This window comes from Tamandua tetradactyla, chromosome 14, assembly GCF_023851605.1.
Source record: "Tamandua tetradactyla isolate mTamTet1 chromosome 14, mTamTet1.pri, whole genome shotgun sequence".
NCBI lineage: Eukaryota > Metazoa > Chordata > Mammalia > Pilosa > Myrmecophagidae > Tamandua > Tamandua tetradactyla.
In genome coordinates, this window is record NC_135340.1 from 79476478 (window position 1) to 79764835 (window position 288358).

The window sequence follows — 288358 nt, forward strand, 5'->3', positions numbered from 1 at the left end:
CTATAGTGTTAGCCTTGCTACTCTGTGACCAGCAACAATGGTATCATCTAGGAAAGTGTAGACTCTCTGGCTCTACTCCAAGCCTGCGGAATTGGAATCCACATCTTAACAAGGTCCCCAGATGATGTGCACATCACAGTGTGAGAAGCAACAGCCATTCTTTCTAGAGTCTTCCTACCTCCCCAACAAGGAAATCAAGAAGCTAGAACCCAGATTCCTTCTACTTCAGGTAACACATTAAAGGTATTTTTCTATATTGGAGCAGGGAAGCTCCCCACTTCCCCTGCTTCTCCAAGATATTTTTTCCGTACCAGCAAATCTCATTTTTTTCTTACCTTCTCTAGGATCCCTAAGTCAATGATTTGCAAACTTGGCCACCCTTAGAATCACCAGAAGAGCAGCCCAGGCCAATTAATTTAGAGTATCTGGGTGAGACCCAGGTGGCAGTGTTTTTTCAAACCACCACTGGTGACACATTGAGCAGCCAAAGTTGGGAACCACGGCTCTAAGTTCTCCCGAGGGAACAGAATTTTCAAAAGTAAAACCCAGAGAGGAAACAGCAGAGGGTGAGGGGGCGGGTAGGTGATGGATGGTGGCTTAGGGAGGTGTGGAATTTAGTTTGTCCTCCAGAGCAGCTAGTAAATAGCCAGGAACAGTACAGAACTGCTGGGGCTGCATCAGTGACCAGACACACAGTGTACCCTACTCTGGACCAGGTGGACAGGCTGGGACCCCACACAGAACTGTAAGTCCCCCAAGCCACGAGGCTGGTGTCCCCACCCCCGAAATGGCAGGCTGTTTCCCTGAGGGACACACATTTTACTACCAGCAAAGGTTTAGCTCAACCAAGCCGCAATTGCAGAAGTATTTAGCAAATTCTGACCACTGAAATAGGCCCCCCAGTACAGACAAACCTGGAATAAGCAAAGTACCAGGAGTTTTTTTTTTTAATCTCAGCAGAGTGGGTGGAGCTGATAAAAACAAAATAAAACAAAACAGAGGCTGTTTGAGTCAGACAGCACAAAATACTGGAAAAGGGCTGGACCCTAAGAAAAGAGCCTGGAGATAATAGAGCGAGGGCTGCTCTGAAAAGACTTTTTTTTTTTTCCCTACTCCTTAACAGCTCATTAGATAGAACTAGAAACATTCTCAGGCTACAGCACTGTCCCAGGCAAGGGCGGAATTAAGCTTGTCTGAGAGACAAAGTAACTGGTCAAATGAAAGGAGTTAACGCCCTAAAGGTTGTACCTTTCCCAAGAGAAAGGTGGGGCCTAGTTCAAGTGGAATGCCTCCTTCAAGGAATTCAGGACCCAGGGACTGGAAAACTGAAGCAGCTAATGCCAACCTACAACCTTACCTCTGTCTCAGCCATGTCCCTGGCAAGGAGAGTCTGCTGAAATTAAAGGACCACATCACTTTATGCTGGTGGAAAACCAGAGACAGACAAACACCACATATTGGACAGGATAGGAAAAGCAGAGTCTAGAGGCCTCATGGGAAAGTCTGACAAGCTGCTGGGTCTCATCCTCAGGGAAAACTGATGTTGGCAACACTTTCCTCCTGAGAAGAGGCCAGTCTGGTCTGGGAAAATCTGACTGGGGTCTATAATATCTTAACAGCTCATTAGATAGAACTGGAAGCACTCTCAGGCTCCAGCACTGCCCCAGGCAAAATTAAGCCTGTCTGAGAGACAAAGAAACTAGTTAGGTGAAAGAAAAGGTGAGAAAAAAAAGGCTCCATATACACAGGGTAAGAAACAGGAAAATGAGAACTGAAAAATTCTCATCAGTTAAACCGAACCTATACTGGAGGTCTAGAATAAGTTGAACTGAATGTCAAAGAACAGATAGAGAACAAAGCCATCCATAAAAAAAAAGAAAGATAAAAAAGAAAACTAAAGAAAAAAACAAAATATAAAAAAGGAGAGAACAAAGGCATCCAGCAAGAAAATCCTAGGTAAAAGAGTGAAAACAACCTCCAGAATAAACGAATTAAGGAAATCAAATGCCTAGACACCAGCAAAAAATCATGAATCATACTAGGAAAATTGGAGATATGGCCCAAAGGAACAAATTAACAATTCAAATGAGATTCAGGAGTAAAACGACTATTTCAGGATTTTGAACAGACATGGAAAATCTCATAAAAAATCAAATCAATGAGTTGAGGAAAGATATAAAGAAGACATTAGATGAACAAAAAGAAGAAATAGAAAGTTTGAGAAAACAAATCACAGAACTTATGAGAATGAAAGGTACAATAGAAGAAATGAAAAAAACAATGGAAACCTACAACAATAGATTTGAAAAGGTAGAAGAAAGGATTAGTAAACTGTATGATTGGAAATCTAAAATCTGACACCCAAAAGAAAATATAGGGAAAAGAATTGAAAAATAGGAGCAGGGTCTCAGGGAATTGAGTGGCAACATGAAGTGCATAGATATACATGTTGTGGGTGTCTGTTCTAGTTTGCTAGCTGCCGGAATGCGACACACCAGAGACAGATTGGCTTTTAATAAAAGGGGATTTATTTTGTTGGTTCTTCAGAGGAAAGGCAGCTAACTTTCCACTGAGGTTCTTTCTTACGTGGAAGGAACAGGTTGGTCTCTGCTGGTCTTCTCTCCAGGCCCCTGGGTTCCAACAACTTTCCCCGGAGTGACTTCTTTCAGCATTTCCAAAGGCCTGGGCGGAGCTGCGAGTGCTGAGATGAGGAATGCTGAGCTTCTTAGCAGTGCTACATTGCAATCTCTCATTTAAGCACCAGCCAATTAAGTCAAACATCACTCATTGCAGCAGACACGCCTCCTAGCTGACTGAAGATGTAATTGGCAACAGATGAGGTTCACGTATCGCTGCAGCAACAAGACTAGGTATGCTCACCTGGCCACGTTGACAACTGAATCTAACTAACACAGTGTCCCAGAAGGAGAAGAGAAGGGAAAAGGAGGAGAAAGACTAATAGAGGAAATAATCACTGAAAATTTCCCATCTCTTTTGAAAGACATAAAATTACAAATCCAAGAAGAACAGCATACCCCAAACAGAATAGATCCAAATAGACATACTCCAAGACACTTACAAATCAGATTGTCAGATGTCAAAGAGAAAGAGAGAATTCTGAAAGCAGCAAGAGAAAAGCAATCCATCACAAACAAGGGAAGTCCAATAAGACTATGTGTGGATTTCCCAGCAGAAACCATAAGGCAGTGGTATGATATATTTAAAATTCTAAAATGCCAAACAAGAATTCTATATCCAGCAAAATTGTCCTTCAAAAATGAGGGGGAGAGCCAATAACCAAATTCATCTGGAAGGGCAGGGTGTCCCAAATAGCTGAAAATATCCTGAGAAAGAAAAATGAAGTCAGAGATCTCACACTACATAATTTTAAGGTGTATTATGAAGCTACAGTGGTCAAAACAGCACGGTACTGGCATAAAGATAGATATACTGACCCATGGAATCAAATAGAGTGTTCACATGTAGACCCTCTCATCTATGCACAGTTGATCTTGGATAAGGCAGTCAAGCCAAGCCACCTGGGGCAGAGCAGCCACTTCAATAAACGGTGCTTGGAGAACTGGATATCCATATGCAAAAGAATGAAAGAAGATCCATATCTCACACACTATACAAAAATTAAATAAAAAATCGATCAAAGACCTAAACATTAGATCTAAGACCATAAAACTTTTAGAAGAAAATGTAGGTAAATAGCTTACAAAACTTGTAATAGGAAGCAGTTTCCTAGATCTTACACCCAAAGCATGAGCATTGAAAAAGAAATAGATAAATGGGAACTCCTCTTAATTAAACACTTTTGTGCATCAAAGAACTTTGTCAGGAAAGTAAAAAGACAGCCTACACAATGGGAGATAATGTTTGGAAACAACATATCAGATAAAGGTCTAGTGTCCAGAATATATAAAGAGACTGCTCAAGTCAACAACAAAAAGACAAACAACCCAATTACAAATGGGCAAAAGACATGAACAGACACTTCTCAGAAGAGGAAATGCAAATAGCTAAAAGGCTCATGAAAAGATGCTCAACTTCCCTGGCTATTAGGGAAATGCAAATCAAAGCCACAATGAGATATCATCTCACCCCCACCAGAATGGCCATTATCAATAATAGAAAATTACAAGTGCTGGAGAGGGTGTGGAGAAAGAGGCACACTTATTCACTGTTGGTGGGAATGTAAAATGGTACAACCACTGTGGAAGGCAGTTTAGTGGTTTTTCAGGAAGCTAAGTATAGAATTGCCATAGGATTCAATAATACCATTGCTAGGTATAAATTCAGAGGACATGAGAGCAAGGACACAAATGGACATTTGCACACCAATGTTTATAGCAGCATTATTTACAGTTGTCAAGAGATGGAAACAGCTCAAGTGTCCATCTACAGATCAGTGGCTAAACAAGCTGTGGTTTATACATGTGATGGAATATTATGCAACTATAAGACAGAATAAAGTCATGAAGCATGTAACAATATGGATGGACCTTGAGGACATTATGCTGAGTGAAATTAGCCAGAAACAAAAGGACAAATACTGTATGGTCTCATTGATATGAACTAACATTAATGAGTGAACTTGGATAATTTCACTTAAGAACAGAGGCTATCAGAAGATAGAGATTGGGTAATTGAAGCTAAAGGGGCACAGATTGTGCAACACGACTGATTGTAAAAATTCAGAAATGGATAGCACAATACTACCTGATTGTAGCACAACAATGTAAGTACCTGAATGAAGCTGAATGTGAGAATGAGAGAGGGAGGAGGGCCGGGGGCAGAAATGAAATCAGAAGGAAAGATAGACAATAAAGACTGAGATGGTATAATCTAGGAATGCCTGGAGTGTACAATGATAGTGACTAAGTTTGTAAATTCAAAAAATGTTTTTGCAGGACGAAGAACAAAGAAATGTCAATATTGCAGGGTGTTGAAAATAGATGGTCATTCATATTTTAAAACTTCAACTTCTGTGTGAGACTAAAGCAAGGAATGTTTATTTGGTACAAAATTTATATTTTGACAAGTGCGTTTTCTAATTTAACTTATATGGACAGTTTAATTGAACACCGTAAGTACATGGAACCTTGAATAGGGCATGAGATTTTGTAGGTTTACGTGAAGGCCTGATAAATCCCACAGTGATTTGAGCAGTGAATAAAGATGTATTTTTAAATTCCCCTTGGGAGAATGGTGAGAAAGGGGTAAAATTCAACTTCCCCATTTGGAGAATTCCTGATATTCTCGCAAGCAGTGGGGACAACCAAATCAGTAGGCTGAGCCCTCAATCTTGGGGTTTGTTCATATGAAACTTATCCCCGCACAGGATAGGCCCAGCCTACTTAAAATTAGGCCTGAGAGTCACCCCCCAGAGAACTTTTTTTGTTGTTCAGATGTGGCTTCTCTCTCTCTCTCTCTCAGCCAACATGGCAAGTGAACTCACTACCTTCACCTTCTCTGCATGGGACATGACTTCCAGGGGAATCTTATGCATTATACAGATATCCCTTTTTAGTTTATTGTGTATTAAAGTGGCTGGAGGGAAGTACCTGAAATGGTAGAGTTGTGTTCCAGTAGCTATGTTTCTTGGAGATGATATAGCTTTCACAATGTGGCTGTGCGATTGTGAAAACCTTGTGTCTGATGTTCCTTTTATCTATGGTATGGACACATGAGTAAAAAATATGAATAAGAAATAAATAAACTCACTGCCCTCCCCCTCTCTACATGGGACATGACTCCCAGGGGTGTAAACCTCCCTGGCAAGGTGGGACAGATCCTAGAATGAGGTGGGGTTCAGCATCAAGGGATTGAGAAAACCTTTTTGACCAAAAGGGGGAAGAGAGAAATGAGAGAAAATAAAGTGTCAATGGCTGAGATTTTCAGAGTCGAGAGGTTATCCTGGATGTTATTCTTACACATTATATACATATCCCCTTTATAGTTTCAGGTGTATTGAAGAGGCTAGAGGGAAGTGCTTGAAACTGAACAGCTGTGTCCCAGTAGCCATGTTCCTTGAAAATGATTGTATAATGATATAGCTTTTGCAAAGTGACTGTATAATTGTGAAAACCTCGTGTTTGATGCTCCTTTTATCTACAATATGGACAGATGAGTAAAAAAATATGAATTAAAGATAAATAAAAAATAAGGGGAACAAATGTTAAAATAAATTGAGTAGATTGAAATATTAGTGATCAATGAAAGGGAGTTGTAAGGGGTATAGAAAAAAATAGGGGTAACAAGGGTTAAAATACATTGGGTAGATGGAAATACTGATGGCCATTGAGAGGGAGGGGTAAGGGGTATGGTACGTATGAGTTTTTTCTTTTTCCTTTTTATTTCTTTTTCTGGAATGATGTAAATATTCTAAGAAATGATCAAGGTGATGAATACACAACTATGTGCTGACATTGTGAGCCATTGATTATATGCCAAGTATGAAATGTTTATATGTTAAGAGTGCTCATATTTGTGTGTTGTTTTGTTTTGTCAATAAAAATATTTTTAAAAATGAGGGAGAGAATAAAATATCTTCACACAATCACTGAGAGAATTTGTGACTAAGGGACCAGCTCTGCAGCAAATATTTAAGGGTGCACTACAGGCAGATAGGAAAAAGCAGGTGAGAGAAGTCTGGAGGAAAGTGTAGAAATGAAGACCATCTGTAAAGGAAAAAGATTTAAAAAAAAATTAGACATGACATATAAAATCCAGAAGACAAAATGGTGGAAGAAAGTACTGCCTTTACAGTAACAACACTAAATGTTAGTGGATTAAACTCCCCTATCAAAAGACATAGGCTGGAGGTGGGGATGGGATGCAAGGGTAGTTCAGTGGTAGAATTCTCGCCTGCCATGCAGGAGACCTGAGTTCAATTCCTGGCTCAAGCACTTTCCAAACAAACAAGCAAGTGAACAAAGAAAGAAAAAAATTTTCAACAAATGGTGCTGCAATAAGAGGACACTCACATGGAAAAAGAATGAAATGTGACCCTGCCATACAGCGCGCGCGCACACACACACACACACACACACACACACACACACACACACACAAAGACATAGACTGGCAGAATGGATTAAAAAACAGAACTCATCTACATGCTGTCTACAGGAGACTCATTTTAGACCCAAGGACAAAAATAGGTTGAAAGTGAAAGGTTAGGAAAAGATTTTTCATGCAAACAGCAATCAGAAAAGAGCAGGAGTAGCTATACTAATATCTGATAAATTAGACTTCAAATGTAAAACAGTTAAAAGAGACAAAGAAGGACACTGTGTATTAAGAAAAGGAATAATTCAAGAAGAAGACATAACAATCATAAATATTTATGCACCAAGCCAGAGTGCTCCAAATTATATGAGGCAAATACCGAACACAGTGAAGGGAGAAATATATACCTCTACCATAATAGTTGGAGATGACAATTGCCTTCTCTCATCAATGGTTAGAACATCTAGACAGAGGATCAACAAAGAAACAGAATATTTGAATAAAACAATAAATGAACTAGACCTAACAGACATTTATAGAGCATCATACCCCACAACAGCAGGATACACATTTTTTTCAAGTGCTTATGGATCATTCTCAAGGATAGACCATGTGCTGGATCACAAATTAATTCTCAATAAATTAAAAAAGATTGAAATCATACAAAACACTTTCTTGGATAATAATGAAATGAAGTTGGAAATCAATAATAGGCAGAGGGCCAGAAAATTCACAAATATATGGAGGCTCAACAACACACTCTTAAACAACTGGTAAGTCAAGGAAGATATTGCAAGAGAAATCAGTAAATATCTCGAGGCAAATGAAAATGAAAACACAACATATCAAAATGTATAGGATACAGCAAAGGCAGTGCTAAGAGGGAAATTTATTGCCCAAAACGCCCATATCAAAAAAAGAAGAAAGAGTAAAAATCAAGAAATTAACTGTGTACTTGGAAGAACTAAAGAACAGCAAACTGCCCCAAAGCAAGCAAAAGGAAAGAAATAACAAAGATTAGAGCAGAAATCAATGAAATTCAGAGCATGAAAACAATCAAGAAAATCAACAAAACCAGAAGTTGGTTCTTTGGGAAAAGCAATCAAATCAATGGACCCCTAGCTAGGTTGACCAAAGAGAGAGAGAGAAATTATGTGCAAATAAATAAAATTAGAAGTGGAAGAGGAGGCATAACCACTGACCCCACAGAAATAAAGAAGGTAATGAGAGGACACTATAAGCAACTATATGCTAGCAAAGTAGACACGTAGATGAAATGGACAACTTTCTAGAAAGGCATGACAACCAACATTGATTTGAGAAGAAATAGATGACCTCTAAAAACCAATCACAAGAAAAGATATTAAATCAGTCATCAAGAAGCTCCCCAAAAAGAAAAGTCCAGGACCAGATGACTTCACATGTGAATTCTATCAAGCATTCAAGAAAGCTGCTCAAACTCTTTTAAAAAATTGAAGAGGAGGGAAAGCTACCTAACTCATTCTATGAAGCCAACATCACCCTAAAACCAAAGCAATTCAAAGATACTACATGAAAAGAAAATTACAGACCAATCTCTTCAATGAATATAGATGCAAAAACCTCAACGAAATATTTGTACATCAAATCCAGCAGCACATTAAAATAATTATACACCAAGACCAAGTAGGATTTATTCCAAATATGCAAGGATAGTTCAACATAAGAAAATCAATTAATGTAACACATCATATCAACAAATCAAAGCAGAAAAACCACAGGATTATCTCAATTGATGCAGAAAAGGCATTCAACAAAATTCAGTATCCTTTCTTGATGAAAACACTTCAAAGGGTAGGGACAAAAGGAAACTTCCTCAACATGATAAAGGGAATATATGAAAAACCCAAAACTAACATCAACCTCAGTGGGGAAAGACCAAAAACTTTCCCTCTAAGATCAGGAACAAGACAAGGATGCTCACTGTCACCATTGCTAATCAACATTGTGCTGGAAGTACTAGCCAGAGCAATTAAACAAGCAAAAGAAATAAAAGGCATTTAAATTGGAAAGGAAGAAGTAAAACTCTCACTGTTTATAGATATGACACTATATGTCAAAAATCCCGAAAAATCAACAGAAAACCTACTAGAGCTAATAAATGAGTACAACAAAGTGGCAGGGTACAAGATCAACACCCAAAAATCACTAGTGTTTCTATACACTAGTAATGAGCAATCTGAGGCAGAAATCAAGGGAAAAAAAGTCCATTTAAAATAGCAACCAAGACTCTAATATTTAGGAATTAATTTAAGTAAGAATACAAAAGACTTATATGCAGAAAACTACAAGAAATTGCTAAAATAAATCATGGAAGACCTAAATAAATGGAAGGGCAGACCGTGTTCATGGATTGGAAGACTAAATATAGTTAAGATATCAATTCTTCTGAAATTGATTTATAGAATTAATGAAATACCAATTAAAATCCCAAGCACTTACTTTGCAGAAATAGAATCAATAATCAAATTTACTTGTGAGGGTAAGGTGCCTTAAATAGCTAAAAATATCTTGAGAAAGAAAAATGAAGTGGAGGGCCACACTACCTGACTTTAAAGCATATTATGAAACTTCAGTGGTCAAAGCAGCATGGTACTGGCATAAAGATAGATGTATTGACCAATGAAATCAAATAAAGTGTTCAAATATGGACCCTCTCATCTATGCACAATTGATCTTTGATAAGGCAATCAAGCCAACCTACCTGGGATAGAGAAGCCTCTTCAATAAATGGTGCTTGGAGAACTGGTTATCATATGCAAAAGAATGAAAGAGTTAATACAAAAACTTGAGTTAATACAAAAATTAACTCAAAATGGGTCAAAGGCCTAAATATTAAAGGTAAGACCATAAAACTTTTAGAAGAAAATGTAAGGAAATATCTTATAAAACTTGTAATAGGAGGTGGTTTCCTAGACCTTACACCCAAAGCACAAGCATGAGATAAATGGGAACTCCTCAAAATTAAACACTTTTTTGCATCAAAGAACTTTGTCATGAAAGTAAAAAGGCAGACTACACAATGGAAGACAATATTTGGAAACCACATATCAGATAAGGGTTTAGTAGCCAGAATATATAAGGAGATTTTTTAACTCAACAACAAAAGGACAAACATCCCAATTTAAAAAAAGTCAAAAGACATGACAGACACTTGTTTAGAAGAAGAAATACAAATGGCTAAAAGGCACATGAAAAGATGCTCAATTTCAATGGCTATTGGAGAAATGCAAATCAAAACCACAATGAGGTATCACCTGACACCCACTAGAATGGCCAGTATAAATAAAACAGAAAACGACAAGTGCTGGAGAGGATGTGGAGAAAGAGGCACACTTATCCACTGTTGGTGGGAATGTAAAATGGTACAACTGCTCTGGAAGGCAGTCTGGCATTTCCTCAGGAAGCTAAATATGAATTGCCATATGATCCAGCAATCCCATTGCTAGGTATATTCAGAAGACATGAAGGCAAGGACACAAATGGACATTTGTACATCAATGTTTATAGCAGCATTATTTGCAATTGCCAGAAGATGGAAACAGCTCAAATGTCCAACAGATGAGTGGCTAAACAAGCTGTGGCATATACATATGATGGAATATTACACAGCTGTAAGGCAGAAAAAAGTCATAAAGCATGTAATAGCCTGGATGGACCTTGAGGACATTATGCTGATTGAAATTAGCCAGAAACAAAAGGACAAATACTGTATGGTCACATTAATATGAACTAACATTAATGAGCGAACTTGGAGAATTGAAATTAAGAACACAGGTTAGTAGGAGACAGAAGTAGGGAAGAGATTGGGCAATTGATGCTGAAAGAATACAGGTTGTGCCACAGGACTGACTGTAAAAATTCAGAAATGGATAGCACAATACTACCTGATTGTAGCACTATAATACAAGTATGCTGAATGAAGCTGAATGGGAGTATAATAGAGGGAGAAAGTCTGGGGGTACATATGAAGCCAGGAAGAAAGATAGAGGGTTAAGACTGAGACGGTATAATTTAGGAATGCTTAGAGTGGACGGTGATTAAATGTACAACTTAAAAAATGTTTTTGCATGAGGGACAACAAATGAATGTCAATATTGCAGGTGTTAAAAATAGATGGTATACTATTTGTATAGCTCATTTGAACAATTGAAGCACAGGGAGCATAGAATAAGAAAGAGGTCCTTTAATCCTAAATAGATTATTGTAATGCCTGGATACATCCTAGAGTATATTAAGCAGATAATCAAAAAGTATTGGCAAAGTCCCCTGAGGGAGGGGAGAAAGAATATGGAACTATTAAACCTTATCATCAGGGAATCCCCTGATACTGTGCTAAACTTTAGGGACACCCAAATCAATAGGCCATGCCCTCAATTATGAGGCTTACTCTTGTGAAGCTTATGTAGGTAGCAAAGAAGCTTAGACTACCTGTAGGCATGCCTAAGAGTTACTTCTGGAGGACCTCTTTTGTTGCTCAGATGTGGCCTCAGTCTTTCTAAGCCCAACTCTGCAAGTGAAATCATTGCCCTCCCCCTATGTGGGACATGACATCCAGGGGTGAAAGTTTCCCTGGAGACATGGGAGAGGACTCCCAGGGATGAATCCAGACCTGGTACAGTGGGATCAACAATTCCCTCCTGACCAAAAGAGGGGAAAGAAGTGTAATTAATAAAGTATCTGTGGCAGGGAGAGTTCAAATAGAGTTGAGAGGTTACTCTGGAGGTCACTCTTAGGCAAGCTTCAGTTAGACCTTGCTACCTATCATAACTTATCAAACCCCAACCAAAACCATTCCAGCCAATCCTAAAGTACACCTAGGGCAATATATAAGATTCTACAAAGGTTTCATGCACTAGAGTAACTTTCCAGAAACCTACAACCTCCAGAAGGGTCCCTGGTCCAGATAAGTCCTGAAACCTATCCCAGCCTCTCCAGAACATCAGATAGTTCCATCTCCCTACCCCATATTAGTGACAGACCCTTCCAATATCAAAAATTTAGAATTGCCATAGCCCAAACACCCCTAAAGAGAGGGATGGAAAGATCAAAGGTGATGGTGGAGTTATACAGAAAAGATAGGATTTAACAAATGAATATGAATGCTGAGTTCATTAAATTCATCTATCTTTTAGTCTCCAGGATCTTAGAGTAGCTAGAAGCAAAAACCTAAAATTGTGAAATTGTAACCCATGTCAAACTCTGAAATATGTTCTACAACTAATTGTGGTGCTGTGCTTTGAAATTTGTGGCTTATTTGTATATATGTTATTGTTCACAAATAAAGAAGGAAAGAAAAGTCAATTGTGATGATAAAAAAAAGTAAGCCCTCTAGTCTCCTATATTCTGGAGCAGCTAGAAGGGAAAAATCTGAGAGGATCATATGGTAGGCCATGACAAACTCTGGGATCTGTCCTGTAACTGCTTGTTGAAGAGTGCTTTGAAAACAATTGCTTTTTCAAATCAAAAGAGGATTAAGGTATATCAGAATATAGGGTAAAAGATGATAGTGTCCATATTTTACAACTTCAACTTCTGTGTGAGACTAAAGGGAGACATGTTTATTGTGCAAAAGTTGTATTTGGGGTAGTGCATTTCCTAATTTAACTTGTATGGTCAGTTTAGTTGAACAACATAAGTACATGGAATCTTGAATAGGACGTGAGATTTTGTTGATTTGTCCAGGTTAGTGTGAGGCCCCAATAAATCCCAGAGTAATTTGGGCAGTAAATAAAGAAGTATTTGCAAAGTCCCCTTGGGAGAATGGGGAGAAAGGGGAAAATATTCAACTTCCCCATTTGGAGAATTTCTGATATTCTCACAAACAATGGGGACAACCAAATCAATAGCCCAAGCCCTCGATCAGGGTTTCACCCCTATGAAATTTATCCCTGCAAAGGATAGACTACGCCTACTTAAAATTAGGCCTAAGAGTTATCCCAAAGATGCAAATGTTCTAAGAAATGATGAATATGCAACTAAGTGATGATATTGTGAATTACTGATTATCTATGTCAATTTTTATTTCATTTGTTGATTTTTTAAATTAATAAATAAATTAAAAAGAAAAAAAAAGAGTTATCCCAAGGAACCTCTTTTGTTGCTCAGGTGTGGCCTCTCTCCCTAAGCCAACTCAGTGTACTCACTGCCCTCCCTCCTATGTGGGATATGATTCCCAGGGGTATAAATCTCCCTGGAAATATGGGACAGAAATCCTGGGATGAGCCAGGGCCCAGCATCAAGCCTCTTGACCAAAAAGGGGAAGAGGGAAATGGTGTATTGGAGTGGGTTGGGGGGAATACCTGAACACTGGAGCTATGTTCCAGTAGCTTCGGTTCTTGAAGATGAGTGTATAAAGATATAACATTTACAGTGTGACTGTGTGATTATGAAAACCTTGTGTTTGATGCTTCTTTTAACTAGAGTATGGACAGATGAGTAAAAAATATGGACAAATAAATAATAGGGAGAACAAAGGGTAAAATAAATTAGGTAGATGGAAATACTTGTGTTCAGTGAGAGAAAGGGGTGAGATGTGCGGTATGTATGAGTTTTTTCTATTTATTTCTTTTACTGGAGGGATGCACATGTTCTAAAAAATGTTCATGGTGATGAATACACACTATGTAACGATATTGTGAGCTTTGATTGTACACCATGTATGGAATGTATGTGTGTGAAGATTTCTCAATAAAATATGCTAAAAAAAAAAAAAAAAGCAAAACTGAGAAAGAACTGCAGGCAACCTCCACTTAAAGGAGGAAGAAGGGAAAATGCAGGGAGGAAACAAATCACCAGGCTGCATAGCCAGGTAAGATCTCCCAGAACCTGTCTTGCCTGCTTTAGTGATCAGGTTTGGCTTTCTCCTTATCTCTGCTGTTATGGCTTCTTGCTAAACCCATGAACTAGCTACCTGAGTTTCCAGGGTAGAATGTGCGCTGCGTAGAGGAAGACACCCTCTCAAATTTCATTGCATTCCCATAGCTCCCAGCAAAAATGCTCTATGAAGATGATGAAGTCAGCAAAAAATTATGCAAAGATAATCTCTCCCTTTCCCGAACTCCTGCAGCACTTACTGCCTACATTAATCACTTCTTACTAACCACCGCTGTCCTACATGCATGTTTTTAAAGATCTTGTACTTCTAGTTCACTTTCCCTGTGTCTTTGTCTTCTCTGAAAGTCTGTAAGCTTCTTGAAGGTCAACATTTTGTCTCACTTCCCAGATGCCTCACACTGTGCATAAAAAAGCCCTTCAGGAAAAACATCAGCACTACCACAGCAACAGCAGGGGTAAATAATGGGGGGAGGGACAAGAGTTAAGGGGAGGTTTAGATTTCGTATTTGGTGAGGGTGTGTTCATTGGTTATCTTTCTCTTGGGTATAAAGAAATGATCTAAAATTGAGAGTGTTGATGGACTGTGGACTTTGGGCATTATACATGATGCTTAGTGAATGCAGGTGGCTGAAGGATGCACTGACGGGGAAGTAGGTTGGCGAACGATGGTGGATACATATGATCCAATATTGTGCCGCTACGAAAAGGAACGAAGTCGCGAAGCAGGCAATGATGTGAATGAGCATGTGGGACATTTGGTGAGGCAAAATAAGACATAAGAACAACTATTGTGTGGTCTCCTTTAGAAAATGCTTATAAGAAAACAGGGGTCTACATTGTAAGCTTTTATAGCAGACACATTTAGTCTGGAGTGGTAATTATTATTTCTGGATTTTGAGAGGCTGCTTTATATATCTATAACCTCATATTTAGAGATAAGAATGAAGCTGATCAGGTTGGGATTAAGGTAATTCAGAACAAAGGGGTCAGGAAGACATTGTCTGTATTTTAGAACTATACCTACTCTGTGAGACCAAAGGACGAAAGGTTTATTTTGTTGGGAATGTAAATTTTCTGTAGCACATAATCTAACTCAACCTGTCTGGATAGCTCGTTTGAACAATTGAAACACAGAGAGCCCAGAATGAGAATGAGGGCCTTTAATCCTGTGTTGTTTAATGTAATGTCTGGGTACATCCTAGATATAGTAAGCAGATAATCAAAAAATATTGGCAAAGTCCCTTGAGGGATGGGAGAAAAACTATGTAAATATTAAATTTTACCATCAGGGAATCCCCTTATACTTTCTCAAACATTAGGGACACCCAAATCAATGAGGCAAGTCCCTGATCTTGAGGCTTGCATTTGTGAAGCTTATGTAGGTAGCAGAGAAGCTTAGCCTACCTATAGCCAGGCCAAAGAATTACTTCTGGAGGACCTCTTTTGTTGCTCAGATGTGGCCTCAGTCTCTCTAAGCCCAACTCTGCAAGTGAAATCATTGTCCTCCCCGCTACGTGGGTCATGACATCCAGGGGTGAAAGCATGGAAGATGACTTCCAGGAATGAGTCAGGCCCTGGTACTGTGGGATCAGCAATGCCATCCTGACCAAAAGGGGCGAAAGAAGTGTAGCTAATAAGGTATCAGTGGCTGAGAGAGTTCAAATTGAGTTGAGAAGCTACTCTGGAGGTCACTCCTAGGCAAGCTTCAGTTAGATATTGCTATCTGCCATAACTTGTAAAACCCTAACCAAAACCATTCCACGCAATCCTAAAGAACACTTAGGACAATATATAAGATTCTACAAAGGTTCCATGCACTAGAGTAACTTTCCAGAAACCTATAACCTCCAGATGGGTCCCTGGTCCAGATAAATCCTGAAACCTGGAGGGCCCAGTGTCTGCAGAGCATCAGCTAGTTCCATCTCCCTACCCCATATTATCAACAGCCTCTTCCACCATGAAAAAGTTAGAATGGCCGTGGCCCAAATACCTGTAAACGGTGGATAGAAAGATCAAAGGTGATGGTGGAATTATACAGAGAAGGTAGGATTTAACAAACGAATATGATTGCTGAATCATTAAATTGATATTTCTTTCAGTCTCCAATATCTTAGAGCCGCTAGAAGTAAAAACCTAAAATGGTGGAATTGTAACACATATCAAACTCTGAAAGCTGTTCTACAACTAACTGTGGTGTTGTGCTTTGAAATTTATTGCTTTTTTGTATATACGTTATTCTTCACAATAAAGAAAAATAAACTCGATTGTGATGATAAAAAAATATTTATTCCCTCTAGCCTCCTATATTCTGGAGGAGCTAGAATGAAAAAATCTGAGATGATGGTATGATAGCCCACGACAAACTCTTGGATCTGTCCTGTAACTACTTGTTGAAGAATGCGCTGAAAATTATTGCTTTTTTGTTTTGTTTTGTATATATGTTCTACAATAAAAAAGTTAAAAGCCCTCCAGGAGGGCGCATGGGTGGTTCAGTGGTAGAATGCTTGCCCTCCATGTGGGAGACCGGGTTCAATTTCCGGACCATGCACCCACCCACCCCCGCCCCCCACCAAACAAACAAACAAACAAACAAAAATAAATAAATAAAACACTCCAGGAACATATGCATTAAGTTACATAACTTGATGGTCATTCTTGGAGAACCCACTCTTCTGGTCATAACCTTACTAGGTCCTTCTTCTTGATGCCTTTTCTCATTTCTCTGCCCATCCTACGATGATGAAAGATGAAAAGAACATTGGCTTTGGGCTAAGTTTTCTTGTTTCTAAAATTGGAAAAACATTTCAAAGTTATTGTAAGGTTAATGAGACAACTTAGTGAGCTCTGTGCTTCTTTCCTTGGCAAATGTGTTCAGGGAAAATAAATACAAATCATACTGTTTTTACTTTAGATGATAACTGATTAAAAGGCTAATGGGTTAAAGGGCTCAAAGTATTAGGAAGAATGGTATTCTATTTATTCACATCAGAAATCTTATTCAAGTATTTAAGGAATGTCTGCTATATACAAGGCAGTAGACAATGTAAGCCCTGCTTCCTATGAGCACATAAATTTTTAAAAATATTTTTATTATAAAAATGAACAAACATACAAACATTCTTGACATGGTTACGATCAATGGCTCACAATATCATCACATAGTTGTGTATTCATCACCATGATCATTTGTTTGAACATTTGCATCTCTCCAGCAAAAGAAAGAAAAAAGAAATAAGAAACAACCCATACATGCCATATCACTTACCACTTCCTTTCATTGGCCACTAGTATTTCAATCTACTCAATATATTTTAACCTTTTGTCCCCCCTATTATCTGTTTATTTCTTATTCATATTTTTTACTCATCTGTCCATACCATAGATAAAAGGAACATCAGACACAAGGTTTTCACAATCACACAGTCACATTGTGAAAGCTATATCATTATACAATCATCTTCAAGAAACATGGCTACTGGAACACAGCTCTACAATTTCAGGTACTTCCCTCCAGCCACTTTAATACACCATAAACTTAAAAGGGATATCTGTATAATGCATAAGACTCCCTTGGGAGTCATGTCCCATGCAGAGAAGGGGAAGGCAGTGAGTTCACTTGCCATGTTGGCTGAGAGAGAGAGGCCACAACTGAGCAACAAAAATAAGTACTCTGGGGGTGACTCTCAGGCCCAATTTTAAGTAGGCTTGGCCTATCCTTTGCGGGGATAAGTGTCATATGAAGAAACTCAAAGATTGAGGGCTCAGCCTATTAATTTGGTTGTCCCCACTGCTTGCGAGCATATCAGGAATTCTCCAAATGGGGAAGTTGAATTTTACCCCTTTCTCACCATTCTCCCAAGGGGAATTTATAAATACATCTTTATTCACTGCTCAAATCACTCTGGGATTTATCAGGGCTTCACACAAACCTACAAAAACCTCATGCCCTATTCAAGGTTCCATGTACTTACGGTGTTCAATTAAACTGTCCATATAAGTTAAATTAGAAAATGCGCTTGTCAAAATATAAATTTTGTACCAAATAAACATTCCTTGCTTTAGTCTCACACAGAAGTTGAAGTTTTAAAATATGAATGACCATCTATTTTCAACACCCTGCAATATTGACATTTCTTTGTTCTTCCTCATGCAAAAACATTTTTTTAATTTACACATTTAGTCACTATCATTGTACACTGTAGGCATTCCTAGATTATACCATCTCAGTCTTTATCGTCTATCTTTCCTTCTGATTTCATTTCTGCCCCCGGCCCTCCTCCCTCTCTCATTCTCACATTCAGCTTCATTCAGGGTACTTACATTGTTGTGCTACAGTCAGGTAGTATTGTGCTATCCATTTCTGAATTTTTACAATCAGTCGTGTTGCACAATCTGTGTCCCTTCAGCTTCAATTACCCAACCTCTACCCTATTTCTATCTCCTGATGGCCTCTGCTCTTAAATGAAATTATCCAAGTTCACTCATTAATGTTAGTTCATATCAGTGAGACCATACAGTATTGTTTCTGGCTAATTTCACTCAGCACAATGTCCTCAAGGTCCATCCACATTATTACATGCTTCATGACTTTATTCTGTCTTATAGTTGCATAATATTCCATCATATGTGCATACCACAACTTGTTTAGCCACTCATCTGTTGATACACATTTGGGCTGTTTCCATGTCTTGCGATCATAAATAATGCTGCTATAAACACAGCATTTTTTTTGCAAATGTCCGTTTTTGTCCTTGCCCTCATGTCCTGTGAATATATACCTAGCAATGGTATTGCTGAATCCTATGGCAATTCTATACTTAGCTTCCTGAGGAACCACCAAACTGCCTTCCACAGCGGTTGTACCATTTTACATTCCCACCAACAGTGGATAAGTGGAGCACAGAAACTTTTAATTCTCATAGCCACTTAATTTCTAAAAGCTGTTTCCCCATCAGTAAAATGAGACTAATTATAACTATTTCATATGGTAATATGAAATACGGTAATATGAAGAAAACATGAGAATGCATGTCAACTGCATAGTATAATATAAGTGCTCGATAAATGCCAACTGTGATTCTTTTGCTCATTGACAATAAGGAAATCAGTAGACTCTGGGGGTCTTGGATTGATGTTTTCTTCCATCATAGCAACCTGCAAAATGCTATGTCTTTACGATGGTTCTGCTTTATGGGAGATTATGAATATGTTCCATCTGCAGAAAATACTTGAAGCGTTTTACCTTCAAATCAAAAGCTGAGAGATTGTTCCTTTCAAATCCAATAGGTGGCACAAGGAGTCACTTGTACAGGACAAGGGCTCGTCAGCAGAGAGCTTTATCTCCCCATTTCTGGAGGGCTTTTGTTGTGGTGATTTTTTCCTAGTCTGTGCCCTGGTCACTCTAAAAGTAACTGCAAAATAGGCTCTCTAAATATATTGACCATGGTCATTTTGAATCTTCTTAACGGAAAGAGAGATGTGGCTTAGAAAGTACTTGAGGTGAGTTTAATCTTCCTCAAATAATGTCCCCTAACTATTCCACTTATCTTGAACTATTTAACTAAATTAAACTATTTAAATTCCAAATTGCCCTTACATGAAAGCTAAATGCTGTCTTAGCTTGAAGCTGTTATGTATCCCAGAAAAAGCCATGTTCTTTTCATCCATTCCTGTGGGTGCAGACTTGTTGTAGGTGGGAACTTTTTTTTCCTTAAAAAATATGGAATGCTTCATGAATTTGCGTGTCATCCTTGCGCAGGGGCCGTGCTAATCTCCTCTGCGTCGTTCCAATTCTAGTGTATGTGCTGCCGAAGCGATCTCGGGTGGGACATTTTGATTTGGTTATTTCCATTGAGATGTGACCCACCTTGAATATAAGAGAATAAAGTAGACACATAAAAAAAGTCAAGAGAGCTCAGAGAAGCTAAGAGATGAAATTCAAAGAGACTGACAGAGGAAGCTACTGAAGCCAGAAGCTGAAAGTAATGAAACCTGGGAGAAGGATCACCAGACTGGCCATGTGCCTTCCCATGTGACAGAGTGTCCCTGATGCCAGCCGCCTTTCTTCAGAGAAGGTATCGTCCTGTTGATGCCTTAATTTGGACATTTTCATGGCCTTAGAACTGTAAGTTTGTAAGCTAATAAATCCCCTTTGTAAAACCTAGCCCGTTTCTGATATATTGCATTCCGGCAGTTTAGCAAACTGAAATAAATGCCAGTGGCTCTAATTATATTTTTATAGTGACAAATAGTCCAAAAATCTAGTAAAAGGCCTGCCATCATTATTAATAGTGCTAGCTCTAATAGGAATGGGGTAGCATAGACTCTAAAACAGCAGAGACTGGTAAGTGAGTGCTCAGGTGGGATGGGGAAGAATGGGGGAGGGGGCCTGACCTGTAGTGTTTGCTGGTTTCTATGGTATAAATATTCCCACCATGGCCAATTTCAAGGTACTAAAGTGAAGCCCCTTACAGTGCTGGGAAGAGATGTGCATAATCTCCTGATCAGATAATGACAAGGTCTTAGAGGAATATATCCCATGATCAGGAAACTACTAATAAAATATCCAGATCAACACTAGATGATGGCCTCGAACATAGGAATTGACTTCCTCAATTATTTGATCAGTCTGAGCACAATACTTTGCACAGAGTAAGAGCTCTATAAAATGCTGCTTTCTGACTTGCTAATAATATGGCAGTATATTACATACAGAATTTCAAGTTACAAAGGGACAATCCATTCCAGTTTTACACAGCTGTAATCGTTCCTTATATTATGCCAAAATCTGCTTGCTATTTAACTTAAATTTACCTACTGAGTTTCTGGCCTAGAGAGGGAATATAGAAAAATACATATCATTCATTTTCCAAATGACAGTCCTAGAGATAATTGAATGTTGTCTTCCTTTAGGCTTTACTTCTCCAGGATGAGTATCATTGGCTCCTACAAACAGTATTTGCAGTTTCTAATCATCCTCTTTGGGTTCTTTGGACACTCTCCAATTTGTCCATATTCCTCTTAATTGAGGCCCAATGATCCAACTCATTGCCAGCTCAGAATAGCAGAGAACCATTACTTGTCTTGTGATCATCACATGTGTATCGATACAACTCAATATCATATTCTGCTCTTTTTTGGCAATGCTAGGGTATCACACTATTAATTTACATGATCTGGTAATGGACTAAAATCTTAAGTCTTTTAAACTGCTATTAAATCTCATATTCCCCCATCCTATAATTGCTTTTTAAGAAATCAAAGCACAGTAAATATACTAAAATCCATTGAACTGTAGACTTTAAGTGGGTGAATTGTGTGCCATGTGAACAATAGCTCAACAAAGCTGTTTAAAAAATCTAAGAACAGGAAAGAAAGATATATTTCATAGATTTTTATTGAATACCTACTAAATTTGAGGTACTTTGCCAGACCCATGACTTTATATAACCCTTTCAATGATTTTTCTGTGTTCTAGAGAAACTAGGAAACCTGTCCATGTGGAAGGGTGAGGATTTGAGCCCAGGTCTGCTCAGATGCCCATGCTCATGTCATACTCAATCCACCATGCCAGCCTGCCAACCTGCCACCCTGTCATTCTGCTGTCATGTCACTGATTGCAATCAGTGACCAGGTGAAGTCAACGGGAAGAGGTGTGCCATGGAGGCAGGGCTTGGGACCATGTGGTCCCTTAGGGTAAAAACAGGTGATACAGTCGTTCAGACAGGTTGAGGGTTAGGAAACTCCAGCTGGTGTCAAAAGGTAGGAGACCTGCAAGTAAACAGATAGATTATTGGCAGTGTTGAAAGTCGGGGTGGTGGAGTGGTGAGAGATGTTGGGAAGAGTAACGTGAGTGACCTAGACTGGTGATCTGGGTCAGGCAGGACAAGTAGTAGGTAGCTAGGTCCCAGCTTGGTCTGTGTTTCAGGTGAATGAGGCTTATTATTCAGGCAAATAAGACTCCTGATTTCGACGGGATCAAAGTCCTGGTCAGATCATAAAGGTAGGGCCTGAGGCCTGGGGAATGAAGAACCCAGGTCCAGTACCAGAGAATCAGAACAGAGGTTCAATGCCAGGATGAAGCCTTCTGCCCAGTAGCCAGAACCAGGACATTTGTTCAGAGCATGACAATGCACAGGGTAACTTAACTATGTTCCCTGAATTGTTGAAACAAGACTCCTTAAGCCTCTTAGCTAGAGATAGGATTTGCCTCTGAATTTGGGGCATGACCAAAGCTATGGATGAGTGTCATGTGTCCAAGCAATGGACACGATCTGGCGTTGGTGAGACCATTGTCTACCCAGTTTTATTTTCGTTGTAATGTACATGATCAATGGCAGTCACAGGTTTAGAAACATTCAGGCTTAGATAAAATTCTGGGTGTGCCATCTGTAATACCATCCTTTCCCTCCTACACTAGAAAGTATGTCAGGAAGTGACTAAGAGAGAACATTGTTTTAGGGGCAACCATGAGTCTGCTCCATTTAACTTTATCATCAGCAAAAGATCACTAGTGCGCATGTTTGATTTTGACAGGTCAGCGGGTTGGGTTATCTGGGTGGGCATCACCATGCAGACCCTTCCTGTGCAGGCAGGATTCATGACTTGGCTTCTCTCCCTGCCAGCCCCATTGTCTTAGGCAAGGCTCCTTGGGTTTCAAGTAACAGATACATCTTGAATTTGCCGGAGCTAAAGTGGAGCATGTACTGGACGTGGGCCAGGGCAGGAAGGGCAGCTGGGCCTCGTGGGGGTTGGAACAAAGCCCTGAGAGGCCACTGGGACTTGAGACATCTATTCCCTCACTACGTCCCTTTTTCCTTCAGCCTGGTTTCTCATCTCTGCTTCTCCTTGACACTGTTTGTCTCCTCTCTCTACAGCCCAGTTTTCTTTACTTCCTAGGACACATGATGAAGGGCCAATGGTGGCTGACTAGAAGGCCTGTGTCCCAATTCCAGATGCCCTGGAGAGAGAATCTGCTTGCCTCAGGGCACAGGGACCCTTGGGGTAGTCGCGGGCCCTGGGGCCCACCCCTGTCGGGAGATGCGGGCAGCACTTAGGAGAGGGGACCTAGGCTGGATGGAAACCCCGTCAGATGCCCACTCCTGCCACGTTATGGCTACTGCGGCCTTTGGCTCTAAATCCCGCACTTTGGGCTGCCTCACTGCTCTGCCTTCTCTCTGAAACAATGCACATGGATTGTATGGATGGTATTTGTCAACTGAAAACATTTTCTCCATAAACTTCAGCAAATTGGTGATGGATGTCTGCAACAGAAACATTTTTTTTCATGTAGAATAATCAAATCTGGAACCCCAACTGTTTTAAACTAAAGACGTACCAACTACACTGGCATGGAGGCAGTTTAGAAGGATCCATACATGCTTAGCAGTGCCCAAGGTTGTGCTTAATGCACAAGTAATTGATCTGCAACATGCTTTTTAAGCAGCCCTCATATTATGTCTGAATTAGAACCATCTTAGTCATACTTCTCCAAGTGGCCAAATAATAAAATTTGAAATGAAGGCCTCGAAGTGGAAAATCTGGAGGTTCTGACCTAAGTAGGCTTCTGCTTCAGGCTTATGTCATGGGATTGATTAACGGAACGATGGGGCAGGTTATTAAATCCGAAGGCTGTCCTTTTAGCCTCTGAGAGCAACCAAGACTCAAAATTTCCCCTGTAAATCTCTATGATGGTAACGATATCAGTGTCCCAGGGACTGTGCATGAATTGTCCCATTAATCTTTAACCTTCACTGAGGTGGAGAGTATTATTATCCCCATTTTACAGATGAGGATACTAAGGCACAGAGCTAGTTAAGCATCTTTCCTTAACTTCCATGAATAGCAACTTCAAAGTTTCTTTCTTTAGGTTCCATAAATAGCAACAAGCAAACACACAAACCTGGTCCTGGCTGAAGCTAAGACCTATGGATCATAATAACAGGTATAATATACTTATATCTCCCATGCAAGAACATTTGAAAAGTATTTGAAAATGAAACTTATCATCACTCACTAGGCCTTTTCATTTTCAATGCATTTTAACTAGTATTTTTATGTCACCTATAAGGAAGGTCTGATGTCTTGGGAAATGTGAAAATGATTAAGACTCTCTTGGAGCTTTCAAGGAGCTCAAGATAATCTAATATCAAAGAGGAGTCTGGACAAATATAATTATAGAACACCACTGAATACAATGTGCCATTATAGAAACAGAAAGACTCCAAGCAATTAAGGGATGCAGGGACCCTGCCCACTAAGTATATGAAAATTATGATTTGCTGCATATGAATAGATAAATGCTGTGAGAAAGACAGAAAGCTCATGTTAGCTAAAGTAATCAACAGCTCCCAGATGTGATTCTCAGTGGAACTTCTGGCAAATCATATAGCCATGTCTTTACGCGAACTATCACATATGACCCTTATGAGTAAGATTCGACTTTAAAGAAGGAATGGATCCTAGACAGGTCTGATCTTTGTTGCATGTTCTCAGTAAACACTGCCACCAAAGAAAACACTGCTAACGTGAACTGTCAGCTTGCAAATAGAGGCAGGGACCATAGAAACCACTGCAGGTGGCAGCTTCGTAAAGAGCCCTTCCCTTAGTGGAACACTTCAGACCTCAGGATCTTTCCAGAACAGTCCCAGGGATGCACCTTGTTCTTTGTTCTTTGGTTGCAGAAACCAGCCCATTATCTGCCACTAGCTGGACCCAGTGGTTGTTTGTGCTGCCTGCTATCCAGAAATCTGAGACATGCACTGATTACTTGCTGTTCAGGTAATGCAAACCCAGCTGGGCTTTCCACACCCCTGAAGTCTGCGGCATTCAGTGATCTGGACTTAAGAAGCTTAACTGTGGCAGTGGAAAGCAGGATGCACTCTAGACTTAGCTGACTTTAGGCAAAATAGCTCTATTTTCACTTATAAATGACTTTACATTACAATCATCATTAATTAAACCTGCCACTAGTTGCTCTCTGAGGTAGCACTGAATTAGTCTGCTCATTTTATAGCTGACAAAACAGATAGAAAGGCTTAGGGATTTGCTGAAGTGAAGAGGTATTCAATCAGAGAAGTCTGGTCTGACTCCCTTTCTACTTCATTCTTTTTTGCCTGGAAGAGGCCTTCAAAGTGTTCAGCTCTTAACTCTAAGCAGCTTAAGGAAGTCAACTGGGAAGAAGAGCTTGGTGGGGAAATAGCAGCAATCTAGGGCAGAGCATTACTGTGGGGCTTGAATTATTTGAAAAATAGTCATGTCATATTTTTCTGGTTCTCAGTGGATGCCACACACACACACACACACACACACACACACACTCAGTTTCTCCTGTCAGGCCAGGGAGTGGGTCCAGGAGGTTGGGACATAGTGGGAATGTTGCTGGGGAACAATGCTAGATCTGATCTGGTGGCAAACTGGCCAATTCCATACCTGAGAATCAACCCCCCTGTTATAAAATCTTTTATGTTAATATTTTAAATGAACTCAAAATCAAATCTATTCTAAAAGCAGGCCTGATCCAATTTATGGCATCTGGGGAAAAAGCGAAAATCAAGGCCCAAATACCATATGTCTAAATATTTAAAAATTATAGTTGAGGGCCACACCCTGATTAAGAGACAGAATGAGACATTTTAGTGCTTCATTTCTCCCACTGAAGTTTTGAATGACCAGCAAGAACTGGCAAAAAAAATCTTTCTCAAAGCTCAAACAAAACAAAACAAAAAAACTGTTAAAAGACTGCAGTAACAGGGTGAGTGCTGAATCAAGAGAAATGTATATCAAGCTCTCCTACAGAATGCTTTGGGAGAGCAGTTGAGCTGAGCTACCTGGGGCAAGAAGTTGCTGGCTGTAAGCTATACAGTGCAGTGCCCTGAAACTGCAGAAACTGTTTCCTAGGGAGGATAGGATATTTGGAACCATGTAGATAGGGGAATTCCTAAGGTCACATGTGCATGCTCAAGATAAGATGCATATGCAGAAATGGTCCGACATCTATCTATAGGAGGCACCTATGCTTTGGCTTAGAAGTATTCTCTAAACTCATTGTATGAATAAGTCCTGATCAAGAGTACTTGTGCAGGTCAATCTGCAAATTGGGAAAGATGTTTTTTGTCAGTTCCAGGCAATCAAAGAAAGCTCTGCCATAGCACTAGCTGGATACTAGCCTAAGGAACAAGATGCCTCAGAATCTAAATTCCAGTGATAACACATTAAAGGTTTCAATGAAAGATTACAAAACATACAACGAAACAGGAAGTGATGGCCCAGGCAAAGGAGAAGATTAAAACATTAGAAATCATTAATGAGGAGAAACAAATCTGAGACATACCAGAAAAGACATTTAAAAATGGTTCTAGATATGCTTGAAGAGTTAAAGGAAAATATTGACAAATAACTGAAGGAAATCAGGAAAATGATAGATGAACACAAAGTGAGTATCAAGATAAAGATGGAAATTATGAAAAGGAACCAAACAGAGATGAAGTCCACAGTAATAGAAATAAAAAATTCCCTAGAGGTGTTCAACAGTGGGTTGGAGATGGAGGTAAAAAGAATCAGAGAATTTAATGATAAGACAATTGAAACCGTTCATTCTGAGGGGCAGAAAGAAGAAAGAATAAGAAAAGTGAACAAAACTCAAAGGACCTGTAGGACAACATCATGTGTACCAGTATATGCACTGTGGGAGTCCTAGAGGAGAAGAAAGAAAGGGGGACTGAGAATATTCAAAGAAATGATGGCTGAAAACTTCCCAAATTTAGCAAAAGACATGAATATACATATCCAAGATACTCAGCAAACTCTGAACAGGATAAACCCAGCCTGCACTATATTACACTCAGACAGTCAAATGCCAAAGATAAAAAGAGACTACTGAAAGCTGGAAGAGAGAAGAAACATGTCACATACAAGAAGCCTCAATAAGCCTCAAAAAGATTAAGTGCCTATTTTCCATCAGAAACCATGGTGACAGGCGATGGGAAGACATACTTAAAGTGCTGAAAGCAAAGCACTGCCCAGCAAGAATTCTACATTTGGCAAAACTGTCTTTCAAAAGGAGGGAGAGATTAAGACATGTCCAGATAAATAGAAGCTGAGGGCATTTGTCACCATAGACCAGCTCCACAAGAGATGCCTAAAGAGAGTTCTGTATGTTGAAAAGACACATGATAATAGATCAAAGCTGCATGAAGAAATAAAGATCTCTGGTGAGGTTAACGAGGTGGGTAAATATAAATGCCAGTACTTTTGTATTTGGTGTTTGTAACTCCACTTTTTTTTCCTACAGGACCTAAAAGGCAAATGCATAAAATGTAATGATAAATTAGTGGTTTGGGACTCATACTGTATACATATTTCATTTGTGTCAAAAATTACATAAAGGTGTGTGGGCACGGGGTATAGGAATGTGATTTGTGTATGCTATTGAAGTTACATTGGTATCAAAGCATATGAGATTGTTATAGATTTAGGATGTTAATTTTAAGCTCTACGGTAACTACAAAGACAATATTGGTGAACATACAAGCTGTAGAGACAGATATCAGAGTGCAGGTTGCCAGGGGTGGGAGACAGAACGGGAAGTTAATGCATAATGAGTGTTAGGTTTCTGCTTGGGAAGGTGGGAAAGTTTTAGTAATGGAAGGAAGGTCGTGAGGGGACCATAATACTGTAAATGTGACGAATCCTGTTGAATGGTGTGCTTGGGAGTCGTTGAAATGGGAAAGTTTGTGATGTATTGGTGTTCTTTCTTTCTTTTCTTTAATTGTAGGAACAACTAAAGAGACAACAATAATTCAATGCAAAACGTGATCCTGAACTGGATCTAGCATGGGAGGAGAAAAGAGTGAAAGGGACATTACTGGAAAATATGAAAAAACTGGAATACAGACTGTAAGCTTTACGTGAATGTTAAATTGCCTAAACTTGATAACTTGTACTTGTGTTGGTTACATACATTTCTTAGGAAATGCACGTGCGGTATTAAGTGTTCAAGGAGGATGATGTATATGACCTATACTCAGATATTCAGAAGATGGATTGATAGACAGACAGACAGATAGATGGAGGGGTAGATAGGCAGGTGTACAGATAGAATGATTCAGCAAATGTGGCAAAATGTTAAAATTGGTAGGTCTGGGTATCTCAGGAGTAGGGATATATTAAGAGTTCTCTGTCTAGGATTAGTATATTTTTTGTACCTGCTCTGTAAGTTTGGAAGTATTTCAAAATAAAAAGTTAAAAAAATAATTCAAATTATAGTTGAAATTAATAACCCAGACTTCTACTTGGACAGTTATACTTTTATAATGACCTGACAAATCTGTTTGAATTGAGAACATCCTGAGCACCCAGGCCACTCAAAGCTCCATACCAGAAAACCTGGTGGTGCGGGGAGAGCACTCCTGGCCTGGGGCTGTTCCCCTGCCTTCCCACCCCCAGGCTTGTCCTGCATCTTACAGGGTTTCACACACGCGCACATGCATCCCAGCCCACAGGTCCAAGCTCTGATACCATCCCTACCCCTTTGTGGCCACCACATGGGCCTATGGTTCATCCTCAGAAGGGCAAGAGGCCCACCAGCCCTGGAAGCAGGGCCTATGGCAGAGAATTCTGTGGTCTGGGGACCTAGAAGGGAGGCATGGTTCTGGGTGAGCGACTCCACTTGGCCTGTGGGAGGAGTAACCAGAAGAGGGCAAGGAGAGAGCTCTCTAATGAGGGGTGCAGGGGAAGCAGAGAGAGGGCTTCTTTTGCCACGATTTAAGAGCAAATGATATCTGGGCAAACAATCAATAAGCCCAAAATGTGAGTTAATAATTAGAGTCTGCACAAATCTTGATACCATGAATAACTTCTACCTCAGCAAGAAAACTCAGAGGCATGAGCCGTTTTAAGTGTTTTACTGCTGCCTCCAATAAATAACTTACTTTTTCTGGGCAGTATATATGATCTCCAATAAGTATAAGGGCCAGAAACTAAATGAATAAGATCTGTAATTAAATATTTCACTGCCAAGATTGAGCTCCCATACAAAAGCCAGATATCACACCTCTAGGAGGGTGGTCCTAGGAAATGGACAAAAAGAGAAGAAGAAAAGCCTTAGTCCTTAGGCCACTGGGCATGTGCTGCATTACCCTTTTTTTGGGGGTGGGGGTGGAGCTGGCCCTTGGGTCAGCTGAGGCTGTAAGGTGCTCTAGGACCCAACAGACCCCTCTGTCCACATCATTTCTCTCATCAATAACCTAGGCCAGAGGCAGGGTCAGGGTCCTGGCTTGAGATGCCCAGACTTTTAAAATCATGAGCATCCTCACTGTTAACCCACACCTCAGTTTGGTTTAAATTGGTGATTTACTACATTTAATTTTAGGGGAGATATGTCATCAAATTCTCAAGGCAGAAGATGTCAGTAGGGAAATGAGTAAAACAGCTATCTTTTTTAACAACATCGAATTCTGGGTCCTGGGCCCGGCAAGGGTTTTAATCCAACATTCTCTGGCAACATTGTTCCTGGTATATGAAGGACACAGTTCCTTAATGATCTCTGGAGGTTGGTTACATGAGTTAATTTCCTAAAATCAAATTTTGCATTTGAAATGAAGGTAAAAATACAGCCAGAATAAAAATAAAGCAGCTGGTTCACCGCACCACGTGCTGATCACTGCTGCGGTGTGACGAGGCGGGCAGGTCCTCCCCGCCACCCCCACAGGCCCACCTCTGCAGAGCCAGGGGCCATCCGTGTGTCCACACCAGCCCCGTTTCCATGTGTCACCAGACAACCTGTTCTGCCTACTCCTGTCTTGCAGCCTCCCTCGCTGTAGTTTGGCTCCTCTTGTCACAGTTTGTCCTCATCCTCCTTGCCCAGTTAGTTAAGCTGAATTACATGTGCTGGCCAACAAGACCTTGCTGGGGTGACCCCGTCCTGCCCTCTCATGAACAGCGGGGCTCTCGGGCAATGCTCATGGCTACTAGTGTGAAGCCTGATGTCACTGATACCTAACGTTACACCCTTCCATTTTTTTCCAGAAATAGAGGGCAATGGGGGGTACTGATACTGGATAATCTGCTTAAATACAGATTACTAGGTTTAAAAGAAATATAAACTAACACCACAATACATTACAAGCATATCATGATTCTACCTAGCAATGTAATTGTTTATGTATGTGCTCTACCTCTCCTGCAAGACCATAGGGTTCTTAAGAGATGATCTCTCTGTTTCGTCTTTATTTGCTGCAAAGCAACCTAGCAAGTTGCCTTACATATTGCAGGTGTTCATTTTTGTTTATCAAATGAATAAAAATATAGAACATAACTATGATTTGCAAACATGACTTAATCCTTCTTTGATGACTAAGAAGGTCCTTTAGGATTCCACATTTCTTCAGGGTCGCTCTTATGTGTGTTATCTCTGGGGATGTTTAAGTAGAGACCAAGCAGCTGAAAGGGGAATTCTGCAATGAATGAAAGACTCGACATTGACTACCTCATTCCAATTCTGAGTCTGTCTATGTACATGTGTTTACAAGTCAAATATAGGAATGATTCCACTTAATATTACATAAAAGAAACATCACATGGGAGTGCAATTGTACCTGAAAACAGAAGATTACAAATAAAGGAGCCTCTGTTTATAAAAAAAAAAAAAAAAAGCCTCTGTTTATAAGCCTTAACCAGAATTCACAGTCCTTGATCAATATAGCTCAAGGAATCTATCATTGAAATTTTTGATAATACAGGACAGATACCATCATTACATCAATGTATTGTTATCATTATTTAATTGTATTAAAGTCCAATCATTAGATTATAAATTTATTAATTTATGTAAACCTACCAAGCACCTATTATATGCCAAGCCTGGTGTTAATCATTAGGGATACAATGTGAACATAATCCATGCCCTCAAGAAATTTAAATAATTCATCTTTTAAGACATTTTATTGTGCTGATCACTTTATAGCACTTTAAATGTCAGTGTAGGAAATTAGCCTGGGTGTGATGTGACCCTCTAATATTATTCATTCAAAAGAGAGAACAATGTAAAAGGAAAAAAAACTGTTAGTGTAAATACTCGATATTAGTCTTTTTTTTCCCAAAAATGTAGCATATGGAATATTCATTTAAGAATCCAGCTTTTTTAGGGGATACATGGGTGGTTCAGTGGTAGAATTCTTACCTGCCATGTGGAAGACCAGGGGTTTGATTTCCAGTCCATGCACAAAAAAAAAAAAAAAAAAAAAATTAACAAATGGTGCTGCAATAATGGGAAATGGGATATTCACATGGAAAAAGAATGGGATGTGAACCCCACCACACAGTATACAAAAAAAATAAAAAAGAATCTAGTGTTTTGCACTTTCAGGATTCTGGTTAAATTTGCTTTTGCATATAAGGTTATTTTCATTTCAGTTTAGCATAATATCTGCTAGCCCCAAAGGACTTATGTTGAAACAGCTGCCTCAAGTGGGGAAGAAACAGCCATCACAGTCCCTCCACCTCTTCCCCCCACACCCTTGGTTGATCTCTTTTTTTTTTGCATGGGCAGGCACTGGGAAACAAACCCAGGTCTCTGGCATGGCAGGCGAGAACTCTGCCACTGAGCCACCATGGCCCACCCTTGGCTGATCTTTTCGTGGGTGTGATAGTGGCAGGGGCAGCAGCATGGATGTCCTGAGACTCTGGGGAGACCTGGGAGGCATGAACAGGTGCTCTCAGTCCAGTTTGCCAAGAAATCTGGTAATGGGTGCTGCCTCCCTCCTGACAATTTCCTGTAAACATGCTGATTTTCATCTTGACAGTAGGACTTTATGATTTAGTATCTTTGTATCTAAAACTAGGGGTTTAGATTAAATCAGAACTTTCCATAAGTTCTGTATATATATATTTTTGTATAAATGGGTCCCTTGAAATGGTCTATCAAATAAAAGGAGCTCTGGGGGCAGGAGAGGGGAAAGCTGCAGGGGGCACCCTGCTGTGGAAGTTCAAAGCACAGCAGCAGGTTCTGAGAAGCTCTACAGTCAAAACACTATATTATAGCATCATTTCTCAAAAGGTTTTGCCCATGAAATCCTTTCTTCTAGTATTATCTACTAACATCTGCTGGATCACTTCATGTTCTGAGGCTTTGGGGAACAGTGGGATAAATAATAAATAAATCTCTATGCTTATTGGTTTTATAACATCTTAAAGTGGAAAACAGCCTTAGAACTCAGAGGTCCACTGATGTCAGGGATCCTGCCCAGGACCTCACAGCTAGTCAGTGGCCAAACTGGGTCAGTTTCATTTGTCAATTTTGTATATTCTTTTACCCTTGTAAGCCCAATAAGTGAAAATTTTACTGTGAATAGAACTAGAGAAAGCACTGATAATTGAAATCTACAGATAATTCCCAAGCTCCAGAATTTCCACTTTTGGTTTACCACTATTGGTTAAAGTGACTCCTAATTAAGCAAAACTGGCTTGAAATATATTTCTTCTAGTGGTGCAAATCCATAGTCTGGAGGAGGTGTTACTAAACAGAGGAATAGCCACAACTGAAGAAGCTAATGAGAATAGGGGAAGGAGAAATAAATGGTGCAGAGAGTCTAAAATCCAGGTAATTAGTTCCTGGGTGACTAGAGTAAATTATCTTTTTTTGATACCGAGCTCAAGGCGATTCTGTGAGTTTTTAAAAAGTTAAGTGTTACCTATGAGCCACATGTTCTTTTGGCATCAGGACTAGGAAAAGAGGAATGATGCTTGCTACACTGACCCTAACGCCCAGTATCTCAGACAGTGCCTCTTTAATGCAAGCTCAAAAAAGTCTCACACATCACTTCACAATGGTCTTTGCCTTGAGTTAAAAGGACAAATATAATTTTAGGCTTTAATTTCTTTCAATGCTGCTTGTTTGTAAAGCATTCTTTAAATTGGTGTTTAAATAAATAATTGTCTTCTCCCAGCAGGGAATTGGCTGTCCTATAATACCAAATATAGTATTGCCCAAAAGTAAAGAACCAAGCGATTTGCATTATTTTTCTACAAAGCTACTCTTGAGTAGCAGATGGCAAACACAAATGTTTTGCTCAAGAGACATATGGAAACTTCTCTGTTTCATAAAAGCCTCAATGAATATTAAACATCAAATGATGCCATTCATTGCCGAAATAAGATGTGATAATACCCCAACAGGCCTAATTAGGCCATATAGCTATTTGTGTTTCAGAAAGTAATAGGTGGGAATTAGTATGTGACTGGGATTTCATTAGTAGTTTTCTTCTTGGTCCAAAATAATCAACTATTCAGCCTTATTTCTTCAGCATTCTATTAAGTTGTCATGATCATTTATAATTGTAAATCTTAAAAATGAGTAACCCAAGAGTTCTGTTTCATTTCACATTAACTCTTCAGTTCTGTTTGAACAGTGGGAGTGAGGAATTTCACTAAGATATAAGATGTTTTATCATAGATTTTCAAGCAATTCAACATGCTCCTTGATGAACTGTTTTTAAGCCTTGACTACTGTCAAATTAGGAAAAAAGAAAAAGAGTCTATGTTTTAAGTTATTCAGGAAATGATTATCTACATAAAGTAGAAATTGGAAGCAGGAATGTGATTGGGCTTGGATCAAAATACAAAATGAATCTCATTTTTCTCTTAACCCAGTAGGTGGCTATCCAAAAATTGTTGGCAACCAAGTCATCGTTGCCATCTCAGAAAGGCCTGAAACTTCTCACTTGGTAGAAAGAGAGAAGTAGCAATAACTGAGTCATAAGGGTGAATTGAACGTGATTTAGAACAAGGAACTTTGGTGTCTTGGGTCCTTTCCCAGAAGCACACCCCGGGTGGCCTCTGAGGCTGCTCATGTTTAATTTCCTTGATGTGCAAGGGTGCTTGGGTAGTCTGGGAGAGCCAATGTCTAGAAGGCCAGGACCTCCAGGGCAGCTTTCAATTCATCTGAGGTTATGAGGACCTGTACCTAAGAACCAAAGGATTTTATAGATGGAAAGGGATTATTTAATCCAGCCCTGGCCCTCTTACTGTTTTATAGATGAGGAAACTGAGGTGTAGAGAAGTTGAGCTTGTTTAAGTTGTGCCACATCTAGTCAGTGGCAGAGCTGAGAACAGAGGTCACCTGATGCTAAGTTTCAATCCTCTTTCCATTAAAAAGTCCCAGGACAGACTTGTCAGAGTCTGATAAAGAAATCAGAAACTTTGAGGGTATTAAGATTTTCATAGGCCCTTTAACCTCAGTTGTTTACTGAAGTAGGGTAGAAAAGGGACTGGTGCCCAAGTGCTCAGGTAATGTGTTAATTCTGGTTCTGTACCACCCATCTCCTCCTCAAGAAGACGATATTTTCTGCTTGTCCTTTCTTTCCAATTCAACATCAATTTATCTGTGCAAGAGAATGACAAGTCAGAATTTCCCTAGATTCAACTCTATGACCTCCATTAGCTCCAACATGACCAACCACTTTGCAATATTCAATGTGAATATCAGTATACATTTAAGGCTTAAACACAGGTGGTGGGGTTTATTTGTTGCTTCCCTAGCACCTCTCCCTATCATCATCATTTCTAAAAGAACCCTCTGGTTTAGGATGAGATTGACCCCACATCCAGCTTCAGTGACTTAAGCCAGTTGACCTAGACCGTTCTCTTGGCCCTAGTGATTGGGTCAGGAAAGGGCAGTCAGTGCCCATGGAACTCAATTCCAGGGCATTTGTTTGAGTTCTGGGGGGAAAGATTCTCTGTATTCTGCTTTGTTTGAATCTGGGAACAATTTGTTCCAGGAGTTTCAGAAAAAGTTTTGCAACCACATGGGGCGGACCTGTTGCAAAAAGTACTACTTTGAGGAAGCAGTGCCAAGAAACAGAGAGAGGAACTAAGTCCTAGGCTTGCCATTTGAACTGCTGGATTAAACCTCACCTGTTGCTAGACCTAGCTCTGATTCTTTTAGAATGTAATTAAATAAATATCTTTATAATTGAAGTCACGTTGAGTTGAGTTGAGTGTTCTGTACTTGCTACTAAAAGCATCCCGATACTTATTAAGATGCTGATTGTGGGTTTCAGCACATCTTGACTTTACCATAGAACCAGAGTCTATTTTAAAATTGGTCCCAAAAGGCTGTCTTTAATCAAGCTTACATGAATCTCTATCCAAAACACACAGTATTTGTTGACACAAAATTCTACATAACAATGCCTAGGTTAACGAAAAGCATGAATTTTAGTAACATTTTACTGTCAGGAGCTTTATTGCCAAAGAAAGAAATAATCCAAGATGTTTTAGAGTGGATTCCTTCTAAGTCACTTTAGTAGAGTAAAATATTGAACCCTTCTCCCCTGGAAAGTTAAGCTGCATCTCCTCTTTGTGTGGGCTGGACCCTATCCAGAAATGAACCACTCAGAATAACTGCAACTGGGGTGGCTTCTTCTCTATTCAAGGTGCTTAGGTGACCTTGAATACTTCTCCCAATGAGACTCTCCCTTTTATGTGGGCACTGACCCTAACTCCAGACCATATTATAGGGGCCTCTGCCAGAGACAGCCTCCTATTCAGTCATGTTTATTAACCCAGGGCTGAAGGTTGCAGAATTTATTCCCATTCTCTCTACACCAGGCTGACTTTTTTATAAAAGACATGGTTTGCAGAGATGTGTTAAGTCAAGTAGATATTGTACTTCTATGTAGCAATTTTTGGCATTATCTCCTTTTTATTTAACTTTTGCACCCAGTGACGATATGCAATATACTTAACAACCAGTATGACATGAGCATTTGACCAATCAGATGGGAAAGCTGGCCAATCAGAATGTATGCCCAACCAAATAATAAAATGGATACCCAAACAATCAGAAAGGATGCCAGACCAATTGGAATGGAAGTCCAGCCAATCAGAATAGACACCTAACTTATCAGAATAAATGCTATCGGTACCAGTCAAATATTTGCCTTCATTTGTCTGGAATTTTTCCCTGTGGGCTCTCTTGTTTATAGCTGGGAAGCAAACTGAGGACAGGGACAACATGATAGTTTTCTCTATTTTCCAGGTGCCCTTGCTAAGCTAGTTTCCACAGAGTAAGCTTAATGACTGTTTGAGTGGACATTATTCACCCGGTAATTGTTCAGGAAATATCAGTGGGCGGGAAAAGTACAGTTTGTCCCTTTCTGAGGAAGATAATTAGAGAATTATCCCACTGGAATATCACTAAATAAATGGTATACTTTTGGATGACACTCAGGTGATAAAAGAAACTGGTATTTTTCAGGGCTTATCATTCAATAGCATCTTGATAAGCTACAGAAATAACATATAATCACACTGATGTCTTAAGCACAGCAATGAATAGAATACTTGCAGAATGCATTACATCGAAATACAATGTAGAGTATAATCAGAAAGGTATTGGTAAGGCCACAAATATTTAGGTCTTATAGGAAAAGTTTTGGTTTGCTAATGCTGCCAGAATGCAATATACCAGAAATGGATTGACTTTTCCAAAGGGGATTTATTAGGATACAAATTTAAAGTGCTAAAGCCATGAAAATGTCCAAATTAAAGCCTCAACAAGAGGATACTTTCACTCAAGAAAGGCCAATTCCCATCCAGGGTTTCTCTGTCACATGGGAAGGCACATGGCAAGGTCTGCTAGCCCTTTGCTCATGGGTCTCATTGCTATCAACTTCTGGTTCCAGGGGCTACCTCTGTTAGCTTCTGTCTGTCTCCAAGCATCTCCAAACATCTGCAGCTGAGCTTTCTTCAAAATGTTCCTCTCTTAAAAGGACTTCAGTAAACTAACCAAGACCTACCTTGAACAGATAGGGTCACATATCCATCTAAGCAAAAGGTCACACCCACAATTAAGTGTGTCATATCTCCATGGAGACAACCTAATCAAGAGGTCTCACTCTACAGTAGGTCTGCCCCCACAAGATTGCATTAGTATTAAAAGAACATGGCTTTTCTGGAGTACCTTAACAGTTTCAAACTAGCACAGCAAACAATAAACTAAAGAGGTTATTTAAATAACTAGAGTGCTGGCAGTTAGTTAGATGTTCCTTCCTTCATTCATTCATTCATTCAACAATTTAATTGAGTGCCTACTATGTGTTAGAAAAGGCACCATGCTAGGCATGCTGGGGACAGAGCAGGAAATGAGCAATGTCCCTTTCCTCAAAGAACTCAAGTTTCAAGGAAGAAGACAAAGAGGTACACAAACTATTACATAACACAGAGAGAATTTACTAAAAAGCTGAGCCATCATCAGTTAAGATAACCATGGAGAAGTACAGCCTTGTAGCCCCGGGACAGCTGTGCTCAATAGCTAATAGAGAACCAGAATCCAAGAGTGGTTGAGCAGAAGCATCTACACTGGCCAGAGCAGACTGATAAAGACTGATTTGCCCCTAATTTTCAGGACTATGTAAGCTCCTGGATTCTTATAGGATACAATTAGGGAAGGGAAAGTCTCAACAATGGCTGATAATGGTTTTGCCAACTCTTGAGAAAAAGGGAATCTTGACCAAATGTAATTTAAGCAATTAAGAAAGATGATGTTTCTTGCATTCAAGTGTCATGAAGCAAGTTAAACCAATTTAAAATGCCTATTTTAATTTGAAAATTTGTACAGAAAACAGACTCTCAAGAAGATGTTGGTTGATTTTTTTGGGATCTATGATCCATGAGGAAGATATGCCTTTGGAATTGTGCAACATGCCTGAACTGCTTGCTACCATGAGTAAAGCCAGCCTGAGGACAAGGTAAATACCTAAAGGAAGGCAAGAACAAGATAATACAGGAAAATGAATTCAGGCTCTGATCAAACCCAGTCTGAAGCTCACAGAGACACTAACCAGACAGACCTCCTTTGAGCACTATGACCCTACCTCCTTAGAAAATTCACAGAGAACTCAGATTGACCCAGCCTGTGTCACAAGCTTACTTCTTTATCCTGGAGGAATTGAGGTATCATGATTCAAAGCCATCGGGGGTGAGGGGCGGAGAGGAGACAACTTCAAAAAAGAAGGAAAGAGTGATGGCCTAACAAAAACCGCAGAGGGTAAACTGCTTGGACTTCTAGATTTCTGTAACCATGCTATCATGTACATATAAGTGTTAGTCTCATAGAAGGCTTCAATACATATTTACTGAATCAAACAGAATGTGCAAGCTGCCTGGTGCAGTGATTGTAGCACTTCTGGGCTAGGCTGTGGCAACTGGCAAAAGTGTTGATGTGGTTTCCTTAGAACACAAAAATGTAGATTTTTAGAAAGGAGTTAACTGGTATCACTTGAGGAAAGAAGGGACAACGGCAACAACCTATCACCTGTGGTACTCTTAGGTTTACAAATCCACTTTTTGTCCAGTTCTTTGAGCAAAGTACCTTGACTCAATTAGTACTCTGTTACTACCACCAGAATCTGATCCCTAAATAACATACTATTGAAAAATCAATAATGTACCAAGAGGAAAAAAAACTCTGATCATCCTTGAATTAATGTCAATATACCAAAATACTTGACTGGTTCAACAATGGTGCCCGAACTTACCAGATAGAATAGCAGTATTTTATACACTTGGTAATAGAGAAAATGGGGAAGTGAAAATAAGACAGAACTATTTTTTAAAAGATTCCCATTAATTAACAAAATTTCCCTAAGGAAATTTAGGGACTTTAAAATTCCTAACTCTGATTTTTCAGAATTTAAGTTCTTTATCACTTCAGTGTGTTCTTATTCATACAGAAAGAGAATACCAAGAGTTGTGTGCAGATGGTGGGACTGAAAGTTATTTTAATAAGTACACATTTTAAAAGAGAAAGAAGATTCCAGCGATCTTTGAAGATTTTTTTCCCTTCTTTTTCAGGAATGAGGATGAACGTGAACTAAGCTGTACACGCTTGTTTAGACCCTGGCGGAGGGCAGTTCACAGACGTGCTCAAGGACTGGCTGGAACAAAGAAGCTCAGCCTGTACCAGAGGGCAAAATCTCTCCTCATTAATCAAACTTGACTTTGACTTCATTAGAGCTTTGTTCCCATCAAGTGGACTCCCAGAATTAGACATTAGGTTAGCAGCAGTGCCTTTTGGGTACTATATGAGCAATAAGTGTTAGTAATGATGCATTTCACAATCCATCCACAAAGAAGGTGAAGGCCGATTCTATACTCAATGTAATCTTCTCCCACAACAGGACTAAGAATGGAATATTTCTGGCCTTATAAATGAAGTCACAAGGCACTCAAAATGTGTTTTAGAGAAGCCTGTTGTCTTGTTCAGCTATCTGTCCAAGCTGTTCTTATTCCACTAATGGTTGAGTCTACTGGTTCCTTTAATAACTTCCTCTAACTTTCCAGAAGGTGTTTCCTTATGTCTAAGGCAAATGTCAGTGGTTCTTTAACTTTTTCGTTTCAGGACTCCTTGATCCTCTTAAAAACAGCTTTGCTTATGTGAGTTATATCTGTCGATATTTGCAACATTAGAATTAAAATTGAGAAGGGAGGAGAGATGACAGAGTCCTGACAGGTTAAAGGTTCGCACGCCAGACCTTCTCAGCTGCTCACTTGCCCTTTCATATCAACCTGAGCCAGTAAACTCCCCTTCCAGAACAGCTAATCTGGCTTGGTTTCTGCTACAAGTGCATGAAAATGACTCTAACACTTTATCCACAAAGCAACTAAAGAATTAGTCCAAGACAGCAAATAACAGAGTATTGAGTATAATGAAATGCTGTTTTCCCCTCTTCATTAATTACCGCTAACATACCTGTATAAGCCTTACAGGTTTCAAAGTGCTTTTCACATTCAGCAATTTATTTAATTTTCGCTGCAACTCGTTTTATACCAATTTTACAGATGACAAAACCGAGGTGCAAAGAGGCTCTGTGACTGACTTGTCACAGCAGTTAAGGCTAAGCCCAGACAAAAATCCAAACTTTATTTTCTAAAGACATCTACCGTCATACTTTCCGCATCACATTATGCTTTCAATTTTGAAGGGCAAAGACCTGTAGCACAGTCTTAACATTGTCAGTTCCTAGATTTTTTTTTTTTTTAAATCCATCATTCTCGTGGTGGTGGTTCTGCGCAGCAGATCCTCTAAAATACTCAGTATATTTGACTTGCAGTGTGACTTGAAGAAACGGGCGTGGGTGAGGTTCAAGTCAGCACAGAAATCGTTCTTTCCGAGCCCCGTTTGACTGCGGGACTGCGGAAGGGGGTTTAGAGGTGTTGCTGGGCAGGAACTGGAAAAGCAGGATAATGCACTCTACAGATAACCCAGAGGCTGCGCCACAACGCGCAAAGGAAAGAAAGCATCTCCTCTTCGGGACCAAGCGGAAGAGATGCGTGTACGGTGGGATTCCAGATTCCGAGGTCCTGGATTTGAAAGGTCCCCGCACACAAAGAAACCCCGAAGTTAAGTTCCCCGGGCGGGAAGCGCAGAATCTGAATCGGGATTTCCTTTCCCAGCTCGGGTGGAAACGCCTAGTTCACTGGTCACTCCACCGACTGTGAATCTTCTGTTATTCGCGGGGGCCACTTCGACCGCCCGCGCCGGGCACGCCCGAGGCTCTCCGACGGAACTACAAGTCCCATGAAGCCCTGGGGCGCGGGCGGTGATGACGAAGCCCTAGTGGATTGGCCGCGCGGGGCGGGGCGCGCAGGCCTTTTTCGAGAGGAGAGGCGGGGCGCGGGGCGGGGCGAGCGGCGGCTCGGCGGGCACGCCCCCTCGCCCGCGGCCCCCTCCCCGCCTCTCTCCACCGCCTCCTCACGCTCTCCGGTCAGAGGGCCGGAGCGAGAAGATGGCGAAGACGTACGATTATCTGTTCAAGCTGCTGCTGATCGGCGACTCGGGGGTGGGCAAGACCTGCCTTCTGTTCCGCTTCTCCGAGGACGCCTTCAACACCACCTTCATCTCCACTATCGGTGAGGGAGGGGCCGTGGCCCGGGACGGGCGGTGAGAAACGGGAGGTGGGAGGGAGGGGGCTGGAAAGGGGGCGGGGGGCTTGGGAGCCCCCGCGGGGAGATCCCGGGGACGGTAGGGCTCGAGGGCATTGGAAGAGGGCGAAGGCGTGAGAGAGAGCGGCGGGCGGGGTCGTAGGGCTGGTGGAGAGAAGGGGAATTTGGAGGCAAAGGAAGGGAAGGGGAAACAGAGGAACAAGTACTAGGGGTATGGGGGAAATGATAGGGCTGAGCTGACAGGAATGGGTTCTAAGGGACAAAGTGGGGAGACGCAGGAAATCTTATGGGGAGAGAGATGGGGACAGTGGGTGTGAAAATGGATTAAAAGACAGGAAAGAGGAAGGAACTGTGAAGGGGGAAATGAAGGGTTGGGGGAATGGGAGGGAGTGAAATCAAGGGACTGAGGACACAAGGGACGAGAGAGGCGAGAACCAGACAATCGGAAGGGGATTAAGGGGGATGAGTGGTCGGGAGGTGAGGGATGAGGGGATTCTGGCCACAAGAGGCCTGGACAGAGATGTCATGGGAAGGGGCAAAGAAAATTGCAGGTGGGAGAAGAGTACAGGAGACAAGAGACGGATTGGGGGATACTTTAGTGGAGAAAGTAAAGAAGAGCTGGCCTGAGATAGAAAGGGAAATAGTATGTATGGTGAAGAGGTTGAGCAGAGAAGATAGAGATGAAAAAGGGAGAGGAAATAGAAAGCAGCAGGATGCAGAACTTTCTGTGGTAACTGGGAACACTCCTTATCATTTTCTCTACTTCCTTTGGATCGAGTGCAGGAGAAAGAGCAAAAAATTGATTTATGGTGAAATAATGCCTGTGGAGCATTAAATTGTTCCATGAGTATTAAGAGGTGGTAAGGGAATTGGTTATACTGAGGTGTGGTGTGGTCAGGAAAATATGGTTCACCCCTTTACTACCTTCTCCTGAGAAGCAGCAGTTCCCAGTTATTTCTTGGGCTTGCATGTTTAATAACTTCTCAGCCAAGGAATTGATTGATCTTACATTCTCCCTGCCTCCCTTGTATATTTTGCACTGGTTCCAATTATTACTTGCTAAATGAATCACAAAATGCAATGCACCCCTCAGTTACTTCCAGTTGACTTAAGAGTTTTTCTGATCTTGGCTGCAAGCTTTTCTTCCTACTTTCGTACTGGAAATGGTTGTATTTTGGTAACAAGATCTCTAACAATAAACTGAAGAGTTAATCAACTCTTGCTTTAAGCTGCCTATAGAAGTAAACTAATCATTTTCCTCCAAAATAGTTGCAGTCAATTAAGCACCTTAAGAATCTTAGCTTTTTGTTTGTCTGGGTGATGTTTTTGACCTCTAAAAGTAGCTCATCCAGACATCGTTCAAATGGTAGTTATAGCATATTTTCATCGTGAGTTTCTGGGTTGGGAAATACTCTAGGGGTCTAGTGCTTTGGTATTAAGTGTGTGTTTTAAGGGTGATTTATTTTTATTTAAAAAAAATATTTAGGTACAGAGTGCTCTTCAAATCAAGTATTAGAAAAGGCTATGGTTTGTTTGTTTTGCCCTCTTAATTTTTATATGGATTGGGTGGTTGGAAAACTCATGGCTGTTTGATATTTGAGCTTAGGGAAGTTTCAGTTGCAAGTTCTTGGCAGTCAGTCTTGAGTGGGACTTTTTCTTTTCTAAGGAAGCAGGTTTTAAATGTCATCTCTCAAGTATAATCCTAAGATGTTTGGTGGGAGCTGCTACAGGAACTACAGGGTGTTAATTTTTGACGCTGGTCCTAATTTCAGAACCCCAAATAATCCTTTTTCATTGCTGAATGCAAACTACAGTACATTTGGTCTTAAAGGACAATTTTTAACCAGTTGAGTGGGTGTCCTGTTGTCCATTCTTTGTGTGACCCTCCTGAACTATCTTCCTGCCTTGAAAGTGAGTGAATCTTGATGTTGCTATTTCTGATAAGCTCGTTGGATAACTTTTGTTTCTTTTAGCTTTTCTTTTTTTTTTTTTTTTGCCTTAATTTTTGTTCCACATTTCCTGTATAAGGGTGTCTGCTTCCTTTTAGAATAGCATCTTTAAAAAGTACTTTTCGTTCTGAAGGCTTAGAATCTTTATTGAGTGGATTTTTAAAAATGGAATGTGAGTTCTGTGGAGGGTTACAACTATTAAAGCATGAAAACCAGTGTCTTGAAACTATAATAGAGTAGAAGGTAGATGTTATATGGGGTGACTCTCATGTAAGACCTCGGTCTTTATGTTTTCTGTGAGGTAGATGTGGTAAGGCGAGGCTGTGAGCTGTGTCTTCGTTGACATGGAGGAGGGGAAGTCCCATACCTCTTAATTTAACCCCAGAACTCTGATAGGAAGTGGTAACATGCTGCCTTCAAACAGCAGAAGAGTTTATATACCTGAAACCTAATGCTTTGCAGTTGAAATTAAGCTGGGAAATTAAGGTGAATGTTAACACTGTTCTGGCGAAAAGTTCCACAGGCTTTCCTAACCACAAACAGAGGTTTGGAGTGTTAACATTTCTAGCAGCAATATCTACCTTTCAGGTCACCCACTCTCACCCCCAGGTGATCTGAAGTTGTTGGGTGAGAGTTGGTGGTCCTCCTCTTCCTGAAGCATGAGTTTTCTTCAAGTCTCAAGGTGTGTCCTATATCCTGGGCTTTTCTGACTGGGTTCTGACAAGGTTTGCCACAGCATTGCTAACAAAATTTGCTAAGGCCTCACAGGAAAGATCCATTTCATGACACCTCAGGTTTGTGTGTGTATGTTTTGGTAGATATGTATGTGTGCCTGTTTCTTCCTATGAAGATACATTTTAAGTCCTAATTTTGCTTTGTCAAAGTTTAAGTACTTTATAAAAAAGACATCTGCTGTCTTTAGATTCTGTTTCAGTAGGTGTTCTGCCATCACTAAAGGAAGGAAGCAATTAGTCTTTTTGATTCCGGATACAGTTGTCTCACACAGATGCTTTCTTCTCACTTTTATAATATCTTGCTATCTTCCCTGATAGCCTGGTCTTCTCACTTTCTTACTATCTTTCTGCTCTTCGGAGTGGAAGTGATGGACCTTAGAGTCCATCAGTCAGATAATATTTATTAATTATGGAGTAAGGTTGTTTTATCGATTTGAACTTAGGCTCAGTGCCTAGAACCAATAAGCCTTTCAGTTCAAATGTTGGAGGACTGAAAAAAGTTTTTTGATTGATTAAATAAAACCAGAATCATAATTAATGTTTAATTAAATGGCCATAGAATGTAATATTAAGACGGTGAGGAAAATGTCATAACAGTTAGGCTATAGGATATATGTCCTGTGGGATGTGGGTGCATTTTATTATTGACGTGAGGGCATTTCAGTGTCTTGGAATGGCCCAGTACCAGACAAGGTGCTGGTAGAACAAAAAGAGAAAACCCAGCCCTGTGTCTAACAGGGCAATCTAAGCTTCTTCCCTTTGCTTTTTGTCCCCTGCCCTGCCCCCTTCTTCCTGCTAGGGTATTTCCTGAGTGGTTTCATTATTTGGTATAGTCATAGTTTGACAGCTGAAAAGGTTTTAGAAATTGTCTATTTTATGCCCCAGCTCCAATTTTTTATAAATGAGAAAACTGGAGTTAAGTTGATGCCCTCAAAATCACACAACTGGTTATAGCAAATTCACGCAATTGGTTGTAGCAGAGCCTCTAGTAAAAGTCCAAATCCAAGTCTCTACCCCTTTTCACAAAATAGTCTCTGCTATTTCTACAGTATGATGATCTCTATGAATTTGAGTCATCTCTTTTTCCAGGGAGGAATTTGATTTTGTATAGATGTCCTTTTGTGAGGAAAGTAAAGACATTCCTGCTTTGATTAGCCAATTCTATTTAGGGACTCGATTTCGTATAGGAGCTTATGCCGAACCTGTCCTTTGCCCTTTCTTTCTGTATCTGTAGTTTCAGGTTAGGAGCTCAAAGTACATCTTGTCATAAAATTCTTCCACGTACAAAATAAGTAATGAAATCATATTAATAATAGTGGTATGTTGGTAATCATTGTAGCCTCGTCTCATCAGAACACTTTTAGACATTTTATTCTGTAACATTGCATATTTTTCTTAGGTTGGCTTTCCTTAAAATCGGAGATTGGTAAACTACCAAATCTGGCCTGCAGCCCTGTTTTTGTAAAATCCATGAACTAAGAATGCTTTTTTACACTTTTTAAAGGTTGTTTAGAAACAAACAGAAAATACAAAGAAGAATATGTGACGAGACCATACGTAGCCTGCAAAATCTAAAATATTTACTAACTGGCCCTTTAAAGAAAATGATTGCTGACCCCTGCATAAACTTATAAACTGTTTTTGGTTGGTAGATATCCAAAGCTTTTATCAAGACTTACTGACCGAAAGATAAACTTTGTCATATTTACATTTTTATCTGTGATAATATCAACATTTGGCTGAACATAATCCAGATATGTAGAACAAGTTGACTTTAATTTTCATAGTTGTTTCTCTTGGTTTCAATTTGTCTAACAAAAATATGCAAGAAGTAAGAAACTAAAAATTGAACATTTTGTACATAATGCCTTATTTTAATGTCATTGCATTCTTTCAGAGCTGTCAGTAGACTTCCCATCTAAATATGACCCTTTGGAGTTAAATGAATTTTAAAGCTTTGATAGCACTATTTCAGAATTTAATACTTGATGATAAAGGGTTAAGTTCATCTCCTAAATTAGTGTTTGAATGTATGAAAAAGGCCATTCAAGAAATGTCAGGATGGGTGTGGGGAAACTGAGTCTTGGATACAGATACAGATATGTCTTAAGAATTTCTTAAGTGTATTTTAATAGAGAGTTCTACCAGCTGTTCTTTAGGGAGGAGGTTCTTTTGACAACAGCAGCAAGATTGTTTGGATCCATAGAGAAAGGCTGGAGGAAAATAGTTTTAGATATTGTTTTAAAGGGATATGGTTTGGTCTTTGAATACAGGGGAAAACAAGGAGTTGATTTTTTTAATTGAAGCTGATAACTGAACTGAAAAGAACCATGGAACCAGAAGTGGAAGACTGAGGAGCTGCTGGCATGGTCTGTTGCTTGCTCTAGTCTTGGTCTGCTTGCTTGTACATAGTGCTGTCCTGGGGACCAACTTTCTTATGTATGTTAGAATTGCTACTTGGGAAAATTTTGCAGGAAAGCGTTTTCATAGCAGAGTGAGAAAAGGGTTGGAGTGGTGATGGGAAAGTAGATTTTAGGTGATGAGTAATACTGTGATGCATAATATTGTGGAGCTTCTGAAATGTAAGCAGCCATGGAAAGATGAAGGGGAAATTCAGGGTAAAATTATAGAGTGTTATTGTCTAGGTCATGGATTACAAACTCAAAGGGGTCAGGAAGGAATAGAGAACAAGGGGATATGCCCAGAATGGAAGGCAGTAGGGAGTGGTGTGGACCCTGGCAAAATGGACTGTATAGTCCCTAAAGGAGTGGCTGCTTTTTAGCTGCAGCTTTGCTGTTGTCAAGCTTGAAAATTTTCTCATGTTTCCAGACATGCTGTAAATTTTTCATAAAAGTCCAAATTAGTTCACAGTTAATAAAACAAGCAAGCAAACAAACAGTATGAGCACCAACACAGTATAAGGACCCAGCAGTCATGTCTGTAGGCTAGAAGAGGCCTGTGAGCTTCCAGCTTTCAAACCAGTTACTATGTTTGAGGTCATATGGTAGTTAACAATACTTTAAAATGGATCCTTTATTAGCATTGATCAGAATTCCGATGTTTGTGTATAAAAGCCCCCAAATAATTTCAGTTTTCCAGGCGGATGAAATGGACTGGTTCGTGTTGGTTATTAAGTAGGAAGCATGGTGACTTAGGAAGAGAGTGGATCATGTCAGATCTTAGTTCATGTCCCGGTATCTGCTGTTGTTAACCAGACCAGCTTTTTGGCCTTTGGTGAGTGTGTGGTCCTTCTAGGGCCTTAATTTGTAACAGATTGATAATAATACTGCACCTACCTCTCAGGGTTGCTGTGAATTCCCTAGTACAGGAATCAAGTCTTCTTCCCCTTTTAAATCTTCTAGGCCTGCATTAAATGACAGATTAGCTGTAGATGGATAGATGAATTGTGAAAGCACTATATTAGCAATTAAACATTGAATGAATTTATCCTGTATATTCTTATACATGATTTGATGATGTCTAAGTTAAGATTAAAAGTGTTACATTTGAATTCTTAACACAAGCATGGTATTTCCCCCAGTATAAAATGCTATATATCCTTGTATCAACTGTTTGTAAAAGAATGCTCTAGAATATGAAAGATATTGCACTTATCTTGTAGTCTCCATAATAAGCTAACACCCTGCGTCCAACCCCCACTCACATAAATACCAAATAGAAAATGAGTGAAATCACTGGGTTTGCATTAGAAGAGCCATTTCAGCTTTGTCTCTGTCCATTAGCTTGAAACAATGCAACAGATGCCTGTTAACAGTTTCATTCCCAGTTTTAATTAGCAGATGGAGCTCTGTTTGTGTATGTGTTCTGCCCAGCACTCATTTGAGTGATAGGGAAGTGAGTAGATTATAGCTGGGCTGGGTGTTTGGGTTGAATACAGCTAAATCCTATTTTTAAAAAGATGTATACAAACATTTATAATATAGAACCACTTGTATATCTCATTTGAACAACAGTGTCTAGAATAAAACTGATGCTTACAGTTATGTTTTCAGCCCTTTTTAGAGGGGGAAAACAACCATTATTGATTTAAATGAAAATTTTACTTTGTCTTGAAACTGTCAGAAGTGGCTTTCTTTAAAGACCCATATCAATATTTTGACATAGTTGTGCTGAAGAATACTCAAAGCTGGACGAAATGGGCTTCAGTATGAATGGCAATGCTGACTGATTGCTAGTGACTCCCCCGGAATGCTGTGTTTTGTAGCGTTCTCAGGTCCAGTCTGAGCCCATGTTCTGCCATGGGCAGTGAGGGGAGAGGGACAGTAGCACCATCCTATGCATTTGCCATCTATTTCCTAAAGTTAAGGTAGTATTTTGCTAGCCAACATAGTATGACTAAATTTAAGTATTAAAAATATTCTTGATGAGTAATTACATTATGTCTGAAGATGTATCTTTTTCATGTGTATGTTTGTGTTTTTTTATTCTTCTTATTTTGAATTGAACTAATAAGAATCTTAAAGGAAGTAGGTATCTGATTGTCTTTAAGGGAAGTGGATATCTGATTATCTGTGAAGAAAGAAATGTCTGCTTTTTAAAAGCTGTTTAGTTACTAAGCACTTCCTTTGGGAAGCATATAAAGTGGTGAAAACAGTTTAGAAACAGTACTCCACAGGAGCCCTGTTACTTTGCTGTGATGGAATGTTCTACCTGTAGCATTTAGCATTGGTTTAATTATATGCTTTGGCATTTACCTGTGGCTGAACACTTGGACATTTTCCAGGCAGCTCTCATCTTCCTCGGCCCAGAATTTTAATTCTTGGATCTCAGAGGAAAATGCTAAAGCTCTGCATGTCAGCATGTTCATCAAGTTTAGTCTTGCTGTCACTAATATATTCTGGATGACAGTGCTGCCTGCAGTTGATGACAGCATTGCAGGATTTCAAAGCATTTTGCAAAAGCTGGGTTAGGTTAGAATCCCACCTCATCATGATAAAAAAGCCAACCACAGAGCACTGAAGCAGTCTGTAGTATTTTCTCCTGGCAGAGCTGGGACTGGCATGGTTTCCCACATCGCATTATCATTTTGTGTATTTTGGCAAGGAGCTTGGCAGTAATTATTTTAATAACTCATAGATTTTTTTCCTGATATATAAAGTGGTGGGAGAATCTCTGAAGATGTCTAATCAAGTTTTGACATGAATTATAGGGTGATCTATTTGAAAGATTGAATCATAAATATTCATTTCTTATTCCCCTATGCAACATTTGTTTATCTGAAATATTCTACAAAATTCTCTAATCTCCTCATACATACATACTCATACAAATACACAAAATCCATTATAAAAAAAGTTTGCGATGTGAGGTGCCAGTGATTAACTTTACTAAACTTTATCTATTGCTTTGAATTTGGATGGAATAGATGCTTTAGGGTTTTCAACAAGGTATTTTTCATCTTTTCTCTTCTGAAGCGTTCTAAATAAAATCTTGAGAAAGCATGAAAAACAATTATTTATTGGGAACTAACCTTTCCATTTTGGGAATGACTCAGACAACTTTCACATTTCACTATTAGCACCTCACACATACTCGAATTTGGGCAAAAGGAATTGGATTAGGAAGAGGAGTAGAATTAAAACAATATTCTATCCCCATCCACCCTTATCAGTTTCTTTTGTTACTTGTTCAGTCTCTTTTGTTACTTGTTAATAGTTGGAGTAAACTATTTGATAAGGCATTAGAAAAGCATGCCGAAAATAGTTAAGAATTAATAACGATCTGTAACTGTTATTGCTTTCTTAAATTGTTTAGAAATAGATGATAAAATTTTGGTGTTGTCACAATCATAGTCAATAATGAACAAAGACACACAACAAGGTATTGTTCACAAACAGTAATATGAATGAGTCAATTTCTTATTTTGTCTACCTGCCATTGTTTTGAAAATTTCTAATCTTATAAAAGGATGAAAATTGTGTTTGTGTGTGTATATATACATATATATGTAAATAAATGTCATCACAGGTGTGTCTCTATCTTAACCCTTCAACCTTGATAAACATCATTACATTTTGAATTTATGTTGTAATTTTATGATTTTATCACTTTTTTAATTCAAATCATCTTTTAATTATTTCAAGATAAAATATATAGTACTTTGAAAAAAAGAAAAACAAAACCGGTGCATTTTTCCATCCAATCATGGCAAGCCCCTCCCAAAGAAATTAGACTAGACCTGTTTTGTTCCCAAGAGTGGCAAGTACAGCTTCAGTGGTCTTCAGAGTCTCTTATGGCTGCAGTGTTCTGAATCTATAAAATCAAGAAGTGTTTCTAAAGAGGGTTGTCCCTTTGTTCTTCAATTAATGATTGAGAGTTTGAGGTAGTAGCATTAATTGACTCAGGCCAAGCCTGTGTTGATCTTGTCAATCAGTTAACATTTTTGTAGTACTTAAGAGACCGCTTAATGTTTTTGAATCCTGCCCTTAAAAATATCTTGGTCTGAACAATAAAGTTAAATATCCCCAGAAAAATAACTACTTGAAAAATGTAAAAATATTTCTTTGAGAAGCGATTTATAAAGTATTTTCAAATATTCTTATTTTCTTCACATAAAACTTGGTGAAGTAAGTGAAAAATAATCTGAAATAATAGGAAGCCTTTTGCTGTTTCCATTTGGCAAATCAGAAGCTTAAGGCCCATATGCACTGATTGCTCAGGGTCACCTAGAGTCTGGATCTGATCGTTGCTTTTCTTTCTTTTTTTTTGATCATTGGTTTTCTGATTTCAAGTTTGGACTTTTTTTCTGTCCAATTTCAAGTTTGGACACTATTTTGTGAGAGAAAGGTAGGGATTGAGAACCAGGAGATGGAAAATTTAAGCACATCTTTGCCATTGATTAGCCATTTGATTTGGGACCTACCTTTTAGCTTCTCACAACCTTTCTTTTCCTTATCAGTAAAAAGGAGTGGCTGGGGTTGGGGTGAGTAAAGGAGGTCTTAGCTCTCCAAGATCCCTTTAACTCATTACTTATGAAGTTCTCCCCCCAGCCCCGGGAAAAATTGCAGTGATTTGTTGGTCAACTAATAATGTCAGAACACTAAGCCATTATCATTTTTCACTAAATTCACTTAGTCAATTTTTTAGTCCACAATATTTTGAGAGGGGAAAGACTAATGCATATCTAGTCAAATTTAACATAGCAATAAGAACTCCAAAAGGGATAAATAAAAAATGTTTTGAAATCACAGGGGAAAGTTGGAGAAAGCTTCTAGGAAGAAATGATATCTAAGTTAAAATCTGAGCCCCAAAGAGGAATTAGTTGCATGGAATGGGAGTGAGTCAGAGGGGAAGGCTTTCTAGGCAAAGTCCCTCCTGCAGATGCAAGAGATATCACAGCCTTTTAAAGGAACCTAAAGGCATCCTGTTTGGCTGAAGCCTAGAGTAAAATGGGTATGTGACAAGGTGTAACATTAAAGGGTAAATAGAGGGCAGATTATGAAGGACTTTTAAATCTTGGTCGAGAGTCTGGACTTTATCCTGAGAATAATGGGAACCACCATAGACTGTTATTCAGGGAGACCAGTTTGGAGGCCAGAAGACACTATCAGTTACTCCTTACTTTCTTGTGTACCTTTACTGATTACAAAGAATTTTCATGTATTTAAGTGGTTTCAATTATTTAAGAAGTTTATTTAAACTTCTTGATAATCATAAAATGAAAAGAGATTATTATCTCCATCCTCTAGACAAGACAACTCATCCAGGAAGGTAGTTGACCTGATAGTTAAGTGAGGAGAGGAACCAGGACTTTAGCCTAGCACTTCTGGGTCTGGACCATGCTCAGTCCATGACAATGTGCTTCTATCAAAATGGGTCCTGGAGTTTTCTGTCAGTCTCAGTACTTTGGGCACTTAGCCAGTAGGAGTGGTCATCTTCAATGGTCTGTAAGAACTGTAAATTGACTACAAACCCTTGAGAAGTGTGTTGAGTAGGAGATGGATCAACTCCTCTTTTGACAAGCCGTGTTGCCTGTGTATCATTGGCTGTTGGCAAGGGTGGGACAGTGGACTTGTAGTTTAGGGTTGCATGTAGTCTGGTTTGGCATTCCTTTTAGGAAACAAGTATACGACAGGGTGGAGACAAGAGAGAATGGAATTTAATTATGAATCTAACTCTTCTGTGAAAAATAAACTGTATCAGAAATCTTGGCATTACTTCTCTACATGGGACCATTGGTTTGTTATGCTTGTGTGTTGTCTGACTTAGAATCTAATGAGAGCTTATTTGGGAACTTCCTTCCTTTGACATGTTAGCCTGTCCTTTCCTTTTTCTGAGGGTGAAATTTTATCTACTCTGGGTTTCATTTGTAAAATACTCTTTGGCAAGGTTTTCCTCAGAGTCATGATGGCACTGCAGACTAGACTAATACCTGATTTGTTTGTTAACCCTCAGTCTCCAGAATATGGCTGTGAGTCAGAAAGCAGTAAGGCCTGAGTAGCTAAACTTGACATAGCAGTCCATTTGCTAAAGCTTAAGAACTTGCCTCACTGGGGAGCTCCTGGGCCCTCAGCCTTTGCATTCTTGATTGATACAATGGTCATTGGTTTTTCTCAGCCCTAAAAGTTGAGAAACAGGGTTGAGGACCTCCTAAGGGAAGGACACCAAACTGAGAGGAAAAAGTGGCAATGTGGTACCCTGGAATTGACATTCATTATATATGACTTCAGGCCAGTCAGTATTAAACTTCCTGGGCTTCATTTTCTTCATATGCTAAAAAGAAATGTGCTAGATACACTGTAAAGTCCCTCTAAAGCTCTGATCCCAAGTGATGACCGATAGGCTTACTGACAAAATGAAATAAGTAGACATGAGAGGTTAAAATAATGTGGTATAGATAAAAGAACTTTGGCTTTTCAGATAGACACTCCCAACTTCAAATTCTAGTTCTACTACTTCCTATTTGAAAATCTTGGGCAAATTATTTAACTGTTTTTTAGTCAATAAAAGGACAGTGTTCTAGTTTGCTAGCTGGCGGATGCAATATACCGGAAAAATAATGGCTTTTAAAATGGGGAATTTAATGAGTTGCTAGTTTTCAGTTCTAAGGCCGAGAAGATGTCTCAATTACAACAAGTCTATAGAAATGTCCAGTCACAGGCATCCAGGGAAAGATACCTTGATTCAAGAAGGCCGATGCAGTTCAGGGTCTCTCTCTCAAGTGAGAAGGCACATGGCGAACACAGACAGGGCTTCTCTCTCAGCTGGAAGGGCACATGGCGAGCATGGCATCATCTTCTAGCTTTCTCTCCTGGCTTCCGGTTTCATGAAGGGTTTCATGAAGCTCCCTGGGAGATGTTTTCCTTGTTCATCTCCAAAGGTTGCTGGCTGGTGGACTCTCCGCCCCGTGGTGCTGCAGCATTCTCTGCTCTCTCTGAATCTATTATTCTCCTAAATGTTTCCTCTTCTATAGGATACCAGTAAACCAATCAAGACCCACCCAAATGGGTGGAGACATGTCGTCACCTAATCCAGTTTAACAACCACTCTTGACTAAATCACATCATCCAGGGAGATGACCTGATTACAGTTTCAAACATACAGTATTGAATAGGGATTATTCTACCTTTGTGAAATGGGATTTTGATTAAAACATGGCTTTTCTAGGGGGCGTACTTCCTTTCAAACCAGCACAGACAGTAACTCTAAAGGATTTTTGTGTTTTTTTTTTTTGAGAATTGAATATATTATTGTGTGTATAATTATCTTTGGCACACAGGAGATACTTTAAAAAAACTGTGTGTGTGAATATTTGTGTTTAAAATCAGTCCCAGTCCACCCAAGGTAGAGTCGGCCAGCTATTAAAACCTCGGTAATCTGGGCAGGCCATGGTGGCTCAGCAGGTAAGAACGCTTGCCTGCCATGCCAGAGGACCCGGGTTTGATTTCCGGTACCTGCCCATGTAAAACCTCGGTAATCCCTGAGTGCTTCGTCATTATAGCACTTACTCTTAATGATGAATTAACATTTATTGAGTGTTTACTGCATACATTCCAGGCACTGCTCTAAACGTTTTGTGTGGGTTAACATTTTATTTGGATTGGCCTATATAATGTTAACAACAGCCTTTTTCTTTGTGTGTGTATGCTGTATGGTGGGGCCAAATTTCATTCTTTTTCCATGTGAATATCCCATTATTGTAGCACCATTTGTTGAATTTTTGTTTTTTTGCTTGTTTTGGGAAATGCATGGGCTGAGAATCAAATCCGGGTTTCCCTCAGGGCAGGCCAGAATTCTACCCTCGCACCCCCAACAACAGCCTTTTAAGTGCATTCTTTTATTCTTGTTTTCCGAATGAGGGAATTGAGATACCAAATGGTGAAGTAACTTCTCAAGGTCATACAGCTAGTAAGTGGTAGAACTAACCCAGATTTGAATTCACACAGTTTGGTTCCAGAGCATGTGTTTTTCAACACTATGCCTTTCTGCCCCAACAGAATACTTTCTGCCCCAAAATATTAAAAAAAAGAGAGTTATCTTCAGGGAGGCAGGGTAGTGGAGGGTGAACCCTCTTCACTATCTGGGTGGCTTACCCACATCTTTAATATTCTTGGTCTCAGACCCCTTTTCTCTGCAGACGATTGTTGTGAGTTGATTTAATGAAGTCATGTAGTAAAGAATTTAGTGTAGGACCTAGCAGGCTGTTAGGTTTTTTTTTTTTTTCTCAAGTTTTGTTAAAAGAAATTAGAAAGAGTTCTATAAAAAATGTGAATGGAAACATTTTGATTACTTATAAGAATGTGCTTCAGTTTTCTAGAAAATTGGTTCTTAAGAAAGATTTAATACTTGCCTGCCATGCAGGAGACCAGAGTTCGATTCCTGGCACGTGCACTAACCACCCCCCCCCCGCCCCCGCCTCCCGAAATTCAACAAATGGTGCTGCAATAATGGATAGTCACATGGAAAAAAATGAAATGTGACCTCCACCATACAGCATACAAAAAAGAAAGAACGATTTAGGACATATACTTTTACCAAGCTAGATTAGAAATATTTGCCTCTAAACTCATTTACAGAGTGAAGGTTCTAGCCCAAACTGGTATAAGGGGACATCCAAAAGCAGGCTTGACTTGTATACAGCATGTCAGTGTAATTTAAGGAGCAAGTTCTTCGTGGCCTTCCATCTGTTGCAAACTCTTAGGGCATCTTGAATTCCTAGTTAGGGTGAAAGCAAAAACAAAAATGAGAAACAGTAAAGAATGCCTGTCTAGTCTTGTTCAGTGTCCTCTGCTGGGGCCATGAATTTTAAGTGCAGTGAGTTTCAGAGTGGAGCCTTCTGAATTTTAATGAGTTTGTTTGCATACATGAATTTGAACAATACATTAAATCTCAAAACAGCATAGCTGATTTTAATGGAGTAAATTACCCAACTTGAAAGTTACGTAATGGGATTTTCTTGGCCTAATATCCAGATGATGATTCTTAATCTCAAAAAGTTGTTAATCATATTTTTACAATAGTGATACACGCTGTTAATTTCCTTTGAATCATTTAACTGTCTAATAAGAGAATTAGGAAAATAAATGTCACTAGTGAAAAGCATGATTTTTTTTTCCCTTTTAAGAGTTTTTCTCCCTGTGATATTTAGTACATAATGAATGATGACATATACAAGGTAGGCATAAAGGTCAAATCAAATTTGGTTTTATATAGTTCTTGCTTTGAACCAGGAATGTAAGGCCAGATGCTCTTCAACTAGCTTAAAATATTTTAAACATTAAAAACATACATATAAGAATGGGAAGAAAACAAAGTGGTGGTGAAGTTTGGGTCCGGAAGGGCCTGGAGAGCCAGTGTATGGAAATTGGATTTTATTCTGACTGTATTTGAAAGGGTTATGTGCAGGGAAATGAGACATTTGATTTATAATTTCAAAAGCTGAAGTCATTTAAAGAGAGCTCGTTTTGGGAACTGGCATGAAAAACCATGCCATGGAACCCTCTTGGTCCAGTCCATTCCCTAAAACTATGTTGCATCCAGGAAAGTATTTTGTTAAAAATGTTCAGATAATGAGAGTCTTACTTTCTAGTAAAGCATAAAGATTTGCCATGGAAGGTTCAGCTAGTGTTCAGTAGTGAGCAGTGAAATGTGTCAAAATGCTGGGAGAGCAGAAGCTTTCAGGGCACATAACACCTGGTTGTAGCCCTTCAAGGACAGGGACCTTGATTAGGCTCTTTAAAGCTCCTTTCTCTGGTGCTCAGGCACATAGAATGTGTTTGTGGAATAAATGATCTAATACAATATATTTCCTAATGACAAATGGATCTTGGGCTCCTGCAATAGCCATATCTCATCCATTATTAGCACATATATAAACGTCAAAGGATGTATAATTTTCACCTGTTATTATTTATGTGTGTTTTTTTTTTTTCTACATGTGAGGATGATAAAATCAACCTATTTATCTTTTGCTTGGGTAGTTATATGTAGTAACAAATGCCGGCTAATTCATTTGCACTCATATTCCTGGTACATGGAAGACCCTCAGTAAATTTTGTGAAGGGGCTGCACCGTGGCAGCCGATGACAATCTTAAGAGCATGCTAATTTTTCATGTCTCCTGCAAATCACAGCAAATGACTCCCATCCCATATTTGAAAAGCCCCCAATCCCTACCCCCAAGAGCTTCCTCAACATCTGTAATTGCTGAGTATTTTCATCTTTTCTTGTTTTCTTTACCTTCTCTTCGAGGAGCCAGTGCTAACCTATTTGTTGTTTTTCTTACACCTTCCACCTCTCCTGGGCCTGGGCTCTGGCCAGTTCTCCTCTTCTCCTAAATCTTGTCTTTTTCTTTCTCTCCTGGCCCTTTCTGCTCTGCTGTTGAAGTCATCCCCATTCTAATAAGAAGAGCCTTCACATTTGCCACTTCCTCAAGTCACACATCTCATCTCCTTTCCTTTATTGGTTTATTTCTTGAAAGAGAAGTCTTGCCACCTGTACTTTTTTATCATCTCACTCATTAATCCCCCGTGAAATCTTCTACATCCTTCAAGACTGTGCTCCTAATTGAGCAGGATGGTGGACTTTTCTCAACCCTTGTCATCCTTGACCGCTTATCAGCATTTGGCTCTTTGAAACTCATTCCTCATTGGCTTCCAGAAATCATCTACTCCAATTTATTTTCTATATTTCTAACTGTGTCTTTCATCTGTTTCCATTGGTGTCTTTTAAGTGAAGTCATTTTACAAGTGTCTATTTTCTGTTCTCTCCTTTTTTCTCTTTTGGAAATTAGACACTTTAATATTGCATTAATGTCTGTCTCTCCTACCAGCTTGTAAATTCTGAGTGTGGGTACCAGATATGTTATTGTTCTCCTTTATATCCCTAGTGCCTAGGACAGAGTCTGGCACATACTAAGTGTTCAGAAACACCTGGATGATGAAGGAAGTCATTGTGCCTTCTTCCCTGTCTTTCGCCTATGACTCCCAACTTTCTTTCTCATTATATCTACAACCTCTTCCAAATTCCTGCCCTGCATGTCCCACCCCCAAACAAGTTTATTTTCTCATTTTATATAGCATCAATTCAAGAATTTGAATATATCTGTTAACACTATCATCATTTTAATTTTTCTTGCCTTTATCTAGGCTTAAAACCTGGAAGTCGTCTATGTGTCTCTTCCATTCCTCATTCCCTACATATGATTTGTTGTCGAGTCCTTTCCATTCTTTTTTCAACCATCCTAATTTAGGCCCTCAACACTTCTCATCTGGACTTTGCAGTAAACTTTTAAGTGACTTGACCACTTGCAATCTCTTCTGTGCAACCCCTACCCATGTGACACACTTCGGTCAAATTAGTCTTAGAGCATTATTTCTAATTATATTAGCGTATTAATGTCTCACTGACTCTCCTCCTTCTCCCCAAGTCTTCTGCCTAATTGAATATATCATCCTGGGACTATCATGCAAAATTCCCCCAGAGTGGCTACAGCCCACTCTTCCACCATACCTCCTTCTGTTCCTTACAGGAACTTATATTTTCATCCAGCTTATCCTAAATACCTAAACAGACCACAGTAAGGTTGCTAGCTGTCCCTTCATGGAAGAAATGCCATTTTAAAGTTTCTGAGATGATGTGCTTCCCTCATTTTTGGAATTAAAATGCTTTATTTATGAAATGATGGTGATAATAGATGGTCGTTATCTCACTATCATTTGCAAAATAAAAATTGGAATGGAATTCTTGCTACGTATTTTGTTTCTCTGAGAGAGAAAAGATTTTTTCAGCTTAATTTCTTCCCAAGCAAATTTTATGGAATACACAGTGTTACAACCCAGCTCATTCCTGAGACCAAAGTATTTGCCTGGCTTGGAGTTAGACGTGAATTTTATTAGGACTTACGAACAGGAGAAGATCTTCCACAGTGACGGCTTGCCAAGGAAAATGAAGGTTAGTGCTCCACAAAGGGAGGTGGGGAGTTGCTAGAACTTATAAGGGTTTAGGACAAGGGTGTGATGACAGAGTTTTAACAGGGTCTCCTGACACAAGGGTTTAGAGATTTGTTATCAGCAGTGATCAGGGGAGGGGAGTTTCAGTGTCTTGTTTATGGTACCATTTGTACATTCTTTTGCCGTTAAGCAGAACTGATACTCTTTAAAGCCTGTCCTGGTCATGTAGGTGGCCATGTGGAATGACCTACTCTCAATGTGGAAGGGAATGCTCTCAGAAGGGAATGAATATGTTCTAACTTTAAAACTATTTTTATTCTGTCTCCTACCCCCACCATTTACTTATTTTATTTTTTAATAACTCACAAAATTAAAAAGTCTGGAAATAGCTGTTATACCCAGAATGGATGGTTCCATGAACACATTTCATTTCTGCCTGTTGATATTTTGTCTTTCTTTCCTGGTGTGCTGTATCAGTGTCCTCTATCTGCTGTATGTACCCCCCACCCCCATCCCAGGATGCTTTCTCTTTCCTTAGGGGTACTTTGCACCCTGTAGTACTTTGGACTTTTGAATTGTACTGACCATGCTCTTCCAGTGTTATAAGTGGAACCATCCTCCTTTTCTATTTCCCTGACTCCCCACTCCCATGGTAAATTCCTTTATGTCAGAAACGTGTGCCTTGCATTACCAAACATTGTACTTGACACATATTCGATGCTCGAAAAATTTGCCAGTGGCCTGAAATTTCAGCAGGATACTAATGAAATTTTTGGATTAATTAAAACTTTCATTTTGAGGGAAAGGTGATAGCTTAGATTTTAATACTTTAAAGGTGTTAGCTTAGATTTTTTTCCTGATGATTCTGAAATTACAATTACAGCTGTTTGCTAAAACATGTTAGGAATGTTTATCCATTTACATTTTATTTTTTAAACATTGTAATTTTCCTTTATTAATCAGCATGTATAGAAGATATATTAGTAAGGTCTCTCCAGTGAAACAGAACTGAGAGGGGATACATACATTTATATATATATATATATATATGTAAGTGTTATGAGATTTATTATTGGATTTGGCCCATGTGACTTTGGAGATTGACAAGTCCAGATTCCACAGGGCAGACCTCAGATTGGGAACTCCAGTGAATGTTTTGATGGATTTCCAAGAAGCTGGCTGTCTGGCTGAAGTAGAGAGAAAAATTCATTTTCCTGACTGCTGAAATCACCAGTTTTGTCTTTAAGGCCTACAACTGATTGGATGAGACGTCTCTCCTTGTGGGAAGCAATACATTTATCTTTTAAAGATAAAATAACCTTAAACTTCTACTCTAGACACCTAGGAAGGAGAGTCAGTTCTGCTGTGATTGTAATGGTTAAGTTGAGCAATTACATGTATCATTTGATATTCTTGTGTAAAACTTTTGTTGAAAAGTTAATTTTGATTTTATTTTGGCAAAAGAGGCCCTGAAAATCTTTTCCCAGGTGATAGGCTACAATTTCTTTGCCTCTGACCTTCTCTGGAACTGTCAGCACCCTGTGAGCACCGGCCTGATCTGGATAATAAAGCTTTCTCTATAAATGCCTAAGAGAAAGCCATCTTTTGTACAGTATACAGGCCAGTCGCTTTCATTCTTCTTTAACATTTGTTTTCTAATGAATTCAGTTGTTCTTTTTGCTTTGTCTACCTCTGTCCTCTAGAAATCTTTTGAGTTTGAATTGTGAAAAAGCAAACTGGATGGGAGATAGTGCCACAGCTAGGTCATCTTGTAGACGCTTGAAGCAACTGTGATGTCAAAATACCCTTTATCTCCAGATTCCCTACCTTTTGTGGTGTCATTTTAAAATTTTGTCCCCGAAGCACTGAGATCGATTTGGACTTAGGGAAGGTGGCAGGATTTCTGACATTGAAGTCCCGGAAAGGAGTAGAAAGAGTGAGTCCTAGATCTTGCCTTTTCTACTGAAAAGAGGAAGGGGATAGGTGATGACAGTGGCAGTGGCTGCACCTGTGGGCAGTGACCAGTTGGCCAGTTCTTAGCCTCCTTTCTCTAGGGTGTAGGCTGGTTTGTGTTATGACTGACTGGTGTATAAACAAAAGATGAAAATTGTCTCTTGAAGAGAATAAAGACTTAATATCATCCCACAGGCATTTTCTAACATTGTGTTAACAATACTGTATGGTGTGGTTCTAATTAGCTTTGAAGAAAGAACCAGGCCTTAACTCCGTCCAAGAAAAGCTCTTGTGCCAAAAGATACTCCTAGACAAGCGGCCATTGGAGCCCTTGCATTATCAAAAGATAAAAGCAGGAAAAGAGTTTGGAGGAGGATTCTATGATTTGTTTAAGATATATATCTTACTTGCAAAAGCCCAAATAAAAGTGAAATATCAACTATGCTTTCTTGGCTTAAGTGTTTTGCATTAAAATCTCTTTTGGCTTCTATGGCCTCTTTTTTTTTTGGACAAGGAAGCAAATAATAGAATATCTTTGTAGATCAGAGGTATAGAAATTATTGAGATTATGGGGAAATGTTTCACAGATGTTCCTGAAACTACAGCCAAATTGAGTAAATTCTTGCTGCTTTACGCGTTGAGAGGTTGGGAGATTGCCTCACTTAATTGGCTAGTATAACTGTGCTCCACCCCAGTTTGTATACACTCACCATATTTCTCATCAATAGGCTTATTTAACCCTATTATATCTTTAACTTCGATGGTCATTTGAACAGGAAAAAATGTTTAAGCAAAATTTTAGAGAGAACTTTAGCTGAAATTTTCTTTATTATGCTTCTTGATGCTAGATTTTACAAATACAGTACTTCCTTTAAAGGCACCGTGTTAAAAGTAAAAAGCAAGTGTGACAAAGTTCAAAATTAACCATTGAGTCCAGTTAATGATTTTGGTGGATTTTTTTTTTTACCAAGACTGCATTTTCCTTCGTATTGTTGACCATATTGATTGACCAGTACATCTCATATATATCACATATGAAAGTAAAACACCCCTAGTTGATTGTTCAACATCTTTGAAAGCCCTCTTAGTACAGTACATTGTGGTCCTTCCTTCTGAGTTGATGTGGAAGTTTCCTTAGTACGTAACAAGCAGAGCATGCCGAACTAATTCACAGCAAAAAACAAGCAACAATAAAGTCTATCCAAGTTGTTCTTAAATAGGTCACCATGTTTTTCATTTTTACATTGGAGTTGTGAGATAAAGTTGGTAGGAAGGGATTTCAACAGCACATACTTTGTTTCAGTTCATGTTTAGCTGTGACTCATATTTATTCTAGTCTAACCCCATTTTGCTTGGAAATTTTTTGTATTAGAAAATGTCACTTTCAACTAGACGTGGGGGAAATTCTGATTAGGGATCAGAAGAGTTAAGATAGAGTAGTGATAATTTGGCATCACTTTTGATTCAAGGAAAAAATACAGAATCCTTACAAGGAAAATGTTATGAAGTACAAAGTGATTCTTGTAACTGTATAGGGGAAAGGAAATGACACCTGTGAGCTTTACTGTGGAAAGAGGGCAGAAGGAGCTCAAGTAAATTATTGTAAAATTTTCATACATGGTGGGGAGATAATCTCTGGAGTTCCCCAAATGTTTCCATAGTCACTAAAACAACTCTAGTGATTGCCTTGAGTTTAGTGTGCAGATAGAAAGACACTAGAACTCATAAACTTGGTCTTGAAGGGCCCATCTTCATATATAATCATCCACAGATGTCTGTATGTGATTATATATTCCCGTGGTGAGGGAATGATAAATGTAAATGAAAATCAAGATATAATTTTGCCTTGCTTGCTTGCATATTTTCAGAATATAATTAAAAGCACATGCCACTGTCAGTAGTTAACTGTGAGGTTCATGTTGGGTTTTTGTAAGACTTTGGCAGAAACCTAAAACATGCTTTAGTGTCTAAGTCTTCCTCCCCGCCTTCCTTCCCTCCTCCCTTTCCTCTTTTCCTTTCTTTGTACTCCTCTCTCTCTCTCTCTTTCTTTGTTTTCTCCTTCTACTTTGTAATCAAAAGGGGGCTTTCTAAACTATGACTTTTCATTTCAAAACAAGGGACAATTTCAAGCTGCACACAAATTAAATTTTTATTTTTCTGCTTTCCAGCTGGTGCTTGAAGTTATAACTAAGTTAAACTGGATAATTGTTTTTTTACTCCTTCATTCAAATAAAATTCTAGGAGGGTAAATGTCTTCAAGGCACTAGTTCACTACCAGTGACAGGTGATATGTGTGGAAAATGGGATGTGGGAGGCAGAAGAGATCAGTGGTTGCTGCTTGATGAATCCTGGTTCCCCAAATAGAGCCTGAATGCCCAGAAAGGCCACTGTCCTGTCTGAAGAATTTCATAAGTATATTTAGTCATTCTGCTTATGTCTAAAACCGGAATGTGCACCATATTTGAATTCAGTGGGCTGTGTGTTTATGACTGTAATTGACGCTACTTTCATTTTTTAAAGTTGATAAAATTTTAAGTTTTACATTCAGGTTGTAATATGGGCCCCAACACTCCCATTTTCCCACCCCCCCCACCCCCCAAAAAATAAAAAACTGAAAAGAAGTGGTCATCCTGGCTTTGTAGAATTCTCACATCAGTTCCTTCCAGCTTCTTTTGTTTATATGAATGTTGAAACATAAATTGACTTAATTCTGTCTTTTAGAAAACTTTCTACATTTTCCCTATCTCTCATATATGCTCACAAGAACAAAACAAAAATGGTTTCTGGTATACCTTCCTTTTCTCCACCCAGTTTCAAAAATATAGAAATTTCTAGTATTTAAAAGTTCAAATTGGTCACTCCTTTCAAGATATTCCAGTGTCAGGGGTATCCAGGAACTTACTTTCAGTTTGAAAAAGAACTCGGCATTGGTGTTGAATTCCTTGGAAATGGGCTTGTTCCATCTATAACACTTTACACAGTTTTTGCATCTGACCGGAGAGGAGGCCAAGGGCTGGGTCCCCTGCCTCCAGTTTCAGCAGCCAGTTCATTTCTCTTTTCTTATAAAACTCTTGAGATATGAGCTTCTGCTTTTGAGAGCTCATGTTTCTGACTTTTTCCTCAGATTTTAAAACTACATATAATGGTGTTTTGTTTTCCCAAAGAAATGGGAAATGAGAAGTTTCTTCTATGAAACACACATATATTACTTAATATTTATTTTTCTTGTTTATTAAGGCTTTAAAATTGAGTTGGTTAAAAAAATTGAGTAGGTTATATTCAATTTATTCTTGTGCCTTCATACCCTCCACCTCATTATCACAGCGTCAGGTGTCTATAGTCTCACAGGATTCTGAATGCCTTCCCCACCCCAGACACAACATATACCTTCAGCTGCTGTTTGTGACCAAATCCCATCTTTGTTCCAAACCAACAACTAAGGTCCTGGGACTCTAGAAGTTGCAGACATCTGCTGAGTGTGACTTGATAATTGAGTTATGGGGACCTTCCTTCCTCATACCCATCCCCCTCCACTCTCTGACTTAGACTTTTGCCTTCCTCCATTTGATCACATTTTCATTGTGAGTTGTGGGTGCTTTTGTGTTAGATCTCACTCATTGATGAATTAATTTATATTAAAATTAATTTGTGTATTTCTATTCTGTTAATAAAAGTATTGCAAAAGCTGTCTTGGAATTTTTCACTTAGTTCCTTGGTTTTAAGTAAAAAACTGCTCTCTGGCCAAACAAGTTTGTTAAAAGTAGAAATTGGAGTTTTCATACTTATATAAAAATTTAAATCAATATGATACTGTACCTTTGTCATATTATATTCTTTGTAGTCTTCTAAGGAATTGGATGTACCTGTGTGATGCGCTTTACCAGTTGTAAAATGGATTATTGAAGGAAAACTTACCTTCTAGTTTATTTTGAAAAACTCCCTAGGGTCCTCATGATTTTCATTTCCAGTAATTTTAGTCAGTTTTAGAATTGTCAGCTCAATCTTGTTTCACAATCTTTTACTTTTTGCTGAAAAGTTTTAAGTGGGAATTGTCAGAGGAGGCAGAAGACTTGGGGTGAGGAAAGAGGAACTATGTTACTATTCACCCTAAGAAATGAAAGCTATCTGAGAGTCCATATTAAAATCAGCATCCACAGGATGTTCCTCTTAGTATAATTTTTCATATATATCATCTATTCTGACTTCTCTTCATGTATAATGTTTCAATTCAGTTTTTAAGTTTTGAGTCTCATATTTAAAGGTTTGGCATGTGAAGCATTTCTCCTTTATTTGTAAAATAGCATCATGCAGGTGTCTGCACTGCATATCACAATGGGCAATTTTTCCCTGGGAGAAGTTGTGTTCTGACCAGCAGCTGCACATGGATTGATTACATCTATGTTTCTCTTAGTTCTACTGAATCTAACTTTCTTTCATTTCATGATATTATCTGAGCTCAAGATAGTTTCCTTCATCTTTAGAAAGAGCTCATTTTTCCATCCTTAGAAGCCTCATCAGAGAACTCATCCTCAGGTAATAGGAAGACTGGTGTACTTTGCAGATACTGGTGAAGAGGTGGTACACATGCAGGCTCATTGGTTTGAGGACTAGACTGTTATGGGAATGGGCCTGGTCCATATGATTATTTTCTTGTGAAAAATAAAGGTCCTTCACATTTAAAAGATTTGAGTAGAGTATAGGATTTTTCCATTGGCATTTTCTAAGCTTTTCCAATCTTTTTCTAGTAGTAATTTAGGCACTTAAGAAAAACTTTTATTTCACGATGTGATGCTATGTTGGGGGGTTGAGGTTGCCTTAACCAAGATTTTTGCTTGGTGGTCCCTGTATAACAAGTCTATGTCCTTGACATTTGGAGAGCTCTTTATGGCCATTAGAAACCACATGAAAGATAAAAAAACTAATGATTCTGAATAGTTGTGAATGACTCTCCCAAGTTTGAGAAGGGTTTCAATCAGTGATAGACACACTGTGCAAATGAGCAGTTTCCTGAAATGTAATTAAAACATTGCTTTTAGTAATACTTGATTACCTTTAACTTAGCATGATTTTCTCCTAATTTGAGGAAAATTTAAAAATCTGTGCAATTACAATCTGATAAAGGCAGCTTTTCAGGGGAGGGAGGGATAGATTGCTGTATTTGTGCAACTTAATACCTATATCAAAAGCAAACTGTCACTTTGAAGTTCTTTCTAATGATAAGATTCTTTATAAATCTAGATTGATAATGCAGAGCTTACTTACTAATAATTGGTGCTGAAGTTGACACTAAGGACTACAGAACGAAAACTTAAGTACCAGCTGCTGTTTTCTGAAAGAATTTCTTTCTCATTTAATAGGACTTACTGATTCCTTCCTCTTACCTTCCCTCCCTTTCTTTTGTTCCTTCTAATACTCCATGTATGTTGTGCTTTTGGTTACCTGTACTTTATGCTTATGCTCATACCTCTTATGCTGGTAAAAGGAACGTGCACTAGGAGATGAGTGTTAAAAATATCAGTTGAATTCATTATTCTAACACTTCATTCTCTCAGTATATGATCATAAGCAAGTTACTTAATTTATCTGGACCTCAGTTTCCTCTTTTATAAAATGGGAATAATACCTCTTCCACCTCTGTAGGTTGTTATGAGAATAATAAGATGTATTAAGTTTCCAGCACAGTGCCTGGCCCTAAGTGAGCTCTTGAGCAAGGTTAGCTATTTTTATTAGTAATAGCCTATTCCATTATAGCTATAAGCATCATTGTCTGTGGGGAAGGGTCTCAGGAGAATATCTTGGGGGATATTATTTGATTCCATTGTATATAGGGTTATCTAACCTAATATTCATCTTATTTGGCTTCATTTTATTTTTTTGTACAGTTTGTGCTCTAGCCATTCTGCACTGATTTACACTAGAGTCGTTGATTTTTCAGGCAATTTTCCCTTCATTTAAGATAATACTTCTGTTTCATTCTTTTTTAATATAATCTGTTACCAAACTCTTTTGAACTCTTCTGTCTTTTTGGCATAGGCCCTCTTTTACCAAGGGTCAAAGCATCTCAGGTGATAGAGAAAGGTAGAAACCCTGGCAAAGTCATGCTACAAAAATTGGCATTTTACCTGAAAAATATTTCCATTATTGGAATTCTCCTTTTTTTCCTTTAAATGTTAGCCTCCCCATCCTTCTATATTATTTTATCCACTAGATGGAAAAACACCATCTCCAACAACAACTTTTTAATGGCCTCTAAAGTTCCACAAATATTTTAGTGCCCACCACATGGAAGGTGTCCACCACATGCTAATAAAGATGAAACTGTCAATATTTTTTTCTCTCTCATTAAAAAATGGAGGTAGAGTGGCCTTTCCTTACCAGCAATGGATTCAAAGAAGAAAGAAAAAGCACACGACATTTGGTTGACTTTTAGAATGGTTCTTTAGGCTAATGTTTTTCAAATGTGGGTAGCAGCCCACTATTGGGTCATGAAATCAGTTTAGTGGGTCCAGGCCCAACTTTTTTTTTTAAATGAAGGGGAAGAGACTAGACTGGACCACAATTGAATAGAAAAGCATGTTCAGTAGTAGCAAGGAGTAAGGGTCAACTGCTATTTTATGAAACTTTTTTTATTTATATAGGTATGTATTTTGTGTGTACATTATTGTGATATAAAATGTATTTCTTAACTGGATCAAAAAACCTTGAAAGCTCCTGTGCTAGGCTGGGCTGGCCACTGAAGGCTTGTCTCATTTTTTAAAATGCCAATTCTATGGAAGCTCTATTTGATTGGACAGTTCCTTTTTTCATGAAAGAAAACTGGGCCTTTTAATTGACCAGTCTTTATTGATGGAAGGCTTTGGCTGCTGGCTTTGCTGGCTGTCTTTCATTAGGATCTCTTGGGTAATGAGCCTATTGTCTCTTCCCTTTTTTTGGTTTCCTGCTTTGTATTCTCTCAACCATTCTAAATTGTTGAAGCTTGGCAGAAGTTCCAGCACAGCCACAGGATATATCTGCAACATATGGTTTTGTGCTTGTTGCCCAAATTTTAAGAAAATTATGGTTTCTGAAGAAAGTAAAACCTTCTAAGCAATTTGAGATATCCAATTCTTTTTCTTTCCCCTGGTGGTAATACTGATGTTGTTAGTCCTCCTAATATAATTACAGAATCAATATTTATGTCATTTTGTGTGAATTTTTTTAAAACCACTGGACCCTTAACCCTGTCTAACATATATTCTTAAGGATTGCAATTGAGGCAATGGTAGCAGAATCTTTAATTCAGTTCCATTTCTCTAGAAAAGACTGATTAGTTGTCTTTTCTCCATCCTAAAATAAAAAGATCTATTTTATGCTTAGTACAGTTTTGTGATTTGGGCTTTTCTTAGTAATTTAAACGTTTTAGTGTTGTTATTTTTTTGTTTCATTTTTTGTGTTTATCATTTAAAGTTATCCAAATATGTAACTTAGTTTGTCAGTCATTAAAATGCATTCCAGTAGGATCTGTTTGGAGATGTGTGAAATTAATTGTATTCAAAAGTAATTAATTAATGTCGAGAAGTATTCATTGAGCGCTTGTGCTGTGCTTGGCAAATAGAAGGGAGGTTCCAAAGAAGTGCTACAAGTTAAACTCCTGCGCTTAAAAGGATTTATCTTTCATTCATCCTTCTAAACATTTGTTAAGCACCTACTCAACTAGCTACATACTGTGCCAGATTCTCCACTCAAGTCCATTTGGGAAGGCAAAGCTTATCGTATGAAACAATAATAATTAAACATTGAATCTAATGATATTTATTCTAAGTTCTGTAGGACTTTAGGGTAGAGAGTAAGCAGAGTTGATTGGGGAAGCTGAAGACAGAGTTAGTAGGCCACGGAGTTTAAGGTGGGTAATTGTTGAGTTACATAATCTAAGAAGGCACCCCACATCCTTCAGTGCTTGCAACCCACTTTGGGAGAAAGGTGGGTCTTGTAAAAACTAACGAGGCTGTACCATGAGTACTCTGAGGGAAGGTGGTATTCTGATGGAAGTATAAAGCAGAAGCTTAGAGTCACCAAGTCACTGACCGCTTTTAAGCTATATTGGTACTGCTCGGGCTTTGGGCTTGCCAACATTGCTGATTCAGTGGCAAACTTCCTTTTTGGAAGGCCTGACTTGTCGGCATATGACACTCCCAGTTCACCAGGTCATCCTGTCCTGACCCACCCAGTTGAATGTGAAGCTGCAAGTCAGTAATGGCCAGGACTACTTTCCATGGCTAGCTAGCTAGAGGTTCTGCTGCATTCCTAGAAAGATTCCTGAATATGCTTCACTTTCAGAACCGGGCATCATTGGTGGTTTGTACATGTACTTGCCCGCTACTGCAGGCTCACAAATTAATGGTGGAAGTGTTTTCCTCAAAGCAGTTCTTGAAAATAAATTTCACTATCCCCCATTTATTTGATTCTCCATTCATTTCACTGTTTTGTCTGCTTATTTGCTTACCACGTTGATGATGTTTGTGCAGGCATGTATCACTTAGCCTTTGCTAAATTATATAACCCCCAAATCTCAGCAGCTTACAACAGTAACACGCATTTAATTTTTACAGTTGAGAATCAGCTAAAGGCCTTGGTCACATTTCCTTCAGATCCATTCCTCCCTGTTCCCCTGCCCAGCTCCTGGGTTAGCTGGCTTCAGACTGGTTTTAGTCAGAGACAATGGCAGGAGATTGGAACAGAAGAGAAAGGGAGAAGCCAGGGTATTTCTCTTTCTGGCTCTGTGGCAGGTACTTCTCTAGCAGAGACTGTTTCTCTGTGTTTATGTCTACCACTGGACAGGCCCACTGTGGTTCCATCCTCTTGTCAGGTGGCTCTTGGCTCTCAGCTCCAGTATCACCAGCTCCTCCTTTTGTCTCTTTGGCTTAGGAGTATCTTTCTCCTGTTGCTAAATCTCTAATCATCACCTATTTGGCTCAGCAGCTTCATAGCTTATGTAACCAATTCCTTGTTTTAAATTTCTTCTGTTGTAAATACTTGAGATGGTGTCTTTTTTCCCGATTAGATTCTGGCTGATACATTATTCCAAAAAGAGGTTCTTTTCTTTTATCTTTTATGTTGTTTTTTCTTTATATAGCTTCAGAAATGGGTATAAAAACAACCAATTTAATTATCCCATAAAATGGCTCCTAATGTAGCAGTGATGTAGTGGTAAGATAATTGAATTTGTAGTCACTCAGACCCAGTTTAGAATCCCAAACTGTCACTTCTGGCACTGTCGCCTTGGGTAAGTCACTCATGCTTTCTGAGTAGAGGTATTTATAATTCCTGCCATACCTACATCTTCAGGGTTGTCTATAATGAACAGAACAAGAAAATGTACTACAAATTATCAGACTTTATTCAAGTGATGCAGGGAGCCTCAGTGATATCATAGAATGGTCTGCCAGCTGAAAACGCATTTGTAGTTATTTCTAACATAGTTTCTTTTTCATTATAAACTCAGAATTGGAGGGTGCAATTACAATTAGATAGCTATAAATTTTATAAAGCATTCATCTCATCTTTGAAGAAGTTTATGTACATTTAAAAAGTATCCTCCAGATGACCACTGATCATATTTCAAGTACTCCATCCCCAGATTTTTTTGGTTCTTTCTAGCCTTCTTGTAGAACCGAGAGCATATTCCCTGGGGCAGCAGGAATGTTACACTCCCTGTCACATAGGCTGATATGTGATGAATTTTGGTCCAAAGAGCGAACAATTTCCTTTTGCCCCTTGTGCTCAACATCCTTTATCTTGGGCCTTGCCCTGGAGGAGAAATCCACTCTGATACAGAACAGATTTACATGGATTGAAAGCTTTTCCAGTTCGCAAGATGCCAGGATGACCAGATCTATTTCAGACTAGTCTAGAAACAGTAGTTCTTATAGAATGGCTATACTAAGCATACGTAGAAGCTCAAAGAACTAATAATACCTGATATTCAGGTCCACTCAGAGTGGATGCATTCCACTTTTGTGATTGAGTGATAACCTGGAGCTTGGGCCTATTTTCAGGGCCCTATTGGAAACTGGTACCTACCAAATCCTTTATACTCTGAGCTGGTGCCTTTAGGGAAGATTCTGAAAGGTGATTTTCTTGTTAGTATCACTTAATTCACAGAATTATCCTTAATAGCCAAAAAAAGGGAACAAGGGCATTGGAGCTAGGCAGATATGGGTTAAAATCCTGGCTTTGCCACTTACTAGCTTATCATCTTCAACAAGTTACTTAACCTCTTTGAGTCTCACGTTCTTTATTGATAAAATGGGGGGGGGGGGATACTGATGGCTATTTCTAAGAGTTATTCCTGGCACATAGTAGGTAGACAGTAAACAGCAGCCCTTAATATAACATCACCCTGCTAATCATACAAAGAACTTCAGAATCAGAGACTCAAGACTCCGAAGCAGAGCTGCGGAGGCTTGCTGAGTACCCCCACTCTTTGCTAATATCACTTAAAACTGATGTTTTTGTGTTTTTTTTTTTAAATGGGCAGGCACCAGGAATCGAACCCGGGTCTCCGGCATGGCAGAAGAGAACTCTGCCTACTGAGCCACCATGGCCCACCCTGATGTTGCTTAATATTACCATTCTTTGTAAATATGATTTTTTATTTTCTCCAGGGCTACGGCTTATTTATTAGAGTTCTAGGAGGGAATGTACAGATGATGGTAAAGTGAGTATTTTTTTTTTAATACTATCTTAAATGTTAGGTTAAATTTATTTTTAAACAACAGTGAACAATTGCTATTACCACATTTACTGTTTGTGATAGACAAATGTCACTTGTTTACTCTCAGCCTTTGGACAAATAATTATATGATTGCTTGTGGAAATGATAGAATTAAAGCAGGCAGTTTCACGTTTTAGGAAATCATGTTCCTTGTTGGTGCATCATCTGTTGTTAGTCCCTTCTCCTGAAGGGCTAATCTCCATATTATCTTTAACAAAGGACAGAGAGATGCAGTGGGATTTTCACATTATGAAATTTTAATGACTACCAGGAGCTCTTTGAGGCCCATAACTTTTCATCTTTGTATTCCTTTGTGCCTAGCATAGTGCCAGACTCATGGTAGGTGCCCAGTGATTGTCTGTCAAATTGAATATTGAAATTTATCTTTTCATTTGCAACTTGATTTTCATTAAATGTGACTTAACATTTGACTAAGCTAAACTTCATCATATCTCTCATATTTTGTTGAGTACTCTAGCCATATCCTTCATGTAGCTAAAATGAAGCTGCCTCAGTTTTGTGCCCTCAGTTTAAAAAATGGCTTGTACTTACATGTAGTTAGGGAAATTGGTTGCCAAGTCTAAGAAGTAGTCAAGCCTGCCACTTCTCTGGCTTTAGTGTCACAATTTCACATAGACAGTCCATGTTTGATTATAGGGTCAAACAGCAACTTCAACCTTGAGGACTGCAAAGGTGTTACTCGTTACCAGAAGTAAATTAAATATCAGTTTTTCTGAAATTATGGATTTTTTCTGCTTTCTTTTGTCACTCTCAGAAATTCATTCAAAACGTTGCAGCCCAATTGTGTGATCTCTGTTCCCCAAATGGCCAATGACAGTTTGTTTCATACTCCTCATTCCACTGAATTTCTATTTGGAGCAAAAATGCACAGTCATTGTATATCATGTTTCTTAACTTTATTTGCATCACTGTTGTATGCATTTCCTGACCTAATGACTACATTGTCCAAACTGGGAGAACTAAATTTGTGACCACCAGATTTGGAAATCCTGCCCCAGTCTTGCCTGAGAACATCCTTCAAATTACAGTGTGTCTGTAAAATGATCATGTGATTGAGTGGTTCTGTTTCTGTTTCTCATATTAGTAAGTTAGGGTTACAGTTAGGGTCCTGCCACAGTATATTTGTTTGGTCAAAAACTGGGTAAAAGAATTTAACATAGTAAAGCACCAATTTTTCAATTGTAGAGGTAGATTTTTCAACTTGATGTTCATTTGTTTTATTTAGTTTTACTTTTTATCAGTTGTTTATATATGGCAACACTGGCTTCATCCACACCCTACATACCCAAGAACCCAGAATTCTCCACACTCTGCACCTAAATTTACCTTTAAAATAATGTGTGTACACCTGCTGATTTTTGTTTTGTTTTTTAACTTTTTTATTATATAGTATAACATATATACAAAACAAAGAAATAAAAAAGCAATAGTTTTCAAAGCACTCTTCAGCAAGTGGTGACAGGACAGATCCCAGAGTTTGTCATGGGCTACCATACGATCCTCTCATGTTTTTCCTTCTAGCTACTCCAGAATATAGGAGGCTAGAGGGCTTAAATACATTTTTATCATCACAATGGACTTTTTCCCCTTCTTTCTGTAAACAATAACATATATACAAAGAAGCTATAAATTTCCAAGCACTGCAGCACAATTAGTTGTCGTACATATTCCAAGCTTTGGTATGGGTTACAGTTTCACAATTTTAGGTTTTTACTTCTAGCTGCTCTAAAATACTGGAGACTAAAAGAGATATCAATTTAACGATTCGGTATTCGTATTAATTTGTTAAGTCCTGTCTTCTATGTATAATTCCGCCATCACCTTTGATCTTTCGATACCTTTCATTGGGGTTATTTGGGCTATGGCAGTTCTAAATTTTTGATATTGGAAGGGTCATCACTGATATGGGGTAGGGAGATGGAACTATCTGATGTTCTGGAGAGGCTTGAATAGGTTTTAGGACTTATCCGAACCAGGGACCCATCTGGAGGCCGTAGGTTTCTGAAAAGTTACTCTAGTGCATGGAACACTTGTGGAATCTTATATATTGCCCTAGGTGTTCTTTAGGATTGGCTGGAATGGTCCTGATTGGCAGGTTATGATAGGTAGCAAGGTGTAACTGAAGCTTGCATAAGAGCAACCTCCAGAGTAGCCTCTCGACTCTATTTGAACTCTCTCTGCCACTGATATTTTATTAATTACACTTCTTTTCCCCCTTTTGGTCAGGATGGAATTGTTGATGCCATGGTACCAGGTCTGGATTTGTCCCTGGGAGTCATCTCCCATGTCGCCAGGGAGGCTTTCACCCCTGGATGTCATGTCCCATGTAGGGAGGAGGGCAATGATTTCACTTGCAGAGTTGGGCTTAGAGTGAGGCCACATCTGAAGAAAAGAGGTCCTCCAGAAATAACTCTAGTCTAAGCTTCTGTGCTACCTGCGTAAGCTTCACAAGAGAAAGCCTCATGATCAAGGGCCTGGCCTGTTGATTTGGCGCCTGCTGATTTTTATTTTTACTTTTTACCCACTGTAAAATAGGACCTTACATGTAGAATGATGAATTAAAAATATAGAAAGCAAATTATTCACAAAGTCACTTTTGCCCTTTGTCTGTGTGGGAATTCACCATCATCCTTTCAGTTGAGCAGCGTTTAAAATCCAATGAGCTCATGAGAATTAACATCAAGGGATTGAGAGAACCTTCTGGACCAAAAGAGGAAAGAGTGAAATGAGACAAAGTGTCAATGGCTGAGAGATTCCAAACAGAGTCGAGAGGTTATCCTGGAGGTTATTCTGACGCATTAAGTAGATATCACCTTGTTGTTCAGGATGTAGTGGAGAGGCTGGAGGGAACTGCCTGAAAATGTAGAGCTGTGTTCCAGTAGCCAAGCTTCTTGATGATGATTGAACAATGATATAGCTTTCACAGTGTGACTCTGTGAATGTGAAAACCTTGTGTCTGATGCTCCTTTTATCTACCATATCAACAAAAGAGTAGAACATATGGAATAAAAATAAATAATAGGGGGAACAAATGTTAAAATAAATTTAGTTTGAAATGCTAGTGGTAAATGAAAGCGAGGGGTAAGGGGTATGGTATGTATAACTTTTTTTTCTCTATTATCGTTTTATTTCTTTTTCTGTTGTCTTTTTTATTTCTTTTTCTAAATCGATGCAAATGTTCTAAGAAATGATGAATATGCAACTATTTAAGAATTGCTGATTGTATATGTAGAATGGAATGATATCTTATTGTTTTGTTTGTTTGTTGTTAATTTTTTTAATGAATAAAAAAATGCCAAAAAAATCCAATGAGCTTATTTTATTAAAGAATACACTGTTGCCCTCTCATGTTTTATAGCTGAGTAAATTAACTGAATATAATTAATAGATTATAGTATGGTGAATTCAGAATTATTCGTGTTGATTAGGGACAGGGATAAGTTGGAAAAATGAAATAGGTAAGTGATTCCCTTCTTCCTGGATCTGTGTCTGTAGATGCTACAAAGAGGCATCATGTCAAACTAAGTTTACATTTTTTTGTCCCTTTTTTTTTCTGGACATTCTCTCGTGGTGATAGCAAATAAACCCGAAATTGTAGGAATCAGGGAGAGAGGAACACGTTTGTTCAGGCTATTTGATAGATAATGATTGCAGTCTCCAGTTAACACTGGCTCTTTCTATGTGAATGTGTGGGATAGGTCGTTTGGCACTCTTAATGCTCTTTTCTCATAGAAACAACTTTGTACTTAATGGTAAGATTTTGCAAGGTCAGCCCCCCAAAGTTTCTTTAATCCAGAATTTGAAGTATTGTTGTAGATTATTGGTTCAGTTATATAGCGTGTGTAATATTTTCTTCAAAATTATTTAATGCAAAGATAATGTAAGATTAAGTGAAAAGTTTTTCATAATTTTGAAAATGATCTCACATCAACATACTACTCTAACATAACTTTACTGCTTTACATGTTGCTTTCCTTTGTGCATGTATATTTCCATAGTTGCAGACAGTGCATTTTCTTTTTGCTTCTTTTATAACATTATAATAAATATTTTCCAAGTTTTTGTATAATTGATTAATGACCACTTTTAATAGATCCAAAATATTCCTTCATGGTGAAAAAGACACAGAGCCTTTGGTAGCTACCTCAGCATTGAGTAGTAGAAGCAGGGACGTGGGAAATCTATTTTCAAGGAAGTATGTCTGTACCTGCCTGAGAGAAGACATAGCTCTTGGTCATTCACTCCCAGAGATTCTGTTTTGGGAAAATAAGGGCCATTGCCTTCCAGGGCCCAAGGTGCTAGATACTTGCAAATGAATCTTTTTTATCTTATATGCCTGGCAGTTGGAGCAACTGCCTGATTTTTAACCTGTTTGAAAAGGTTATTTTGTATTTGTCACTTAAAAAAAAACTCCCCTAGGGAAGTTTGAATTTAGTTTATTAAAACAGGTTTTGATACGATTTGAAATAATTATCTTGTCAATTTTAGAAAAAATTGTTAAATGTGGTACTGGATGATTCTCCAAGTCATTATGATTTCAGTATGTCTTTTTAAAAAGTCTCTTGGGAATGTCATTTAAGTTTTCTTTTCCCTTTCTCTTTACCCTGTCCTGAATGCTGGAAGCAGAAAGAATAATGATTGAATGTGAAATCCACTGTAGCATACTTTGACAACCCACTCATTTTATGCTTTGAATATAGTTATCACTCATCCATTGGGTGTTTAAAGTTTAAAGTGACAATTAGCTGGAGGACAAGGGAGACAACATGTTTTCTTGCTTCTTCATTGGTCCAAACTTCATTGGTAGGTCTGAAGCATTTAGCAGCACAGTGGGACCATTGTATTCTGTTTAAAATGCCAAACCAAGGAAGTAGTAGGCAACAGTAGGCAATCACCCTATAAAGTTAGAAAAATGTCTTTCAATTATTGGGGGACCAATGGCTGCATATATAGACATATACAAAGACTTGTGAAGACTATAGAGTGCTGGCAGCTTTAAACTTTTGTATCATAGGGGATTTTGTTTATAAATTAAGATGATATCATTGATAAAAATTTTTCATTTTTGATTAGGAAAAATGATGTTGTTTTTGCCAGTTTTGTTGATTGATATCTCACCCTTTTACTTAGTTATTACTAGTCTCCATCTGTTTGTTTTAACCCTACTCATTAGCAATAGCTTATTATAATTATCTGTCTGTCTCACTGGCTACACAGACCTAGAGATGCTTAATTTTACATGTTTTGTGGAATTGATGTTGGTTTTGATCAAGAAAAGGCATTTGCTACTAGATTTATTAGAATACTGTGAGTTGCCCTTATGCTTGGTTATTGTATAATCTCTGATCACTTTCCTTTTATCCAGAGGAAAGTTTTTAGGAGAAGAGAATGAGGAAGGGGAGGTGGATGGGTGGGAGAGAAAGATTATGACTTTAGATTATATGCTTCTTATCTGTGTTAATTTGGTACAGATTTCATATACCCATCCCCACTGCCAAATATTGATGATTTGTATTAACTGGTTGAAAAATCTTAATAAATTTTACATTTTGTACAAATCTAAGCTGAAATCTTTCTAAATAAATAATTTGGGACTTTCCCCTGAAAATAATAAAAATGTAGCTAAAGTTTATTTCAGTCCTAGTTGCTATCTGATTTGTTATTTAGATAACAACCTTTTAATTTTTCCTCTTAAGAACTCATTCTAAATGGGAAAAATATATCTTTTGTGTGGGGGGGGGTATGTGCTGTACAGCGGAGTCACATTTCCTTATTTTTCCATATGAGTATCCTATTATTGCAGCACCATTTGTTGAATTTTTGTTTGTTTGTTTTTTTGGGAATCATGGACCGGGAATCAAACCTGGGTCTCCTTCATGGCACATGAGAATTCTACCACTGAACTTCTGTTGCACCCCTGTCATTTGTTTTTATTTAGTTGTACCATGTAGTGTTGTTATTTAATTCTATTGCTTTATTATTTTTTAATTTTTACCTTTCACTTATCTCGAAATGAATGGAAAATATGATACATGGTCAATACTTGAGAAGATCCAAAGGATTGGTTTCATTGCATTTTTGGTGTAACGTCATTGGAATGTTATGATTTTTTCCAGTGACTGTTCCAGTGATTTGGCAATATGTTTTCCAATAGTAATAGTACCATAAAATCAGGATTTGTTTTTTTCAGTCATGTTTTGAATGACCACAGTATTCCCTTCACCCTTAAATGAAACTGAGACCTGATCCTGAGTTGTCAAGTACAAACAAGGAAATTCCAGGTTTAGGAAAGTAGTAATGATTCATACTGGAGGAGTTTTCTTGTTATTAAGGTACACTTTCTTGGAACCAGTGGACAGAGCAGAGGAGATACAACTGGTTTCTTTTTGGATCAGTTTGTTTCTTGAGATGGTCAGGGAAAAGAAATGGAAAACTGAGAGGTGTTCCAAGTTTTTATTCTTCAAAAATATTTATATCACCAGTTAGGCTCTTTCTGAAAAAAAAAGGTATTTTATTGAAAGTTAAAACATGGCTTATTGAGAACCTCTAAAATTCACATTTTGACATCTTCAAGTGCATCACTATTCCCAGATTGAGTAACACTTAAAGCACATTTCCCCTCCCCCACCTTTTTTAAAGCACATTTCCTTTTGAAAGTGCAAGATTAGCGAAGAGACTTGTCATGCATTCATTCTGCCATTCTCAAATGATAGGCTGAATGCTGGCTAATCTCTTCTGGTTTCTTAATCACATTTAAAATCTGAAGTCCTTTGTAGGTGTTTCTGCGCACTTACCTGAGTTGTAGCTCTGCTACATTTATTATTTCTGTTATTCTCTCTTGACATTATGGAAGTTCTAACACATAGAAACCTTTGATTTGTGATTCAATACATTGTTATATTTTAGTATTTATCATTTGATATGTTATGATTTATCATCTTGCCGTTTTATTTCCCAAAGATATTTTGAGGGGTAATTAGATCATTATATTTGAGCTTCTCAAATATAAACTTCACTGAAAATTATTTTTACCTGTAGTATTTTTGTATTTGTCATACGTGTGTTTATGGTTGAAAGAAAAATTAAGTCCTTTCTAATTTCTGAAATTAGTTTATGAGTTTCTGTCTTTTGTTGACATTATTAGATTTTATGGAAACAGTTGTCTTATGAAGAATGCCAAGAATTTAATTTAATTCAGTAGCAAGTAGAAAATTCTAAAATACTGTAAATATGTACAGTTTTTTTTTCAGCAGGAAGTGTTAGAATATCATTGATGATTTACACCATAAATGGAGTTTAATTTACAACTTCCTCCTTACAGAGGAGAAGAATCAAGGAAATCTGAAAACTTCTGGTCCATCTTCTTTTTATTATATCAGGTGTCCTTTTTAAGAGCAAGTTATATTTACAGACAATTTGTTAGTCCATGGTAAAGAAAAATATATATCCCTATTTCTTTAGTTGGATTTAACAAAATTAACAAAAATATACAACTACCACTGATCATTTCCAACTATTGTTAACAGGTCTTCTAAATTTATGTTTGTTGTGTTTCTTTCGTAAACGTTGGACTTTCTAATTTAAAAATTTAAAAACACCATAAATTTTAAAATGAAGCAGAAATTGATTGTAAAATATAAACAGTTAAAATAGGCTTTTATGAATGTGTATTTATGAGAAAACAATTCCTTGTTCTTTCAATGTAAGTAGCATTCTCATTTTATTTCTATTTTTACACATTTTCTCTAAATCTTTTCTTTATTTTGGAAAAAATATTTTAAAACTTCAGTCTGTGACTCATACTTTTTCTATTTCAGGAATCCATTCTTTCCAATTAGCGATTCCAGCTAATTATCCTTAAATCAAGTACTCTAAAATTTCATTAATCTCCATGTTTGAAAGTACACACACGCACATACCATAAACTGAATGTGGTTATCAAAGAAAGTTGAAAAAAACTGGCAGGATCCATTTGTGCTGTATCTTCATCATTAATAATAAAAGTCTTGAGTCGAGAAGTGAATGTAGCATTTCTTAAAGTAGGTTTCAGTGTTTGGGAAACTTGTTTTTCTATTTCTGGAAGACTTCTGAAATGTAAATAGACAAACCATATAAACCACATTCAGATGGCCTGGGATCACAGATTTTTTTACAAATGTACTTTTGAAGCAAACTGCATTTTTTTTCTATTTAATTGAAAAGCACTGTGTTAAACTTCTTGTTCTTCAAGTGGGTCAAAGGGATAAATAACTCATGTTTTTGTCTCCCTTATATGTGGCTTTGTGAGTGAACCCAGCATTGAGATCTTACATTGCTATCATTTACTGAAAGGCTGAATGACCCAGAAATTTGAATGTTATTTTTTTCATGACTCCTTTATTGCAGCCAAATTAGAAAATCTCAGTAGTAATCTTCAGTTGAAGGTCCCTGCTGTTTTTCCACCCGATTTGCCTCAGTCAGGCTGCAGACTTCCCGAAGTAACACACGATTGTTACTCTAGATAGAAGAGAGAGCTCTGTGTGAGTGCTAAGCCACAGCATCCACAGGACAGACTGCATCAAGCTTGTACTTGAAGGTCAGGATAAGTGACTGGCCCTCAAGAGGGAGTCCAGAGGCCATGAAAAGTCTCTCTTCAAATCTCGTTCCCACACTCAGTAGTGACATCCTTTTTCCCATTCTCAAACTAGGGTCAACCTCCATAATCTCTTAATATTAATCTCTTAAAACAGAGAAGGTTATATTATTACTATCTGTTGCTTGACTTTAGTGTAAAAGTTCTGTATCTTTCCATGTTAAATTTTATGTAATTTGTGGAATGAAAAGGGACCCAATACTGCCTGTCCCAAGTTCCTTTTCCCTGTTCGGTCTGTTAACTGTGGGTTTGAGCCGAGTCAAAGGTTTCCTTCTCTCTGTTCTGCTGGTCAACCCCTTCCTTCCAGCTGTTACCTACTGTATCACTTGTTTTTTGAGAAATATCTGATAAGTAGTGCTCTGGGCAAGTGCTAATTCAATATTTTTAACAAGAGTCTCACTCCCAGGTTTCTGCTAGCTCTTGTGCCCTTTGGGTGGCCCTGGCCTTCTCAAAGGTACAGGGTAGAGACAGTGTAAGCACCCCTCCCCCCTGCTCTTCAGCTTCCCTCCTCATCCTCCCACTCTGCCTGTGGCTGTTCTCTTCCCTCTCCCTTTGGAACCCTTTATTACTTTCTCTAAAGTGCCAGTCTCAACACAGTAACCCACATGTGTGTTTGTCTTTAGTCCTCGGCCTAAATCTAAGTACTTTTTCCTCGAGATGAAGAAGAAAATGTCCCTGAATCCCCCTGCTTAAAATTGGAGTGGCCAATGCCCCTAGCTACCCCGTGCCCGGTCTGCCTCTCACTTCTGAACTTGATCCAGTCTTACTGTCACTCATATCTGGTCACCAAGGGCTTTATATTCAACAACAGCAGTGGTGCCTGCTTTTCCCTCAACAAAATCTTCTAAGGTATCTTCTGTCTCTAAAATTTAGTTTGATTTTTCTGCTACCCTTAATGAATGAATGCTTCAATATGGCATTTTTCTAGATAACTAATATTTGCTTTTAAAAACAATGAAAATGTTCATGTATGTGAAATATGAAAACTCCAGTGCCCTGAACACAGTTATGTTTTTTTCTTTATTAGAGAAATTGTCTGTTTACAAACCAATCGTGTATACAATACACGATTCCCATATCCCGCCCTATTTTTAACACCTTGCATTGGTGTGGAATGTTTGTTAGAATTGATGAAAGATATGTAAAATATATAAGATTCCACAAGGAAAGAGTAACTTTCCAGAAACCTACAACCTCCACATGGGTCCCTGGTCCGGGGAAAAAAAAAATTGCTGAAAGGACATTTTCATAATTGTACTATTAACTGTAGTTCATGGTTTAACTTAGGGTTCACTGTTTATGTAGTATAGTTCCAGGAATTTTCTAAAAAAATTTTTATTCTGTTACCATAAATACAACCTAACATTCCCTTAACCACATTCAGATGTGTATTTCAGTGCTGTTATTTACATTTACAATGTTGTGCTTCCATCACCACCATCCATTACCAAAACATTTCCATTGTGCCAAATAGGAACCTTGTACATTTTAAGCCTTAACTTCTCATTCTCTACTTCCACCCTGTCCCTTGATAACCTATGTTCTAAATTCTGACTCTTTATGAGTTTGCTTATTCTAATTATTTCATATTAGTGAGATCATATAATATTTGTCCTTTTTATTTTACTCAACATGATGTCTTCAAGATTCATCAGTGTTATTGCATGTAGCAGAACTTCATTCCTTTTTACAGCTGAATAGTATTCCATTGAATGTATGTACCACATTTTGTTTATCCATTCATTGGTTGATGGGACTTGGGTGCTTCCATCTTTTGACAATTATTAATAATGCCACTCTGAACATTGGTGTGAAAATATGTGTTTGAGTCTCTGCTTTCAATTCTTTTGGGTATATATTCCTAGTAGTGGGATTGCTGGGTCATATGGTAAGTCTATACTTAATTTTCTGAGGAACCACCTAACTTTTTCCACAGTGGTTGTACCATTTTACATTCCTGCCAGCAATGAATGAGTGTTCCTATTTCTCCACATCCTCTCCAGCACTTGTAGTTTTCCTTTTTTTCCCAAATAGTAGCCATTCTAATGACATTTCCCTAATAGCTAATGATGTTGAGCATCTTTTCATGTGCTTTTTGGCTGTTTATGTATCTTCTTTGGAGAAATATTTATTCAGGTCTGTGGTCCATTTAAAAAAATGGGCTGTATGTCTTTTTATTGTTGAATTGTAACATTTCTATATATCAAACCCTTATTTGATATGTGGTTTCCAAATATTTTCTCCCATCACCATACAGTTTTAGAAATTATAAAAGTTCCCACTGAACCCTTCCCTAATACTCTCTTCCTCCATAACAGCTATCTTGAATTTGTTGAAAATCATTCTCATGAATGTTTTTATACCAATTATACGCCGGTATATATAAATAATACTGTTGTTCTTGATATTTTTGAAATTTTACAGAACTGGGTTGATGCTGTATATATTTCTGCAACTTGCTCTTTTAAATTACCATTATGTTTTAAGATTCATCCATGCTTATAATTGTGGTTCTAATTTACTGCTCCAGAATGTTTATTTGTATACAAAAATATGCTCCTGTTGGTGGACATTTCAGTCATTGCCAAAGTTTTGCTATGAGCAGGTTTCCCTGGGGAGATAGGACGTTTTGGACTATCTCCAAAAGTCCTGATTTTTAAGTGCCAAAATTAGATTTTAACCACTTTTTCTATTAATCTTTATGAATTTGAGTGAGTTGCTGCATCTCTTTGGGCTTCAGTATTCTTGGCAATAAAGGGAGGACTGGAGTAAATAATTTCTAAGATTCTTTCTAGGCAGAATTCTATGATTCCATTTTATATTTGCTTCTCTGCCTCTTTCTGGTGTATAGTGTATACCAGTTGTGAACAACCTTTCAGCATGAGTATTGTTCTGGTTTGCTAGCTGCCGGAATGCAACACACCAGAGATGGATTGGCTTTTAATAAAAGGGGATTTATTTTGTTGGTTCTTCAGAGGAAAGGCAGCTAACTTTCCACTGAGGCTCTTTTCTTACGTGGAAGGCACAGGATGGTCTCTGCTGGTCTTCTCTCCAGGCCCCTGGGTTCCAACAACTTTCCCCGGGGTGACTTCTCCAAAGGCCTGGGCTGAGCTGCAAGTGCTGAGGTGAGGAATGCCGAGCTGCTTAGCAGTGCTACGTTACAATCTCTCATTTAAGCACCAGCCAATTAAGTCAACATCACTCATTGCAGCAGACACGCCTCCTAGCTGACTGCAGATGTAATTGGCAACAGATGAGGTTCACGTACCCTTGGCTTATGTCTGCAGCAACAAGACTAGGTATGCTCACCTGGCCAAGTTGACAACTGAATCTAACTAACACAAGTATCAATTCAGAAAAAATAAAAATCCGTTAGTATACATATGTGTGTGTATATATGATATATGTATTTAAATTAAAAATGAAATGAATTTATTGAGTCCCATTGGGAATGTTTTCTTACAACTTAGATTTCCTGTTTATTGACTAGATAAACATTAATGAGCAAATTGGCACTGCTTGAAAGCCATCAAATAGTGTGGGACATATTTGAGCAACATGGAAGCAACTTTTGATCTTGTCTCTTGAAATTAGGTTTTGGGCTGACCTGCAAAGCTGGGTCCAAGCTGAGAGCAGCCTTGTGGGATGGGCCATGGATTGCTCATGGACTGGGTTGACACAGGGTAATTTTTTTTTAGTATGCTGTATGGTTGAGGTCACATTTCATTCTTTTTCCATGTGAGTATCCCGTTATTGCAGCACCATTTGTTGAATTTGGGGGTGGGGTGGGGGCATGGGGAGTGCACAGGCTGGGTGCAGGGTTAATTTGAATATGAATTATTAGGTTATGTTGTGCCAAAAAATGATGTGCTCTAAAAGGATATTGAAATAGGAAAGACCTTTTGGTACAAAATTTATACCCTTCAGAAGCTAATTTTTTTTTGAGTTTGTGTAGATTTTTTATTTTATTTTATTTTTTATTTTTTTATTAACGGAAAGAAAGAAAAAAAGAAAAAAAATAAAAATAAAAAAAAGAAATTAACACAACATTTAGAAATCATACCGTTCTACATATGCACTCAGTAATTCTTAACATCATCACATAGATGCATGATCATCGTTTCTTAGTACATTTGCATCGGTTTAGAGGAACTAGCAACACAACAGAAAAAGATATAAAATGTTAATATAGAGAAAAGAAATAAAAGTAGTGATGATAGTAAAAAACAACAACAAAAAAACCCTATAGCTCAGATGCAGCTTCATTCAGTGTTTTAACATGATTACTTTACAATTAGGTATTATTGTGCTGTCCATTTTTGAGTTTTTGTATCTAGTCCTGTTGCACAGTCTGTATCCCTTCAGCTCCAATTACCCATTATCTTACCCTGTTTCTAACTCCTGCTGGACTCTGTTACCAATGAAATATTTCAAGTTTATTCTCGAATGTCCGTTCACATCAGTGGGACCATACAGTATTTGTCCTTTAGTTTTTGGCTGGACTCACTCAGCATAATATTCTCTAGGTCCATCCATGTTATTACATGCCTCATAAGTTTATCTTGTCTTAAAGCTGCATAATATTCCATCGTATGTATATACCACAGTTTATTTAGCCATTCTTCTGTTGATGGACATTTTGGCTGTTTCCATCTCTTTGCAATTGTAAATAACGCTGCTATAAACATTGGTGTGCAAATGTCCGTTTGTGTCTTTGCCCTTAAGTCCTTTGAGTAGATACCTAGCAAGGTATTGCTGGGTCGTATGGCAATTCTATATTCAGCTTTTTGAGGAACCGCCAAACTGCCTTCCACAGTGGTTGCACCATTTGACATTCCCACCAACAGTGGATAAGTGTGCCTCTTTCTCCGCATCCTCTCCAGCACTTGTCATTTTCTGTTTTGTTGATAATGGCCATTCTGGTGGGTGTGAGATGATATCTCATTGTGGTTTTGATTTGCATTTCTCTAATGGCCAGGGATATTGAGCATTTCTTCATGTGCCTCTTGGCCATCCGTATTTCCTCTTCTGGTAGGTGTCTGTTCAAGTGTTTTTCCCATTTTGTAATTGGGTTGGCTGTCTTTTTGTTGTTGAGTTGAACAATTTCTTTATATATTCTGGATACTAGACCTTTATCTGATATGTCATTTCCAAATATTATCTCCCATTGTGTAGGCTGTCTTTCTACTTTCTTGATGAAGTTCTTTGATGCACAAAAGTGTTTAATTTTGAGGAGCTCCCATTTATTTATTTCTTTCTTCAGTGCTCTTGCTTTAGGTTTAAGGTCCATAAAACTGCCTCCAATTATAAGATTCATAAGATATCTCCCTACATTTTCTCTAACTGTTTTATGGTCTTAGACCTAATGTTTAGATCTTTGATCCATTTTGAGTTAACTTTTGTATAAGGTGTGAGATGTGGGTTTTCTTTCATTCTTTTACATATGGATATCCAGTTCTCTAGGCACCATTTATTGAAGAGACTGTTCTGTCCCAGGTGAGTTGGCTTGACTGCCTTATCAAAGATCAAATGTCCATAGATGAGAGGGTCTATATCTGAGCACTCTGTTCGATTCCATTGGTCGATATATCTATCTTTATGCCAATACCATGCTGTTTTGACCACTGTGGCTTCATAATATGCCTTAAAGTCCGGCATCGCGAGACCTCCAGCTTCGTTTTTTTTTCTCAAGATGTTTTTAGCAATTCGGGGCACCCTGCCCTTCCAGATAAATTTGCTTATTGGTTTTTCTGATTCTGAAAAATAAGTTGTTGGGATTTTGATTGGTATTGCATTGAATCTGTAGATCAGTTTAGGTAGGATTGACATCTTAATTATATTTAGTCTTCCAATCCATGAACACGGTATGTCCTTCCATCTATTTAGGTCTTCTGTGATTTCTTTTAGCAGTTTTTTGTAGTTTTCTTTATATAGGTTTTTTGTCTCTTTGGTTAAATTTATTCCTAGGTATTTTATTCTTTTAGTTGTGATTGTAAATGGGATTCGTTTCTTGATTTCCCCCTCAGCTTGTTCATTACTAGTGTATAGAAAAGCTACAGATTTTTGAATGTTGATCTTGTAGCCTGCTACTTTGCTGTACTCATTTATTAGCTCTAGTAGTTTTGTTGTGGATTTTTCCGGATTTTCGACGTATAGTATCATATCGTCTGCAAACAGTGATAGTTTTACTTCTTCCTTTCCAATTTTGATGCCTTGTATTTCTTTTTCTTGTCTAATTGCTTTGGCTAGAACTTCTAACACAATGTTGAATAATAGTGGTGATAGTGGACATCCTTGTCTTGTTCCTGATCTTAGGGGGAAAGTTTTCAATTTTTCCCCATTGAGGATGATATTAGCTGTGGGTTTTTCATATATTCCCTCTATCATTTTAAGGAAGTTCCCTTGTATTCCTATCTTTTGAAGTGTTTTCAACAGGAAAGGATGTTGAATCTTGTCAAATGCCTTCTCTGCATCAATTGAGATGATCATGTGATTTTTCTGCTTTGATTTGTTGATGTGGTGTATTACATTAATTGATTTTCTTATGTTGAACCATCCTTGCATACCTGGGATGACTCCTACTTGGTCATGATGTATAATTCTTTTAATGTGTTGTTGGATACGATTTGCTAGAATTTTATTGAGGATTTTTGCATCTATATTCATTAGAGAGATTGGTCTGTAGTTTTCTTTTTTTGTAATATCTTTGCCTGGTTTTGGTATGAGGGTGATGTTGGCTTCATAGAATGAATTAGGTAGTTTTCCCTCCACTTCGATTATTTTGAAGAGTTTGAGAAGAGTTGGTACTAATTCCTTCTGGAATGTTTGATAGAATTCACATGTGAAGCCGTCTGGTCCTGGACTTTTCTTTTTAGGGAGCTTTTGAATGACTAATTCAATCTCTTTACTTGTGATTGGTTTGTTGAGGTCATCTATTTCTTCTTGAGTCAAAGTTGGTTGTTCATGTCTTTCCAGGAACCCGTCCATTTCATCTAAATTGTTGTATTTATTAGCGTAAAGTTGTTCATAGTATCCTGTTATTGCCTCCTTTATTTCTGTGAGGTCAGTAGTTATGTCTCCTCTTCCATTTCTGATCTTATTTATTTGCATCCTCTCTCTTCTTCTTTTTGTCAATCTTGCTAAGGGCCCATCAATTTTATTGATTTTCTCATAGAACCAACTTTTGGTCTTATTGATTTTCTCTATTGTTTTCATGTTTTCAATTTCATTTATTTCTGCTCTAATCTTTGTTATTTCTTTCCTTTTGCTTGCTTTGGGATTAGTTTGCTATTCTTTCTCCAGTTCTTCCAAGTTGACAGTTAATTCCTGCATTTTTGCCTTTTCTTCTTTTCTGATAAAGGCATTTAGGGCAATAAATTTCCCTCTTAGCACTGCCTTTGCTGTGTTCCATAAGTTTTGATATGTTGTGTTTTCATTTTCATTCGCCTCTAGGTATTTACTAATTTCTCTTGCAATTTCTTCTTTGACCCACTTGTTGTTTAAGAGTGTGTTGTTGAGCCTCCACGTATTTATGAATTTTCTGGCACTCCGCCTATTATTGATTTCCAACTTCATTCCTTTATGATCTGAGAAAGTGTTGTGTATGATTTCAATCTTTTTAAATTTGTTAAGACTTGCTTTGTGACCCAGCATATGGTCTGTCTTTGAGAATGATCCATGAGCACTTGAAAAAAAGGTGTATCCTGCTGTTGTGGGATGTAATGTCCTATAGATGTCTGTTAAGTCTAGCTCATTTATAGTAATATTCAGATTCTCTATTTCTTTATTGATCCTCTGTCTAGATGTTCTGTCCATTGATGAGAGGTGAATTGAAGTCTCCAACTATTATGGTATATGTGTCTATTTCCCTTTTCAGTGTTTGCAGTGTATTCCTCATGTATTTTGGGGCATTCTGGTTCGGTGCATAAATATTTATGATTGTTATGTCTTCTTGTTTAATTGTTCCTTTTATTAGTATATAGTGTCCTTCTTTGTCTCTTTTAACTGTTTTACATTTGAAGTCTAATTTGTTGGATATTAGTATAGCCACTCCTGCTCTTTTCTGGTTGTTATTAGCATGAAATATCTTTTCCCAACCTCTCACTTTCAACCTATATTTATCTTTGGGTCTAAGATGCGTTTCCTGTAGACAGCATATAGAAGGATCCTGTTTTTTAATCCATTCTGCCAGTCTATGTCTTTTGATTGGGGAATTCAGTCCATTAACATTTAGAGTTATTACTGTTTGGATAATATTTTCCTGTACCATTTTGTCTTTTGTATTATATATATCATATCTGACTTTCCTTCTTTCTACACTCTTCTCCCTATCTCTCTCTTCTGTCTTTTTGTATCTGACTCTAGTGCTCCCTTTAGTATTTCTTGCAGAGCTGGTCTCTTGGTCACAAATTCTCTCAGTGACTTTTTGTCTGAGAATGTTTTAATTTCTCCCTCATTTTTGAAGGACAATTTTGCTGGATATAGGAGTCTTGGTTGGCAGTTTTTCTCTTTTAGTAACTTAAACATATCATCCCACTGTCTTCTAGCTTCCATGGTTTCTGCTGAGAAATCTACACATAGTCTTATTGGGTTTCCCTTGTATGTGATGGATTGCTTCTCTCTCACTGCTTTCAAGATCCTCTTTTTCTCTTTGACCTCTGACATTCTAACTAATAAGTGTCTTGGAGAACGCCTATTTGGGTCTAATCTCTTTGGGGTGCGCTGCACTTCTTGGATCTGTAATTTTAGGTCTTTCATAAGAGTTGGAAAATTTTCAGTGATAATTTCTTCCATTAGTTTTTCTCCTCCTTTTCCCTTCTCTTCTCCTTCTGGGACACCCACAACACGTATATTTGTGCGGTTCATTTTGTCCTTGAGTTCCCTGATACCCTGTTCGAATTTTTCCATTCTTTTCCGGATAGTTTCTGTTTCTTTTTGGAATTCAGATGTTGTATCCTCCAAATCACTAATTCTATCTTCTTTCTCTTTAAATCTATCATTGTAGGTATCCATTGTTTTTTCCATCTTTTCTACTTTATCCTTCACTTCCATAAGTTCTGTGATTTGTTTTTTCAGTTTTTCTATTTCTTCTTTATGTTCAGCCCATGTCTTCTTCATGTCCTCCCTCAATTTATCGATTTCATTTTTGAAGAGGTTTTCCATTTCTGTTCGTATATTCAGCATTAGTTGTCTCAGCTCCTGTATCTCATTTGAACTATTGGTTTGTTCCTTTGACTGGGCCATATTTTCAATTTTCTGAGCGTGATCCGTTATCTTCTGCTGGCGTCTGGGCATTTAGTCAGATTTCCCTGAGTGTTGGACCCCACAGGTTGTAAGATTTTTCTGTGAAATCTCTGGGTTCTGTTTTTCTTATCCTGCCCAGTAGGTGGCGCTCGTGGCACACGTTTGTCTACGGGATCCACCTGTAAAAGTTGCTGTGGGTCCTTTAACTCTGGAAAACTCTCGCCGTAGGGGAGATTTGGCAGCCGAAGCGTCTTGGAAGAGTGCCAGCCGGCCCGGGGGTCCGAATGCGGGGAGGGTCGCCGGCCGCCGCAGCACGTGAGAGCGCCCGACCAAATTTCCTAGTCGGCCCGGAGTGCCAAGCGTGGCGGAAGGGCGCCAGCTGTCGCAGCCCAGGAGAGTGCACTGTTCCCAGGCGGACCGGGGAGTCACGTGTTTGGAAGGGACCCCTTGGTCACCGTTACCCGCAGTCTGGGGATTTCTGACCCAACTCTTTCAGCTGGCCTGGGAAGGAGGAAGGGAGGGACTCCGGCCGCTTGCCGTCCCGCCCAGGAAAGCCCGCGTCCCTCGGTGTTCTCACCGGAGCTGGTTCTCCCAGACAGTCAGCCGTTCCAGGATGGGGTACGCTGTCCCTTTGATCTCCGTCGTGGCTCTGGGAGCTGCTCTGTATTGTCTCCACTCCCCCAGTAGCTGTTCTGGAGGAGGAAAGGTGAGGGCGGCAAGGCTGTTGAGGCTGGTGGTGGAGGAGCCGGTGAAGGCGGGGGAAGAGGGCACTGTGGTGGTTGGAGAGCCGCCGGAGCAGGAGGGGAAAGAGGGGAGAAGGAGGGCGGGCCAGCGGAGAAAGAGAGGGGAGAAGGAGGGCGGGCGGGCCTGCGGAGAAAGAGAGGGGGGAAGGAGGGCGGGCGGGTCGGCTGCTGCGGGGCGTGGGCGCCGCGCGGCGGGCCGGCCGAGAAAGAGAGGGGAGAAGGAGGGCGGGCGGGTCGGCTGCTGCGGGGCGTGGGCGCCGCGCGGCGGGCTTGCGGAGAAAGCTGTGTAGATTTTTTAAATTAAAAAAAAATTGTCAGGATGAGCTGTGGTTCTTGCTGCTGTCAGCATGACAGCTCCCTCCTTTGTAGTCTTTCATCATCTAGGATTAGGGAATAACCCAGGTAGGACTTTGCTATTGTGGGCTCTAGGATTCTCCAGTCATTGAAGGTCACAGTTTAGTGCTGAGACATAATAGCATCTACTTGGTTTACTCATTGTCCTTTTCTGGTTCTTGTCTGAACACTAGACAAATGAACTTCAGAGAAGTACTACATACAGTTTATCACTAAATTTAATAACATTCATGACAGGGTAGGAGTGACAGCTGCTGTGATTTGTCCATTTCATGTAGCTGTGACTCTATAAAATTTTATTAATTAGATACATTTGAGTATTGTAGATGTTATGATTGATTCAGCAGCCTGTCTTCTCTCCCTTATTGTGTAGCAGCCTATGGACTGGGGAAGTGACCCAACTCTAAGGATGGGCCTTACACCTAAATTCAGGGATGGGTTTAGATTTATCCAGTCTTGGTAACACCCCATGCCAGAGGTTGAAGGAAAAGTTGCTGAAAGGTTTGGGGAAATGTGTCGTTATGTTTGTTTGTTTGTTTTCTCAGATTTTTCCTTCCAGCTGTTCCAGAGCATTGGAGGCTAGAAGGAATATATATATATATATATATATATATATATATATATATATATATATATATATATATATATTTATGATAAATATATCATAAATATATATCATAAATATATATATATATTTATCATCACTTTTTTTTCTTTTTTTTGTGAAAAATAACATATATATTTAAAAAAAGCAATAAATTTCAAAGCACAGCACAACAATTAGTTGTAAAACATATTCCAGAGCCTGGTATGGGTCACAGTTCCACAACTCTAGGCCTTTACCTCCAGCTGCCCCAAGACACTGGAGACTAAAAGAAATACCAATATAATGATTTAGCAGCGATACTCATTTGTTAAACCCTATCTTCTCTGTATAACTCCACCATCGCCTTTGATCTTTCTCCCACTCTTTAGGGTATTTGGGCTATGCCCATTCTAAATTTTCATGTTGGAAGGGCTGTCAGTATTAAGGGGTAGGGAGATGGAACTAGCTGATGTTCTGGAGAGGTTGGCCCCTCGAGGTTACAGGACTTATCTGGTCCAGGGACCCATCTGGAGGTTGTGGGTTTCTGGAAAGTTACCCGAATCAATCATAACATCTACAATACTCAAATGTATCTAATTAATAAAATTTTATAGAGTCACAGCTACATGAAATGGACAAATCACAGCAGCTGTCACTCCTAGTGACATGGAATCTTTATAGAATCTTATATATCGCCCTAGGTGTTCTTTAGGATTGGCTGGAATGGTTTTGGTTGGGTTTTGGCAAGTTATGATAGGTAGCAGTGTCTAACTGAAGTTTGCATAAGAGCAACCTCCAGAGTAGCCTCTCGATTCTGTTGAACTCTCTCAGCTCTAATACCTTATTTGTTACACTTCTTTCCCCCCTTTTAGTCAGGATGGCATTGTTGAATCAGTGATGGCAGGATCAGACTCATCCCTGAAATGATTTCCCACACCATCAGGGAGACTTTCACCCCTAGATATCGTGTCTCACGTATTGGGAAGGGCAATGATTTCATTTGCAGAGTTGGGCTTAGAGAGAGTGAGGCCATATCTGAGCAACAAAAGAGGTCCCTCTGGAGGTGACTCTTAGGCTGTGTCCTTACTTTTTAAGAGAGAGCTACAGGAAAAGATGATCTCTCTTTTTTTGTTTGTTTTTTGTCTTTTGTTTTGGATATTGCTTTTGTGATAGGAACTTTCAAGGATGAAGTTAATATTCCCAGTAGGGCAAAGCCAAAGAAAGAGAAATGAGCTGAATCTGCTGGATTGAGCTAACCCTGAACCCCTCCTCACCACTGGGCTTTGATACATGAGTCAATAAATATCCTTTGTATTTAAGCTAGTATAAATTGGGGTTTCTGTTATTTGCAGCCAAAAGCATCCTAAATGATATAATTATATTTTCTTCGAATACCTGATTATTCTTTTAATCCCTGGAATATCCTCAGGAAATTATCCTTTCTTTAATCTTAAAGTTAATTCACTATATTTTTCTACTAATCTTGTCAAAGTAATTTTAATGTGAGGATTATTAAGATGGAATAAGATTTTCTCAACATCCATACTATTATTATTATTGTATATTAAGAAAACTTGTAATTTCTGAGTTTTCCTTACCTTTTGCACACCTAGAAATATTTAACCTTTACTTAAATACTTTAGAGTATTTAACTTTTAATTTAGCTCTGTGCATCTCCTATCTGGCTGGAAAAGAGAGAAATGGGGCCCTTGCTTGATTTGAGAGCAACTATAGAGCAATATGTTAATAGTACCCAATATCACAGGATTCAATGCCCATGCATAAACCAGGCCTTGAGGTTGTAATGGACATGGCTCAGTGGAGATGAGGAGGGAAGAAGGGAAAGAACTGCATGCGTGGAGTGGCATCCTTACAGAAAGATGTTGAATGGGGTGCCATGTACATGGTTGGGGAGAAGATGTGGTACCTACTGACAGAAATAAAAAGCCTAAATTAAGAGAGGTGCTGTGGGGAGAGCTTGGAGTTGCAGAATTGGAAGGAGAAGGAGAAGGTTGTGAAGGCTTGTATCATCAGACTGAGGAATTGGATCCACAGCTTCTTAAATAATCCGGTGCCATTAGCAAAGGAATTTTTGAAACTTATTCTAACAGTGGCATGTAAGGGAATTAGACCGGGGAGAGATGTTGGCACAGTGTCTTGGAAAATTGTTACTATAATCCATGCATGAAGTGATAGAGGTAATAGGATAATAGAATCCTAATGTTTAATCACTTACGCTTACATGGAATTTCACAGTTCCCAGAGCACACTCACACATATAATCTAATTTATCCAATTAGATTCTCATAATAACGTTTTTAATATATAGGAATATAGAGGTGCAAACCTTTCCAAAAGTTGTTAATGACAGAACCCAACCTAGAATGTAGGTCTCTTGATTTCCTAGTCCTTGTGCTTTTCAATAATAATTTATAGATATGTTTTCCATTTTTAGTGAAATTCTTAGTTTCTTAAAATGTTAAATATTTTAAGTTCCAGTGTGCATTTTCAAATTGTGCTAATTTGTGCTCTGTTTTGTCTGTCAGCTAGCTCTTGATAGCAGCATAAATAGAAACTAAATACTAAAGTTCACGACTCTTTACAAACATTGAAAACCTCTGAATAGTGAAAAGATGGTTAAGTATCACAGATAATGGCGAGCTTCCTCAAATAACAGAAAGGTGATACTTCTAGCAAATAAGAAAAACAAAAGGCTAAATCAGTAGAAAGTTTCTTAAATGTTTTAAATCAGTAGCCCGTAAGTGAGATTTTAAAGGATACTCAGAATGGCCTTGATGAATGTAGAATGTAAAGTTGCCGATGACTCCAACTACAGGCAAAGCCAACCTTGAAAGAATAGGAATTACAATCTTAATAAACCACAGTAAAGACAGTATTCATTCAAACAGACATTTTGATTGGCAGTTTCTTTTATTTGAAAGGCAAATGAATTATTAAATAAAGAATGGACATTAATGTTTTCATTGAGTAAGTTATTCTCCAAGTATAAAGTAGACATTTTGAAAGTCATGAATTTAAAAAATATATTAATATCCAGCTGTTTGAGGAACCGCCAAACTGCCTTCCACAGTGGTTGCACCATTTGACATTCCCACCAACAGTGGATAAGTGTGCCTCTTTCTCCACATCCTCTCCAGCACTTGTCATTTTTTGTTTTGTTGATAATGGCCATTCTGGTGGGTGTGAGATGATATCTCATTGTGGTTTTGATTTGCATTTCTCTAATGGCCAGGGACATTGAGCATCTCTTCATGTGCCTTTTGGCCATTTGTATTTCCTCTTCTGAGAGGTGTCTGTTCAAGTCTTTTTCCCATTTTGTAATTGAGTTGGCTGTCTTTTTGTTGTTGAGTTGAACAATCTCTTTATAAATTCTGGATACTAGACCTTTATCTGATATGTCGTTTATATCTATAAACATTTTTGAGTTCCTACCAAGTGTTAGATATTTTCTTGATGTTGGATCCATAAAGAGATACAGGGTAGAGGAGGGATCCCTAAAGGATCTTTCTTATACAATAAAAATTAATGTTTATATACCCCAAAGAATTGAAAGCAGGGACTCAAATAAATATATTTGCACACGGATGTTCATATAGCAGCATTACTCACAATTGCCCAAAGATGGAAGCAACCCAGGTGTCCATTAACCAATGAATGGATATAAAAATATAGTAAATACCTTCAGTGGAATATTATTCAGCTATAAAAAGGAATGAAATTCTGCTACATGTAACAGTATGGATGAACCTAGAATATATCATGTTGAGGGACATAAGTAATGTCCTCAAATATTGTATTATCTCAGTGGTTTGAAATAATTAGACTAAACACACTCATAGAGTCAGAAACTAGAATATAGGTTACCAAGTGCCAGGGTGGAGGTAGGAAGTGGGGAATTAATGCTTAAACTGTGTAGAATTTCTGTTCAGGGTGAGGGAAATGTTTTGGTAATGGATGGTGGTGATGATAGCACAACATTGTGAATGTATTTAACAGCAATGAATCACATATTTGAACGTGGTGGAAAAAGGGAAGGTTTAGGTTGTATATGTGTTACTAGAATAAAAAATACAGAAGCATAGGACTGTATAGCACAGTGAACTTTAATGTAAACTATGCACTATAGTTACAGTTATAGTTACTAGTACAATTATAAAAATATTTTCATGCATTGTAACAAAGGACCACACTAATGCAAGGTGTTAATAATAGGATGGTATATGGAACCCTCTATTTTATTCTTGATTAGTCAACTTCTTGAATAAATTTTTTTAAAAAATCAGTGTGCTGTAAGTCTTTAAGGAGTGATGGCAACAGTAAATTCTTAAAGGGGGGGGGTGGGAAAAGGCATGATGTTAACAATAATATTCATGCTGTGTTGCAAAGTTTTACTTCTGCCACCCCAGACCCAGCAATGCAGCACATGAGAGGGGGGGAAATGTGAGCCAGATAACCTGAAGATATTGGCTATCAGATTATTATTGTTAACAATACATAGTTACTAGTGTGCAGAAGGAATGATGGAGAAACTGTTTCTCTAGATTAGCTTGGGTGTGGTTGTTGTTTATTTCAAGGTTCACAAGAGTACATAAGCTTGGGTGGGGGTTTCTAGGGGTGTAAGAAAGTACCACCCAAGAAGCAGCAGAAAATCCAATATGTTTATGCCTATGTATAAAGCCAGAGAGAGCTAGGAAGCAACCTTTTGCAGGTATTATCAATGTTCATCTGTTCAAACATTGTAGCAACATAGCTCTTGAAGGCTTCCCACCATCCCCATCATCCCCTCCCACCCAAAAAAACACACAAGAAACTGCAGTTAATGTTTAAGTCAATTTAGAGGAAATAAAACTTAAATGTTTTCTTGAAATGTCTTGGAAACCACTTTAAGGGTTTCAGTATAGAATGCAAAAAAAATGGTAACACCTAAAACAAAACTGAGTGATGAGAATTTAGCAAATTGCAACCAAATTGTATTCATGGACTGGTCCCCATAGAAAGAGTCAAAGCTTATTTCTGAAGACTAGCATGCTGATATTTGTAAAGGATTTTTTGATTCTTTGTACTTGAGAGCTACTGAATAAAGTTTGGATTTTCATGTGCTGGGCAGGGAGATTGCTGGGTGATAGGTGAGAGAGGCTGAACATTTGAAGTGCCAGAGCCCCACATTAATTTGACATGCTACCTATCAGACTTCTGTTGAGTCTGTTGAGTCAACTCCGGCTGCAGGTTGGAATCACCTGGGGAACTTTAAAAAATTACTAGTTCTCAGGTTCCAGCCCTGACCAATTAAATGAGAATCTACTGATTTTGAGGAGGGGCTGGCCTAGTCATCACTATTTTTTTCACACATTCCACAGGTAATTCTAAATTGCAGCCAAGGCTGACCACCCTAAGCTACTTTAGCTCTAACTAAAAAGTTATGGGGGAGCATTTAGTAAAACATGTAAAATATTTGCTAACTGTATAATATAAATATGCAGTCTTTCCCTTCCCTGTGATCAAATAAGCAATATTGTTTTTCCTTAGCCAGTGGTAGATTCTGAAAAACCAAATTGGAGAAAGACATTATAAAGAATTCCCATGGACTTTAGGAAAGTATGGGGGCTGAGGGTGGGAAGCATTGTTTAGATGTATTTAAGGAAGTAGAAAATATATGTCATATTCTCAGTCCAAATTATGTAGCTCAAAGGGATGATCCATTTGTATCAAAATAATGAGGCATATAATACGTTGCATTTAATATGCGTGGGAATTCTTTGCAGAGTAATTAGCATTCCTTTCTTCAGCTGTATTCAGAGGAAACATACCATTCACACTCTCTGTGTGTTCACATTTTCCAGTGCGTTGGAGAGTTTTTTTTCAATAGGAATCTTTGTCCTTTTCCCAATAGGACTTGGATTATATTTGAAGAAACTTAACATGTCTCACTTTGTTTTTCTGGCAGGAATTGATTTTAAAATCAGAACAATAGAGTTAGATGGAAAGAAAATTAAGCTTCAGATATGGTAAGTTAAAAAATATGTATATATGTGTACAGAGTTTCTGTCTTAGTTGGGAATTGGAAATGGAAATTTAAATGTGAATTGTGAGAACTCTGAGGCATTCTGTGATAGCTAAAATGCCTTTTTAAAAAAGAGTCAGAACCAAGGGGAAAGGAGTAAATGTTGCGCATCCTCCAGCAGCATCTCCACCAAGAATGGGAAAGTGAGGAGTGGCATCACTAGATCTTGGAGCCAGAGGAGAGCTGAGAGCTTATTCATCTAAAACTCTCATCTTACAGGGGAAGGTACTTAATTCCCAAGAGTGTAAGTTCCTTCTTTATCTTTGTTGTTGCAATTGTGAAATCAGGGCAAAATGGTCAGCAGGAAGTACAGAGATCTAGGTTCTAGCCATGATGCCTCTGAATTGAGGTGACTTTGGGGCCAATTGCCTCCCTTCTCTGGATCTACATATTTCTTTTCGTTAAATAAAACAACAGCAACAACAACAAAAAAAAAACATGAAGGAAACCATTATACTGGGAAATAAAGGAGGAAAAAAGTCACATCTTCCATTTCTCATATTGCAACATACAAGGCGCAGATATTATGATCACCTCCTTCTGGCTGGTATATTTTTGAAAAATCTGTCAAATGCCACTTAATAAATATTGTTCTTCCAGGTTGCCAATTAGAATATTTTTGACTTGAACTCGGAATCTCTTACATTTCTTTTAACCTTCTAAAAGGAAGAAACTGAAGCTGGTTTAATTTCCTTTGGTACAGTGCCTTGCATGAGGCCATTTGTATTTAGTGCCTCAAGGAATGTTTTTGATGATATTTGTTCATTTACTGTGTATTGATAACAGAGGTAACAAAGCTTAGAAATTGGGGACAGCATAGACAAGAAGGAGGCATGGCTAAATAGTGAAGTAATATCACCTTTTTCCTTAGGCACTTTTTCTTCCTTGAATCTCAGAACTGGGCTAGAATTGGAACATTGCATTGAAACCCACCACCCCTTTTTTGACAGAGGAGGAGCTAGAATTTAGAGTGGTGCAGTCCATCTGAAAGCATATGTCTGTTTAAGTGGGAAAACAAGGAAAACTTCCCAAATCTCCTGGTCATAGCATCAACTTCATATACTAGCTCAGTGTGTTGGTACCCAGTATACTTCATTCATTGGAAAACATTATGAAAGTTACCACAGCTGTTTTTTCATCTATTGGTAATTAGTAAGAAGTCAGATATTTTAAAGCTATAAAAAAATATTTTAAAAGGAAAGGAAAGAGTATTTCTGATTCCGTGCTATAAAATCCTGAACATAGCAATAGGAATAGAAAGTCTTGAGAGAGTTTCTAGGAGACTGTGGGTGATCAGCTAGTTAAAACTTTATAATATAGAGTGGCCAAAACCTCATGGCACTGTGTATTCATTAATACCCTCAGCAGGAAAATAATCTCCATTCAGTCCTCCCAACCTACTTTTAGTGTGGTAGGGATTTTTCCTCCATCCTTGTTGCAAAGCTGTCTCTAAATCAGTTAGTGTGAAAATCAAGAAAATATGCTGTACTAGTTTGCTAGCTGCCGGAATGCAATATACCAGAAACAGAATGGCTTTTAAAAAGGGGAATTTAATAAGTTGCTAGTTTACAGTTCTAAGGCCGAGAAAATGTCCCAGTTAAAAGCAAGACTATAGACATGTCCAATTTAAGGCATCTGGGGAAAGATACCTTGGTTCAAGAAGGCCAACGACGTTCGACGGTTCTGTCTCAGCTGAAAGAACACATGGAGAACATGGCGGCATCTGCTGGCTTTCACGTGGCTCTACCAAAAGGGACTCTCTCCAAAATGTTTCCTCTTTTAAAGGATTCCAGCAAGCAATTCCACCTTCAGTGGGTGGAGACATGCCTCTAGAAATCATCTAATCAAAAGTTACCACCCACAATTGGGTGGGTCACATCTTCATGGAAACAATCAGAATGCTCCCAACCCAGCAATATTGAATGAGGATCAAAGGGCATGGCTTTTCTGGGGTCCACCACAAATTCAGACCAGCACATATGGTTAGTCTGTTCAAAGGTTCTTGGCCTCTGTTTTCCCCATGATTTGTTTTCTGTGTGCTAAACAAATGCCCATGTATCTAACCATGATCAGTGAGAGAATAATAGGGTAAGATGACTTGGTTGTCAGTGCTAGCCCTGCACTGAACAGCAGAGGCCTAGGATGCATGAGTCTCATTTAGGGAGTTAAGCTATTTAGTGGCAGAGCTGGAACAACAGCCCTCCCGAGCATGTTTCCTCTTCTGCAGAACAAGGATGATGGCAATATCCACCACGTCAGGCCGTGGTGGACATCATGCGAGTGCAGTGTGAAAGTATTTTGTAAAGTGTACATAAATGTTAAGGTATTTTTTAATTTTTTAAAAAAATTTACTGTATTTCCCTTAGGCCTTTATTTGTTTCAGTTTAGCAGGTGTTAGGTTTTTAGTGTGTTTCCTTAAATACTTCTTTCTTCCCTGCGATTAAATTGTATGCTTAATACTATGTCTTAGTAGCACAGATAATGAATTAATTCTGGCTGTAGGGGCAAATTTGGGAATATTGATTTTCCTAAATATTAAGGAAATTTGACCTCCTTTAATGGGATTGCTTCTATAAATGTAATTAGGGACCTTTGCATTTTTCAGAATGTATTTTAATAGCATGCCTTCAGCTAAAATGCAAGAATATATGATAGGTTATGTACTTTTGAGGTCTTGTTCATATCTCTGCAAATATTGCCAAGGATTATGTGTTGAACTCCACCCTCCCCTTTAATCATAGGCTTCATAACTGAAAGAGTTCTTCAGGAGATCATTTTAGTGTGCTCTGCTGAGCAGAATTTACACAGTCATAAGTTCTGTTCAATTGTTTGCTTTGTGCAGAAATCAGACTTTGTCAAGAGAGCAAAATATCTTAATCATTAAGCACTTATACAAATGATTATAACTACCTCTGGGAGTCCAGAATTCAGAATGATTCTCTATTCCCTCCCACATGTATTTGACTAAAATTATATACCAGTTCTTAGCAGGGCCCATGTGTTTTCCTGTTGCCTCTTTTATCATCAAGGTCCAAGTTTTTCACCCAAGTCATTGTGATCTCCCAACAGGCTTCCGTGGCCACCTCCACCTCACCTCCAGATTGCAAATGCACAGCAGGCTCCCTTTATATCCTATTCCCTTTTCCTTTGAAACCATTGTATTTGTGAGCAGACTGCAATTATGTCTCCTACAGCTTAGTCTTTCCTCAGTGATGCTGGTGATGACTTTTAAAACCACTCTCTTCTGTTTCAAATTTTAGGGACACAGCGGGTCAGGAAAGATTCCGAACAATTACAACAGCATACTATAGAGGAGCCATGGTGAGTTGTGTGTTTGAGGATTTTATAATTCTTCAAAGTGAAATTAAAACAGGAATCTTCATTTATCAAGATTATAGGATTTAAGCTGGAATCTAGTATAACAGGGAAAAATAGATTTCTTGCTATGAAAACAAGACATTTAAAGGGTTTTTTGTTATGTTTGTGTATAGTGACTAAACTTTGCCATTGGTCTTCATAATAATAATCAGATGACTAGCTTGTAGATATTCTAGAACTCCTCCACACATTCTAAGATGATTATATATTTTTGTGATTTTTCCTTTTATTAACACTTTATGCCAAACCTTAGCCACAAGTCCCATGTCTAATTATTAATTTTTGCACCTTTTCACCATTCAGCCCTGACACCTTCACTCCTTATCTCTTATCACCTCCATAGCATCCACTGCTTATGGTTCATCTCTGTGAAGTCTCCTTGACCAGCATTCTAACAACTGGCAAGGAAGTAGCTGAATGATTCGTGACACTTTGAGGCTTAGAATCTGGTGGATCTTAACTACCAAGTTCTTCTTTGGTATACCCTGGCCTTATTCTTGTTACCATAACTTCATCACTTGGTTAATTTCCATTCTAAAATGCTTTATCTCTTCACCCCATTTATAGTGCTTGTCTCTGGGCAGGCACTGGGGGTGCAGATCACTTAGAACCCAGAATGTGGGGCCAATACCAGGGCTCTGTCTCTGGCTTTTAAGCCTCAGCTTGAGCAGTTGAGGTCATAAAGGCTGACCTAGTAGATTGTGGGGTACCAGCTGCCACCATACCCAGCTCGTTACTTAAAAGACTGTTTGTTCCTGGGAGCGGTGCCAGGGGTGACGGAATTGAAGGGGGTTGATGACTGTGCCTTTGCCTCCAGGAAAATGCTATCTGAATCCCCAGAACCCTTCATTATCATACTGCCCTTTCTTCCTCCCCCACTACCACTCATCCTTAGTTGTGAGCAACAGTAATCCATCCCCACAAAAAGATCGGAGATTCTGTTTTTAAGCTGTGTCACCTTTTCACTGCACACCCCTAAGCACTTTATATGTATGTATTTTCTACTCCCCACCCTAATAATAAGATTGTGAAGGGCATCATTTTAAGGAAGAGAGAGGCCAACTGCTCTCTGTTTTGCTTAGCTTGGAATCAGTCCTGTGTGGCAGGATGAGGTTTATTTGTTTGTTTCCCCTGGAGGGATTTTAGAGATTAATAAGAAAATCTTAGCAGATATGGTTTGGAATAGTTTACAGGTAATTCTGGTTAGAGGCATTTGATGCACACAAACCTTTCTGTGACCAGGTTTTAATTTTCTTGGAGTGATAACATGGATAACACTTGATTGCTTGTTTTCACTAGAGAGTAGGTAGGAATGCTTAGAATGTGGAAGCAAATGTTTCATTTGGATGTCTAGCTCTAGTTCATGATATGATGAAAGGGGTCATTAAAATGTGTTATTTAATTTAGATTTGGTGATTATCTGTCTTTTTCATTAATCTACTGCACAGTCGATCCTCATATTTCTTCAAATAATTAGAAATTATTGCTATCCTAGGTAGTACTGTTTTTTTCCATTTTGAAGCTAGGGATTTTTGTCTCTTTTGTTCTGTTTTAACACCAGTGCCCACAGTAGTGCGTGGCACAGAGTAGATGCTCAATAAACACTATCTGAATGAGTGAACCAGTGGAAAAATTCAGTCCTAGAAACATCCTTTGATAAATCTTAAAGAAATTCTGTTCTGCTCAAGTCTTTCAAATCTCTCAGCTCGTCTATTACTATGGGATATGGATCTAGCATGTTCTCATTTGACATGCACCATTTTCAGCAAGTGGTGGTTATGGTACTTTTACTTTGGTTGATTTGGATATGAAATATGCTGATAAGCACTGGACTGGAGTCTGCCATCATTGCAGAGTCCTTTGGTGTTTTTGCAACTCTTCAGCACCATTTGCTGGCATAGCAGTAAATCCCAATGGACGATGAGGCTTTTAGGAAAAAAAGAATCATATCATAGACAAAATCAAAACTTCTCATAGACCAATACCATGTCATAAATTCCGAGGAGGCTGTTCTTATTATGGGCATATACTAGATATATAATGCTTTAACTAATATACTTGAATTTGTATTTCCAAGTGATTTATATCATTATTTAACTTACAAACATGTGAGACAGTTGGATGCTTTCTCCTCATCCAACTTTATAATTTATACCTTTCTACAAAAGTATAAATTAATAATAACTACCGTTTACGGAGTCCAAGTCATATACTGTGTTCTAGGCTAAAGTACCTTACAAATGAAATCTTGGTAGATTCTCAACAACAATTCAATGTCCAGGAAGATTGTATTGCCCTCATTTTGTAAGTGAGAAATGGAGGCTGCGAGAGAGGAATTAATGACTCTAGAAACTCCTTATTAATACATGGCAGAGCCTGAGCTTGAAGCCTCAGACTCCATAGCCTGTACTCTTCACCACCATACTGTGTTCATACTTTTTTTTTATTTAGCATTTTTAATTGTGAAATATAACAAATATACAAAAAAAAAGAAAAAAGAAAAAGCAGTACTCTTCAAAATACACTCCAACAAGCAGCTGTGGAACAGATTTCATAGTCTGGTGTGGATTACCATTCTACTGTTTCCAGTTTTTCCTTCTAGCTGTTCCAAAACACTGGCGGCTTAGAGAAATATCAATATTCAGCAGTCATACTGATTTGTTAAATCCTGTCTTCTCTGGTATAACTCCTCGTTCTCCTTTGATCCTTCTTCACTCTGTAAGGATCTGTGGGCTGTGCCCTTTTTATCTTTTTCGTGTTGAAAAGGGGTGTTGATAATGTAGAATAGGGGAATGGAATTAGTTTATAATCTTGGAGAGGCTGGTCCCTCTAGGTTTCAGTTCTCAACTAATCTAGGAGCCTTCTGGAGGTAATGGGTTTCAGGAAAGTAAACTTAGTGCATGAAATATCATGATGTTGGTTGGGGTTTGGCAAGTTATGGCAATTAGCAATATTTAGCTAAAGCTGGCGTAAGGGTAGCCTCCAGAATAGCCTGTCGACTCTCTTAGCTGCTCATATCTTGTTTTGTTTTCTTTCTTTTCCCCTTTTTGGTCAAAAAGTGACTATTGATCACATGATGCCAACCAGGCTCTTCCCTGGGAATCATGCTCCACCTTGTCAGGAAGACTTTCACCCCTGAATATAATGTCCCCCATAGGGGTGAGGGTAATGATTTTCCTTGTGGGGTTGGGCTTAGAGAGAGAGGGGCCACATCTGAACAACAAAAGAGGTGTCCTGGAAACAACTCTTAGGCATAATTATAGGTAGTCTTAGTTTCTCCACTACAGAAATAAGTTTCATAAGGGCAAGCCTCAAAATAAAGCGCTAGGCATATTTTCTTGGGAGTCCCTAATGTTTGTGAGAGCACTCGGGGTTTCTCAGATGGGAAAGTTTAACAGTTCCATGTTTTTTCTCCAGTCCCTCAAGGGACCGTACCAATACTTTTTAATTATCAGCTGACCACAGTCTGGGATGTCTTCAGGTATTATTTTAACCTATACAGAATTTCAAGGCCTCATTCCTGTTTTGGTCTCCATGTGTTTGGGTTGTTTAAATGGGCTATCCAGACAGGTTGATTTAGATTGTGTGTTGCAGAAAATTTAGGTTCTAGACACAATAAACCTCTCTGCCTTTGGTCTCATAAAATAGGTGAAGTTCTAGAGTACATACGCTCTCATCTTTTGCCCTGTATTCTGATTTACCTTAGTCTCAACCAGATTGGCTTCGTTTTTAATCTTTAATTGAAGTCTGGTCTGTTCTTTGGTTATTTTAACTGTTATTGTATGTAGCAATGCTGACTTTCAGAGCTGCCGAGCTCCAGGTCTGAATCATAGGTGTCGTAGAGATACTCAGAGTTCCAGGGAAATACCAGCTTCTGTGTCTTAGAATCTAGAAATGCATTTAGCACTTCAGACTAAGTATGGCTGCTATAAGTGCTTACAACCTGGACTCCAATTTTCTTATAAGTATTTTCTGAATGCGACCATGGCATATTTGTTATTTTGTTTCTGGCTTATTTTGTACAACACATTGTCCCCAAGGTTCATTTAATTCATTGTGTGCCTCATGTCTTCATTCCTTTTTGTCACCGCACTGTATTCCCTCATATATATATATATATATATATATATATATATGTATCTCGCAGTTCACCTTTTAGCTTCTTAGTCATTGTATCCTTTGTCCCTCTCCACCCATTGGACTTCATGGATAATGTACAAAATAAACAAACCATGTCTTACAGTGTCTTCACTTGTTTGTTCAGTTAGCAGCACTCTCAATTTTAGAGTTTTCATTGGTTCAAAGAAACAACTGATAAACACAGCCTCACCAAATATCCAATCAAAATCTCACCTAGGGTAGGCCACGGTGCTCGACAGGCAGAGTTCTCGCCTGTCATGCCGGAGACCTGGGTTCATTTCCCAGTGCCTCCCCATGAAAAAAAAAGACAAACAGACAAACCTCACCTAATCTCTTGTCCCTCCCTTTCAGTTATTTACCGCTGGTATTGCTGTGGTACTATTGCTGTATTCGTTAACTATAGCCTGTAGTAAGCAATAATGGTTTTCCCAATAATAGTAGTCCTCTATTATTGACTTTTTGTACAGTATCAAACCTTTGGAGGAGTTCATGCAAGAACCTGTTTATAACTATAGAGATAAATGGTGGCATACATGGCACTATACATCCCCTTTCAATCATATTTACGGTCAATATGGCAGTGTTATTTCTAACTCGGCTAATTGGCTACTGTCATTTCTATCCTTTCCCTCACTTTTAAGTTCACCCTTATTAGGTGATCTTTCCTCTGTCTCTAGCTTCTGTATGCCTCTAGGTCCCTGCATTATTTAGGGTTCTCTACAGAATCAACAGGGAACACTCACAAGTATAAAATTTATAAAAATGTCTCATGTGACCATGGGAACGCAGAGTCCAAAATCCACAGGGCAGGCTGTGAAGCCAATGATTCCGATGGTGGGTCTGAACGAACTCCACAGGAGAGGCTCACCAGCTGAAGCAGGAAGAGAGCCTGTCTCTTCTGAATCCTCCTTAAAAGGCTTCCAGTGATTAGATTAAGTATCACTCATTGCAGAAGGCACTCCCCTTGGCTGATTACAAATGGAATCAGCTGTGGATGCAGCTGACATGATCATGATTTAATTCTATGAAATGTCCTCATTGCAACAGACAGGCCAGTACTTGCCCAACCAGACAAACAGATACCATTACTTGGCCAAGTTGACACATGAACCTGACCATGACAGTCCCCTATATTCTAAGTGTAAAACCTTTGAGATTACCAGAATCATAATAGCAAAATCAAGTGGTATCTGTCCTATTTTGTCTGACTTTTTTCACTCAGAATTATGTCCTCAAGGTTCATCCATGTTGTCATATGCTTCGGGCCCTCATTTCATCTCACTGCTACGTAATATTCCATTTGTATGTATATACCACATTTTGTTTATCCACTTGTCTGTTGATGGGCACTTAGATTGTTTCCATCTTTGGCAATTGTGAAAAGTGCCACTATAAACATTGGTGTGCAAATGTCTGTTTGTATCACTGCTTTCAGTTCTTCTGGGTATATACTGAGTAGTGGTATTGCCAGGTCATAGGGCAACTCAATATTTATTTAGTTTTCTGAGGAACCGCCAAACTGTCTTACACAGTGGCTGCACCATTATACATTCCCACCAGCAGTGAATAAGTGTTCCAGTTTCTCCACATCCTCTTCAACATTTTTAGTTAACTATTTGTTTAATAGCAACCATTCTTATAGGTATAAGGTGATATCTTGATTTGCATTTCCCTTAGGGCTAATGAAGATGAACATCTCTTCATGTGCTTTTTCACCATTTATATTTGCTTTTTAGAAATTATTCATATCCTTTACCCATTTTATAATTGGGTTGTTTGTTCTTTTGTTGTTGTTGAGTTGTGTAATTTCTTTATGTACACAGGATATCAAACCATTATCTAATATGTGATTTCCAAATATTTTCTCCAATTGAGTTGACTGTCTCTTTACCTTTTGAAAAAAGTCGTTTTGAGACACAGAAGCATTTGACTTAAAGGAGTGCCCATTTAACAATTTTTTTCTTTCATTGCTTGTGCTTTGGGTATAAAGTTTAAGAAGCTACCTTCTATTAGTAGGTCTTGAAGATGTTTCTCCATATTTTCTTCTAGGAGTTTTAAGCTACTGGCTTCTATATTTAGGTTTTTAATCCATTTTGAATTAATTTTTGCATAGGGTATAAGGTAGGGGTCCTCTTTCATTCATTTGGCTACTGATAGCCAATTCTCCAGGCCCATTTATTGAAAAGACTATTCTGTCTCAGTTCAGTGGATTTGAGGGCCTTATTGAAGATCAATTGACTATAGATTTGGTCGTCTATCTCCGTACTCTTGATTCAATTTCATTGGTCAGTACTTCTGTCTTTGTGCCAGTACCCTGCTGTGTTGACCACTGTGGCTTTATAGTAAACTTTAAAGTCAGGAAGCATTAATCCTTCCATTTTGCTTTTTTTCCCCAGGGTATCTTTAGCTAGTCAAGGTCTCTTTCCCTTCCAAATAAATTTGATAACTAGCTTTTGCAAGTCTTCAAAGTAGTTGGTTGGGATTTTGATTGGTATTGCATTGAATCTGTAGATCGATTTGGGTAGATTTTACATCTTAACGATATTCAGCCTTCCTATCAATGAGTATGGAATGCCTTTCCATCTATTTAGATCTTTGATTTCTTTTAGCAATGCTTTGTAGTTTTCTGTGTGTAAGTCCGTGACATCCCTGGTTGAGCTTATTCCTAGATAATCAATTATTTTAATTGTTTTGTGAATGGAATTTTTTCCTTAACTGTCTCCTCAGGTCATTACTAGGGTATAGAAACATAACTGATTTTTGTACATTAATCTTGTATCCTACCACTTTGCTGAATTTGTTATTAGCTCAAGTAGCTTTGTCATACATTTCTCAGGGTTTTCCAAATGTAGGATCATGTCATCTCCAAATACTGAAAGTTTTACTTCTTCCTTTCCTGTTTGGATGTCTTTTATTTCTTTCTCCTGTCTAATCACTTCAGGTAGGACTTCTAATATAATGTTAAATAATAGTGGTGGCAGTGGGCAACCTTGTCTCTTTCTTGATTTTAGGAGGAATGTTTTCAATCTCTCACTGTTAAGTATGATGTTAGCTGTGGTTTTTCTGTATATGCCCTTTATGATATTGTGGAAGTTTGCTTTGATTCCTACCTTCTGAAGTGTTTTTATCAGAAAAGGATGCTGAATTTTCTCAAATGCTTTCTCAGCAATTGATATGATCATGTGATTTTTCCTCTTTCGATTTGTTAATATGCTGTATTACATTGATTGATTTTCTTATGTTGACCCTCCCTTGCATTCCTTGAGGTGAGAATTTTTGCATCTGTATTCCTTAGGGAGATTGTTCTGTAGTTTTCCTTTCTTTAGCGTCTTTTTCCAGTTTTGGTGTTATAGTGATGTTAGCTTTGTAAAATGAATTAGGTAGTGTTCTTTCTTTCTTCAATTTTTTTTAGAAGAGTTTGAAGCAGAATTTGGTGTTAGTTCTTCTTGGAATGTTTGATAAAATTCCCCTGTAAAGCCATCTGGTTCTAGGCTTTTCTTTGTAGGAAGTTTTTTGATGACTGTTTGAATCTGTTTACTTAGAGTTGGTTTGTTGAGATCTTCTTGGGTCACTGTAGGTGGTTCATGTTTTTCTAGGAATTTGTCCATTTCCTCTAAGTTGCCTAGTTTGTTCACATATAAAATCAGTATTCTCTTATGATTTTTAAAATTTCTGCAAGACTGCCTTTCGTATTTCTTGTAGGGCAGGTCTCGTTGACTATTTATCTCAGTTTTTGTTTATCTTTGAAGATTTTAATCTTTCCCTCACTTTTGAAGGGAAATTTGACTGGATACAGAATTCTTGGCCTGAAGCCTTTCTCATTTAGGATCTTAAATGTATCATACCACTGCCTTCTCACCTCCATTGGTGCCTGTTGAAGAGTCCAAACTCAGTCTTATATGGTTTTCTCTGTATGTAGTAGATTGCTTTTCTGTTGCTGCTTTCAGGACTTTTTCCTTCTTTTCAAAATTTTGCAGTCTGCTTAGTATGTATCTTGGAGTAGGCTTTTTTGGATTTATTCCATTTGAGGTTCCTTGGGCCTCTTTGATTCGCATATTTCTGTCTTTTATAAAGGTTGGGAAGTTTTCTCTGATTATTTCTTCAACTAACCTTCCCAGCCCTTTACTCTTCTCTTCTCATTCTGGGATACCAGTGATTTTTATATTTGTGCTGCTTTTGTTGTCCATCATTTCCCTGAGATGCAGTTCCATTTTTTTCCATCTCGCTTGCCATTTGTTCTTTGGTGTGCTCTAGTTCAATTGTTCTGTCTTTTAGCTCACTTATTCTTTCTTCCACTTCTTTGAATCTGCTATCGTGTGTCTCTAGTATATTTTTAATTTGGTCTACAGTGTCTTTCATCTCTGTGAATCTGCTGTTTTCCTATTTAATCTGTTGAATTCTTCTTATGTTCTGTATTAGTTTTCTCATGCTCTAGACAGCAATATACCAGAAATTGAGCAGCTTTTAAAAACAGAATTTAATAAGTTACAAGTTTATAGTTCTAATGCTGAGAAAATGTCCAAACTAAGGCACCAACAAGAGGTTTCCTTCATTCAAGAAAGACTGATGCCATCCAGAACACTTCTGTCATCTGGGAAGGCATGTGGCTGGCATCTACTGGTCCCTTGCTTCTGAGCTCCTTTGCTTTAAGCTTCTGTTTCCTGTGGGGGTTCCTCAGTTGGCATCTGGGGGCCTTCAGTTAGCTCTTTCAGGACATAACTCTGCGTTCTGGCTTGTTTAGCATCTCATGAGAAGGCACGTGCCGATGTCTGCTGGGCCCTGCATCTATAAAAGTCTGGGTCTTGTGTTGGCTCTGTCATCTCTTAAGCAGCTGCTCTCCAAGTGTCTGCATCTCCAAGCATCTCTTGTTTCTGAGATTCTCCAAAATGTTTCTCCTTTTAAAGACTCTAGTAAATGAATCAAGAACCACCCTGAATGGGCAGATTCACATCTCCATCTAGTCAAAAGGCCAAACCCACAGTTGGGTGTATCACATCTTTGTGGAGATAATCTCATCCAAAGGTCACACCCACAACCTGGAGGGCCACATCTCCGTGGAGATTTAATCAAAAGAGTTTCAACCCTATGATATTGAAAGAGGATTAAGAGAACATGGCTTTTCTGGGGTACATAACACTTTCAAACTGGCACATGCTCTTCTAATGTCTTCTTGATATCCTTTATTTCTTTATAAATATCTTTGTGTAGTTCTTTATCTTTATAAATATAAATATCTTTATAAATATCAAGCCCTCTGGTGTTTTGATTTGGTCATTTAGTTGGTCCATTTCTACCTGGATCTTCATGTGCTTTGTGATCTCCTGTTGTGTTTGGGACATTTGATTATCTAAAATAAGGTTATTTTTCAAATTGTTTTCCTTCATTCATCTAAAGTTTTCTGTTTACTTTTGCCAGTAATTCCACACCAAACAAGGCCCAGAACTCAAATAGGGGTATGGTTCTACTTGAGGGTCTATTAAAAGCTAGGCAGGGTGCACAGGTAGTTCAGTGGCACAGTGCCCACCCACCCTGTGGGAGATCCAGGCTCAACTCCTGGCCCATGCACTCTCCCCCCCCAAAAAAAAACACCTCAGAAATTGTAGGGTCAGAAGCCAGAAGAAGACACTTCAAGATTGGGAATGAGCTCAGACTGGTGCCCACAGAAGAGAAAGAGAAAAAAACTAAAACTAAAACTAAAAATAATTTTAAAACTAGGCAAATTAGGAGTTTGCCAGCCTGCATTTACCACTTCTTCCCAGCAGATGATGCTCTCAAACCACCTCCTCCCCTCAGGCCCACCTCTTCCAGGCATGTGGTGGTGGGTTGGCCAGTCCCAGTGCATGAGATGGGGTAACTGATCACAACGCCTGGCCTGACAGCTGATCACAGTGTCTGGTGCCCAGTGTACCTGCCACTAACAGCACCTAACAGGATGAAAATTTGTGGCGCCTGACAGGATGACCGATCCTAGTACCTGATTGGTGTAGCTTTTTATAGTAGGCGGCTAGGTGTGCCTCTGGGCTCTTCACGGGTGCTACTGGCTACAGAGCCGCATGGGGAGTTGTCCTTTGGTAGCTGCTGGGGCAAGTTGGATTGGAGAGACAGTTCCTTCCCTCAGATCTGCACTTGCCCTTGTGCTGCTGTCTGCCCCCGGTGGGATCATGGCTGAACAGACTCCCTCTGCTCTCCCTGGCCTCCTCTCTCTACCAGGATCTCCCCATAAAATGCCAAAGACCCTCTTTGATCACTCACCCCCTGGCAATGCAGTCCTGGTCGTTTTTCTGTCGCCCCTCTTGTTACCCCACAGAGCAGGGGTAAAACCAGCCTACACTATTCTGCCATCTTCCCAGAAGTCACGTTCACTGTGTTCATACTTTTTGTGCTAACGAAAGTGCGGCTTCATAACACAGACATAAAACATGTATCTGATCAAGAGCTATAGCAGTTATTTGTTTAATTTTAGCATTGTAGGTAGCTAGACAGAATGATCCTCTTTCCATCAGGAATTATTCACATTCCACCTTTTTTTTTTTTCAATTATTTACATTGAGACAATTGTAAAATCTCCTTTACTGTATAGCCAAAATGAAACATTCCATTTGAGGCTGGGGTGGGGGGTGGGGCAGAGGGGACTAGAGGAGAATATTGTTTGTCATTAAAACAATAATATTCATTTTCTTGTTTGTAAAAAGAATGCATGTAATATAGAAAACTTTGACAATCCCTGGAAATATGGAGACAAAAATCAGGGTGGTGTAATCGTGGCTCAGTGGCAGAATTCTCGCCTGCCATGCTGGAGACCTGGGTCCGATTCCCAGAGCCTGCCCATGCCAAAAAAGGGAAAAAATCATCCAAAATCCCTCTGAAAGAGAGTTTCTATTGATATTTTGCTGAATTTCTTTGATTCTTTCATTTATGTATATATGTATAATTTATATTTATTTACTTTTTTAAAATTTATTTACAAAGTTAGAAGCCACACCTCAAAGAACCTTGTTGAGCATACTAAGGAATTTTCATTCAATTAGGAGTGCAATGGAGAGGTACTGAAAGAGTTTAAACAATGGAATAACTCTGGGGCCTCTGGAGAGTGTGTGAGAGAAGGTTAAGGATGAAAGCAGGGAACCAGTAATAGGTTAAATAACCAGTTAAGGCTAATTGATGACAGTAGTCAGGTTAAGGCTAATAGATGAAAATCAGTAAAACCGTGAATGTGTGTGTATGTGGGGGTGGGGTAGAGATCTGATTCTGGAAATACTGAGGCAGTTGGGACTACAGTACTTAGTGACCGACTATGAAAGGGAAGGTAAGTCCCAGCAGTCTACTTAGGCTGACTGGCTGGATTGTATTGTCCCTTACTAAGATGAAGAGAATAAAAACAGGAATAGAGATTTACAGGGGAGGAGGACAGCTTTAAGATTTTGTTTTGTTTTGTTTGTTTTTATTTAGTTGAGTTTGTGGTGACTTCCGGGAACATCTAGGACCTAATGTCCAGTAATTGCCCTAAGATACATCTGGTTTCCGCCTAACTCTTTGGCCTCAATTTATACCCTTCTCCCTTAGATCTGTACACTTCTGCTAATCTGACTTTCTTTGGCGCAATCTGGTAGGCTCCAGGCCTTCATAATCAGCAAAATATTTGTAACACTTATACTGTGTGCCAGGCACTGTGGGCTCCCCCTCTTCACCTAACCCCAGCCTCTTTGTCCAGATTAGATTATGTTTCTAGTTTTTGTGCTCAGATTACCCTGTGCTTTTTCGTAACAGTTGTCAAAATTATAATTAATTTTACAGTTATTTTTTCATTGTCTGTTTCTTTTGTTAGCCATTCATGAGAGGAAGGGACCTTGTCTATTTTCCTCACTGCTAATAACACCTAGTATATTATTTGGCGCATAGTAGGTATATGCCAAATGAGCAAAAAATATTTGCTCATTTGTAGATGTAGTACTTAGTATGGAAGTGTGGCCTGGGGATATGGACTTTGGAAGGGTTAGCATGCAAACTATTAGTTAGTAACTAAACTATTCCAATAGTTTGGATCATTTAGTTGAAACAGTTGGAAGGTGAACCCTTTAGATATGCCAGACATGGAGTCTTTAAAAATATGACAATGCCTTTCATTCATCCTGTTCAACAAATGCATTTGTATTTTAAGTGTCTTAGACAAAGTGACTTTTTAAAAAACTTCTCTCTATCAGTCCATTTCTGAAACTTGAGTGTAGTGTTATATAAATCAAATTCCTTGAATACTGTTTTAGTTAGAAGTTTGCTAAATGCTGCCAGAATACAATATCCAGAAATGGAACGGCCTTTAAAAAGGGAATTAATTAAGTTACAAGTTTACAGTTCTAAGGCCATAAAAAATGTCCAAACTAAGGCATCTAGGGAAAGATACCTTGACTCAAGAAGGGCCAAGTGGTATCCTGGATCTCTCTGTTAGCTGGGAAGGCATGTGGCTTTCGTCTGAGGTCCATGCTCCCAGTTCATTGCTTCCAGCTTCTAATTCCTTTGTAAGTGTCTGTGGGTCTTGACTTAGCTTCTCTGGGTTTTGGCTCACTTATCATCTTATGGGAAGGCACATGGCAATGTCTGCTGGGCTCTGGTTTCTAACAACACATCCCTAAATGTCTGCATCTTTGTTGGCTCTGAAGCAACTCCAAGATGTTTCTCCTTTTAAAGGACCCCAGTAAAGTAATCAAGACCCACCTTGAATGGGTAGAGTCACATCTCTATCTAATCAGAAGGTCAACAACCACAATTGTGTGTGTGTATGCCACATCTCCATGGAAGTAATCTAATAAAAAGACCACACTCACAATTGAGTGGGTCACTCTCTGTGGAAACAATCAAATCAAGGGTTCCACCCTTAATAGTAGATCTGGCCCCACAAAATTGGGTCAGGATTGAAACATGGCTTTTCTGGGATACAGTAATAGTTTCAAACCAGCACAAAGACTTAATGCTGCCATGTACATTTCCTAAGAAATTTATGTCGCCATAAGTACAGTTATCAAGTTTAAGAAATTTAACATTGATATAAAGCTTAAAATCTATATCTCAGTGTTTCATATGTCCCAATAATGTCCCTTTGAGCCTTTTCTCCTCCCTTGCTAGATCCCATCCAGGATCATGTATTGCACTTGTCATTGTCTCTTTATTTATTTATTGTTAATTGAGGGGACAGATATACAACATAAACTTTTCCATCTCAACCACTCCCAGGCATACCATTCAGTGGGATTGATCATATTCACAGTATTGTAGTACCTTTGCCACCGTCCATTACAAAAATCTTCTCATCCCCCCAAATGGAAACCCTGTGCCCATTATGCATTTCTCTTGTTTCCTGCTCCTTGCAACCTGTACTCTAATTTCTGTCTCTCTGAACTTGCATATTCTCCAGTATTTTCTTGGTTGTTCCCATGGGGCTTAAATTTTTAACACCTAAATCTATAACAATCTTATTTGCTTTGATACCAACTTAACTTCAGTGATACACACAAACTATGTCCCTATACCCTCCCCCCCACCTTTATGTAACTTATGTCACAAATGTTTGTACACATGTACACATGTTTGTACATTATGAGTCCAGAACCACTGATTTATCATTTTTGTGAATTAGCTTTTTGATCCTGTAGAAAGTAAAAGGTAGAGTTATAAACCTAAAATAAACTAGTATGGCCATTTATATTTAATATGTGATCTTTATTTGCAGAACTCTCTTTAGGGCCAGTCTAATGGTGACAAACTCCCTCAGCTTTTGTTTATCTGGAAACGGCTTAATCTGTCCCTCATTTTTAAAAGGCTTTTTTTCTTGGTTATAGAACTTTTTCTTGGCAATTTTTGCTTTTAGCTCTTTAAATAAATTTGTCATCCCACTGCCATGTTGCCTCCATGGTTTCTGATGAGATATTGGCCCTAATGTTATTGAGCCTCCCTTGTATGTACCATGTTACTTCTTTCTTGCAACTTTCAAAATCCTCTCTTTGTCTTTGGCATTTGAAGGTTTGATTGTAACATGCCATGGCAAGGGTTTATCTAGATTTGTCTTGTTTGGAGTTTGTTGAGCATCTTAGATGTGTATATTCATATCTTTCATTAAGTTTGGGAAGTGTTCAGCCATTAATTCTTTGAATATTCTCACTGCTCCTTTCTATCTTACTTATTCTGGAACTCCCACAATGTATATTGGTATGCTTGATGGTGTCCCACCCGGTTCTTCAGACTGTTCATTTTTCCTTATTTCTACTTTCTGCTCCCCAGACTGAATGATTTGAGTTGTCTTATCTTCAAGTTCACTGATTCTTTCTTCTGCTAGCTCCAATCTGCTGTTGAACCCCTCTATAGGAATTTTTAATTTACTACTTAGACTTCACTTCTGTTTGTTTCTTTTTCATAATTCCCATATTTCTATTGATGGTCTTTTTGTGTTCATTTCTTGTTTTCCTGATTTCCTTCAGTTCTTTGTCCATGTTTTTTCCTTTAGCTCTCTGAGCATTTTTAGGGCCATTTTTCAAAAGTCTTTATTTAGTAAGTCCCAGATTTGGGCCTCCTTATTGATGGTTTCTAATGTTTTAATCTTTAATCTTTTAATCTCCTTTGCCTGGACTATCACTACTTGCTTCTTTGTTTTGTAACCTTTTTTTGAAAACTGGACACTTTGATCTTTTAAAGTGGAACTGCTGGAATTTGGACTCTGAGAGGTCTATTCCTTAAGCTTGTATCCAGCTAGTGTTACAGCAGAGCTTTCCTTGGTTGTCAGGAACTGAAAAAAAAAAAAAAAAAAAAAAGAAGAACAAGTTAAAAAAGAACCACCTTTCCCATTGGTGGTTCTGTCATACAGACTGACCTATGAGAGTGCTCTCTTTAAGGCTTATCTGTAAATTGACTTTGCAGAATAGCTCTGGACCAAAGCATAGGGGCCTCCCTCATCCTTTCTGTGCATGGTTTATCTTGGGCAGGTGTGTTTGGTGCACCCCAAGCAGCCACTTGACAGCTCTCCCATAGCATTCTGTAGGAGAGCTCTGTGAGCAACTTTCTATACGCAGAGCAAGTTCAGCTATTGGACCAAACATACACGCTCACAGTATGTGCACAGAGGTTACTCTCTGCTCCCTACGGAAGTGGGACCAGGGATCTGCCTGGCTGCACACTGAGCTCGTTAGGGCGGGGAAGAGGCCAGCCATTGTACCACAAAAGCCTACTGTTTTTAAATAGCCTTTTTCTTGATTTGGTGCTCTCCCAGTTACTGCAGTCCTTTAATTATTTTCTGGAGCTTTGAGGAAGATGTTTCTGCCAGGTCTTGCTTGTTGTTCAACACTTCTGTTGGGGGACAGAACCCTGAAGCATCTGACTCTGCTGTCTTACTGGGCTGAGCCTCTAAATAGTGAGTTTTGATGGGCACAAATAAAAAATAAATATGTTTTCAATCTTAATCTAGAGGATTAAGAGGTAAGTCAATTTTTGCTTGGAATTAACAAGTACCCAATGGAAGTGATTATCTCTTTCTGCCAATGTTATCTTCTGTTTTGATTTAAGCTGTTTTGATTTAAGCACTCTTTTGGTGCCAGCTGGTGTCAGTTTTTATTATATGAGGCCAAGTTAAAAGGTGTATCACCTTTCCCATAATCACTAATTCATTAAAGGTTTATAGTGAAAATGCTAACAGAGTTTTTATTTATTTAGATAGTAAGATAATAAAAATTTATTTCTTTGTATTTTTCAAATTTATTTTGAATTCTTTTGTAAAGAAGAAAAAGGATAAACTAATAAAAGGTTTATATGATATAAAGTACTAAATAAAGGCCTTTTTTCCTCTTATAGGGGATTATGCTGGTCTATGACATCACAAATGAAAAATCATTTGACAATATTAAAAATTGGATACGAAACATTGAAGAGGTATGTATAAACGGAAAGTGAATGATGATAATGGCGAGTCCTGCTGTGTGCTTGTAAAGCTCCTTCTGTGTCTCTGTGAGGCAGCTGAGCTGCTAAGAAGTAGGGCATGGCAGGTTGGGGCCCCTCCTGCTGAGGAGTACATTGTGGGGCTTGTTCTCCTGTGCTGCCCATCCAGCTACTCTGGCTGGCTGTGAGGGGTAGACAGAGGTTTCACAAAATTTTAAATTGGGGCCGGATCTTGGAAATCATTTAGTCTAGGTCCCCAATTTGCACATGAGGAGACTGAGGCTGTACTCATACCTCCTTTAAAACATCTGATGCCTTGGTTGTTTGATTAGCAAAAATATATCCCCTTTGGCAACTTAACATTTTGCTTTTCTAACATTTGTCCTATCTTAAATATTTCAAAGCTTTGCCTTATAAATTTGTCTTAATTCCAAGGTGATTGATATTAAAGGTTTTTTTTTTTGTTTTTTGACACTTCAAAAAAAAATCTGATTCTGTAGTGATTTCATACTTGTATCTGTATTACTTACTAGAATTATTTTTAAATGGTTCAGAATCCAGGATCTCTTCCCTGCTGGGTCACTCAAGATCAGGGACTTTTTTTCTTCTTTGACCCTAACAAATGTTTGGATGTTTGGGGTTAGATAACCATGAGTTTTATTTGTTCATGTGAAAAAAAAAACATGAGACTGAAGTTCTACAAACCTTTGAGAAAAAAATTTGCACAGGCAGCAGCTTCTCCCCTCCTCCCGTCTTTAAATTCTTCTCTCAGTCAGGCCTTGTGTTGAGTGAAAGATTATTTGTTCTATTATTAAATTTATGGATGTATTTCTGACAGGTTAGGATTTGTCTATTAGATAACTGATTTTTCTCAGGCTGTTTTTATAATGTGCTCTTTTCTCTCTGCAGCATGCCTCTTCAGATGTTGAAAGAATGATCCTGGGTAACAAATGTGATATGAATGACAAAAGACAAGTATCAAAAGAAAGAGGGGAGAAGGTAAATTTGAATTGGATGTATAAAGCTTGGAATCTGCTCACATTAGCATTATTTTTTAGTATTATTTAATCATTGGTTTAAGTTTAAAAAAATATCTGTTTTAATCCTTTCAAATTGAATATCGTCAACAAAGAACATAGCCCTTACTTGAATAGTGTGAATTAGTATTCGAGAACCAACTCCATATACTATGTGATCATGACTCATTCTTAAAGAATTTGCTGCTGTTTTCTGGGAAATATAAATTGGTCTTTCTAGGATACCTGCAGTTTAGCGTTCAGGCTGTTTTTTCTGTATCTATGTGAAATTGGCCAGTTTTGATGGTGAAGTAATTCATTCTCTTTGGGAATAAAGTTAAGTGAAGTTTCAGCAGTAAACATTTTGCAATTAATTGTTTTTTTCTAAGTATTTTTTTAGAACACACTATTTTTTGTCACTTGTGTAGTAACTCCCTGTAATTTACCAACTTGTGGAGGTCACTTATTTCATCTATTGGTATCTCTTTGTTTTGTGTTCTGTAAAGCAAAAGATTATTTTAGGTACATATTAATTTTCATGGCATTTCCTAATTTGACTTACAAGCTTCATGCTGCTCACTTTTTAAGTCTTATAATTTTGTGTTAGCAAAATGCATCAAGAATGTATTTTGTCTGTCAATCTGGACTGTAAACTTTTTCCTCCTAAAAACATTCACTTAATTTTGGTGTTGTAAATGAACTAGAAACTCTTCGGGAGTGGATGAAAATATGGATGACTTCACAGTTTTCTCAATCAGTGGAAATCAAAGCAATGAATATTTCAGTGTTTTTAAGTGTGTGCTTCTATTGTACACCTACTTACTAAAAAATAATTAGTAATCAATATATAGTATCTGTTGGAGAATTATACTTTAGGAACAGATGAAAGAACCACTGAATCCTACGTTAGTGGTGGGGGTGGATGTCCTCTGGTCATTTTTCTTGTAAGTATATTAGAGATCTTAAAGTACAACAGAGAAAAGAAAAGTACTTAACTGTGTTCTAAGTGGAAGTTGAGCCTTTTTTACTTACGATGCTTAAGTTAAATTATTAAATTCCAGATGTAATAGAAGAAGTCAAAAAAAAAACTTGAAAACTATAGGATTTTCAAAATAGTTTACCTTTGGGACTTTGAAACACCTAAAGATGATAAATGCTTTATATTTTCAAGCAGCTTTCCCTCACTTTAAACGTTTCTGTTTTATCTTTTAGTTAGCAATTGACTATGGGATTAAATTCTTGGAGACAAGTGCAAAATCCAGTACAAATGTAGAAGAGGTAAGAAAAGAAACGTTTGGTGACTTGTTAACAAGAGTACAAATGCTGTGGTGCCCGTATTTGAGCAGCTCTCAAAGCCTGTTAATTTCTGATCAACTGAATGCCTGAATACCACCTCCATTTTGTGCACCTTTGTGATTCTGACTTTTATGTGGATTCTGGTTGTTGAATTTCTAGCACCCAGCCTTCTCATGAGTTATATTTGATTGCTCAATTCAGAGTCACTGAACAAAAATGATGAAAGTTCAGTTTAAGTTCAGTTTTGCCCTTTGTTTGGAAAACTGGAAATCCTGGACTAAACAGACCAAGCACAGTCTCCTCTGCTTATTTATCATTGTTCATATCATCCTATATAGTAGTCAGTAGCATGAGTCTTAGTTACTGTACTCTCTCAAGAGAAGATTAAACTATTAGTTTATTGAACAGATTCCCTTAATGTACACATATGGAGTAGATTAAGCCTGATACTTTTTTTAACATAATGGCATTTAACAGAACTAAGAAAGTATGTTTTCAGAAAATAGTCTTAATAAACTTTCAGTAAGTTAGCTGTGATAGAAAACTAAATCATCTGAAGACTTCTAAGAATACATTTTCTTCACCAAGCACAGAATTGTTGATAACATTTTTTTCTTAAAAACACTTTAAAACTGATCATGAAAATAATGTTTTATGTATTAATATTTAATAAATACACACTTAATAATATGGATGATATTGTTAAATGATAAACATTTGCTTTATTAGGCCACTCACTGTTCATCAAAACATCTTGGCCAAAAATAAAGACCTTAATGACTTTATTGGCCGGTGGACACTGATTAGAACTTTTTGCTTTAAATGATGACACAATCATTTTTTTCTTCACATTGGCTAATGGGTGTTAGGAAACAGGAAGCCTCTGCTGATTTATTTACACATGCATAGATAAGCAGAAAAATGCTTCCTTCTGGCTGCTATAAACGAATTTCCCTCTGTCAGAAACAGTGAGCTCCTTAAGCTGTCATTAATGGAGGAAGCAGGAGAAAAGCTGCCACTGAGATGGCTCTCAAAGCCTTGCTCCTACAGAATGAACTATGTAGCCCAGTTTAATGGAGCAGCCTTAGGTCTCTGTTAGTACCTGCACCTTGATCACAGCTGACACTTAGAGTATTGAGTTATGGAAGTCTAAAAGTGGAAGTTGCCTGAGCTGTCTATTCTGGCCAGTAAGTCTATAAAAGTTAGCGGTTTTCCCAGAGACTTAAATTAGTGTGGCTAGCCCCATAAAAACTGACCTGAGGCTTGTTTAGAAATTTAGACTCGCAGATGACCAGTGAGATACTGAACCAGTGATAACAAGTAATAATTATATTGTTTCTGTTTGATTTGATTAGGAAATAATTCTTTTCCTGAACATTTTATTTGGGCAGTAGCTATGGTTGAGAGTGAAGAGGTTGATATAACAGTGGGTTTAGCATGGCAACAACATTAAAAGTTTTGAGGAGTTCTTGGCTCTATTGAAACAAAGTAGAGTGATAATAGGTTTTTTAAAAATTTAGTAGGATCAAAGACACAATGGATAAAGTATCACTGGGATTAATAAGATTTTCCCTGCTTCCATTTGCACTGATATCCTTGGTGGAGAATTTAGCTGAGCTCTAGAAACTATCAGTATTTTGAAGGGTTAAGATATGGGAAAATTTGAAACAGGGATCAGGTATAAGATTGAAAGAGTATTGAAAGAGAGAAGGTCAGGAATAAATGGTAGATTTTTATGGTGATAGATTTTATAGGTATACATAATCAGAAGTAATTCATAATCATTTATTCACTCAAACAGATATTCACCATCTCCAAACCAGTGGCTTGCTCTGTGAATACAGAGGTGGCTTAGACAGAGCCTCTGCCTCTAAGGGACTCTTGGTCCACTGAAGAGTCAATCATCACTCAACAAGTATCATATTGGGAACTTACACTAGGTGTTACGTGGAAAAAATATTTGATGAATGAATAAATGATAGTTTCATAACAGAAAGAGATACTTATGATACAATTGAAAAATAGAATACAACATTCATGTGCATAACATGATTGCAATTATGTTCTTGATTAAAAGTTTTAAAGTAATATTGTTGTGTTTTATAATGAAATAATGGAAAAAATCTTTTTTATTTAAAATGTGTTATAACTGTATAATAATGAAAAACTTTTTTTTAACTTTTAGGCATTTTTTACACTTGCACGAGATATAATGACAAAACTCAACAGAAAGATGGTCTGTATCACTTATAATTTTTATTTTCATTATGATTTCTTTTTATTTGGCATTTGATAAAAAGGCTAGGCCTGATTATAGTGTATTTACATTAAACTCATTTTCTTCCTGAAATATATTCACTTAGTTGAACTTTGATTCTTTTTTCTGGCAGCTGTTTCAGTTCTTTTATCTGCCTCGTTCAGTGGTCTTTAATTGCATTTTGATCAGAATAATCAAAATTTATAACGGCACAAATTAAATTTTTGCTATAAAATGATCTAGTTCAGTTTTAATGTGGCAGGCATTTTTAGCCATAATAATTATGATCTGGAAATAAATTGCCAGTGTGCTCTCAAATTGGAAAATATCTCACTGATTAGGGCAACCTAGAGGCTTATTTTAACCTGAGTCCTGAATATAATTGTATATACCTCATGTTACCAACTCTTTTTATCTCTAACAACAGGACTATGTATACCAGTATCAGAACATTGTTTTCATTATTAACCTTGAAACTCTACACTCCTGTGGCTAAAATTTCTTTGGACTGGAAATAGGAGCTTCCTCTCTAATATATTATTAATATAAAATATGCTATGCTACGAACATTTTTCCCTTTTAATCCATCATTTCCTAAGAAAAAGACATAACACTGGAGCGTAATTAGCTTCCTTTCTAATACAAGTCTGTAGTGAATACACATTTATGGTATGATATTTTTATTTTGTAGGTACTTGAGGTCAAGCCATGAAACTTTCATTTCCTTGCTGACTTTTCCTCTATTTTTTTAGAATGACAGCAATTCCTCAGGGGCAGGTGGACCAGTGAAAATAACAGAAAATCGATCAAAGAAGACCAGTTTCTTCCGCTGTTCGCTACTTTGATATACTCTTTCTAAGAGACTGCAGCACACTGAGAGGACCCTTTCCTGCTTCTCTGAAAGCACAGGTCATCCAGCCTCAGAATCACACCGCCCAGCTGCTGCTGAGAGCACCACTCAACCTAGAGCTCTCGAAACAAAATACCAAGTGGATCCCTGCCTCTTGGCCTAGCAAAATAACAGGCTCCTTTTTTTTCAAACATGGAAGCAATGAAGTGGAGACACATGCGGAACTTAACTTTTTTCTTTGTTTTACTGTGTTGCAGAAGCTGCTATCTTTCTTTTCATTTTATACATCAGTTTTAGTCTTTCCATGTTACAGTGTAATCTTAGACTCATATTTGCATAGTTTTTGTCTTATGAAATTCTAGACAGAGTTGTGCATTTAGGGGTGTTTAAATAAGAGTAGAACATTTAAAGCAGAGGTTAATATACTGAAATTAAAGGACATTTGGTTTAGTTCTTATGGCCAAATGTCATTGCATTGGTAGCATGTACTTAAGGGCTCTGTTCTATGATTTTCTTAAATAAGAATCATTAAATTCTGATAAATCCCTAAAAATGCCCTGCTATTCATCAGAACCCACAATTTCTTTATTTTTCCAGATTGTTTAGAGCTTTGCTCCATTCCTGACCTTTTTGCCACAGAGTATCTGGGTAGCTGAAAAATCACTTTTTAAACTGATTACCTCTGCCTATTCTATAAAAACTCTATTTGGAAATCACCTTAATCTCACTTTTCTTAGAGTTTGTATTTACTGTTTTTTCCCATCTTTGATCTATTGTAATTATTCAATTATCTAAAACATAACATATTTAGACATTGTTGTCTGTTTCTAATTGTGAACTCCTTGAGCTGGAATTTTTATAGGCAGAGAGATGTACCATTTAAGTTTTATTTTGGCATCTCATTGTAGTTCTTTCACACAAGATACTCAATATGTTTTTTCCTAGGTTTAGCCTTTAGCTTTATAGATTGGTTATAATACTCAGTTCTTCCCATAATCCCTGTTTGTAATAGTTAGCAAGAGTTAGATTTAGGATTTTAGTTTGCAGAAAGCTTACCTATAGGGAGAGAGATTAACTTGTTGAAATAGATTTCATAGAGATAGCTCTTGGTAAAAATAACAAATTTCTGGTTCTGTTTTTACTGGGGGGGGGGCATTTTATAAGAATAATTAGACCTAGTGCAGCCTCTAGGAAAAATCTTGCCTTTTCACTAGAGAAAATATTAGTTAGAAAACGTTCAAAACCATTGTTGAATATTTGGAACAGTTCCATCTGTTCAGGTTCATTATTAGAGAGCTTGGTCCAGTCATTTGGGCCAAAGCTAACCAAGAGCTTAACTGCCTATCTCACTGAACATAGGTACTGGTATACCTTTTGTAGATAAAACCATCACAGAAGAAAAAAAAGGTATTTAGTGTTATTTATGTGCCAAATTCAGATCATTATGTCATTGCTATTATTCTAGCCTTCAGTGTCATAACCTGGAAGGGAATAATAAAAAGTTGGTAGGGAAATAAATCTGTTAATAGTTGTTTTTCTTGGTATGCCTGTTTTGCTTCCCAAGGTTACCATCGTGCTTGATAGTTAAGAATAGAGAATAGAGGGGATGGGTTACTTGTTACCACAGAGAATTCTGCTTCAAATTAAGAAATATCATTTGAATGCTTGGACCAGTCAAACTTTTCTCCATGTATGAAAATTAATGCATAATTTAGTGGCAGCAATATATATCAGAGCTAATTTTTGGATGGATACACTAAACTACTGTTGACGAATTTCAGACTTCCTGATTTTTTTTTGCAGTTACCTATAGACTTAAAGGCAGCTGTTGCTGTCCCAGTATAATCAGTAGTTCCCTGATTGAAAATTGATTGTAAGTCTACCATTTTTGAATTAGATACATTTTTGAAAAATAAAAAATGATTTGTTTGAAACATCCTATATTTACTAATTTTCTGAAGAAGATCCAAGCAGTTGAGCTCTCTGGATGGTAACGATGTACTTTCTAAAAGGCAAGTGTTATGACACCATGTATGAATGTAATTCCCTTAGCAATTTACCTCTGACTATTTGGTGTCTTAACATTTGGTTTATATCTCAGGGGTTGTCTGCAAACCAAAACTGACATATTCTGTGGTTAACTTTTTTTTTTAATACAAAATCCTTTGCTTTTGTTATTATTTCTGTTCTTTTATGTCATGTAGGTTAATAACTAGTCTCCATGAACTTCCCTTTGAAAGAGCCTGTAGAAGTTAACTGAATCTAATAGTGCTCTTTGAAGTAGCAGCAAATTGGGGGTACATGCTCTGTTATATAGAAATAAAATGTCATTGCTATTTTCTTACATTTAGCTTTGCTAAATTGTATATAATTTGAGCTGAGACCATAAGAAATTCACTTTCTGCATGGTAAAATGACCTAATAAATATTCCACTTTGCTTAATAATGTACATATAGTGCATTATTTTTTCTATTTGCAGATGAATTTAGTGACAGATAATTGTCTGTTCCCTGCTGAAACTGAAGAATTCTAGTTTTGTGTGAACATTTTTGTGGTCTTATGGATAAGGTACAAGAAGATTTTTGCAGCAGTATTAGTGGTTCAGTGGCTGCACTTTATTATCAGTGTGCTAATTTTTGACAATGATTGGACTAGACCTTTTCAAATAGAGTCTGAGAGTATCAGACAATGAAAATGTGCTGTAACTAAGTAGCATGTAAATCAGTTGATTGTAAAATGTTTCACTGGGAACTTATTTTAGCTATATTTTACTTCAGACAGAGTATGATAAAGTAATCCAACCTGTGCATCAGTTAGTAGGTGCTGCAGGGTTTCTTACTATTTACCTAAACATTTTGTGCAGTCTTTGTTGTAAATTTTCAGAAGACTATACTCTTTACTTTGAAGGACTATTTTTTAATTATACCTCATTTAGCTAACTAGTATTCTAATAGCTGGTAGAAAAACAGTGAGCCAGCCTTTAAGTATCCTGCAAAATCTAGGTATGTTTTGTTTTGAACTAAAGGCATCATTGGGATTAGTTTAGAATAGAACATACATGTCATATCCAATAGTGGAAAAAGTATTCGCTCCCTGTCTCTTAATAAATTTAGCTGTGCAATATAGATAAAATTTTATAGAAGTTTTTAAGTAAGAGATTATAACTCCATTTTACAGGTTCTGGATGCTGAAAAGCTGTATTAAGGTTTATAAAGTTTTTCCTGTGATCAGTAAATGATACATTTAAGCAGACATTTTTTTTTCCTAGTTCATAACTTAGATTCCTTTATTGATTTAATTTTTAATCTTTAAAAATGAGCTTCTAAGCTCAAAATTTTAACACTGCATTTCATTATGTTGGTTTACTTAGATTTTAAGCACTCATCTATATAATTAAATCTTTAAAAATTTTTTTTAACAGGACATTTCTTTTTCCTTCTTTTTATATTCAACGAAGAAAAAAAAGAGTGTCTAAAAATGAAATCCTTTAACCTAGAGGGACTCAGAGAGACAGGATATGCTAATAATATTTCAAATTCTAGTACAGTTTTGCAGTAGAATCAGTTTTTTTAGACTAATAAAATTAATGGGTGTCATGTTCACTATGAAAACAATTTAAATGAGTGAAATGTACAGAAATGAAAATTAGCAAACAATTATTTTAGAGATATTTTCAGATAGTACTTCATTTCTTAAAATGCTTGTGCCACATTCAACTGCATTTCTTGTTGCCAAGAACTGATTTTATTATATTTCATTTTCTTACCTTTGTTTTTTAATGTGAATGGAATTATTCTAGTTCATTCCTATGGCCTTTTACAGGTGGGTTTTATTTTGTTTGCAGTTGAAACTGCAGCTCCTTTAATGCAAAATACCACGAACTTAGTAAAATCATGCCTCTAAGGGAAAATTTCTAGTTTTCCCATAGAATTATCTTTACTGTATATGTTTAAGCATATTTTATTTTTGCTCAATGGCTTATTGTGAAAAGCTCCTGCAGATAAAATGGAACTGTCACATGGTTACACTTGTTTAAGCCAACTCATTAACTGTGTACTGATACTGATGCTGTGTTTTTTAAATAACAATGGATTTTATTCCAGGTGAACTTTTTTTTACAATAATGTTCATCTAAAATAAAGACTACATAATGAAAATACTGATGACTCTCTAGAATGGATTCTACATTTCAAAAAATGTTCTTCAAATTTGCTAGATCTGTGATTGTAACCATGGTAGACTTGAGATATTTTAGCAAACTTTTTATCTGATTTACCTAATGTCATTTAAAGATTTAGAAGAATGGCCAGATCCCCAGCTCATACTTAATTTAAAATACATCAAGGTTATCCTACTGAAAACATGTAGTCTTAAATCAATCGTCCTTTCTTTTTAGTCTTTACAAATTTAATTTTTGTTTTGTTTTCACTTCCAAATGACATAATTTGCACCAGCCCTGTGCATGTTCTCAGTTGCAGCCTTTCCCATTCAAATCCACAACCATTTCAAACCTTCACTATTCTCGGGCTTCCTGCCTTCTTCCTCCCATTCTTGGTATACAGATCTTTCACCTCCTGTTTCATAAAGGAAACTATCAGCCTATAACCACCCTAGCCTCCCTCCCCAGCCTATAGCCCACTGTGAGCTGGCTACTGTATGTCCCACCTCCTTCCTCTTGGTAGCAGAGTCATTCCTGCTATTCTGGGCCTGTCTCTCTGCCTCTTCTCTGGATTCATCCCCCCACTTCATCCTGCATCTCAGGGAATTCACTGCTTTCTCTCATACTTGCAAACTCTTACCCTCTTAGCACTTTCCTTTCAGTATCTCAAATCCTCAACCCCTTTTGCCCTTCACACCTTCTACCTTTTCCTCCTCTTCTTGCCATAGCTAAACTTCTCCAAAGAGTTGCCTGTAATTATTACACGTTTTCATTTTCCGCTTATTTCTAGTTTGGCTTACACCCCCACAACTTCACCGACTTTGTATTTACAACAGCCTGTTGGCTAAGGCAGTGGACACTTTTCAGTCCTTATCTTGGTTGGCCTCTTGGCAGCATTTTACCAGTATATCTCTCCTTCTCAGAAATGTTCTCTTCCTTCTTTTCCGTGACAGTAGTCTCCCGATCCCCCACTTTCCCAGAATAATTTCATCCTTTTACCTGGCTCTTTAAAACTTGTAACTAATGTGGTAGGCTGAATAATGCCCCACTCCCCCCAAGGATGTCCACATACTAATCCGTGTTACGTGTGAATGTTTCCGCATATGCCAAAAGGGACTTTGCAACTGTGATCAAGTTAAGGATCTTAGATGGGGAGATTATCCTGGGTTATCCAGATGGACTCAATGTAATCTCGAAGGGGTTTATGAGAAGGACACAGAAGAAATCCATGTGACGACAGAAGCAGAGAGAGAAAAGGCAATGTGATGCGAGGCACGGTCAGTGTGATGTGAGGAGGTCACCGCTGGCGTCCCTGAGTCTCCAACAAGCGCACGACCGGTGAGGGCCCAGGAGCCAGACCCCTGAGCCTGGTAGGGCGAGGGCCGCGCCCCGCCCCGCCCCTCTCGCGCCGCGCCCTGCCGTGCCCCGCCCCTCTCGCGCCGCGCCGCGCCCCGTCCCGCCCCGTTCCGCCCCGCCCTGCTCCTGGTTCTGACTCCGTCGCGCGCTCCCTGCGTCCGGGCCCGCGCCGTGGGTTGGCTTCTGCGGTCACCATGACGGCGGCTGTGTTCTTCGGCTGCGCCTTCATTGCCTTCGGGCCTGCGCTCGCCCTCTACATCTTCACCATTGCCACCCACTCGCTACGCATCATATTCCTCATCGCCGGGTGAGGCGGTTGCGTCGCGAAACCCGGCTGCCGGGGCTCCCCTCCTCCCGCTGGGGGTTGCCGGCTCCTCGGGGCGCCCCCACCCAACGGCTCGACCTCGTGGGCAGTGAAGGGTATTGGGGTTACAGGGGAGAGCGGAGACCCTGGCCCCTGGGGCTTTCTCGCCTTCCCCGAGGAGCTGCGGGAAGAGCGCTAGAGCCCTAGACCCCAGCGGGCGGACCCTGGGGAAGGAGTTCGTAGTGCGGCCTTTTTACCTAGGGCCCATAGGTGGGCTTTAGTGGGTCATGAAGCCCTTAAAATTATTTGAAAAATAAGGATAAATTCTTATATGCATTTTTCTTTTTTTTGGAGAGGAAGTTCTTAATTTCTCAGAGGTAAGAACTGCTCGAGTCTATGGAAGAGGTTCGCACCCTTTGCCAGTTACAGTCACCTGGGCTCTGGGTGCTTTAAAACATAGGAAGGCCCAACTCCCACCGCAGTCATCAACTGAATGAGAATGTCTAGGCGGTGGGATTCGGTTTTGTTTGTTAAAAAAAAAAATGCTTTCCAGGTGACTCAGGTATGAGGCAAGGGGAAGCATCTAACCTGCATCTCTTTCCAGGAGTTTAGTAAATTCTGATGGCGAATGTAGGCATAGTCCCAGTTTTCATCTGTCTGGTAGCTTTTGCTGGGACACAGCCCCTCCTCTACCCCTGGAGTTTTCCTTGGCACCAGGAGAAACAACCAAGCTGGACCGGTGATTCCCACTTTTCTGAACTTCACTTCACTCAGCTGTACTGAAAATTGCTGCATCCCATATGAAGTTTTATAAGACAAAAGAGATTTAGAATCAACACAGAATGGTGTAGAAACCAGGCCTGGAAAACTGATCAGGGCACAGATTTTCAACTTTGGATTTTATACCAATAATCATTCCACTGAAAGAGATACATTTTTCTGGAAAAGAACAATTTTCAGATATCTGACTATTAAATCAATAATTTCCGATAGGTTAAAACCTATTTCCGATATGTATGAAGATTGCATCAGTCACTGATGATATGTTTTATTATTTTGGCACCTCATTGGGCAGAGTATTGGTTAGGAAAGTAGCACATAACAAAACTGTCCAGCTGGATAATCTTTGGCAGATTGATAAAGTCTGCAGATGTACTTATAAATAGCGCGGTCACCTGAAGAAGTTATTCTCATGAAAATCCCACCCTTCTCTTGGGCCACATGTTTTCTTACCAGGGAAAAAGCACCATCAATTGAGAACCACTGATCCAGAGCAATCATTTTATAAGATTCCCCATTCCCACCCCCCACCCCCAACTGAGAGTCAAGAAATCCTTTTTTTTTTTTTCCCTTTTAAAAATCATTGTTATTACTGTACTTATGTTTGCTTTTAACTTTTTTCCCTAATTATCAGAGCTTTCTTCTGGTTGGTTTCCCTACTGCTTTCCTCACTTATCTGGTTCGTGGCAGGAACCATTATTGGCAACAAAGATGAACCATTAAAGAAATATCTGCTGATATTTGGAGTGCTGGTCTCAGTCATTATCCAAGAAGCCTTCCGGTTTTCATATTATCACCTTTTAAAGTAAGTTAAAATTTGCTTTGTCTTGTTTCCCAGGTTAATTTGAATTATAAGGAGCCATACTTTCCTACATAACTTATAAACCAAGGGAGTGGTATATTACCAGCATGAAAATATTAAGCATTCTTTTCATTTGTGTACATTTCTTCCATCATTCATTAAAAAAATATTTCTTCAGTATCTACTCCATGCCAGACACTATCCTAGTCATTGGGGTTACATCAGTGATTAGAAGACAGAGTCCCGGCCATTATAGAGCTTATATTATAGTGGGAAGAGATAGACGACAGATGAATAAACAAGAAAAATACATAGTATGTTAGAAAGTAGTTAAATGTCATGGAAAACAAGCTAGGGAAATAGCCATTAAACAACAGCAACAACAGAAAGAGTTCCAACACTCAGGATATTTAGAATTTGTATGTTTCTCTTTGCTACCCCCTAAGACAAAAATTCTTACGGAAATTATGCCTTCCATTATTTTGCTGCGTTAGGGGACAACAGGGATTCATTTTGTGATAGTTCATGTGGTTTCAAATCTATAAAAGGGAAATGCATTACAAGTGGTAGCCCTTTCTATGTTAATAATAATTTTTAAAAATCCAAGTTCTACTGGACATGGCCTGAAACAGACATTACATTTTTTTCTGTCTAGATTGAAACTTTTGTAATTTAATTCAATTTTGTCTTACAATGCTAATATAAATATTTGGTAATAGCAGAAAATTTTACGTTTTATAGGAAAAAATGCTAAGATAACCATGCTATTGTTTCTTAAAAGACATGTCTATTTTTTCAAATTTCTAAAATGGTGCATTTAATTTGTATGCATGTTCTTTAGTGTTCTCCCTCTCTTATACACTTATACAGAGAAGAAGCAGAACAGACCAGTAAGACTGTATGGTTTATCAGTAGTTTTTCATAGTTTATATTTTAAAAGTTAGGCTTCTTGGAAATGCAATAATAAATGTAAGCAAAGAATTTTCCATTTCAGTAAAATGGTCAGATTAAAAACACTGCCCTTTATATCATTTGGTATGTTCTAATCATCAGGGACATGGCAACTGAACATATTTTGTATTTTTTATCTTCCTTATGTTAACATTGAGAACTGTTAGTGTCATAGATCTTTTTTCCCACAAATTTATGGCATAGAACAAGGAAGTTCATTAAACTTTTGAGTGTATATATTTAACGTTTATGATAGCAGTACTTTGCTATATGAAATAGCAAAGATCTTGTATTCATTACTGATCAATTTGTATAAAACAGAAATCCTCTAAAATTTATTGATTCTACTATATTGACAAATTTGTCAATGGAGATTATGACTATTATGTATAGCTCATAATCTTTAATTAGTCTTTAACAACATCCCTGTGACAGGTAAGTAAATATCTGTGATTATTTAGGAAAATGGGACATTTGAGTTGGTACTGGTTCAGAGAAAGATGACAGTCACGTTTCTGGCTCATGACCGATTACCAACTGATGGTTCCTAACAGGAAATGCTGAAATGGTGAATAATGGTTTTTAAGTCTAGAAAAACAAAACACCTTTCTTTCTGCTTGTTACTATTTAGGTTGAATTCCCCATTGTCTTAATTTAATATAATCAGTGTTAGCTAAATTTATGTACTAAATAGGCCAACTATAATGAATACCTACCTATACCTTGAAACTTAATGTCCAGAAAGTAAGTATGTTCCTGTTAATTTAATTTTCTGCTTTTAGAATTAGCCTAACACCTTTTGTTTTAGCACTTGTTGGAAAATCATTTTAAAATGCTTTTATTGTTTTAATAAATGTACTTTATTGTAAATATTTAAATATTACTTGGATTAGGATCTTACATTATTGCAGGCGTTCCAGCTGACAAAGATTAGTGACGGTGTCAGTAGTGGGATTGACCAGCCGCATCCAGCTTTCCTAACGCATCTGCCTGGGAAATGGGAGGGCTCATGCTAAGTGCCTGAGTTGGTCTTAACAGAATCAGATAAAATCAGTCTGAAGAGCATTTCTTTTTTTTTTTTTTAAGTGTGATATATATATGCAAATTTGTTATATACAACATAAAATTTGCCTTTTTAATCACACCATTCGGTGGCATTAATATTTTTACATTGTTATGCTACCATCAGCACCTTCTATTTCTAAAACTTTTTCATCACTCAGAAGAGAAACTCTGTACCCATCAAGCAGTTAACTCCCCACTCCTCCTCTCCCAACCCCTGGTACTCTCTAATCTACTTTCCGTTTGTATGAATGTGTTTATTCTAGGTATCGTATATAATAGATCACAGACGTCTTATATTTCACTCAGCATCATGTTTTCAAGTTTCACCCATTTGTAGCATGCATCAGAACTTCATCCTTTCTTAGGGTTGTGGTATTCTATTGTGTGGTTATACCACACTTTGTTTATCCATTTATCTGCTGGTGAACAGTTGGGCTGCTTCCATCTTTTGGCAATTGTGAATAATGCTGCTACGAAGATGGGTGTGCAAATATCTGTTCCAGTCCCTGCTTTCAGTACTTTTGGAATATATACTTAAGAGTGGAATTGCTGCATGTCATAGTTCTGTGTATGTTTTTTGGGGGGGTATGCCAAGCTGTTTTCCATGGCAGCTGTGCCATTTTACATTCCCACCAACCACGTATGAAAATGTACAAGAGGTCCAATTTTTCTACAGCCTTACAAATACTTGTTTTGTTCTGTTTTGTTTTTGTTTTGATTATAGCCATGATTGTGGGTATGAAGTGATATCTCCTTGTGGCTTTGATTTGCATTTCATGTGCTTATTTTCCAATTATGTAACTTCTTTGGAGATATGTCTATTCAAATCTTTTGCCAATAGTTTGTTTGGGTTGTCTTTTTGTCATTAAGTTGTAGCAGTTCTTTATTTATTCTGGATTTTAAACCCTTATCAGATATGTGATTTCCAAATATTTTCTCTCATTCTGTAAGAGAGAAAATTTTCGCTTTTTTAGGTAATGCCCTTTGATACATAAAAGTTTAAAATTTTTATGAAATCCAGTTTATTGTTTCTTTTGTTGGTGATGCTTTTGATGTCATATCAATGTCATAAGGACCCATTTCCCAAATACCAGGTCATGTATATTTTCCCCTATATTTTCTTCTAAAACTTTTATGATTTTAGCTCTTATATTTAAATCGTTGATCCAATTTGAGTCCATTTTTGTATGTGGTGTTAGGTAAGGGTACAATTTCATTTTTTTGCATTTTGATATCCAGTGTTTCCAGGACCATTTGTTGAAGAAACTATTCTTTCCCCATTGAGTGGAGTTGGCATCCTTGTTGAAAATCCATTGGCCGTACCATGTGTGTTTATTTCTGAACTCTCAGTTCTATTCCATTGACCTTCATGTCTGTCCCCATGCTGGTATGACACTAATCTTTTCAAAGAACTAACTTTTGGTTCCACTGATTCTCACTGTTGTTTTTCTGTTCTCTATTTCATTTATTTCTGCTTAATCTTTATAATCTCTTTCCTTCTGCCTGCTTTGGTTTTAGTTTATTCTTTTTCTGGTTCCTCCCAGGTGTGTGGTTAAGTTACTGATTTCAACGTTTTCTTCTTTTTTATGTAAGCGTTTCTAGCTATACATTTCCCTCTGAGCACTGTTTTAATTATACTCTGTAAGTTTTCCTAAGTTCTGTTCTTGTTTTCATTTGTCTCAAGATATTTTCTAATTTCCCTTGTGATTTCTCCTTTGACCCTTGGTTGTTTAAGACTATATTGCTCAATTTCTAGATATTTGTGAATTTTTCAGTTCTCCTTTTGTTTTTAATTTCTAGATTCATTCCGTGGTGATCAGAGAAGATACTTTGTATTATTTCAAACTTTTAAAACTTTGTATTATTTCAGACTTTTAAAATTTATTGAGAATTGTTTTGTGACCTAACATATGGACTACCTTAGAGAATGATCTAGGTGCTAAAGTGCATCTCTTATTAAGCAGTATTCTATCCTTTCAGCTATTCATTTATCTCCTATTCTGATGATAGCATTTTATTCCATAAGATACAATAAGCATGTCAGACTGCTTTCTCCCCTACAGCCTAAGTGGAGATATGAAACAAGTATGTAAAATATTTTAGAATCAAAATATTATGATTTAGCACCCATACACTAATTCAGACAATCATTATTATAAATTTTAAGAGTAAGGAGTGATTAGTGGTTACTGGTCATTGGTAAAGGCAGCTTTTTGAGAAGCTGATACTTGAACTGGATTTTAAAGGAGGTATAGAGTTTAGGTTCAGTGGAGTGGAATGGAAGGTGGTAGAATAAGAATAGCCCAGGTGAAAGATAAATCAAAGTACCAGTAAAGTGGGAATGAAAATATGGTACTTTGGGGAGAGAAGAAGGTTCAGTATGATAGATCCCTTAAGATATTGAAAAGAATGTATACTGAACTTAGAAAGTAGTCAGAAGTGTTGCTTTTGTTTATTTGTTTTTAAAACTCAATCCCTGGGTGGGCCACAGTGGCTCAGCAGGCGAGAATGCTTGCCTGCCATGCCAGAGGACCTGGGTTCGATTCCCAGTGCCTGCCTATGTTAAAAAAAAAAAACTCAATCCCTGATGATGATGGCTTATTTTCTTATATTTCCCCCCTCCATGTGAAGGTTAAAAAATAAAGGAAAAGTTAGATGAAAATTTTGGTTGATTTTTAGTTAATTGAAAATTTGCTGGATTTTATTTAAATGGATTTCAGGCCTAGATATAACTTGATAAAAAGCCTCAGTAAATATCTGAGTATATATATCTTGTGTATTTTTGTAATATACTGCTTTGTGTTTTTTGTTTTGTTTTAAAATTAGATATGTGTTTTTATTTTAGAAAAGCCAATGAGGGTTTGAAGACCATAAGCCCGTTTGAGACAGCACTGTCAATGCGATTGCTGGCCTATGGTGAGTTATAACTGGATGGTGTTATTTTTTTAAAAAATCAGATTAGGCATAAAAGCTATTTTTTAAATTTTTTATTGTATAATATAACGTATATACAAAGCAAAGAAAGAAAAAAAGCAGTAGTTTTCAAAGCACTTTTCAACAAGTAGTTACAGGACAGATCCCAGATCTGTCATGGGCTACCATACCATCATCTCAGATTTTTCCTTCTAGCTGCTCTAGAAAATAGGAGGCTAGAACGAATCAACATTTTTTTATCATCACAATTTATTTTTTCCCCTTTTTTGGGAAAAATAACGTATATACAGAAAAGCAATAAATTTCAAAGCACTTTGTCACATTAGTTGTAGAACAAATTTCAGGGTTTGGTATGGGTTACAATTCTACAATTTTAGGTTTATACTTCTAGCTGCTCTAAGAGACTGGAGACTAAAAGAAATATCAGTTTAATGATTCATCACTCATATTTGTTTGTTAAACCCGACCTTCTCTGTATAACTCCACCATCACCTTTGATCTTTCTCCCACTCTCTTTAGGGGTATTTGGGCTATTCCGATTCTGATTTTTTCATGTTGGAAGGGGCTGTTTATAATGTGGCATAAGGAAATGGATCTAGCTGATGTTCTGGAGAGACCATAAAAAACTTTATCTTTTGTGTCTTTATGGATTTCAAATAGCATTTTATTACTGCTTTAGCCTGTTAGTACACATTATTTATTAATTTTTCCAACTTTCCATGTTCTTTATGTAAAAGAAAATGATTGCTGAGCAGTATGTCCATTAAATATTAACCAGGTTTGAAAGTTAGATTTTTAACTCTAGTTAACTAATAATTTCTAGGTGATGTATCTCTTAACTTCCCTGCATGTTTACCATGACTATAGCTATGCTAGGAGGACTCTTTATATTAATGTAGTTAATACCACTGCATATTTTTCTTTCAGAATCATGTTTAAAGATTGGATATAGGTCGCAAAATTGAGTCAGCCCAGTTTGGCCCACAGAGCGCTCTCTAAAATACAGTTACACCTCAAGTTCAGTTCTGGCTTTAAACCACCAGCTTAATTCTACAGACTCTGTCATAAACTAAAATCAGTTTTATCATTGTATCCTCCTCTCTCTCCTATTTCTTTTGTGCCTTTCTAGACCTTCTTTTTTTTTTTCTTTGCATTTTTCTGCTATATTCCACTGTGGTTCTCCTTCCCTCTTCCCCTTTTCTCTCCATTCACCATTTAGTCAAGCATGTGATTTTTCAAAGCCAGCTTTCCACGGCTTCTCCAACGTCATATGCACTCTTTTCTCTTTAACAAAATGGTATTCTCTAGTCCTTGGAAATTTGATTTAAAGAGATCATAACATGAAAAGGGTTTAGCAGTGTTTTTCTTTCTCTTCTAGTTTCCGGCTTGGGCTTTGGAATCATGAGTGGAGTATTTTCGTTTGTGAACACCCTGTCTGACTCCTTGGGGCCAGGCACGGTGGGCATTCATGGGGATTCTCCCCAGTTCTTCCTGAGTTCCGGTATGTGCTTGGTAGCTGTGACCAAGGTTTCTGGTCAGCCTTTACAGCAGTTTACAAGTTTTAGCTATTTAATCTGCCCATCTTTTCTTTTAGGCAGGTCCGAGTTCATTCTCATTTCATTTGAAAATGCAGAAGAGCTAGTGACTTCCCTCCAGCTGTGCAGTGAGTCAGGGCTGGAGCCAGGACGAAGGTCATTCTTATTGGAGTTCACTGGCTTAGGAGTTCAAGTGGATAGAAATTTATATTCTGTCTTCTAAAGGCAAAATACCGAAGTGAAGGACTTAGGAAATAAAAATTTTTATTGAAGTACTTTAAAATTTTAGAGTGGAATGCAGCTTGCCTAAATTTTTTAAAAAATTTTACCGAATCAGTAATGTTGCTGAGTAGTTGAAATGTTAAAAATGAATTTTTATAGGCTATATGCTTTTTGGTATTTAATGGTTATATTTATCTTTAATATAAACTCTAATCTTTAATTTGTTATCTTGGCCCCTTTTTGGGTTCGTTAGTATAATTTAATCTTGAAATTGAGAATAAGGAAAAACCGATAATAGATGAGTTGATCTTTTTATTCAAAAATGCAGTAGAAAAGGATGAACTCATTTCAAAGAGCCTTTTTCATCCACCAGATAAAAATTGTCAGGATGAAGTGATCACAAATTTGAGAGCTGGTAATATACATAATTACTGTAAGATTTCTCCTAAATTCTGCATTAGTTTTAATAAATAGAAGAAAAATCCATTATATAGTTATCTTCATAATAGTCCTATCATTGAAATAAGTGACCCGATGCAAGCATTCTTTTAATTGTTACCATTTATTTAACATTTATGCTAAAGCAATTCCTATTCCCAAGGCACTTACCCACTAGTAGGGGACATATAGTAAGACATACATATAGAAAAATAAGTAAATGTTTCAATAACAGTTTCAGATAATCACAGAAAAGACATCAGGAAATATGAGTAATTTTTAAGTCGACTACTGCAGTAGTTTAGAGGCATCCTGCATGGAGTCCCCAGCCCAGTGAGCACTTGTTCATCATTCTCGTAGACCCTTTGCTTCCATTTCAGTGTGGGCCTTATCATCTCCTGCCTGAATTACTGCCCTCAGTCCTACCTGCTTAACTGTCTTTCCTGTACACACGTTCCACATGAATTCATCCTGTATGCAGTCACCAAAATAATCTTCCCTGTTCAAAATTTTCAGTGGCCTTCTGAAGCTATAGGATAAAACCAAGGCCCTTTATAATCTGGCTACAAGTTAGAGAATGGGAAAGTGTGTATATGGGACAAACTGGTTTAGTGTGCCTCCAACAGAGCACCTTCCTTTTAAACATTCCCTAATTAGAATATTTCTAGCTCATTTTTTAACGATTATAACTCAAGGTTAAGTATTAAAAACAAATAAAATATTATTAGCTAAAGTCTGTTAAAGTCCAATACAAATTAATAAAACATAATCATGAGTGACTGTGATTGACACAGTTTTCTATGTTTTCTTAAATCCATCTGTTACACTGCTACAATTTTCCTTGTGGTCCTCAAATAGCATTCTAATGGAGCTTATTTTTTTATGCCATCTCCTTTCACTAGATGGTGCTAATTCCCTTTAGTGAGATAGTCTGTTTTGATTTTAGCTTAATAATACTTTTGGAAGAAAGAGAAAGAAAGATATGCTAACATTTTGGAGATTGTATTTTGTATTTTCTTTAAATTGAAGGGGAAATCAAAATAAAATATTTTAATGGCTTTATCTGAGCTAGGGTGGCAGACTGGCTATGCTTTGAATATATGCCTAGAGAATAGAAGAAAAAATGTTATTTTATTGTGGGCAACAGTTTATATATTATAACATCATTCTTTGAAATGTAGACATCAAATTATACATCTAAGAAATTAATTTTCATTACAATTAAAATTAACCCAAAATGTGTATATATTCGTATTTATGGTTTTTTAAATATATTGTTTATAACTGCTGTTGTTACCATTTTTTTTAGACAAAGTTCATTTTTAACTTTTCAGTTAAATTTGTAAGTTTATATATTAAGCATATGCCATTGCAAAAACTTAAATAGTAATCAAAATATATAAGAAACATGGGGTCACTCATTAGGCACATGTGTTAATGGGTGAGACTAAGATATCTGTACAGCACCTGCATTTACATAAGTTTCCATGTTGCAGGCAGGCATTGTTTATAAATAATGTGTATGCTTAAGTTAATTGTTTTCTATCTGTAGTTGAGAAGTAGGCTAGCATTAACTTTTCTTAGAACCATTTCATGGAAATGCTGTATAGAAGCAAAAGTATAGGAGTTGGAATTCCAAGTTCAAGTCTTATCCTGGCTCATTAATTTAGATTTTTTGCCAATCTATTTGATCATTTAACCACTCATACAACATGTAATTATTAAGTATGTTTATTCACTAGGAGTTATACAAAGCCATAAAAATACAAAACAGATTCTGTCCAAGCCTCTACACATAGTGGGAAATAAAGACAAACAGCTAATTACAGTAAAGTATGATAAATACCACAGTGAGAACACAAAGGACAGGCCCTAATCTGTGCTTGGGTGTATTGTACTTTGGCAGCATTTGTCACAGTTGTAATTAACTGATTATGTCATTATTTGTCTAATATCTTTCTCTGTAGTTGGATGTAAGTGATTCAAGTGTTCCAGGCACGGTTTTCATAAATCTGAAATGATAAATGCTATTTAAACAACTGTAGTCATTCACGTTGCTCTCAGGGTATCTCTTTTATGATCCGGTTGGTTTTAAGGGATACTACACCTTTCTTACAGCTATGTAATAGGTGGTTTTCAGGGTATCTTTATCTTGGGGAATATTATTTGAATGGTAGTGTGTGTATATATATATATACACACGTGCATCTTTATTACAATAAACAAGGTCATAAGGTTTCTCACATTTTTTAAAGCAAAAAATTGAAGTTAAGTCCCCGCGAAGAGGGGCATTTTCAAAAACACTAATCTTAGTACTGTGGCGTGAACCCTGTTTGGGCTAGGTCTTGGGGGATATCTCAAGAATTCAGAGGGTCTCTGCAACTAAGAGGGATGGTGCAGTCACTCCCCCTCACGGAACCATGACATCCCCAAACCCTTTCCTTACTTGGAAAAAGAAGCCAAAAGTCCCCTGGTGTTCATAACTTGCTCTGGGCAGTTAAGGCTGAGCATTGGCTTTGGGAATCCCTCCTCTGTCTATTGCTGCCACCACCAAGCAGCAACTCTTGGCTTTCTCTGGTCTGATTGAAAGAAGTGTTGAAGTTGGGGATGGGGAGCCAGATGATGGCGGTTTCTGTGCTGGCAGGAATTCAGGGTTGCTCTCTTAGTCCGTTTCTTTGTAAGGACAGAGAGAAGTAGGTATCAGGAATGGGGGAGAGGAGAAGTACAAAAATGAGGAAACTTAAAATCTCTGTGCTAGAGTGTTTTGAGTATATTCAAGAACGGTAAAAAACTGAGTAGGGAATATCTCTTAAGAGATGACAGAAACATTTTGCTTAGAAATATGTTATATCTTCCCAAAGAATTTGACTTAAAAAGAGTATTAGAAGAGGAAGTCCATCATCAAACTAGGCAGCTGCTTTTGTCACAGTCGGATGTACAGTACTTGTTAGAATTGTTTAGCTTTCTGATTAATATTCCAATCTGTTAAAAAAGAAAACACAGGCACGAAAATGTGAGATATAGCTATGGTAAAAAAGAGTTTTGGTTTCTTGCCATAAGGATTGGGTGTATTTGAAGATTAGTAGAGGATATGTTGTGAGGCAGTTTGGCTCTAGATTGTGGAGGCCTTGAATGCTAGTCTGAGATGTTTGAATTTTGGCTTAGGAGACAGAGTCAATCCATCAAATACTTTTGACAGAAAAGAGCCTAGCAAATAGAAATATGGATCTAGAATTGAAAGGAAGATGAGGAGTAATGATGTCTGAGGCTGCTTGCCTGATGCCCACAGAACAATGCTGTCTTGAACAAAATGAACTGGAAATTCCATAAGTAAACATTTTCCAAGTAGCTAAACTCACGGCCTGACCTAAGAGCATTATTGGCCATTCTCAGTATTCATGGTTATACACAGAGATAAGGGCAAATAAAAACTGACCTTTCATTGCTCTCTGTTGACATTTGATTGATACCTTGTTTTTATACAAACCTTAGCATTTAAACACTTTATTATAAAAAACAATCAGTAAAAAAAAAAAATCAGTAAGTATACTGTGCCTGTGTAGCTCTGTTTCTGCCTTTGTCCTCTCTGACATAGAAAACCTAAGTTACTGAGTGACTTTGCTGGTGATCTCAGCTCCACCCCATCACCAGGCATCTATCTCCAAAGATCTTCCTGTTCTAGGATCATCCCTGGGATTAAAATGCATCATTTTAGATTAGTCTGCCATAGCCCCTAAGTTTAAAATGGTAGTTCTCTTCTACTTTAAAGTATTTCCCATTATTTACTGAAATGATGGCATTGGCTGTTTACCACAGGTGAAGGTGTGCTTTCCCTCTACTGTAACGGTTAGGTCTTTTGAAAAGAACAGCTTTTAAGAAATTTGAGAGTAAAAAATATTTCTGAAGTAACAGCTAAGATAAAAAGAATGAGGTGGGGCAAGGTGGTGGCATAGTGAGGTGTGGAATTTAGTTCATCCAGCAGGGCAACTAATAAATAGCCAAGAATGGTACAGAACGACTGCTGGGGGAACATCTGTGACCAGACACATAGTAAACACCAGTCTGGACCAGGTGGAATGGCTGAGACCCCACACAGAATATTAAGTCCCCAATGCTGCTGAGGCCAGCACCGTCTTGCACACGCACAGCAGGCTGGTTCCCCTAGGGGGATGGAAACAGACCTTACTAACAGCAAGGGCTTTACTCAACCAAGCTCCAATTGTGGAATTAATTAACAAATTCTGAGTACTGAAAGCAGGCCCCCAGCACAGATAAACCTGGTATAAGTACTCAAGGAACTAAGAGTTTTTTTCCCCTGCTGAGAGTGATTGGGGCTGATGGAAAACAAACAAACAGAAAACAGAGGCTGTTTGAATTGGAAAGCACAAAATACTGGGAAAAGGCTGGCCCCCGAAGAAAAGGGGCACATAGAGCCTGGAGATACATAGAACCATGTACCAACTCAAGTTCTTGATTGACAAACCTGAGGACCAGGGGTCAGGCTCTGAAAAGGCTTTTTTGCTTTTTTTAAATACTTTTTAAACAGCTAATTAGATAGACCTGGAAGCACTCTCAGGTTCCAGCACTGCCCCAGGCAAGGACAGAATTAACCTTTTCTTAGAGACAAAGTAACTAGTCAGATTAGGGGGTTCATCCCCTAGAGGGTGTATCTTCCCCAAGAAAAGGGAGGGTGGGGCCCGGTTTAATTGGAATCCCTCCTTCAAGGAATTCAGGCCCAGGGACTGGAAAACAGAAGCAATTAATGCCAACCTACAACTTCACCTCTGTCTCAGCCATGCCCCTGGCAGGGAGAGTCTGCTGAAATTAAAGCTGCCACATCACTTTAAGCTGATGGGAAGCCTTGGGCAGACAAGCACCACTTGCTGGGCAGGATAGGAAAAGCACATAGCCTAAAGGCTTCGTAGGAAACTCTGACAACCTGCTGGATCTCAAGGAGAACTGATGCTGGTTACTCTTTCCTCCTGAGACATGGCCTGTGTGAAAAAATCTGACTGGGGTCTATAATACCTGAGGGAACCCTCCTCAAAAAAAAAAAAAAAAGAAAGAAAGAAAGAAAAAGGGAGCTCCATATAGGCAGGGCAGGAAATAAAAACAAGAACTGAAAAATTCTGATCAGGTAAACAGAACCTATGCTAAAGGTCTAGAGTTAAGTTGAACTGAATGTCTAAGAACAGATAGCGAACAAAGCCATCCAGCAAGAAAATCCTAGGTAAAAGAATGAAAACCTCCAGAATAAACTAATTAAGGAAGGGTGGGCCATGGTGGCTCAGCAGGCAAGAATGCTCACCTGCCATGCCAGAGGACCTGGGTTCGATTCCCGGTGCCTGCCCATGTAAAAAAAAAAAACTAATTAAGGAAATCATATGCCTAGACAACAGCAAAAATAATGTGTCATACTAGGAAAATCAAAGATACGGCCCAGTCAAAGGAACAAACCAACACTTCAAATGAGATACAGGAATTGCAACAACTAATTCAGGATGTGTGAACAGACATGCAAAATCTCATCAAAAATCAAATCAACAAGTTGAGGGAGGATATAAAGAAGACTTGAGGTGAACAAAAACAAAAACGTGGAAGTTTGAAAGAACTTGTGGGAATGGAAGGCACAATCTAGAAGAGATGAAAAAGCAATGGAAACCTACAATAATAGATTTGATGAGGCTGAAGAAAGGATTAGTGAACTAGAGGACTGGGCAGCTGAAATCCAACACACAAAAGAATATGTAGGGAAGAGTAGAAAAATATGAGCATGGTTTCAGAGAATTGAATGACAAATAAAGCGTACAAATATACGTGTTGTGGGTATCCTAGAAGAGAAGAGAAGGGAAAGGAGGAGAAAGAGTAATGGAGGAAATGAGCACTGATAATTTCCCATTATGAAAGACATAAAATTACAGATTGAAGAAGCACAGCATACCCCAAACAGAACAGATCCAAGTTGACATACTCCAAGACTCTTACTAATCAGATTACCAAATGTTCTAGTTTGCTAGCTGCCGGAATGCAATATACCAGAAACAGAATGGCTTTTTGAAAAGAGGAATTTAATAAGTTGCTAGTTTACAGTTCTAAGGCAGAGAAAAATGTCCCAATTAAAACAAGTCTAAAGAAATGTTTAATCAAAGGTATCCATCCAGGGGGAAGATACCTTGGTTCAAGAAGACTGATGAAGTTCAAGGTTTCTCTCTCAAGTGAGAAGGCACATGGCGAACATAGGGCTTCTTTCTCAACTGAAAGGGCACATGGCGAATGCAGTGTCATCTGCTAACTTTCTCTCCTGGCTTCTGGTTTCATGAAGCTCCCTGGGAGGCATTTTCCTTCTTCATCTCCAAAGGTCGCTGGCTCATGGACTCTGCTTTGTGATGCTGCAGCATTCTCTGCTCTCTCCAAATCACTCATTCTCCAAAATGTTTCCTCTTTTGTAGGATTTCAGAAACTAATCAAGACCCACCCAAATGGGTGGAAACATGTCGTCACCTAATCCAGTTTAGCAGCCACTCTTGATTAAATCATATCTCCAGGGAGATGATCTAATTACAGTCTCAAACATAAAGCATTGAAGAGGGAATAGAAGAAATGGCTGCCATTACAAATGGGATTAGGATTAAACCATGGCTTTTTTAGGGTACATACCTCATTTCAAACCAGCACACCAAATGTCAGAGACAAAGAGAATTTTGAAAGCAGCAGGAAAAAAACAAGCCATCATATACAAGGGAAGCTCAGTAAGACTATCTGTGGACTTCTCAGCAGAAACCGTGGTGGTGAGCAGTCAGTGATATATTTTAGGATTCTAAAAGAAAAACTGCCAACCAAGAATTCTATATCCAACAAAATTGCCCTTCAAAAATTAGGGAAAGATTAAAGTATTTTCAGACAACACTCACTAAGAGAATTTGTGACTAAGAAACCAGCTCTGCAAGAAATACTAAAGGAAGCACTACAGGCACATAGGAAAAGGCAGGAGAGACAGGTCTGGAGAAGAGTATTGAAGTGATGACTATCAGTAAAGGTAAAAAGAGGGAAAAAAAATTACATACGACATATAAAATCCAAAAGGCAAAATGGTAGAAGAAAGTACTGCCTTTACATTAATAACATTAAATGTTAATGGATTTAAACCCCTCAATCAAAAGACATAGACTGGCAGAATGGATTGAAAAACAGGACCCATCTATATGCGGTGTACAAGAGTCTCATTTTAGACCCAAGGACAAAAATAGGTTGAAAGTGAATGAATACCTTTTGAGAAAAGGTATTTCATGCAAACTAGAAAAGAGTGGGGGTAGCAAGGTTAATATATCAGACAAATTAGACTTCAAATATAAAACAATTAAAAGAGACAAGGACATTATGTTTTAATAAAAGCAGCAATTCAACAAGAAGACATAACAGTCAAATATTTATGCACTGAGCTAGAGTGCTCCAAATTACATGAGATAAACACTGATGACACTGAAGGAAGAATCATAATAGTTGGGGACTTCAATTCACTGCTTTCATCAGTGGCTAAAACATCTAGACAGAGGATCAATAAGGAAACAGAGGTTTTGAATGATATGATAAATGAACTAGATTTAGCATATGTTTACAGAACATTACACACCACAGCAGCAGGATAATCATTTTTCTTGAGTGCTAATAGATCTTTCTCAAGGATAGACCATATACTAGGTCAAAAAGCAAGTCTGAATAAATTTTAAAAGATTGAAATCATAGAGAACACTTTTTTGGATCATGAGGGATGAAGTTGTAAATAACAGGCAGAAGGCCAGAAAATTCACAAATATATGGAGGCTAAACAGCACACTCTTAACCAGCGGATCAAGGAAATATTACAAGAGAAATCAGTAAATATATCGAAGCAAATGAAAATGAAAACAACATATCAAAACTTATGGGATGGGGCAGGCCACGGTGGCTCAGCAGGCAAGAATGCTCACCTGCCATGCCAGAGGACCTGGGTTCGATTCCTGGTGCCTGCCCATGTTAAAAAAAAAAAACAAAAAAACTTATGGGATGCAGCAAAGGCAGTGCTGAGAGGGAAATTTATTGCCTTAAATGCTTATATTAAAAAGGAAAGCAAAAATTGAGGAATTAACTGTTCACTTGGAAGAACTAGAGAAAAAAACAGCAAACTAGCCCCAAAGCAAACAAAAGAAAAAAATAACGAAGATTAGAACAGAAGTAAATGAAATTGGGAATATGAAAACAATTGAGAAAATCAACAAAAGCAGAAATTTGTTCTTTGAGAAAAGCAGTAAAATCAATGGACCCTTAGCTAGGTTTTCAAAGAGAGAGAGAGAGAGATGATGCAAATAAATAAAATCAGAAATGGAAGAAGAGACCTGACCACTGACCCTGAAGAAATAAAGGAGGTAATGAAAGGATACCATGAGCAACTATATGCTGTTGAAGTAGACAATGTGGATGAAATGGACAACTTCCTAGAAAGGCATGAACAATCAACATTGACTTGAGAAGAAACAGACAGCCTCAACAAACCAATCGAAAGTAAAGAGATTGAATCCTTCATCAACAAGCTCCCACAAAAGAAAAGTCCAGGACCAGATGGCTTCACATGTGAAGTCCAACAAGCAATGAAGAAAGAATTAGTACCAATCCTGCTCAAACTCTTCAAAAAAATTAAAGAGGAGGGAAAGCTACCTAACTCATTCTGTGAAGTCAACATCACTCTAATACCAAAGCCTGACCAAGATACTACAAGAAAAGAAGATTACAGATCAATCTCTTCAATGAATATAGATGCAAAAATCCTCAACAAAATACTTGCAAATTGAATCCAGCAGCACGTTAAAAGACTTATATACTATGACCAAGTGGGATTTATTCTAGCTATGCAAGATTGGTTCAACAGAAGAAAATCAATTAATATAATACACCAAATCAACAGATTAAAACAGAAAAGCCACATGATCATTTCAATTGATGAAGAAAAGGCATTTGAGCATTTGTTTTTTAAGGAAGCCCACTGCAGCACAATTATGCCTCTGTAAAGTCTAACATTTAAAGAATCCATCATCCAAGTTTGAACAAAGAAATTGGAACACTGTGATTTGAGTGGTGCTTTTCCTTGCTTTAACCATCAGGACAATAGTCTACAGCACAGCTTTTCTTTTAACAAAGCTAGAACAGATTTGGGTGCTTAAACTTCATATTTGGGTAGATTAAGCTGCCGTATGTGTTCAGTGTGAATAATGTTTAAGTCGAAAATATTGTAAAAAAAAATGATATTTTTTCAAAAGTATTTTGAAAAAATAATGGAACTGGGGAAAAAAAAGGAAAAGCATTTGACAAAATTCAACATCCTTTCTTGATGAAAACACTTCAAAGCATAGGAATAGAAAGGAACTTCCTCAATATTATAAAGGGAATATATGAAAAACCCACAGCTAACATTATCCTCAGTGGGGAAAGACTGACAAGGATGCCCATTATCGCCATTGTTATTCAGCATTTTGCTGGAAGTTCTAGCCGCAGCAGTTAGACCAGAAAAAGAAAATAAAAGGCATTTAAATTGAAAAGGAAGATGTAAAACTCTCACTGTTTGCAGATGACATGATACTATATGTTGAAAAAGAAAAGAAAAACTATAGCAAAGCTACTACAACTAATAAATGAGTATAACAAAGTGGCAGGTACAAGATCAACACCTCAAAATCAAGTGTTTCTATATACTAGTAATATGCAATCTAAGGAGGAAATCAAGAAAAAAGTTCCATTTACAATAGTAACCAAAATAGTCAAATATTTAGGAATAAATTTAAGTCAGGACACAACACACCTATTCACAGAAAACTACAAGAAATTGCTAAAAGAAATGGAAGACCTATATAATTGGAAGGGCATACCGTGTTCATGGACTGGAAGACTAAATATAGTTAAGATGTCAGTTCTACCCAGATTGATTTATAGATTCAGTGCAATACCAGTTAAAATCCCAACAACTTACTTTGCAAAAATAGAAAAACAATAACCAAATTTATTTGGAAAGGCAGGATGCCCCGAATAGCTAAAAATATCTTAAGAAAGAAAAATGAAGTGGGAGGTCTCACACTACCTGACTTAAAGAATATTATGAAGCCATTGTGATAAAACAGCATAGTATTGGCATAAAGATAGATATGCTGACCAATGGGATCGAATCAGTATTCAGAAATAGACCCTTTCATCTATGGACAATTGATCGTGATAAGGTGGTCAGGCTAACCTGCCTGGGATAGAGCAGCCTCCTTAATAAATGGTGTTTGGAAAGCTGGATATCCATATCTCACACCCTATACAAAAATTAACTCAAAATGAATCAAAGACCTAGATATTAGAGCTAAGCCTATAAAACTAATAGTATCTTATGGGACCAAAAAGATATCTGTGTGCCCTTTTTTTTCCTTCATGTTAAATCTTAGAGAATATGTGAAACTTGCCCACTTTAAGTAAAGGATGTTAGGACACACGCACGCATGTACACACACACACACACACACACACACACGCACGCACGCAGAGGCAGTATTCCACAGAAGAACCTACGTGTGTTGATCATATTGCTTAAGAAGAATCTTAGATCATTATTTGAATTTTAAATACTATCATTTTATTCTTCGATTGGTCTTATTTTTTAGAAGAGATCCAAGTAAAAATTTTAGTAAGGAGTCTTTTTTTTAATTAAAAAAAATTTTTTTAATGTAACAGCATACAAAAACGAACATTCTTACCATATGATCATTCCATTCTTGGTATATAATCAGTAACTCACAATATCATCACATAACTGTATATTCATGTCACCATGATCATTTATTAGAACATTTGCATCACTCCAGAAAAAGAAATAAAAAGAAAAAAAAAAACTTATACGTACAATACCCCTTACCCCTCCCTCTTATGATTCCTAGTATTTCCATCTACCCAATATATTTTAGCCTTTGTTTCCCCTATTTTTTTCTATAGCCCTTATCACTCCCTTTCATTGATCACAAGCATTTTAATCTACTAAATTTACTTTAACATTTGTTCCCCCATTTATTTATTTTTAATCCATATGTGTTACTCATCTGTCCAAACCGTAGATGAAAGGAGCATCAGACACAAGGTTTTCACAATCACACAGTCACATTGCGAAAGCTATATTATACAATCATCTTCAAGAAACATGGCTACTGGAAAACAGCTCTACATTTTCAGGCACTTCCCTCCAGCCTCCCCCATATGCCTTAACTAAAAAGGTGATATCTATATAATGCATGAGAATAACCTCCAGGATAACCTCTCGACTCTGTTTGAAATCTCTCAGCCATTGACACTTTATTTTGCTTAAATTTTCTCTTCCCCCATTTGGTCGAGAAGGTTTTCTCAATGCCTTGATGCTGAATCCCAGCCCATTCTAGGATTTCTGTCCCACGTTGCCAGGAAGGTTTACACCCATGGGAGTCATGTCCTAGGTAGAGAGGGGGTAGGGCAGTGAGTTTGCTTCTCATTTTGGCTGAGAGAGAGAGGCCACATCTGAGCAACAAAAGAGGTTCTCTGGGGGTGACTCTTAGGCCTAATTTTAAGTAGGCTTAGCCTATCCTTTGCGGGGATAAGCTTCATATGAACAAACCCCAAGATTGAGGGCTTGGCCTATTGCTTTTGTTGTCCCCACAGCTTGTGAGAATATCAGGAATTCAAGGAGATTTGTTTTAAACTGAAAATGTTTTTTTTAATTAGTGTGGAAGGCTAATCTGGGGGAAAAATGGATTGATACCAAAATGGTTTTATTGCATTCCTCAGGGAAACTACTTAAAAGCCAGCTCCAAGTTGGCTTTTTGTTTAATAGTTTCACGTTTTAGACAAGAAGCTGCTGCAGAGCTGACCCTTCCTTCAGAAATGTTGCTTTCCATGTTACCATTAGAGCAAATGCATGTCAAGGTCCTGTTTATGTGAGATGGCATTTAAACTGTTGGACAGTGAGGTGCAGCCAGAGAGCCTGTGTATAGTGACAGGGGGTCAGTAGGCTTTGTTTTTCTGTGGTAGGTATATGACTGGCACTAATGGTTGACTGTCTTTCAGCTTTCATGACTCTGGTTGTCATTTTGCTGCACGTCTTCTGGGGTGTTATATTTTTTGATGGCTGTGAGAAGAAACACCGGTGCACCCTTCTTATAGTTCTCTTGACCCATCTACTAGTATCAGCCCTGGTAAGTATTCTCACTGTGATGAAAATAATTTTTTGGAACTCAGGTCGTTCTCTCTAAAATGGTAGGTTCCTGTGCAATACATGTTCATGGGAAAATTAGAACATTCAGAAAAGTAGTTTAAAAGAATAAATCAGGGCCATGGTGGCTCAGCAGGCAGAGTTCTCACCTGCTATGATGGAGACCTAGGTTCAATTCCTGGTGCCTGCCCATGCAAAAAGAATAAATCAGTCACCTGATCACACCACTGAAAGGCAAACACTATTAATTTTTTTTATTGTATAATATAACATATATACAAAGCGTTAAGAAAGAAAAAAGCAATAGTTTTCAAAGCACTCTTCAACAAGTAGTTATAAGACAGATCCCAGAGTTTGTCATGGGCTATATACCATCATCTCAGGTTTTTCCTTCTAGCTGCTCCAGAATATAGGAGACTAGAGGGAATAAGTATTTTTTTATCATTACAACTGACTTTTTTGTGAAAAATAACATATACAGAAAAGCAATAAATTTCAAAGCACAACAGAGCAATTAGTTGTAGAACAGATTTCAGAGTTTGGTATGGGTTACAATTCCACAATTTTAGGTTTTACTTCTGGCTGTTCTAATATGCTATATACTGAAATATCAATTTAATGATTCAGCAGTTATATTCGTTTGTTAAACCCTACCTTCTCTGTATAACTCCACCATTACCTTTGATATTTCTATCCCACTCTTTAGTGGTATTTGAGCTATGCCCATTCTATCTTTTTCATGTTGGAAGGGGCTGTCAATAATATGCGGCAGGGAGAAGAAACTAGCTGATGTTCTTGGAAACACTGGGCCCTCTAGGTTTCAGGACTTATCTGATTCAGGGACCCATCTGGAGCAAACACTGTTAATTTTTGTGTGCATCTTATTGAATTTTTTTCTTTGTGTTTTTCTTTTAATAGGTATAATCAAACCTGAAACAACCTTACATTATGTTTCTACTAATTAACACATCTTAAGCAGTCTCCCTTAAAAATATACATTTTAATAACTTTATATCATTCCACAAAAATTATAATTTAGTTAACTGGTTGATCACCACTATTTATAACGCATCATAGATAGTGTTATCATGCGCATCTTTGTGCATGAAACTTTTTTCCCTATGTTGTGCCAGTTTTAAGGAGTGGAATTAAGACGTGAAATGGTATGAATATTTTTAAAGTCCTTGATGCAGATTGCTAAATCCTCTCCATGAGGGTTGTAGCATTGTTACTCTGACCAATAATGAGATTGCCTGTTTCACTTCTCCTCACCAGCATAACGGTGACAGTTTCCAAAATAAAGCTTTTAAAAAAAAACTTTACCGTGTATATATTTTAAGCACTATTTAATCACATTTATGGCCATGTCTCTAGATACCATCTCTAGGCTGCGCTTCTGCATCTCACTTTCTGTTGCAGGCCTCTCTTCTGAGCCCCATACTCAAATATCCATTTCCTCAACATCTGTCTGTGAAATCTCATGAACATATCACTCTTTTGAGAAAGAATTTTTTTTTTTTGCAAACCACATCTTTACTTGATTACAGAAGGAAGAAAGATAGCCAATAAAAGTGAATATAGGAAAGACGTGTATTTTACACTTTCCATGTTGGATGTTGTGTTGCTTTTTTTTTTTTTTAAGGTAGGTTTTTATTACTTTCTCTTTTTATTTTATTGAGATATCTCCACATACCATATATTCCATCCAAAGTGTACAATCAATGTCTCACAGTAACATCACTTAGTTGTGCAGTCATCACAGTTTTAGACCATTTTCATTGCTCTAAACAGTCAGGTAACAGATAAACATACCAAAAGAAAACCCTAGACATCACATATCCCTTATTCCCCTTAGTATTGGTATAGTACACCTGTCACTGTTGATAAAAGAATGTTAAGAAATTACTGTTAACTATAGTCTAAAGCTTGGAATGGGTAATTTTTCCCCTTATACACTCTGCTATTAACTCTTTGTACAAGTGTTACACTGTTGTAATAGTTCACGTAAGAACTTATTTATATTTGTTGTTAATCAGTGCCATACATGACTTTAAACATCCCCTTTCAACCAAATTCAGCTAAAATACAGCATTATTACTTATAATCCCAATAATAAGCTATCATACCTCTATCCATTCCCAAACATTTAAGTTTGACCGCATTAACAATTCTGTACATATTAGATAACTGCTGCCCCATTTCTAGCTTCTGTCTATCTCTAGGTACCTTATAATCTGTTTTAAGACTCTTAGTTTACATATTCTAGTTAGTTCATATTAGTGAAATCATATAATAGCTCTCCTTTTTTGTCTCACTTATTACACTTAGTCCTTAAGTTTCATCCATGTTGTCACATACATCTGGATCTCGTTCCTTCCTGTTGCTGCATAATATTCCATTATATATATGAACTAAATTTTATTTATCTACTTATCTGTTGATGAACACTTGGATTGTTTCCATGTTTTGTCAGTTGCAATTTTTGCCGCTATTTATGAACGTTGGTGTACAAATGTCTGTTTGTGTCCCTGCTTTCACATCTTCTGGGTATATACCAAGAAGCAGAATTGCCAGGTCATAGGGCAGCTCAATATTTCATTTTTGGAGGAACCAGCAAACTGTCTTCCACAGCAGCTACCATTGTACATTCCCACCAGCAGTGAGTAAGTGTTCCTATTTCAACATTTGTAGTTTCCTAACAGCGGCCATTCTTAACAGATGTGAGATGATATCTCATTGTGGTTTTGATTTGCATTTCCCTAATAGCTAGTGAATATGAACATCTTTTCATGTGATTTTTAGCCATTTGTATTTCTTCTTTGGGAAATGTCTATCATATCTTCTGCCCTTTTTGTGATTGAGTTGTTTGTCCTTTTATTGCTGAGTTGTAGAATTTCTTTATATATGGTATATATTACACCCTTGTCAAATATATATTCTGACCAAATATTCTCTCCCATTGAGATGGCTGCCTCTTCACCTTTTTGAGAAAGACTTTTGAAGCACAGAAGTATTAAATCTTGAGGAGCCCCATTTATCTGTTTTTTCTTTTGTTGCTTGTACTTTGGGTATAAGGTCCAAGAAACTATCTCCTATCACTAGGTCTTGAAGATGTTTTCCTGTATTTTCTTCTAGGAGTTTTATGGTACTGGCTCTTATATTAAGGTCTTTGATCCACTTTGAGTTAATTTTTGTATAGGGTGTGAAGATTCTGAAGATGAAGTTTTAATACTTATTTTTAGGTATTTGATCCATTTTGTGTTAATTTTTGTGTGTGGTGTGAGATAGGGATCCATTTTCATTCTTTTGCTTATGGAGATCCAGGTTGCCTGGTACCATTGGTGTGCAAATATGTTTGGGTCCCTGACTTCAGTTCTTTTGGGTATATACCTAGAAGTGAGATTGCTGGATCATAAGGTAATTCTATATTTAACTTTCTAAGAGCCACCAAACTGTCTTCCACAGTGGCTTCACCATTTAACATTCTCACCAACAATGAATGAGTGTTCCTAATTCTCTGAATCCTCTCCAACACTCATCTGTTTTTTTGTAGTAGCCATTCTAGTGGGTGTGAAATGGTATCTCATTGTGATTTTTATTTGCATTTCCCTAATAACTAGTGACATTGAGCATCTTTATGTGTGTTTTTTTGCCATTTGTATATCTTCCTTGGAGAAATTATTCAAGTGTTTTGTCATTTTTAAAATGGGTTGTGTCTTTTTTTTGTTAACTTGTTGAATTTTGGTATATATTCTGGATTTAACCCTTATCAGATATGTGGTTTCCAGTTATTTTCTGTCATTGAGTAGGTTGTCCTTTTATTTTCATGATAAAGTCCTTTGATGCACAAACATTTTTAATTTTGTTGAGGTTTCATTTGTCTATTTTTTGTCTTTTGTTGCTTGTGCTTTGGGCACAAAGTCTAAGAAATCATCGCCTAAAGCAAGGTCCTGAAGATGCTTCCCCATGTTTTCTTCTAGGAATTTTATATTTCTGCATCTTATATTTATGTCTGTATCCATTTCGAGTTGACATTTGTGTATGATGTGAAGTAGTGGTCCACCATTCTTTTTCACATGTACTCCAGTTTTCCCAGCATCATTTGTTGAAAAGAATATTCTTTTCCCATTGAGACAAGGATGTTGGCACCCTTGTCAAAAACAATTGGCCAAAATGTGAGGGTTGATTTCTGAATTCTCAGTTCAATTCCATTGGTATATGTTTGTCCTTGTGCCAGTACCATACTGTTTTAAATACTGTGGCTTTGTGATAAGGCTTAAGATCAGAAAATGTGAGTCTTCGAACTTCGTTCTTCTTTTTCAAGATGGCTTTGGCTATTTGGAGCCCCTTACCCTTCCGTGTAAATTTTATGATTGGCTTTTCCATTTCTGTAGCGAAAGCTGTTATAGTTTTATTGGGATTCCATTGAACCTATAAATTGCTTTGGGTAGAATTGCCATCTTACCAATTTTTAATCTCCCTGTTTTCACCATTTATTTAATCCATTCTCTATTGTTTTAAACATTGAAATCTGTCATTCATCTCCTTTACCTGAAACCTGTCTATGGCCCTCCATTGCTCTCAGGATAAAATCTACACACTTTACATTGACTTACAACACATTACATGGTTGGCATCTGTCTCTCCCTCTACCTCCTCTTGATTAGAGTTCCCTCCATCACTAATACATCCTTAATATTGACTCTTCCCAGGTTCACAATTATCTCTCTTGGTTTGGAATATCATTGCCTCCCACCCCCCTCCACACAACTCAGTCCTCTCCGATATGTCTCAGCTTAAATGCCACTTCCTTAAGGCCTTCCTTAACCGTCCTAAATAGATCACCTTGTTCTTACGTAGCGTCCTAGATCATCACAATTATTCTGTCCTAGCATTCATCACAATTTGTAATTATTTATTCTTTGTTTCCCTGTTCATTAGCTGCCTCTCTTACTAGCATATATGCTCCATTAGGGTAGAGACTTTGGTGTTCACTATTGCGTTCCCTGCATCTACACATTACCAGGTACATAACTATCATTCCATTTTATTTTTTAAATGAGTAAACTTTTAGAACCTACAGCAGTTGTACAGATGAAAAATGAGATGCTCTTTCCTTAGTTCTCCTTGAATAACTAATATCATCCTATTACCTGCAGTAACTTGGGCTTGTTTCACTTTGTTGCAAATTCTAAAAGCCAATTTAATTAGTAAAGAAATGAATTTAAATCTGGACTCAGCTTAAACAACATGTTTCCTCTCCTAGATATTCCACTGGGTTCTGGCTTCTGACTACATTTTAGGGCTGCCATTTGAGTACAGCATAGGATCCATGGGGTGGTGTCCATTGACTGGGTTAGTTCTGTATGTCCTTTTGGAACCTAGTGCTTCTCAAGATGATAGGCATCATATGTTTGGTGAAATAGACCCCAGCTATTGAAAGTCTACCATATTTTGTTACATGTTTAATAACTTTGCTGTTATTACCCAAGTTGATTTATTTTTCCTTTGCAGACCTTCTTAAGTCCTTATTATGTAATAAGCCTGGTGTCCGCATATATAATCTTGGTGCTCATGGGTATCTGGGCATTCTTTGTTGCTGGAGGCACCTGCCGAAGCCTGAAGCTATGTCTTCTCTGCCAAGACAAGGACTTCCTCCTTTTCAACCAGCGCTCCAGATAACCTTCCGGAACCCACACCTCCCAAGCAGCAGGCTGTGTCTTTGTGTCTTTAGAGGAAGCACAACTGTGCCTTTTTCTGAAAAATATATTTTCCTGGTGGAATTTAGGGGAAAAAAAACAACTCACAACTATCTAGATATGAGTCCCATTCACATGGCTTTCATGCAACAGCTCTCTTAAAGCCATAAGTCGGGGGCAGTCCTCGCTGAACATTAGAGTTGCATGGTGAACATACAGAGGATGAGTTCTGGGCCCTACCCTCCAGGTTTAGTAGGTCTGGGCATTTGGTATTTTTTAAGAACCTCCCAAGGGATTCCAGTTTGCAGCCAAGTTGTGAACCACTGGTGTCGTGAGTGGGAACTTCATGAAAATATCATGAATAAATTAGAATCAGATGAGTAGCTCTCTCCTAATTCGGGCTTAACAAGTAAATATCTTAAGGTCAAATCCTGATAGCCTTTGTCTTTTTCAGTTCTGAAGTCCCAAAAGGCTTGAAGGGCCATCATCTCTGTGATCTTTTTCCATGTGTCTCACTAGCACCATGTCTATGAGAAAATGGTGTGCTGAGCTTCTACATGTGATAACAAATTATACTGATTCCCTATGATATTTGAGCCCAAAGAAGATATTGATTAATAATCTGTATTTTCCTGAAGTTTTTCTCTTTTTTTTTTTTTTTTGGCTTTTTGTGGCATTACATTGTTTTTGATAATAGATTCAGTTTCTTTAACTAAAAATGATTACTTCTTGACTTCTGGGGAAGCTAACACAAAATCAGAATTTTTGTACAACTTTTTAAAGTCTGTCCTCCATTAAATGTTTTTCTTGGGCTTTGCTCTAAGCCACTGGCAGTGTCTAACACCAGAATACTAGCTGCTGGGTTTGTGAGGTGGAGCTCATTGTCTTATCTTTGGGCAGCTGTGCGGGGAGCTGAATGTTGTGTCCTGGAACAGGCTTCATTGGAGCTGGATATGAACAATTAACCAAAAGTATGCCCAAATAAGCCAGTGGGGTGTTTGTGACACTTATTTTGCTCCTATTATACTAAACAACTTTTCACCCAAAATGGAGTAATGTAATATTTCTTATTTGCCAAATTCATGTTTTACATAATCTCTATAATCTTTATATCTATTTAACTTCTCTGGATTTTGGTAACACATTTAGCATTCCCTGTATGGGAATAACCAAGTTGTTCATTCAACTTTTAAACAACCCTTTTGATTTCCTTTATAAAGAAGAAATGCCAGTGAATTGTGCCTATACTAATAAAAAGTTCCCAGTGGATAGTTTTGGAGGAGCTGATAGTATGAAATTGAAATTACCTACACATTAAAGTGATAATCAGTGAATCTTGTATGTGCAGTAGAACAACCAAAAGAAATAGGCATACAGCAATAAGAGGGCTCAAAAGTGACATGACAGGTGGATGAATTTGACAATACTTTTGTAGAAAGAATATGAACATGTTTAAAACAGAAATATGGCCAGTATTTGGCTGGCCCTTGTCATTTCAGGGACCAGACCCTTATGTGTCAACTAGACTTTTACCAATGAACTGCCCTCCTACCCCATGTTTTTATTAGAATTTCTGCCTAGAGATTCAAAAGGAGTGGGGCTTCAAGAAAGCAGTGAAAAGGCTCATAAACAATTATAGTTATTCCCCTAAAGTTTACATCAGCACTAATGCCAATGCTTCTGCTGTAGTTTGTAATTTTTTAGTTTTATGCAAGTTTTCCATAGAATAAAGAGTCAAAGAGAGTCTGAAGAGTGAAATTTATTGGGCAGACTCAAGAGAAATAGGATACCCATTGAACTGGGATTTATTCTTACTAGAATGTAGTGTTCCTTGATGAATAGAATAAGTATATATATATGTAATTGATTACTACTGTCGACTTACGAATCTCTTAAATGATAGTCTAATAAAATATTTGTTGATTTGTAAAGTGTAGAAAATCTGAGAATATTAATATTCATATAAATTGAGCTCTGAGGATGTCCTCTATACGGTAATAGTTTAAGAAGCGAGGATATTGCAACATCTCATAGAAACTTCTCAGGTGAAAAGAATTTATTTGATAGTGAGACTTGTTTTAGTTCAGGAAATTATTTCATAATTTTTTATTACGAAGCGTATTTCTCTTAGAATGTGAGCACCACCATAGTCAGCTTAGTACCATTGTTTCAGATAGGCTTGCGTTGCCGCGTGCCAGGGAAGCCCAGGCGAAGGGTCTAGTCTTACCCTGTTGCTGCATATGTATTGACGATGATGATGATGTTGTTGTTATTTGCATTTGTTATCTGTAATGAACTTTCTGAGCCCTGATAAAAGTATTTGGAAAAAAGAGAGATGGCGTTGATGTGTGCTGTCCTTCAGGTAGGATTTTCTCAGTTTGGGGGAAAATGTGGGTATAATTAAAGTTGACCTTGGAATTGTGAATATTGTTACAGTGCTTGAATATGTTGCCATGTCAAAGATAGGTTTTTTTTGCTCTCTAGTAAAAGCTGTATTTATCTTTAATTCATTAGAAATAGTAGTAGTAACTGGAAAAGTTTTATTACCTCTTGCCTGGGCTTCCTGACTGGCACTAAGTAGTGTCACTTTTAGATATTCTTAAATGAAAACATAGCTGAAAGGCATAAGTCATGATACCTGCAGACTGCATCAAAAATGGCATTTGTTCCCAGTGTATATAGTTTAATTCTCCAGCATGTTTTAATGCTTGTGAGAGGGGCAGATTCACATCCAAAATGCCAAGTGTCCTTACCGGTAGAGCTGATGCAGTATAAGCAGTGGTGACGGAAGCTTTCTCCTTTCTCCTTCCTAGTGCTCTTGAATACACTCGCCTTGAACTAGCCCCAAATCAGGGATTAGTAGCTGTCAGCACCAGCCTGAGGGGCCCACCAAGATCGCGCTTGCCAACCGGGAAGGGCGCTGCCCACGGGGGCATCAGCAGCCAGCCTCTCTGCAGCGCGCTCCTTGAGAATGCTGGCGTTTTGTTAGCTACGTTTGTTCTGGGCTGCAGCATTCCTAACTCCAGGTAGATAAGGTAGATGTCACAACAAAAAACCGTTTTAAAATGCTTTGCTTAGAGTATTTTGTTTATAATTGCAATGTTTATATTTCTCCTTTAATAAGAGGCTTTACTTCATTCTATTAGTTTTTAAAGGCAGGTACTATCTATGTAAAGTGTGTGCATTTTATATGTTATGGGTCATATCTTGCAGTATCAGACCTTGCATTTAATACATGATGCTATAGAATCTTTCCAGACCTGTATTTTTCGGTGAACAATAAAAAGATTGTTTGGCACTACTGTTTCCCTAGTTTCCTCTTCTTTGGAATAGCATATCAGTCAATATCTGTTACTACCATTTTGTCTCATAGAACCTGGTTTTACAGTCTGTTCTTTATTATGACTGATCAGTTTTGAGACTTCCTTCAGAGAGAAAGCCTTTGCTATCTGACTTAAGATTCATAAGGCCTATTTTATTTATGTGTATTCAGAGACTGTTTGGTGCAGAGAAGTTCCTTGAGGCATCTTAAACCAAGCAGAGAATCTTTGAAGATCCTGATCACTTTGGAAAACCTACTAAGTAATTATAAATTGGTGAATTGATAAAACGTTATATAATTGTGTTTGAAAATGAGAGTCCGTGAAGGAGGAGAGTCTGATTTGGTTTCTGGCAGAGACCCTGCACAGCCTGAAGAATCCTCCCAGGGTTCCCCTCGGTGAGGAGAGTGCGGCCGTGGGGTCCAGGCAGCCTTTCCCATCACACGGAGTCCTTGGGAGCTGACATCAGCTGAAACTCAACCCATATTTTGCCTGTTTATTCTGGTTTGAAGTAAGGCTATTCCAGGTTTATATTGATTGTATATTGACTGAAATATCCTCAAAGACTGAGGACTCTTTGTTCATACCCTGTAAACCAGTGAAAGAAGCACACGTCCCTCAGGCAGTAGCCAGATTCTGGTGCTATTGTGAGCCTTCCACATGGAAGCTGTGGTTCTAATTTTTAACATTTTTTATTGTGAAATGTAACATATATACAAAAAAGCAATACATCTTAAAGTACATTGTAACAAGTAAGTATAGATCAGATTTCAGAGTTTAGTATGGATTACAGTTCCATAACTTTAAGTTTTTCCTTCTAGCTGCTCAAAGATACTGGAGACTAAAAGAAATATCAATATAATGATTCAGCATTCATCATTGTTTGTTAAATCTTATCTTCTCTGTTAGAATTCCTACTTCTCCTTTGGTCTTTTCTCCCAATCTTTAGGGCTATTTGGGTTATGCCCATTCTAACTTTTTCGTGTTGAAAAGGGGATGGAACCAGTTGATGTTCTTGGAGAGGCTGGCCCCTCTGGGTTTCAGAACTTATCTGGTCTTGGTTGTAGGTTTCTGGAAAGTAATCTTAGTGTGTGAAACTTATGTAGAATCTCAGATAGAGCCCTAAGTGTTCTTTAGTGTTAACAGGAATTTGGGGTTTGGCAAACCATGGTAATTAGCAATATCTAGCTGAAGCTTGCCTAAGAGTAACTTCCAGGATAGCCTCTCGACTCTATTTGAACTCTCTTAGCCACTGATATCTTATTTTGTTATATTTGTTTTCCCCTTTTTGGTCAGGAGGGCATTGTCAATTCCATGGTGCCAGGGCCATCCCTGGGAATCATGTCCCACGTTGCCAAGGAGTTTTTCACTCCTTGGTATCATGTCCCACGTAGTGGGGTGGATAATGATTTTCCTTGCAGAGTTAGGCTTATAGAGAGAAAGGCTACATTCTGAACAACAAAAGAGGTTTTTCTGGAAGTAACACTTAGGCATAACTATAGGTAACTTATCTTCTCCACTACAGAAATAAGCTTCGCAAGAGCAAGCCTCAAGATCAAGGGCTTGGCCTATTGACTTGGGAGTCCCTAATGTTTGAGAGAATATTAGAGGTTTCCCTGTTGTTAAGGCTTAATAGTGCCATATTTTTTTCCCATCCTTCAAGGGACTTTGCCAATACTTTTTAATTATCTGCCCAACATACTCTGGGATGTATCTGGGTATTACATTAAGCTATACAGAATTATAAGCCCTTATTCCCATTCTGGGCTCCATGTGTTGGGTGTTGTTTAAATGATCTGTCCAGACAGATTGAGTTAGATTGTGTGCTACAGAAAATTTAGGTTTTGGATAAAATCAAGCTCTCTTCCCTTAGTCTCATACAGTAGGTGAAGTTCTACTGTGGTTCCAATTTAATTCTTACTTGTTTGGTATTTAGTTGGAATAAGGGGATTGCCCCATAACACATGAGGAACCTCCTATGGAAAAGGAGAAGGAACTACTTTCCTGGTCCATGGTCTCAGTCTCAGTAGGTAGACTAGGGATGAGATTTATTTAAGGTGACCATTATAGATTATGAGCCCTGAGCAGATTCTGCATTTAAGACTCAATAATTTGTAGGTGGCACTTATCACTTATGCATGGATCACTGTAAATTGTGCTTCTACCTAACTAGTAAATCCATACATATTTCACTGCTTGAGCAGAATCAGAGGTGGAGTTTACAATATTCTGGGCTTACCATGCACAGAGCACTGTACTTTAACACTCAAAAAGGATGGAAAAGAATGAAGCAGTGGGAATCTTTGTCCTCAGAGAACATAGAACCTAACTGTACAGATTAAAGCACATAAGTATTTTAAAAGACAACTACAAGTTTACTACAGTAAACAGGAAACAGTATAGAATACCTTGAATATATAAGATAAAGCTTAGAATCTTAGGAATGAATAAAGGACACCTGGATAGTGGGTGTAGCTAAAGGAAAAAAGACAGGACTGCATCCTGGGACATGCCAATTGAGAGGTTGGAAAGGAGAGGAGGAGCTGAGAAAGAGGATTCAGTGAGAAAAGAAGGAAAACCTAGGGAGCATGGTGACCTGAGGGCCAGGGGGAAAGTACATCAAATGCTGCTGGATAGTGAGTAAGAGAAGACTGAGAATTGACCATTACATGTGGCAAAATGGAACTTCTTGGTGACCTTGATAAGAGCAACTTCAGTGTAGTAGTAAGGATGAATATCAGAGAATGAGAGATAAGGAAGTAGAGGCAGTTTATCGAGTACAGGTAACCATGTTATTGTAAAGAAATAGGGTGGGAGCCTGGGGAGGATGTGGGAACAGAGAGGGTGTTTTCTTAACTTTTTTCTTGTGATAGGTACTATAACAGCATGTTTATATGAAGATGGGAATGATTCAGTAGAATCTAATGTTGCAGGAGAGAGAGTGAGAGTGGGGGATAATTGCAGAAACAAGTTCCTGAGGAGGAAGGAGAGGGAAACTTTTAGCATTAAATATTTAGATTAGATCAGTAGAAAAATGACCTAAATTTTCACTTAAGAAACTAGAAAATGGGCACACTAAACCTAGAGTAAGCAGAAGAAAGGAAACGAGCAGAAATCAAAAACATGCAAAGCAGAAAAACAGTGCAGAAAATAAATGAAGCAAAAATCTGTTTCTTTGAGAAACTCAAGTGTTGGCCAGATTAAAGAAAAAATAAGGGGTTTATGGTAAAAATGAGGAATGAGGACACATCACTACTGAACCTATATTACTTAATGAATAGTAAGGGAATATGAGGAACTTGATTCCAATAAATTCATCAACATTGATGAAATGGACAAATTCTTTAAAAACACAAACTGCCAACACTCAAAAAGAAATAGAAAACCTGAATAGCCTTCTATCTCTGTGTTTTTTCTTGCCTTTTAGCATACCCTGTAATTATTTGTTGAAGGATGGACATCATGTACTGGGTAATAGGAATGAAGTAAGTAAACAGGCCTTTAGTGTGAAGTTTTATGTTAATCTGGCTAGAAATAGACTGCTTAATGTTTGCTGTAGGTGCCAGAGACTTCGCATTCCTCTAGTCCTCTCCATTCTTGACTTTGAATGTCCCTAAGGATTCTCCTTCAGAAAGGGTCTGTGTCTTGCAGCTCCTTCGGCTGCAGTCCACTGTTTTTGTACTGCAGTCTTGTTGTTGTAAGTAAGGTGTGTGTGTGTGTGTGGGGGGGTACATAGTCTATAATCTCAAGATTAAACCTCAGTTTTTTAGTAGGCCTGTGTGTGGGTTTGCTAGCTGCCAGAATGCAATATACCAAAAATGGAGCGGCTTTTATAAAGGAGTATTTAATAAGTTACAAGTTTACATTCTAAGGAAGTGAAAGTGTCCAAATTAAGGCCCCAACAAGAGGTTACCTTCACTCAAGAAAGGCCCATGGGTCAGGAAAACCTCTGTCAGCAGGGAAGTCACGTGGCTGGCATCTGCTGGTCCTTTTCTCCTGGGCTCCATTGCTTTCAGTCTCTGTTCCTATGTGGGTTCCTCACTTTGTTTCTCCAGGGCTGGCTTTCCTCTCTTGGCTTCCTTTGGCTCTCTCCAGGTTCTGGCTTGCTTAACATCTCATGGCAACGTCTGCTGGGCTCCAAGCATCTCCAGACATCCGTGTCTGGTCCTCATGTGTCTGCATCTCTGTCAGCTCTGCTGTGAAGTTTCTGTCGGTTCTGAGGCTTCTCTCGTTTTTCTAGTCTTTGTCTGCCCTGAAGTTTCTCCAAAATGTTTCCTTTTCAAAAGGATTCCAGTAAGCTAATCAAGCCCCACCTGGAATGAGTGGCATCATATCTCCATCTAATCAAAAGGTCACACCTACAATTGGGCATGTCCCATCTCCATGGAGATAATCTAATCGAGTCCCCACAGTGCTAGGTGGGGATTAAACTAATCAGATACACTCACATGATTGGATCAAGATTAAAACATGGCTTTTCTGGGGTACATAATACTTCTAAACCTGCACAGCCTGTATCCATAGGCCGAGTTTCTTAGTTTCTCATCCCCACTTAGATGAGACAGGAAGACTAGAGCAGGCTCTTCCCCCTGGGGAGAAGGCCTTTGTTATGGAGAATGCTCTGGGCATATTTTACAAGGAGCCTCTGGTAGGGGTTCCTGAAGGTTAAAAAAAAGTGTTTTTTGTAAGTGTGACTATGGCCCCCAGAAGTTTCTCACTCTCACACTAGTCCACACTCAGCCTTCCAGCAATTTCAAGTTACCATTTAAGTGTCCCTACCAGTTTATGGCTCCAGTGACTTATGTTCCAGGTTAGCAAATTTCAATTGTGACTCTCTGGATTTGCCCATCTCTCCAGATTTCAGGGTGGAAGTTTGCCATGAGATCTCAGTTCTCTGGTGGGTCTAAGAAAAATCATTAATTTTAAGTTTGCTCAGCACTTATTTTATAAGGATAAGAGTGACAACTTTCAAGCTTTTTGCATGTTGAAGCTAAAGCATGAAGTCCCCTTTACTTATTAAAGAAATTGAATTTGTAGTTTTACATCTCTTTTCACAAAGAAAACTCCAGGCTTAAAATGCTTCACTGGAGAATTCTACTAAACATTTTTAAAAAGGTATTTACCAATTCTCCACAGACTCTTCCAGAAAATAGAAGCAGATGTTATACTTTCCAATTCATTCTTTGAAGCCAGCATTATATTGATAACAAAACCAGATGAAGACATTATAGGAAAAAACATTCTACAAAACCAGTCTATCCTGAATATAGGTGCAAAAATCCTCAACAGTATTTTAGCAAATTGAATCCAGCAATACATAAAGAGCACAGTACACATGACCAAGAGGAGATACTCCCAGCAATACAAGATTTGTTTAACAAAGCTCACTTTTACTATATGACAAAATCTAGATGTATTAAAGATAGGTCTTAAAGATTTAAAGAACCAGAAAAAAGCTAGAAGAGTTTTAAAATATAAGATGGAGACAGTCTTTCTTAGTATTACACTGAGGCTACAAACCACAAAGAGAAAATAATGGACATATTTAACTACATAAAATTTTAAACTGTACAGCAAAAGCTACCTTAAATATTTTCTGATATATATAAAAAAAGTTTATCACCTATAATATATGAGAATCTTCTATAATTTAAAAAGATTAACAGCGCAGTAAAAGAAGTGCTCAAAGAACATAAATATGCTAAAAGATTACTAATAAAAGATGTAAAACAAGCAAAAAATTTTATACTGTAAGACTGTCAAAGATGGAAAGATAATACCAAGGATTGTTGAGCGTATGGTGGAAACAGCATGTTGTGGGACTGGCATGTTAGTACAACTCTTTTGGGGGGTAATTTAGCAAAATCTATAATTTTTTCCTCCTATTTTAACTTTTTATTTTGAAACATTATCACATAGTATGGTTTCAGAAATAATGCAAACCCCATACAGAGAATTCCAACATACCCCTATACCCCCTCATCTACCAATTTTGACATTTTTCCTTAGTTGCTATATCATTCTCTCTCTCTCTCTTTTTCTCTATTAATCCATTTTCTGAACATGAGTGTTGGTTGTCCACGTCGTGCTCCTTGAACACTTAATACTGCCATGTGTATTTCTCAGAACAAAGATATTCACTTATGTAAGCACCTTAAGTACAGTTGTCAAATTCAAGAAATTTCGCACTGATACAGAGCTTACAGTCTATACTCCAATTTTTTCATATGCCCCAATAATGTCCTTTTGAACTTTTTGTTCTCCTTTCTTAGATCCCATCTAGGGTCAAGAATTGCATTTTGCACTTAGTTGTCATTGTCTCTTTAGTTGCTCTTTCTTTAAAATTGTGGGAACATATATACAACATAAAAACTCTCCCATCTCAGCCACTTGCAAGAATACCATTTAATGGGGTTAATGGCATTCACAATATTGGGGTACCCCCACCATGTCTAGTTACTAAAAGGTTCCCATCTCCCCAGACAGAAACCCTATGTCCATTATGCATTAACTCCACATTCCCTTTACCTCCCACCCCTAGCAACCTGTACTCTAATTTCTGTCACTATGAGCTTGCATATTCTCTGGCATTTTCTTTGTAGTTACCATAGGGCTTTAATTTTAACATCCTACATCTATAACAATCTCATTTGCTTTGGTGCCAACTTAACTTCAATGGCATGCAAAAAGTGTGCTCTGCTACCCCTCCCATTTGTGTAGGTCTTGTCACAGATTGCATGCTTACATATTATGAGTCCAGAAACCACTCATTTGTCATTAGATTTTATGCATTTGCCTTTTAATCCTGTAGGGAATAAAAGATTTACCCGTATCGTTAACTTTTTCTTTGTATGTTTTGCCACCTTTTGGTGAAACCTGGACATTTTGATATTTTGAATGTGTGACTGCTGGAATTTAGACTCCAAAGAGGTCTGTTCCTAAAGCTTATATCCAGCTAGCATTATGACAGAGCTTTCCTTGTCAAGAGCTAACAACAACAACAACAACAAAAGGTAGAAAGGAAAATATTTCTCCCAGTTTTTGCAGGTTGAACTGTAGGAGTGCTCTTTCAGGGCTTATCCATATAGTCAATTTAGGAAATAACTCCAGGCCAAAGCATAGAGCAACTGTGCTTGTGTCTTGTGTTGGAAACAGTGTCTCTAGGAAACAGTTTCCTCAAGATCCCAGGCCCTGCACTTTATGTCCTACAGTCAGACTTGGCTCACCCACAGTATTCTGTAGAAGAATACCGTGAATTTCCTTCTACATGTACAGCAAGTTCTGGGATGGCGAGTCCCTCAGGCCACCATCACATAGATTAGGCCAGACATACACGCGCACAATATGTGCACAAGATTTGCTGTGCTCCCTCTGTACCTTTCAGGTAGCCTTTGTCTTTGGCACTTTTTAGCCGCCCTGTTCCTGTGGTCCTTTAATTGTTTTTTTAGAGCTCTGAGGAAGATGTTTCTACCAGCTCTTGTGGGGTGGTTCAGAGCTTCTGTGGAGTGGGGTAATCCTGATGGCTCACTTCACCATCTTAAATAGGGCAAGTCCCATTCTATTTATACATTTTTAAGATGTGCTTTTTTTTTTTCTTCATTTTTTTGTATGCTGTATAGCAGGGTCACATTTCATTCTTTTTCCATGTGGGTATTCTGTTACTGCAGCACCATTTGTTGATTTTGTTTGTTTCCTTATTTGTTTGCTTGGGAAGTGCATGCGCTGGGAATCAAACCCAGATCTGCATGGCAGGCGAGAATTCTACCACTGAACTACCCTTGCACCCCCAAAATGTGCTTTTTTTGAACCAGCAATTCCTTTTCTAGGAATTTATCCAGTAGAAATGCATTTGACTGCACAAGGATCTGTGTTGCCTGGTAATAGTGAAGAGTCTGTAACAAATGTCTGTCCGTGGGCCGCTGAAATGAAGGCACCATCAAAGAGCAGCATAATTGCACACCAGGAAGGGGAATGAAGATATCCAAGATACATTAGAAAACAAAACCAGAGTGTAGACCTTTGTTTTAGTTTCCCAGTTGCTAAAATAAATACCATACGATGGGCTGGCTTAAGCAAAGGGAATTTATTGGCCCGGCATTTTGAAGCTAGAAGTCCAAAATCCAGGCATCAGCAGAGGAGTGCTTTCTTTCCAAAGACTGCGGTCTCCTGGGGCTGGCTGCCAGGGATCTCTGTGCTTGCTTTTCTTTCCACGGCAATGCACATGGCAGTCTCTTCTGGCTTCTCTCCCTGCCTGACTTTTATCCTACCTATAAAAGGCTCCAGTAACCCAGATTAAAGTCCAACCTGATCCATACAGGCTGCACCTGAGCTGAAGTGACATTTTGAGTTGGTCTTGTTTACAGTGGGCCATACCACCAGACTGCAGACCAAGGCCAAGCGCATGTCCGAAGTGGGATACACAGTTCAGGCTACTACATTATCCTAGTCTATTAAAAACTGAAAAATGTTATTAAAATATAAATACATATATAGAGAGAAAGTCTAGGAAGATAAACACTAAATAATTGCTAGCAATGATTATTTTGCATGTTAGGATTATGGGGGACTTTCTGTTTTTATGTAATTATTTGAATTTTTTTTAAAAATAAGCATGTATTATTTATGTTATCAGATAAAACAATAATCAGAGAACTACCATGACTTGTTGTCTTTGGTAGAAAGGGTTGTCTGTCATTCAGGTTCTTTCACAATCTGACCCCAACCACTTTTTTCTGCCTCCCACCACCCCCTATTCTCCCTTCCTTGAGATTTTCAAACACACCCCTGAGGCTTCCTCTACCCTCAACTCACACCTTTGCATTTTTATTCTTGCTTCAACCAGAAAACATGCTATTCCTCCTTCAAGGTCTTACTCAGATGTCACTTCCTTTGTGAGCTTTTTCCTGGTTAGACTCATAAAAGCAAGTGACTTCTTCCGCTATGATCCCTTAGCACTTCTTAAACTCAAAGAATAATTTACGTGCAATAAAATACACAGATCTTAAGCACATGATTTGATGAGTTTTTTTACATGTGTACAGCTTTGTAATTACCTCTCCAATCAAGATAGAGAATATCTCCATTCCCCCAGTTGATTCCCTTATATTCCTTTCCAGTCCAACCCACTCCCACCCTAAAAGGGCAAACCCTGATTTTGACTTCTAACACTATGGATTAGATTTGCTTGTTCTATTCATATAAATAGAATAATACAAAATGTACCCTTCTGTGTCAGGGCTTCTTTCACTTAACATAATCTTCACTTGTGCCTATCGATAATTTGCAACATTCTGTTGTGAATAGTATTCCATTTAATAGATAAACCACAATTTGTTTAGCCATTCTTTTATTGATGGACCCATAGTGTTATTCTGTAAATATCATTCTTCTGTGTACTATGGTCAGTGGTTTCTGTGTCTGTCTGCCCCCTTGAGACTGAGTTCCTTGAATAAGAGGGACCCTGTCTAAATCATCATTGTATACTTAGCATACAATAGTTGCTCACTAAATCTTTGCTTTTGAATGAAGATATATGAGAAAAAAAGTCATTGGAAATTACTTTGAAGACAAAGGAAATGAATTCAAATTTCACTTAGTAAAGAGGGAGCTCTTGAGCAGTGATTGTTAATAGATGCATGATTCTCTGTCAAAAGGATATTCCATATTCAGGAAGACTTTTCAAATGGTTATATATTTGGAAGTTTGGAAAAGATAGAGGATAGGATGTGTGACATGTGTTTTAAGATATCTAGATAGCCTGAGAAACTCGTTTCAGCCGATGAGCTAACAAGTTGTTACCCGCCTCACTGGAAAACCTTTGCTTTTCAAGAGAAGGCCAGCTGACTCTGCCGTGACTGACCCAGAGTTGCTTTAGAGGTCTGAGCCTGCCCTTGAAACCATAAGCCCTGTGTTTGTTGTCTTCATTGCAAGTAATTAAAAGTTAATATTTGAAACCAGTGAACTCAAGCAGAAGTAATGGCCTTGACTTACAATATCGAGAGGTCATAGCAGCGATGTGAATAAAGCTCACAGTGCTTTCTGGGCTCCCACTTGTATAGTGGCCAAATTTCTCCTTCTAGACAGACCAAGAGACCAGCTCTGAATAGGCATTCCTGGATGGGGCAGGCTGTGTGTGTGTGTGTTTCATCCTGTCCAGTTCAACCTTAGGGGAAAAGAAAGCTGAGTGAATGGGTTGTGGGAATTTGGTTTTCTGAATTCAGAGATGAGAGTAACATACCAGGAACTGAGCTGACCTGCTGACTTGCAGTTGGCAGTCCTTGATTGGACTTTTCCTGAGCCAGGGTTTAATATTGCCAAACAGATTGGAGGCAGGAGATTGTCCTTGACTTTCCAGAAATCATTGGGACAAAACCCTTTAGTGTTTTTAGTCTGTGGGATTTTATGAGGTTGCCATATGATTGTGACAGGATGGTAAATTCTATTACAAGAAACTGTTTCCCTCTCTCCACTGGAGCTGTGGAAGGTGGCCCTAGGGCTATCACTAAAGATCCCAAGGCTGCAGGAGCTTCATGAGCTTGGTTTAGCCCATAGCTAAAAACCCTCCTTTCCCTTTTATAAGATAGGGGTTTTTCTGAGTTGTTGAAATAATGGAGTGAAGGTACAATGAAATCAAGCATATGGAAGAGGCTTTATTGAATCCCTGGCTGACCTGCACTCATATGATATGCTGATCTGGTTGCAATAACTTTTTATGATGAATAATTTGCTACAACAAAATGCTTCGGCCTTTCCCTACGCCCATTTTATAGGCATCCCTCCTCAGCAGCGTTGTCTGGGCCTCACACTTTCCCTCCACCTCCTGCAGCAATTGAACCCGAGCCAGAGGCCCCTGTGCCCCTGTCCCAGCCGTCCCCAGTGTGGATAGCGCCGCAAGGGCAACCCCCGTGGACTGCACGGGTGGTGCCTCCACTTCCCGGCAGGCGGCCGCAGAGGTCACGTTTCCTCATTTAAGCCAGTCTCGGGACTTCTCCCGTCATATTGAAGGAAGACAGTGTATTTTAGCGTGAGCGGGTGGGACGCAGCTAACAATTCCAGCTTCTCGGGATTCAGATATGATACGTTTGCCAGAACGTTGCCCCTTCCACACTCACACTCTTCGGGAAAGAGAAGTCCTTGGACATTAGGACTCTGAGGAGGTCAGGAGGCGTGTGTGGGGTTCGGTGCGGGGTGAGCACCTGGCAAGGGTCCTGCAGCTTGGTCCTACTGCAATTAACCAGACATCCCTGTATGTGCAGCCCGCGCTCCCGCGGAGACACCGGACGCCCTTGCTCCAGTCTCTACTGAGCACACGGGCCCCAGGGCGTGGAGGGGCGCAGGGCGCGGAGGGCTGAGACGCCCCTGCCCGAGGGAGCCTAAGAAATGGGAGCCCAGTCTCCCCTCTGCCCGTCTGCTCGCCTTTCTGATTTTCCCTCTGCCCTCTTTTCTCCTTTCTTCCATTACTCTTTCCCTGGTCTCTCCCATCTCCTACTCCTGTCGCTTCAAGGCTTTCACCCAAGATTTAATTTTGTAGGAAAGTCCTAGGTGTAATAACTCAGAAGGGGCATCACGAAAGAGAAGACTCGTGGTTCACACCTGCCAGTTCAGTACAGTTGCCAGTGTGGCGACTGCGTACTTGAAACGTGGCTGGTGAGACTGAGAAAACTCTTTTATTTTAATACATTTCAATTTAAAAGCTGATACTTGATTTAGTTATTGGGAAACTTTTAAATGTGTTTGGAGCAACTTGGATATGTGAATCTTCATTTTCAACTGTAAATTTTTAAAAATCTAAACACAGATAAACTGTTCTGAATGAAAATTTAGCATACAAATGGAAACATGCTGTAAATGTAAAATACACACTGGGATTTTGAAAACACTGAAAAAATAGCTAAAATATCTTTTTAAAATTATTGATTACATGTTGAAATTATAGTGTTTGGATCTGTTGGGTTATATAAAATATGTTATTAAAATTAAAGTTGCTGATCTCTTTTACTTCTTTCAGTGTGGCTACTAGAAATGTAAAATTAAGTATATGGCTTGCATTATATTCGATATGTTTCTATTGGACTGTGCAGCCCTAGATTGTTGAGACTCTTAGATCTAGTTGGCGAGGCAATGGCCAAGCCAAAGGAGGGTTTGAGTCTTCTCTGCCAACCATAGCTCTTTCCACCTTACTTCCCTGTTCATCAACTCAAATGAATCTTGAGTTCGGAGAATTGTGAGAAAAGCTGTGGAGAAGAAAGGGAGATGACTTCTCTGTGCCCCAGAAAATGTCCTCCCCCCAGTCCCTAGCCAGTAAGATGGGAGTCCACAGGGACTCGACACCTTACTCCCCATGTGTCCTCATCACGGCAGGTGGCTCTGATACCTGGGAGAATGCCAAAGGAGGGACACAACACAACAAAGAATCCTGGTGTTCTAGCTGAAGAGATCATCAGAACCTAGAGGGTTTTAATGCGTCTCCTCCCAGGCTGGGTCAGCCACTCTATCACCCAGTAGAGCAAAATAACCTTGAACAGTTCACCTCTCTCACCTGAGGCAAAACAAAGTGAAAACTGGAAGTTTTTCTAAATAACTCAAATAATGATGGTACCTATTTGTAGCCTTTTCAGGGCTGCCCCTTATTTAGCAAATCAGAACATGAAGTCTGAATTGGGGCAAAGGATTAGGCCAACAGTAAGGCTTTAACCTCAGCTCCATAAAAGCAGTCTGACTGAAAAACATTTTATTTAGAATTTCTCATATTTACAGCATATTTCTTCATTGCAGTCATCCTTACAGTGAGTACGGAAGTGCTGGGGGGACCATCATCACAGCCGTCTAGGTCCGGGCACGAAGACGATGGGTGCCAACTGCGGACACCTTCAGAGTTTAATGAAGGGAGGGGAATTGGGGGCATGAGATTGAAATTAATAGAATCGATGCAGTGAAATCCTAGAATCTCCGTTAAAAAAAAAAAACAGCTATAGTTTTTTTGTTTTTTTTTTATCATTTTTACCAGATGATACTAAAGAAACAGAACAGAGACCTCACATCCCCCATTAGTGAGAGGCAACAGAAAGACTGAAGATGCTGGGACCTTCCCTGGGTCCCTCACCTCAGCCTGTGCTTTGTCTTTGTTCTCCGCCCCTGCCCTGTGCCCGAACACCCAGGTAGGCTGCGGCCCAGCCCAGATATGGAATGAGTAACAAGCAACTGAGCTCCATCACCACGGCACGGATTTCCTTAGTGGTGACTAGAATCAATGGAATGAATGAAAATCTGAAGAAAGCTTTCCCAAGTCTAAAGCTGGATCCTCAGGAGTCCTATAAGGATTAGCAAAGATGTTGACAGTGTTGATTCTTGGAACATCCTTTCTGCTTCCCTGGGTTTGTTTGGTCTCAGCGACGAGGGCTGTGAGCTTGTGCTGGGCTGTGCTGGGCGGGGAGGGGAGAAGGCAGAGACCTGTTTTTCACCACCCAGTAAATACCCTTCTTTATGAACAACCTTTGCTCCAGGTACAATGATCTCTCTGTTCTCTCACAAAGCGCATCTATGAAATGTACGGAGATCTTTGCGAAAGGCAGTCCCTCCACTCTAGAGTGTTTTATATTGTTTGTGAATGGCAACTTTGGGCCAAGGCCAAGAAACCACTACCTACTTCACAGTACTCTGTCCTGAGAGTCCTCCCTGCAGCCATTCAGGGGGCGCTGATGGCAGAGCTGGAATGGCCCCCGGGCTCCAAGACTGTGAAAAGTCTCGTTCACACGTCTGAAGCCCCAGTTAGATGACTTGCAATGCTGGCCAGAAAATCAGGCTACAAATAGGTTTGGCATCACTACAAAAGAGGTGTGACAGTGGAGAGGAGAGGAGAATTCTTAGCATTCATACCTCAGAGTTGGAGGAAGAAGTAGAAGGGGGAAAAAATGTTATAAAGAAATCGGTGCTTCAAGAGGACATTCCATGCTGTCAAAATGAGATCATGAATCAGAAAGTTCTCTGTGAACTGCAAGGTGCTAGCAGCTAGGGCTGGGTGGCAGAATTAACTGATCTCCGAAGGACTTTCACATCTATGGGAGAAAAATGAAGGCCCAGTCTCCTCAGAAACCGTCTCTGTGAACTGGGGGAAGAACACGAAGCATTTTTGCAATGTTCCCTTATCGGTTCCTAACCGCCACGATGCTGTCAGTCTCTGCAAGGACTATTTCCTGCTTTTATAGCTTGAAAATGTATTTTAACTGAACCATGACTTTTCATCCTCAAAGTCAGAGAAGAAGAAAAGCCCTGACTCCAGGTTGACAGAAGGGACTTTGCAGAGGTAGCCAGAAGCAAAATTTGGGCAAAAGATTTGCTTCTGCCTGACCCTCTAGATTCAAATCCATTTGCATCATCTCAGAACTCACCTCTACTCTAGGAAAGAAAGCAGCAACCCATTTTAGGGGAAAAGCATAGTCACTTATAAAATCTATAGAGTGTAAAACGTAAGTGCCCCACTGACAGGAGGTTGGGCTTGGGTTTAATAATCTGTCCTCCCATTTATGGCACAGCAAACTACTTAAATAAAACCCCTAATCTAAAGTAAGGCTCTCCCAGTCCATATGTGTTATCCCTGGTGTCTTTCCCATCCCCGCAGAGAAATGGAACTTGAAACAGCCTTCCTCTAGGGTCCGTTCAATGCCTCTGACCCAAAGGACTGAACTTTGAAAATTACCCTAATATATTACAAAGTATATCTCTTGTTTTCTTTTTGCCTCTGACAGCTTGACCCTTCCTGTATCAATTCTTCCTAGCACTTGTGAGGTCAGACTAAACATTTTGTCAGAGGAAGGAAATCAGAGAACCTAAACATTTTGTCAGAGAGGAAGGAAATCAAAGGAGAACCTCCACTGAGAAAAAAAAACTGAGTCTTAAAAGCAAAACCTAAGCACATCTGGTCTCCAAAGGTTGGAGAATAAACACTTGAGTGAATCCCTGGATGAATGTTTTCCTCCTGATAACAGCAGGTGGCTTGGTTTGAGACCCCAGAATCCAGCCCACTTACATCTCACACAGATGTGTGCAGATAGCTCAGAATTACTGTGTCCTGACCTGAGAACTCTTCCCAGTCACTGATCGCACCAGGGCAGCAGGGTGCCCCATTAGAGGCCTCCGAGGGTCAGGGGTATCTGCATGTTGAGCTCCAGAGGACACCCTCAAGTATCTCAAGTATCCAGAGGGCCAGAGTATGTAGTGTTCAAAGCAAGGTCCCTCCTGGGAGTGCCAGGGACATCAGGCGTGGGACTCAGTCTCCTTCTTGATGGCCGGTTTGTAAATGACTCCCTTGTTGTCACCTTTTTTGCTACTAGAAAAAGAACACGTCTTATTAGTCCAAGACAAGAAAGAGCCAGAGAACAGCCGCACTTAGCTATGGAATGAGGCAAATTTTAGAAGCTGGATTCTTCTCTTAGGGACCTTTCCCCAGTTCTGCTGGTCTTGTGAGGGAATCACCGGCAAATAAAGGATTCACCAAACAGACCCTGTTCATTTTCCAACTCTTCTCTTTTCATACCTAACAATTCTAGACTTCCACTTTGAAGACCACATCCCCCCTCCCTTAAGCCTTTGATTCCGAACAATAAATTAGACTTTAGGATAAGCAAACATAACAATAAAAACAGGAGCATAGGGCACTGATAGCTAATGTGACTGAGAGGTCAGGTTTTTCTTCACTTTCCTTTTTGGATTCATAGCAGAAAAAAACAGACTAAAGAATCACTGTAAGATATCCTTCCTGCTTGTGTTTAGGAAAATGGGACCCTTTCTGCGCCCCAAATCAAGATTTGCTCAAATCATTCAGCTGATTAGCAGTGGCAGCAAGGCTGGTATCCACACCTTCAATGCTTAGCACAATGACCCTCAAACAACCAGTGCATCATGCACAGGTAACCTGGGGCACCAGTGCCTTGGAAACAGCCCTTCTAGGATAGAGATGTTGGTACAGGTGACAGGGGCAATTCAATTCTGCAGTCTGACAGGGTGCCTTCCCAGACAGACCAACCCTCATGGACATATAAGCCACCCATTCCCTTTCTAAATCAAAGCCAGCTCACCTCTTCTTCCTTCTGAAAAGCCAGAAGGACACTGCCAGGACAATACAGATGCCAAGACCACCAGCCAGGGCCACCGAAAGGATGATGCCTGGTGAAGAGGCAATGGATGCATACATTACCTTCTCCTTTCCCTTATCAGGTGAGATATCGCACAGCATGCAGGTGTGAAGTCAAGTGACAGCAGCATCATCAACCACTGGAGAGGTGTTCTTTACCCATCTCCATTCTCATATTCTCTTTTTTGGCTTAGCTGGACACAACTGGAGTGCTTAAAGGGGGCTATTTGCAAATTGCCCAGCAGGGGTTCTCAAACTTGCCTAAGGATCTGCTGAAGAGCATGTTTGAAATGTGGAATTGTTTTAACCCAACAACCCTCAGAGACTCTGATTCAGTCTGTTTGAAGTGAGGCCCAGGAATCTGCATTTTTGCCAAACACCTCCAGCTGATGATGTTGCAGGTAGTCCACGAACCACACTTTGAGAGACCCTGAGCTAAAGAATAAGAATTTACTCTGTCTTTGTTTGCTGGGCTTTAGGCCCAGTAGGATGTCTCCTTATCAGCTTTGCCCCCCAAGTCCCATTGTAAAGTTCTAAGCAGTCCCAAACAACCAGTACTCCATTGTCAAGGTGACACGCTGGTTATCCAGCCTGCACATGGGGCTCAGGCATGTTTTTAGGCAGTTGCCTCCCACTATGGCCAAAACGGTCTAGGAGAGGCTCTGTGAATGTTCATATGCCATAGATGATTAGGTCTTTCATTAGGGGAAGATTTGATTGGCAGTTTATCTTTGAATCAGAGAGTAACTTGGGGTAAGACCCACAGCAAGGAGGGGGCCAGGAGCCAGAGCGATGGCACAGAGAAGCAGAGAGGTTGGGCTGGAAACATCAGCGGCCCAGATCACATGGAGAATCACAGCAATCACCCAGCTGCAGCATGCATGGCCTGCCGGCCACATACCCAGACTCAGTCCTGCGTAGGTGAGGTCTTGCTCTTAAAGGAAGGAGGAAAAAATTGGAAGTTAACCCAGAGTCAAGCTGTGCTGGATGTGACCAGTAAAAAAAGGCGGAGCAGAGCTCTGCCTTTGGTTGGAGGAACGGGTGGACCTCTGGGTGTGCTCACCCTTGGCTCAGGGGTAGAGAGAATTGCCTACCTAGGAAATTCATATAATGATCCCTCCTTCCGATGCTCCTTTATCACAGCAGTGCCCTTTGTTAGGGCAAGACTTCAGTTTTTAACAAAATGCGGCCAAAGAGGGAAGGTGAGGAAGGATAGGAACCGGAGTCTACTTGAGCAGGCTATCGTCTACTTGAATCCCACCCCTCTTCTCAACAAGGAGCTTACCAGGTCCTGGCTGGGTAGGGCTGGCAGAGCTCAGCTGGAACTGACCACAGACTTCTCCCCCATCCTGATCCCCATCCCTCCTGTGTCCGGTCTTATTTTTGGCCTTCTTGGACACACTAGAGAAATTCCTTCACCAAACTAGCCTCCCTTCTCTGCTATGTGGAGCCAGACCATTGAGGGTTAAGGCTTCTCCCAGCGAGTTCCTGTCGGGGATGGAAGGGGTGATAGTGCCCAGGTATTTAAGGAGAAACCCCACAGTCAGTCAACTAAGCACTTCTCCATGACAACTGAGACCCTGGAAGAGCCCCGGCCAAGTATGCGATACCAGCAGAAGGCACGGACCCCACTCTTTAGGGTGCTTGGTGCCCCTGGGCACCAGGCCTGAGGCTGTAAGGCAAGGTTTGGTCACCCTCCTTCTCCTGTCCTGGGGCTATGGCCAGAGTCTGGTGGCTTCTCCAGGAGCCACTGGCCCTGTTCTTACTCTACTCTTGTGCAATCTCATACTGGGTCCACAAAGCCGCCTGGGCCAAGGCTGATCCCTGGGAGTCCCCAGGTCCGGCTTCCCCATGTGACCCCAGGCTGTTTGAGGATGGGCAGAATGGGTATGGAGAAGAGCTGCCCGCTAAGGCCAGGGGGGTCTGTTCTCCTTGCTCTTGCCCACTGCCAGCAATAGCCCCCAGCCCCCCAGGTGGCAGAGAGAACGTACCCCTGGCCAGATCCACTGCCCAGACTTCTCCGAGTAACTCGAGTACAAGGACCAGTCTGTGCACGGGAAGGCCCGCAGGACACGAGTTCCCACTTGGGAGAGTGTCACACTTTGTACAGCACATGCTCTGTGCCCTTCACCGCCTGGGGCCTCTGCACAGTGCCTTTTTGGTATTTGGGTTTGTTTTTTATTTTTTAAGGTACACAGAGGCTTTAGTCTTTGGGATCTTTAAAAACAAAACAAAACCAAACCCAAAAACTAGTTGTGGTTTCTTTTCCAAGTCTTTTGATGAAATACACTTGTATTCTTTGTTCCTAAAGCACCAGATGTTTGTGGTACCAACCAAACCAGATCTTGCCACACTAGGCTATTAGCAGTGAGCCTAACCACTTGGACAGTTTCTAAAGTCAGTCCTTTCAGTCACCTCAAACATCCTGAGAGCCACACAGCCCCCCAAACAACTGAGCAACCCCTACCTGTGGCCTTAGGACACTGAGCAAAGTCTGTGGAAAGCGAGACCCCCAGGAAAGGAACTTTTACAAGGGAATATGACCCAGGTTTGTGCCTTATCTGGAGAATCTGGCTTTCCTTGTTCACTGTGTCTTGAGCTACAATAGGCCCTATAAATAAGAGCATAATTTAATCTATTGCTGTAGTCCAGGCTTCTTCCTCTTAGGCATCCACTTGTCAAGATCTGTTGCCTCTCCTTGGAAACTATGAAATGAGACCAAATAGCTGTGAAGACAAGTTATGTCCCAGAAACAGGAACAGATGCTTTTGAGCCAAGACTTTGATGCAGCGAAACAAAGCGGCATCGACTGAGCAAGCAAAAAGCGTTAGCCGCTTGGGGAGAGGTATACTGATGAAGCTGTTGCCTAAGGACTCCGCCTCTCATGAAACCCAGGATAAGAAGATTTTGAAACACTGTCCTCTCCCAAATGAGACAGCACCAACCTTCAAGGAAGCAGGTATTCTCTTCAGAGATGGACTAAGCCTGCAGGACTCGGGTCCCATTGCAGGCAGATGCCAGAACATTTGCTAACTAGGGGGACAGAAAAGAAGGAAAGGCCTGTCCAGCCCAAAATGTCAGTGTTGCTAAAGTTGAGAAACCCTGCCCTAGGCTAAGTTATAGCTAGACTGTAAACATCTTGAGAACTGAAGCCAGGTCCCATAGTGCCTTTGAAAGTCCAGCATCTAGCCAGTTTGGGCACATAGCATCCTCAAGTTAAATGATTCTGTCTCAATTGTACCGATTTGGTTAAACCTCATCCTTCTCCCAAAGTGCATGCACTTTCTCCCCTGGAGAATTTCCTTAATAATACTTTTCTCGGGCGGGCCGCGGTGGCTCAGCGGGCAAGAGTGCTTGCCTGCCATGCCGGAGGACCCCGGTTCGATTCCCGGCCCCAGCCCATGTAAAAAACAAACAAACAAACAAAATATAATAAAAATAAAGATGTTTCCCTTTCTTCCTCCCTTCCTTCCTTCCATCCTTCCTTCCTTCTCTGTCTTTCTTTCCTTCCTTTAAAAAAAAAAAAAAAAAAAAAAAAAAAAAATACTTTTCTCCTGGCAGAAATTTCTGACTCTGCAGTTCTTGTTAACCTCCAGAGAAAACCCTGAATAAGTCACACTCTAATTACAAACACGCCTCAGTAGGAGAGTCTACTGAATAACTGAGTACAATTTGCTCAAGGTTCATGCTGACAAATAGGTTTACACCATAAACCTGAAACTGCATGTGGATGGTCTGAGGTTCTCTCTGAGAGGAGTGTGAGAGGGCTCCCATAAACGCCAGAGCCTCTGTGAGCAGGCTTGGGGTCTTACTCTCTTGGGGCTGCCTCCTCATTGCTTCTTGGGAAACTGCCTCTTTACTGAGATTAGAGAATTTTGGCCAAGCTTCTATAATCAACCTCCAAATGAACAGATTTGCCTTGGACTGCCTCACATTCTCATTACAGCGACAGAACTGGGCCCATCCTGGGCTCTTGGAAGGAGTAGCGCTGGGCAAGCTGTGTAGGAGTAAAGTGGCAAAGCTGCATTTGGGCTTCAATCTTGTTGTCCTAAGCCAGCAATCAGCCTGCAGGCTTCCGCTAAAATGGCCCCCAAGCTCACCCAGCCAGACCAGGAGGGTCTGCTGAAGCAACTTCTCTACAAACAGCAACTCAGACCCAAGTGGGTCTAAGAAGATGGCTAATTATTCCCAGTGCATTCCCAATGAAACATATTCCACCGTTACAAGTAGGGGTTACTTTTGGATGTCAAGTTCAAGTTCCTGTACAGTTTCTTATCCTCTTTAACTGCCCTCAGACACTGTCCCGGAAACACAGAGTCAGGAATGGCAGTCATCAGTGTTCACTTAGAGTTATAACATGGTGACACTGGAAAGGCATTAGGGCACCTCAACCAACCCCCTCAGTTACAGCTGAGGGAACAAAAGCCAAAGAAGGGATATGATTTGCCCATATCACATGGGCAGGAGAAAACAAAGTTGGGGCTTGAACTTGGGTCTCCTGACTATAGGGAGGATATTTATGATGACCTTGTATAGACTTATTCAGAAAACAGTCTTGAGTCTCAAGCAGAATTCTGCCTCATCCATGTGGGCAAAGATCCTTAACCCTAGGTGAGTTTTTAGGAGTTTTTATTAAAAGTTGAAGTATTTCCTTTTAACCCTTGAATTCTATATAGTCCACTTTGAAGAATGCGAAAAGAGAAAGCTATATCTGGAATAGATTACAAAGGGGGTAAACCCATGCCTTTGGGGCATTTCGCAGAAAAGGAGTTGGTAGTCATCATCTCATACAGTCTCAGTTTCTGTTCAGAGATTCAATTTTTAGACAAAGAAACAGGAGAAGAGGGAAAGGGTATCTGGAGAGGAGGAAACAAAAGACAAATTCTTGGACAGTTCTTAACTAAGTCACTGGACGAGAAGGACATAATTCTGACCATATGTATGAGTCAATTCAGAAAGCCTTCTGGCAAGAACCTTGAAACACAATCTTCATCTGTTCAGTTAAACTCAGTGGTTGATAGTTATAATCCCACAAGTAAGAAAGGAAAAGCAACCACAACGAAAAGGCGCATCTGGTGAGAAGAGGCGTCTTGATTCCCTGACAAATGGGTTCACGGAGCATCTTTAAATATGAACATCTGGCACAGTTCAATCCACAAATGATGCAAGGGGATAAATTCCACCAGAACTGCCCTACTTCTGGCCACCCAAGAGTTCCAAGGTGGGAATGGCTTAAAGAATCTACATTGAGAAGGTGACCCCTTGAGGTCTGAAGATACGCATGTGCCTCAAGAATGTGCCATTACCCCTTCCCCTGGTCCCCAGCTTCCAGCACCACTGAGCAAATGGAAATGTTAAATCTTCCTTCTGAGGTTTATAGCTACAGATCTATAAAGAAAAATCGAATCCTCGTAGCATTAGGAATAAACCAAACTATGGAGCTTCATTCAATCTAGAGGTATGTGACTGTGCTTAATCTTCAAGGAGATTCAACGCAAAGGCGGTGAACAGGGGTGCTTTCTTGTCAGAAGGGCCCTGTTGTATTAGAACAGGAGCTGCCTGTGGCCACGGACGTGGATTATACCCCACTGTCTCACATCTAACAAAGGAGCATCCATGGGGTTCGGGGTGCTGGCCAGGGACTCACCTGGGAAGGCGTAAGAGGGGGTTAGCTGCAGAAGCAGCCCGTAAATACCAGAAGAGCCTAGGGTTGGGAGTTAGAAGTTTGATCTCATGGAAAGAATTCTGTCACATGTGATAGGAGAAAGGATAATTCTTCAGAGCAAAGAGGTCCCCAAGAACATCCTCTCTTCCCAGGTGTGGGAGGCTCAGACTTGACACAGCTGGAGGCTTCAGCTTGTGTTTCCCTCAAAGGCTCAGAGAAGTGCGTGCAGTGAAGGGAGACCCAAATAAATGTACACACAATAACTCCTCGAGGCACCCCAGGTCCCTTGGCAGGTGAAGTGCTGCTCATAACCAACTTCGTAAGACCATCAGTGGTGGGGACAGAGGGCAGGGCACTTGACTGCATACCAAATGGACGTCTTAGCCCCATGCTGCACCACAAACACTGCTTCTCCTCACCTTGTCGGAAGGAGATGTACACCAGCCTCTCATCAAACTTCTGAACCTGCCGGAAGTTGTTGACCATTTCTCTGGGGGAAGGGTCATCCTCGTGTGTGCAGTACAGGGCTGTCTCCAAAGCCAGCAGCTGAGGGGAAGAGCAGAAATACACCCTGCAGGCAGAGTCACACTCCCTTGCCTGGTGCCTGGCAGAAGAGAGCTGCCAGGCCACATCTGGCAGAAGATTCCAGACCCCTGTGGGGCTTGGTAGGGGACACATTAGAAAACAGAGGGAAAGCCAGAGCGCTGCCCTCCCACTCTTGTCCTCCATGTGCATCTGAGTGCTGGATCTGTCTTCCCACCTCCCAGGGCGAGGTCAGTGCTGGCAGCTCCTGAGTGCACTGCCCTTGCAGGATGGGAAAGCTGGGGTGTGGAGCCTCTCTCTGAGACTGCGTGTCTCTCCTGAGCCTGAACTGGAGCTCAGCGCTAAGTCAGAGGGGCTCATGGGCTGGCTTGTTCTGGTGGTCACGTGGAAAGGAACAAAAGAAGAGGGCAAGAGTTTCACAGGTCATTTGTCTGTTAGTTCTATGTAATTTCCACACACCTACATAGATTATATAATCTGTTTCCAATGCAGTTTCTGGGTTAGGATGTGACTGCTTCCCCACACACTTCATTTCTTGATTCATCACATCTTTATTCCTTTCCACTTACCTGCTGCCATTTATCTGGGTTACTCAGATCAGAAACTCATAGTAAAAAGGAAGGAGATGGGGAAATATGAAAAAAAAATTTTCTAAAAAAGGAAGGAGCAGCAGTGAGAGCTGTGCTGGGCTCATGCTGTGGGAGGGAGGCAGGAGAGGATGCCCCAGCGTGCAGTGCAGGCCTGGCCCCATCTCCTTCGTGGAGTTAAGGCGTGGGGTAGAGGGATGAGCTGGGACTGGGGGCTTGGAACACTTCACTTTGCCTTTCAGCTTTGTCACTAACCAGAAGGTTATTCTGCACATTTCTGAAAATCTCCAACCCTCATTTTCATCATCTATGAAATGAGAAAGTTAGAGGTGATTGATAAGGATTTTTTTTCCTGGTAAAATTGTTGGGATTTTTTTTTTTTTTTTTTTTACATTTTTAATTGTGAAATATAGCACATATGCAGAAAAGCAATACATTTCAAAGTATATTGTAACAAGTAGTTATAGAACAGATTTTAGAGTTTGGTATGGGTTACAGCTCCGTAATTTTAGGTTTTTCCTTCTAGCTGTTCCAAGACATTGGGGACTGAAAAGAATACCAATATAATGATTCGGCAGTCATGCTCATTTGGTAAATCCTATCTTCTCTGTTATAAATCCTCCTCCTCCTTTGATCTTTCTCCCAATCTTTAGGGTTCTTTAGGCTATGCTCATTCTAACTTCATCATGGTGGGAAGGGGTGCTGATGATGTGGGATAGAGGAATGGAACTTGCAGATGTTCTTGGAGAGGTTGGCCTCTCTGCATTTCAGGATTTGATAAGGATTTTGGACCCCACTTTTGCACTAAACGGAGCTTCTCGAGGCCAGGGACCCTGAACCATTATCTGTTATCCCAGCTTCCCCATGTGCTAAATATTTAGCCTAATCCGATCATAAATCTGCCCCTGTATAGGAACCATGCTTTCTTCCACCGGGGAAGTAAATATCAACCAACTACTGAGGGATGTATTAGGAAATATAACTTAAAAAAAAAATAGAAGTGTGGAGATAAGCACTCGCTTTCCTAGCTTGACTTGATAGCTTCACTTCTTGAGCTCAGTGGAATTTCTACAAGCTGGCTGCGATCCTTGCAGAGATTTTGAATTGCTGCCAGGGAAACTCTTAAGTGAGGAAATGAAGCCATTGGGTGACAGCAGGGACTGAGGTACAGTGTGGACTCTCACTCCGTGTGACAGTTTAGTTACCTGATCCTGGGAAATTTGCACAGGTTTTCGGAAAACGGTCCAGATCACAGTGGGGTGGCAAGGAGGCGTGGTCAGGGACCCCTTGTAGCGGTAATACTCGTCAGGATTCTCAGGAAGCAGTTCTTGGATGTTGAAACCTGGAATGTTCACTTCCTGGCCTGCAGAGACGCATGGGGGAGGAGAGCTCGATGGGGTCACCTTCACTGCCGGTGGCAGAGGTACGGCGGGACGCACCAGCTGAGCCGAGAAACGAGAACTAGCCCCTTTTGGACCTTCCAACCCAAGTTCCTGGTCACAGTACTGCTCGCCAACCTGCCGCCCCTCCTGGAGAACACAGCCACGTGGAGTGGCCTCATCTTTCTCCAGCAGAGTGACTAAGCATCCAAGGACCACTCACCTTTGTACTTGACCTCTTCAAGGTGACTTAAGATCTTGCCATATGATGGATTGAAGGAGCCCATCTGCAACAGAGAACAGGAGGGTTGAACTGCCAGGCTGGGACAGAATTGTATGGACTGAGTCTGGAGTTACACATTGTAAGAGAACGGCTCCGCTGGAGATGTGCAGACATCGCTGCCGAGTCCTCCCTGAAGAAGCACTTTACTAGGACAGTCATGATGGGTCACTGGGCTGTTAGGGAGTAAATGCGATGGCTACCCCCTTGTATCTCAGGTCGTCCTGTTTTTGGCTCAAGAGCCTGAGAACACCCTGAGAAGCAGTATGCACATCTGATTATCTAGCTGTGAGTCTGAAGGCCACAGCTAATGTGTTTGTCTAACCCACAACTTAAGGGAACTCGGAGTTCACGAACGCCAAGTAGGTAAGGTGTGTTGGGAGATGAGGTATGGGCGGGGGGTGGGGGTGGAAATGCAAGCAAATTGAGACACTCCCACTCTCTGGGTACAGGATTAAAGAAAGAATTTATTCGAAAGTTCATATATAGGATGGAGCTTGTATCCCAGTTGTTGTATCAGGGGTTCAGGCACCTGGTGGGGGCAGCAGTGAATGACTGAATGAGTTCGTGCCTTATGCAACAGGATTGGGGACTGGGGATCGTTTTTGCAATGTCACAGAGGCTATGCCCACCTCTGCTGCCCAGCCACAGAACAACTGCTGCCACCAGACAAAGAGAGGAGTAACCATGGTGGGGGAATACTCCCCACTCTGGAGGCAAGACAGCAGGCATGGGAGATGCTTACCAGAGCCGTGCACATCCAACAGACACACATGGAATAAGGTGCCGAACTCTGACCACATCCCTTCTCCAAATTTCACATAACAACCTCTTAATCATCTCTTACCTCAATAAGAACGGCGAGGACTGCGAGACCTTCAGACTTGTTACTGGCGGTGCCGGCATCAGGGTACAGGTCTGAGTTAAAATGGACAATGTGCAGCTGCAGTGGAAGAGAAGCCGCCCATCAGGGGGTGATGGACTTAGGAAGGCTTTCGCTTCTGCAGGAACTTGAATCCAAATGGGAGGAAAAACGCCCCCACCCCAGCTAAACTAGGCCTCATGGGCCTTCCCCTCCTGGCATCCCGTTTCCCTTCTCTTTCTGTCCTCTCTGGACCTTAGGCTGTCTTTTTTATTGACTCATTTTATCCCCAGTGTCTGATATGGGGCTTGGAATACACAAGGTGCACAGTAGATGTTGAATGAATGAACGAACGAATGGATGGATAGTGGGTTTTTTATACCAGCCATGAAAAAGGCAGGTACTATGAAGGATTTCTCCCTTCTGATTTTTTTCCTATTTATTCTGGATCCTCGGGCAAAATGGGGTCCTGTGTCCAGCTCAGCCTCAGCCCTGACATCTCTCCACCTGAGTTGGAAGCTCTGGGATCTGAGGTGGGAAACGTCCAGCTCATAACTTAATGGTAACTGTATCCAGCCTGCAGGACATACATTTACCCCTCAGGTGGAGGGAGTCACAGCATCGCTTTTGTAAAGGTTTTATCATCCAGATTCTAAGAAGCCACCAAACAAGAACGTTACTATGTAAATATAGATTTTTATTTTTACAAATAAAAGTCTACACTGTTCACTTACTGTCATTATTAAAGTGAGAAAAAGTAGTTTTTGAGAAATCCTGGGTTTAAAAAATATAGGTAAAAATTAAGACCAGTGATATGACCAATTCTGGCAACGTTTAACCTGATTTTTAATTCTAAAGGAGGTGTCGCCTCATCTCCAAAAACCTTTATTAGTAGATAGATCTATCTAGACAACAGATGCATTTTTTGTTGATTCTTTGCTTCTTGGGACTAAGATAATATTGAGATTTATCTCTCTTTCCTTTCTCTTCATCTCTTTTTCCATCTTATATGTAAAAAGAATTCCAATTATTTTATTGCATGCAGTTTAATGTTCTCCATTTTGAAATTTTCAAGTGGCCTTTTCTAATTTTTAAAGATTTTATCAAATGACTTAGCCTTTTGAGTGGTCCTGTATTATGGCTTTCTAGCCTGTCCCATTGCCCAGCCCCATCTTTACCTGGCGCTCCTTTGAGAGACTGAGCAGTGTTCTATTTAGCTAAAGCCCCAAGCATGTAGGTGCTGGTTTCTTTTTCCAGCTGACCTTTGAGCTTATGGTCTGTGTTAGCCTTTTCCTTAGTGTGCTTAGATTAAATCGAGAAGAAATAAAGGCTGATATAGGCATAAAGGTATTCCTAATTGAGGAGATTCAGAGAAAGTCTTCTCATATCAACTAAATCCAGAAGAACTACTGCTCTTTCAAGGATCCTCTAAAACCTGCTGTTTTAGGCTCAGCTTGATGTATTTTCTCTATTTTTTGCATTATCATCCATCGTCACCGAGCCCTTGGTCTGATGACTTGGCTTAATAGCATAAATGCAACAACTAAATAAATCTATTTTAAATGCACGAAACCTCCCAGCCTACGTCCTAGCCCCACATCTTTTATTTCCCTTGGGGAAGTAGAAGCCTCCATATTGCCATCAGCCCAGAAGGAACTGCAGCCCATGACATTCAGAGAGGAGCCTGACCTGAAATATGCAAACCTGCAAAAGAGTCATCCTATCTGGGTCAGAATCGCATCACCCCGTCTCCCCAGCCCACAACCACACACCAGTACCTACACCCGTAATTAGCCTGAGACCTTAAACAGTTCAGCAGTTGTGGACAAAGGAGAACAGGCATGTCGTTATTGGCTGTGTGGGCTCCACGGGCTGATCCTCATATTTATCTCCTTGTTTTGTCCTGTAAATGCTCAGAACCCTGCCCCTGAGTTCGATCCTATGGAGATCTGAAAGAGAGCATCCCTCACCCTGCCCCACTGCACACCTGCATTGTAGCACAGGAAAACAGTGCCCTCCTCCCGTTTTCTTTCAGCACTTTGGGTTAGCCCCTCACGGTGATATGACACATCGCTGTGCTGACACCCTAAACTGACTCTCAGTGAGTCCCCAAGTCTCTGATTCCTGGGATGCTCTGTGCGTCAGGACGCCTGGTCACCCGTTGATTTGTGGCCAGGGAGGAAAGCAGCTCTGGACCTGGGACCTTCTGTTCCAAAGCAAACCCCATGCGCAGGGAAAGGAAAGATGGAGTGGGAAAGCCCTATGTAAACAACGTGACATGGGAAGAAACTTTGAGAAATTCGGAGGAGCCATTAATCCCGCTGAGTCAGCAGTTGGGAGCGTCGGCCAGACAAGCTGATGGGATCTTTATCTGCACAAACCGAAAGGGGGCGTGTGCGTCCCGCGGGGCCACGCTGGGGAGCAGCATCGCTCGCTGAAAGAGGCACAAAGTCAGCGCGTTCGGGAGAGGAGAGGGAGCAGTCAGGGCGGCGGCGAGGAGCTGCGCAGGGGCGGGCGTGGCTGGGCCTGCCTCTGCCACTCATGGGACCCAGGCCGGCGTGAAGGGCACGAAGGGAGCCCCCTCTGTGCTCTGATCTTCCCTGCACTCCAGCCAGGGTCGGGGGTGGTGGGGGGAGCAGGCCACCTTCTCCCGGGCGGCCACAGATCCGCCCCACCTGGCCGCCCCCCTCACCTCAGCGGCAAAGTGCTTCCCGCCGACAGTGTGCTCGGAGCCGCGGGGGTCGCTCTGGTCCCCCCAGTGCAGGTGCAGCTGCGCGGCGCTGTAGCGGGCCTGGAGGCCCCGGATGTACATGTCCGACGGCAGGCTCAGCGTCACTGCGGGGAGGAGCGGGACAGCCTTCAAAGCCGCGCCCGGGGCGCACTCAAGGGGGCAACACCTGCCCAGGTGCCAGATGTGGGGGGAGAGGGCGGCAGGTAGAAACCAGAGAGGCCCAGCCTGCAGGTCCAGAATGTCCCTGAGGAGTCCCCATTTCCCTAAAAACAACTCCAGGGACACCAGCACCTTCCTGATTCCCCTTCTAAAGCGATGCAGGGAGCAGGGAGCGATGCAGGGAGCGGGGAGCGCCGCAAGGTGCACGAACAGGCGTGTGCGGACCCGCAGGTGAGCTGTTTACTGATATAATCCGTGTATCAGACACCTGGCTATGAAGACAGGACTTTAATGAGGTGCCTGCCAAGCTTTCGAATTATATAGCAGCAGCAACAACAATAATAGTCGTTTACGAAGCATCTGCTATCTACCAGGTCCCAACATCCGTAAGTTTTAGTCTTCACAGCAAGAAAGCTATCACTGTATCCATTTTCCAGATGAGAGCTCCAGGCGGTTAAAATTCTCACCGAGTGGCTTATAAATCGCCCAGTTGGGATTCAGATCCAGATTTGTCTGAATGCAAACTCTGGAAGCTCCCCGCTGAACCACAAGGCCCCTTGAGTAGCTCTTGATGCCCCGGAATTCCCTCCAGCAGCACAGTCAGTGGGCTAAGGGATTGAGGCCTATCTCGGGAGAAGTGCTGCCCGGAGGGCCCCTCCCGTGGCCGAGACCTACGGCATGCCCTGGGAGAGTGGCCCAGCCATCCCTCAAGAGACTTCCTCTGCCTCTCCTTTTGGGTTCCTCCGTGGTGTCCCTCCCTGGCGGTCAGAAGAGGGAAGGACAGGGAGCCAATGGGAGCTCAGCACATCCCTTCGGGCCCCTGGGCTCTCTCCACCTCACCTGAGTGACCGTTGTTGGTCAGGACGAGCTGCTCATCAGCAGACATGTTGTAGCCATGGAACTGGAGGGGCACGAGGCTGGCGTCATACTGGAGGATGTCACTGTGCAGGTCTATCGGGGACTGCAGGAAGCCCCCACAAGACGGGTACTTCTTGGACCAGCTCTTCTCCCCATCAGGACCTGGAAGGACAGATGCAAGCCCAGGAGATCGTCAGTTTTCCACAGAAGGCTTTTTCCTCACCCTCTAATTCTGTTTTCAATACAGTTTTTCTTTTCCTCCTATTTCTTAATCCCTAGAGGTAAATTCTTCAAGACCCAGAGATTTTAGCCTACAGAATTAGGTCCAACACCTCAAGACCATCTGCTCTTAATGCAATCTGGGGGGAAAACTAGGACAGCCATGCCAGTGACTGGAGCCCACCGAACTCTGCTTTATTTTGCACATTGTTCATTTTTGGACAAAACACATATGCTCTCCATGTGAAGACCTGTTGACTTGTAGCAATTTAACATCTATTTTTTTTGAGCATTTATTCAGGAACTGCTTTTGATCTTGGGGCTGCTGTGATGAACACAGCCATAGGGCCCCTGCTCTCTCAAGCTTGTGTTGTAGAGGGGAAGAATTTGGGGGCTCTGTTGAGCTATCCCAAGTTGGAAAAATTGGTATCTGATTGACACTGCAGATCCACTTAAGTCTTTGAGGCTGGTGGATTTAAAGGTATCATCTTCCTCGTAAGAAATCCTTGAGGATATTGAGTCTTGACACCCAAGTCTAGAGTAAGCATAGAAGCCAACCTGCTAAGTCAAGTAATTATATGTTTGGAATCACAAAGCTGAGTGCAGGGTTTAAGCTGAGGAAAAGTATCATGATACTAAAAACTAATTATTACAATATAATTGACAAACTACCAGCGAGGAGCAATAGATAAAATACATCCCCTCCAGGGTTCTGGCGTCTTGCTAACTACCAGATAACATTCCCTCCTCTGGAAATGAAAATAAACAATCCCCGTGTTCAGATAAACTTTCCTACTCCCACAGGGAAAAGTCTTTAAAGAATGTAAAGCTATGTTTAAAAGATTATCTTCTATGGTAATTAAACGGATTTTCTGGCTGAAGTTTCTCCAGAAAAGCAAATAATTGGCATGTCATGGCTCGTCAGGGAGAACTGATGGTGCCCTGTGGGCTTTTTCAGAGTTAGGAACCAAGTTTTGCCATGTGGGGTCCAGTTATCAGAGTTTTGGCACGAGGAAGGGGGTTAGCTATGCAAAGGGGGAAGAAACCCTACTTTGGAGAATCCTTCCATCGACAATGGCCCTACTTCATCAGAGTGTAATCCGGGACCCCTGCACCTTGTTCTCTGAGTGGGGGAACCTCATCTAAGAGTCAGAAGACATACTTGATAACCGTGTTCATTTAAAATGTTAAGAGGCCTCTGGCTTAATTCTAGGCCTGGACACAGTGGAACCCTACTAATTTTTCATGCTGTCAACCTTTGAACATGCCTTTTCAGAAATATTAGTGCTTAAAGGGATTTCAGAACCTCCACTCCAATCTGTCACTGGACACCAGTTTTGTCACATGTGCACATCAGTCACAATGCTTTTATTTTCAAAGCTTCAAGAACTCATGGCAACTCAACCACACCAAGATGGCAGTGGAGAAAAGGAAGGCTGAAGGATGCCAGAGCAGTCACCACAGGGGCAAACTGGAGTAAAACCAAATTCTTCAAGGACAATAGATTGCAGAGGTGAAGCAGTCACGAAAGCATCAGGCAAACCCCAAAGGTTAGAAAGGGGCACAGCTAAAGGGTAGTGAGACTTCCAAGTGAGGCTGCTAGCCCTTCTGTGCAGACTGCTCATAGAACCCCCTGTGCACAATCTGCATGGAAAAGCTAGCAGCCAGGCACGAATGGAAAAACTCAGGAAGAAAAGAGTCAAAACAATGAGAAGATTTCTCCTTGCTCACATGATGAAAGGAACTAGTGTTAAAAGAAGGACTTTCTTTGCCCAGGGCAGAGGTTCAGAAAGGTTTCATCAAGTGAGCATTTTCATGATAACTAAACTGAGAGCCCCTGATGTCTGGTATATCCCATTTTCATCTTTGTGGCCTCGTGTTGTGAGTAAGATGACACACAAACTTGGCATGAACAAGCATTTTACCAAAGAGTGGAAGACTCAGAAAGAACTGAGAGCTTGGAGAAAGGTTATCAGGAAGATTTTTTTTTTAATTGCTCTAAAAACTCTATTGGAAGTGGGGTACAAGAGTTTTCAGTGGTAGAATTCTTGCCTGCCATGCAAGAGACCTGGATTTGATTCCCAGTCCATGCACTTCCCAAAAAACAAACAAACAAGCAAAGAAAGAAAAAAAACAAACAAAAATTCAACAAATGGTGCTGCAATAACAGGATTCTCACGTGGAAAAAGAATGAAATGTGACCTCCACCATACAGCATAGAAAAAAAAAGCTCTATTGGAAGTTAAGGGCCAAATTAGGCATCTGGAGCAGGAAAGACTAACGATATTAACGACACTAGATTTTGGTGTTGGCAAAGCCTTCCCTAGAAAGAGAAGCAGCTATAATGGGCCAAGAGAGTCCAAAGAACGAGATTCCAGTACCAGCTGTCCTGCCACCTCATCGATTACCCTCGAACACTCCTTGTTCCCTGCCAGGAGCAGGGTCTCTCGCCCGACAGGCAAATGGGTGGATTGGACGCTGTCCTGGAGGCTCCTTCCTGCCTCTCAAGCTCAGATTTACTAAGATTACTGGGACTCAGAGACTTCGCCCGCTGTAGCAGGCGAGTTTGAACGAGTTGGAGAGGGTTGCCCTTGCCAAGGGTAGCTCCTGGGCATGTGACGAGGTGCCCAGTGGGAACCAGCTGTGGAAAGGAGGGCGCAGGGCACTGCTGCTGCTGGGGCGGGCTGGAGAGCAGGCAGCCCCCCGCATCAGGAGCCTGCTCATTGGACTTGGCTGCCGTCCACAGCAGAAGCTCACTCTTGAGTACAGAGTCACAGTCCTTCAGGGAACCCATGGGCCGCAAGGTCTAAAGAGCCTGTTCCCCTCCCCCTCCTCCTCTTTCTTCCCTTTCTTCCTCCTTCATTATTATTAGCAGTAGGAGTACTTGATCCTTACAACTCTGTGGGGTAAGCAAGGCAAGAATCACTACCATTTAATAGATGAAACACTGAGATTAAGTGATTTGCCCAAAGTTAGACGAGCTTAGTAACAGAGGTACTTTGCTTGGTCACAGGACTTCTGTTCCCCTCTGTTTCCGTCTTTAGGAGATTTCGTGCATACCTGTCTTCCCCTCTCCCATGCCCTCCTTGAAGGCAGGGCCCGTGTGTCACCCATCCCTGCATTTCCCAATGCCTGGCACAGAGTGGGCCTCACGTGTTCACAGGGCTCGATCCTCGTGCCCACCCATGCTTGTTCCTGTCTGAAGACACATGCACCCATGTGAATTTCCCTGTCCTCCCTATGACCTTACATATTTCTTTCCCTTCAAAAAGAAGAGGAAAATGGGATCAGGCTCGAAATTTACCCTCTTAGCTTTCTAGTTTACCCGAGTGAAGATTTGCTCTATTTGGGCCCACTCTTGAAAAAAATCTGGTTTCTGCCCTATAGCCTGAAAGATGGCCTGCCAGGCACGTGGTTTCATGGAAGTTCACAGGACCCTCCTCCAGCCTGGGATGGCCTGTGTCCCCCTCCTGCACAACTGGGGACATGGTCAGAGCAGCCTCCTGTCTTCACAGTTTGTGAGTGAGAGGGACACCTGCCATACAAACCAATAGCTGGGTGTCAGCAGCCAACTCTTTCCTCTCCCTTGTCCTGTCTGGGCAATGTGTGACTTGTGCGGCAGGGACAGTGGGCCTCAGCTAGTGGCTGCAGCCGGAGCTGGGTTTCCTCTGCTCAGTCTCAGCTTTCACACTCGTGCCCAGTGCTCCACTTCTAGAAAACCTCTTTGGGATCGACTCTTCTAAAGGAAGAGGTTATTTCCAGCTACCGTGAAAATGGGACTGTTCTGACTTTTGACTTTGCATCTTGAGTTGGTTGGGTTTTCCCAACAATCATGATAAAGGAGATCATGTGTATCTTTTTCAAACAAAAATCAAGGCATTGTTTCTTTACTGTTCATGAATTTTTCTGCTCTAGGCAAAACAGAAGTGAACAGAATTCCTGTTTTGAAATACGAGATTAACGTGACTCCTCAAAATGCCCCCTTGTGATTTCTGATTAAGAGTCATGAGGCCCAGAGTGCAGGACTTACATTCTCTGAGACCCAGAATTTTTTCATGGAAACTTTCAAACATGTAAAAAGGTGGAGAGAAGAGTGAAAGGAACCCTCCATTGTCACCGAGCTTTGACAGCTTTGACAATCCATGGCCAATCCCGCCACCACTATACCAGACCCCCCAGCATAATTCTGAAGCAAGTCCAGGTATGTTTCATCTGTAATATTTCAGTCTGTGCCTCTAATGCATAAGGAATCTTAAGACAAAACAAAACCACAATACCATTTGCACACCTGAAAACATTAACAATTCTTTAATATAATCAAATACAGTCAGAATTCAAATTTCCTCATTTACTATAATAAAACTATCATAGCAACACATATAAAACAAAATTTGCCATTTTAGCCATTTTAAGTGTGCAATTCAGTGGCATTAATCACATTCACAATGTTATGCTACTATCATCCCTATCCAATACCAAAACTTTTCGTCATCCCAGCAACTCTGTGCCCAGTAAGCAATAACTCCCCATTTCCGCCATCCCGCTGGCATCTAATCTACTTTCTGTCTCTCTGAATTTGCTTATTCTAGATATTTCCTATAAGTGGAATCATACAATATTTGTCCTTTAGTGTCTTCTTTATTTCACCTAGCAGGATATTTTCAAGGCTCACCCATGTTGTACATGTTTCAGAACATCATTCTTTCTTTTCATGGCTGAGTAATATTCCATTATATGTATGTACCACATTTTGTTTAACCGTTCCTTGACTGATGGATACTTGGGTTGTTTCCACCTTTTGGCTATTGTGACTAATGCGGCAAGGAGCACTGGTGTACAAGTATCTGTTCAAGTCTCTATTCTCAATTCTTTGGGGGTATATACCTAGAAGTGGAGCTGTTGGGTCATATAGTAATTCTGTTTAACTTTCTGAGGAACCACCAAACTATTTCCAACAGTTGTTGTTGGTAATTTTTGTAAGAGTTTATTTATAAAAATCAGGATCCAAATAAGGTCCACATATTGCAATTAATTGTGGGAAATCTAAGTGTTATGGCTTAGATTGCAATTCGATGGTATGCTGCCTCAGCAGAGACCAACTGGCCCACATTCTCCAAGGCTCAAAATCTCAGGCCGCGGCTGGCTCGTTCCATCCTTGGCCCTCGGTTGGCCCTGGAGCCACACTTCCATCACCACCAGCAGCTCCCCTCTGGGTTCGGCCGTCACCACATCACAAGGCAGCGGTTCCCTGCTGGCAAATGGCCCACAGCCTATTCCTCTTACACTGCTAGTCTTGCCCTTCGTTTGTAGCCAGATTAATCTTGTTGAAGCTCGGCTTCTATGAGGCTGCCTGTCTCTACCTCCCCTTCCTCTACAGCACACCACACCACACCAAGGAAACAGAGTCAGTCCACAGCCATTTTTCATGGCCTCAACATGCCTCAGCCTGTCAGAGGCCTTCTAGGATGCTCACGCCACTCCCCAGCCTGGCCTTACGGTCAGACCCGCTTCCGCCATCCTTGGAATAAGCTTTGCTCACCACCGTGACAAATGTTCTTATGCTCAAACTTTGCTTAAAGTGTCTCCTTCTTTCCTCTCCACCTTTCCAAATCTTGCCACTCTTCCAAGTCCAGCTCGAGTGCTGCCAAAGGTACTCTAGCCATGTGCTCTCCTCCTGACCTGAAATCCTCCGACTTGCCTCTTCAGATTTGCACAAAGGTACAGCAATTTTAACTGTTTCACCTGTGACCAATATCACCGAACTAGAACTCTGTCTACAAGTTCCAAAGACATTTGAAAGCTAGATGTTTTTGTCATATCCCTCCCCATGTCTGAACATATAGTGGCCCTTAGTACACACTTGATGAATTGATTTGGGGACTTTCTTAAGCTCATTGCAGAAACCCAGCCATAGAGGGATGAGAGAAGAGAGTCTGTGGCTGTTACAGGAATATGAAGGTAACAAGAAGGCTTTGGCTTTGTTCTTTAATGGAGATCCTTGAGCATACTTCCATGTAGAAGGGAAAAGGGCAGAGAGAAGAAAGGTTGACACAGGAAAGAGAGGAGACCCTTGAGGAGATGTGTGGCCCCAGGAAGACAGTGGGAGAGGACTCAGCCAGCTGAGGTGGACAGTAACTCGGGCTGAGCAGGCACTCAATAAATGTCTGCTGGATGGAGCAGACCAAACACAGCAATCTGCTTGGAAATGAAATCCATAAAGTGAAAAAGCCCAAGCAGGAATCCTGGTACTCTGTGAGACCACGAAGTTGATCAGAGGGAATAAGTGGCCATGGAAAGACAGTCTAAATCTCTCATGTTCTGACACGTATGCAGCCGAAGAACACCAGTGGGCCTAAAAAATTTGACGGGTTTTTAAAAGCAAACTTAAATTTAGCTATTTTCTAATACACTTTGTTTTGTTTTTAAATATAATGAAAGAAAATGCAAAGCATGTACAGGAGTCAAGAGTATAAAATGATGGACAGCCCCAATGTCCCGTTTATTCATGACTAGTCTGGTTTCATCTACAGCTTCCCCCATGTCCAGTCCCCTCCCCTGGACTATTTCAAAGAAAATCTATTACTACTTATGTGGCACTAGAGATAAGGACTCTTCAAAAATAACCATGATATCTTTTTTTTTAGGGGTGGGGGGAGTCTGGGCAGGCACCAGGAATCGAACCCAGGACCATGATATCATTTTCACACCTAAAAAATGTTAAACAGTAATACTTAATGTTATCAAATAGCTAGTGAGTGTTTGTATCTCCCCAATTGCCTCTGCCTCATAAATTTTTTTTCTTCTTCTTTTTTCTATTTTCTCATAAATGTATTTTAACAGTTTGTTTGAATCAGGATCCAAACAAAAAGCCTATGTTTTATGACTGGTTGGTGTATCTCTTAAGTTTCATTTTTTAATCTACAGGTTTTCCTTCATCTCCTCTCCAAGACAGATTTATTTACTCTATACATACATGTGTTCAAACTCGTTCTTGCCTTGGGCAAATAATTTATGCAAGTAAATGAAGGATAACTTTATTTATTTTATAACCTATTTACAGGTTGGTGTAGAGGTAGGTAAAAAAAATTTATGGGCTGGGCAATTTCTTATATTTATAAGCTTGGTACATAATATATTATAGCACATATAATAAGCATTCAGAGCTCCTTAGAGGACAAGAAGTATGTAATTACTGGAACAGTTTGATTCCTGTTTCTCACTGATTGCTCTTTCTCACTGGCTGTGCTCAAGAATCACACAAAAAAATTAACAAGAACAAATATTGCCTGTGACTTTGATTGGAACCAACAGAGTCTGGATGAAAAAAAAAAGTGCACTCGTTGTTATCCCATTTGGAGGTTGGTCTTTTTCCCCTTATATTTTCTAAGAAGTTCCCTCAGCCCTGAGTGCTACCCCATGATATTTCTTGGGGTCATGCTCTCACTGAGGTGGCCCCACAGTTTGTGGGTGAATCTATCTGCAGAGCTAGCCTTGGGCTGGCTACCAAACACAGATCAAAACCTGCTCAACAGATAGAACTGTAGTGGCAAGATTCACACATTCTAGATGTTGAATGCCTTTTTTTTCAACCGATAGTCAACATTTCAGTACAATAAAGGCTTTCAGTCAGTCCTCCACAGTTTGTTTTGTAAAGAGATCTGGCCATTGTAAAGATTTGCATAGACCTGGAACATAACATTGCATGAAGGTGATCACAGATTGTGTATCAAATTTAAATACACATTTAATAAATATGGATTATATTTGCAATAAAAAATGAGCATTCAAATGTTGAATAAAGGAGAAATTGCTAAACACTCTCCTTGGTATACTAGTTAATTTTAAAGTTAATTAATTGATTTTATTCAACAAATGTGCCTGATTTATGCCAGACACTGTACTGAATGCTGGAGATACAATGCAGAACAAAACAGATCTGGTCCCTGTCCTCATGGAGTTTACATTCCAATGAGAGAGGCTGATAAAAAAAAACCCAAGAAGCAAGCAAGTAAACTGATGTATGAATAAAATAATTACAGTTGGCAGTCAGTGCTACGAAGGAAATAAGCAAGAACTCTGACAGAGAAAAATGGAAGGAATTCTGTGGACAGGGGATGTGTGGGCAGGCTTCCTGGAGGAGGTGTATTAAAACTGAGATCTAAAAGATGGAATGAAGCCACGGGATAAGCAAAACCTGGCTGCAGTTCAGAGGTCTCTCTGCAGCCAGCAGAGAGGTATATCTTAGACTAGGTATATGTGTTGCATCAACTTGAACCTAGAATTGTCTGGTTTTCCCTTTGCCCAGAGCTGGCCCTCCTCTTTGGCAGCGCTGAATGGGAATCAGTCATCATGTGCTTCTCTGAACTCCTCTGCCCTTTAGAAAGGTCTTCCTTTCAGGAGATCTACCTCTCTCCTCCATTGGTCCTGGTCTCTTTGGCCATGAGGAACATGGCTAAACCACAGGGCCCAGTTCAGAGGAGGAAGGCAGCCTTCATGTCCTCTCTAAATCCATCTCCAAACCACGCATCTTCAGGAAGCTATTTGGATGCAGAAGCCACATTTTACAGCTCCTACGGCACACTTCGGAAGTTGAGTAAAAGATAAACAACTTCTTGCAAAAATCCAGGGGCTCAACCCAGTTGGCAGTATGCTGCTCCCACAGCAAATCCCATCTTGGCTGGATTCTGATCCCTGGAGCAGAAGGCCCCTTTCTGATGGACTCTATCTTGTTTCCCTGCCAGTCAAGTGGAGAGGCAGAGGCAAAAAGCCCAGGATCCTGCTGAGAAGGAAACCTACCAGGGGTGTGGGTTAATCATTGATGGATGAAATCTGATGATTTTGTTCTTTACAAAGGAGTCAAACTGACACTGAAGCTTATCCTTTGCTAATGTTACAAATGAATCAGAGATGACCCCATCTTGTATTGAGCATCTCAGAAGGGAAAGGGAGAGTGTGCAGGGGCTAAAGGGTTAGGGTTAAGATCTCCCACAGAATACTGATTATTTATAAAGCTCAAAGCTGCCACCAGCATAGCAAGCCAATTCTTTCCTTGGATTGTATGTTACAGATGAATAAAAATCAATAAAGGAGGGTCCCTCCTTCTCCATTAATGGCTCAGCTCTAGGAAGGGCATGGTTAAGAAGCAGAGAGACAAAAAGCCTCCAGCAGTCATTACACTCTGGCTTCAAGGTCTCTGTCACATTCTTTCTGGAGGGTAGGATATTATGGGGAAAAGAGTGCAGTTTCCAGGCTCCCAGAGCCAAATGGGTAACAATCTGTTTCTTTTGCTCCCCTTCCCAGTTCATTGTGAAGAAGTTCTGCCCACCTTTCTGGACTCCATGGTGTCTGCTCTCACATCTCCCTTTTCTTCCAGCAAGAGTGAGTTGTTTCACACTCCCATGAAATACCCTTTCCCTGTGCCCTTCACCACCCAGAGAAGAACTGAGTGTTTCCTCCTCCTCTAGGCCTATAGAACCCTTTGCATTTCTCTTTCCTAGCACCCTTCACTATACCTGGACTACAAGGTGTACACTGCACTACACCCTACACCTGAACTAGGGGCAGCAGCAGCAGCTGAGAACCTGTTAGGAATGCAGATCCCTGGGCTCCACCCCAAACCTACTGAAAAGGAAACTCTAGGGGTGAGGCAAACTAACCCCAAAGCAAACAGAAGAGGAGAAATAACATTGGAGAACAAAGAAATAATAGAAAGAATCAATAAAACCAAAAGTCAGTTCTCTGAGAAAACCAATGAAATTGATGGACCTTTAGCTTGGCTGACAAAGGAAAAAAGAGAGAAGATGCAAATAAACAAAATCAAAAATGAGAGGGGGCTCATTACCAGGGACCCTGAAGAAATAAAAAAAAAATCATAAGAGGATACTATGAACTATATGCCAACAAACTAGACAACTGATATGAAATGGACAAATTCCTAGAAACATACAAATAGCAACCTACACTGACTAGAAAAGAAATAAAAGATCTCAACAAAGGAATCACAAGTAAAGAGAGTCAATCAGTCATCAACAATTTTCCTACAAAGAAAAGCCCAGGAGTAGATGGCTTCCAGGGGAATTTTACCAAACATTCCAAAAGGAACTTACACCAATCCTGCTCAAACTCTTCCAAAAAATCTAGGAAAAGGAACACTACTAACTCATTTTACAAAGTTAACATCACTCTAATACCAAAACTAGATAAAGATGCTACAAGTAAGAAAAACTACAGGCCAATCTCCCTAATGAATACAGATGCAAAAATTCTCAACAAAATACTTGCAAGTTGAATCCAACAACACATTAAAAGAATTATACACCATGGCCAAGTGGGGTTTATACCAGGAATGCAAGGATGGTTCAACACAAGAAAACCAATCAATGTCATACAACACATTAACAAATTGAAAGGGAAAAATCACAGGATCATCAGATTGATGCTGAAAAAGCATTTGTCAAAATTCAGCATCCTTTTCTGATAAAAACACTTCAAAATAGGAATCTAAGGAAACTTCCTCAATATGATAAAGGATATATATGAAAAACTCACAGCCAGCATCATACTTAACTGTGAGAGAATGAAAGCTTTCCCCCTATGATTGGGAATAAGACAAGGATTCCCACTGTCACCACTATTATTCAACATTACACTAAAAGCTCTAGCTAGAGTAATCAGGCAAGAAAAAAAAGAAATAAAAGGTATCCAAATCAGAAAGAAAGTAGTAAAACTTTCTTTATTTGCAGATGACATGATCCTATACTTGGAAAATTCCAGGAAATCTATGACAAGGCTACTTGAGCTAATAAACAAATTTAGCACAGTGGCAGGATGCAAGATTAATGGGCAAAAATCCATAATATTTCTATACACTACTAATGACTGAATTGAGGAGACAGTTAAGGAAAAAAATCCATATAAAATAGCAATTAAAAGAATCAAGTATCTAGGAATAAACTTAACCAGGAATGTAAAGGACATGTGCACAGCAAACTAAATAATATTGCTAAAATAAATCCAAGAAGATCTAACTAGATGGAAAGACATTCCATGCTCATGGATAGGAAGGTTAAATGTAGTTAAGATGTCAATTCCACCCAAACTGATCCACACAGTCAATGCAATACCAATCAAAATTCCAACAACCTACTTTGAAGACTTGGAAAAGCTAATCATAAAATTTATTTGGAAGGGAAAGTGACCTCAGATAGACAAAAAAGAAGAACAAGCAGGAGGACTAACACTTCCTGATTTTGAAGCTTATTATAAAGCCACAGTGGTCAAAACAGCATGGTACTGGCATATTGATAAATAGAATTGAATTGAGAGTGAAGAAATTGACCACCAAATCTATAGTCAATTGATCTTTGTTATCAAATTCACTCAACTGGGACAGAATAGTCCTTTCAATAAATGGGCCTGGGAGAACTAAATATCAGTAGCCAAAAGAATGAAAGAGGACCCCTACCTTACACCCTTTACAAAAATTAACTCAAAGTAGATCAAAGAACTAAATATAAAAGCCAGTACCATAAAACTCCCAGAAGAAAATATAGGGAAACATCTTCAAGACCTAGTAATAGGAGGTAGCTTCTTAAACTTTACCCCCAAAACACAAACAATGAAAGAAAAAATTGATAAATGGGAACTCCTCAAAATCAAATTCTTCTGTGCCTCAAAGGACTTTGTCAAAAAGGTGATGCGGTAGCCAATTTAATGGGAGAAAATATTTGGAATCCACATATCAGATAATGGTTTGATATCTAGAATATATAAAGAAATCCTACAACTCAATGACAAAAGAACAAACAACCCCATTATAAAATGGGAAAAAGAAATAAGTAGACATTTTTCCATTTTTCCAAAGAGCAAATATAAATGGCTAAAAAAACTCATGAAGAGATGTTCATCTTCATTAGCTGTAAGGGAAATGCAGTCAGACTACAATGAGATATCTCACACCTATAAGAACGGCTGCTATTAAACAGAAAATTACAAATGTTGGAGAAGTTGCAGAGAAATTGGAACACTTATGCACTGCTGGTGGGAATGTATAATATACAGCCTCTAAGGAAGACAGAAAACTAAATATCGAGTTGCCCTATGACCTGGCAATACCACTACTCAGTATATACCCAGAAGAGCTGAAAGCAGTAACATGAACAGACATTTTCCCACCAATGTTCACAGCAGCATTATTCACAATTGCCAAAAGATGGAAACAATCCAAGTGCCCATCAACTGGTAAGTGGATAAACAAAATGTGGTGTATACATATGATGGAATATTATGCAGCAGTAAGATGAAATGAGGTCCTGGAGCATATGACAATATGGATGAACCTTGAGGACAATATGCTGAGTGAAATAAGCCAGACACAAAGGATAGATAGATTTTGCTAATATGACCCTTGGAACTTTGGGTACCTGTGTGACACCTATGACTCAGAGTAGGAGTTCTGTAGCTCTGAAAGTCAGCATTGCTACATACAACAACTGTTAAAGAAACCTAAAAAGAGATCAGAGTACAGGGTAAAGGATGACAGTGTCTGAACTTCACTTACTGTATGAGACTGAGGGAAGAGAGCTTGATTTTGTCCAAAACCCAAATTTTCTGTAACACACAATCTAACTCAACCTGTCTGGACAGCTCATTTAAACAACCCAAACACATGGAACCCAGAATGAGAACAAGGGCTTGTAATTCTATATAGCTTAATGTAATACCCGGATACACCCCAAAGTATGTTGGGCAGATAATTAAAAAGTATTGGCAAAGTCCTTTGAGGGGCCGGAAAAAAAATACGGAACTATTAAACTTTCCCATCTGGGAACCCTCTAATACTCGCACAAACATTAGAGACTCCCAAGTTAATGGGTCAAACCCTTGATTTTGAGGCGTGCTCTTATGAAACTTATTTTTGTAGCAGAGAAGCTAAGCCTACCTATAATTATACCTAAGAATTACTTCCAGAGAATCTCTTTTGTTGCTCAGATGTGGCCTTCCTCTCTCTAAGCCCAACTCTGCAAGTAAAATCATTACCCTCCCCCCTATATGGGACATGACTCCCAAGGAGTGTGAGTGTGAATCTCCCTGGCAACATGGGACATGACTCCCAAGGATGAGCCTGGCCCTGGCATGATGGGATCAACAATGACTTTCTGACCAAAAGAAAGAAAAGAAATGTAACAAAATAAGGTATCAGTGGCTAAGAGAGTTCAAATAGAGTCAAGGGGCTATTCTGGAGGCTACTCTTCAGCTAGATGTTGCTAATTACCATGGTTTGCAAAATCCCAACCAACATTATTCTTGTTAATCCTAAAGAACACCTAGGGCTCTATCTGAGATCCTACAAAAGTTTCACACACTAAGTTTATTTTTCAGAAACTTAAGACCTTCAGATGCTTCCTAGGCAAGATGAGTCCTGAAATCCAGAGGTGCCAGTCTCTCCAAAAATATCAACCAATTCCATCCCCCTATCCCATACTGTGGACACCCCTTTTCAACACAAAAAAAAAGTTCGAATGGGCATAGCCCAAATATCCCTAAAATTGGGAGAAGGATCAAAGGAGAAGGAGGAGTATAACAGAGAAGATAGGATTTAACAAATGAGTATGATTGCGGAATCATTATATTGATATTTCTTTTTAGTCTCCAGGGTCTTGGAGCAGCTAGAAGGAAAAAAAACTGAAATTGTAGAACTGTAATCCATATCAAACTTTGAAATCTGTTCTAGAACTACTTGTTAAAATGTACTTTGAAACTTATTGCTTTTTTGTATATATATTATATTTTGCAATTTTAAAATGTTTAAAAAAATGCACTATTTGTTGAACACTTTGATGGGCCTGGTTCTGTAGTAGGAGAGTCTTAAACCTCAGTGAGCCTCAGCCTCTCCTGGAGGGCTTGTTCAGTGGTGGGCTCTGGGCCCTGCCCCCGAGTTGCTGATTCTGTGGGCCTGGGATAGGGCTTGAGAATCTGCATTTCTAACAAATTCCCAGGTGAGGCCAACGCTGCTGGTTCCTGGGACGAGGCTTTGAGGATGCCTGACCTGGAGCAGTCATTCTCAATCTTGGCTGCACATCGGCATTACCAGAGACCCTAGAGACTCTAACTGGTCTTGGCTGGGGCCCAGATGCAGGAGTCAAAAAACCTGTCCGGGTGATCCTAATGTGCAGCCAAGTTTGGGAACCAGTGTAGAGCCCTCACCAGCCTGCAGGCCGTGGGGCTGACGCCAGGGTCTCTTTGCGGGGCTGAGTGCTTTTCGTAGTAAAGTTTGGACTCTGCTTAAACTGCTCTTAATTGTCTTGTGTAAAAAATGGCCATGGACAGAGAGAAAACGTTGGTGTTTTTCCTGTTTGGGTTTTAGAACACAAGCTGTGAACGGGCGGGAGTGGAGGGGACAGTTGTCATGAAAGGAATTGGAGAAGAAACAGAGCCAGCCTGGTTTCCTGGAAACAAGGGGTTAGGGGTTAACGAGGCTATTATTTGTCACAAGTCCCTGAATGAAAAGGGAAAGCTTCATATAATAATCATAATAAAGGCATATTCCATGCAAGGCAATGCAGCAGTGTTCCCTGGAACTAACAGGAAATTGGGGGGAGAGCAAATACCGTGGGCAGAAGCCATCTCTGTGAAGGGCTCCTTCCTCAGCCAAGAGAGACCTGAAAATGTCAGCGGTGAGTGTAAACACTGATACGACACGGGGGCCTCCTCTGGCTGACAAAAAGCTGCTCCACTCTGCCTCCCTCGCTCTCCCCATCTGTGCTGGTCTGAATCCGTGGTGGACCCCAGAAAAGCCACGCCGTTTGATCCTCATTCAATATTGCTGGGTGGGAGCATTTTGATTGTTTCCATGAAGATGTGACCCACCCAATTGTGGGTGGCAGCTTTTGATTAGATGATTTCCACAGAGGCGTGTCTCCAATCACTGAAGGTGGAGTTGCTTGCTGGAATCCTTTAAAAAAGGAAACATTTTGGAAAGAGTCCCTTTTTGGTAGAGCCACGTGAAAGCCAGCAGACACCACCATGTTCACCATGTGCCCTTCCAGTTGAGAGAGAAACGTTGAACGTCGCTGGCTTTCTTGAACCAGGGCATCTTTCCCCGGATGCCCTAAATTGGACATGTCTATAGACTTGTTTTAATTGGGACATTTTCTCAGTCTTAGAACTGTAAACTAGCAACTTATTAAATTCCCCTTGTTAAAAGCCATTCCGTTTCTGGTATGTTGCATTCCAGCAGCTAGCAAACTAGAACACCATCCATCCACCTTCTCTGCACTCCTCTTTGTTAGCAGAACGTGAGACCGTGGGGGGAAACTGACATGACTCCGTGTTTAAGGCAGGAGGTCTGGGAAAAACCTGCATATCTGACTTGAATGTGGCCTTGAATAGATGTTTTGGCTGTGGACATTTAATGTCTAGCTTTCAGGATAAGTAGACTCCTGCTCTGATTTTCTCTCCTCTTCACGGACAAGCATCTCAAAAGAATCATCAACACAGCCCATTCTTCATCTTCACTTCCCATTCAGCTCTCACTGCCCTGTGGCTCTGCCTCCCACACTCACATCCCACTGTGTTCTTACAGCCACTCAGTCCCTAGTCTGCTAGCTGCTGGAATGCAACATACCAGAAAAGGAATGGCTTTTGAAAAGGGGGGATTTAATAAGTTGCTAGTTTACAGTTCTAAGGCCAAGAAAATGTCCCAATTAAGGCAAGTCTATAGAGATGTCCCGTCTAAGGCATCTAGGGAAAGATACCTTGGTTTAAGAAGGCCACTGAGGCTCAGGGTTTCTCTTCCAGGTGGAAAGGCACATGGCAAACATGGCGACATCTGCTAGCTTCTCTCCAGGCCTCTTGGTTCATGAAGCTCCCCGGGGGCGTTCTCCTTGTTCATTTCCAAAGGCCGCTGGCTGGTGGACTCTGTGATTCTCTCTCCATTCTTGTGACTCTGCTCTGTGGCTCTCCCATTGTTCTCCTGTCATTCTGAGGCTTTCTCCAAAATGTCTGCTCTTTTATAAGATTCCAGTAAACCACACAAGACCCATGTAGAACGGGCAGAGGCATGTCTCCATCTAATCAAGTTTAATACCCACAATTGACTGAGTGACATCTCTGTGGAGATGACCTAATCAAGTCTCCAACCTATAGTACTGCATAGGGATTAGAAGAAACTGTTGCTCCCACAAAACTAATTAGGATTAAAACACAGCTTTTCTAGGGTACATAAACCCTTTCAAGCCAGCACAGCCCCCCTTTTACTTGCAGCCCTTGATACCCAACAGATGGCCAACCCCTCATTTCTGAAAACTTCTCCTTCCCCAGATACTGCTTTGTCTTAGTTGTCTTCCCTGCCCCTCCCCAGGTCTCTGGCTACCTGCTCCTTAAAGCCAGCTGTCCCCATGGTTTGGCCCTGGGCTCACTCTTCTCACACACACACTACCTGGGATGATCTGGTCCCTTCCCATGGCATCAACACCTCCCCTGTCCCCTGCCCAGAGTTTCCTCCTGAGGCCAGACCTGTTGCCTACTGGAACCCCCCTGACTGGATGATCCACAGCTACCTAAAATCAGTCATGCCTGGAGGGGGAGGCACACCAGCAAATAAATAATTTTATAAATAACCCAAATCACCACCTTTTCCTCCAACCCCCACCTTCCTCCAAAACCTCCTCCACCTCCTTAGAAATTCTTTATCTCAAATGATGGTACCACCCACCACATCAAAATCCTGGGAATCACAATCAACTCTTTCTTCTTTTCTCCTCCAGCCCCCACTTCTAGGCATAGAGACCTAACAGTCTACCCTTTTAAGTATCTTTTAAAAGAAACAACAACAAAAACTTAAAATGTACAGAAAAGTCATAAGAATAACATAATGAATTCCATATACCCCTCACCTAGAATCACCAGTTCTTAACATTTGCCATTTTATCTCTCTCTCTCTCTATATATATATACATACGTTATTGTTATTATTTCTGAAGCACTTGAGAGAATATTACAGACAACATGCCCCATGATTAAGTACCTTAATGTGTATCTCTTGAGAACAAGGACATTTTCTTACATATACCTGCAATATAATTCTCAAAGTCAGGAAATGTAACAACTAATACTATACTGCTAATGAATACACTATCGTTATATTTTGACTCCCAATCTCAAAGGATCTCCCCACACATGAATTATTATGTATAAAGGGGGAAATGGTAACTAAAATGGAGAAAACTATTGGACAGCAAATGGTCACCTATAACGGGAGAGCTGACACCATGTCCTTCTGATGTGAGGCTGAGCAGGACACAGCATCACTTCTTGTGATAGTCTTGCCAAAATGCACAACCTTAATCTAGTCACGAGAAACTTCCAGACAAGCCCAAATTGACATAAATGTCCAAGTCATGAAAGTTCTAAAAAGAGATGACAACAAAATGCAACAGTTATCTGGATTAACTTCTGGATCAGAAAAAAAAAAAAACGTGCTAGCGATAAGTGTTAAGCTTCTTTTAAACTTGGTCTTTATCTCCTCCCACGGAAACTCTTGTTCAGACCCACAGCTTCATACCTTCACCCCCTCATTGGCCTTGTTTCTCCAAGCTCATGCCACAGCCCTTCATTCTCCACTCAAAACATGCTCCACGTCTGGCCATTTCTTTGCTGAAAGATTTTCAGTGGCTTCTTAAGCCTTCAGGATATTTTCCAACCTCTGTAGTGCAGCACTCAAGGTCCCTGTGACTCCGCTCACCTCTCCAGCCTCTTTGCCTTCACCACTACCACATGACAAAAACAGTAGCAGGTCTGAGACCTTTGCCAATTTCCAGGTTACCCTGCCACAGTTTCCTGTATACCAGAAGAAGCCATGAAATTCCTCGTTAAGAGACAAAGGACAGTTTGATACTCATAGCAGTAGCAGTAGCTGGAGTAGCATTATTTGGACTGGGTCCCCCAGCTTCAATTCCCACTGGGTGATGCAGTGAAGGCGAGCTGGTAGCTGCCACATGCAAACTGCTCAGCATTATGCGTGAGGAATTCTGAGCTTAGAAGACCCCAATCTTATAAAGGAGGCTGCTAATAAACCTGCCCAACCTTCGCTCCCAAGGGAGACATTATCTTTACTACACTGGACAGCAAACAGATCTGCTATCTGCCATGGAGGGACAAACTATCTCTGTCTTCCAAGGTTGTTTGCTATATAAACATCCTTAAAGACAGTCCTGAACAAAAGCTCTCAGTGCCTCTGTTCACAAGACACACAAAAACAGGATTGACCACTGGAGAGCAGTCTTCCAGTACCACCCATTAAACACTGGGCTGCTGCTACCCTGATTCTCTGACTCTGCCACATGCTCTTGCCTACTTTGGGGGCCTCTGTTGCCAGGAATGTAATGCCACCCTCATCCCCAAAATGCACACCAGCCATACATACATGCACACGCTCTCCTTGCTTTGCTAACTCCTTTTTGTCTTTCAAGAATCGGCACCTCAAGCAGGCCCAACTGTAGGCAAGCCGTCCCTCTCTGTGTTCCATAGCACCAGTGTACCTTATCATAGCTCTTAATTCACCCTCTGTTTATGGGTCTGCTTCCCCCTGACTATTTGCACGTTGAAGGTAAAACCTCTCTTGTGCTGGTTTCTCATCCTCAGTGACCAATAAAACAAGCAATGGGCTGGCTTTCGCCCATGGGCCATGCTTTGCAAACCCGTTCTATATGCTGAACATGTATTAATTAATTTTAATCTGCATATGAACAATCTTATGACATTCTCATTTAATAGATGAGGTAGCCAAGGCACAGAGAGGTTGAGTAACATGCCCCAAATCACACTGCTAGTAAGTGGCAAGGCTGGGCTTTGAGCCCTGGCCATTCGCACTCTCCACTATGGCAGCCTCTCATCGTGCTTTGGAGGTTTCAGAACCTGAAGAGAGGTGACTAGCAGATAAGCCCTGGCCAGTGATCTACAGCTGGAGGGGAGAAGCAGCAGTGGACAGAGATGTGACCTTGTCAACATTCCCTGGAGAGTCTGGAAATGAGGACACGAACCTTCAGGATGGGGCCTGTGAACGAATGTGAAGGCGGACTGGCCCCTAAACGCTGACCTGACGTTGACCCAAATCTTAACAGCTTTCAGAACGAGGAAGTCCTTTCTGATATCTGACTGAGTCCTCTTGCTAGTATTTGCAGCTACTCCCTCCATTTTTGATGGCTCTGCTCGCATCTGACCACCTCCATCCTGCTTCTGTCTCTTCTCCAGAAGTGCCCTGTGAAGGCTGAGGGCTTTGGAGGGTCCCAGGAAGCTGCAAATCAGACCTCTGCCACCTACAGGCTAGGCAACCTTCAGCACATTTCTAAGATTCTCTGAGCTTCATGTACAGAATGGAAGGGGTGTTACTTGTCTCACAGGGCTGTTGTGAGGAATGAACACGATAAAAGAACAGAATCTAGACATTGTGGGCTCTCAACACATGCTTGTTCCCAGGCCCCTCTCATCTGAAGTCTCAATTCTTCTTTTTTTTTTTGGTAAGGACTGTGTTATAGTTTGCTAGCTGCCGAATGCAACACACCAGAGATGGATTGACTTTTAATAAAAGGGGACTTATTTTGTCAGTTCTTCAGAGGAAAGGCAGCTAGCAAACTAGAACAGGCTGTTTTCCAACCTTTTAGAGCAAGGTTTCCCTTTCTATTTACCAAAAAACAGTCTAGTGTTCCCTACATGTCTCCTTTTACTTCTAATGAGATATGCCTGGTGATTTGGCATTCCATTTCAGACTGGTTTCGCTTCTGAAATCCTACCATCCCAGATCAAGTGCTGCCTTCTCTCTGGTGCCTTCCCTGATTCCTGGAGCCCCAAATAACATTCACTCAACAAATGTTTCCCGAGCATGTCCCCTGGGCCAGGCTGTGAGCTGTACTTGGTGGCCGGGCCTTGGTGATCGTCCCTGGGCAGCCCCTGCGGACCGGAGGGTCACTGCCCACATGCTGTGGGGTCAATCCTGCACCTAGATGAACGTACAAGCGGCTCCTGGCACCCCCTGCACCCCTTGGACACCTCAACATTGCCCCCGCACAGCGGCTCGAGCTCAAACACCACCTCTGAGGGAATTCCTCCGGCCGTAAACCGAAAACTTAGCCTTCTCCAGAAAGCCTCTAGTTGACTGTTACTCCAAGAGGCCACCTGTGCTATCTGAGGCAGTTCTATGAAGGAAAGCATTAAATTCCTGCAGTTCTCCATCTTTTCCAGGGAGCGACAAGTTTTCTGACCAGACACCCTGGGGTGGGGGGGAATTCGCATCCTCAGGCTCAGTCATGCTCGGTGATGGGGCATTTGCCACGTCCCCCTTGCTGATGGACAAGCCCAAAGGCGCATCAAGGGCGTGGAGAGACGACTGCGTAGCTGCCAACAGGGAGCGCTGAGCAGGGGCTTCACGACTTGAGCCAAGCACAGCTCCACGCAGTGAGGTGAACCCCCCCATACACGCAACCCCCGAGAGGCTTCAAGTTCCCGCTGTGGGAAATGGAGATGCGCGTGTGTGTGGGTATAGAAGCATCTAGGAATGTGGCTATGCACGTGGCTATGGATGTGAGCATGTACAGATGTATTTGTGTGTGCGGGTGTGTGCATACATCTCTCCTCCCCAAATAATCAGAAGGACCGAGCACTACAGCCAAGCATTTCGCTCCAGTCAGTTTTTCCAGCCGGGGCTCCTGTGTGCAGCTCTTCCCAATATTTGTTCACCAATTACTGCTTCTTGCTCCCGCAGTCCAGTCCCACTCACTTTGAGAGGCTCTCCTGGCCGGCTGACTTCTTCATCTGTGTGTCATCTCTTCCCTGTCCTCCCTCCCAAAGCTTCCAATCCAATCACCACACCCTCTCAGCTGTCCATCCTCTTTGTAAGAATCCGAAGCAGGTAGATTCAGGATTGTCCTTGAAGGAACCCCTGACATCTCTCCCAGCCGTGTGCTGTGATTCATTGCTTTCTTTTCCCCCTTAGCAACAACACTGGTCTTTGATCCATATCTCCCCAAGAGTGTGTAACAAGGAACCGTATCCAATGTTTATTTATGTCAATAGGTATTAAGTCTATTGTACTTTTCTTGACCACTAAGCCTTTTATCCTGTTGAGGGGAAGAAAAGCAAGTTCACTTGGCATTATTTGTTTCTGACAAACCTAAACTATTTGCTTTCTAAAAAAATCACTGCGTTTCTTCAGTGGCTTTTACACAATGTCCTGATGTGTGGTTTAGGGCATACAATTCCTGGCATAAAATAAGCATTTATCAAAAGACTGGGAGAGTGTATCAGGTAGGAACTGGGAGACCCAAATCCCAGACCTGGCTCAGGTCCTTGTGCTCTGAGTTTTTCTAACATTTCTGAGTTTTTCCTGGCCTTGATTGTCGAGGTCGCAGAGTGGGGGTGGGGGGACCTTGGCCACATCAGCACCCCCTCTCTGAGGACCCGCCTGAGCAACATGGCATGCTAGGTTCCAATTCTAATACTTGGTATGGCCCAACAGAGACGGGACACTCATCCGCAATCAGGCCGTGCTGGCCAATTAAAATGTCACGTCTCTATTTCTGGTTGAATTATATCAGCAGGTCATTGCCTCTCCCTTGGCTCGGAGCCCAGCCCTGTCTTCAGATCGCTCTGGTCTTCCTTCCTCTAGTGTTTCACACAATCCCTGCAACCAGGATGGTCTTTCTCAAATGCTCATCTAACCACTCAGCTTTCTACTTAGACTGCGACAAGCATTTCCCCGCTGCCTCTAGAATGGGGTTTCAGTTACTCAGCTGGCTCACGAGCGCCTCGCACTCTGGGCCTGGCCATCTCCCCTTTCCCTCTTCATTGAGGTTCCTGGCCATCTCCAGAATGTAGCAGCTGTCCTTTTGCCTGACGGCTCTTTCATCCCTGCACTTGTCCCGGCTAAGTCTTATGTGGCCTTCAGGTCTCAGCTTGCCCATCACCTTCTCAGAGGAAGCCTTCTCTAATCCTTTCCCCAGAGACTAAGTGAGGTCTCTCTCCTCTGTGCTTCATCTCTCTGCATTGTAAGGTCCCATCTACTTACCATCTTACCAGCTCCTAAGGCCCATAATAGGAGGTACTGTGTCTTGTTCGTCACATCCTCGGCATCGAGTGTAGTACTTGGTATATAGTATTCACTTAAGAAATATTTGTGTAATGAATGTGAATCAGTTATCTCAAGCTAACCGAAAACTTTGCTTGGCTTTTACAGCTCCTTTATAGTGAAAAATGAGAAAACAAATGAACTATCTCTTCAATATATTAATTTGTTAAAACAGATCTTTTAAACTATGATTTCTATGGAAGTGGAGGATAAAAGGGTGACTGGTGGTGAAAATCTAGGATTCTCTATAGATATAAATTCCAGAAATTGATATGTTATAACATTTAGATCAGGATCAGGAAAAATATCCATAAAGTAAAAGGGCAACACCAAGGTGGAATCTCTAGGTTTGCAGATCCTAGGAGAACAGGCATTTACTCAAGTTGGAGCCACTAGTTTGCCCCTGGACTTCCTGGTGGCCAAAGCCAGAAGGGGAGACAGTAATTTGCATGACTCCTCAGACTTGTTACAGAACGTGTTTGTTCTACAACCTTCAGAGTCACCTTTTCTCCTTTCTCCACTTCTCTTGTGCTTTCTAGAAGATGGAACAGCCAAGAGCTCCAGCGAGGGGCAGGCCATGAAAGCACCCGGTGCTCTTTGCCAATGTCATTGTGACCTTCTGCTAAAAGTAAATCTGTCTGACCATAACCAAGAAGTCATTCCTGAGCCACATGTCCTGGAAGGAGAAAGCAGCTCAACCACTTGTCCAGAATCTGTAAGCCATCCTCACGAGATGGAGACGGGTCTCGTGCATTTCATCGCAAAGTCACATAGCTGACGTAGTCACAAGTTCATTGCAAAATTGCTTAAAAAGTTAAGTGTTAGGTCAGGGGAATGGGGAAAGGCACTGCAACTGGAGCTGTGGAGGCTGTGTCACCCCTCCCTACCTGACTTCTGGAACTAATGAACTGCCCCTTCCCTAAGTCACCTGACCTCCATCCTTAAAAGCTGCCCACACCGAAGCCCGCGTGCGCACTCACCTCCCTCCATCTTGGGTTTGGTGAGTTCTGCCCGGGAGCGCAGAAATACACACACCGCCCACCCCCACTTTAAATTTCCTGGTCTACTTTTCTCCTTTCTCACCCTTTTGCCTCCTAAACCTTCCATCTCATGCTGGAAACCCGGGAGAGGAGTGCGGGTGCCACCTACCTGGCCAAGGGCGCCCGGGACTCCTCTCTCCTCCTTCCTCCACGTGGCCAGCGACAAGGGATCCTTCGGCCACCGCTGCATCCACCACAGATTGGGTAAGTCCCTTCCCTCCTCGCCCTGCTGTCGGGTCTCACCGTTCCGAGAGCCTGTCGTACTCACCGAAAATCGTGAATTCACGTCAGGTTCTCTTCCGAGGGCTGAGGTGAACGGGGACGCCCGCAAGCCTCACACCCGTTTTTGGGGGACTCAAAAAGCTGTGCGGACGCCCCGCTTCTTGTTTCCCTCCCAAATTCAGGTCCAGGACCTGAAAGGGCCTCAAACCAGGCTGAGACACCCCCTGGGGAGACGAGCCCCTGCTCTTAAGGGCTCCGAGGACTCTCTCGGGGCGTTAGGACGCCGACACCCCCTGGGCCAGTCCTTTCTCCTTTGAGACCCGGCAGTATGGGCAGCAGGTGCTCTCGCATGGGCCTGAGGATGGGACTTTCCATTTTAATATCCTCATGAACCTCTGCAACTTTTGCCAGAGGAACGACAAATGGGCCGAAATTCCTTATGTCTAGGCTTTTTTCCTTCTGCGCTCCTGCCCCTCCCTTTGTATCCTCCTCTCTCTTGCTCTCCCCTCTCCTCCCTCCAGCGGCACTCCAGTCGCCATCTTGCCTTTCCCTCCCCCCTTCTGCTTCGGTGACATCTCAGTCGCCATCTTCTCCTTCTCTTCCTCCTTCTGTTCTGGTGACGTCCCAGCCGCCATCTTGCCCTCCTCTCTCTCCTTCCGTGCCGGGGGCACTCCCGCCGCCATCTTGCCTTTCTCTTCCTCCTTCTCTACCAGTGTGGCTCCAGCCGCCATCTTATCCTCCCCTTCCATCTCCATCCAGCGCCCCACTGTCCTCAACAGCCTTGCCCTCCTCACCTATAAGCTCTCATACCCACTCAAAGGACTCTTTACTGTCCACTACAGGAAGTGGTGGGACCTGAGGGGTGAGTTCGAGTACATATCCCTTTCTCCCTAGCTGACCTCTCTAATATTGAGAAACGACTAGATTCATTCTCCAGCGACCTGACCGCCCATACTAAGGAATTTCAATATCTAGCTAATGTCTACAATTTAACCTGGCATAACCTTCATGTAATCTGCTCATGTAATCTAACTACAGATGAAATGGAGCGCATTTTCAATGCAGCCAGGGCCCATGCTAACCAGGTGCATATAACCGACCACACCTTGCTGGCAGGGGCCGAGGCAGTTCCAGGCCAAGAGCCCGGGTGGGACTATCAGGTTGATACTCCAGCGGGGAGGAACGGGTGGACTAGACGGGACAAAATGCTTACATGCCTCATAGCCAGCATGCAGAAACCTTCACATAAAGTAGTAAATTTCCATAAGCTAAGGGAAATTACCCAGGGTCCTGATGAAAACCCGGCCACTTTTCTATACCGGCTCACAGAAGCCCTCTCCCAATACACCCACCTAGACCCCAACTCGGAGGCTGGTAAAACTGTTTTAGCCACACACTTTATATCCCAATCGGCTCCAGACCACAAGGCATAAACTTAGAAAAATTGAGGATGGTCCTCAGGCCCCTATCCGTGACCTGGTAAACACGGCCTTTAAACTTTTTAATATTTGTGATGAACTAGAGAGGGCAGAAAAGGAATCCTGGGACTGCTAAAATGTGAATTTATAAACCCAATCCCTGATTGCGGCTCTGTGGCCCACTGCAATGGAGAAGAAGCTGGCTACGACTAATCCACCACCAGGAAAGTGCTTCAAATGTGGCCTCGAAGGACACTGGTCCTGTCAGTGCCCCAATCCTCGACCGCCCAAGGGACCGTGCCCTCTCTGTGGTACAAAGGGACATTGGAAAAGTGACTGCCCCTCGGCGCCTGGCCATGGAGGGGCCGTCCTTCCAACCCCTAACCCACCGCTAGCAGTCCTGGGCCTGGCCACCGACGACTGACGACACCCGCGACCCCAATCACCCTTGTCGAGCCCAGGGTAACAATCAATGTAGCAGGTAAGTCCACCTCCATTTTAGTGGACACAGGGGTTACCTTTTCCATCCTCCCCTCTTACTCAGGTCAACTCCTTCCTTCCCAGGTCACGGTTATGGGCATAGATTGTCGTCCTTCACGCCCCTTAACTACTGGACCGCTTACATGTTTAATAGAAGGGTACCCCATTACACATTCTTTCTTAGTAATGCCTTCTTGCCCCAGCCCGCTAATGGGGCAAAATCTGCTTGCCAAATTAGGAGTCTCACTACACTGGATAAAAAAACCCTCAAACAAAACTTCATAGCAAGTGCCAAACTAACGTCACTATCCACAGCACCACCCATGCCCCTAAAGAACAATATTTCTGGTGTAATGGAACTCTTACCAAGTGCCTTAACTCCACTGCCCCAGGACCATGCTTCCTGGTAACTGTTGTTCCTCAATTGACCCTCTATGGGGAGTCTGAACTAACTTGGCTACTGCCCTCTCCTCACTCAAAAACGGCTGCCTTTCTTACTACCCTGGTAGGCATCAGCCTAACTGCTTCAGTCGCAGCCTCAGCTGCAGCAGGAGGGGCACTGGGACATGGTATTTAACCTCTCAAAACTTTGACACTCGACTACAGGTAGCCCTGGAATCAACGTCAGAATCCCTCTCCTCTCTACAACGCCAACTCATCACACTAGCCCAGCTAACTCTTCAAAGTCGATGGCCCTTAGACCTGCTGACAGCTGAAAAAGGAGGAACGTGTGTATTCCTACAAGAGGAATGCTGCTATTGTGTCAACGAGTCAGGTCTGGTGGAACAAAATATTCAAACCCTAAACAAACTAAGAGACGAACTCTACCACAGAAAGCAAGGAACCAACTCTGCCTTAAACTGGTTTTCTTCTCCCCTGGCAACATGGCTCCTCCCGCTACTAGGACCAGTTATCCTAATCTGTCTCTTTTTTCTCCTAGCTCCCTGCCTCCTCAACTTCCTTCAGGGATGCATGAAGGAGCTATACCAGGTAGCAGTCAACCAGATGCTCCTGCATCATTATCATCACCTGCCTTCCTCGCCAAATTCCTACAGCCAGCCTCCCCACTTCCCTGGCCATGACTGTTCCGGCCTATAACCCCACGCCACCCCATTACAGCAGGAAGTAGCCAGAAAGATCTTGGCGCCCTATTATCTCAAAAAGGCTGGAATGTTAGGTCAGGGGAATGGGGAAAGGCACTGCAACCGGAGCTGTGGAGGCTGTGTCACCCCTCCCAACCTGACTTCTGGAACTAATGAACTGCCCCTTCCTGACCTCCATCTTTAAAAGCTGCCCACACTGAAGCCTGCGTGCTCACTCACCTCCCTCCATCTCGGGTTTGGTGAGTTCTGCCTGGGAGAGCAGAAATACCCCTCCCCCCCACTTTAAATTTCCTGGTCTACTTTTCTTCTTTCTCACCCTTTTGCCTCCTAAACCTTTCATGAAGGTCCCTTAAAAAGGACTGAAGTACTGGGCGGGCCACGATGGCTCAGCAGGGAGAGTTCTTGCCTGCCGTGCTAGAGACCCAGGCTCGATTCCCGGTGCCTGCCCAAGCAGAAAAAGACCCCAAAAAAATTAAAAAAAAAGGAATGAAATACTAAAACATGCTACAACATGGATAAACCTTGCAAACATTATGCTAAGTGAAAGACGCCAGTCACAAGGGACTGTAGATTGTATGATTCTGATTATATGCAATGTTTAGAATAGAGAAACCCATAGAGACAGAGAGTAGATTAGTGGTGGCCAAGAGGATGGGAGTGGGTGGAAATGGGTAGGGGCTTTTTTGGGGGTAGTGGTGGAAATATTCTGGAATTAGATGGTGGCGAAGCTGCACAACTCTGAATATACTGAAAAGCCACTGGCTTGTAGTTTTTTTTTAAAAAGGTGAATTTTATAGTATGTGAATTATATCTCAATAAAGCTGTTTAAAAAAAAGTTCAGACAAGCTAAATGAACCATTGTATTTAGCAATACCAGTTCTGAGTTAACCTTTATAGATACAAGGAGGTGGCAGCTGGTATCCATGAATTTGTTTCTTCCGGTTGGCATAAATCAAATGCCCGTCAGGTAATTGGAAAGTGTGCTCCTTAAAGGAAACTTCTGTATAACTTAAATAAAAAAAAAAAAAAGCACCTAAATTACCTTCCTTATAAATGTTTCTAACAAGGACTCAACACCATCAAAAAGAATATGTGAACTGTGAATTAACTGAAAGGTGGGAAAAGTTAATAGTTCAAAATCTAATGACATGATTTCCCCATCATTTCAGTATGCTATATTGGATAGGATGCATACTGGCCATTATTTTGGCACTTTCCTCTCCCCACTGTTTTCCCCATTTAATTGTTGTACCTAATCATTTCAGTTCCTTTCTGCATGTTACTGGCTCCTAACGTGGTACTTCTCAGTGAGTATTTTTGGGAAAACTACCATGTTTCATTGCTTCCAGAGTACATTGATTTACAGATGTATCTCAATTCCAGAAATGTTAAAACATGGAAAAACGGATGCATCTTTGAATCAATGAAATGCATCACCTTTCAACAGCAGGCAATGTCCTTCCTGGCCTCATGGCGTGGTCCCTGGAAGTGTCTGGCCCTGCAGTTCCTGTCGGAACTGTTTGTCCTGGGACTGCCACTGCAGGAGAAAACAAGAACAGGCCAGAGAAATTCACCCAGGGAGACTGTAGACTCCTGCCGCTACATTTTCTGATCATTCTCTTCCTCCTGGAAAACCAGACTTTCCAGTCCCTGCCTGGAGCCGCCTTCGCGGCCTTCACACACCTGCTTTGAATTCAGTCTTCTGGCTTTCCTGCTTCCTTGTGAGCTGGTTCACCGGAGAGCCCACAGGTTCCCCTCTCTCTCTCTCTCAGGGCGGTGATGGGCTGCCAAGAGCTTTGAGAGGCTCCTGGAGGGGTTGCACCCTGTTCACACCCCATTGCCTGGGGCCTGAGGCCAGCAGGAAGCAGAGGCCACTCGTGTGAGAACAGCCAGGCCCTACAGGGCACCCGGCAAAGCACACCTGCGCCTGCTCTCCCTCTGCAGCCCCCAGCTCGGGGGCAGGAGGGTCCCTAAAGGGGCTAGGTATATGCACCCCCGAGCCCTAACAGCCCAACTCCAGAGATCTCAGCCGGCTCTGATTCTGAGGTGAAAGTGGCACACAGTCTGCATGGGCTGGCTGGAGGCCAGGGCCACTGCCTGCTCTCTGGAAGACCTCAGCTGGGTGGCAGAGGTGGTCATGATTACGGAACCAGGCGCTTGGCCCTAAATGCCAGGAGATTAGACCCCACATCACCCTGGTTGGAAGGACAAGGCTCAGCAAGAACATTCTGGCCTGACAGGCCCTCTGGCTTGGAGCCCTCGTGTATTTCAGTTCAATCCAATTCTTTTTCAAAAAGGAAATACTGATTGTTTCTTCAGAATGTACAAGTACCTTCTTGCTGGCAACTCAGGAAAGCAGATTCTTTGCCTACAATAATGTAACTCTGTGACTGTGAGTTATAACTCACATTTCTACCTTAGAGGTCATGAGGCATTTCCCCACACATTAGCTAATTTAGTCTCCATCATAACTTAGTGAGGTGATGGGGAAGAAAATGATGTTTAGTTTTACGGAGCGCTCCTGGGTGCTTTTTGCTTTTTGTCATCTTATTGAGTCCTCACTACAACTACGGGAAGCAGAAGTGTTTCTCAATGGCGCTTCTCAAACTTGAGCTCATATCAGAATCTCCTGGAGGCCTTGTTAAAGCACAGATGCTGGGCCCCACCCCTAGTTTCTGATCCATACATCTGGAAAGAGGCCCCAGAATTTACATTTCCAAGGAAGTCATATGGTGATTTTATCATTGCTAAAGAACAGATAAAGGATTTTTCCTCTTACTCCCCTTCCCAGGAGTTTCATTTCTAATTTTTACTGTTTAGGAAGAGCTTGGAAAGGATGTCTTGAGCTCCAGATGAGCCTGATGCTGCTTATCTAGGGACCATACTTTGAGACCCACTAAGGTAGATAATACTCCCATTTTGTAGTTGAGGAAACTGAGAGCACAGAGAGGTTAAGTTACTTTCTTAAGGTCACCCAGCCAGAAAGTGGCCTAACAGATATTTCCACAAAGGTTTGCCTAGTTCTGAGGTCTGTATGCTTTTCATTTCTTCCTGGTTTTCTGCCTTACTGGTTGTGCTTATTTGATATTGCTGTGTACCCCAGAAAAGTCATGCTCTTTAATCCTCATTCAGTGTTGCAGGTTGGAAACTCTTTTGATTAGATTATCTCCAGAGATGTGACACTCCCAGTTATGGGTGTGATCTTTTATGAAGATGGAGATGTGACTCCACCTATTCAGAGTGGGTCCTGATTAGTTTACTCGAGTCCTTTAAAAGGGGAAACATTTTGGAGAAACCTCAGATGCAGACGCTTAGAGAACAGTTGCTTCAAAGCTGACAGAGACAGATGTTTGGAGCGCCGACAGAGAAAGCAGATGCCTAGGCACGGGCAGAGCCCAGCAGACGTGGCCATGCGCCTTTCCATGCAATGGTAAGCAAGCCAGAACCCAGACTTGTGTCCTGGAGAAACAAAGTGAAGGCCCACTGATGCATACAGAAGAAACCACTAGCATCAGAAGCTAGAAGCAATGGAAGCAGAAACAAGGACCAGCAGATACCAGCTACATGCCTTCCAAGCTGGCAGAGGTGCTCCGGATGGCATCAGCCTTTTGTGAGTGAAGGCGACCTCTTATTGGTACCTTAATTTGGACACTTCAAGGACTTAAAACTGTAACTTGCAACCCAATAAATACTCTTTTTAAAAGACGTTCCGTTTCTGGTACATTGCATCCCGGCAGCTGTAAGCAAACAAAAGCATCCCTGTACTACCACACTGGCCTTTAGGAACTAACGCTAGCTTCTCTATCACACGGCAAACCCTCCCCAGCTGTGAACATTAAAATGCAGGTGTTTTGGTAGCTATAGGTCAAGATCCTCCAGGACACACACAGATCCCAATTCTGACACTCAGGAAAGGTGAGAAATAATTCTGAGTGGTCAGAACACACCACATCCAAACAGACCCTGGCTGTCACAACTTGATTGAAAAAGTAACTGGGTTTATAACTCAGATTCAATAAATGAGAGTGGGTCAGATCACTAGCCTCAAGGGGCACAGGGATGGAGATTTAGTTTCCTGGTATGAAAAAACATTTTCTTGTCTTTTCTTGCTCTCTCTCTCTCTCTCTCTCCCCTGGGGATATTTTGTGCCTCTTCTCCTTTATTCTTGTGTGGCTGCTGGGAGTGGGGGAGAAGTCACTGGATATCTCTCCACCTTTTGTAAAGACAAAAGCTTTCCTTAATTAAATCGCCCTCTGAATCCTACCTGCTCCCCAACTGCCATTTAAAATTTTCCCTTTAGTTCTAAATGAAGCCTGTTTCTCATACTGCAGTTTCAGCGTGAAGTCACATGGTGCTTCCATCACTGCTTAAGAATAGGAGGAAAAGGATCTTTGTCTCCATCCGTGTGTTTCATTTCTAGTCCCTGGAAGGGCTTGGGGAAGGTGTCCACAGCCCCAGAAAAATCTCATTTATAGCAAGTTAATACTCCAGCAGACAGTAGAGAACACAAGGCAGTAGAGGCGGAAGCCTGGAGAACCTGGAGGACGCGAGGATAAGCTCTGTCCCACTGAGGAGCCCATCCAGATCCTCAAAGGAAATGCCTGAAGACATGAATCTGTTGTCTGGAGGAGGAGCTGTGGAGCCGAGAAAGAGAGCAGCGTGTGGGATGCAGGGGCTGTGTCCTGGGCCCCAGAGCCCGGACAGAGAAGCTGCAGCCTGTCACCTGTGCCCCCTGGCCAAGCCACCCTCCTTCCAGCAGACCCTGCACCATGACGGAGGACTGGTCTTTGGGGGGGGGGGGGGGGTGCTGGAGAGAGGAGGGGCTAGTCCAACCTCCCATGGACCCTGCTCTGGTGCCGGGGGGCAATTCCATGTCCCCCTTCCATCCTAACACCTTTGAAGTAATTTCTGCCAGATTGCTAGCAAATGGTAGTATTTGTCTAGTTCGGAATTAAGCCCCACCAGAGGAGCACCAGACCAATATCTGGTATCAGGAAAGGGACATTATGCCCATTTTGTGCTCACGCCATGTGTTCTTGGGTCGTTGTTCCTATACAGTCATTCTTTTGGGTTGCTTTGTTGGAGTGAAGCACACTGAGGCTTTCGTTTGTTTGTTTTTCTCTTTGGTTGATTGGGTTTTGTTTTTTTTTTTGTTTTGCTTTTGGCCAAAAAAAATGGCCAGGATAAGATAACTCTTCTAGCCAGCTGGAATTAAAAAAAAAATTTATTCAATATAATATAAGTACAGAAAAATGCATACATCGTAAATGAAGAGCTTGATGGATTTTCAGAGACTAAACACAGTACCCATGTGAAGGGACAGAACATGATCAGCACCCATCATGCCTCCTTCTGGTCACTACCAGACCCCCACTTGCCAAGGGCACCCACTTTTCTAACTTCTAGCAGTGTAGATTGGTCTTAGCAGGCTGGCGTTTGCCCTCAGCTCATGCAACAACCTGACCTATGGTTGACCTTCATTTCAGAGGAGGTGAAGCTGCAGGGGCTGACCTAGACTGATTTGGGGCCAGTTTGTATCAGGGACAGCCTATGTTTCATCATTTCCAGACTCTCTCCTGCAGTCAAGCTCAGTAATTCTAAAGCCCTGCAGGCATCCAGCTGCTGCTTCAGCTACACACAGGGGGAGGGTTGACCGCGTCTTGGCTGTCCAGGGGAACCATCCTCGGGGTCAGCCTGGTGACTCAGTGCAGGGGAGGGGAGGCACCAGGGGAAGTGGGGGTGGTTACAGTTCCCTTACTATGGACTTCTAGACACTCTACTATGTGCTCCAGACAGCAGGAGGTCCCTGGAACAGGATGATTCAGCAGTATCTTTGGGCAAAGAAGCTGAGTTTTGCACCTGGGAAAACCACGTGGCATCTGGTTGAACTTGCCCCCTTCAGTACAGCCCTCACTATTTGGAAACCGTTTCCCCACAGCACTCATGCTAGGCCCTCCATTTACGTGTGCGTCTCTGACCACAGGCTCCAGCTGCCAGATGGGGCCTGATGGCCCCTTAGCTGTCCTCCATCTAGCCAACTCCGTTCATCCCCACTGAAGGCTGACTCCACGTCACATGTGCTTATTTCACTAATCAAAAACCAAATCTGCCTTTGTGCTTACCTCATACATGTCATGCCCCACTGGACTCTGCCCTGTGCTTTCTCAGCAAAGAGCTTCCCTAGCCGTGTGGGGTGGGAGGGGCCGAAGCCTGGCTGGGCCCAGTCGTCAGGACGAAATTTTGGAATGGTCGACGTGGTTGGACAGTCTCTAGGATCCCACAGCATAATGAAGGGACAGTAAGAATTTCCTCCTACACCTTCCTCCCCTCTCTGTCATTATCTCATTCCGCCCAGGGGAGCCCTGAAGAGACTTAATTTCCATGTCTACTAAAACTGGGAGGCCAGCAAGAGACAGGCAAGTTACCTCTGAATTTGGGGTTCTCGGTTCTTGGGGAATATCTAGTTAGTGATTCTCTAACAGAGCAAGCAACAGAATCACTTGGGGAGTGAGTTAAAAATACAGGATATTTTCAGGCTCCCACCCTCTCTCTCTCTCCTAGGTCTGGAAATCTGCATTTTTGAAATGCATTCTAGGTGGTTCTAATGTTGGTGACCCCGAGCCATAGTTTGAGAAATGCTGATCTAGACAACACCCCCCTCTCCCGCCCCGGGTTACAGATGGGGAGAGCAAGACCCACACGCTCAAATGGCTTACTCAGGATGCAAGGAAACAGAGCCCAGAACCCAAGTCTAGCCTTCCTCCCATAGCTGCCTCAGCTCGCATCACCTCCCCGACACAGGGCCTGCCCAAGATCCTGTACTCTCTTCCTTTGAAAGTCTCTTGATTCACCTTTTTCTTCTCTCTTACTGCCATTACCATCAATCAGATGTTTAAGATAGGACTGGGGTTCTACAAAGTCCAAACACTTCCCAGCCTCACTCCCAGCCTTCTCCTCCACCCCCGCCACCGAGTTATCTCTTCCTAGGACACAGATTACTCCCTGCCCTGCCTCTCCATCTACAGGACGATGTGGGAAGGCGCCCCCCATTTCCTCTGTTTGACCCAACCTATCCTTCTGACCTTAGAGCTCACCGCCTATAAATCTTTCTCCATATACTTTCCCTCAAACACCACCTTGCTCCTTCTTGCCTCTGCTATGTGATGCCGTCACCTCCTTAGCCAATACCACTTCCTCCCCCCCACTGAACCCTCCCCATCCTCCAAGCCCAGGTGAAAGTCCTCCTGCTCCGGGAAGCCTGCCTTGATCACTCAGCCCCAGCACTCTTGTCCTCCTCTGAGCAATCAGAGCAAGGAACCATTTATTTATTGTCTGTTATTACTACCTATTCTATTCTGCTTTGAATTAGGAGCCAGAAGTAACTCCCAGCTGCAAACCATAGTCTATCCTTTTAATTACCCACCCTCTTAACAATGCACCTTGCACATAACAAATGCATAATGTATGTTAATAATGATGAAACCATCCCGTGGGACAGCCGAGGGGACCTTGGTTGGTTCTGTGACTTTTCTATGCCTCCTGGGCTAGTGGACATCCAAATTAACTTTTGAAAATCTATGTCAAATCTTTCTCGGACTCTGCTTCCACTACAGTAAACAACTTTCCTGCTTGTCACCATCCTACAGCTATTGCATCCCATAGCTTTAACTTCTGTAGTACACCTCTGCTTACCTCTAATGCCCAAAACGCCAATGAAGACGGTTCCACCCTCCTATCTTGTGCATCTTCCATGACTGCCCCTAAGAAGACATTAACATTCCCGTATGTGCCAGGGTACCCACCCATACTTTGGGCTTCTCATCCCCAATCTTACCAATGACCAACTTTCCAATTCATTGCAGAACAGATTTTGAGCTGTTTTCTTGCAGACCTGGCCAAATCAAACATCGTTCTCTACTCAATTCCACACATACCCCAATGCAGACTTGATGTTCCTCTCTCTCCATTTAAGACGAGCATCCCGCTTTCACTGATGACTGAACATCATCAGTGAATCACTTGCTTACGAACACAGTGTGCCAGTTTAAAGCTATTATGTGCCCCCAGAAAAGCCGTGTCCTTTAATCCTCATTCAATAATGCTGGGTGGGATCTTTCTGATTGTATCCTTGGAGATGTGACCTACTCAATAGTGGGTGGTAACTTTTGATTAGATGGTTTCCATGGAGATGTGTCTCTATCCATTCAAGGTGGGGTTGCTTAGTGGAGTCCCTTAGGAGGGAACTATTTTGGAAAAAGCTTTAGAGTCACCAGAGCCCAAACAACCAGAGACCTTTGGAGAGGCAAACAAAACAAAACAAAAACACCCCCAGGGAAGCCGTTGAGGAAGCCCGGAGAGAAAGCTTTCCCTGGATGCCTTAGTTTGGACATTTCATGGCCTTAGAATTATGTACTTCCAACTTAATAAATGCCCCCTTTAAGAAGCTGTTCCATCACTGGTATATCACATCCCAGCAGCTTACAAGCTAAAACACATGGCAACAAGAAGTCGATTCTAGATATACTAATAGCTTAAATTCTGGGACCTGTGCTAAACATTCAAAAAGGAGCCCTTTGTTCTTTGTGAATTGCAGGATAAATGTACAGGGAAGAGAGGCGCACTCCTGGCCCAGGGCTCTTACAGTCAGGAGGTACCTGAGCATCTTCACCTAAGAGGTTTGGTAGAAATCCTTACAAGATTCTGGAATCCTTAACACCATGACTCACAAGTTCAAGTGCACAGAGCAGTCTCAACTTTTTGGAGAAAAGTGCAGTGTGTAACCAGCGCCTCCTAAGAGACTGGAGCCGGTGTGACCTGTCCTTTAGAGAAGTCGTCATGACCTCTTTCAACAATGCCAGAACCGCTTTCTCCCACACTTCAAAATACACTCCTCGGAGCATGATGCTTCTGAATTTCTCAATAAATACAGCCATCTCCTCAATAAAAGTATGCAAGGTCTCTACTCACCAAAATAAGTCCACTTGGAACCTGCAAAGAACAAAACAAAGTAAGTAAGTACACTTGAACTTGAACAAGTTAGAGGAAACACTACAGATTTTATTTTGAAACTAGTGTGATTAAAGAGGTGATGGATGCCCAGAAATTAAAACTTTTTCTGAGACTGTGAGAATAACCGTTTCTCAGGGTAACTTGCCCCAGAGGGAGGCATGAGGATAGGAAGTTCATGAGGACGCTGGCAGAGCAGGGAGGGGACATACTGAGCAGAAGCCTCCCAGGTATCTGAGAGAAGTTGGAATTTATTATCTAACTAGGTAATATATTCACAGGTATCAAAAGCCAAAAGCTGTCAAAGTGTATGTGGTGAAAACTCCACCTGCCCTGCCTCCCATTAGAGACAACACATTTTATTAGTTTATTGTGAACCCATTCACAATACGATTACACACACATATAGGCATTTATTTTCTCCCTCCCTCTTTCCCTTTCTCACACAGACGTTTGCATCTTGGAAACACTGTTCTACATCTTGCTTTTTTCTATTGATACTGGAGAACCACTCACATCAGTACCTAAAAAGGAGGAAACATCTTCCCAGAAAGAATTTCAGGAGTGGTAAGAGAGTGTGGAAGACGTTCTGCCAGGAATATAACAAAAATCGCATCCCACCTTCCACTCCACACCTTTCACACAGAAAGGTTCTTAGTTCCTGCATCAAAAACATGTTTTTGATGTCATCCTAGACAAGTGCTCTCGTAAACCTGCCTGCCCACCTCCCCATCACCTTCAGAAGCAGCTAGGACCCCAGCTGGAGACACAGCCCCTCATGCGTCTCTCCTGGGGGTGCAGGCAATGGGGTGACTGCTCGCTCCCTAAATCTCCCCTAGTCCCCCAGTGCCTCCGTGATTCCAGGCTGGTAAGGAAATTGCTGGAAGAAGGAGAATCCCACCTCCCTCTTCTCTCTTGGGGATCAGTTTGCAGAAAAACCAATGATTTTATTTCACAATTTTCTTTTTAGCTGATTTAATCTCCTCATTCGTGTTGTTGTCCCATTTCTCTGCTTCAGTGCTTTTATTTAATTTTGCCTTAAATTTTCCATTTAATTGTTATCAAAGTTATCCCAGCATATGGGTTACCATCAGATCTCTGAGGCCTTTTATGAAAAAACAGCAGTCCCCTGACAGCTAGTATTTTCCTGCTCCCGAGGGCCACCACCCTTTTAAACCCTTTTAAAATATTCTTTTGGTATTATTTCCATACTCCATAAAACATATTTATATTATGCCTTCTTGATTTTTTTTTTGTGTGTGTGTAGAAGAAAAGAATTCATTCACAATCTTAATAAGAACAGGCGCCCAACAGAAAAAAAAATGACGGCTAATGACTCCTTCTTGAATTTTTAAGTTAGGCATTATTTCTTGGCATTCCACCCTGGAAGAGAGGATTTAAATCTCTTTTGTACACCTGCACCCCATCACCTGGTTTCACAGGTGAGGCGTTGAAAGCCTACTGGGGTAGCGGGACCTGTCTGAAATCAGGTGGGTGCCAAGTGTCAAAGCAGAGTCTCCCCATGCTTACTATTATTTCTCACAAACTCATGGAATCTTTGAATCCCTTAGGAATCTTTCTTGGGGGAACAAGGGGAGGCTAGAGCCCTTTCAATATCTGATGGGTACTAGAAATCTTTTTCTCATAAATATGCCCATAAGCTTAGGCACACCAAAACTTCATGCACAGCTAATTTCAGGGGGGTCCACAGACCTCCAGAAAACTCTTATGGCCCCCAAAGGGGTTAAGAATTCCAAGACTAGTCTTCCCTGAATTAGCATTTGGATGAAGATATTCAGAATCATGGAGAAAACCAAACTTTGGTGTGCGCCCCGCAAGTTTGCTACCAGCTCTTTCACTGAAACAACAGAGAAAGGGAACAAAAAAGGCATGGCCTTCGATGGAAGCTGCAAAAGGCATCAGATCTCTTTTCTCAACATTTTCCTACATCATTTTCTTTGAGGGGCTCACTATTAAGACACAGTTGTGGCTTTAAAAGACACATGAAGCCAGATTATTGGCACTTAGCCAGGCAGAGCTCATGGAGACTCAGGATGTAAAATTCTCAAGGGACAGAGAAATTCATCCCCCTGTCTTCCCTGGAGATGCCCAGGCCCCTTCGGCAATCGCAGAGGCCACCCGCGACACATCTGCTGCTTCTCAGCAGTCCCATCTTGGCCAAAAGTTTTAATGGCACCTACCCCCAAATCAAGTCATATCCTTAGCCTACCTCTTTCGTATCCTTCCCAAAGCTGAGGTTTTCCCTGTTATTAGACTTGTCATCTTCAGATGAATCCTGAGCACGACACTCTGGAAAGCTCAGGGACTAATCTTAACAGAATGGACATCTGGGACTCTGAGGCCTCAAGTGGTGACACAAGGCTGGGACTTTGTTCGTGAAAAGCAGCAGCGTCCAGAGCAAACTTTCTTGCCCTCTTCTCTCTGAGAAAGCCTGCTTGGTCCTCATCTCGGTGCTGTGGGTATAAATAGCAGCATCTGGAGGGGCTCAGTAGCTGAGCCCCTTCTTTGGGTGGGGAGAAGAAGCATTGTGAAGTGAAGATGAGGATGGTCCAATGAGGAAGATGAAGAAAGCTCACAGAGGGAGATCAGGGCCCAGTCTGATTCATCATCAGCTTAGAACTGTGTGTGTGTGTGTGTGTGTGTGTGTGTGTGTGTGTGTGCACGTGTGCAGTATTTGGGAATGGTCCCTGCTGGTCCCCAGCCTCTAACTTTAGAAGCAAGAATCTCAACATGATTAAATGTGACCCCAAGGATTAAACGTGACCCCACAAGTCCAGCCAGACCAATGCCCAGGCTGCAGGCCCTTTCAGAAAGGGAATCGTTCTTTCCCAAAGAAGGCCATCGGTTCTCTCTGGGAGACTTGGCAGCTCAGGTGAATACCTGTTAGAACCTGCAGACCCAGCTCACACTGGGTAGGGAGAATGCCCTGGGTGCCTGCTGAAGAACTGGTATTTGCAGAGATCCAGGTCGGGGTTCAGAGCCCTGCCTGCTTCTTGCCCTGAGTGCTAGAACCTTCCTTAAGTACCCGTATATCATCCAGGTGGCCGGAGACTACCCAGCTTCCCACATCAGGCAGAGCAGGCTCTGCAGAAAATCCTTCAAAATGCCTCCCCAAACAGCACAGCAGCTAAGACATCCAAAGTTTTCTCCAGAAGACACCTGCCTTCACCTTATTATGCTCCCTAGATCCCCCCCAACCCCCACCCCAGACATTTTTCTGGGCATCCACCAATGCCGACCTCTGCATTGTAAAGACTCCAGCAGACTACACGTTGGCCCCATTACTCAGTTTAACCCCTCTCTACCCCCAGTCTTGGGTTAATTCTGACATTCTATACCTCAGTGAATTTTGCTTTGACCTGGACACTTGAAGCAATTAAAAAAGGGTAAAATCTGCCTGAGAAATAGCAGAATAAAAATAACAGAATAAAAACATGAATCTAGAGTTAGGCAGGCTGTCTAGTCAGTGTGAGGAGAAAAGTGTATTTTCTTTTTCTTCTAAACTTATCCCCTTCCCAACTTGCAGGATTAAGAGGGGAAGAGAGCAAAGGAGGAAGGAAAGGGGGAGGCAAAGAGGGGAGGGAGGGAGAGGGCAGTGGGCAGGGGACACAGAGGGGAGAGGGAGGGGGAGGGCAGGGGAGAGGGGAGCCTGAAGGAGGGCAGAGGAGGGAGGGAAATTGAGCAGGGGAAGAGGCAGAGGGAAGAGGGGGTTGCCTCAGAATGAGGGGAGTGACAGGCTTTCAGGAAAGGGGGGCAATGAATGGCCACTTCTCTCTTTTGCCTTGGGGCAGCTTGGAACTAAAAAGGAGGTTTCTGGTGAAAACACGGTCTCAGAGCCGCTTTCCTGAGAGGAGAACACATGTCAAAGTTTGCGATTTAAAAAATTAATTTCAGGGCGGTGCAACGGTGGCTCAGTGGCAGAGTTCTCGCCTGCCATGTGGGAGACCCGGGTTCGATTCCCAGCGCCTGCCCATGCCAAAAAAAAAATTTACTTTCAACATTGATGTAACTTTCTCCCACCTACCTTCTACTGATGACCAAATGAGGGTGATAGTATCACCCAAGTCATGCCAGCCAGTGGATTAGAATCGAATTAATCCCAAAGCTACTCACAGCCTAGCTCCCCCTGCTTCCCCCCCGTCCGTCCCCATGGACACGATGACATGGAAGAGAGAAAGGAGGCCCAGAGCTTTTAGTCTGCTGAGCAGGACCGTTTCCAACCACCACCGCCAAACCAGAAAGAATTTATTTTCAGCCATTACAGTCACATTGGATCCTTTTATGAATGTTTTAACTGCACCTGGGTCCAAGAATCAATAAAAAATGCTCAAGTTTCATAGCGCCCACAAGTGTCCCGGGGCACACTCTCTCAAGGGCAGGAGCCACCATCAATTGCCCAGGAAGCTTCCACAAAAGTCACCATCTCCTGCCCCAGAAAAGTGCTCGCCCAGCTGTTGGAGAGACAGGCAAAAGCTTGGCATCCTTCTCTTGTTCCGAGATATTAACTAACTTGACCCTTGGCTGCTCACCATACCTCAGTGTTCCAACCTGAGCCCTCAGTCCAGGTCCCCCTACACCTCACTGGGGACACTCAGCCTCCAGCCCTTCAGGGTTAGAGGCACTAATTACACTAAGAAATGAGGTGTGTGTGTGTGTGTGTGTGTGTGTGTGTGTACATGGACATTCAGGAGAGGAGAGCTCTTCGGGAGTAAAGCACTGATTAAGGATGGGATGTCTCATCCTTCTAACCTGGAGGTAAAACTCAATGGTAAGAAATCATTACCCCCCCTCCCCAAAAGGAAAGCACTCACAACTGTAGGAGCGTTCTGCTCTGCAAACCTGGTGATCCCAGTCAGGCAGAATGCCAGTCGGTTCTAACTTTTCTGCACATGGATCATCATGGGCAGGAGATTTTAAATCCCGGTTCTAATTCTCCTCTCAGCAAGTCCCTGCCCCCCACCGTTGCGCGGTGGATGCTCTGAGAACACACAAACGAATTTTAACCCCTAACCCGAGCCAAGCGCCAGCAGAAAGACAACCAGCTTCCCCACTAGGTCTCGCATGTGAGAGGAAGACGAAGCATCCTTTCTAAAACTGTGCGATGGGATATTCCACATCTCCCTCCCTGCTCGCGGACGAGGATTTTACTTTGTCGTTTAAAGAGCCCGGCAGGAAAAGCTTCTTCCAGGTATGGCTGAGCTCTCGGATTGCTAGCAAAGAAGGTAGAAACTTTACCGTTCAGTGGCGCCGGGCTGGAAGGCTGCTGCTCTAAGATGACCAGCAGGAAGACCGCAGCCGCGTGCAGGAGGGACATCTCAGGCAGGCTCGCGGACCGGCCCGCGTGGCCCCCGCTCCCTCTCGCTGCCCGGCTCTGCGGCTCTCCCAGCCCCGCGGCGCGCACGGGAACCGCGTGCGCGCAGCCGGGGCGCAGTGGCCGTGCTGGTTTGCTCTCCCGGCTCCCGGTTCCCCCAGGCTGCTTTTATAGAGAGACTCAGCCCCAAACAAATGATGTCACCGTGGGGGTGGGGATGGTGGGGGTGGGGAGGACGCCCTGCCTACGGGAGGACTGGAGTCCCAGTTCCGAGGTGAGTTACAGCCCAGATTTCCTCGGCGCCCCGCGGGGCAGATGCAAGGCTGGCTGACCTGGGAAGCCGGTTCTGGGTGAGCAGCGAGCAGGATGGGGTGAGATCCGCCTGCCTTGGCCCCATGGGGGGAGGGGAGGGGTGCGTCTAGGGACCCGTGGCGGGAGCCCCGGCCTTGGTCTGCCTCTGTCCTGATTCAGAAGCCCCCACCCCAGCACAGTGCCATTCAGGCAAGAGTGTCCTTCCAAGTCCGGGTCATGTGCCTGCCTAGCCTGGGCACAGGTTAGGGACAGAATCTGAGGCGTGTGCAGTGCTCCCTGATTAGGCCCTTATCTCTGAAATTTAGAAACAAAATTAATTAATTGAGAATAGGTAGATGGTACATCGGGTACATGGGGACAAACTTTACTGAGCCACTAGAATTTCACCTAATAGATAAATAGAAAAGGCTCACTCTGGTTCATAATATCAGTAGGAAACTGGGGGTAGGGGTTCCTTCTCTTGGGTAGCAGTGGAAGGAAAGGACTTGCATTCAATCATTGAATCCCTATTATATGCACAACCGTGCTAGGCATTTAGCCTCTTGGTCTACGTCAGAGTCCGAGTTCTGTTTCCAGTGCATATTGTCATCACCTGTTGCTCATTTCTGTCCTTTCCGCATGGACATATCCTATCCTCTTACACATCTGGTCATAGACGCGTGGTTCCATGTATGCATTTGGTATTTGGTCCAAGCCCAGCCTAAAGCCAAAGGACTTCCTAACGACTGCCCCCAACACTGCCTGCAGCTGCCACTGCCCCCGGTGCCCCCACCACTACTGTCATTGTGCCTCTGCCTTCCTGGGCTTCCTTCTCCTTGCGGCTCACCGTCCTGGGCTCTCTTTCCTGCCCGCCCTGTGATCCTGCCCTCTTTGGCTCCCTGCTTCCTACAAACATTGCTGAGACCACGTGTTCTGCAGAAAGGCATCCACCCCGGCCCTGGTACATGACCCCTGGTTTAGTGACCTGAGCCATCACGCCCTCTTCTCTGGGCCACAGCCCTCACGTCTCCCAGATCCGTGCTTACCCTCAGCCTAAGTGGACTCTCAGGCTGGCCCCAGCCTGGCCAGTCCATTCACAGAGAGCCATCAGGAAGCAGAAGCACCCACAGCTCATGGTGTCAGCCGGTGTCCCTCTCACACAGCTCAGCTATTGTTTGGGTTAATGAAAGGCTCTGAAGTACTTTGAAGGAAGTAGTTACAAAGACAATCTTGTTACAAGCACTTCCAGACCATAGTTGGCTTAAGGGTGACCTTTTCTGCTTGCAAAACCTGTGAAAGAGCCGTGAGCACTTGTTGAGCACCTACTGTTTGCCTGAAAAGGGTCATGTCTGATTTGTCAATAAAGGCCCTCCATTCAGAAAAGAAAATGTGCTAGAGGAGCCAGGCTCATAGATGCAGAAATTGAACCCAAAGAGGTGAAATCACTCCTCCCACATCTCACCACTAGTTAAGGGCAAAGCTGGACAGTGGGCTCACCTTTTGTTACTCCTACGCTAAGAGTTTCCCCTTATGTCTGGCTAAACCTTTAGTTCTATTTCTCCTCAAACATACACCCCTAAGTGTTCTCCAGGGATCCCGGAAATGGGGAGGTTCAAAAAAAGAGCAGGGAGTGGTTGGATTTACTAGAACAGTAAGGCTAGATTGTGAACTGGGATTGATGAAGAGAAAGGAGAGGGTTGAGATGTTTACTGCAAGTCTAGATTGGAAAACTAGTTAATTAGTAAAGAATGGATAGCAGTGAAAGGGAATTGAGGATATAAACTGAGACCCAATTGCCTTAAGTGCTTTGCGTAGGTTCTTTTTTAAATCTTAGGGGATCAGATTTTAAAAAGCAGACAGAAATGAATGGAATGACCAAACTTGAAAAAGAACAGTGTTCAGGCTGAATGTCAGGGGCCCCCAGCAAGCAGCACAAATCTTGCCAGCTTAAGTTCCCAGCTCTGGGGGCCTTTCCCTGCCAGAGGCTTCCTGAGGCTTGTGTGATTAATGGGTAAAAACTTGCTTTGCCATCATCTGATGGGGTTGTTGCCAGCCAATAAATAACCCATTATTCTGAGTTAGGATGGAAGGTGGAGCTTCTCTCAAAATGTGGCAAACCATCACCAAATGGCATTCCCAGACCAAAGGCTGCAGGGAGCTGTGCCCTCTAAAATGTCACACCTGAATAGACATGAGGACAACGTTGATGAGTCAAGGGGCAAAAGAGTGGGAAGGAAAGAAAGCGGTTTGGTGTCAGGATTGGACACCATTGGTGGCTGGATTGATCTGTCTGCCCCACCACTTATGGAATGAGCTTGACAGTGGCTCAGCCTCTCTGAACTTCAGTTTCCTCATCTGTAAAGTGGAGGTAGTAAACCTGGCCCCTGGCATATTCACAGAATGAATCTGTGGCTGCAATGTGGTAAGACAGGTGGAAACATTTTCCTTCATGTATCCATTCACCCAATAAACAGTCACTGAACACCTCTATGTTTCAGCCACTGTGCTAGGCCTAGTGCTGGCCCTAACAGAGTACATAAACCTTTAAAAAAAAAATCTCAGAAATAACTATGCAATTATAAGTGCAATAAAAGGTTGATGTGCAACGCGACGGAGAGGGGACCCGTCCCATCCTCGGGCGGTGACGGATGACGGCATCAGCCCCAGCAAAGGTCTAGATCTGTGAGTTCACAAATCGTTTGAAATGTGCAACTTATTCCAAGCTCTTCTTCCCCAGAGCTGGAGTCCCTTGGTCATGTTTGCCCCTTATGTGGGCTCACCTCAAAGGCCTTTTGGGCATAAGGCTTAGGGTATGGAGAATTCTATTTTTTTTTAAGTAAGAACTAACTCCTAGTGGTATCACTCAATTGGAAATGCGCTTTTGTGTGAGGCTAAAGGAAGGGCTGCTAGATGGAGAAAGAACACTTACTGAACACCTGCTATTTGCCTGGCCGTTTATCCTTGCAGTAACCTTGTGGGGACAGTGTTAGGATTGCCCCCTTTACATCTGAGGCTTGGAGAAGTTAAATCCCTTTCTTGCCCAAGTTCACGAGGCTATCAAGTGGCTGGGACTGAATTCTCAACCTTGATGATTCTTTGTCTCCAAGACTCAGGCAGACTCCACAGCTGCTCTAACAAATGCCTCCAAATGGGGACATTTTATTTCTGGATCCCTCTGAGGCATGGATTCTCTCATTTCCTAGAAGCTGTGCTTGTTCGTCTGTTAATCAAAGGTGCAGTGCACTAGTTCTGCCAATCAAATACTTCTCAGCCTGGGACGTGGCTGCGTCCCGTCCCCTGTGTCCACAGGGTTCCCAGGGGACCCTGCCCTCTGGCCAATGCAGAGGACACTGGCCAGAAGGTGAAACTCGAGACTGCAGAGCTTTGGTTCCACATGGTTTTCCAGCAGAGAAGGAGAACATGAGACCAACTGCATAGTTCTTTGTTATATTAATGAGCTCTGCTTTGACCAAGGAAAGGGGAGTGGGCAAGGAAGTGGAAAGAGAGAGAGAAAGAAGGAGAGAAGGAGAAAGAGAGGGAGGGAGGGAAGAAGGAAGGAAGGGAGGGAGGGAGGAAAAGGCCAAGGGGTGTGCTCTGACTGGTGCAGTTGTCCAGGTCTTTGAAAAAATAGCCATTTTTTTAGTGTGCTTCACATCTGCTCCTTTACCTCACGCAGCTGTGGCTTGGAGTCATAAACTCTGTGTGAACCGGGGCGACCCTGCTCGGTTTCAGCAGGATCAGGTGAAGGGCGGTGTGACCCGGGAGAAAGAATGCTGGACTCGCGACTCTGCCGGTGACCGGCTCCAGGAACTTCGACACATCTCTCGGCCGGGCCGGTGGGCGCCTCGGGCAGTCCGGGCATCTGAAAGTCAGAATGGAAATGTCTCCCGCAGGGCTGGGGGGGTGGAATGAGGCCATATACGTGAAAGAAGTTGGAGGGGAGGGAAAACAAAAGCATTCAACATACAGAAGATATTATTTCTAAGAGTGACTTGAAACAAAACAGAGGAAGTTGGTTTGACCTCAGCCCTGGTTTACTGCTCTAAGAAAATGAAAACTGGATTCCTAAAAGGGACCCTAAATTCAAACCCAGCCCCTACCAGCATGACCCCAGTCCCCTGGCTCTATCTTCAGCTTCCTCTATCGAGCAGGGACTCTTGGCTCTTCTCCAGGACCTTTAGAATACACTATGTGCATGATGATGATTAATTGTAAAATGACAATACTTTGCTGCAGAGAAAGTGAGCATTTTAAGTGAAAGTGATCCTTGCACAATGTGTTGTTTTACCTCTTTCCAGGTAAACTATTCTATAACCACGGTTGGCTGACACCAAGACAGCTTAAGAGATATAATTAGACTTTCTATAAATTTTCTTGCATCCGACTCTCCTTACGCATCTACTGGTTGGATCCACTCTCTTCTCAGGAATTTGCACCAGATCTTGTCCCTGATCTCAGTCTAAATCACTGTCCTTCTTGACCCCTCTCTTTTAAATCAAAGTGCAGTCCCAGGCCACATTTCAGCAAGGTGCCAAGCTGAAGTAAATGGTCCTAATATCAATTCCGACAATTTCTCCCTGTGCTGAGGGGAAAGAGCTTTGGCATTGCATGAAGTTAGGTTTTGAAACTCAGCCCCACCGACTCTCTGCTTGGGTGATCTTGGACAAATCACTTCACCTTTCTGAGCCTCACTTTCCCCCTGATTAAAGAGACGAGGGCCACAGAATAAGTCTGCTTCAACAGGCAGTAGAAGGAATAAAGATAACAAGCTTAAAAGTGGGGGTCCTGACTGACTGAAGGGCAGCCCTTTTCTCCGACAGTTCCAACTGTGGTTTGGCCAACGCTACAAACTTCTATGAACTTTAGGAGAGAAGGAGTGAACATATCCTAATGTCACTTAATCCCCTAAACCGCACATCGGCTTCTCAAAGAATGGCATTTCGGTCATAATAAACAGGTATCCCTACTAAAGAAATGCTGCTTTCTAAGCCAGTAGACTCAGGACCACTTTATCATCGGAAATGCCTTTCTGACCAGAAAAGTTTCAAAATTGAGCTCAGGGAGGCCACATACTTTTGAAATAGGTTGGTAATTTCCTCTTGCTTAGACTCCTGGCTCTCTACAATGGCAAGAATTTGTACGCTGCCCCTCAGCTCAGGTAACTTCAAAGAAAACTGGCAAAAAACTACCAATTGCTTGCATTTCAGCGTGCGTTAGTCTCCACTGGGTGTGGGGTATTTGGAACATGCAGTATGGTTCTTGGGCTTCTCTGCCAACTGGAGTTTGTACCCTGACCTGGGCCACCTTGTGTAGGCTCCAGTGCCAGATAAAGAGCTTGATAAGCTGGGGGCCTGGTGCCTGCAGGTAACACTGCCGTCTTCCTGGCATGGACAGGTAAAGGCTAATGAGATTCCCCACAGACCAATCAAGTGGCCTCTCTGGCAGAGGCCAGTCCTGGCGGCCATCCCGATTCCTCCCAGGCCCTGAGAAGGGGCAGAGGCGTGTCTGTTGGCCTGTCTGTATGGCCCAGTCAAGGCCATACCATCCTCTTACCCAGGACAACGCAGCCGGCGAACTAGAGACGTTTGTGTAAGCAGAGGCTGTGGGGTGTGCCGACTGAGCAGGCAGAGAAGACATCTTCCCTACAGGGCTAATTTCTTTATGCCCATCCCATACCCCACCTTGACATAAGAACTTGGCGCTCACTCTGCAGTGGGATGAGTTATAACTGGATTGCTTATGTCTACATCTCAACTTTTGAACACTGGTATACAAAACCTGTTCTTGATGTTGCTTACCTCTGCTCTCTCTACCATGCAAGATTTTGTGGATGGTAGAAATAATGGCAAAGAAACACAGTCCTTAAAGGATATTTGAAGTACCGGAAACTTAGGAGCTCAGAAACGTGAGCTCTTTCTTTGAATTCTGTTTTCTTTGGAGGGAAATGAGAAAGGGAAACACCTTCATGACTCCATCTTCTGATAAGAACTGTGTCACTCAATTGCAGTGAGGATTTGTCAAATTCTTCTGAGGTATTTAAGGAGGCCGCCATACGCCGTAATTACAAAGTTCATTAATGCCTCTAAGTATAGAGTTGTTTGCTTTAATGGAGGCATCCGACTTGCCTCTGATAAGGAGTGCTGGGCTTCGTTTTACTTCTGACCAAAACGAAAACACACAAAAAACAAGTTAACACAGGTCCAGGGCATAGGAAAGAAATCAATTTGGAGACAGGGAATGAGAGAAATCCCATTATATTAAGGTCGAATAAAATGGTAAGAACTGGGGAAGGGGACAGAGAAAAGTTACTGAAGGAACAGTGCTGATTTGTAGCCATTGTCCAGACACAAGGGCAGGTGAGGGAGAGGAAAAGACGACTCTGGGGTTTCCTACCTGGGGGGTGAGCAGCACCGTCATTTGTGAAGAAACAACACAGAGGGCCTGATGCTGGGCAAAGCATACCTGGTGGAGACTGGAACTAGAACTCGAAACTCTAAACCAGAACAGGGAAACATCATGTGATTTTTATAAGCAAAGTTATTTAGAAGGAACTTTTTAAAAAAAGGAGTGCGATAATCCATCCCACTTGCCATGGTAACTCTTCATTCTTGCATGTACCTTTCTTGTCGTCTGTGTCAACAAAAATCTTTACCTGGTTACTGTCAGGGTATATGTACCATATTTTGCATACCAGTTTTCTTTCTTTTTACTAACAGTGGATCATAGGCTTTTTCTCATATCTCTACATCATCTTAATAACTTTAACATTGACAAAATCTTAAGATAAGCTTAAAGAAGACAGGAAGTCCGGGAAAAACAGCTATTTTAAAAAGGGTGTCCAGTTTCTTGAGTGACATCCTCAGGAAGGTCAGGAATGCTCCTCAAAGGGTAGCAGAGATACAATTAGAAAGATCCAGATAAACGTAACAATGGGCAGGTTGTCTGTAAGTCGGCGGCTTGATTGCTTTGGGGACACCTGTGAGGTGTGTGCGTGTGTGGACATGGCTGCATGTCCTCATAGAGTCATGTCAAACGAGTCTTCATTCTCAACTCACATGCTGAACAGGGCTTCATCAGGAGATCCTACAAAGAAGCTTCTGAGCCTCACAGCTCCAAAGAGAGCTTCAGAGTCATGGCGGCAGACCAAAGACGCTCTGCTGAAGGGAAGGATTGGAGGGATCCGTAAAGCTGCCATCCATGATTCCTTGTCCCACTTCCAGGCAGTTGCCAGTAAGCCTCTTCCCACTCGCTGCCTGGTTCTCCTTTCTTCTCTATTTCCTTTACTCCTCTCCATCTTCCCGCCTGAAGGCTCCATGGGCTTCCATTCCCATCCGGTAAGTGCTGTTCCTGGGAACCTAAGGCAGAGAGAGGTCAGGGAAGGAATGAACTCAGACCTCAGAGAGACTGGCTAGAGCTGTAGGAGGTAAATTAGAAAGACAGAACCTCCAGAAATGAGGTAACCATTTCACTAATTATACTCTATATTGCTTGGGTTTTGTTTTTCTTTTTAGTGCCATTTTTCATTTAATAACCCTATAGTATAGCCACCTAAAGACCTTGGCTGTGGTCCCACTAAGATGTTTCTATGGAATTGCTGTAGAAAGACATGACTGGCAGCAGGCATCCTGTGGCCCACTGTGCTAAGTGGGCAGCTCAAGCACCAACTGCCCAGAGAGGCTTAAGGCTGGGGAGTGTAGTGCAAATAGTACTTGCCAGATGGGAGCTCTTTGGTGAAGACTCCTTAATGAAAAGTATTTTGGGCTTCCTCTTAGGGGATAGTGGGAAGGAACATCACCCTGTCTTCATCTTTCTGATCACCCAAAATAGGAACCTTCTTTTCTGCCATCAGCTGGGCAGAGAGAGAACCGCTGAGATGCTCATCGAAGTTCCTTCCAGTGATAGCTGGATAGAGGCAGACAGCTTCAGTTTCTTATCAAGACCAAAAATAAACACCACATGAGCCATCACAGACATTTCCTATCCATCCGTCTCTGCTGCGTCCAGCCAGCTCACAGGATGGCAAGGTCCCGATTCCTATCATCCATGATGGGAAAAGGTACCATTTCTGTGGGCTCATCACCAATGTATGCGTTGTTATCTTGCTCCAGGCAAGATGGTCCTCAACACCGTTTATTGAAAGGACAATCATATTGTTCTTTTTGGCAAATCTAGATGCCAGCTTTGCAGGTCTGCCAAGTTCCATGATGCACACCGGGGTAAAGCTGCAAGGGTGGGAGAAAAGAACGCCCCATAATTCTGCTAGATAGTCATGGAAATCAAGGTGCTGATGGTGGTACTGACCTTGAAGTCGGGGCCCTTGTCCCCGAGAAGCAGATCTCTTAGCACAGTGGCAGTGGTGACGCAGGAGGGTGAGGAGCCAGGTAGCTCTGGCAAGGAAGGTCTTGTCTGGGTTTTGAAACAATAAATAAATACATGGTGAATTGAAACAGTCACACAAACTAAATTTTTTAAAAATTGAAAGCAGCAGTTTTTTTTTGTTTGTTTTTTCTTTTTAAAGGAAGAAGCTTAAGGGGAGGAGGGCCAGGGTGCTACCAAAAGCAACAGAAAGATCAAAGTATGCATGCAAAGAAAAGGCATCTTTAAAAGCCATGGAGAAACCTGTTTCTGCAGAGTTCAGTGAATGTAGTAGAGGAAACCATGGAAAAGAATACCGGGAGGAGAGAAATGGTCTCTGAATGATAAGAGATGAGTCCTTTAAAAACCCTAGCTGAAAGGACAAGGAAAATGGGTAAGAAGCAGAAAGAGGCCCCAAGGTTTGGAAAATTGAAGGCAAATAAGGAGAGTTTCTGAAGCCAGGAAGAAATGTTCCAGACAAGGAGAGCTGGAAAATAAGGGGAACAAGAAGAGAGAGCAGAGTGCATAGAGGTCACTATAGAGAAAATGGTTTGAATTCGTAAGCATATATATATATATTTTTTAATGCTAAATGGCAGGGTCACATTCCATTCTTTTTCCATGTGAATATCCCATTATTGCAGCACCGTTTGTTCAATTTTTTGTTGTTGTTGTTGGTTTCCTTGTTTGTTTTGGGAAATGCATGGGTCGGGAATTGAACCCAGGTCTCCTGCATGGAAGACAAGAACTGTACCATTGAACTACCCTCACATTGCCCCTCACCCCGTAAGCATATTTTTAATTATGGAAAATTTCCAAACACATAAAAGTAGAGAGTCTAGTATAATAAACACCTATATAACCATCACCCAGCTTTAACAACTACCAACTCATGGCCAATCTCATTTCACATATATCCCCACCAACCCATCATCCCCTTCCTGGATTTTTCTGAAGGAAATTATAGTGGTTCTCAAACTTTGGCATCAGAATCACCTGGAGGGCTTGTTAAAACACAGATTACTGAGCTCTACTGACAGAGCTTCTGATTTGTTAGGTCTGAATTGGGGCCGAGAATTTGCATTTCTAGGAAGGTGATACTGATGACACACTTAGGGAAACACTGTATTATTTCATCTGTACACGTTTCAGTATGTGTACATAAAGAAATGAACTCCTGTGGGAAAAGAAGTGCAATTAATAAAGTATCAGTGGCAGAGTGAGTTCAAATAGAGTTGAGAGGCTACTCTGGAGGTTGCTCTTATGCAAGCTTCAGGTAGACCTTGCTACCTGTCATAACCTGCCAACCCCATTGGGACCATTCCAGCCAATCCTAAAGAACACCTAGGGCAATATATAAGATTCCACAAGGGTTCAGGTACTACAGTAACTTTCCAGGAACCTACAACCTCCAGATGGGTCCCTGGTCCAGATAAGTCCTGAAACCTATCCCAGCCTCTCCAGAACATCAGATAGTTCCATCTCCCTACCCCATATTAGTGACAGACCCTTCCAATATCAAAAATTTAGAATTGCCATAGCCCAAAGAAACCCAATGAGAGGTATGGAAAGATCAAAGATGATGGTGGAATCATACATAGAAGATAGGAGTTAAATGAATATGAATGCTGAATCATTAAATTGGTATCTTTTAGTCTCCAGTATTTTACAGCAGCTAGAAGTAAAAACATAAAATTGTGAAATTGTAATCCATGCCAAAATCTGAAATATGTTCTACAACCAATTGTGGTGTTGTGCTTGGAAATTTATAGCTTTTTTGTATATATGTTATCGTTCACAAAAAAAGAAGGAAAAAAAGTCAATTGTGATGATTAAAAAATATTTAAACCCTCTAGCCTCCTATATTCTGGAGAAGCTAGAAGAAAAAATATGAGAAGATCATATGGTAGCCCATGACAAACTCTGGGATCTGTCCTGTAACTACTTTTTGAAGAATGCTTTGAAAACTTGCTTTTCTATTTCTTTGCTTTGTATATATGATATACTATACAATAAAAAAATTTAAAAAAAAAGAAAGAAATGGACTCCTCTATCTAAAAAAATGGATTCCTCTATTTAAACATAGTCACAATGTTACCACCACACACAAAAAGCAATAATTCCTTATGGACATGTTAACCGTTTGCTCGAATTGGAACCCAAACAAGTTCTATACATTGCAATTGGTTCCTATTTCTCTTTAGAATCTTTTAATTGCTAGGCAGAGTTTGAATTAGGAGAGAAATAGTTCAAGCAGTAGCATAGGGAGATGTGCAGTTGTCAGTGGTGAAAAGAGCACAAATTTGGGATTCGAATCCCAGCTGTACCAGCCGAGAGATGTTATCTAAGTACTCTGAGCTTCAGTTTCCTCATTTGTAAAATGAAGATAATAAAACTATACCATGGAATACTTAGGACAAATACATGAAAAATAAGCCTATGGGATGGTATCTGATATTTGGGAGGGCGATAGACTCGGAATACATGGGTTTGTATATCCAGATCTGCCGCTTAGAAGTTCTATGACCTTGTGCAAGAACTAAGCTCTCTAAGCTTCAGTTTCCTAATCAATAAAATAGTGATAAAACGGGGCTGTGGGTGAGCTAATGGGTGTAAAGATGTGAAGCACAGTGTCTAAGCACTTAAAGTTTTCATTATGAAAATAACCATTACTCTTAGGAGCATGATATATCGCCACTTCTCTTCCCCCGAGTTGGCAGATTTTCAAAGTGTTTGTCTGGGAGATGGTAGGCGGTGAACGTGAGTCCGTGTGTTTCCTGTTTTATTTTCTTGGAAATGAATAGCTCCATCACCCTTCCAGTTTGTCCGCCTTAGACAGTTTGGTCGACCTGGATTGTGCCTTTTCCCTGCACCCACCCCCACACTCACTATGCCAATGGGATCCATTCCAAACAGACAGCAAGACCCCAGTGGTGCCCTGTACTTGGTTGGTAGAGCCTTAACCAACACTGAGTTTTTACTTTAATTTCCATTGCCTCTGCTCTAGACCTGCCCACTAACAGCTTCCCCCTGCACAGCCCCAATCACCTCTTTTCTTTTTTTAACCAGTTTTAAGAGTTTTAGTAGCTAAACATTATTGCCTAATATTGAACGTGACAAAATACAGTAATTCAAATTGCTTGAAATTATCTGTTCATTTCAGGGAATGATTACGTACAGAAATTTAGCAGTTACTAGCTGTATTTTTAATGTAATTTTATCGAGATCTATTCACCTACCATATAATCATCCCAAAGTGTTCAATGGCATCATCGTGGAGTTGTGCATTCATTATCACAATCAATTTTTGTTTTGCATGGGCACCAGGCAATCGAACCTGGGTCTCCGGCATGGCAGGCGAGAATTCTGCCACCGAGCCACCATCGCACTGCTCTTATCATCACCATCAGTTTTTGAACATTTTCATTACCCCAAAAAAAACACATATAAGAATAAAAATGAAAAAGCACACCCAGAACATCCCATGTCCCTTATCCTCCCCCCATTATTTATTTATTTATTGACCTTATTTTTTCACTCATCTGTCCATACACTGGAGAAAGAGCGCCAGTCGCAAGCTTTTCACAATCACATGGTCACGCTGTAAAAGCTATCTAGTTATACAATTGTCTTCAAGAATCAAGGCTACTGAAATATAATTCAACAGTTCAGGTATTTCCTTCTAGCTATTCTAATCCACTGAAATTAAAAAGGGATTGTTGCTTCCACGTTGGAGCGGAGCTCGGAGGATATTAAGGAATGATGAGAAAGAGACAGACGGGATCAGGGGGTCTGAAGCTCAGCGACAACAGACAACTTTATTCCTTCGTGGTTCCTGCTTTTGCACTCCAGGGTTCACGTGACAAAGGACGCGTAGGCACCTGGTGAAAATACAGAGTGCTTACTTAAGATGACCGAAAAGAACCTGGGGCTAAGACAAAACAAACATTCTCTCTCCCAGACTGTTCTCCATTAAGCAAATAACAATCTCCACAGATCACCACTTCCACCACTCTGAAGACAGCTGTTTTCAACAAATTCTGCAGTTCTTGTTTTAACTCTTGCTCCTACAAGGGATCTCTATATAATGATAGGGATAATCTCCAGATGACCTCTCACCGCTGTTGGAAATCTCTCAGCCACTGACCCTTTATTTTCTTTCATTTCTCTTGCCTCTTTTGGTCAAGAAGGCTTTCTTTCTCAATCCCACAATGCCGGGTCCAGGCTCATCCCTGGGAGTCATGCCCCACATTGCCAGGGAGATTTACACCTCTGGGAGTCATGTCCCTTGTTGCCAGGGAGATTTACACCCCTCAATCACCTCTCAACGGGTCTCTCCCACTCTAGCCTCTCATTCTTCATCTGTCCCACCAGAAAGATGCACTTTGTTTTCCACACCCTTCCTCTCAATTGCTCTCATCCTCACTCATCATTAGTCTTATAAGGTGCTGCTCTTATTTTATTTTATTTTTCCCTGTTCATCCCTGATACTTACTTCCATTCCTCTCCTGCTCTAGTTCGTTGGGCTGCCAAAAGCAGAGACTGTAAAGTACAGATATGAAGAACGAATTTGCAGCCCTGAGCCTTCAATGTGTTCACGCCTCCCCGCGTCCATAACTTCCCAGTTGGCCAAGCAAGTGCTTTAGTCAATGGGACAAAAGCAAATGACACCAGCAGAAACTTTGAAAGCAGGTGTGTATTGGAGCCTGCTCTCTCTTACTGCTCTCTGGTACCCTGAAACCACCATGCGAAGCCTGGAGCACCGCGCTGCAGGATGGGAGACCAGGTCAGGCCACCCCAGCTGAGTCCCCCAGGCCCACCAGCCTGTCAGTCTCCAGGAATGTGGGTAAGACCATCCAACCCCAGCTGAGCCATATGCAGACCTCAGAGATCCACCACATTTGCTTACATCAGCCCAAATGACTCACAGAATAACGAGAAAGAATCAGTATTTGTTGTTTTGGGGGCGCTAGGTTTTGGGGTGGTTTGTGACGCAGGAAAACCTAACGGATAACATTCACCAAGAAAGTCAGAAAGTCAAGCTAGAATCTAGGGGTGCAGGTGCCCAGGCCCATGCTCAATTGCTGCTACCCCCTCTTCTAGTCAGGGTTCAGGTTTAGATACGCAAAACCTAAAGGTGTTATTTTGGATCTTAGGGGGCAATCAAGCCTCTTCTTGAATTCCACATGCCTTGATTTTTCCAGCTGGCTTGGTACATTGCTTTATTCATTGGTTCTGCTCCTTGAGGGGTGTTAATTTTCTGAAAAGAAACTGAACTTTAGATTTTATGAGGGTGGAAGGGACAGCTAATTAGGTATGCATAACTCTCAACATTTATGCAGGGTACAGACATTTACAAGGAAGGTTTGGGAGCTATCAACCTTTCCACAGAAGGAATACAAATTGGAAAGAAAAAGTAGACGCCAAGTCTTAACTTGTGGTTTCTGTCCCGATGGCCCAGAGAAGGTTCCTGCAAGCCCTCTGAGCTACACAACTCCAGAGAACACCTTTCAGCTTCTGCAGCTGAGCCCGGGGCCCCTGCCCGGCTCACAGTAAATGCTTAATGAAGGAACACACACATCTGCGTGTGTGGTATTTAGCAGCGTTTTAACTGCCAAGAAAAATGAACTAAATTGGAATGAGTGTCCCTGTTGGGAGGGCTCCCATAATACAAACCACTTTGCTTTTGGTTTGAAAAAGCAAGAAAAGAGCAAAATAAATTGTGTGTATCAGATATAGACTCAACAGAGAAACTTTCACCCGAATTCTGCCGGTTAAAAAATAAAGGCTCGTTTTGGTTAATGGTGACACCTAGTGGTATATTGTCGGTTTTTCTTGGCGTACCTTTTGGTTATTTCACACGTGAAGGTGGTGGAGTTCTTGGGATCAGGGACTCCTGCCCCCGTCGTAGATGAGGAGGGAGAAGTTTGCAGACCTCCCGAGGTCAGCGGTACGGGGGTGGTGGGGGGTGTTGTCCGAGAAGGGAGCCCTCTTCCTGAGGTCACTCCGTGCTGCCGCTGCAGATGCCCGCAGAATAAATGCCAGCTGGTGGTCTGAGGTGGGGGTTACCGCCAATGAGGTCAAGGTCACTCTTGGTCACTTAAGACAATAGCTCTTAGCTTTTCAACTTGAATGCTATTCTTCTCCCATCTCCTTTCCTTTCTTCTTCTATTAGTGCATTTCTTTTATTCTCTCCCCTTTTCCTTTCCCTCTGGCAAAGCCCAATGGCTTCTCTTTCTCTCTTAACTCTTCTCTCTCCTTCCTTCTTTCCTCTTCTGCTTTTACTTTCCTCCCATCTATTCTAGTCCCCCTTTTCTGTTCTCCTCTCACTATGCTTATCGATGTCTCCCAAAGACATTTCAAATCCCTGGAACTGCTCTGTCCCTTCTGGAAACGTGGACGGCCTGTAGCTATCTGAATTAAAATTAGATAAATTTAAAAATTCAATCTCTCGGTCACACCGAGAAGTGCTTCATAGCTACACGGGCCAATGGCTACATCTTGGGCAGCACAGAACAAGATCATTTTCATCACTGGAGAAAATCCTCTCGGAAAAGTCTTTCCCCACCTCTTCAGGATTTCATTGCCCCCCCTTCTCAGCATCTCTTCTCTAAGTGGCAATTCTTGAGCCTGCTTTCCGCTCTTCTCTCTCCATTCCTGTTCACTCCAGTTCATTGAGTGGCTTTCTATTTTCAGTATACTATTATATAAACTTGTTAAGATGACCTTGCCACAATGAATACAAAAATATATATTATCATATTGGACACTTTATTCAGGGCAGTCAGTGATTCACAGCATTTTGTTTTCTGTGTGTTGGAACACACAAAAAATATTTTTAAACTCAACTCATCAGCACAGCATTTAAAACAATTATACCCCAGGCTTTTTTTTGGAGGGGGGGTTGGCTTTTAGTCCATGGGTTTTTACCTTTTTACCTTGTCTTGAGTTAAAGTGGTTTTGAAATTAAACAGTACATCATTTGTTTTTAAATGCCCGAAAATATATTTTATGCATAGAATTGTTCTGAAATGACACACAGGAAAACTGGCTACAAATTGGGCATTTGGTTGGGCTGGGCTGGCCTAGGCTGGGCTGGACACTTACTTTTTATTGAATATTCTTGTGTAATATTTGAATGTTTACCAAATATATAAATTAAAATGACTTTTTAAGTGAAAAATAATGTCTGAAACACATGTCACAACCCTGAGAAGATGAAGCCAAAGACCTTCCCGGAAAATGAGCTCTCAAGGGAAGGTAATTTCTGTGATAAGCCTCCGTGGTTTGGGTGGTGATGTGTCTCTTAAAAGAGATGATGCAGGTATATACAGCACAGTATTAATTTTAGATTTACGTCCAATGAAAAATTGCCAAGAATCAGAATGCCCTGATTTGCCCCTCTTGACTGTTGATAGAGATTTACATTAGAAAGAGAGCCTTTTGCTCTCCATCCATAATTAAAGGACTTAGAGCCTGTCCCTTTGGTCCCACCTCAAAAGGGACCCTGGAAAATGCTAAAAACTGAGTAGCTTTTCCCTTGCGGGAATATACTGGGTTATCTTTCTTTTTACAAGGGATTGATGAATAAAGCAAATTACCTTTCCCTTCCTTTTCCTTGGCTTCTCTGGCTAGTCATGGCCTTGGAACCACTAGCTCTTCAAGAAAGAAGAGGCTGGAACCTGAGCGCTCGCCTGATGTTAAAGCTGATTTCAACTCAAATTCTCTCCCAACCTTGGATTTATGTAGCATTTACAGTAAAGGCACGTGATCCTTTAAAAAGGGATTTTGGGGCCAGGATTCAATATCACATGTACAAATAAATAATAATTTTACTGCCAATTTGCAAAGGGGAAACTGAGTCAGGGCCAGGTAAATTTGATGTGAGCTGAAATTCGCAGTCAGGGCTCTTGAGTTCCTGTAAGACCACACAGCGTCAAAACCATATAATCATATGCCTAGACTGAGCTGCAGCATTTCTGTGTAGATTCATCTAAATAAAACATTGCCTGGACTGTGCCACCCAGGGGAGTTGGTTTGTGATTCATTCCTACTGGACTTTCCTGGAGCCAGCCTGGCCTTGGGCTGTAATCATGGTCCTCCTAAAAGACCCAAAGGTTTGCATTTAGGCTCCTTGGGACACGCAGGAGTCCGTTTCTAATGAAAGGCTCCCTGGTGCTCTGTGTTGGAAAGACAAACAGCAACAAGTCCCCTTGGCAGAGAGCGGGGCCCCTGTCCTTTTCCCCGGGGCAGGCTGGTCACAGGAGACAGAGAGGGTAGGATCATCAAGGTTGCAAGAGCCTTTACCATGCCTCTGGTCCACCCTCGCATTTTACAGGGAGAGAAACTGAGTCCCAAGGAGGCTAGGGTGTTAAGCGACCTTCCAAAGGAGATGACAGTGTTGGAGCTGCTTTCCCTACACCACGCCAGCTGCCCCAAAGACCCCTGTGCAAAGACTCTTCTTTTCTCACAGGAAGGTACAAACCCCTTCGCAATACTCATTTATCAAAAGACTGGAACGCCAAGATTGCTCGGCTTGTGTCTTCAGGTCAGATTTTAAAGAGAACGTCTGTGCGGTCTAATAGAGCAGCTACTAACCACACGCGGCTACTGAGCTCTTGAAATGTGAGTCATCTGAGTTGGCGTGTGCTCTGAACTGTAAAATATGCATCAGATTTTGAAGACTAGGTATGAAAAAAACATAGACTGTCTCAATGGTTTTGACACCGACTACATGTTGAAAGGATAATAGTTTAGATCTATTGGGCTAAATAAAATATATTATTAAAATTAATTTACCTGTTTTTATTTTTTAAAATGTGATTACATTCTAGCAAACCTTAAGTTACATAGGTGGCTCACGTTTCATTTCTGTTGGATAGCGCTGAGTTACGCAATGCAGACCCTGCCTTCTGCTGTGTAATCTAAGACCCCATCGCAATGGAATCATCTGTGAATATATATACATTTAACATACTTGTGCTAGAGTGAGAACGCTAGAGAACAATGCAAGCAGGGCAGCTGGTTTTGTACCTGCCCTGGCGTGAGTGTGAAATGGGGGCGATTCTCCCATCTCCTTGGCTAGTCCTGATTGCTGGACTCTCACAAGACGAGCATTTCATTTTTCCAAGAGTAAAGTCCAGTGTTTTTCCACCCGCACCAACACGTATAAACCTCAAATACCTGACAGTGAACAAAGAAAGCAAGTTGTAGAAAGATGCACGGATGATTCACTTTACATGAACTCTTATAAAACCACAAGGTTATATATTACAGATAGACACACATGGAAATGATAACCCCCAATTAGGGACAGTGTTTCCCTCTGGAGAGGGAGAGAGGAGATGGTGGCTAGGGAAGGGCTTTAGTTGTGTCTATAATCTTGCTTTAGTTACATGGCGCCGTGCAGTTGTTTGATATATTATTTTCTATCCTTTGTGTATGCCTTGAAATATTTCGTAATAAAAATGTTTATGATGCATACTTTTCACAGCAACTTCTTGCCGGCGACTTCATCTGGAACTCAACTCAGAAGAAGTGTTGCGTTTCAACGCTGCGGGATGACCTGCTGGGTTGGAGGTTTTCAGAGACGAGATGTCCATGTTCAACCAAATACCTCCTTGAAACATATTTTCTAGGGTAATTTTGACTGTTCCCATTTCCTCTTTATGCTCACTAACCCCCAGATTGAATGTGGCTCCATTGAATTATCACCACCACCATCACTGTCATCACAGTCACCACTACCACGCTCATCGCCAAACGTCAACCATGCATGTGACGCTGCTTGAGTTATCTATTCACATAGTGTTAAAAGAAATCATGAGTAAATGTCTCCAAGATTCTCCAAGAGCCATCCCCTCCTCCCTGACCCTCATCCTTTATATTCTCAACTACCATTTTGACTTAGGGACACTTAACTTATAAACAGCTTTCTTCTAGCTCTAAGTCTTTGCATATGCCAATGCCCCCACCTTGTTGCCTTCATAATACTCCCTCTCTTTCAGTTGTTTACTGACCTTTCCTTATCTCTTCGCAGACTAATCCAACCCAGCTCATCACAGTACCCATCCCAGCCGCCTCCTAGCCGTAGGAGTTCATAAACTGAACTTCAATGATCACTCATCCATGCAACAAAATGTGCTATACTTATTTTGTGATGGGCACTGACTAGGTACTGAAGAGGCAGCATTATACATGTGCATATATTTTTGATGTGTGCATGTTTTATTTACCTAATATTGCTATTGCAAATTCCTAGACTGTCCATTATTTATCTCCTTTAAAAGCCCATATCTAATCTGCACCCTGGATATGGGGGACATGTAAGGAAGCTATTGCCTTTTTTTGAGCAATCACTTTTTCTTTAAAATGTATATATATGGATACACACACACACACGCACACACACACACACACGCAGTGACTTGGAGATGCTGATTCCAACTTACCTATTGCTGGATAACACACCACCTCAAAACTTAGTGGCTTACAGTGGTAGAATGCTCGCCTTCCATGCGGGAGACCCGGGTTCAATTCCTGGACCATGCGTCCCCCAACACAAAAAAACACGACTTAGCTGCTTAAAGCAAAATAATTTCTTCTATCTCACCATATTGTAGGCTGGCTGGTGTTGATCTGCTGGGCTCGTGCATGCAGCATCATCCAGGTGAGCTAAAAGGTCCAAGGTGGCCTCACTCACTCACATGTCTGGCCGTTGGTGCTGGTGTCAGCTGGGGTCCCTCGTTTTTCCTCCTACGTGGTCTCTCATCCTCCGGTAGGCTAGACCAGCGTCCTTACATGGCTGTCTGGGGACAGGGCTCCAAATGGGCAAAGGCAGAAGCTGCCAGGTCTCTTGAGATCTACACCCAGGAACTTGGCAGAGCTGCATGTCAGTTCTACCATACTTCATCAGTCAAAGTAATGATAGGAAAAATAGCCTCTACCTTTGTTGGGAGGAGCTGCAAAGAGTCAACGGGCACGTTTAATGTATCACACACATATGTCATGATATTAATTTAATATTTTGAAATGCACTTAATATACAGCAAAATTAGAAATGATAGTCACAGTCTCCAAAAGCATTTTCCTCCAATTGTTTTTTTTTTAAAAAAGCCATCTATTGGTAAAATATCCATCCTCAAATGCGGAAGTTTTAATTCTATGTAGACTAGATAACATTCCTTTTTTCTAAATGTAAGAATAAAAGAAAAAGAATCTTTTAGAGGGAACGATGAAAGACAGGCCTAGAAATTGAGTCCCCAGCAGGAAGCATCTGCTACCACTTAATATTTAGCTGTGTAAGCCCCAGACAATGAGGGTGGGCAAAATTTTGTAGAGTGGGTCTTATTAACCACTATCTATTTTCTAAGCTAATTTGTAGTTAACGTGGAATTTTGTGGTTCAGGAGAACAGTTTGATGAGGACAAAATAGAGCCAAATGGAATTTCAGTGAGCAAAAGGGGCGGCAGTTTTAGCAAAACGGCAGATGGAGGGATATTCTGCCTTTGCCTGAGTGTAGGCTGCATATTAATTAAATGTTATTGTTACTAACATTAAAAGAGACAAAAATAATAGTCAGTTCTGTATGACAGACAAAATGCATGGAAGAAGAGGAGAGGAGACAGAGGTGGAAGAATATTAAATTTTAAAAGTACATTTTGTGAAAAAGCTTTACTTCCAAGAAAAGAGAAAATTAGTATAATTTTGAAATTAGCTGTTCTAGAACAGCTGCTGCTTTAGTCCCCAAACTCTATCCTCAGTATGTGACAGTGTATTCCGCAGGGGGGGTGGGGGGATGGGGAGGGGGAGAGAAACATAGCCTGAAAATGATGTGTATATGCAGCCATCAGGAAAGGTCCCTGGAAAAAGGGAGTATGGGATTCTCTTGAGGAGAAAATGTCAGCTGACCACAGCAGATTCAAAGGGCACAGAGGAGAATTGGTCGGCTCGGTGGCTTGGGCTGATAACAAGAGAGCAATGTAAGTCCAGTATAAATAGTTTGGGTTGCAGGCTGCAGGAAAGGCAGATATGGATACATTTTCCATCATGATCTTGGAAAAATGTTAACTGACCTAAAATGAAAAAAGGTAGAGGAAGACTCTGAAACTTCCTCCTCCTGCACAAATGACCAAATTGGAGCTGTTCACAGTGAGCTGAAGTCACCCTGTGTCACAATGGTCAAGCACCTGTGGCTATTTGTCCTGGAAGGAGTCACAGATCTCTCCGAACTTCAGGTTTTTAGCTGTAAAATGGGAGCATGACGCGAGTTGAGGAGGGTAGAATGCCAGGCATGCAATAAGGGCTTGGTACTTTAAAAGTAGTTCCGCAAATAACAGGGGGGACAAAGGTTAAAATAAATTGGGTAAATGGAAATACTAGTGCTCAAAGAGAGGGAGGGGTAAGGGGTATGGTATGTATGAGTTTTTTTCTTTTTCTTTTTTTTTCTGGAGAGATGCAAATGTTCTAAAAAAATGATCATGGTGATGAATACACAACTATGTGATGAAATAATTATGAGCCATTGATTATGCACTATGTATGGAATGTATGTGTGTTCAGAATCTTTATATGTTATTTTATAAAAAAAAAAAATTGTTCCACATTATTAAATTCCCTAAATTCGCTTTGGGAGGTATTAGCTCTTTCCATTTTATTACACTACTGGCCTCTCCACCAGCCCTGAGATTTAAGCTCATAAAAGGCCCTAACAGGAGTTTCGGAGCTCCATGGAGCTCCCAGTTAGACGGGTGAATGGCTTTCCTTCTGGCAGGCATCCAGTTGGCCTCAAGTAACAAACCTCAGCATGGCTTCAACTTTTTAAACATCTTGTTGCCTTAAGAGGCAAAGTTAAGTAAATCCCAAGAGCCTCAGTAGATTTCTCAGCTGTGGCCTGCATTGCTGCATCTACTTTTGCCTCCAGTTATAAAACCTTAAATTTGTTTGTAATGTGTGGTTTCCTTCCCAGGAAGCCTTTAAAAATAATATAGCTATCTGTATATCCAAGTGCTTTTTGCCAGGAGGCAAGAGACCAGAGACAGTGATCTGTTGAGATGGGTTTTTTAAAAAGCGTAATATAATCTTTAACTTATTATTGAACATATAGTATGTGCCAGGCAGATATAGTGCTGCAGCTGAGACAAAGGAAAGTAAAACGCGGTCCTTACCCTTGAAGAGTTTATGGTCCAAAGGGGGCTAAAACTAGTATACAAATGATTCCTTTCAATGCAATATAAGCCATCAACCGCGTAGGAACAAAGTAATCGGGCATTCTGAAGAAAGGCTAGCATTTTCTCTAGGAAATTTTTATTACATCAACAACATTCTAATAAAAGTAAGACCCTAGTAAGTAGTCATTTTCCTTTCTCTGGGTCCTCTTACATATCCCTATCCATTCATCTATGTGAATTTTACATTTCTAGTTATGATACAGATACAATGTTGTGCTCTCTTAAGCATTATAAGCATTTCCTTTTGCTGTAGAGTTTTTATCATCATCATTTCAGCGGTTGGTGAGTGTAATTCCCTTAACAGTCCTGTGTTGTGGAATATTTGGGTCATTATCAGTTTTCACTGTTAAAAATTATGATGTAAAGGGTGTGTTTATGCACGTAACTTTTTCCTTCTTTGTTATCATTTTCTTTGGATCAACTCTCAAGAGTAGGATTAGACCCTCCAAAGCAGGGGTATGCATATTTCTCTCTCTCTTGAAATATATCATTCCACCGTTTCCCCGAAAGATCACATTTACAATGTCCCAACAGTAAATGCACCTGTTTCACCAAAACAATGTCCACATTGGGGGTTTTATTTAAATTTGCTGATTCCATAGCTATAAAATGATATGGTGATGTTATCTAATTTTCATTTCTTTAATAACTATTTTTCCACATCCTTCCTGACCGTACCTCTTACAGGAATTGTTTGTTCAGGTTGGATGAGCAGGATTTTCACTGGCAAAGAGCCAGGGAATGGGCACTTCAGGGAGAGGAAATGGCTTAATCAGGCACAGAAGTAGGAAAGGGTGGTATATTAAGGAAAACACAGACCTTTACGGTGCAGGTGTAGGGCACACAAAAAAGAGAATTGCTGGAGGTGAGGTTAAAAAGGAAAGTGGAGACTGGAGTGGAAAAAGATGGTGTTTAATCCTTTGGGCTTTTCTTTTTTTCCAGTTTAATTTGTACAATATACCTTTTGGAGTGAGCAATTGGGATGACCTGTCTCTCTCCTTTAACGCCAATGAAATATGAAGGACCAGCCAGTTCCACATGCCCCATCACCTCTAGCCAAAGTCTGGTGCCCCTTGCTCATTTCTGACTGGAGCCTGCTGATTCCCACAGCTCCTGCCTCCTCAGCGCCTGCCCACCTGTCTTACCTCCATCTGCAGCTCCAGACTCTCTCCCTGAGGGTAGCATGGGATGGTGCCTCCGTAACCAGCTGTAACCCAGGGCTCCTTTTCTCCCCAAAGGTAGTAGTATCTGCACACACCCACAAACTCATGTCCATCTGGAACCTCAGAACATGACCTTTTTTGGGAAGTAGGGTCTTTGCAGATGTTTTTAAGGATCTTGAGTTGAAATCGACCTGGACTTAGGGTGGGTCCCAGATCAGATGGCTGGTGTCTTTATAAGAGAAAGGGAAGGAAGATTTGGACACAGAGACCTAAAGAAGAAACAAAGAGAAGGCCCGTGTGAAGATGGAGTTAGAGATTGGAGTGACACAGCCACGCACCAAGGACACCAAGGATACCAAGCCATGCCAGCCAACCCTAGAAACTGGAAGAGGCAAGGAAGGCTTCATCCCTAGAGCCTTGTGTTCTAGTTTGCTAGCTGCCAGAATGCAATATACTAGAAACGGGATGGCTTTTAACAAGGGGAATTTAATAAGTTGCTACTTTACAGTTCTAAGGCCAAGAAAATGTCCCAGTTAAAACAAGTCTATAGACATGTCCAATTTAAGGCATCCGGGGAAAGATACCTTGGTTCAAGAATGCCAGGGACATTCAATGTTTCTCTCTCAGCTGGAAGGGCACGTGGCGAACATGGTGGCATCTGCTGGCTTTCACGTGGCTCTACCAAAAGGGACTCTGCCCAAAATGTTTCCTCTTCTAAAGGATTCCAGCAAGCAACTCCACCTTCAGTGGTTGGAGACACACCTCCATGGAAATCATCTAATCAAAAGTTGCCTCCCACAATTGGGTGGTTCACATCTTCATGGAAATAATCAAAATGCTCCCACCCAGCAATACGGAATGAGGATCAAAGGGCATGGCTTTTCTGGGGTCCACCACAGATTCAGACTGGCACATCTTGGGAAGGAGCATGGTCATGCCAACAGCTTGATTTCAGATTTCTGGGCTCCAGAACTGTGAGAGAATAGACTTCTGTTGTTTTAAGCCGCCTGGTTTGTGGTGACTTGTTATGGCAGCCCTAACACAGATGCCAGTCCAGGCCCCTTCTCAGGAGGCATGGTCCACGGGACTTCTGTCCACCCGACCCAGCCCAGGGCCTAACTCTGATACAAAGCTCCAGGCCTCAGGGTCTGCACCCCTCCTGGGCCCACCCTGCCCCCTCAGAAATGTGCTCCCTCTGTCTTCCAGGAGGGTTAAAAACCACCAGGCCCAGGAAGGGGGCACCTATAGCGTCTCTCTCCCACTACCAGGAAAAGGTGGGGCAGCCTAAAGTAGAGCTACGAAGGAGAGGGGTGTACCGTCTTTTGATAGAACATCTAGACCTTGGTTTCTGAGATCTGCTGAGCCTTGAGGAATTGTTCCTGCCCCACAGTGCTGACGGACAGGCCTCCAGGAGAAATTCTTTTTCTTCCAGAATGTCCCCAGCCAGAGTTCCATGTGCAGGTGAAAGAAGCTAAAGCTGACAAACAGCATGGGGCATTTTCTCAGGCTCATCCTTATTAACGATGGACAGGTCTCAGGAGGGATGGAGAAGGCCGTGGATCAAGAGATTCAGCCCTGCGTGAGCTCACCCCAGGCTGGCACAGAGCCTCCCTGGAGGCCAGGCCTGACTGTTGATACAACAGTGATGGTGTCTGCAAGTAGGGAAATGCCGGAAAGGAAATGAGTCTCCCTAGACAATGCCCTGGCAGCACTCTGACCCAAGGGTTGTACTTTCTAAAAGCACACTTGCCGACAGCAAAGCCTTGATTCCACTACTTCCAGCTGCATACCTTCGAGTGGATATCCTCACCACTCTCAGCCTCAGTTTGCTCATCTGTGAAATGGGAATAATAAAGCTACTGCAAGGGGTTGCGAGAATTTAATGAGAGGATGTCTGGAGAGTACTTAGGACTGGTGCGGAGACAGTGCAAGCAGTAGTCGTGATAATCTGGGCTCATGTGCACGTCTTTGCACCAGCCCGAACAGCCATGATGGGCCTGATGAGCCCCGGGCTGCAAATTCTCCAAGGTACCCTCCAACCAGATCTGCAAACCGGAGCTCCCTTTCTGACAGCTCAAATCGCAGGTTCCCTGATGCACACCCTTGTGAGGAACAAACGGTTCCTCCAGGACGGGCAGGGAAAAGATAAAACCACCTAACCAGGCAGCACAAGTGTGACAGCTTCCCATTAGCTGGGCGGTGGGGGGCAGCATGCAGGTGTCCCGCGGCTGGGGTGGAGGGTTGGCCAGGTTTCTTTGTCCCGAAGGCGTCCGTGGCTTCCACTCTGGTTAGGGGTCTTCAGAAGGCGGCTTCGCTGAATCCTACCTTCTGGGAGCACGGTGCCCGACTCAGCCCACAAAGCCAGTGTCATCCTCCCCAAATGCTCTAATAATGGGAGCTTGGGGGATGCTTGGTTCCATTTCCGGGCGAGCTGCGTGGCCAGCATTGCTCTGTCTCCATGAGAAGATGTGAAGTCATGTCTGTGCCGACCCTTCGGAAACATGACAAAGCGCTACGCGTGTGTAAGCGACGGTAACTATTTCTAGCACCAGCTACATCCCCTGCGGCATGCCGAGACTCTCTGCAGGTAATGTGTTTCGGTATTTAGGCAGGTTGCATGGCTCGGTGTGGTTTTTCAGCCCTTCTTTCCTTCTGAGACAAGACTGGGATTTTACTCTTATCAGACTGGATAGCTGGGTCTGGCCTGGGATGGGACAATGTCAATAGGATTCTAAGCGTGTCCTTGCATTTACCTAGTGAGTGCCCCTTAGGGAATTCTGGCAGCTCCAAAAAGTAGGAAAAAATTTGCTTTTGTTCCTGCACTACTGTTTGCTCTGATGTTGTGGGAGAGCAATTATTAACTTGTTTTAACTTGATACTTAAAAACATCTTGGTATTTGTTTTTTATTAAGTATATTCCACCTGACAGTACAAGACAAGTGAAGGAAAAAGTAAAGCTTTGAACATTATTTTAGAGACTAGCTGCAGGAAATAGAAGGAGAACAATCATAATGTATTTTTTTTCTTACTTTTTTAGAAAACAAACAATACACTTAGAACCACCAACAATGGCTATCTTAATTAGCTTAACCATAAGCATATTTAAATAAAGTATCCATATAATCATTATAAAGCCTGTGTTTGTGCAGTAAGTTTCATAAACCAATTTAAAGTTAAGTCAACAAGGAAAAAATCTACACATTCAAATAACAAAGTTCTTAAATTCTGAGTATTAAACACTAACTTAGATACCGTTTGATCAGCTGTCAAAACTGTGAATGTTCTCAAAATATCAAGTAGAAAGTTCTTACAAATATCTGCATTGCCATAGTAAATGAGCTATGTTACTAAATATTTTCCTGATTTTAGGAAAATATGAGGATACAAATATTTTTACAATTAACATATAGAAATCTTAACCCCCTAAAATGGATATCTTAGTTAGCTTATCCATAGGCATATTTTTAAAAAAATCTAAGTAATCATCGTAAAGCCTGTTTGTGCAATATGTTTCATAAACCAACTTAAAGCAAGGAAGGAAAAAATCTATAAATATAGATATCAGAATTACTTGAATTCTAAACATTAAACAGTATCTTAAATACCATTTGACTACCTATTAAAACTGTGTGTTCTCAGAATAACAAAGAGTTGTTACAAAAATCAACTTTGCTATAGTAGTGAGCTACATTACTAAATATTTTCCAATTTTTGATTTCAGGAATTTATTTTATCTAATATTACTATAACTGCCTCAATTTTTTTTTCAATCATAATCTATTTTAAGCATCGCCCTCCACCGGGTGACTGCACACCTTCTCATTTTATCCTCACAATAACACGGGGACTATTTTCATCACCATTTTAAAAACAAATGAATCTCATTTTTTTGCATAATCATTTTTATCCGATTTTTTTTAAATGAACAATAAACTGAGTTTCATGTTCAAGGGTATCAATGCAGTGCCTTTGGGGACACTTACCTCCCTACCTACCCAGAAAGCTCTGCTGAATGAGCTGGTTTCATGATTATTGTGTTTTGTCTAGATAGTTCCCATCTGTTCTGCCTTTGCCAGGCTGGTCTTTCGCAGGGGCTAAGGTAGAAGTTTAATTGGGGCCCTGGCACACAGCTGATGCCACTGCTCTTTGCAACCCCAATTCTGATCCTCCGGGGGTTCTTGTATATGTGTGTGCACACAACCCCATCTGAGCTTCGCCCTGCGCTCCCACCAGGAATACTCACAGGTCATTCTGGAGACGGGCCTCCGAGATGGCCAGCAGTAACCAGTGGAGAGGCTGGGAACAACAGCCCCTTGGCCGCCTCTTGGTGCACATATCGGCTCCACTGCCCACACTTGGGAGGAAGAGAGCTTGGAGTCATTTCAGCAGAGAATTCTGGGGCCCCAGTTACCCAGAGACTGTTCTTGAAGGGGTTCACTGTCCTTGGCTCCCCTTGACTACTTTTTTTTTTTTATAGGCAGGCACCGGGAATTGAACCCAGGTCTCCGGCACAGTAGGTGAGAACTCTGCCACTGAGCCACCGTTGCCTGCCCGCCTTGGCTACTTTTCCTCACAACATGGGGAGGGTCCCAGCCAGAGAAGGGCCTGAACAGTTTCCTCTAAAGCAGAGGGTAGAAGTCTAAGGGTGATACTGTCCTTGTATTTGGCCTGCAAATGCTAGCCCATGTCAGTTGGGCATCTAAGGGGAGGTTTGGCCACTCTGGGCCTAGAGAACCAATAAGCACATCCTTGGGCCTGATGACAGATCCCAAGACGAAACTCAGAGGGGCTGGATACCCTCTTCATCTAAAACATTTCCTCCTGGTGCTGAAACCTTGATTCTTCTGTGTTTCATTTTCAAAATATTTTTTCTGCGTGAAATTCCCCAGTTCTTGCTTAACAAGGGAATATGCCATTAGAAAATCTTGAGGCAACTAGGAACAGGCAACTCAGAGACAAGAGAGACCCTCCAAGTTCATGGGTTGGGGGAAGGGACAAATGACCTTGAGGCCAGATGTCCCTGTTCTCCACCCCTGACCTTGCCCATGAGGCCTCCATGCCCTGGATAAGACAAAACAGCAACTGCTGTGTGCAGATGCATGCTGAACTCCGGGTCTGGAATATCTAAGTTCTGATGGACAAAGCAAAGTCTTAGATTTATAAGGGCCAGACTTTCCTGGAGAAAAAAAGCTATTACACTTTCAGGAGAACCAACGTGCAGACATGAAGCTAGAGTTCTGTAAATCAATCAGCCTCACCTGCCCACCTTCAAAGCAGTGCGCCAAGTCTGTCTGTATGGAAAAACAAGGATTGGGTTTAAAAAAGAGAACGGAACTCACCTACACTGGCCATAGACAACTGTTCTAGTTAGCAAGCTGCCAGAACATGATACAGCAGAACTGGAACGGCTTTATAAAGGAAAATTTAATAAGTTACAAGTTTACAGTTCTAAGCCTATAAAATTGTCCAAACTAAGACATCCAGAGAAAGATATCTTAATTCCAGGAAGGCTGATGGGTCAGAAACACCTCTGTTAGCTGGCTAGTCATATGGCTGGCATCTGCTTGTCCCTTGCTCCTGGGCTCCATTGCTTTCAGCCTCTGTTCCTGTGTGGTTTCCTCACTTTGCTTCTCTGGGGCTGGCTTTCATTTCTTGGCTTCCCTTGGCTCTCCCCAGGTTCTGGCTTGCGTGACATCTCATGGTGACATCTGCTGGGCTCCAAGCGTCTCCAAACATCTGTGTCTCTGTTCTCCAAGTGTTGGCATCTGTGTCAGCTCTGCTCTGAAGTTTCTGTTGGCTCTGTCATTTCTAGCTTTCTCCAGAATGTTTCCTCTTTTAAAGGATTCCAGTAAACGAATCAAGATCCATCTTGAACGGGTGGAGTCACATCTCCATCTAATCAAAAAGTCACACGCACAATTGGGCATGTCACATCTCTATGGAGATAATCTTATCTAGTATTGAATTAGGATTAAAAGAAGTGGCTGCTCCCACAAAATTGGATCAGGATTCAAACATGGCTTTTCTAGGGTACATCATACTTTCAAACCAGCACAGTAATGGTATTTGATGCAATTTTGATTTGATGCACATATTTGAATACATGGCTTTCAAGAAGTCTGTGCATTCATGCTAATTAAGTACTTAAATCAGGGCCTTTCAATGTTTTCCACTGAAAGTTACCCCTAATGACAGAACCCAGTGGACCTGTACCCAAAAGACTGGGGCCACTGTCTAAAGCTACCCAGAGCAAACGTAAAATTTCTTTGAAGTATACAAATTGTGCATTCACTTCTATTAAAATCCTCAATTGTTTAATGGAAAACTCTAATATGTTTAGTAGGAGGCTGATAAGTCCTGTAGGTCATCAGTGTGAAGCTTCACTTCCCAAGGGAGATCCGAAGAAGTGTGTCTTTCAAATTCAGGTATTTCTAACCAGATGCTGAGACTGGTTAATAATCTACAATGCTGGCTTCAGCCAATGCACAGTGATGGCTGATGTCCGGCGTGAAGGTTTACATTTTGAGTTGTGATTCTCTTTTGTTTGCATCAAGCATCAGCCAGATTCTAGTACATCTGCTGGCCTTGTATGAACAGAAAGTTAGAATCAAGAGAAATGCCTGAGTCCATTCTTGCGGGGATACTTGTAGGCCATTCTGGAGAAGGGCCTCTGAGATGGCCAGTGGTAACGGATGGAGATGCAGAGAGCCCTCACCTGGAAAACAAAAACCCAGGACCTTGAAAAGTAGTGGAGGGGTTCCTGGAGCCAGGCCAGAGGGGAGGATGGGTGTATCAAGGCTGCCGCTAGCATATATGGCACCTTTATGCGAACTACAAACAAAAGCAGGCACTTCTGAGTAATGAATTACAAAAATGCACCCCTTTCTCCAGTACGGAACCTGTTGCCAGGCTGATTTCAGGCCCCATTTGTCTCCTTGCCCAGGTATTTTTGCACATTGTACAACCTGTACTTACAGGACAGCCCTGGGTGGGTGTTAAAGAGAAGCTGACTCTAGAAATTGGAGATGGAAGTGTTTTGTGCTATAAAGTGCTTCCCAAATGTAAGGAAATACAACAAATGTTACTTTAAAAAAATTAGCTATAGAGCCCCCAGTCTTGAGGTTTGTTCATATGAAACTTAACCCCACAAAGGATAGGTCAAGTCTACTTAAAATTTAGGCCTAAGAGTCACCCCCAAGAGAGCCTCTTTTGTTGCTCAAATGTGGCCTCTCTCTCCAGCCAACACAACAAGCAAACTCACCACCCTCCCCCCTGTCTACATGGGACATGACTCCCAGGGGTGTGGACCTTCCTGGCAATGTCAGACAGAAATCCTAGAATGAGCTGAGACTCAGCATCAAGCAATTAAGAAAACCTTCTTGACCAAAAGGGGGAAGAGCAAAATGAGACAAAATAAAGTGTCAATGGCTGAGAGATTCCAAACGGAGTTGAGAGGTTATCCTGGAGGTGATTCTTAGGCATTAAGTAGATATCACCTTGTTATTCAAGATGTAATGGAGAGGCTGGAGGGAACTGCCTGAAAATGTAGAGCTGTGTTCCAGTAGCCATGTTTCTAGATGATGATTGTATAATGATATAGCTTTCACAGTGTGACTGTGTGATTGTGAAAACCTTGTGTCTGATGCTCCTTTTATCTACCTTGTCAACAGATGAGTAGAACATACAGAATAAAAATAAATAATAAGGGGAACAAATGTTAAAATATATTTAGTTTGAAATGCTAGTGATCAATGAAAGTGAGGGGTAAGGTGTATGGTATGTATAATCTTTTTTTTTCTGTTTTCATTTTATTTCTTTTTCTGTTGTCTTTTTATTTCTTTTTCTGAATTGATGCAAATGTTCTAAGAAATGATGAATATGCAACTAAGTGATGATATTATGAATTACTGATTATATACGTAGAACGGAATGATCACATGTTAATGTTTTAGTTCGTTTGTTAATTTTTTAAATTAATAAATAATTTTTTAAAAAATTAGCTATAATAAGGTATAATTACTATACCATAAAATTCATCCACTTGGAAGGTACAACGATGATTTTCAGTAAATTTATAGAATTGTGCAATGAGCACCACAATCCAGTTTTAGAACATCTCCACTCCCTCCAAAGAGATGCCTCGTGCCCATGTGCAGTCACCCCCCTTTTTCAGCCACCCCCAGGCTGAGGCAGCCACTGCTCTGCTTTCTGCATCTTCAGATTTGCCATTTCTGGACAATTCCCATAGATGCAGTCACACAATATGTGATCTTTCCAACTCAAGTTACTTTTTAAAACAGTTTATATGTTGTCTTTTCCTTTTTTTTCACTCTGCAACCCCCAACTCACCAATGGATTTTATTGTAATAGTTCATTGTCTTAATTGGTCTTTGAACCTCAATTATACTTTCCAATAGAAATAATGTCATAAATCATGGGTAAGTTCCCAGGCCAACTCCCAATGCCCATTTAACCCCAAACACAGCCTAGAAACTGAACATAAATACTTCCAATCTGACTTGTGGGTCCTTGGAGAAGCTGGCCACGGGGGCAAGAGGGACCAGGTGGGAAGAGAGTTGCCTCTCCCTTCCCCTTACACAGGATGTGCCTAGTAACATCTTTGAGATGGGCAAGATTTCTACGCCCCTCCTCTCTAGAGCAAAGCCTGGTCCTTGGATTACCCACATTAGAATTCATTTGTTCATTCAATAGAAATGGATTCAGAACTGCTGTGGGCCAAGCTTCTATTCCTGTCCCACCTATGGAATCAAAATCTCTGCAGGTGGGCCCCAGGAATCTATTTGTAACAAACCCCCCAGGAGATCAGGACACACAGTAAAGTCTGAGGCTTGGGCAGAAGGTGGGTTTGCCTGAGCTGAGAATGCTCTAAGCCAATCAGGCTTAGGCCAGCCAAAGAAGTTCTCCTACCCACAGTGCAGCTCCTGTCTGCTGACAACAAAAGGACATAAGCATCCTCTGTGCTCCGGTGCTTCTCTGTATCTTCCAAATTTTCATATTAATAATTTTAAAATTAAAAAGAGGAAAAATATATACAGTAACACAGGCAAAGTGGGTCCTATAACAGCCTGCACTCTTCTGACCAGGGCCGCCTTATAATTGTATTTGACATCTCGTTTATTGTCTCTCCCACTCTTGCTGGACCACAGCCTCCTTGAGGGCAGGGCTGCCTCTTTCTGCTATATTCCTAGAACTTTGCACAGTGGCTGTCACATAGTATGTGCTCAATAAAAATCTTCCAGAAGTTGTAAAAGCTCTCAGTAGTCTGAACAAGCTAGTCCTTTGGGGTTATAGTCCTGCACTGCTGCCAGTACTTGGAGGAGTGGTTTCATTTTTCCAAGACTACCTCTAAGCCCCAGATGGATGCCTGATAGTTTCCTACAGAGAAATAAGAGAAAATAAGAGTCCAGGCCATTTGAAGGAAGATGATTTGTGGTCTGGGGGCCCTGGGAACAAGCCCCCACAGCCTCCTCTCCTTCACTGCCTCTTCCTGAGTCTACTTCTGGGTCCTGGATTTGACCTGTTCAGTTCACCATACCTCCTGGCCCTCCCATCCCTTCCAGACTCAGAAGAAGCACTGGTATCTGCCCGGAGGAGGTGGCAACACCATCTTAAGATATGGCTGAGTTACAGCCCGGGAGGTGAATTTTGACTGGTGAGAAATAGATGATAAAGATCTTGCAGGTAAATGATAAAGATCCTGCAGGTAAATTCTCTCCTTTCCTCATCCCCGGAGACGACTGTTCTGAGACTTCACGGTTCCCTGTGGCCTCTAGGGAATTAGCCCAAATGACTGAAGAATCTTGTGTTTCTTGCAAAGCTGTGACCAGTGTGGCAACACACTATTAGGAACTTACTTTCCTGCCTCACTTTCATTTTCCACTCACTCTTGATGCCCTGGGATTATATCCTTCCATCCCTCTAGAGATGTTAGCACATAAGCTTTGCCTCGGGCTCTGTTTTCTAAGGTAGGAGGCTGGGGCACAGGGATGGGAGAGAGAATTTTTCCTGTTTTCCTTTTTGTATCCTTTGCATGTTGAACTGCATGGATTTTATCAGTGTTTTAAAGAAAGTGAACTAGGAAGGGCTGAGGTTCAAGGAGGACAAGGGGAATGTAGAGTGATTCGTGTAGACCTGACCTAACTAACCAGAGAAGAGACAGGGGACATCGATGCCCCAGAAGTTGCCAGCAGGGACATATTCTGGACCAAGAACTGATCAAGTTGAATCACATTTCAGGGACTAAGCAGGGGCAGGGGTCTCCCTCCCTTATAATGATGACACTCAAGCTCCTCAAGAGAGAGGAGGAAACCCTAGGAAAGGGAAAATATTGACTTGATCAAGCTTAAAACAGAAATGACTTACTAGTGGTCAATGACAGGGAGGTGTAAGGGGGATGGGATGTTTGAGGTTTTTTTTTTATTTCTTTTTCTGGAGTGATGCAAATGCTCCAAAAAATTATCATGGTAGTGAATATACAACTAAGTGATGATATTGTAAACCACCGATGTACACCATGCATGGAATGTTTGCATGTTAAGAATGTTCATTTGTATGTCGTTTAATCAATAAAAATATTAAACAAAACAAAACAGAAAAACAAAAGAAATGACTAAGAAGCCCCTCAAGTGTCTGAATTTGCCTGGAATAGACTTTTTCGTTGTCATTATATTTTATTTTTTTTAATACCAAAAAGACACCAAACAAACGCAAACATTCCTACTTTGATCATTCCGTTCTACATATATAATCAGTAATTCACAATATCATCACATAGTTGCATATTCATCAGCATGATCATTTCTTGGAACATTTGCATCTACTCAGAAAAAGAAATAAAATGAAAACAGAAAAAAAATTTATACATACCATACCCCTTACCCCTCCCTTTCATTGATCACTAGCATTTCAAACTAAATTTAGTTTAACATTTGTTCCCCCTATTATTTGTTTTTATTCCATATGTTCTACTCGTCTGTTGACAAGGTAGATAAAAGGAGCATCAGACACAAGTTTTTCACAATCACACAGTCACACTGTGAAAGCTATATCATTATACAATCATCTTCAAGAAACATGGCTACTAGAACACAGCCCTATATTATGTTTTATTTGCTTGTTTTTAACCAGCAGGCAGAATGGGATCTCAAGATAATATTTAGAGTTAATTTAGAGGAAAATTAAATAAGATTTTTTTCGACACCTGGGGTTGTGGCTTGGAAAATATTATATCCTCTAGACAAGTGCTGTCTGGTATAATTCTCCCAACCACCCCTATAAGGTTGGTGTCATCCCATTTTGCAGATGGGGAAAACAAGACTTAGAGAAGTTAAATGACCTAATCAAAATCGTCTAACGTCTAAGTGTCAGAACTAGACTTTGAAACTAGGTGCAACTGGACTCCAAAATGGATGCTGTCCCCGTGGCTCCTAACTTTTGAGTGGGGTTTGTTACAGCATTTGCAAGGCAGGTTCACATGTGCACCGACTAAGAGGCTGCTTGGCTCTTAAGGGCCAAATTATGTTCTTGGGTTGGGGTGGGAGAGACAGGGAGAGGGGAGGAGGAGGAGGAGAAATAGAGGAAAAGACATGAGCAGCACCCCTACCCATTTCTGTTTCTGTCTTTGGAAAAGGGCCTCCTGCCCCTCTCCCTTCAACATGATTTGATCCATATCTTCTATTCTACCCTAACTCCCGGAAATCCCGTGTTTTAGGGGCCTGATTTGAGAAGGCCTGGGTTGGCAGTTGCTATAATTCCCCTCGGATTAGGTCATGTTTCATGCAACAGGATGTCCGCTATCACCAGAGAGCCACGGGTCCCTAGGGACAGGGATGATTCGGTGTGTCTTGGTGGCAGTTTCCTCTGAAGGGAAATGAGGTCTCAGTTACTCCTGAAAAGGACAAAGAATCATGGCACCACAGATGAAGATGCTCCCCCACAGGGTATTAATGACTATTTATTGTATGAATTAGTGGGTGGATGGATGGATGGATGGATGGATGATGGATGGATGGGTGATGGATGGATGGATGGGTAATGGATGGATGGATGATGGATGATGGATGGGTGATGGATGAATGGATGATGGATACATTGTCTCTTTTGTAGCTATACCCATTCTTCATCATCCTCCAACTATGGTGGCTTACAGCATCTTCTTGCGTTTCCGCCTTCTAGGCTTAGACTCTACCTAGAGACACATCTGGGACTGACCTAGAAAGCAAATCTCCTCTCTGTCATAGACTGTTCTCTCAGGTTGACTTTCTAAAACTCAAAGGAATTCCACTCCAGACTGGTTCTGTGTGATGAAAGAGCAAACAATATTCCTGTAGCAAAATTTTGTAGATTATTTATACCAAAATAAAACATATGACTGTGTTTAGGGAAACTGGAAATCTTCTGACTTAATGGTGGTTAGTAGTAGGAGAACTGCATGTTTGCTAAACAGTTCCTTTCCCTTGTCCCCCATAGTTGCCGAGTTCTTCTTCCCTGTTTGGATGTTTTGGTTTATTTATTACCTGGCCCCAGCGTAGTTCCCTAACTTCCCCACACTCACTTTTTGCACCTTCTGTTCCAGCTGAACGGAATCACTCGGGCTCCTTTGTGTGTACCCAAAATTCCTATCTCTGTGCCTCTGCTCTTTCCCATTTCCTCTTCCTGGACCACCCTGCCCTGCCCAAACCCCTCACCCATTTCCCGGCCCTCCCAAGCTTCCAAAGCCCAACTCAAATGGTGTCGCCCATCTTTTTTTTTTTTTTTACATGGGCAGGCACCAGGAATCGAACCCGGGTCCTCGGGCATGGCAGGTAAGCACTCTTACCTGCTGAACCACCATGGCCCACCCAGTGTTGCCCATCTTATGAAGCCTTTCCTGACCTCCCTAATGGGAACACCTTTCTCCCTTTGAATTCCTTCTGTGTTTCGTTTTAATCAAATACATAGTTCTACTCAGTGCTATAGATACTGTGTACATTCATAAATCCTTGCTGCAAACAAAACTTCCTTGAAAGCAGGCACAGGGTCCAACTTATCTCTGTATCCCACCCAGCATCCAGCAGAGGTGGAGTGAGTGAGCAGGGAAATGAGTGAGTGAATGCATGATGAATAAACTAATTAATCCTAAATATTACATAGAAAACTTGGGGCCCCACGTTTACTGAGGAAAGCACACAATGAAATTCCAGGAGGAAGAAATAGCTTCTAATGAGGGTCCCTAGGCTCTCTGGAGCCTGACCTTCAGCCCTTAGGGCAGTGAAATGTCCCCTCAGTTGCTCACTCTGGAAAGAGACTCTTTGGGATTTTATAGAGGAGCCTGTGTTGCCAGATTGTTTCTGGATGATCTAAGGGTCACCTCAGAGAGCAAGACTAAACCCCATCTCTGTTGGAATCACAAAGATAAGCCTAGTGAGGTCACGATCCCCAGGCTGACAATGGGCCTCACAGGCTCCAGGATGTGGTCTTCAGCCTTATAGTCTCACAAACTTATAGAGGATTCATCTCTCAGGGCAAACTCAAACTTCCAGACCCACAAAATACTGAGGTATACAACTATAGGAAATTCAACGTTCAAGATATCCAGATACTCCAGTCCTCAATCTAATACATTTTCTCACTAAGTAAAATCAATGTGGAAATGAATTAGAATTAGAAGGTTACTAGACGAGTTTAAAATTAGGGTCAGGGAAGACAGTCACAGGGTCTCTATTTTTACAGGCTTCACTGTAGGCAGGTGCCCTTATTTTTTTTCCATGGATAGAATCAGATATGCCAGACCCCTTGAACAGAGCTCACTCTCCCCAGATGGTACGATAATAAGACGGAATTTTACTTCTGCAAATCCACTCTGGTCTATCTTTCCCCATAAAAAGTGAGGAGTAACCTAGAATTAACACTAATCCAAAATCCACCAATGCTTTTTCCACCTAGTAGAACAATCTCCACACCCTCTAGTACCATGATGGTTTAGCCCACAAGGCCCTTCCCCTCTGTCAGGCCATCTCTTTTCAGTACATTCTGCTAACAATGGGCTAAGAGATTCATGAATCCTTTACTTAGACACTGATAGCCCCCTAACTGGCCTCATTCTCAGGAGACTTTTACACCAAGTATGGTCCAAGGATCAGGAGCAGCAACATCTGAAAACTTAGAAACACAGAATTCCAGATTCTATCTCAAACTTACTGAATCAGAATCTGAAATGTGGTAAGATCTCCAAGAGATCTTAAAGTTTGAGAAGTTTTAATAGAGAAGAAAAATTCTGAGGGTTTGGTTGCAATGAAGTTCCCCTGGACAGATCTTTTCATTATGAGGCTGTCTTTCTAGTATATCCATACTCTCAATATTGACCTCAGCTACAGGGCGTGCTCCAACTCCCAGCTTTGGAAAACCAGTCTGTGGCATTAACAGGCAGTCAGGGCAGACCAAGCGGAACCCAGAAAACAGTCTAGGGAACCTTGCGAGTTCCACACTAAAGCTGGCTATCAATGGCGAAGACAAGCCATGAGATGTAACCACTTAGTAATTTAGCAGGGACACTTCTCAGGGCCATCCTGCCTGTGGAGGGATGTACTGAGCAATAAGGAAACAGAAATGTCTTGGCCAGTCTCCTCCAGAAATCCTCTGAGGGCACCTTTGTCCTATAGTTACATGCCTCAGTTGTCACCTCTCCACTGGACTGCTTTCTTGAGGCTGATGATGCAAGTTGGTAATGGTGAGGCAGAAACCAGTATTTATTATGAAGAGTCAGAGCTTCTCTATACTTTATGTCGCTCTATCTTCCAATATATCTGTGAGGTGGGCAGAGGAAATACAAGTAGTAGAGAAGGAAACACCCCGGGACTCGGGACAAACTTGCTATGACAAGTTGCTTGTTTTCTGATAGCTCCTCTGATAGTGTTGTGGCTGCTATCATGCAAAGTTGGCCAGTCATGAGTTCTGCCCACTAAGAGGCAGGATTGTCATGCATGACTGGTGGATAACCCAGGAGTTTCTGGAGTACATGGCTTTCCATCAAGAGCTCAGGGAATGGCTCGTGTTAGTCTCTAGTATGAATATTCACTCATCCCCAAAATAGTCATTCAGCAAATATTTATTAAGTGCTTCCTTCATGCCCAGCAATGTACTAGGACTGGGGCCTCAGAATGAAAGAGCCAGTTACTCTCCTCTGGGAACTCACAGGGCAGTGAGGTCGAAAGACAATTACAATATGCACCAAACTAGTAACAGAAGTTACTTCTCAGGAGAGAAGTGGTGTTGGAGAGGAAGAGGTGGCTTTTTCCTTTTACCCTATTTATTTCTGATTTGTCATGTTTTCAAAAGGTAGACTGTGCTATGTGTTCTTAGTACAGTATAAAGGAAATATTAAAAGATCCCTCTGGGAAATTTCAGAGCACAGGTTGAAGGGTGGTGAGGCCAATAGGAAGGTGGTGACAGTAATTCAGGCAAGAAATGATGGGGTCCTAACACTAAGTAGGGGGCAATTGCTTGTCCTGTTTGTGGCACAGAGTATGGGAAAAAGGGGGCAGAAAAAGTGAGGCTGAAAGGAGACATACAATGGGTTCTGTATGTGAAATTAAAGAATCTTTGAAAAATAGAAGATTAATGAACATGATCAAGTTTGTGTTTTAGAATTGTAATTTAGGTGTCAGCTGGGAACATGCTGCCCTTAATATTTGATCATTTTTTTTCTGATCTGGCATTCCCTAACTGTGGGAGAGTCATTGTCTGTCTCAAGAATTGTGGGCGGTTTTAAGTGTGCCTATTTTCTCATGGTCATCCCCAAAGCTCTGAGTTCCTCCTTCTAGATGTGAATTCAGCCCCGTTCCTTGGTTTCCACCAGAGGAAGAAGCCATTGACCATTGGTTGTGGAGCTGACATTACTGTAGGCTTAAAGGAACAGATGGGTTCACATCACAGCAACACAAACATCTTCCATGTTAGTTGTAGACCGCCTGGTTCTTAAAATGTCCATCTGCATTTTCTTCCAACTTGGGCTCCAGCCAAGTTGCGAGGCTCTCCTTTCCACTCTCCCTCCCTCTTCCATTTTCCTATGCTTATTCCTCCTGGCTTAAATTTCCAGTATTCCTGCTGCAGAGTAGTTTCACTATCTGAAGGGCTCCACTGCCCCTTGTACCCATCCATAATGAACTTACCAAAATATTTCCCTAAGCAAAAAAATAAAACTTAGTTTCATCATTAAGAGGAATTCTGTTGTCAGAAATATTCTGGTGGCCTTCAATGAACCCAGGAGGCACCATTCACAAGGCATTCTTGTGAACACTACCACGGAAGAGCAAAATATTGCCTTCCTGGTGAATGGTGCTCCCTGCAACTGAACCACTGTGTTGGCCCTGCTGGTAACAATACGAAAAATAAATGGCAGTGGGTGGGCCATGGTGGCTTAGCAGGTAGAGTTCTCGCCTGCCATGCCTGAGACCCGGGTTTGATTCCTGGTGCCTGACCATGCAATAAATAAATAAATAAAGGGCAGGGGATGGTAGGAGGCTGGACTATCCCTGATCTGAGAATAACAGCAGTGGTTTTATTCATCATTTTGTGCTTAGGGTCTATATTAGTTGCCCATTGCTGCTGAAACAAATTGCCACAAATTTGCTGACTTGAAACCACACAAATTTATTATGTTATAGTTCTGAAGGTCAGAGCCCAAAATCAAAGTGTCACGGGTTGCATTCCTTCTGGAGACTGTAGGAGAGAATTGGCTTGCCTTCTCCAGCTTCTAGAGGCAGCCAGTATTCCTTGTTCTAACGTCCCTTCCTCTATCTTTAAGGCCAGCTGAATATAGCATCTTCACCTCTCTGTGTGTGTGTCTCTAGGTTTCTCTCTGTGTGTTTCTCTCTCTTTCTCTCTCTCCCCACTGCTTCTATCACCCTAATGTCATCTCTCTCTCTCTCTCTCTCTCTCTCTCTCTCTCTCAGTTTCTGACATCACATCATCTCCTCTGACTCTGACTCTCCTGCCTGATCCTTGTGATTACCCCGGACCTACCTGGCTAATCCAGGATAATCTCATCACAAGATCCTTAGAGGATTCAAATCTGCAAAGCTCCTCTTACCCTGTAACATAGTCACAGGTTCCCAGGATTAGGATATGGACATCTTTGGGGGACCATTATACTGTCTACAACAAGGTCCACTCCATAGAACAATTGAAGGATAAGTAATTAGCACCGCAAGGCCATGCTTACTCTAGGAAGTAAATGTTATGAAATGACCTGTCTGCAGTTAAAAAAAAAAAAGTGGTTTTGTCCATTGTCTTGGCTACTTCTGAGAGTTGGCCAGTCTCAGAAGTTGTGACAGTTTAACATTCTCAAGAGCATGTTCATGTTGTCAAACCCTGTCCCATGAGAGGCCTTTGTCCAGCAAAGGAGATACCTGGTGAAGCTGGTCGTTGATGTAGAAACCATGATAGAGAAAGAGTCTTTAAGGCCATCCAAGTTCTGAATGTTCCTACATTTCGAGTTATTTAAGACAAATACTTTGGAGAGCAATTTGGCAATATCTAGTAAAGCTAAAGACAGGCGTGTCCTGTGACCCAGGAACTCTGCCCCTAGATATTCATCTTAAATCTCCTGCACGTGTGCACAAGGAGACTTGTACAAGAATGCTCATTGCAACATCGTTTGCAAATAATTCTAAAAAATTGGAGACATCCTGGAGGGCCATTAATAGGAGAATGAATAAATAAATAGAGATATATTCATTTCTTACTTTGAGCTCCTCCAAAGCAGATCCTGAGACAAGGATATGGTGCAAGTAGTTTGCTTGTTTGGTCATCCCAAAGGTCTGACCAGAAGGAAGGACGCTGAAAAAGGTGACTGGTTGTGGTAGATATGGAGTGTGCCACCAAGATCTCCCTCCAAAGAAGGGCTCGCTCCCCAGCTGCAGGGGATGTGGTCAGCCAGTGGCCTCTGGCCCTCAGCTTCTTTAGGGTCTGCGTCAGCTGCAGGGAGCTGCCTCACCAGGACAACCCCATCTGGTCACTAAGTGTGGGTGTTTAAAGGCCTGGTCATTTCAACCTAACACAAGACAACCCTGACAGGACATACTCGACCCAGAGCCCCTGCCAGTTTGGGAGAAGGTTTGCTGGGCCAGCATCATAGTTCTTCTCCCTCTGTCCAAACCTCCTTTGTCCCCCTTCCTTTACAGTATGTTCCTTCGTAAACATCTTGCACCCAAAACTCCTGTTCAGCATCTGCTTCCAGAGACCCCAACCTGAGATGATTGTCAAATAAGTTACCATTGTGGGCAATTAACTGGAGCTTAATCTGATGGAAAACTCCAGAAAATGGTGAGGAGCTTATGCCTCAGAGTTATCCCACCTGAGGAGCAAGGGAGCCAAGGTATTGAACTGCCAATTCCCATTAGCTGTTGGTGAGGCTGCTCCTGGGGCTGTGAGACCCCAGTCCTTTGGGACACAGCCATCTGTGGGTGCTGAGGGTGGGAAGCCAGGCCTGTTTGCACAGAAGAGTACATGCTAAGAAGATATGGGCGAGACAAAAACAGGGCTGCCACCCTCATGCAAAGGAATATTAAACAGCAGTGAAAAGTGAAAGTACTATTTGTATGAATAAGGATAAATCTCATAAAAATATTATTGGGTGAAATAAGCAAGTTGCAGAAGGCTACATACAGTATAGCATAATTTATAGAGATTTCTAAAACATGCACAACAACAATAAATATTTTTGAGAGTTAGGTATATAATATTAAAATAGGAAAATATGCTAAACAACAAATTCAGGAGAGGACCACTGTGCCAGTTTGAAAGGATTATGTACCCATGTTTTAATCCTAATCCATTTTGTGGATGCAGCTATGTCTTTTCACCCTATTCCGTACTGGAGGTAGGGAACTTGATTAGGTTCCACAGAGACGTGACACGCCCAGTTGTGGGAGGGAGCTGTGACTCCACCATTCCAGGTGGGTCTTGATCAGTTTATTGGAATCCTTTAAAAGAGGAACCACCACGAGAGCCCACACAGCAGCCCTTTGCAAATGAAGAAGGACTATGCCCCCAAGGGAGCTTCATGAAACAAAAAGAGAAAGCTAGCAGATGTCGCCATGTTCGTCACGTGTCTTTCTAGTTGATAGAGAAACCCTGAATTTCATGGGTCTTTCTTGAGTGAAGGTAACCTCTTTTGGTGCCTTACCTGGACATTTTCATAGACTTGCTTCAACTGGGACAATTTCATGGCTTTAGAACTGTAAACTTGAAACTTAATAAATTCCCCCTTTTAAAAGTCATTCCATTTCTGGTGTATTGCATTCTGGCAGCTAACAAACTAGAACACCCACAGCCAGGGAAGGCAGAGAGGAGTGGCTAAGGGAAGTGTACACAGAAGGTCCCCGCTGTAAATTAAATGTTTCATTTTCATGCTGGGTACACATTTGGCCTTTACATTGTATTCTATATTTTTATATGTCTAAAGTCTTTCCTAATAAAAAATAGTTAAACCAAAGTAAAATCTTATTTAAAAACCCAAGTGATCCGAAAGAAATGGACATTGACTATTGTGAAGAAAGTGATTTGTTTGGTTCTTAATTAAAAGTACTAAAGGTCATTTTTTCAATTAAACTCATTCCCGAAAATGTAGAAACTACCACTGAGGAGCTAAAATACTTTCAACTTCACACCATCTTAATTGTTTGAATATTTTTAAAATGAGCAGCTACTGCTTTTTTTTTCACAAAATCCAAGTGTCTGTAATTCCATCAACCTATTGGTATGATTTTCATTTTCATTAATTCCTCTCCAGCCCCTGCCTACATGTGTACAATCTTTGCTTAGTTGCATTTATATTGCGCACATATTTCATACTCTGCTTTTATCACTTAATCACATATGAAATGTCCATAAATATTTTTCTGTTTCTGTACAGTCTAAATAATCATCATTTTAAGGGCTGCGTACTGTGCCATCATGTTGATGCATAGCAGTTCACCAATCATTTCCTCATTTTGGATATTTATGTTGCTTCTATAATTTCAGCTATTGAAATAACTTTATGATAAATAAACTTGTGGAGGTTTTTATGTTAAATATAGCCTGAGCAGAAGTCCCATGGGTACAACTAGTAAGTCAGAAGGTGCGGCTGTCTGCTCAGCCTTGCTATGGAGTACAGAGAGCCTTCCCTTTTTTTAAAAATTTTTTATTTTTCTTAAAACATAACAACATACATACATGAGCATTCTTACCATAAGATCATTTCATTCTTGGAATATAATCAGTAACTCACAATGTCATCGCATAGTTGTATATTCATCACCGTGATCATTTCTTAGAACATCTGCATCCATTCAGAAAAAGAAATAAAAAGAAAAAAGAAAACACTCACACGTGCCATGCCCCTTACCCCTCCCTCTCAGTGACTGGAGAGCCTTCCCTTAGACAACAGCTATTTACTTAAAGCTCTGGACGCTCCCAAACAACTAGGGGTCTTCATTGGAACAACTGATCTGTTGTTTCGTTATTTGTTTGTTTTCATTTGTCCTGGGCTGGAGGGAGGGCAAAGAGGGCAGCTGAAAGCACACGGGCAAGCCGGGGTCTATTTTCTAAGGGGCAGGTGAATTTATAAATAGGGCAGACGTAACCTCTAATCCTGACTGTTGATTTGGGTGACCTTAAAATAAAAGTGCCTGGACCTCTCTGTGACTTGGTCTCCTCATCTCCGCAAAGGAAATATCAACTGTTTCTACCTCAAGGGTGATGCAGTGCTCAGAGCAGAAAGGGTTCCGCGGATGTGAGCTGACCTTAATATCAGCCAAAGGCTCCTCTGGCAGACCAGCGCAGGACACTAGCGCTCAGCCTGGCTGAGGAAAAGCAGGTAGCAGCTGGCATCCCTGTGCTTCCTGGTGACAAAGTAGATTCCTGGCTGGGAAGCTTGGGGAGTTGCCTTCCAGCAGATATTTTCAATGGTTCTCAAGTTGGTGAGACGTAAACAATTGAAAGACTGATCCTTGGAACAGACAGCTTGTATTGTCTATTTTAGTGCACACAAAAAGTGAGAGGGAATTAATGTTTATTTAGCAATTATTATGTCCCAGGGGCATCGCCTGCAGTGCCTTTTTCTCCCTCTGGTCTCCCTGCAGTGCTAGAGGGAGGCTGCGAAGGTAAAGGAAAGAGACCTTGGAGTCAGCTAACTAACGTGTTTGAATCTTAGCCCTGCCACTTACTAGCTACAGAATTGCACCGAGTCTGTTCCCTTATCTGTAAAATGAGCATGATTATTGGGTTGGGAAGAAATCATTTCTATGAAGCGCCCGACACAGAATCAGCACGGGCGGGTGGCGGGGACGGGGCAGGGGCGGGGAGGTTAAGTTACTTTTTGTAACTTGCCCAAGGTCACGTGGGAGCGCTGAGGTGGGGCCACCTCTCCTGCCTCTTCCACCCCATCACACTTCCTCTGCGCAGACACCCAGGGTCTCTGTGACTAAAAATACTCAAGAAATAGTTCTCTGGTGATTCATGACCAGAGTGCTCTGTAATCATGAAATTCATGTCTTAAGCCTCTTCTGAAAAGTTCCCCTCTTATCAGGGGCTTAGAATAGATGAATGATCTATACAAAAACCTGCTTTTGAATGATTATAGCAGTTTTACTTATAATTGCCAGAAATCAGAGGCTACCAAGATGCCCTTCAATAGGATGAATAGATAAACAAATTTGGTATATCCACACAATGGAATATTATTCAGCAATAAAAAGAAATGAGCTATTGAGCCATAAAAAAAGACATAGGGGAGAGAGGGCCACAGTGGCTCAGCAGGCAGAATTCTCACCTGTCATGCTAGAGACTCAGGTTTGATTTCCGGTGCCTGCCCATGCAGAAAAAAAAAGTAATATGCATTTACGTTTCCCCTATGTCTCTTTTTTTTTTTTTTACATGGGCAGGCACCGGGAATCGAACCCAGGTCCTCAGGCATGGCAGGCAAACACTCTTACCTGCTGAGCCACCGTGGCCTGCCCTGTCTCTCTTCTTTTTTTTACATGGGCAGGCACCGGGAATCCAACCTGGGTCTCCACAGGGCAGATGAGAATTCTGCCTGCTGAGCCACCATCCCACCGCCCCATATCACTTTTAAGTGCATATCGCTAAGTGAAAGAAGCCAGTCTGAAAAAGGGTACGAATTGCATGATTCCAACTATAAGACAATCTGGCAAAAACAAAATTATAGAGACAGGGAAAAGATCAGTGGATGCCAGGAGTTCTGGAGATGAGCAGGTGAGGCACAGGGCATTTTTAGGACAGTGTGGGTACAGGACATCTTGCATTTGTCAAAGCCCCCAGAACTGAGGAACACGAAGAGTGAATTCTAACAAAACTATGGACTTGAGTAAGCAATAAAATATCAATATTGTTTCATCAATTGTGCCAAATGTATTACATTAATGTAAGATGTCAATAATAGAATAGAAAAACCAATAAGCAAATTTATCTGGAAGGGCAGGGTGCCCCGAATTGCTAAAAGTATCTTGAGGAAAAAAAACGAAGCTGGAGGTCTCACACTGCCTGACTTTAAGGCATATTATGAAGCCACAGTGGTCAAAACAGCATGGTATTGGCATAAAGATAGATATATCGACCAATGGAATCGAATAGAGTGCTCAGATACAGACCCTCTCATCTGTGGACATTTGATCTTTGATAAGGCAGTCAAGCCAACTCACCTGGGACAGAGCAGTCTCTTCAATAAATGGTGCCTAGAGAACTGGATATCCATAGGCAAAAGAATGAAAGAGGACCCGTATCTCACACCCTATACAAAAGTTAACTCAAAATGGATCAAAGATCTAAACATTAGGTCTAAGATCATAAAACAGTTAGAGGAAAATGTAGGGAGATATCTTATGAAACTTACAATTGGAGGCGGTTTTATGGACCTTACACCTAAAGGAAGAGCACTGAAGAAATAAATAAATAAATGGGAGCTCCTCAAAATTAAACACTTTTGTGCATCAAAGAACTTCATCAAGAAAGTAGAAAGACAGCCTACACAATGGGAGACAATATTTGGAAATGACATATCAGATAAAGGTCTAGTATCCAGAATTTATAAAGAGATTGTTAACTCAACAACAAAAAGACAGCCAACCCAATTACAAAATGGGAAAAAGACTTGAACAGACACCTCTCAGAAGAGGAAATACAAATGGCTAAAAGGCACATGAAGAGATACTCAATGTCCCTGGCCATTAGAGAAATGCAAATCAAAACCACAATGAGATATCATCTCACACCCACCAGAATGGCCATGATCAACAAAACAGAAAATGACAAGTGCTGGAGAGGATGTGGAGAAAGAGGCACACTTATCCACTGTTGGTGGGGATGTCAAATGGTGCAACCACTGTGGAAGGCAGTTTGGTGGTTCCTCAAAAAGCTGAATATAGAATTGCCATATGACCCAGCAATACCATTGCTAGGTATCTACTCAAAGGACTTAAGGGCAAAGACACAAACGGACATTTGCACACCAATGTTTATAGCAGCGTTATTTACAATTGCAAAGAGATGGAAACAGCCAAAATGTCCATCAACAGACGAGTGGCTAAACAAACTGTGGTATATACATACGATGGAATATTATGCAGCTCTAAGACAGAATAAACTTATGAAGTATGTAACAACATGGATGGACCTAGAGAACATTATGCTGAGTGAGACTAGCCAAAAACTAAAGGACAAATACTGTATGGTCCCACTGATGTGAACCAACATTAGAGAATAAACTTGGAATATGCCATTAGTAACAGAGACCATCAGGAGATAGAAATAGGGTAAGATAATGGGTAATTGGAGCTGAAGGGATACAGACTGTGCAACAAGATTGGATAAAAAAACTCAGAAATGGACAGCACAATACTACCTAATTGTAATGTAATTATGTTAAAACACTGAATGAAGCTGCATCTGAGGTATAGTTTTTTTTATTTTTTTTTAAATTTTTTAAAAAATTTTTTCTCTCTATTACCGTTTTATTTCTTTTTCTATTGTCTTTCTATTTCTTTTTCTAAATCGATGCAAATGTACTAAGAAATGATGAATATGCATCTATGTGATGATATTAAGAATTACTGATTGTATATGTAGAATGGAATGATTTCTAAATGTTGTGTTAGTTAATTTTTTTTTAATTAATAAAAAAAAAAGATGTCAATAATAGAAACTGGGTATTGGGGGCCGGTAAGTGGGAACTCACTGCACTTTTTGCACCATTTTTCTGAAATCTAAAATGACTCTTAAAAAAAGAAAATACTATTTTTTATAAAAGGATGGAGGCCCCAGAGTATAGAAGGATTTTTTCTACATCAGAGCAGTGAGCCAGGAACAGAAGCCCTGATGCCCTCCCCCTGGAACTCTTCCCTGCTCTGCTTGGCACGACAGCCTTCCTGGGGATTATGGGCATTTGTACAAGCAGAGGCCAAGTTCAGAGTAGAGTGAGACCTCATCTTAGAGCCACAAGGATGTCCACTGCACCTTGTTGTCACCTGTTTGGTTAACAGATGAGACTGAGGTCCAGTCAATCCCGCTGGCTGTGACCACTCCTTACTTTCACGCCTGAAACAAAATTACTCACCATCCTCCTATTTCTGATCAACTAGCTTTTTGTGTGTGTGTTTTAGCATCCGTGTAAGCAATGGTATATGAGAACGCCTCTGGCTGGCCAGTCAAATGACCCTCTCTCTAAGGTAACTTCGGGCTGACATACGCTGTGGCTGGGGCAGCCACTGCACATGAAATGATTTTGGGCTCTCTGGGCACACAGAGGTCTGGAAGGTTTTTCCACTTGTTAGAAGGAAAGGAAACTTCATGTATTTCACCTTTCTGGAACCAGATGGTCCTTGTTTCCTAGAGCTGCTGTAATAAATTATCACAAACTGGGTGGCTTAAACAACTGAAGTGTATTGTCACACCGTCTTGGAGGCTACAAGTCCAAAATGAAGGTATCAGCAAGACCATGCATTCTCCGCGGTGGGAGAGAAGACTCTGTGCCGTGCCTCTCGCCTGTTTTCTGCCATTGGCAGGCTGGGAATCCGTGGTGCTCACTGCCTTCTGACATCACATGGCGTCCTCCCGTCTGCCGGCATCTCCTCTCCTCTTCTAAATAAGGCCACCTTTCATTTGGGAGAAGGGTTCTACCCTACCCCAGTATGACATCATTTTAACTTGCCTGAGTCCATCTGTAATGATCCTATTTCCAATAGGGAAATAAGGACTTCAATTTATCTCTTTGGGGGACATGGTTCGACCCATACAACAGACTTCACACAGGGCCTGCTGCCGTAAAAGAATTCTTCTTTGCAATGTTCCTTATCTGAGGGTCTTGATCCATCATACTGGGTGAAGCAGAGCAGAAGCACTGGGTTTAGTGGTAGAAAACCAGGCTTCAAGGACTGGCCCTGCCTATAGCAGGCAAATGTGCTTCACTGTTCTGAGCCTATTTCCTTATCTAGAAAATGGTTGCAGTCCTATGGCTTTAAATACAGTCTACACTGATACCACCTCCCAAATTCAAATCTCCAACCCCAGTCCCTCTCCTGAGCTCCAGATTCCCATCTATGACTGCTGTCTGGACATCTGCTCTTAGATGTCCAATAATCAACATGCCCCAAATGGAACTTTCCATTACCTGCCCCACCCCCACCCCAAACCTGCTCCAACCCTCCTCTGCCTCTTCTCCATAAAAACATTAGTTTTCATTCCACCACTCAGACCAAAAAACTCTTTTTCTCTCCCACTCCATCAGCCACTTCTGCCAGCTTTACCTGAAAAATACATCCAGAACCTGACCATCTCTCACCACATACATTATTTCCACCTATCCCTGGCACCTTTTTTAGCCAGGAACCTATGGACAAGACTCCTTTGTCAGAATAATATTTTTAAATGTATAAAATAAAGTACCTAAGACTACAAAGAAAACCAGTCATAGTGAAACACAGCTACCAAGACAATTTTTTTGGTATCTTCATCATCATGATCATTTCTTAGAACGTCTGCACCAATTCAGAAAAAGCAATAAAAAGAAAACAGAAAAAAATTCATACATACCATATCCCTTACTCCTCCCCTTCACTGATCACCAGCATTTCAATCTACTAAATTTATTTTAACATTTGTTCCCCCTGTTATTTATTTATTTTTAATCCATACGTTTTACTTACCAAGATATTTTTAAGAACAAATTCCTGTTATATTAATAAATGTGCTACATTAAATAAAAGATCTGGTGGCAAGTCTAATAACTACTGTAATTTCAAAGGAGTGATGAGTGTAAACCGATACCTGCAGGAACAGGATATAATGGGATATAAAAACATCTGTGATTCCTAGTAGTGACAAAATCACAGCCACTCCTCATTTTTCTATGGTAAATTGCCTAATTTATCATTGAAGAGAATGCTAAAACTTAGAGGTTAATGAAAATAATAAGTAACGCGTATGCGTGTACTTTTTTTCCCATCTAAGTGCATGAATGTCTCTAGCTGAGGACATCTGACTGTTCACACTGCCAGCACCCCTGGCCTGGATTTTTGCTGACCTGTCTGGATATGTCCCCAGGCTTCCAACCTAGCCTCCCTCAGTCCATTCTCCATGCTGGAGTCCGGGAATCCCAGCCATGCGTACATCGTATTATCCACTGCCCTGCTTCAAGCCCTCCAACAACGCTCCACCATCGTAAATAAAATCCACAGTCTTCACCATGGCCAACGGGGCCTTGCATGGTCCTGCCTCCCTCCCCATCCTCATGTCCGCCTCTCTCTCTCCTCAGTCGTTCCAGTCTGGTCTGCCTTTGCCCAGCAGTGCTCCTCTCCCTGATGTCCACATGGTTCCTTCACTTCCTTTGTGTCTCTGTTCATATGTCACCTCTTCAGAGAGGCCTTCCCTGGTCCTCCTGTCTAAAAAAAGCTGCATCCTTCAGTCACCCACTATCCCCAGGTCCTGCTTTCCATTCTTTATTGCACTTTATTCCTACTGAAATGTATTTTAGAGGTATCCGTTTGTTTCTTTCTTGTCTGTCTATCCCACCAGATTGAGAGGAACTTTGTGCTGGTTTGAAGCTATGTGTACCCCAGAAAAACACGTTCTTAAATTGAACTAGAACTTTTTGATAAGGTTACTTCAGTTAAGCTGTAGCCCACCTCGGTCTGGATGGGTCTTAATCTTATTACTGGAATCCTTTATACATGGAAGGAAATTCAGACAGGGAGAGAGAAAGCCACAGGAGGCAAGAAGCTGAAACTGAAACTCAGAAGAGAAGGAAGAGGCCGGGAGATGTCACGTGCCTTGGCGTGTGACACGCTAATGACCGAGAATCACCAGCAACCAGCCCCAGAAGGCCAGATGTCATCAGGGAGAAAGCATTGCCTGGTCGAGGCCTTGATTTGGACTTTTTCCCAGACTCAAAGCATGAGTGAATACATTCTCATGGTTAACCCAACCCATTGCATGGTATTTGCTCAAGCAGCCCGGGAAACTAAAACAGTCTATTCACCTAAAACAGTGCCTGTCACAGAGAGGGGCGTGGAACACGTCTGTGGACTGCATGAAGGGGGAAGATGAGGCCCTGACTCATCAGCCGTGAGAGTCCCAGGGAGAGCAGTGAGTCAGGGAAACTTTTGGAAGAACTGGTACATGAGCAGGACCCCTGCCGGGGGAAGTGTGTCTTCTGCTCTGCTGATTCACTCCACATTCTCCAGTCCCCGCGTCACCTGATGTTGCCCTCAGACTCCCAGTCTCAGAACCTGCAGAGAGCCCAAAGAATACTTATGAAGTGGAAGAGAAGTCCTGCAATATGTGAGCCCATCACCTCAGAAAGTATTGCATGATCTCTGCAGTCACCTTACCTGGTTCTTGGGGCCTCCTGCTCCCAGCCCACACTGAGGAGCTCCTTCCAGAGACTCACAACGTCCACGATGAAAACCTGTTCCTTCTACCCAGTGCCCAGTAGGTCCAGACTCTGGTATGGGTTTTGCAGCCCACAGTTTGGATCTTGCCCTGGGTCTTGTTCCCCTCCCTTCTTACCCAGCCCATCTGGCCTCTCAACTTCAGGTTTGGGCAGGGCTCCAACTACGCTCAGCTACTTCCAACCACTGTGATGTGCGTGGCCCTCCTTCAAGAGCCATCCAGCCCGCCACAGAAGAAGCCGGCCCTCCCCTTTGAGGGTCTCTCAACATTGTGAAAAAGAAACAAAGGCAACGGCCTAGCTTAAGTTCCAGGCTGCCCTTGGCTCCCTCTGCAGTCTGCCCTTGGTGGGAGAGACTGAGAAAAAAGCCACATAGGCCCTGGAAACAGGCTTGGGATACTTGCACAGGGACTTTTGGGACTTCTAGTATCCCAAGTATGGTCTACAAGAGGGTATGGGCTCCTGTGGGGCACAGCCCCTTGGCCCCATAAACTCTTAGAAAAAGGTAGGGCCAGAGGATGGCCAGAGCAGGGCCCCACAAAGCACAAGCCTTAGGGCAAGGGCCCCTTTCACCCAGATATCAGGATAGTGCCACCCCAGACCCTGCACAACTGAGCAGACAGACGCGGTAGGTTTTGGGGGATGGAGCCTAGGGACCAAAAGCACTGGGAAATGGACATAAACCCTTCACAGAAGATGCTAAGGGCAGAACTATTCAGCTGTGGAGGCAGACCCAACACAATTTTGATATTTCTAAAACTCTTTCCTGAAAGGAAGACTTTTCTCTCATTGAGGAGGTGAAAAATAGTCCTCTGCAAGCAGTTTCAAAAGCATCCTGTTGTAAAAATTCTAATATGTTGTGTCATGGTTAGGGACAGGTGTCAACTTGGCCAAATTGTGGTACCTGTTCATCTGATTGGGCAAGCGCTGTCCTGTCTGTTGCAATGGATTAGGTCATGATCATAGGATAGGTCATGATCACGTTAGCTACATCCTCAGCTGATTCCATTTGTAATCAGCCAAAGGGGAGTGTCTTCTGCAATTAGTGATGCTAAATGCAATCATGGGAAGCCTTTCAAGGAGGACTCAGAGGAGACAGGTTGCATTCCTGCTTTGGCTGGTGAGCCTCTCCTGTGGAGTTCATCCAGGCCATCCATTGGAGTCATCGGCTTCGCAGCCTGCCCTGTGGATTTTGGACTCTGCGTTCCTACGGTCACATGAGACACTTTCATAAATTTTTTATTTGCAAGTGTTCCCTGTTGATTCTGTTTCTCTAGAGAACCCTAACTAATACATCTTGGTACCAGGAGTGGTTCTTAAGGAACAGAATCTTAAAAATGGGTTTTTATGAATGGTTTTCTACTCTTACTGGGCTCAGAGACACTAAGGACTCTGATTCCCGTAATCAGAATGACACTCCCAATCCATGGACTGAGTTGGCAAAGGAGATAGTCAAAATATCATCATTCGATTCTCCTAATGCTTCGCTTGTACGAAGCCAGACTCTGGGGGATAATGTTTTTGACACCTTTACAGAGTTTTGTAGAAATAAGAGTTATAGAGATGTTGGTTGGTTGTTGTTAGATACACTGTCTACATTAAAGGGTGAAAGGGATGGGCTTAAGGCTTCAAACAAGAAGCTTAAGTGCCGTCTGAAAGATGTAGAGGTTTCTATGAGTATCCTGAAGGAAAATTTTATTTCTTGTAGCCGTAGACTTGAGATCTCTGAAAATCAGACTCAGAATCTTATTGTTAGAGTAGCAACTTTACAACGTAAACTGAAATCTCAGTCTTGTATGGTGTCTGCTGTTAAAGTGAGGGCATTGATTGGAAAGGAGTGGGACCCTGAAAAATGGGATGGTGACATATGGATTGATAATGATGTTGGGGGTGAGGTTGAAACCCTAGACCATGCTGAGCCTTCTTTAGATAACCCTGTAATAGCCTGCCCTGAGGACATAGCCACCCCACCTCCAGCCTGCCTTGAGGAATTGGCCACCCAACCTTCTCCTGAAGGGATTAGCCCTAGAGTTATTAATCCTGTTTCACCAGATGAAACTGCAAATGAAAGCCCTGAAGCAAATGGCTTGGAAGATATTTCCAATTCTTTTCATGACCCACCCCCACCACCCCTCATTTCTTCTAGACCTATAACTAGACTAAAGTCCCAACAGGCCCCTAAAGGTGAGGTACAAAGTATCACACATGAGGAGGTACATTATACTCCAAAAGAACTGTGTGAGTTTTCCAATTTATATAGACAGAAATCAGTGGAATATGTGTGGCAATGGATTTTAAGAGTGTGGGATAATGGTGGGAGGAATATAAGGCTGGATCAGGCTGAATTTATTGATATGGGCCCACTAAGCAGAGATTCTGCATTCAATGTTATAGCTAGAGCAGTTAGAAAAGGTGTTAACAGCTTGTTTGGGTGGTTGGTTGAAACATGGATCAAAAGGTGGCCAACATTACCTGAGGTTGAAATGCCAGAACTGCCCTGGTATAATGTAGATGAGGGGATCCAGAGGCTTAGAGAGATTGGGATGTTAGAGTGGATTTATCATGCAAAGCCTGCTCTTACACCCCAGGAATGTCCAGAAGATGCACCTTTTACCAGAACAGTGAGAAATAAGTTTGTGAGACTAGCACCATCATCCCTCAAGAGTGGTTGCACTTCTCTGTAGGTCAGATATTACTGTAGGAACTGCTGTCACTGAGCTGGAATCCTTAAACACAATGGGGATGACAGGATCCCGAGTTGGCAGAAGCCAGGTGGCAGCACTTAATCACCAAAGACAGGGAGACGCGGGTATTATAATAGACAACAAACTCAAAGGAGGCATCAAAATTATATGACACGCAGAGATTTGTGGCATTGGCTAGTAAATCATGGGGTGCCTAGAAATACAATAGAAGGGCAGTCTACTAAATTCTTGTTGGAGCTGTATAAACAAAAGAGTTCTAGGTCAACGGAACAGAAGTCTAACCTGAATTACAAAAACACAGAGTCACGGCCCCTTAATCAATTTCCAGACTTGAAACAGTTTACAGACCCTGAGCCCCTTGAATGAAGGGGAGGCCAGGTCCCTATGGGGGAGAAACCTGTTACACTGCCACAAATTTATACTGTTAACCTTCCTCTAAGTCTTCCCCAAGGAGACCGACGACCTTTTACCAGGGTAACTGTGCATTGGGGAAAAGGAAATGATCAGATATTTCGGGGATTATTAGACACTGGTTCAGAAGTGACATTAATTCCAGGGGACCCAAAACGTCACTCTGGACCACCAGTCAGAGTGGGGGCTTATGGAGGCCAGGTGATCAATGGAGTTTTAGCTCAGGTCCGTCTCACAGTGGGTCCAGTGGGCCCCCGGACCCATCCTGTAGTTATTTCCCCAGTTCCGGAATGTATAATTGGCATAGACATACTGAGCAACTGGCAGAATCCCCACGTTGGTTCTCTAACTCGTGCAGTGAGGGCTATTATGGTGGGAAAGGCCAAGTGGAAGCCACTAGAACTGCCCCTACCAAGCAGAATAGTAAATCAAAAGCAATACCGTATTCCTGGAGGGATTGCAGAGATTACTGCCACTCTTAAGGACTTGAAAGATGCAGGGGTGGTGATTCCCACCACATCCCCATTCAACTCTCCTATTTGGCCTGTGCAGAAAACAGATGGGTCTTGGAGAATGACAGTGGATTATCGTAAACTCAACCAGGTGGTAACTCCAATTGCAGCTGCTGTTCCAGATGTAGTATCATTGCTTGAGCAAATCAATACATCCCCTGGTACCTGGTATGCAGCTATTGATCTGGCAAATGCTTTTTTCTCAATAGCTATTAGTAAGGACCACCAGAAACAGTTTGCTTTCAGCTGGCAAGGTCAGCAATATACTTTCACTGTCCTACCTCAGGGGTATATCAGCTCTCCAGCCCTATGTCATAATCTTGTTCGCAGAGACCTTGATCATTTCTGCCTCCCACAAGGCATCACACTGGTCCATTATATTGATGATATCATGTTGATTGGACCTAGTGAGCAAGAAGTAGCAACTACTCTAGATTTACTGGTAAGGCATTTGCGTGTCAGAGGATGGGAGATAAATCCAACAAAAATACAGGGGCCTTCCACCTCAGTAAAATTTCTAGGTGTCCAGTGGTGTGGGGCATGTCAAGATATCCCTTCTAAGGTGAAGGATAAATTGCTGCATCTGGCCCCTCCCACAACCAAAAAAGAGGCACAACGCCTAGTTGGTCTTTTTGGATTTTGGCGACAACATATTCCTCATTTGGGTGTGCTACTCCGGCCCATTTATCGAGTGACCAGAAAAGCTGCTAATTTTGAGTGGGGACCTGAACAAGAGGAGGCTCTGCGACAGGTCCAGGCTGCTGTGCAAGCTGCTCTGCCACTTGGGCCATATGATCCAGCAGATCCAATGGTGCTGGAAGTGTCAGTGGCAAATAGAGATGCTGTCTGGAGCCTTTGGCAGGCCCCAGTAGGAGAATCACAACACAGACCCTTAGGATTTTGGAGCAAAGCCTTACCATCTGCTGCAGATAACTACTCTCCTTTTGAGAAACAGCTTTTGGCCTGCTACTGGGCCTTAGTAGAGACTGAACGCTTAACCATGGGCCACCAAGTTACCATGAGACCTGAGTTGCCTATCATGAGTTGGGTGTTGTCTGACCCACCAAGCCATAAAGTTGGGCACTCTATTGTAAAGTGGCACTCTATTGTAAAGTGGAAATGGTATATACGAGATAGAGCCAGAGCAGGTCCTGAAGGCACAAGTAAGTTACATGAAGAAGTGGCACAGATGCCCATGGTTTCCACTCCTGCTGCCACATTACCTTCTCTTTCCCAGACCAGAGCTATGGCCTCTTGGGGAGTTCCTTACAGTGAATTGACTGAGGAAGAGAAAACTCGGGCCTGGTTTACAGATGGTTCAGCAAGATATGCAGGTACCACCCGAAAGTGGACAGCTGCAGCATTACAACCCCTTTCTGGGGTGTCCATGAAGGACAGTGGTGAGGGGAAATCCTCCCAGTGGGCAGAACTTCGAGCAGTGCACCTGGTTGTTCATTTTGCTTGGAAGGAAAACTGGCCAGAGGTGCGTTTGTATACTGACTCATGGGCTGTTGCTAATGGTTTGGCTGGATGGTCAGGGACTTGGAAAGACCATAATTGGAAAATTGGTGACAAAGAGGTCTGGGGAAGAAGTATGTGGATAGACCTTTCTGAGTGGGCTAAAAACATGAAGATATTTGTGTCCCATGTGAATGCACACCAGAGGGTGACTTCAGCAGAGGAAGATTTTAATAATCAAGTGGATAAGATGACCCGTTCTATGGATACCAGTCAGCCTCTTTCCCCAGCAACTCCTGTTATTGCCCAATGGGCTCATGAACAAAGTGGTCATGGTGGTAGGGATGGAGGTTATGCATGGGCTCAGCAACACAGACTTCCACTCACCAAGGCTGACCTGGCTACAGCCACTGCTGAGTGCCCAATCTGCCAGCAGCAGAGACCCACACTCAGCCCCCGATATGGCACCATTCCCCGAGGTGACCAGCCAGCTACATGGTGGCAGGTTGATTACATTGGACCACTCCCTTCATGGAAGGGGCAGCGATTTGTTCTAACTGGAATAGACACATACTCTGGATATGGGTTTGCTTTCCCTGCACGCAATGCTTCTGCCAAAACTACTATCCGTGGGCTTACAGAATGCCTTATCCATCGTCATGGTATTCCACATAGCATTGCTTCGGATCAAGGAACACACTTCACAGCAAATGAAGTGCGGGAATGGGCACATGCTCATGGAATTCTCTGGTCTTACCATGTTCCCCATCATCCAGAAGCAGCTGGATTGATAGAACGGTGGAATGGCCTTTTGAAAACTCAATTACGGTGCCAACTAGGTGGCAAAAACTTGAAAGGCTGGGGTAATGTTCTCCAGGAAGCTGTGTATGCTCTGAATGAGCGTCCACTGTATGGTGCTGTTTCTCCCATAGCCAGGATCCATGGGTCCAGGAACCAAGGGGTGGAAATGGGTGTGGTGCCACTCACTATTACTCCTAGTGATCCACTAGGAAAATTTTTGCTTCCTGTCCCTGCTGCCCTGAGTTCTGCTGGTCTACAGGTTTTAGTTCCAAAACGGGGTGTGCTTTCTCCAGGAGAAACAACAGTGATACCACTGAACTGGAAGTTAAGATTGCCACCTGGCTACTTTGGGCTACTTATGCCTCTGGATCAACACACCAAGAAGGGGATTACATTATTGTCTGGGGTAATTGACCCTGACTATCAGAAGGAAGTAGGACTGCAACTACATAATGGAGGTAAAGAAGAGTTTTCTTGGAATATAGGAGATCCCCTGGGGCGTCTATTAGTACTACCATGCCCTGTGATTAAAATCAATGGAAAACTGCAACAGCACAATCCAGGCAGGACCACTAATGGCTCTGAGACTTCAGGAATGAAGGTTTGGGTCACCCCACCAGGCAAAGAACCATGGTCAGCTGAAGTGCTTGCTGAGGGGAAAGGGAACATGGAATGGGTAGTGGAAGAAGGTAGTGATAAATATGAACTTTGACCACGTGATCAGTTACAGAAACGAGGACTGTAATGCTGTTTTGTTTGTGTTATACTATTTAAGTTGTAAGATATCAAGTTTAAGAATGAATGTTGCCCAAGGATTTGCACCCTATTCTGGAGAGATTTAATGTGTTTCCAGTTATATGCAGGACAGTTGAGTATTGTCAGGTAAAAGAAAAAATGTGTGCTTATTTGTTTTCATTTGGAAATTAAGTATGGTCTAAGGTGATATATAGGTGCCAAGTTGACAAGGGGTGGACTGTCATGGTTAGGGACAGGTGTCAACTTGGCCAAATTGTGGTACCTGTTCATCTGATTGGGCAAGCGCTGTCCTGTCTGTTGCAATGAGGACATTTCATAGGATTAGGTCATGATCATGTTAGCTACATCCTCAGCTGATTCCATTTGTAATCAGCCAAAGGGGAGTGTCTTCTGCAATTAGTGATGCTAAATGCAATCATGGGAAGCCTTTTAAGGAGGACTCAGAGGAGACAGGTTGCATTCCTGCTTTGGCTGGTGAGCCTCTCCTGTGGAGTTCATCCAGGCCATCCATTGGAGTCGTCGGCTTCGCAGCCTGCCCTGTGGATTTTGGACTCTGTGTTCCTACGGTCACATGAGACACTTTCATAAATTTTATATTTGCAAGTGTTCCCTGTTGATTCTGTTTCTCTGGAGAACCCTAACTAATACATGTTGGTTAAAAATGAGTTTTGCTGCTGGATGGTTTCACTCTTCATAAATCCACCCATCCAATTTAAAAATATGAACAGGGTATTTAAAACCCTTCAATAAACATAGGTAACTGACAGCCGGATGAGCAATAAGGAACTTTCAGGAGATAGCTTTATGTGTCAGGGCTTGCTTAATAGATAAGTTTTGATGAAAAAAAAAGAATGCTGGATGGATGAACATTTGAAGGGATGGAAGGGACCGAATGAATAGAATGAAGGAACGAGTGCTCTGTCACCAATGTTTCCAGGCAGAGGGTTTTGGTTACATTACTCCTCTGTATTCTCGGGAATGTTTTCCTGTTTTGAATATTGGATTCTGCCTATAACTAAGCTTCTTCTTATTATTTTTTTAATTGAAGTGGGCATCTAATAAATAGCCACACTCTAATGAGGAAACTCCCTCAATTCAGCTGCTTTGGAAGAAGTTGCCTGACTTCTCCTCCTTCCTCCTCACCCCCCTACAGCCACAACCCAAAGAGCCCAGACTGTTTCTCAAGAGTACCCCTGCGGTCATCTTTGCAGAATCTTTGTCACCTGACTTCACAGCTCTGCAAGTATTGGGATGGGGAACCCTCCGCCCCAAACCCACATCTAAACCTTTGCCTGATTTGATCCAGTCCCTGAAAAAAAAGTTGTCAAAAATACTGACCCATGACTTGACTGCGCTGGGCCTTTGTTGTTTTGTCCAAGAGTACTCTTGTCCATGAGGCAGAGAACATCAGAAAGAGCACTGGTCTTGGAGTCAGAAAGCCTGGGCTCTGTTCTTAGGTGAGAAAGTTAAACCCTTTGAATCTGAGCTTCCTTATTAGTGATTCCCTGCCTTTTGCTGAATTGTTGTAGGAATCAAATGCAAATAGATGATGCATCTGAATGGTTCTTACAAATGTAAACTAGTAATAGCATTTGAGTGCCTGCTTGATTCTTTTCATAAATCAACTTATTTAATCTTCACATCACTGTGAGGTGGGTACTGTTATCCTGCTTGCTAGATGAGGAAATCAAATATCAGCCCCAGACCACTTGGCCAGGAAAGAACTCAGATACGAACCCACGTAGTCGGAGCACAGAGCCTGCCCTGTAACCACCACAAATACTCTGATCATCAGGGTCCTCACTATGGTCTTATGGTAACTTAGTCAAGCCCTTTGGTGTGGATGTTTGGGTGGTATTGGCATTGACATAGCAATCAAAGGCTGATTTCAAATTTTGCACAAGGCCCTCTAATACGGCATGTGCCTCTCTGAAGTCCTTGAAAGCAATTTTTCTGTAGATTGGCAGCCCTGGGGATTGCCATGGAACAGGAAACTGAGGTTCAAAGTGGTTGTATTAGTTAGGGTTCTCTAGAGAAACAGAATCAACAGGGAACACTCACAAATATAAAATTTATAAAAGTGTGACCACAGGAATGCAGAGTCCAAAATCTGCAGGGCAGGCTGTGAAGCTGACGACTCCGATGGAGGTCGAACTCCACAGGAGAGGCTCACCAGCAGAAGCAGGAATAGAGCCTGTCTCTTCTGAATCCTCCTTAAAAGGCTTCCCGTGATTAGATTAAGCATCACTCATTGCAGAAGACACTCCCCTTTGGCTGATTACAAATGGATTCAGCTGTGGACGCAGCTGACATGATCATGATCTAATTCTATGAAATGTCCTCATTGCAACAGACAGGCCAGCACTTGCCCAACCAGACAAACAGGTACCACCACTTGGCCAAGTTGACACATGAACCTGACCATGACAGTGGTTAAAAGCACTGTTTTGCTTTCCTCCTGCTACCATAACAAATTACCACAGACTGGGTGGCAAAAACAAGAGTAATTTATTGTCCTGCAGTTCTGGGGAAATCCGAAATCAAGGTGTCAGCAGTATTGGTTCCTTCTGGAGGCTCTGAAGGAAAACCCACGTCATGCTTCTCCCTAGCTTCTGGTGGCCACACAATGCATGACATTCCTTGGTCTGTAGATGCAGAACTCCAACCTCTGCTTCCATCACCACATCTTCACCTGGCCTTCTCTCCTGTATTTCTCTGTGTCTTCTTCTTTTCAGTCTCTTAAAGGATGCTTATGATTGGATTTAGGGTCCACTCTAATCTTGTATGATCTCATCTCAATCTATACCTTAATTACCAAACCTTCTGAATAAGGTCCTATTCTGAGGTTCTGGGTGGACATGAATTCTGAGGACACTATTCATGATGGTCAGGTTCATGTGTCAACTTGGCCAGGTAGTGGTACCCAGTTGTCTGGTCGGGCAAGTACTGGCCTGTCTCTTGCTGTGAGGACCTAAAATGGACTTAACTCATGACCAGGTTGGCTGCATTAACCAAATGCTAAAGGAGTGTCTTAATCTAATCACTGGAAGACTTTTAAGGAGGATTCATAAGAGACAATCACTCTTCCTGCTTTAGCCAGCCAGCCTTTCCTGAGAGTTTGTTGAGGACCTTCACTGGAGCTGCTGCCTTGCCACCTGCCCTACAGACCTTGGACTCTTACATCCCCACGGTTACATGAGACACTTTTATAAATTTTATATCTACAGATATCTCCTGCCGATTCTGTTTCTCTAGAGAACCCTAGTTAATACATATTCAACCCACTAGACCCACCCCTGGTCTGCCACGTGGCTCCTTTCCCCAAAGGAGTGTGTCCCTGGAGCACATAGCACGTATGGTTCCCCAGGTGTGATGTGGTCTCTGGACTCACTGTGGTATGTCTGCAAGTTCCATACCACCTATTTTGGAAGGGTAAAAACACACTTTTCTTTGACTTGGAAAACCTGCCCCCACCCATGCTGTTTAAAAATAAGAGTGGGCAAAAATAGTGAGCTGGACTCTGAGACACCCGTGTTTTATATCTTGGCCTAAAACACCAGGAGGTGATTTATTTCCAGAAGCCCTTTTAGTGTCTAAACATGGTGTTCACTTCACACTATCTAAAGATGTGGTTCAGAATAGTCCCGGACA

The 288358-nt window shown here is 41.1% G+C and overlaps 3 protein-coding genes and 1 non-coding gene across 9 annotated transcripts; 2 read left to right on the forward strand and 2 right to left on the reverse strand.

The window, feature by feature from the left end:
* Positions 1–19606: 19606 nt before the first annotated feature.
* LOC143656609 (U6 spliceosomal RNA) lies at positions 19607–19713 on the reverse strand. Its single transcript, XR_013162525.1, has one exon. It is a non-coding gene; the product is annotated as a U6 spliceosomal RNA (small nuclear RNA).
* Positions 19714–40591: 20878 nt separating this feature from the next.
* RAB8B (RAB8B, member RAS oncogene family) lies at positions 40592–125306 on the forward strand. The gene is made up of 8 exons (XM_077128140.1): positions 40592–40803; positions 96180–96240; positions 99557–99617; positions 115644–115721; positions 116637–116726; positions 117956–118021; positions 120225–120275; positions 121049–125306. The coding sequence occupies exons 1-8, from the start codon at positions 40680–40682 to the stop codon at positions 121139–121141; spliced, it is 624 nt and encodes a 207-aa protein (XP_076984255.1). The 5' UTR covers positions 40592–40679; the 3' UTR covers positions 121142–125306.
* Positions 125307–126800: 1494 nt separating this feature from the next.
* Positions 126801–173528, forward strand: APH1B (aph-1B gamma-secretase subunit). Of its 6 annotated transcripts, XM_077128141.1 has the most exons (7): positions 126801–126969; positions 128381–128551; positions 133410–133480; positions 134877–134999; positions 147787–147914; positions 168481–168596; positions 169725–169978. In XM_077128141.1, the coding sequence occupies exons 1-7, from the start codon at positions 126857–126859 to the stop codon at positions 169777–169779; spliced, it is 777 nt and encodes a 258-aa protein (XP_076984256.1). In that variant the 5' UTR covers positions 126801–126856; the 3' UTR covers positions 169780–169978. The 6 variants fall into 6 exon arrangements, with proteins under 6 accessions (XP_076984256.1, XP_076984258.1, XP_076984259.1 ...); XM_077128143.1 differs by lacking the exon at positions 168481–168596 and having other exon boundaries at positions 169957–173528; XM_077128144.1 differs by lacking the exon at positions 134877–134999 and having other exon boundaries at positions 169725–169996.
* CA12 (carbonic anhydrase 12) lies at positions 169666–227480 on the reverse strand. The gene is made up of 12 exons (XM_077126738.1): positions 227367–227480; positions 227008–227248; positions 221713–221733; positions 186126–186305; positions 185088–185230; positions 182381–182476; positions 181477–181540; positions 181080–181237; positions 179164–179290; positions 173981–174013; positions 173024–173111; positions 169666–172275 (listed from the first exon to the last, which is right to left on the reverse strand). Exons 1-12 carry the CDS (start codon positions 227478–227480, stop codon positions 172203–172205), a joined length of 1338 nt encoding a protein of 445 aa, XP_076982853.1. The 3' UTR covers positions 169666–172202.
* Positions 227481–288358: the final 60878 nt, after the last annotated feature.

Bases quoted from the DNA above. Each gene is read 5' to 3' on its own strand.
- RAB8B (XM_077128140.1), top strand. From the start codon at position 40,680: ATGGCGAAGACGTACGATTATCTGTTCAAGCTGCTGCTGATCGGCGAC. The intron at 115,722-116,636 runs GTATGTATAAAC...TTCTCTCTGCAG, and splicing joins GGATACGAAACATTGAAGAG to CATGCCTCTTCAGATGTTGA. The intron at 120,276-121,048 runs GTCTGTATCACT...CTATTTTTTTAG, and splicing joins CAAAACTCAACAGAAAGATG to AATGACAGCAATTCCTCAGG.
- APH1B (XM_077128141.1), top strand. From the start codon at position 126,857: ATGACGGCGGCTGTGTTCTTCGGCTGCGCCTTCATTGCCTTCGGGCCT. The intron at 126,970-128,380 runs GTGAGGCGGTTG...CCTAATTATCAG, and splicing joins ATCATATTCCTCATCGCCGG to AGCTTTCTTCTGGTTGGTTT. The intron at 147,915-168,480 runs GTAAGTATTCTC...TTAATTTTGTAG, and splicing joins ATCTACTAGTATCAGCCCTG to GAAAGTCCTAGGTGTAATAA.
- CA12 (XM_077126738.1), bottom strand. From the start codon at position 227,480: ATGGGGCCAAGGCAGGCGGATCTCACCCCATCCTGCTCGCTGCTCACC. The intron at 227,249-227,366 runs GTAACTCACCTC...TCTCTATAAAAG, and splicing joins GCGCCGAGGAAATCTGGGCT to CAGCCTGGGGGAACCGGGAG. The intron at 221,734-227,007 runs GTAAAGTTTCTA...TGTTCTTTGCAG, and splicing joins CAGCCCGGCGCCACTGAACG to GTTCCAAGTGGACTTATTTT.